Raw genomic sequence first — 239,259 nt, forward strand, 5'->3', positions numbered from 1 at the left:
TTTTGTGCCATGCTTTGATGCCAAGTGGCATTCTCAGTATTGATGTTTACAAAATCAAAATATTGATCAACTTTGAAAAATAGAGAAGATGCTCTATGTCCTGCAGTGTCAACTATTCCACCAAGATTTAATTCTTTATGTAAAAATAAGCAAGCACATCTATCTCATTAATATGCAAATTTGCTTTCGTTGATAAATTGTAAAATTATACATATGCCAAAGAATTGTTTTAAATTAAATTTCTTTATGACTTTTTTTATCATTGTTTGATTTGCATATCTATTTTATATGTCCATATATGTCCTGGGTTTGTGTAAAAATTTCTCGGGTGAAAAGGGTCTTGTGAGTGGAAAAAGTGTAAGAAGCCTTGATGTAATGTAGAAGCACTAGGCTTAGAGTCAAAAAGATTTATTTTCCTTCATTCAGATCCAGTCTCACATATTTATTCTCTGTATGACTCCGGGTAAGTTATTTAGCCCCATTACCTCAGTTTCCTTATCTGTAAAATGAACTGGAGAAACAACAAACCACTTCAAAATTTTGTGAAGAAAACCCTAATTGGAGTCACAAAGACTTAGACATGCCTGAAAAAGTGACTGAACGGTTACAACAAAATACTATAGCAATCAAATTATCAAAGGACTACCTCATAGAACTTGATAAAATGATGATAAAATTAATTTGGAAAAATAAAAAGATCTGTAATAACAAGGGAAGTATTTAAGTTAGAGAATAAGAACAGCATTTTCAAATTTTGAATGATATGAAAAACCAGCAGTTATTAAATCATCAACTATTAGTTTAAAAATAGAAAGATTAATGCAAAATACTAAACAAGGAAAAATCAGGAAAAAATAGAATTAAATACCCTGTTTGACAAACTGGAAAACAAACAGTTTAGGAAGAGCTCCCTTTTTGATAAGAATCTAAGAAAACTGGAAAACATTTTGGCAGAAATTCGATGTAGACCAGCACCTCATACCACACTCCACAATAGATTCTAAACTTGTGAATTTCATGTTAAAGATCAGGCTATATGAAAATGACAGGGAGATTTTGTCCTTCTGAGATGTGGATGTTCACTCCCTTTGCTCCAGAGGATTTTCTACAGATTCTCTGTACCAGGCCCTAGAAACTTCTTCCCCTCAAAGCCCACTCTAGTCCTCACCCTTTTGTCCATCCTTCCAGCCTCTGTCCATCCACCTCTCCCTCTGCAGTTTTATTTTATGAGTTGTCTTCTCTTATTACCATGGAAGTAATATGAAGGAAAGGACTGATTGGTTTTTATTTTATTTTGTGGTCTCCCCCAGCCCATGTGATTAAGTAATATAATGGATAGAGGATAAAGCTCTTGTCTTTATGAGTTCAAATCTGCTCTCCAACACCTACTAGCTGTGTGACCTTGGACAAGTCAATGTATCTTATTTGCCTCAGTTTTCTCATCAGTAAAATGGAGGAGGAAATGGCCAACCTCTCCAGTATCTCTGCCAAGAAAACCCCAAAGAGTCAGACACAAAGGAAATGCCTGAATAACAACAAATTATTCCCAGCTCTTAGCACAGTGCCTGGCACAGGATAAACATATAATAAATGTTTTGTGACTGACTAGTACTACAGGTAGAAGACATATTTTATTTTTGTTTTAAATTTGTTTACTTGTTTTAAGATTCTTTTTTTTTAAATTGAGTTCTGAATTCTCTCTCCTTCCCAAACCCCCCCCCCCAATTCGGAAATATATTATCAATTTCACACGTGAAATCATGGAAAACATATCCATGTTAGCTATGTGGGAAAAAAGGGGGAAACTTCCATTCCACGGAGGACCGTATTCTTAACCAAACAAGGGCCAGAGGCCATTACAAAAGGCAGAAGGAAACTCGGATTGCACAGAACAGAAGTGCTTCTACAGGAACCAACCTGCTCCACTCCCAGACTGAATATGCCCAGAGCTGGTCTCCAGGGACTGCGCTGATCCCCTCGTTCCCAGCCCGCTAAGAAGGATCTTCCCCTGCGGACTCCCTGTGAATCAGCCCTCTGCCTTTCCCTGGGCTCCTCTTGTGGGGACATCCGGGTTTCTGCTCTATTAGGACTTGACTAACCATTCCGGGTACAGAGGCTACAACAAAATGCGCACTGAGAGAAGGCCCCTGTGGACCCAGGTGAGCACATGATCTTACAAATGAAGTGCCAGGTAATGGGGAAGAGAGCATGGCTGAGCTAGGGGAGGTGGGCAGCCCAGAGCTGCAGCACAGCATGACCTGGGTTGTCGGGTGGGGGTTTTTCCTGGGTGCATGTTGGCCACTTGGGTCTCAGCTGAGAGAACTCTGTGGGATCAGGAACAGGGTGCTGGATGTGGGGGGGGCGGTATGTGAGCCCTTCCCTCACCCATAATCCTTCCCTCTATCCCTGCAGAATCGCCCAGCTCTGTATCTTAGAGTGGACCACCAAGGGGCCCACCACACTCTGGTTCTGACCATCCCCTTGTTCCGGGCCATTCCCAGCCCCTACCCAAGAGATTTTTCCCAGGGGAGTCCTTGCCTTCATTCCCCGGGAAGTTCAGGGTTCCAGCTCCCGTGCCGCCCTCTCACCCCAGAACCTCCTATCCCGGACAAAGTGAGGGGAGTGGAGGAGGAGAGGTCCTTTGGGGGGGGTGGCAGGCCGACAATTCCGCTCTGCTGTGCTCCTGACTGGGCTCTCGGACCCGCTGGCACTGCTCCCCGCACCTGTCTCTCGGCAGCTCCGTTCCATTTCGTCCCTCCCACCCCCCGGGGGTTATTCTGAAGATAGAGAGTCTGGTCTCGGTGTCTCCAGGGCTCGGCCCAGCGCGCTGGGTGACCGTCTCACCAGGCGACAGGAGCAGCGGGAAGGGGCCGGGGCTCTGCCTCCAGCCCAGGGCCCGGAGCGGTCTGGGGAGAAGGCCTTGCTCGGAGGCTGCTCCCCTCTGTCCAGCGCTGAGGGCCCGGGTCTGGCGTGAAGGCGCACGGGACGGCCAGCTCACCCCAACCGCATGAAAGTCTCAGGCCCCTACTGGCTCAGGGGCTCGGACGGCAGGGGCGCTGCTTCGGGGCTTCTGCCCGCCCCAGATGAGAGGGAGGCTCTGCCCCCCACGCCGGACGGCGGTAGCTCCTAAACTGGCCGTCAGCCTCCCGGCTGGCCCGCGGTCCGGCCCCGCCACTCTCCCTTGGGCCTCGGCTCCAGGGCCCAGCCTCGAGAGGCTGGCCCGCCCCGTCCCGCCTCTGCCCCGCCCCCGGGCCGCCCCCGCCCCGCCCCCTCCCCCGACTGGGGCCGCCCCGGGAGTCTGGAGGCGGGGGAGGCGGAGGGAAGAGGAGGAGCCCCGAGGCCGCCAGCTGGAGAGGAGCGGGCCGGAGCTGAAGGGCTGCCAGCCGGACGGCGCGGGCCATGAGGCGGCCCCGGGCGCCGGCAGCCCCAGTCTGCAGCCGCCCCGAGCCCCATGGCCCCCGCGGCCGCCCTGGCCCTGCACTTGGCCTCGGTCCTCAGCCTGTCGGGGCTCGGGGCCGCCAGCCGCCACTGCCCGGAGCTGCCCCTGGACGGCTGCGTGTGCACTGCCGAGCGTGCCCAGGGCCCCGGGCGGCCCGAGCTGCGCGTCCGAGTGGCCTGTGCCGGAGGGGACCTGGTGGCCACGCCACAGCCCGAGCTGCTTCCCCGCCGGACCGTCAGCCTGTAAGTACGCCCCGCTGGAAAGGGAGTAGCGGGAAAACAGAGACCAAAGGGGGGAAACTGAGGCAGGCACGCGGCGCCCCTGCCGAGGGCCGAAGCGGGATTCACGTCCTGCGCCGCGGCTCCCGCCTCGCTCGGTCGCCTGCCTCATCCGCGTGTGCCCGAGACACCAGGAGGGCCCCCTGTCCCGGGACCTGGGGCTCTGGCAGCGAGCCAGTCGTCCGCCCCCCTCGCCCGGGGCCGACTGGGAGCTGGGTCCCGCGCGTGGGCTCGCCGAGCTTTCCCTACCGCTCCCTGATGTTTCCTCCTTGAGACCGCGGCCCAGACTCCTGTCGCCCGATGGGGGCCGAGCCGCGGGGGCCCGGACCGGGACTCCGCCACCCCAGGCAGCGCCCGGGAGCTCCGGCTTTCCCAGGGCCCTTTGGCCCATCTGGGCTGTGCTCCCTCCCTCCCTGCGGGAGCTCGGGGACCGGTGGCTGCAGCCAGCCCCGAGGAGGAGCGAGCCGGGAACATCGTGACCCAGCTAACGTCTGGGGAACTTTTCTGGGGCCGTAAAAGTTTCAGGAAAGTTGGCCACCAGAGGAACAGGTCCTTGGCTGAACTCGGAGGAATGGATTTAGCATTTAGTGCCTTGTCAGAAGTGGAGAACCGATCCTCCTCCAGCTCGCCGTCCCCAGCCCCCCGCGGCTGCCCCCCCACCGCAGCCCCGAGACCCTCCCAGCTCCCTAGGATGCTCCAGCCCCCTGCCCCACTAACCCTCTGCCCCCAGCTCCCTAGGCATCCCGCCAGCCCTCTGCCCTACTGGCCCACCCCCCCCCCCCAACCCCCCGCTCCCAGGCGTCCCCAGCCCTCCCCCGGCCCCTTGCCCTACTAACCCCGCTGCCCCAGCTCCCAGCTCCCCAGGGGGCCCCTCCCAGCTCTGCTCTACTAGCTCCCCCTGCCCCCGCTCCCCAGCCTTCTAACTTACTGGCCGGCCCTACCCGCAGCTCCCCTGGGTGCCTCCAGCCCTCCCCAGCCTCTGCCCTACTAACCCTCTGCCCCCAGTTCCCAGCTGCCCAGGCCTTCCCTCCCCCTCCCCCCTTCTAACCCTTCTACCCGCAGCTCCCAGCCCCCCCCCCAGCGCCGCATCCCAAGCTAGCCTGATCTCAACTCCCCTAGGTCCCCCCCTCCCGCCTCCTCCCTGGGCCCCCTCCCTCTGCTCGGGAAGGCTGTCCGGAAACTGGCCACTTCTCTCCCCCCCCCCCCCCCCGGGGTCAGGGTTTGCTCTGGAAAGGTTCATAGTGGTTTTCTTTTCGGAAGGAGCAGGATTCACCCTGATCAGTCTATCTCGGGGCCCTTCTCTTCCCAAAGCGCTCGTTGACTAAGGTGGCCACGTTCGGGGGGGGGGGGGGAGGCAAGGTCCCGCCCAAGCCGACGCCCCCAGCCCCCCACCCGCCCCCCTCCCCGCCTCCCTGCGGGCCGCGCTCACCCGGAGGCTGAAAACAACCGGAAAGGAGAATTTGTTTAAACCGGACTGGAGCGGGGATGGGGGGAGAGGCAGGGGCGGGGTAGGGGGAGGCAGGGGCGGGGAGGGGAAGGATGCCGCTACCTGGCAGGCACGCCCAGGGGAGCTCGCCCCGTGGCCGCGGGACCTTTTGTCCTGAAGCCACTTGGGCCCGGGGCGCGCTTTAAGTGGACAGAGGCCCGAGCCTCGAAGCGGGGCAATGAAGGCCGCCTCGAGGGCCCGCAGATCCCTTCCGGAGGGACCGGGGGGAGGTCAGGGTCACGGTCACGTCCTGGAAGCGGAGCCCTTGCTCTGTCCCGCCTCGGCCCGGCCGGGCCTGCTCAGCGTCTCTCTGTTGACAGTTCATGCTGTGAACATCTTCACCGCTCGCTGCGCTTTTCCTCAAGTCATCACTTTCTGGAGGACGCCGGGGAGAGCGCGCGTAATTAAGCACATCTGGAGAGCGTCAGCCTGTCACTGTACAGATGTGGCGTGTACGCTGCAGCCTCGGCTCCGAGCTGTTGGCGCTAATGGTGGGCTAATTATCCTGGGGGAGACTGCCCGGAGCGGGAGGCTGCCTCCGGGCTGTGCGCGGGTGCTTGGGATGTGTGTGTGTGTGTGTGTGTGTGTGTGTGTGTACGTGTGTGTGCACGCGCGTGTCCGGATCTCATTCTCCTGTTTTCCCTAAGTTTGGAGCCAGGTCTGGATTCCTCGGGACGCCGGCCTGCCGGTCTTCCCTCCCCCTTCTCTTACCCCTCCCCAAAGAAATGACCTTAGTTTTTGCCCGGGCTGAGAAGTTGCTTGTTTTTCTTGTTTCTTGTCAGTACATAAAACAGGAGGAGCGTGTAGTGGGCACTTTAAAAAACGCTTGGGGACAGCACATAGTAGGCACTTTAAAGTCACTTGCAGATTCCTTTGTTGGAGATCTCCAAACTTTCTGAGTTTCCTCAAAGAGCAAAAAAGGGACTGAATCACAAGCTACTTTGTCCCCCTTAATCCCGCCTCAGTAGACCCCCTTCCCCTCCCCATCTTGACCTGAAATGTCTCTGTTTTTCCTGGACTTCTCTTACACTGGGAACTGTTTAAGCAGCAATTGTGATTGGAGAAGTCCACAGCTGGGGGATTCGGCATAATCTGAGGGGCTGAGCAGGGAGTGGGAGCCCCCGAGCTGGGGGGCAGGAACCTCAGAGCTGGGGGCTGGCCGGCTCCGAGGCAGTGATCTGTCATGGCCCCACATTCCCAATTGGGGAGCAAACACAGGAAAGCGGGGCGCCATCTGACGCCAGGTGGCTGGAGCGCCAGCTCTGAGCCGGCCACTTCTGGCTTTCCAATCCGCGGCGGGCCCGCTGGCCAAACAAGAGCCAGTCCCTAAGCTGGAGGTTTTATCATTTGTGAGGAAACGGTGCAGGGGACAAACAGCCAGCACTGCTGAAGTACCTACTGTGTGCTGGGCACTGAAAACATCCTGGGAATACAGAGACCAGTAAAAACTTTGGTCTCATTCTGGAGCGGGTGGCAGAAAAAACTGGGGGAAAACTCAGTGCCAGCAAGATTCCTCCCGAGCGGTCAGACAATCAGGGAAGGGAAGGGGAGCTTTCAGGGGACGGGAAAGGCTTCCTGTAGAAAGTGAGATTCTAGCCCAGCTTTAAGTGAGAGGAAGAAATATATTTATCCAAGGGAAGACACATCCCAGCAGAAAAGTGCTGGGAGCTATTTGCTCCCAAGGAAAGTCTGGGCAAGGCAGCCTGCCCTGAGCCAAGGGTGAAAACCCAGCTGGAGTGCTGAGACTGAGGTTTTCCGGGGGTCCTAGAAACCCCCAGGCTCAGCTCCTTTGGGGTTCCTATCTAAACACAGAGAGAAGTGCTGCAAACACAGGGGTATCCCCGAGGTGATGGGGGCCTGGCCCGGGAGGCCCAGTGGGGGTGGGTGAGGGCAGCGCTCTCCATATAAAGGGCTGGAGGCTCTGGATCTGGACGTCCCAGGCTCCATGGCCTTCTGTGACACATGAGTGGAGTCCGAACCAGTCACTGGCTGACGAGACCGTTGTCCCCCATGCTCTGAGGTCCTCCAGGCTAGCTTGTCTCCCAGGATCCATCCGTGGGGGACCCTTCTGTGGGTGCCCTGTTGGAAAAGGGAAATGGGAGGAGACAGTGACCCCGTGACACACCACTGCTTCCTTTCTGGGCAGGGCTCTGTCACCGGGTGCCCCCACAGACCCTCAGCTCACAGCGGGCAGGCTCTCCGGCCAATGGAACAGAGAGGGAGGGCGACGGGAACTGGACTTGCCTGCGGTCAGCTGACCAGTAGGAAATGTCGCCAAAGTCTGTGTAGGAAGTGACCCCCTCAGACACTGAAGGAGGTTCCCTCTTGGTGTGGTTTGTGATCCCCAGCCCAGGGTTCCTTCTCCCATCTCCTTGGGCCGGAATGCTGTGACCAAATCACTCAGGAAACAGGCCGAGGTGAGCCTGGGGGTGAGCCTGGAGGTGAGGGGGGCAGCAGCTGCCCCCCCCAGAGCAGGGCCGCAGGCAGTGGAGCAGGCCGTCTGAAGAGGGCCCGGCCAGAGCGTGCCGAGGGGAGGGGGCCCCAGGGGGACCCGATCGGCAGGTGGGGGCTGCCGGCCAGGCAGCTGCACAGTCTGGAGGCTGGGCCAGGAGGAATGAGGGGGTGAGGCTGAGGTCAGTTGGAGGCCAGAGCCTCGGCTGGGATGGTTTCCAGGAGGCCAAACTGTCTGACCAAGGCTGGGGCTACAGCTGCAAGTCCCCCCCCAGGACCCTCCCTGCCCCTTCCCTCAGGCCAGGGTCATTCTGGGTTAAAGGGGTCAGCTGTACTAGGGCTAGAGCTTAGGAGGCCCTGAGGGGTCAGACATGGGATCACAGGAGGCCCCGGGGGTCAGACATGGGAGCACGGGAGGCCCCGGGGGTCAGACATGGGATCACAGGCAGGTCCTATAGATGGGCGCCAGAACAGTGATACTTTTGGGGTAACTAAGAGCTGAACCTAATTGTGGTTCGGCTACATCCGATGGAGCATGAGAGTGTAGGGGAACGTTGCTGTGCTGAAAGGATGAGAAGCGTGATGAACGGATGGAGCATTTCTGGGGTGTCCCTGGGAGCCACACCCAGAGAAGACCAACCCAGAGGCAGGGCTCCCATTCCAAAGGGGGCGACAGCCCGCAGGGAGGGTCTCGGCTGGGAGTCCGCCGGGGGTCCTTCCGGGGCGGCCACAAGGGCGAGCGATGGCCAGGCCTTTTCTGTCTTTGTATTTCCTTGATAAAATGGCGTCAGCGTCCGATGACGGGGCCACGGATTCCTGGTGCCAGAACGTTCTTTCCAGGGTCTTCAGGGTTGCAGGCCTAGGTCCAGGCTTCCTGTTTTCAGGGGCGGCTTGGGGCCTGGCTCTTGGGTCCTAAGGGGACATGGTGGTCGAGGAAGTCTGACCCCCCAGCACTTGCTGCCTCCCTTTGTTCCCCTGCTCTCCAGCGCCTGCCCCGGGGGTGGCTGCCCCATCTCCACAGCTTATGGTGGCTGTGGGAGCCAGGCTGGGAGCAGGATGGGGGTTCAGGGCTCGGGGTTCCGTCCTTGTCGGCTTGCTGAGCCGGGAGAACAACCCGTCCTTCCTTCTTTGCAGAACGAGGGGATGGAAGATGTGGAATCCTGCATGTGATGCCGGATTTGGGGCTGCGTCCTTACTTTGCCAAACTTTCCTTCCTCTTTTAAACAAGACGCTTTGGCATGAGGTGCGATCAGGAGAGGGGGTGAGTGGGATATTTTGGAAACTGTAGGTGGTGCAGAGAGAGAGAGATCAATAACAATTTTAAAAGAAAAGATCCAGTTTTATCTTCTCCACCCCCAGAAATCAAAGGTACTGGCTTATGGTTTATGGATCGGTCTCTTCTCTTCCTGAAAAAGGGAGACAAGTGGAGGATGAGACAATATGGAGCCGAAGAAGCTCCTCGAGTGGGGGGTGACATGATCGGACCGAGAGGATGAGGGATGGGCCTGGGGAGAGTCCTGAGGCAGACTGGGAGCAGCCAGTCCCGGGTGAGGCGGCGAGGGCCCTGGCCAGGGGGGCAGGGCCAGAGGACAGAAGGAGCCCTCTTGGAGGGAGGCTCCGGGTATGGGGCACGCATGGGCGATGGTCCAGCAGAGGAGGATGAGTGGCCAGAGAGCTTGGAGGGGAATCAGCGGGCGCCAGTCGGCCAGAATCCAGAAGCTACAGAGAGATCAGCAAGAACAAAAGCGTGTTGGACCGGGCAGCTAAAGGCCCGAGATGACTTTGGGGGGGGTGAGGTAATTGGGGTGAAGTGACTTGCCCGGGATCACACAGCCAGGAAGGGTTAAGGACCCGAGCTCCTGTCCAGGGCCAGTGCTCTGTCCGCTGCAGCATCTAGCTGCCCCTGCCTGGCGGCCTTGGAGGGGAGAGGCCGGAAATGGGACTGCAGAAGGTCTGGAGGGAGAGGGGAGAGAGAGGCTGGGACGGCCTCTCTCAGCAAGTTCAGCTGAGAAGGAAAAAGAGAGAGAGGACAGTCGCAATTGGGGAGAGAATAGGGCGCGAATGAGCCATTTGGGAGCTTTTATTTTGGGGATGGGCATGTTTACAGGCAGCTGGGAAGGAGGTGATGCTGGGGAGACACTGGTAGGAAGCTCCAGAAAGGGGGACCCTAAGGGCGGGATCAGAGGGGAGCGTAGAAGGTGGTTGGAGAAGTCCCCTCTGCCTCAAACACTGCAGCCGAGAGGGGCGACGCGAGAACGCCAGGCCCTCGTGGAGAAGGGGAAGGGGGAGGGACCCTGGCCGGAAATGGCCTCTATTGTCCCAGGCCATGTCCTCCATCTGGGGCTGGGAGGAGAGAAGGTTCGATGCTAGACTCCTGGGGAATATGGTAAGCACACAGGGAACAAATGTTGTATTAGCAACCACCAGCATTTAGGGTCTGAAATAGGATGAAGCTCCAAGAGGTAAAATCTAAAGAGGAATAAAATACCATATCTATCCTCAGAGGGAAAAAGAGAAAAAGAAAGAAAAAAGAGAAAGAAAGAGAGAAAGAGAAAGAAAGAAAAAAAGAAAGAGAAAGAGAAAAAAGAGAGAGAGAAAAGAGGGAGAAAGAGAAAGAAAAAAGAAAAAGAAAGAAAAAAGAAGGAAACAAGGAAAGAAAGAGAAAGAAAGGAAGGAAGGAAGAAAGGAAGGAAGGAAGGAAGGAAGGAAGGAAGGAAGAAGAAAGAAGAAAGAAAGAAAGAAAGAAAGAAAGAAAGAAAGAAAGAAAAAAGAAAGAAAGAAAGAAAGAAAGAGAGAGAGAGAGGAAGGAAGGAAGAAGGAAGGAAGGAAGGAAGGAAGGAAGGAAGGAAGGAAGGAAGGAAGGAAGGAAGGAAGAAAGAAAGAAAGAAAGAAAGAAAGAAAGAAAGAAAGAAAGAAAGAAAGAAAGAAAGAAAGAAAGAAAGAAAGAAAGAAAGAAAGAGAATAAGAATAATTCAGACCTTTTCCTGATTCCCTGATTCCCTTTAAGAGGATTGTCTTTTTTTTTTCTGGGATTATCTTGAAAGGATCCCGCTTGTATCTCAGTATATACTAGAGCCATTTTCGTGCTGTCTCCCTCATTACCTTCTGAGCTCCCTGAGGGCAGGGACTATCCTTGCCCATCTTTGTATCCCTAGCCCCTGGCACACAGTAGGTGCTTGATAAATGCTTGTTGAGTCATCGACTATAAATGAGCTGACTTTTGTTCTTAGTGGAGGAAAAAGATTGTTTTTGCAATAATGATGATAAAAAAGGAGAACTCAAGGGCAGGTTGGGAGCAGGGAGAGGGGAAGGCTCAGTGGAGCCTAGGGTATGACATCTAGCCACAGAAGGAGGGGGGAGTGTGTGCAAGAAGGGGCAGCCCCCGCGAGGATGGCACACAGGCCTGGAGAGCCAGGGGCTGGCCAGTCTCCCCATCTGTTGAGCTCAGTCCGGAGCACTGTCAGTGTCTTCAGCGTGGGAACGGTTGCCGCCAGCCTTGCACTGGTCCCCTCTCCCCTCCCCTGTGCCCCCTGCCCTGCTCGGGCCCTCCGCTGTCAGCTCTCCTGCCCACCCAGGAAGGGAGGGACGCCCGCTCCCCATCTGGGCACCTCCTGCCTTCTCAGTCTCCTTTCTCCTGCGCCCTGCTGGACCCTGGGGCTTCAGCCCCACACGCCCCTCCCTCCCGGCTCTTCCCATGTTTCCCACTTCTTTCCCGACAGGCTCTTGCAACAACAAGGCCCCTCAGGACTGCCAGGGTCGACCCCATTTGGCAGATGAGGACACTGAGGCACAGACAAGCTAGGGGTCACTCAAGTCCTCCGATCCCAAGTCCCAGGGCTTGCCCATTGGCCCACACTCCTCTTTGGGCTGTTCTCCCCTGAGGGAGCTCCCAGCACCCGGCACGGAACTGGTCTAGGTGCTATTGCTTGTTCTTGCATCTGGATTTCTGTTCTGTGGGGGTCCAGGAGAGTTGGTGGCTGGGCTTGGGGAGAACCCCAGGAGCCCCCGAAGGCTCCAAGTTCAAGTTCAGAGTGATAGTGTAGGGAGGGAGTGTCTGGGGAAGGGGAGAGAGCAGGGGAGACCCTGGGGGAAGGAGGGGGCTTCCCCAAAGCTCCAGGACAGACGGGGCTGCCTCCCTGCTGACTTCTGGTAGTTCCAGGCTGTGGTCAGGGCGGCAAGCAGGGGAAGGACCTGCTTTGTTTCCTGAGGAGCTCGTCACCCCCAACAGGGACAATGGGTGTAGCGTTCTCTTCTCTAACGTAGAATGTTCTCTAGGAGCAGGTTTCCTGGGGGGCTCCTGGAGGCAGCCTTTGCTTCCGTTCTGTATAATAATCCCCCCAAACGCAGCCAGGTCCTTTACTGTCTCTTCCAAAATGTCCCGGGCGGCTTTCTCAGAGGCCTTGGTTCCTGCCAGTCCTTTGCCTCTGCCAGCTTCAGCCTCCAGCTCTCTGAATCTCCAGGAGCGCGAAGGGGGAAGGTGAATGACTCTGTCTCCGCCTCTGGGACTGGGGGCTTCTGACTGTGAATCCCCGAAGTCTCTCGTGGGCCCATCCTTTCCTGGGCTCCTCCTTACACGTGCTCGCTTAAAGGTGGGGACTCTAGTAGGTACTAAGTGCATCAGCATCGTCTCTCTTCCAGTGACTTGGCACCTTGTTTCAAGTTCTGGCCCGTAACAGATGAGGACCAAGCGCTCGGCACCGGGGCCCCGGCCCCGCCGGTCCGGAGCTGGCGAGGGCAGGGAGAGACCCAGAGGCCCCCGGAGACATCCCTGAGCATCAGCCAGTGCTAGGTCTGCGGCTGCAGCAGGATTTTCTGGGCTTCTGCTCCAGGCTGGAACCGTCCCCCTGCCCCGGCCCCAGCCAAGCTTTCCGGCAGCTTTTGCCCCTCGCTGGGGCTGTCCGGCCCTCGGGGCCTAGCTGGCTGACCACACTCCTTCCTGCTCGGAGGCAGAGGGCGGATGAAAGTGGCCCAGTTAGGGTTCGAGCAGGAGTGGGGGAGGGAAGACTCCAGCGCTTTCCCCGCTATAAAAAGCCGAGCAGTTTATTTTAAAACAGCCTTCCAGGTGCCCGGCCCGTGCCCCAGAAACGTCAAGAAGGGTTTGCGTTCTGCCGGAGCTGAGGCTCGCCCAGGCCAACCCCTGGGCTCCCTCCGCCATCCCCACCTGAGCCCCGCCGAGCATCCTGGGGGCCAGAGAGCCCTTCTCGGCAGCCTCTGGAGTCAGTGTGAGTGTGTGAGTGAGTGTGTAAATGTGTGTGTGTCTGTGTGTGAGTGTGAGTGTATGAAGGGGGCCCCAGGAGCCAGCCCTTCTTGCTCGGAGCCCCCTGGAGCCCAGCAGCCCGTGGCCGGGGCAGTGATTGAGCACCTTCTGAGTGGGGAGGACGGGCTGTGGAGAGGATTGCTGGGAAGGAGGCGGGTCCGGGCCCTGTTTCTTGGCCCCTTGGCCCGCTGGGTCTTGCCGGCACTCTCCCAGTCAGCCTCCACCTCTGCCACGGGCCAGCCGAGGGGCAGTGAGCCGGCGTGGTGGACAGAGCATCAGTTCTGGAGAACCCGAGATCTCCGGCCTTGGACACTTAACATTCACTGGCTGTGTGACCCTACACAAGTCACCCCCTGCCCCCAGCCCCAAATCATGGGCTGCCCTTCCAGAGCCATTGGGGGAAGGGCTTTAAGAGCGCCCCCTCTGCCTCTACTCAGGGCCCCTTTGCTCCCGATGACCAGATGTGCTCCTTGGGAACACTGTCAAGTTGTCCGGTATTGGGGCAAGCCCTCTGCCACCTCCCCTGGAGCCCGGGCAAGGGCAAAGGAATCCTCGGAAGCTCCAGCTAGGCCAGCTCTATGCCAGGAGGAAACCCGAGCTGATGGGGGGCACTTGGTGACCACAGGTGGGCCAGAGAGCCGGACCCCACGCATCGGTTTTCTCCAATCCTGTTTAGTTTGGTTTGGGACCAAGATGAATCTTCTAAAACCTTCAGGGATAAAAGAGCTGAGCCAAGCCTCGACTCAGGAGGAAGATGGAGGGGAGGAGCCAGAGAAGCAGCAGCATCCCTCCCTTTCTCCCCACCCATCGCAGGGTGTCACACTCTAAAATTCTAGGTCCTTTTTCTCCAAGTTCTGGAACCCCAGGTTCCGGCTCCCAGCTAACCCTTCTCTTTGCCTTATTTGAGCTGATCTAATAGTCTGTCTCATCAGATTAGCCCCTCTGACTCCTAATTCTCTCATCCGGACCATCGGTCGCCTCTCCCAGCCTCGGGTGCCCTGTGGCTGGACAAGTGGGCCAAGCAGACCTTCTTTCATGTCATTGATAGATTCAAACGGCACAGTCCGGACCCTGTCCCAGTGGCTCCGAAGGAGATGGGATTTCTCCTGACTCTTCAGGTCCACTCACAGCTTCTAAGCCAAATCCCCCCGACAGCCTCATTGAGGAGCCTGGAGGCTCGTTCCAGGCTCCGCATCCTGCTCTCGTCATCTTTTTTATTCATGGTAGAAATATATGTTAAATCCAATGTATGCACACATATTTATACAATTATCGTGCTGCACAAGAGAAAAAGAGAAGCAAAATAAAATGCAAGAAGCAACAACAAAGAGAGAGAAAATGCTCTATTGTGAACCACACTTAGTTCCCACGGTTCTCTCTCTGGGTGTAGATGGCTTCCTTCATCACTAAACAATGGAAACTTTTAATTAAATGCTGGAACATTAAATCATCTCGTTGTTGAAGAGAACCTCGTCCATCAGAACTGATCGTTGTACAGTCTTGTTTTGCTTGTACAATGATCTCCTGGTCCTGCTCATTTCACTCAGCATCAGTTCCTATAAGTCTCTCCAGGCCTCTCTGAAATCTTTCTTATGGATTGTTTCTTATAGAACAATAATATTCAATACCATTCATATACCCTAGCTTATTCAGCCATTCTCCAACTGATGGGCATCTCTTCAGTTTCCAGTTTCTGGCCACTACAAAAAGGGCCGCCACAAATTTTTGCACATGTGGGTCCCTTTCCCTCCTTTAAGATCTCTGGGATATAAGCCCAGCAGTAACACTGATGGATCAAAGGGGATGCACAGTTTGATATCCCTTTGGACATAGTTCTAAATTGTTCTCCAGAATGGTTAGAACCATTTACAACTCCACCAACAATGTATCAGTGTCTCAGTCTTCCCACATTCCCTTCCACATTTAGCATTATGTTTCCTGTCATCTTAGCCAATCTGACAGTAGTGGTATCTCAAAGTTGTTTTAATGTGCATTTCTCTGATCAATAGTGATTTGGAGCACCTTTTCATATGACTAGAAATGGTTTCAATTTCTTCATCTGAAAATTGTCTTTTTATATATTTTGACCATTTACCAATTGGAGAATGGCTTGATTTCTTATAAATTTGAGTCAATTCTCTATATATTTTAGAAATGAGGCCTTTATCAGATCCTTTGGCTGTAAATATGTTTTCCCAGTTTATTGCTTTCCTTCTAATCTTGGCTGCATTGATTTTGTTTATACAAAAACTTTTTAACTTAATATAATCAAAATTGTCCATTTTATGATCAATAATAATTCTTCTTTGGTCACAAATTCCTTCCTCCTCCACAGGTCTGAGAGGTAAACAATCCTATGTTCTTCTAATGTATTTATAATCTCATTCTTTATTTCTAGATCATGAGCCTATTTTGACCTTATCTTGGCATACAATGTTAGCTGTGGATCAGTGCCTACTTTCTGCCATACTTTCTGCCATACTAATTTCCAATTTTCCCAGCAGTTTTTGTCAAATACTGAGTTCTTATCCCAAAAGCTGGGGTCTTTGGCTTTGTCAAACACTAGATTATTAAAGTTATTGACTATTTTGTCCTGTGAACCTCACCTATTCCACTGATTGACTGGTCTATTTCTTACTCAAATGGTTTTGGTGACCGCTGCTTTATAATATAGAGGGGGTGTGCAAAGAACGAGGAAAGCCGATGGAAAGCTCTCCCCCACGGTGGGGTCCTTCCGATGGGGAGACCAGGCAGGATCTGCACAGAGCACGTGACGGAGTAGTAGTAATGAGCAGCGGGGGATGGCGGGCTTCCAGGCTGGTGGAGGGCTTCCCAGTGACCGTGGGAGGGAGCTACTATTTTACCGAGGAGGACATGGAGGGTCACCCAGCTAGGAAGTGTCTGGGGCTGGATTTGAACTCGCCTTCCTGACCACAGTGTGCATGGGGGATGGGGGAAGGACTGGGAGGTGGAGGGCATATGACTGACAGGCTCAGAGGGGAGCTGGTAGGAGGCTGGGGGGAAGACAGGGCTTGGACTCTAGGAGTGAGCCTGGAGGTGATGGGGGAGGGGAGGACTCCGGACATCATTTTGGCTGCTGCTTAGAGGACAGATGGAGGTGGGCACAAAGTCCCCAGGGGTGGATTTCAGGGGAGAGACCTAAGGAAAGGTGAGGAGAGTGGGAGCCGAGCTTTGGAGAAAGCGGTGGATGGCTGGATGTAGTGGAGAAGGAAGTGAGGGGGTTGGGCAGCTGCCTGGACGGAGAAGGGGTGGGGAGCAGGGGCGGCAAAGATGGGTGGTACTCTTGGTAGGAAGAAAGGAGGGTTGGGGGAAGTTTGGGGGACACAGACCAGACTGCTGTTTTAGGTGTCCCAGGGGCAGCTGGATTACCTGAATAGGTCTGGGCTGGGGAAAGTGCCTCTGAATGCCGCCCCACCAGGTTTCACTGGGACTGGCTCCCCATGGATTTGCTGGGTCTTGGAGGGGACATCAGGTGGGGGTGGGGCGGGGGGAGCCCTTGGAGCCCAGACTTCCCGTTCTGGGATCTTCTGAGGACAATCCTGGACTTGGCACAAGAGCCGGAGGTGGAGGCACCCCGAGGCTCCCTGTGGGAAGATGGACTGGATAGGGGTGAGCCGCCTGCCAAAGTCCCCCCTCGTGTTTAGTTTCTCAGTGATGAGCCATTCCCAAAGCACGTCCCCCTCTCCAGGATGTTGCCAAGAACTTCTGGGGAGCCCGTGTCTCCTTGGAGAAGCGATCCCGCCGAGGAAGAACGGGCCTGGGGCTCGGCTTTCCTCTCGCTTGTTTTTCTTAGATTTTCCCAAAGCAATCATTCCTCCTTGGCGCTGACACGCTAGTCGCGACCACAAGATGAGCCTGGGAGAAGAGCGGGGTCAGGAGAATGTGGTCAGTGCCGGCTGGAGCCGAGGGCCCCCCGGGAGCCAGAGCCTGGTTTTGGATCCAAAGGAGCTGGAGACGCTTTCCCACAAACTGGGGATTCTGGGCTGAGGAGGGAGGAGCGCCGGGGGAACCCATTCCTGTAAGTGTGTCCGGCCGGAGCCTTCGAACCCCTGAGATCTGCACAAACTGAATGCTTACTGAATGTGGAGGAGGGGCCTGGCCAGGCCAGGACTCCAGAACCTGCCTTTTGGCGCCAAAAGCTGTGTGTCCCAGGATCCGGGGCAAAGTGCTTGAGCCTGGCCAAGGATAAAGTCATCGGCCGCTTCCCCGGTAGCTGCCTCGTGCACGGCATGGCGGAGCGGACGCGTTGCAAGCTTCTGAAGTCCTGCAACAGAACGGAGCCATCTCCTTGATGGGGACCCTGCCCCCCCTGTGCTCCCCCACAGCAGACCCTTGACTGCCACGTTTGGCAGGTCACGTTCTCCAGCCCATGGATAACTTCTGTCTGATTGTTTACCAGCTCAGGGAGGGAAGAGGGCGGGAATTTGGAACTGGGAACGTTAAATAAAAATATTTAAAAATCGAAAAAACAAGGGTGAGTGTGCCCAGAATAGGAAGACAAATGAGCCGAGTTCATCCCCGGCGCCAGGCTGGACGTCCTCACCAATAGATGCTTGAGCCCTTTCAGAGGGAGGACTGAGCTCCCCCACTTCTCGGGGTGACTCAGGTCTGACCTCTGAGGTTTTCCCCAATAAATCTGAGCTTCCTTCTGACAGAAAGGGTCACTGGGAGTCTTCTTCGGACCCCAAACATCTGCAGTTCCTTCAGCCCTTCCTCATAAAATGGTTTGGAGGAGCATAGAATCTGAGTAGATGGGACTTTAGTGAATTGACATCCAAAATGGCGGCACCCATCTCCAGAGCTCTCCAGGGGAGGCAGGATGAGCAACCCCAGCTCTCTCTGAGCCCCAGTTCTGCATGAGCCCTGAATGCTGGAGCTCCCAAAGGGAGGACTTCATCTTTTTCCTCCAAGCCTTCCTCGTGGGACCCACTCTCGTCTCTAGGTTAGATAGCGAGCCAAGGAAGACACTCGTAGTCTATTTCTCTAGCCTGTGGAAGCTTAGTTCAAGAAAGGCCCCCAGCGTCTGCCAGGTGAGCTCAAAATCTTCCTAAGACAATTCAAACGTAAGTGATCGTTTCCTGGCTTGGTACGGTCCAGGTTCCCCGGCGTACAGGAGGGAGGTCGGCACAAGGGCTTTGTACACCTTCGGTCTGATAGTTAGTCTACAACCTCCCCTCTCCCCCGCTTTCCTTTGGAGCCTCCAGAGCTAGCTTTGGCAAAGCCTGGGCCAACCTGTGGACACTGTATGCTGCCCAGTGAGCAAACTCATCCACAGCATTCAGGCTTCTCCACTTGTTGCAACCAGTGGCTTCACCTGTGGGTGATGGAGCCCTAGGTTTTCTTGGTGTCAATCGTCGGACCAAACTGAGTGCCAGCGGCAGAGAACGGAGCCTGCTTTGTGGCATCCCAGCTCCAGGAGCTGCACCGAGTACCCAGTCCTCTGCAGCTTGTACATTTTAAAAAATATTTTGAGTACCGGGTGGGATACCCGCCTCCTGCAGCAATCAGGTCTGAGAGGGTGAGCAGAAAACTTTTAGGGCTCCTTTTCTGGCCCCTTTCTCACACCCAGAGGTATGCAGGGTGATTTTTAAGGGCTGCTCCGACACCTGGGGGGCTGCCAAACCTCACAGCTGTTTTCAGAGAGAAGAAAAGGCCATGGTCCAGGCCACCTGTGTTCAGGGTGACGGCTACTGTTGCCCATGTCTCTGTGCCTGCTGCTTTGTCACTTGCTCATCACTACAGGACTGAGAGGTAGCAACAGTAACATGGCCTGGATGCTGTCTTGTGATCCGTGAGCCAATCGGACTGAAGGGAGGCAGAGTTGCACAAAGTCACCAGCCACTCTCCCAGAATCATCGCTGTCCAGTAGCAGGACAGAGTCAGGAGGACCGTGATGGGTCAGGGTGCGGTACCTGATTTCGGTGTCTCTGATACCCACCCGAGCTCTCATTGCATCCAGCACCTCTCCACTCATCTGGTCTATATCTGGCCACCCAGAGAGCTCCAGAGGGGAAGGTGAGGCTGGTGACTTTGCCCAGCCCACCCTCACTCAAATCTGATTCACTTGCATGTCGTTGCCTCACCTCCCTGAGGTCATGGTCCTACGAGAATGAAGAATGCCACCACTCTCATATGGTGTGCACTCCGGTGTAGACAGCTGTGATTGTTTATCCTGGAGAAGAGATGTTTGGGAACAGGCAGGACTGTGGTCTGCTGGTGGGCGACTCTGGAGGAAGGTCTAGGTCCCTTCTGCTTTGCCTGGAGGCAGAACCAGGTGCCATGGCAAAGCTGCAGCCAGGCAAGTTTCAGTTCCACTGAATGAAAGTTTCCTCTCAGAGTATCCCCGAAGTGGAGTGGGTTGCTCTAAGACATCAGGGGTTCTCTTGGGAAGTTTTTTTCATTTATTAATTTATTGTTTTGTTCTTACATCACCTACAACCTCCTGTGGATCTTTCCCTACCTTCTCTCTGACAAAGAGCCATCTCTTACAATGAAAAATGTTTTTTTTAAAAGAGGGCAGCGTCAGTTCAGGAAGACTAGCAAACACACTAAGACAGTTGCTTGGTGCCTTTGGGTTCCCTGCCTTCCTAGTTCTGCAAATTTCCCTTTGCATCAATCCTGGCAAGTCTCCTTTCTTCTCTCCACTCATCCTCAATTTCTTCTGCCTCGGGGGCTTGTGGGCCAAGTCACCTCGTCCCCACCTCTGGCCAAGCCCCAGGCGATAGGCACCTGTTAAATTTCTTTTCTTAGCCAGCACACAAAGCTATCTGTGAGGGGATCTCAATGATGATGAAATTTTCCATCACTGACTAAGCAAGGCATTTCTTTAGCAATCTTGGGCACATTTTCAAGGGGATTCTGGTCCAGAGAGGCCCATCTGAAATCCCTCTCAGACCTGTGATCTGTAACTTTGTGAACTGGATCCAACTCAAGGAAGCTGGAGGCTGAAGCCTATTTGAGCTGGAAGAAGAAAAGACAGCCAAGATGTGCTAACTGGCTGTGGAAACTTTCAGGCTCCTTGTCCTGGGAGGGCTGAGTGGTGGAAGGGTTGCTAAGGCCCAGCTGATCTTGGACTGGCTGCTTCTTCCTCTCCATTCCCTCACCTATTGCCTGTGGCTTTTGCTCTCGCCACCCCCTGTCTTTCTCTCTCCACCCTAGATCCCCAGCCCTACTCTCCCACCTGCCCTCCTCACCCACCCACTCCCTCCATCCCCCTTGTCTGAGAATCTTCGATCCGAAGCCACAAATGGGATATTTCCAGGAATGTTTTCCCATATGTTTTCATTTACAAAATACAGGCTCATCTCCAGAGTGGCTAAATCTGGAGGTCAAAGTGCCTGGAGCCTCAGAGAGGCCGTTGCCGACTCAGGGCCAGTCCTGGTTCCAAGAACCTCAATGAGCTCCCACTGAAAAAGCCCTGTTTGGTCTCTGGGCTCGTGGGGGCTGTACTTTCCCTGCCCATCGATCACAGCCAAACCTTCCTGGGATGAAGGACTCCCTAGTAGCCTGCTGTGGCTGCTGAGGCTGGGCTGAGGGAGGGGAGCTGTAGGTACAGTTACCTGGGCTTGTCCCCTCGATGAGTCACTTCTGCAGCATGTCCTTCATTAAGCATCTCTGGGGCTAACTGGCAAAAGCAGCTCAGCGAGTCTACCTTGGCAGAGAGAGCCTGGGACTGTGGCTGTGGCTTTGCGACACTGACAGACTTGGGATGAGGCCAGGCTCTAAATCACCATTGTGTCCATGAGCTGGTCTCAATCTTGACTTGGGGCAGGGTCCCAGAGCCAGGAATTGTTTGTATTCAGAGACCCCTCTCTCACCCTCAAAGACGAATCTCTGAGTTAGTCCAGGGACTAATCAGCTCAGACACTGATTTGACCTTTTTTTTTAATTAAAGCTTTTTATTTACAAAACATGTCTGGGTCATTTTTCAAAATTTCCCCTTGCAAAGGCTTCTGTTCCAAATTTTCTCCTCCTTCCCCCGACCCCCTTCCCTATATGGCAGGTGGTCCAATACATGTTAAATATGTTAAAATATATGTTAAATCCAATATATGTGTACATATTTATGCAGTTATCTTGCTGCACAAAAAAATTGGATCTAGAAAAAAGAAACCTGAAAAGGAAAACAAAATGCTAGCAAACAACAATAGAAAGAGTGAAAATGCTATGTTGTGATGCACTCTCAGTTCCCACAATTCTGTCTCTGGGTGTAGATGTCTCTCTTCATCACTGAATAACTGGAACTGGTTTGAATCATCTCATTGTTGAAGAGAACCAAGTCCATCAGAATTGATCAATATATAGTCTTCTTGTTGCTGTGTATAATGATCTCCTGGTTCTGCTCTTCACTAAGCATCAGTTCATGTAAGTCTCTCCAGGCCTCTCTGTATTCATCCTGTTGGTCATTTCTTAAAGAACAATAATATTTTGTAGCATTCATATAACCATAACTTATTCAGCCATTCTCCAATGGATGGGCATCCACTCAATTTCCAGTTTCTGGCCACTATAAAGAGGGCTGCCACAAACATATGGGTCCCTTTCATTCCCTTAAGATCTCTTTGGGATATAAGCCCTATTAGTAGAAGCACTGCTGGGTCAAAGAGTATGCACAGTTTGATAATTTTTTGAGCATAATTTTAATTACTCTCCAGAATAGTTGGATCCATTCACAATTTCACCAACAATATATCAGTGTCCCAGTTTTCCCACACCCCCTTCAACATTCATCATCATATTTTCCTGTCATCTTAGCCAGTCTGTGTAGTGTGTAGTGATATCTCAGAATTGTCTTAATTTGCATTTCTCTGATCAATAGTGATTTAGAGCACCTTTTCATGTGACTAGAAATGGTTTCAATTTCTTATCTGAAAATTGTCTGTTCATATCCTGTGACCATTTACCAATTGGAGAATGGCTTGAATTCTTATAAATTTGGGTCAATTCTCTATATATTTTAGAAATGAGGCCTTTATCAAAGAACCTTTGAATGTAAAAATGTTTTCCCAGTTTATTGCTACCCTGCTAATCTTGCCTACATTAGTTTTGTTTGTATAAAAACTTTTTAACTTAATATAATCAACATTTTCTATTTTGTGATCAATAATGATCTCTAGTTCTTCTTTGGTTACAAATTCCTCTTCCTCCACAGGTCTGAGAAGTAAACTATCCTATGTTCTTTTAATTTGTTTATAATATCATTCTTTATATCTAGATCATGAACCCATTTTGACCTTATCTTGGTAATAGGTGTGAATTAATGTCTAGTTTCTGTCACACTTGTTTCCAATTTTCCCAGCAGTTTTTGTCAAATAGTGAATTCTTATCCCAAAATCCGGGGTCTTTGGGTTTGTCAAAGACAAGATTACTGTAGTCTTTGATTATTTTGTCCTGTGAACCTAACCTCTTCCACTCATTAATTAGTCTATTTCTTAGCCAGCACCAAGTGGCTTTGATGACCACTGCTTTATAACATAGGCCATCTTCATTTGCTTTTTTTTCCCATTAATTCTCTTGACATTCTTGACCTTTTGTTCTTCTAGATGATTTTTGTTGTTATTTTTTCTAGGTCAATAAAATAATTTCTTGGGAGTTTGATTGGTATAGCACTAAATAAATAGATTATTTTAGGGAGTGTTGTCATCTTTATTATGTTTGCTTAACCTATCTTTAGAGGGCTGGAACTCTGGAGAGGTATGCTTGAAACAAGGTGTTAATTCAGTGGGATTGATGAGATAATGGTTTTCTAGTTCACATATATACTTAGTACTTAGTATGGTAATGTAATGGTTCTTTAGTTCACACATAATATGCTGTAATGATATAACTACAATAAGGTATATAAGAACTCAGAAGGACTGGAAGATAGACATTCTATCTTTGACCAGCCTCGTGGTGGCTCTCCTGCCTCCTGCACTAAGATCAAGACTGGGTCAGAGAGAAGACTAGACTCTATTCTTGACCATTATTATGGGTATCTATCCTGCTGAAACTAAGGCCTGTCTGAAGGACCTCCAGAAAGCTAGAGAGGCCTATTGAATTGCACTTGATGTTTTTCCAATTGCTTAGATCTGACTTTATTTGTGTGGAAAGTGTTTTGTGATTTTACTCATATTGTTTCTGACTATCCCTTGGCAGATAGAGTCCCAAATATTTTATACTATCAACAGTTATTTTAAATGAAATTTCTCTTTGTATCTCTTGCTGTTGGATTTTTTGCTAGTGATGTATAAAAATGCTGATGATTTTTGTGGATTTATTTTGTATCTTGCAACTTTGCTAAAGCTGTGGATTATTTCTAATAGCTTTTTGGTAGAATCTCTGGGGTTCTCTAAGTATAATACCATATCATCTGCAAAGAGTGATAATTTGGTTTCCTCATGACCTACTCTAATTCCTTTAATCTCTTTTTCTTCTCTTATTGCCAAAGCTAGCGTTTCTAATACAATATTGAATAGTAATGATGATAGTGGGCAACCTTGTTTCACCCCTAATCTTATTGGAAATGTTTCCAGTTTATCACCATTACATATGATGCCTGCTGATGGTTTTAAATAGATGCTACTGAGTATTTTAAGGAAAAGTTCATTTATTTCTATACTCTATAGTGTTTTTTTTTAATAGGAATGGATGTTGGATTTTATCAAATGCTTTTTTTGCATCTTAAGATAATCATATTTTTTGTTAATTTGGTTATTGATATAGTCAGTTATGCTAATAATTTTCCTAATATTGAATCAGCCCTGCATTCCTGATATAAATCCTATTTGGTCGTGGTGTATTATCCTGGGGATGATTTTCTGTAATCTCTTTGCTAATATTTTATTTAAAATTTTTGCATCAATATTCATTAGGGAGATTAGTCTATAATTGTCTTTCTCTGTTTTTATCTGTTTAGGTATCAGTGTCATGTCTGTGTCAAAAGGATTAGGCAGGAGTCCTTCCTACCCTATTTTTTCAAATAGTTTATATAGTATTAGAGTTAATTGTTCTTTAAATGTTTGATAGAATTTACATCAGGTAAATCCATCAAGTCCTGGGGATTTTTTTCTTAGAGAGTTGACCATTTCAATGAGAACATCCTGCTGGATTTATTCCAACTAATGAGAAGTTGGAGGAGAACTGTATTTGAGGGCCTTATCTCTGGTCTAGGCATTAGGCAGGCAATCAGGAACAGTCTCACCATGGGCAAATTCCTTAAGTTCTACAGATCTCAGTCTTCTCATCTATAAAATGGTGGCATTGGGCCAGATGGCCTTCCAGGTCAAGATATGTGAGACTATGGTTGTGGAGGCTTGAAGCTGCTTTCTTTCTACAAATATCTCACATCCATGATCACTCTTGAAGTGAAATAACTATGGAAGATCAACTTTTGTTGTCCATCAAGCAGTGGGCATTTGAGGGAACTTCTCCTGGGCCAGGTCCTAGGAAGAATCCATCTCCAGAGCAGGAAGTCCCTGCCCTCAGGTGGCTTCCATTGTATGGAGGAGCAAGGATGTGGGACAAGGATAGCCCCTAGACTTGGGACCTACCTGAGAGAAGAGACTCCCAATGTGCTCATTAGCCCTTTCCTAATGTGTGGTCTCAGCAAATGACTGAGAGGCCTGAGGTTTAGTAACTGGCCCAAGGTCACACAGCCATGTTTTGTAAGATATGGACTCAAATGTTTTTTAATCACTAAATCACACACACACACACACACACACACACACACACACACACACAAAAGCATGCACAAAATGCATAATTAATGAGATCATCTTTTGGAGAGGGTACCAGCACCTGAAAGGATCTACAATTACTGCACAGAGAAGGTGGCATTAGTGCTAAAGACTATGAGAGATCAAGGAAAGGAGTAAGGACATTCCAGACCTGGGGGACAGCCAGAAAAAAATGCCCAGAGCCAAACAATGGAGCATCTTGTTTGTGGAACAGCCAGGAAGCTGGTGTCACTGGATGGAAGAATATTTAGTGGAGAGATGATGACTGGAAAGACAGTAAGAGGTTGGATTAAAGGGCTTTGAAGGCCAAGCAGAACATTTTGCATTTGTTCTCTGGGACACAGGGAGCCCCTAGAGCTTATTGAGAAGGGGTCAGTTGTTGAGTTCCTGTTCTTCTTTAAAATATAATAATGGTTCTCTCTGGGAGAGAGCAGGTTTCTCTGGGAGGTTTTCTGGAGGCAGCCTTAGTATCAGTTCAGATCAATAATTACCCCAAATGCAGCCAGGTGATAAAAGTTCAGATCTTTTATTGTCTCCAATATAGCCCGGTTAGCTTAGAGGCCTATCTTTCTGCTTGGTTCCAAGAGCTCCCTCAAAATGTCTCCAAATCCAAAGGTTTGTCCTTCAGCCTCCAGCCAGCCAGGTGGAAGTTGTAATGTATCTTTCTTGCCTCTGAGAGAGGGCTTCTGGCTGAACTTACTTGACGCTCCGCTCTCAATCTAATTTCAGCTGAACTCTCTTAACTGGGCCTCTGCTTTCTTCTTATATATCAGAGAGTGGGATTATGGGTTTTCTCCCATGCTCTCTGGACCTGAGATCTTCAAGGGAGGTGTGAATTCGGATATCTCATACTAAACCCTGAAATCTCCCAAACATCTCCAATTGAAATCTCCAATGAGTAAAAAAGGTGTGAACACAAGCATTGTATCAATTAATTCTACTTAGTACCTTGTTTCAGGTTCTGGCCCAAAACATCTCCTTGTAAGATTAGATCAAGGATACTGAACCATGCTAAATTAGATAATTTTTGTCTCTATCAACTCTAATGACTTAACAATTTGTAAAGATTACAGCAGTCAGTGACATAATCAGATCTGTGCTTTAGGAAAATCACTCTGGTGCCTGAAAGGAGGATGGATTGGAAAGGAAGAGACAAGACAGACAGACTCCCACCATCACAACAGGTATGAGGTGATAAGAGTCTGCACTAAGTGGGAATTGTGTCAGAGGAAAGAAGGGGCATGTCTAAGAGATGCAGCAAAGGTGATACTGGCAAGAGATGCTACAAAGGTGAAACAGACAAGAGATGTTACAGAGGTGAAATACACAAGAAATGTTGCAGAGGTGAAATGGACAAGAAATGTTACAGAGGTGAAATACACAAGAGATGTTGCAGGGGTGAAATGGACAAGAAATGTTACAGAAGTGAAATACACAAGAGATGTTGCAGAAGTGACATTGGCAAGAGATGTTGCAGGGGTGAAATGGACAAGAAATGTTACAGAGGTGAAATACACAAGAGATGTTGCAGAAGTGACATTGGCAAGAGATGTTGCAGGGGTGAAATGGACAAGAAATGTTACAGAAGTGAAATATACAAGAGATGTTGCAGAAGTGACATTGGCAAGAGATGTTACAGAGGTGAAATAGATAAGAGATGTTACAGAGGAAAAATTAACAGGCTTTGACACCATATTGGATATTGGGAGTGAGAGATAGCAAGGGACCCAAGAATGATCTGGCTTGGAAGCCTGTGGACCTAGTAAGATAGGGGTGGCCCTCTACAGTAATAGGGAAGTTTGAAAGGTTTGGGGAGAATGAGTTTGATCGCCTCCTGTAGGATATCCACTTTGAGATGGTGATATGAGACCTCTATAAATGTAAACTATCCAGATGGTAAAAATGTGGGCAATGCCAAGATTAAGCCTGTGATTTCCTCGACTCCATAATAACTCAGCGAGCTTCTCCTACTCTGTTGTGGCTAACGATCAGGGTTGTGGGTTACCACAGTCAGGTCATACTTCAACTTACACTTCCAGGGTATCCCAAGTAAACAGATGCACATTCCTACAAGAAAAAATAGCTGGCTGCTTTGAGTATGCTAGAGCAATAATGAAGTCACATGAGTGCTATTTCAAATGTCCTATTTGCATGGTTCGTTAACGATTGTCGAGGAATTTGCCCAAACCTCGTTTACGTGTAGCTCCCAGGGCTCAACCCCAGTTAGAGAAGGGTCAAAATAATGGCATCTGTTCTCCCTTGGAGCCAGTCAGATTTTGCTGTCCAGGAGCCAGTTTTGGTCTCCTCCTTCTCTGGCAGAGCTTGGGTCTGGAAGGCTGTGACTGTGGCAGCCAGGGGATCACTTTCTGGCTGCTGCCTGAGCTTAGCAAGCACAGGCTTTGGGGGAGTTGAGAGTATCCTTCTCTTTTAATAGTTCTTGGCCTTTGGGATGCTTGTCATCATTCCTAGTGGCTTGCTGTGATGGTGGGATGAGCATATCGGCTGAGTGTTTTCTGTCATCTGTGTTGGGGTCAGTGATCTTCAGGAATCTAGTGTGGGGCAACAGTATCTTTGGTTCCTCCCTAATACTGATACCCTCCGTACCACAAATAAGGACCCCCAGACCCCAATTGCAGGAGCAAGTTCTATTCTTTCATTTAAATCAGCAGTTTAGTGTCATTGTATTCTTATTGATGTGGCCCTCCACCCCCTGGAGCAGACTGAAGCTTATCCTTGTTCTTCTGTGTGACTTCTATCATAGCCTTTTCACAGATCCTCCACTGGGCATGTGCCAGCCCATTAGGGACCTCAAGGTCCTTACCAAGTCCCATGATACCAATGTAGCATTAGGGATGATCATCTGGGATCTGTTGGTCTCCCTCCATTTCCATCTCCATTTCCAAACCCACAATTATTTGATGACAGTGTTTATCATACTTCTTTGACACAAGGCTATCTTGGAAATGGCCTGCTTCTTCCCTACTCTCTCAGAGTCTGTAGAGCTCTGTGATGAGGCAGGGGATATATAATGGGAGCAGTTTAGGCTCAGGGTGACCCCTTCCTAGTCTTATCTGTGGTCCTGTCTGTTCTTTCTCTGGTTCTCTGCTGGGCTTTGCTTATCATCACCTGCTGCATCTGGTGCCATTTTGATGAGCTGGCATGGTGTTGCTGCTCACTAAGCCATCTGTTACAGCCTGACCATGGGCATTTTCCATCCATCTGCTTTTTCTTGTGTGGAATCAGCCCAGACTTTAGAGTGACCCTGGATCTCTATATTGTAGGACTCTCATGTGGCCAATTCATTTTCTTCTCCTTAAGGGCCTCTTCACCCCCAGAAATTGTTTCTTGCATTTGTGTGCAAGAGGGACTTATGCCCCCCACTCATGTCTTAGACATTAAAACTCAAGAGAAGTAGACAGAGAGGAGATGGCAGGATGAGGTGAATTTCTGAGTTTATCTTCTCCAAGGGACAAGATTGTGAAAGATCTTGATGACATCCCATGAAGGATCTTTTTCGAAGATCTTTGATGTGGAGCCTGGGAGAAGATTTGGGAGTGGAGATTGGGAGCGCAGTGGATGCCAACTATCTTCTAATATTTGAAATCAGTATTCCTTGGGGAAGAGGGATCTGGCTTTGTGTATTGGTCTTCAAAGGACCAAATTAGTAATAGTTAGTGGGATTTAATACGATTCAATCCCATGCATATTTTTCAAATTCATACTATGTATCAGTCAGTGTAACATGTGCTGAGATTCAAGGACATACCTTGCCTTGAAGGAGATGAGATTCTTCTGAGGGCTACAGCATAGAAGTTAAGACAATGGGTAGACCCAGTAAATTCAAGCTAGGGAAAGTAGCCAGGGATCAGGAAAAGCTTCCTGGAGCTATCAGCTGAAGAGGATGTAGATTCAAGGTATGAGGAACCACTTCTGCCAAGGCAGGAGATGGGATCCTGCATATGAAAGACAGTGAACTGGGCTGGCATGGAAGCATTTGAAATAAGGCTGGCAAGGTGCTTGCAAGTCAGATGGTCAAGGGCTTTAAATGCTACTCTGGACATTTGTGTTTTTTATCCTAAAGGTAATAGGGGCCATTGAGGGTGTATGTACACATTTGTATGTGTGGTTTTGGTTTTTGTATTTTTATGGTTTCATCCATTTTATTTTATGTTTTTTATTATAGTTTTTTATACACAAAACTTGTGCATGGGTAATTTTTCTTTTTTTTTCTTATTTTGTTTATTATAGCTTTTAATTTACAAGTTATATGCTTGGGTAATTTTTCAGCATTGACTGAAATTATTGAAATTGACAGGGTAATTTCAGCCAAACCTTTTGTTCCAATTTTTCCCCTCCTTCCCCCCACCCCCTTCCCCCAGATGGCAGGTAGTCCAATACATGTTAACTATGTTAAAGTATATGTTAAATCCAATATATGTATACCTATTTCTACGGTTATCTTGTTGCACAAGAAAGATCAGATTTAGAAAGAAGGTAAAAATAACTTGGGAAGAAAAAACAAAAATGCAAGTGGACAATAACAGAAAGAGTGGAAATGCCATGTTGTGGGCCACACTCATTTCCCAGTGTTCTTTCTCTGGGTGTAGCTGCTTGTGTGTGTTTTCATATATTAGCTCTATTTTCAGGAAGGTCATTTGGTGTGGGGAGAGACTGGAATTCAGGAAACCAGCAAGTTGCCTTTTTTATAGCCCGGGTATAAGATGGTGGGAAAGTTCACTGGGTTCCAGACAATGTGTAGATAGAGAATGGGATGGACATGAGCAGGGATTGAAGTAGGGGAATGTGTCACATATGACAATGTGAGTGACCAGAAGGATGGTCAACAGAAAAGAGGAAATTGGGGGAAGGCTGAGCTTTGATTGGGGGAGGGGAGGGAAGGAGCATGGGTTCCATAGCTATGGGATGCCCAAGCCGATTCTGTGATCCTCCCTCAACCACCGCCTGAAGGTCCATCGTAGACTTGGGAATTCCAGGACACCCTAGTCCCTCCCAGTCCTGAAGTCACGCAATCCTGGCCCTTTTCAGAGATCATGGACAGCATCTCAACTGCCCTTTCTTTCAAGGCACGATTGCCTGGAGCCTGCAAACGTGGGGCTGCTTTTCTTGCAGTGGAATCACTCCATCCTCGGGCCATACTCACTCTTCTTGGTCTCTTTTTAAGCCAAACCTTCTCCTCCTTGTCTGAGGAAATAGAGGCCAAATAGAGAAGGGCTGTTTCTCCAGAATGGCGTCTGATTTTTGCCCGGTTCATCTCTGCCTTTCCCTCCTCTTCTCCCCTAGAGAACTTATAATCTGCAGTGCTGCTGAAGCTTGGGATTCTTAGCATTGGAGGCCCCGGACCTCCAACCCTGCCCTGCGCCATTGGCTGCTTTCTAGCTGTCTCCCCGTCCCCTGAATTTCTGCATTGATTCCTTAGACCCTCTCTCTTTTCTTGCCTCCTCAGACTCATCCTTTGGAGGGTTCCGTCTTTTCTGGATCGCTAAGTTCTGTCCCCAGAAGCAGCCTTTTTGAAGTCTGCCCTTGCCAAGCCTAGACAGTGGCCCCAGCCAGCCTCTCCCCCAGCCTTCCTCTGCTGCTCCAATGCAGATGATGAGCTACAGCTTCCTCCCTTCTTCCTCCGCGAGGTTGCCGCTATCTCCCCCTCACAACAGTTCTGAGTTGTATTGTTTCCATCGTACAGATGAGTAGAGTGAGGCTCCGAGAGGTCAGCAGGGGCTGAGGCAAGGCCGGCTTCAGTTTCCTGGCTCTGACCCTCCATCTGCTTCTGTCCCATCAGGCCCAGGAGGAAGGAAGCAGGGGGGACCGCTCCTTGTCTGTGGGAAAGAAGTGCAAGGACAGGAAGGCGGGAGGGTGACCTCCGGCTCTGCAGGGAAGGAGGGGGCGGGGCCCGACAGGCACAGAGGCTCTTGGAGCAAGGAGCTGGAGGCTCCGGGCTAATTGCCATGAATATTAATTTCCTACCTAGTCCCGCATTTCCCTCCTAGTGGCCAACAGGGAGGTCAGAGAGTCTGGAAGATAATTGTTTCATCCATGGACACTGCTGCCAGCTGTCTCCCTGGTGTCTGGAAAACCGGGTCTCACTGCCACGAGGCTTCAGGTCCTGGGTTTGGGACTGGCCGTGGGGGAGCTCCTGGGCTCACTGTGGGGAGAAGGGAGAGATGGGCATTTTCTCCCCTCCCGTGTTTGCAGGCTGACAGGGCCCCAGATGCTAAGACAGGACTCTGCTGGTCCTTTCTTACAGAACAATAATATTCTATAATATTCATATCCCATAACTTATTCAACCATTCTCCAATTGATGGGCATCCACTCAGTTCCAGTTTATAGCCACACAAACAGGAGTGCCACAAACATTTTTGCATATGTGGGTCCCATTCCCTCCTTTAGGATCTCTTTGGGATATAAACCCAGTAGAAACACTGCTGGATTAAAGGGTATGCACCATTTAATTGCCCTTTGGGCATAGTTTTAAATTGCTCACCAGAATGATTAAATCCATCCACAATTCCACCAACAATGTATCAGTGTCCCAGTCTTCCCACATCCCCTCCAACATTTGTTATTATCTTTTCCTGCAATCTTAGCCAATCTGAGAGGTGTGCAGTGATAGCTCAGAGTTGTCTTAAATTGCATTTCTCTGATCAGTAATGATTTCGAGCACTTTTTCATACAACTGGAAATGGTTTCAATTTCTTCATCTGAAAATTGTTCATATCCTTTGACCATTTATCAATTGGAGAATAGCTTGTATTCTTATAAATTTGAGCCAATTCTCCACATATTTTAGGAATGAGGCCTTTATCAGAATCCTTGGGTTGGGAAGTCCTAGGGATGATCTGTGGCTCTACTAGAAAAAAATCAATGCACTCACCCTTTCCAAGAAAGGTCTCATGGATCCCCTGACCGGTCCCAGAGTTAGAGAGAGGGAGGAGAAGGTACGTTTAGCCAGAGAATGGCATGCCGGGGAACCAGGGTCAGAACTAGAGGTGGGCAGGGTCTCAGCCATATGGCATGGGGGTGAGGCCAGGATGGAGACTAGAGCAGGTAAATCTGATGGTATGAATGTGGTCAGTGAATAGAGAGCCCAGAAATATGACTGTGGGTAGAAGTTGTGGTTGGGAAAGAAGGGAGAAGGCACACATAGGAGAGATGTTACATAGGTAAAATCACCCGTTCTTAGCAACAGCTTGAATATAGGGCCTGAGATGGGAGGGATCTGTGATGACTCCTAGGTTGGAAGCCCGAAGGACTGGAAGGATCCAGGAGGAGAGAGTGACTAACAGTATCCAAGGCTGCAGAGGGAAAGGACAGGGAAAACGCCATTGGGTTTGGCTACTAAGAGATGACTAGTCACTTTGGACAGGGCACTTTTTGTGGGATGATAAAATTAAGGGCTAGATTGTGAGGGGCTAAGAAGAGAGGGGGAGGAAAGAAGTTTTAAAATAGCCCCTCAGTTAATTTAGCAATACATTTCCTTTGTTTTTGATTTTGCCATCTCTTCTTTGATTTTAAGTATTTCTAATTTGGTGTTGTGTTTGATGTTCATTTTGTGGTTTTTATAGTTTTTGTTTTGTTTTTTGTTTTTGAATTTTATATTCTTTGAATATCAATTTTTTTCATTTGTAAAGTGGGGATAACAATTCATGGAAAACTTATCTTAGAGTTGTTATGAGAAAAGCCCTAAGTGTGTCTACAAATAATCTAATTTCACCAACCTTTATAAAGCATTCCCTTTGTTGGAGGCCCTGCCCAGTGTGGGTTCCCTTGCCCCAGAAATGGCTAGGTTTCCTGAGCTGCTCTGCTTCAGATGGGGGGAGCAGGGAAAGGAAAGCTGGAATCTCCTTATTAGGGCCTGGAGGGGCTGAGATGGAGGCTGGGACCCTCAGTCAGATGACAGAATTAGACCAGTTTACTTCATGGAAGTGAAGATCTCTGGGAAGCTCTTTGCCAACAGTAGCCCAGAAAGATAACTATGAGCAGAAGTTGTTGTTATTATTGTTGGGTGGTGGTGGTGGTGAGAGGGAGCAGCTCAAGTGGTGGGAGTGGCAAGAGACACAATAACATCAGCAACAGCAACAAGAGATACAGTAACAATAGCACTAAGAGCTACAATAACAACAGCAACAGCGAGAGATACAGTAACAATAGCAGCAAGAGATACAATAACAATAGCAACAGCAAGAGATACAGTAGTAATAGTAGCAGCAAGAAATACAGTAACTACAACAAGAGCAAGAGCTACAGCAGCAGCAGCAGCTCCTCTGATCTGAGCATTAAGAGAACCAGAGATTCTGAGCAGGCCAGATGATAGGGGGAGCATTCCAGGCCTGGGAGGCCTGTACAAAGGCACAGACATGGGAGATGCAGGACACAGTATGGGGTAGAGCAAGGAGTGAGATTGGATGGGCTGAGAAAAGCAGAACGGCGAGGAAAGTGGAGCAGGCTGGGCAGGAAGGTTCTGGCCATGGTCTATATTGACATTAGAGGCAATAGAACTAGTCAAGTGAATGGACGCTAGAACCTGGAGTCTGTAAGGCCTGAGTTCAAATCTTGCCTCAGGGACTGTGTGACCCTGGGTATGTCACTTCATTGCTGTCTGCAATATCTATAAAACATCTTTTAAACCTGAAAGGGTTGTGTAAATAGGCCTCTGGATCTACCTTGGGCTGCAGCTCCTCAGCCCACCCTATGCCTTTCCCTCCCCACACTCTCCAACTTCCTTGTACAGCCAAGAGTAACCAGCCCCAGGGCAGCCTTGGGCACCTGGCCCTATCTGCCAACTGTGCTCTGATCATCTAGAGCAGCCTTAGCTGCCCCCTCCTCCATCAAAAGCTGTTCTAAACAAACAGGAGCTAGTGCTTCCCAGGCTCCAGAAGTTGGGTCGCCTTTGGTGATTCTACCTGTGGCAATGGGGTAGGGGAGCTCCCTGCTGGGGGCCTCTGGGTTCCAGGCCCACTCTTGGATTTAGTACCAGATGTGCTGGATGGGACCCAGTGTCCTTGAGTTGGTTGTGAGGGGTGCCTCTGGTCTCCGGTGAGATTTGGGGCATCTCCCTTATACAGAGTTGTAGTTATGGACTCAAAAGCCCTCTGGTTCTCCATTGCTTGTGGACTGATCTGGACTCCAAGGCCTTTCATCCGCATCCCAGCTGACCTTTGCCACCTTTCTCATGCTCATTATGTTTTCCTTGGACACAATTTGTCCTCCGTTCTCAGCTCTCTAAGCTTTGCTTTACTCCTGCCATCTCCCTGACCTGCCCTGGACCTTCTTTCCACCCATCTGGAGGAGCCTCTCTCGTCTTTTAAGGCCTTCCAGAAGGCCTTCCCTTATGTACCTATTTGTCCCTAGCTAGATGTGATATTTTCCTCTGGAAATATATGGTGGCCCTTTGGGCTGATCCTTCCCCCGACTTCACTCTCCTTTGTACCTTCCATCTAGCATCTCAGCCAGAGTTCAGGGCCTGGCGCATAGTAGGTACTTAGTAAATGTTTCCTTTGTCTGAGGCACCACATTCTACGCTCTCATTCTGTTCTCTGTTCTTTTGTTAGATAACAGCCTAATATCTTATTCAAGCTGGGCCCGGGTTATTTTCAGACTCCTCTCGGAACCTTTCTGCCTGCTGTTTTCTCTGGAAGGCTGTCTGCTCTGGTTCTAGGCCTTCCTTCTTGCACATCTGCATACCCCCTTCTTGCTCTGGACTCTCAGCAGAATGCTTCTTTGGCACAAGTGAAAGGCAGCCGTTGGCTCCTGCTGCAGAGAGAAAGGCCTTTCCATGCATGCAGTGGGAGCCAGACCGATGCCAACTCTGCCTTTGGCTCCTTCTGTGCCAGAAACCCCAGCCAGGTGCCTTGGGGATGGGACGCCAAATGCAGTGTGGGGAGGCCCTCAGAAAGCTCCCCATTCACTCCCGGGCATGCACAAGGGTCCCGCTGGGAGGTGTCTCGGACTGAGGCTGGCCGGGCAGCCTTGCTTGGGCGCCCCCTTCTCTGTCGAGCATGGCAGCTTCCTTCTCCGGCTCCATTCTCCCAGGACATGAAATTTGTTGGCTTTTGGGTGCCCGTCGCCCTGGACACAGCTGCCTGCCCTCACGGATGTATGGGAGAAATGCTTCTAGCCGGGGAACACTGCAGCGCGATTGGGAGCAGCCTGCTCTCCCCAGTGATGTGCCTCAAGGGACTCTTGGGAGCAAACAGGCCGCTCTCCGCCCCCCCCATCTCTGCTACTTCCCAAGCTCAGCAGAGGGAGACTTGAGGAAGGTGATGAGCCAAAATGGCCCCTCGTGGCTGGCCCAGAGACTTAGCTCTGTACGCTGTGGGAAAGCAAGCTGTACCCGCTGGCAGTCTGCACCTAGCACCGGGTCCCTGGCTAAGCCCGTCCCTAGCAGGATGCCCTGCCATCAGTCCTGACTTATCTCACGTGAACCACACACGAGCCGGAGCTGGCCCGGTTTGGCCTTCAGGGCCTCTCTGCTTCTCACAGCAGACCTTCCTCGCTGGGGAGAGATTGAGAGAGAATGAGGTGGCTCAGAGATGACCCTCCAGCCTCTGAGCCTGGTCTGATGGGCCATCGGGGACCCCAGGCCACGGCCGTGGGGGTGGCTGTGAGCATGAACGTGGATATCATGTGGGCTTGGGGCAGCTGTGGACCTTGTAAGCCTCAACTGTCCCTTTCAAGTGCAGCCCTGGGCCAGTCCAGGGCCTCTGGGGCTTGTTTTCTCTCATTTAGCTGAATACAAACTGGTTCACTTTTAAGGCAAGACTCTAATTAAAATGAAAAGAGCACATCGGGAAGGCTCCCGTTTAAATATTTAGAGCATGTAATCGCTGACATCGGGCCAGCCCTGGGTCATTCCGGAGAGGAGCTCGGTAATGAGCGGGCTCACTCCTGGGAGCCTCCTCGGGGCCGCCGGGGGCGTCGCAGCCAAACCGGTGCCAGCCCCCGCCCCCATGTGTGAGCAGGACTAAGTGGCACATGACTAGAGAGCCAGCCCCAGCCCATGGCCGCCAGGACTGTCCAGGCAGCGCTCAGAGTTCAGTGTTGCCCACTTTGCTCTTTGGCAGCCGTCTTCCTGCCACAAATCCTCCTGGAGGCTCTGGCCCCTGTGTGAGCCTCCAAGGAAGCACCAGCCAGTGGCACTGCCCTCCCCAGCTCGCTCTCCTCTTTCCCTTTCCTGGGCATGTTCTATCCGCTCTGCTACTTCCCACAGGAGAACAGATGACTCCCCATCATTCCGCCCAGCTTGAGGCAGTTTAGGGCAGACACTCATGGAGTTTCTGCTAGGTCCAGTGGGATGGTCACAGAGGACAGGACCCTGGGCATTTGGGGGTCTTACCCAGCAGGATGGAACGCTAAGATATGGACACAGAGGACAGGATCCTGGGCATTTGGGGGTCTCACCCAGCAGGATCCTGGGCATTTGGGGGTCTTACCCAGTAGGATGGAACGCTAAGATATGGACACAGAGGACAGGACCCTGGGCATTTGGGGGTCTCACCCAGCAGGATGGAACGCTAAGATATGGACACAGAGGACAGGATCCTGGGCATTTGGGGGTCTCACCCAGGAGGATCCTGGGCATTTGGGGGTCTTACCCAGCAGGATGGAACACTAAGATATGGACACAGAGGACAGGACCCTGGGCATTTGGGGCTTAGGTGGAATGGCCTGCGACATGCGGGTAGGGAGACGTTGTGTCTGACGGGACAATGAGAAGGGGTTCTCCAGCACCACCATTGCCATCGCTCCTCCACTCCTATCTCCTGGCAGCTGGATTAGAACTGGCAGGAAAGGGAAATGAGAGAATCGTCAGCCTAGAGATGGTCCTCAGATCCATGGTAGCTAATGAGAGCACCCAGAGAACCCAGGACAGAGCTCCATGGACACCGAGACCTAGAAGAAGTGGTCAGGAGAGGGAACCATCTAAGGAGACAAAGGAGTGATCTGAGAGGAAGAAGAGAGCCAGGAGCAAGAGAGGGTCCCAGAAACTGGAGAAAAGAGAGGATATAGGAGGAGAGAGTGACCAAGTGCAAGGCTGCAGAACGTCCAAGGAGAACAAAGGCTTTTGGATTGGGCGACTAAGAGATGGTTGCAGTTGTGGTGGAACGATGAGATTGGAAGCTGGCTTTAAAGCTTAGGAAGAGAATGAGTGGAATAGAAGTGGAGGAGAGGACAGGGCAGGGCAGGGCAGCACAGGGCAGTAGAGCTGAGATGCAGACACTGATTGTGTCCAAAATAACAGACGCTTTATAAGGATGAAAATTGGTGGCTGAAGGATGGGGCACAGGGCAGTGGGTGGCCCACTTCTGCTCCTGAGGTAATTGTGAATCACAGAGCGCCACGTGCTCCAGACACGAGTGGCGGCCACTGATCAATGTGGAGAGGTGTGTGGTGGGCATCGGTGGGCGAAGGAGATGGGGAGCCTCCACATCCAAAGAGAGTGAGAATCACTGCCCTGGTGCCCACAGAGGGCTGGAAGACCTCCAGCCTTGGGCAGCTGAGTGGGGGGAGTGGCCCCAGGCTTGGTGAGGATCTGCAGGCGGGCCTCGGTGGTGGAGGTCCCTGACTAAAGCTGGCACGTGGGCCCTTTTTGACTCTGTCTGGTGTCTGCCCGTCCCCGTGTCCGTTTGATGATTCTGCACTCTCTGCCTTAGCAGGTCTTCAGTCTAGAGAGCAGGAAGGGGGCGGGGGGCAGCATGTTAAGCACTTGGATCTCCTTTTTCTCAGAAAGATGTCCATGTCACAGGCCGGAGGCTGGTCCCACAACTGTGGATGGCAAGCCTTCTGACCCGTGAGCCCCAGGCAGGGCCTCCATGGGGAAGGAGAGGCAGGCAGGCAGAGAGAGTCCCTCGGGAGGGTCTGAAGGAGAGAATACAAGCCCCAAATAGCCTCTTATCTCCGTAGTCACACTCTCCCCTGAGATTAAGGCAGGAAAGCAGATCCCACATCCAAAGGAAGCGCTGGTTTTCTGTGCAAATAAACGGCTCAGTTTGGCTGGAGGTGGAGAAGACTGCTCTAAACCCCTCACCCGGCCCGGCCTCCAGGAGCTTTTCCTCTCTGTCCTACGTGGTCCAGACTCCTTCCCTGTCCCCAGCTCCACCCCCCAAGAAATTAAGCTCTTCTGAGAGGCTGTCCCCATGGAGGTGGAGGAGGGAGAACTTTTCCCTCCCCAACGCAGCCTGGAAACTGGGGCTGGGTTTGCTGCAGTCGGCTGTGGGGGCTCTTTATGGCACCCCTGGATCTCTGGCAGGGCCAGCGTCTCCCTGCGGGCAGAATCAGGGAGATCCCACTTCATTACCAGGAGTCCCGCATGGGTGGAGGCAGAGGGGGCTTGGCCCTGTCACGGAGGGGCCCCATTGTGTCAGAAAGCCCCTCATCCCACTGCACAGAGGAGCAAAGAACGACGTTACTGAGAGGCTTCAGGAGAGCTGGGCCTGGGGCAGGGTAAGGCTTTCTTGTAAGTCTTCAGGGGGCCTCCTCATCCCTCCAGCCAGAGCCTCTCCTGTGGAGCTGCCACCACTCCGGCGTTTGCTCCACGTTCTGGCCCTTGGCTGTTGCCGTGGTCCATCTCCTGCTCCCGGGCCTGGAATATGCTCCCTCCTGGCCCAGACCCTCAGACTCCATCTTCCTTCAAGGTCTGTCCTAGGGGCCGTCTCTTAGGAGAAGTCTGTCATAATCACCCTTCCCACAACTCGGGGTTAGTGCCCTTCTGTCTTCAAGTGGCTTTGTATTTACTCCTCCCTCAGCAGGTCTTACCACCGCCCCTCCCCCAGAAAGAGCAAGAACCGCCTGGGCAGGGAGGTCCTTGAGGTCAGAAGCTGCTTGTAGTGCTTTGTATGACCCAAAGCCAGCAGGTAGCTAATAAATGTGTGTGGAACCCAATTGTTATGAGATGCTTGAGGCAGGGACTGCCGCCTCATTGGTGGGTCCCCAGGAAAGGGGGTGACTGGGTGATTTCCCAAGTTCTGCCCAGGCCAGGCTGGAGTCAGCATGTGGGGCCACGCTGCTGGGGGGCAGAAGAATGGGCTGCTTGATTTAGGAGGAGGTGAGTTCCCCCCTTGGATGGAGGCTCCTGGAAGGGGAAGCTGAGGTCAGAGACTCATGACAACCTGGCTCTGGTGCTGCCATTTTACAGTGGAGAAAGCCAAAGTCCCAGCTGGTTTGGAACCCCTCCCCCAAGACAGAGTACCAGCAGGGTCACTTGTCCCCCCTAAAGCCCCTGGGGAGAATGATTTCCCCTCCCGATGCCCCCTCTGGATGAGCCCCCAAATTCAGCTTTTCAGCCCATTGGGAGGCAGCTGTTTGGGTGATCCGGGTGAGATGTGATGTGGACCCAAATGAGAGCCTCTCCTTGATGGTGGAAAACAGGGGCTGGCTGTGAGGAGCACGAGCTCAGCCCCTTGGAGAGAGCAGCAGGGGTGAGAGGAGAGAACCGGCTCGGCTCTGAGGTCATAGCCAGGGACTGGAAGGATAGCGTGTCCTTAGGGGGCTAATGTGCCTTAAAGGGGCAGGGCTTGGAGGACAGCGGCATCTCTGGGCAAGTCCCTCAGCATAAGGATGAGGTTCAGGGAAAGAGAAGACTGTGACGGAGGGAAGAACAAGCTTGTGATGAGTAGTTACTGCTCCTTCCCTTCGGAGAAGGTGATTAGCCTCCAGACAGCTTCCCAGGGGGGTTGGTCAGATCTGCCGACCCCTCCAACAGTGTAGCCCGACTCTCGAATGATGAACTCTCAGCAAGGGAGGCAGGGACGTCCCTAGAGGGGAACCCATTGGAGAGAGGGAGGGACATAATCTAGAGGGGATCTTCTGGGCCAAAGATGGAAAAACAAGTCTGAATGCAAATTAAGACAATTCTGAGATACGGCTACAAACCTCTCAGAAGGGCTAAGATGACAGGAAAAGATAATGCGGAATGTTGGAGGAGAGGCAGGAAAACAGGGACCACTGATACATTGTTGGTGGAATTGTGAATGAATCCAACCATTCTGGAGAGCAATCTGGAATTGTGCCCAAAAAGTTATCAAACTGTGCCTACCCTTTGATCCAGCAGTGTTTCTATTGGGCTTATGTCCCAAAGAGATCTCAAAGGAGGGAAAGGGACCTGTAGGTGCCAAAATGTTTGTGGCAGCCCTGTTCGTAGTGGCTAGAAACTGGAAAATGAATGGATGCCCATCCGTTGGAGAATGGCTGGGTAAATTGTGGTATATGAACGTTATGGAATATTATTGTTCTGTAAGAAATGAACAGCAGGAGGATTTCAGGGAGGCCTGGAGAGACTTAAGGAACTGATGCTGAGGGAAGGGAGCAGAACTGGGAGATCACTGTAAACAGCAACAACAAGAGTATATGATGATCAATTCTGATGGTCGTGGCTCTCATCGACAATGAGATGCTCCAGACCAGTTGTTGGAGAGTCATCTATACCAGAGAGAGAATTGTGGGAACTGAGGGTGGATCACAACATGGTATTTTCACTTTTTTGTTATTTGCTTCCTTTTTTCTTTCTCCTTTTTTCCTTTTTGATCTAGCTTTTCTTGGGCACCACGATGATTGTGGAAATACATATAGAAGAATTGCACATGTTTAACATACATTGGATTATTTGCCATCTGGGGAAAAGTGAGGGAAAACATTTTGGAATACAATGTTTTGCGAAAGAATGTTGAAAATTATCTATGTATGTGTTTTGAAAATAAAAAGCTTTAATAAAAACTAAAAATTAAAAAAAGCAAAATAAATCTGGGATGAAGAAGCCAGTTAATAATTAACAACTAGCATTTGTGGGGCTAAGCCATTTGCATGTGTTAACTATTAACAACTGAATGAGAGTGCCAGAGGGCACAGTGGGAGAGGTTGGCAGAGGGGTTAGGACTGTGAAGTGAGGGTGCACAGTGAGGAAGAGGACCAGTCTTCGGACTGGGGTCTGGCCCTTGCTTAGGCAGCCATAGCAGCTGTCAGCAGGATCAGGAGAGGGTGAGATGGACCTCCCATACTCCCATACTCAAGACCCCTGGATTAGGGAAGGGGAGGGGGGGCACTTCTCTTGACTCTGGGATCCTCAGAAGGGCCAGTGTGGATCTGGAAGTGTCAGAGCCTCAGTCTTGAGACTGGTTCCAATGCAGTAGTGGAAGCTTCAATCAGTCCACGTGGTGCTGCCATCTTTGTTGTTCTTCAAACAAAACACTCTTTCTCTTGGCTCTGGAGACTTTCGCTGGCCACCCCACACATGGACTTCTCTGTTTGCTCATCTCTGCCTCTCAGCTTCCCTGTCTTCCTTCAAATCCCAGCTAAAACCCCCTTCTGTGGAACGCCTTTCTAATCTCTCTTCATTCTAATGTCTTTCCTCTGTTTAATATTTTCTATCTATCCTGTACATAGATTAATTATGGGCATTTGTTTACACACTGTTTCTCCCATTAGACTTTGAGCTCCTGTAGTGCAGGGACTGGTTTTTGCTCTTCTTTATATACCCCAGCCTTTAGAACCATGTCTGGCACATAGTAGGTACTTAATAAGTACTTAATGACTGACTTCCGTGACAGAATCAGCTGAATGGTCCATGAAGAACAATGGTAGGGTTGCAATGAGCAGGGCAGAGTAGTGACAGGTGCAGGTCAGCCCATTGTAGTTTGGGGGTGACACTGCTGGGGGTGACACTGCTGGGGGTGCCCAGGAGGAGCGCTCTTCTATTGGAAGGTACCAGTTAACTGTGATCCTGACACTGGCCAGATTGTGCCCAGCCTGGACTAAAGTCTTTCATAGAAGGGACTGCCAGTTGAAGACATAAAGAGATGGATGGATAGAAAAACAATGGATGGACGGATAGATAAAGCAGGTGGATGGATGGATGGATGGATGGATAGATGGACGGACGGATGGATAGATGGATCACCCCACCTGCTTATATGGATCACCCCACCTGCTTATCTATCTGTCTACCATCTGTCTATCTATCCATCTGCCCACCTATCCCTGCATCCATCCAACCACCCACCTGCTTATTGATCTGTCATCCATTATCTGGCTTTATCCATTTCTAACTCGGTACATAGGGACACACGCTGCTGGCTCCATGGTCTCACCTTGCAGCAGCCGTGGCCAGTGGGTGGTCATTCTCACTTCACATACAAGGACAGGAAGTGGGTCATGTCGTCCAGGTGCCTGTCCCGGAGAGTTCTGGCCCAGAGCTGCTGCAGGACTCCCTCCTGGGGTGGGAAGGAAGCCGCCCGTGACCCTCTATGTGCTGAATAAGAGCGATATTGTGAGAGTGAAGGCCAGCCCGTGCTCAGAAGTGACCACTTATGTTTTGCCGCCCAGGATCTGGCTAAATGGGGCACGAGATACAGTGATTAGAGCTTTGGGGCCTTCATCAACTGTCGTTCTTTTGTTGTTGTTGAGTGCAGGATGCTCCCATCCTCTTAACCCTGCTCTTTTCTGGCTTCTTCCAGGATCCTGACCAACAACAAGATCTTGGGAGTGAAGAGTGGGGCCTTCTTGGGTCTGCCATCGCTGGAGAGACTGTGAGTACCAGAGCAGCCCCTTTGCGCCTCTTCATCCGGCATCCCCAGGGCAGAGACATAGACAACCAGGAGCAGGGGTAGAAATCGGGCCCCTGGGTGGGAAGGGCCGAGGGGCTCCCTGGCTTCCAGGCCCCTTGGGCTTTGGACCCAGCAGGGGATGAGGAGGCAGAGTGAGAAGCTGGGAAGCATCCAGAAGAGCTTAGCAGCTTGTAGGACAGAAAGAAGAATGAGTGCAGGACAGGAATGGGCCAAGCCCCTCACTAAGGGAGAAGGTCACGGGCCTGGACAAATGAAGGGACTTCCTGAACAGCGCACGTGTGGGCAGGGCACGGGAGGCAGAATTTGAACCTGCATTCTCAGATCGGAGTGCAGGTCCTTTCATGTCTCCCACACTGCTCTGGGGCAGCTGAAGAAACATCATGGAGAAGGAGAGACTGGGAGGAGGAGGAGGAGGAGGAGGAGGATCCGAAGGCTTCTATGACCCACCCCTTAATGAAAAGCCCCTTTACCACTTCCCCAAGGTGGCTCTCCGGTCTGCTTGCAGACAGCCACTGATGAGAAACTCCCTGCTTGCGGCCCCATGGGCTTTTTCTGCCTCTCTTTGCCTGTGTTAATCAAACCCTGCGCCAGAATTGAAGACTGTGTTTAGGAGCAAATGATGGCTCTTGTGCTGTAGGAAAACGTGAACTCCAAGTTAGCTTCCTGGAGCAGTTGGACCGGCAGGCGCCAGCCATTCAAGGCCCTTGAGAGCGCGCTGTGGTCTCGGCAGCTTCCGGGGAGTCTCACAGGCTTCTCCAGCCCAGTCTTTACTCTGAATTTTGGAGAGTTCATTTCATGACCTGTGGGGCTTGGGGTCATTGGGTGGACCAGAGTGCGGTTTGGTGCAGGGGGTGGGGAAAGAGGAGAGGGGATGGGGGAGGGTTCCCTGTCAGGCGTTTGGACCATAGGCACCTACTCTCCTTCTGGTGAACCTTGGACTGAGAACAGGCCATACTGATGAGAACCAAGGCAAAGGGGAGCCTGGGGGGGGCATTTCTTCCTTCTGGGAGCCTCCAGGGGATTTCAATGGTGTGAAGCGTCCCCATCTAACAGGACGCTTTTATATGGCAGGGAGCGATGGAAGCCGGGTCATTTCCATCTCATTGAACTCTGAAGCTGAAGTCTGTAATGGAAACAATATAATGTTTGAGGAAAATGGAAACCAGAAGCTTCACAGGCAGCGGGTGGTGTGGGCAGGAGGTGACTGAAAGGAAGGAGAAACCCATCCCGGACTGGCACCTTTCTTCTTGAAATACCCTTGACATAAATTTCTGGAGTGAAGGGAACACTCGTAAATTCGGCATTTCTAAGGAGGCTGGTTATGGAGTGAATGCATAGGCATCTCCATCTCCTCCTCCTCCTCCTCCTCCTCCTCCTGCTCCTCCTCTCCTCCTCCTCCTCTCCTCCTCCTCCTCTCCTCCTCCTCCTCCTTCCACAGCAGCACCCATGGCATAGCAGCTCACAGCCTTGCAAAATACTGGCTTCTCAAAGGCAGCCTGGCCAAAACTGAACCCATTCCCCACTGGTAACTAGGGGTGCCAAGGTACCCAGAGCAAGAACTAAGTGTGTATCCAGCCTCAGACCCAGATGGGTGATGTTGGTTGAGTCACTTAACTACTGTCTGCCTCAGTTTCCTCATCTGTAAAATGAGTCATAGTGGTTCTTATCCCATAGGATTGTTATGAGGGTTAAATACGATAATATTCATAAAGCTCTTAGCACAGTCTGCTACATGATAAGCGCTTAATAAATGTTTATTTCCTTTCTTTGTTCCAATGGGAAGGGAATAAACATTTAGATAGCAATGCTATGTAATGCAGATGCTGAAACATGGGGGAAAATCCACCCTTATCCTATGTAAGAAAACCCCAGTCCGAGGGCTTAGGCTTCTGATGGGAGCATTCTGAGCTTAATCTATTCCTCCTTGAGGGAAGATGTCCTGGGTGAGTGAGGACACAACAGAGGATGTCACCAGGTGTTTGCTAATCAGAAGCACCCAAAGGAAGCCGTGATTCATTTCAGATATGCCTTTGTTTTGAGTATTCCCTAATACTCCCTTCACTGCTATCTACCAGGCACTGGACTAAGTGCTTTGCAATTAGTATCTCATTTGATTTTCACAATGATCCTGGGAAGGAAGGACCATTATCAGGATCATGATAATTCTGACTCTAACCTATTTTATAACTAAGGGCACTGAGGCAAACCAGGTTAAGTGGCTTGCCCACAGTCACTAAATGTGTGAGGTAAGATTTACATTGGGGTCTTCCCGATTCCAGGCCTGGGTTGTATCCAACACCATTCAGAAATGAGACAGGCCTGCTCTCGTCCACATAAAATAAGCACACAGTAATTTGGGGAGGGCACTGACTGATCCCACGGAATTAGAGAAACCTTCTTGAAGGAGATCTCTCTCGAGTTGAAACTTAGAGAGAGCCAGGGATTGTCAGAGGTGGACTCTGGGAAAGGTCGCTTTCCAGGCTTGGGAATCAGCTGGTCTGATGGACAAGCATGGAAAGACAAACAGACCAAAACCACAAAGATAAAATAGGTCCAGAGGTGAGAGGACTTTAAATGGGAAACAAGGAAGTTGTATCTGATTCTAGAGCCAACAGGGGACTGATACTTCATATCTATAATTTAGGAATATCAGAGTGTCATCTGTGGGGGGTCAGGGATTCCAGTGAGGAAGGTCCCAGGCGAGGTGATGAGGTACTAAGTGAGCATTGTCCTGAGCGGTGGAAAGGAGAAGACAATCAGAGAGAGGCAGAGACAAAGGCAGATTTGAGGATGGAGGCAAGAATCCAGCAGTTAGGGATGGATGCAAGGAAGAAGAATCAGCGAGATGGCAACTAGTAACATGTAAGATGGGTGAGGATGAAAACTGAAGAGAACTCCAAGGTTGCAAACCTGGGGGAAATTCCGAGATCAAAAAGCATGCTGGATCTGAAGTGGAAAGAAGCCCTAGTTTCATATTTCCTGGAACATGAATCTCCTTTCAAACCTGTCTGAGAAGGACCCATCTGGATTTTGCATATAATGAGAAAACATTCACCATCTCCAGAAGGAGACCGTGCTGTCCTATGAGTAGTTTCAATCATTAGGAAAATTTTCCTAAGATCAATCCTAGATTTGCCTTATTGTAACTTCTACCCCTTACTCCTAGTTCTCTTCTCTGTGGCTAAGCACAACAGGGAGAAGCTTTCTGAAGCATGTAGCCCTTAGAATATTTGGTGATGTGCTGAACCAAGTCTCCATTATCTAAAAGAGCAAGAAAAGCAACAGCAATATGGAATAAAGGAACAGCAATGGAGAATAAGAAAGAACTCATCACAAGAATTACAAAGTTGCATAGACACTGGTGATTTTCACATGTCAAGGAAATCTGTTTCCTATTCCACAAGATTATTCCTTATTCCTTATTATGATAGGGCAGAATCAAAAACGATGGCAATCAGTTTATTCCCCAAATAACACAGCCTGCAAACAAAGTCATCTTCCAGAAAAGAGGCATTTTCAGCCCTTTGGAAGAGATTCTATCATTGTTTTTTGAAGAAGTTAGAAGAGATCAAGATATTTGACATGCTGACTCATCAAATGACAAATATAAGAAAAGTCAGTAAGTTCACATTTGGAGAAAAAATCGGTATCTTAATCACATTTGACATGCTTCTTACAATAGATAATTCGTTTCTGCCTTTTGTTTTGGAACTCTCACTTCTTTGTGGGTCATTGGGAGAATGAAAAAGCATTTCTGGACCAACATTTAAGAGGAGATCAAAGCAAAGATGTTGCGGGAAGGTTTGAAAGAGGGTTTCTTGGAGGGATCTCACAGATAAAGGAATCTCCCTCCTCCTCGGGCAAGCAAATAGAGTTAGTTTCAGCCACACCCAAAGGCAACGGGAGGCATTTGGTCAGCCCCAGAGACCACCACAAAAACCGAATCAAATGACCTCACTGCCGAGGAATGAGTGAAGAACTCGCCTTTCCCATGAAGCCACTGTAAGTGCGTATGTGGGGGGAGGTGAGGACGACAGCAGAGCACCCCCTGATTCATGGGGCATGGAGAACATCTGGGAAGAGGCTGCCAAGTCAGGTAGCGGGCTTGGGTCTCTTGGGCTGAGGAGGAAGATGGAGTCTCCGCTGGCTGGGTGCGAGCCCCAGCTAAGGCTGCCTGGAGGAGCGGGCTCAGTTTGTCGGGAGTCTGGCGAAGGAACGAAGACAGACGTTTGATTATTTAAAGGAGAATCTGATGAGAGAGAAGGGGACACCCAAGATCTAAGGATACAAAAAGAGGAGGAAGAAAGGGCGGAAGAGAGAGATCCAGGGGAGGGGCATCCTCCACTTTCCTGTCGGGACAGGCCTGGATCAAATATGTGCAAAAGACGAGAGCTGGGAGGAGCTAATCAAGCCCCTCCCCCAGAGGCAGAGTGGGGAGGGACAGCCAAGGGGCTGGGTCAGACTAAAATCGGGGGTCTCTGACCCCGAAGCCCACTCCCCCCACGGCGTCACATGCTCTCACTGACCAGTACCTGGGCAGCCTCTTCCCTCCCCCTTCCCATCCCCTCCCCTGCCACCGCCACCGCCTGCTGGGAGGGAATCAGCGGTGTCCCCTGGCCCCTCAGAGGCAGAACGGGGTCTCTGACTCCGGCTTCTGGCCCAAAGTGCCTGCGCCTCTAACTAAGGGCACCGAGTTACCTGGGGGACATCCCCTGCTGAGGCTGGGAAGAGTAACAGGAGAAGAGGGAGACACAGGCTCTGTTCAGGTGCCCCTCTCCCCCTCTGCTCAGCAGCGCACGTGCCCATGCCCAGGTGCCCCTTCCCCCCAGCAGCGTACCTGCCTGTGTCCAGATGTGCCCCCCACCCCCGCAGCACACCTGCCTGTGCCCAGGTGCCCCTTTCCCCCCAGCAGCACACCTGCCTGTGCCCAGGTGCCCCTTCCCCCCCAGCAGCGCACCTGCCTATGTCCAGATGCGCCCCCCACCCCCGCAGCACACCTGCCCGTGCCCAGGTGCCCCTTCCCCCCCAGCAGCACACCTGCCCGTGCCCGGGTGCCCCTTCTCCCCCAGCAGCGCACCAGCCTGTGCCCAGATGTGCCCCCCACCCCCGCAGCACACCTGCCCGTGTCCAAATTACCCGGATCAGTCTCTCCTCTCTTCTGCCATGTTCCTCCTGTGCTTGCTGCCTCCATTCTGCCCCGGGAGCCTAGAACCTTCTTGAGGGCAAGGATGGCCTGGCCTTGGCATCCACAGTCCCCACTCAGTGTCTGGGCTCCAAGAAGGGAATCCGCGTGTGGACTCTGGGGTGTCTCCGGCTAATGCTGCCCCCGCTGGGCTCCAGTGACTGCCCCCAACCCGGAATTAGAGGCGCTAGCTGAGAAAAGACTGGTGTGGCTGATGCCCTGGACTGACCCCGGGCAGGGGTGCTGACCCTCGGCGGAGCTGCTGACCCTCGGGCGGAGCTCAGGGTGCTTCTGTGATATGGGGGTGTCTCCTGTGACACTAGCCCAGTGTGCAGTTGGGGGGGCAGATGGAGGAGAGACGAGAGAGCGGCAGAGTGCCAGGGAACGGGCGGAGGCCAGAGCCAGAGAGCACCTGGGGACAAATGAGGAGAAAGAAGCTTGGAAAGGTGGGATGGGAGGGTTTGAACGCCAAAGGGACATTCTGTATATTTGATCCTGGAAGCACTGGGGAAACCTTCGAGTTTATTGAGTAGAAGGTGACGTGGTCAGATTTACTCCCATTAAAAAAATCAATTTTGTGGCTAAATCAAGGATAGCCTGGAGAGGGGAGAGACCAGAAGCAGGCTGACCCCCCCCTCCCCTCCCCCAGTTTCAGCAGCTGAGAATTATCAGCTTAGTTAAGGAATTAAGGCAGTCAGGTCCATGGGAACGGATAAGATCACTGGGTGAAGTTGTTCAGAGGGAGAGAGGAGGGCACAGAGTCCTGAGACACCCAGGTGAGAAGGCATGGAGGGGGAGACAGAGAAGGAGTGCTCAGTGGGGGAGGAGCGGGAAGAGGAGGCTGTGGGGGGAGAGAGACAGACACAAAGAAAGAGAGCCGCGTTCCAGAGACCTGGAGAGAAGAGCATCCAGGAGGAGAAAACGAGCAGCCGCATCCAAGGCTCTGGGAGGCCAGGAGGAGGAGGACCGGGAAATGGCCAGCGGCTTTGGTGGCTAAGATGTCTTGAGAGAGAGAGAGCAGGTCCGAGGCCGAATTGTAAGGGATTGGGGGGGAGTGGAGGTCTTCTCAAAGGGCAGAAGCGACACCCGTGATATTTAGCAGGGAAGGATGGTCAAGAGAGGGGTCTTGTGGGAGGAAGGGGAGGAGCCAGTGGAGAGGAGAGGATTAAGATAAGTGCAAGAGAGGGTGACCAGAGGCAGCCACCTGTTGGAGGAGGTGGATGGGATGGGGTCACCTGAGCAGGCCTCGGAAAGGCCATCGCGTCATACGGAGAGAGGCAAAAGCCTTTGTGATAGGACAGGAGGAAGAGGAGGGAAGGGGACGCTCACCAAGTATCTCTCACCTTTTTGAGAACCAATTCAGCCTCAGTGAAAGTGTTTGGGGGCGGAGGAGCCAGGGAGGTTTCAGGAAGGATGAGAAGGCCGGGAGCGTCTGTGGAGGAGGGCGTGAGCTCCAAGGGGGGCAGAGGAGGATTGCCGGGCAGCGCTGAGAGCCCAGGATAGCATCGGTGGCAGAGGAGCAGCCGTCTGCATTCAGCAGCACGTGTGAGGGTGATGCCCGTTCTCTCCTGGCTCAAGTTAAGCTCTGTTCCAGGTACCAAGTTCCGAATTCTGTAGATTAAGACCCGGGCCCCCCCCAACCCCCCCAGCAGCTGAGAGCGAGCCTCTACTGACTTACGTGCGGTGGCGACAGCCCTGCGTTCATAGAGTAAAACCTGCTTGGAATGAAAATGTCCAAAGAGATTTAAGCATAATTTGGGTTTTAAGCCAAAAGTCCTTGGGGCAATCAAGGCTTTCTGAGCTTGGGTCCCAGAGGCCCTCGCTGTGCGGGATAAGCCGAGGGGACCCAGGCAGCTCCCGGGGACAGAATTTCTGCCTCCTCCAAGCTCTTTATCTTATTTGTTCGCTGCCCCACTTTTTATTTTGCTTGAAAAATCCCCTTCCCCTTCCATGCTTTATGTGCGTTTTATGGCTCCTTCCCTTGCCTGGGTCTCCTTCAGTTCACTTTCCCTTAAAAGCTTTGTTTATGTGCCAATAAATCGGTCCCATTTATCTCTGGTCTCTTTCGGCCTGCTCTCCGAGCAGGGCTCCCGTCACCTTCCCATTCTGGGCTGGGAGCGAGCCGCCGTTTGCCAGGATTCTCCTGTCGGCGCCGGGGGCTCCAGGCGTGTCTCCAGGATGCCAGCGGGGAGACGGGTCCTGTCCCCTGGACGGTGGCAGCCGCGGCACTCCGCATGCAGCCAGAAGCAGAGGAAGCAGATACTGTGCCCCCCGTGTCCTGAGGGGGGCGGGGAGCATGGAGGAGGCCCCTCCCTGGGGCTCCTGTCTCCCCCAGGAAGGACCCTCCTTCCACCCCGGCCCTACGTGTGCTCCCACCAGTTAGGGGGTGAGCACACACACTTGGGGGAGGTGCCCCAGGCCTGGCTTGGGCCTCGTCTCTCAGAGGGAAGGGATGGAGAATCTGGCTGTCAGGGGGAATCGCCATGAGTTTGGGCCCACCCGGAGCCACAGCTCGGGCCCAAGGTGGGAGCCATCCAGCTCACTCAGGCTTTGTGGGACACCGAGCCCCAGGAATGATTCAGGCCCCCCTCCCCCACCCCTGGGGCGGCCCGTGTTTGAGGAGACGCCGTCTACACGGGCTCTCCTGTAGTGGGGCCCTGCTAAAAGCTGAGGGGGATTTCTGGGAGCCGGGGGCCGAGCCGGGGAGCTGTCTGAGCTCTCAGAGGTGACCGGCCCTTCCGTCCCCTCCTGCAGCCAAAATCTCCAATGGCAGCGCCAGCTTAAAGGAAGCGGCTTTGGGGAAAGGCCGACGACCAGAAGGGGCAGCAGGGGAGGGGGAGGGGGTCCCTGCTGGGGACACAGATCAGGGGGCTGCAGGGAGAGCCCCATGACCCCATAGCATTGGAGGGAACAATGGGGCCAGAGCAATGGGCAGAGGCAGGGCTGGGAGGGGCCCTCTGGGAAAGGGCTGAGGACCAGCCTGGGAGCCCCCCGTGGGCAGGCGGGCCCTTTGGCCAGGTTCCGTTCACTGAGCCTGGAAAAGCCAGTGGGAGGACACACGAGGCGCTTTGTAAACCCCAGAGCTATTGGAGACGGAGAGATACTGTTATTATTAGGCCAGATGCTGAGAAATGTTGTCATGGCAACGAGGGAGCATCGAGACCCTGACAGGGAAGGGAGAAGGGCGGCCGTTGAGGGGGAGAGTTGGGAAAGAGTTTGTCCCCTTTGAAGAAATTTCAGTCCGACTCTGCAGGTCTAGCAGTGGGGGCTTCTTTGGGTCCTGTCCCAAGACCTCAGAGACCAGTGAGTTCAGAGAGGGGGAAACTGAGGCACGGCACGGGACTTGTGTCTACAAGCATTGATTTAGCTCTGACTGTTTGCCGGTTCTGTGTCAGAAGTGGGGTGCAGACCCTGTCCCCGGGCTCACACATCCCCTGGGGGACTTTGGGGACTCCTTTTTTTATATTATTCTGACCTCGCGCCCCTCATCCCGAAGGACAGACTGTCTTGGAGGCGGCTCTGCCTCCGGGTCAGGCTTCGGGGGGGCAGCGACCCCTGGCCCCGCTTGTCCCTGCTGCCTCCGTGCTCCACCGGCTGCTCCCCGCCCCCCATTTTCCCTGTTCTCGGGCTCACCGGGGAGGACGCCCTGATCCCCCATAACTTCCTCGCTGCACTCCCCCTCAGAAAAAAGCTCTCCCATGCCCGCCCACGGGGCCAAGCAGACCCCAAATCCTGACCTCCCCCGGGAGGGGGCAGGAGGCACCGGACCTGAGTTCAAATCCTACCCCGATGCCTTTAGCTGTGTGGCCTGCGCAAGTCACATCGCCCTGTTTACCTCAGTTTCCTCATCCACAATAGGGGGATATTCATAGGATTTTTGTGAGGATAAAATGAGATAATATTGTCAAGTTCTTCACAAATGTGAAAGCATTCTCAGCGTGGAAATCGTTGTCATCATACCTCGGGCTGCAGGACTCTCAGCTCAGTGACGGGGGCTCAGTTTTCAAGGGGGCTGCCCTTCACATTGAGGAGGCGGGGCGGGGCGGGGCTTCTCCTGGCTCCACCCCCACGTCAGCTCGTATTCCACTCTCCTCTAAGTGTCTTAAAACTAGTCCTTTGGGCCATTTCTTCCGCAGGCTCGCGCCCCCACCATTCAGTGGGAAGGGCAGCGAGCGTTAAGGGGGTGCTTTCAGGGTGGCAAAGCCCTTCACAAAAGCTCAGAGAACTGAGGCAAACAGGGCCAGGTTCAGCCATCCCACACTTCACGGCAGCCCCTCTTATTCTCCTTTCTTTGCCCCCACGAAAAGAGCGGCTGCCCATTTTTTGTGAGGCTTGGGAGGCGACCACGCGGTCAGTACATGTCAAGCGCCAGATCTGCGGGCGGTCCCCTGAGTCCTGATGCTCTGTCCAGTGCACCAACAGTTTGCCCCTAAGTACTTTTGTGGGTCCTTCTCTTCTTCCTTTGCTTTCCTGGGGGCCCAGTGGGGGATGCTCTGTCCACGGCACCAACAGTTTGCCCCTAAGTACTTTTGTGCGTCCTTCTCTTCTTCCTTTGCTTTCCTGGGGGCCCCCGTGGGGGCAGACACAGGCGAGCCCTTGTGGAGATCCAGGGGCATTTTGCAGCCTCCCTAGCGGCGCCTTCGGGTGCCAGCTTCCCAGCACGCCCCCCCTGCTTTGTTCCTCAGCTTTGTTAATTCAGTGGGTGAGGCGCGACCTCTGACCCCAGGCTCTGTCACCCGGAGCCCTCTTTCTCAGGGCTCTGGGCCATTTCTTCCCAGGCTGTCGGCCCTTTTGCCTCTGACTGGCCCTGAGGTGTCTCTCCCTGCCAGCCCCTCCAGCTAACTGGGTGGGAGCCTCTGGGTTCCCCTCGTTCCTGGGCTCCAGCCCCATCTTCAGAGCCCTCGTCGGGCGCTTTCTGCCCACCTCTCGGGAAGCTCTGCCTTATTCTGGGGGGCCCCTTTTCTCTGCGCCCTGAAGGGCCGCACCGGATTGCTCTGTGCCCCTGCTCATGTAATTCGGGGCCGGGAAGAGCCGGGTCCCACCAGGGTCTTGCATCTGTTTCCGCCCAGTCCCCAGCATTTGGCCGTAAAGCCCAGTTGGGTCGGTGGCCGTAGTGCCGTTAAAAGGCCTCCTCTGCAGCTGGGAGAGCGGCAGCTCTCAGGCCGGCTCACTCTCACCTCCCCCTCGGAGTGGGGAAGAAGCCCGCCAGCTGGGAGACGAAAGGAAAACAAGCCTGGGGTTTCTTTCCTTCCCCCTCCATGGAGTTTTCCCAAGAAGGTGGGGGAGGCGCCACAGAGCTCGAGATGCCCATGTCGGGAGGCTGGGTAATGAGGCCGGGAGGGGGAGGGGAGGAGGGGCAGGCTGCGTTCTCTAAGGGTCTTGGCTTGGTTCTGAAAATACCTTTTAAAGGAAAGTTTCAGAACTTGAGGGAGAAGAAATGTTGATGTTCCCTGAATGCTCGGCGCGTGCACCTGACCTTCTGTTCTCTAATTAGCCCGGCCCCTCATGGAGGGGCTAGAATGGGCGGGGACCCCGCAGGGCTCCCCAGAAGGGCTCGGCCTCCCCAGGGTCCTCCGTAGGACCAGGGACCTGCAGAGCTTCCTCCTCTCCCGAAGGGGGCTGCTCGGCCACAAAAGCCCTTCCGCTCTGTGCAGAAACATCTGTAAAGGGCTCGGCACAGGGCCTGGCACACAGTGGGTCCTTTACAAACGCTCCCTTGCTTCCCTAGTCTGCCCTTGGATGGCTCTGCCAGTCATAGAATGAGCTGTCAATCGCCCAGTATTTATAAAGGGCTGCTAGGAGCTGGGCTGGAAGTGGGGACCGAGAGATGGAAGGGGAATAAGAGCTCCCTTTATAAAAATATAATATAAACATGTTGGAACAAAGTAACTACGGATCGGGACGAAAATGGCTGGAAAATGGCCCCCCCAGAGGGCTCCAGGCGTGGGGGACGGGCAGCACAAAGGTGCGGCGAGCAGAGATGACAGGTCCTGTCTGAAAGGCCAGAATGGGGGGCCTGGGACGGGGAATGGGCTGTGATAACTCTGGAAAGGTCCCCCGGCCGTGGGGAGAAGGCTTTCAATTCAAAGGGAACGGGTCTATTTTTGGTCCTGGGGACTAGAGGGGGACGCTGGCTTTTGGTGACCAGAGAGGGGTTTGGACCCGACCTTGTGGCAGAGCCCAGGGGAGGAGGGGGCCTGTTCCTGGGGACGCTGGGTGCGGCGATGGCGGCGGGGCCAAAGGCTCGTTCTGACTCAGTTAAGCTAGTCGCGAGTCTGCAGACGCCCGGTTCTCTGGCCCCAAAAGGGACTAGGACCTGATGGATAAACGGAACCCCTTCTCCTTTTACTCCCAGCGAGTCTCTGAGGTGAAACCGTGTCTCAGTGACCCCACTCTAAAGCAAGCACATGGCAGGCCCTGAACCCCGAGGCTGTCCCAAGGGCAGCTGACGGGGGCTCTTGCTGGAGCTGGGCGGGCAGTGGTTGCTCCAAAACCGGCAGCACAATGTCCCGGAGCCGTTCGGCCGGCTTTGGCCCAGATCTGGGACAGCACATCTCCACATGGAGTGAGAACACGAGGCGAGACCGGTTATAAAGTGCCCGAATCCTCGCCACGTCCCTCCATCCTCCCCTCTCTCCCCCTCACACGGAGCCAGTGCTCCCGCCTGGCTGTCTGACGGGTCGGGATGGAGTCTGCATAGAATATTGATGGTTTCAGCCGAGCCCGGAGGCAGCCGACTTGGGAGACGAGCTCCGAGAACCGAGGGTTCGGGAGTCAGGGAAGACACAGAGAGCGGCCTGCAGATGGACGGGGAGCTGGGTCGGGGCCTGAGACGGGGCAGGCTCTGCAGGCTCGCTTTGTTGTCCAGCCCTGTTCCCAGGATCCCACTGGCTTCCACCCCAAGGCTGTCAGAGAGAACCTGGAGGCAGATTAACCTCGGCCCCGAGCCTGTCCTCCTCCTCCTCCACATGGGAGCCCATGAGAACAAGCTCCAGCTGCCTTCCTGTGTCCTTGAGGGGCTCGCCCCCCCCTTCCCCTTGCCCCTGCCTCGCGTGAGCTCCTACTCTCCTGGAGAATCACATCTGTACCTTTGACCGAGAAGCCGGGCTTGTTGTCACTTCTGAAACGGAGCCTGGGGAGTTCCACCTGAGAGCGGGGGAGACCTGCGAGCCTTGGAGAGAGCCCGGCCAGCGGGAAGGAGGGAGGGAGCCGACGACGTGGCACGGGGAGGGCGGGAAAGCACCCTGGCCAGCTCCCGAAAGGGCAGACTGAAAGGGCTGAGAGCCGGAGGGACGCTGGGGGAGGCCGAGCATTTTAAGGGGAGAAAAGAGTTAGCAGATAAAAAAAAAATGAGCGCTTGCCCTTAGAGACGGCGCCGTCCCTCGGAGAGAATGCTGGGCCTGGGAGCAGACACCATCCTGCTGGGAAAGTCGCTTCTCTCTCTGTGCCTTTTCCTCCCCCGTATGGGCACAATGACCCCGGTCCCTCCCAGCCCTCACCCCTGCCCATGCAGACCGTCCCAGGCACATGGGCCTTCTCTAGGAAGCCGGGGAAAGCCGTCCCCGGTTCCAGTGAGTGTGGCTGCATCCATTCCCCAAGGGGAGGCCAGATCAGTCCCTCTGAGGCTGTGGGATCAAGGGATGACTCCTCACTGTCCTTCACCTCCCCAGCCAAGATCTTGCTGAGCCCATTCCCTTCCATTCTGCCAGCCCTCCTCTTCTCCCATTGCCCCTTCCTGGGACTGAGAGGAGAACTTGGGGTTTGTTCCTCTTCCCCAAGGCTCTCCCCGGGGCTCCTCACAGCTGCCAGAGAGGTTGTGCTGAGGGGAAAGTCTGCTCCCCTACTCAGCGCGGGCTTTCTGTTGCCTCTGGAGTCAAATAGAGAATCCTCCGCTTTAGAAGCCCCCAAACCTGGCCAGCCTTGCTTCCCCAGCTTACTGCACGTTATTCTCTCACAATTCCACCCGTTAGGTGTGTCCTCTTGTCCTCGCTGTCCCTTCCACATGGCCATGGTCAGCCCCACACCTGGGTGCTTTGTGACCCCGGCTCTTGCTCTGGGAACCTCCGGCTCCCGCCAGGTCCCACGGCCGAGGACACCCAGAGGCGACCTCCCCTGCCCCCCACGTCAGGGCGTCTTTGGTGAATCCCCTGAGGGGCCCTATTGGATGGAAGCCCTTGAGCTCAGCCTGTCCCACTCACAGCACCTGACACAGCGCAGACTCTTCCTAAAGTCTTAGACGGTCTCAAGAAACCCCGACAATGACTGAGCCACAAGCCCCCGGGGCCAGACAGCTCTCCTGTGGACAGAATGCCAGGAAAGGGGGTAAATCCAAGTAAAAACAGCCCCCACCGTCAGAGGCTGCTCTGTCCTGGGCCGGGGGCCGGGCACAGCCAGTGATCCCTGAGGATCACCCCCAACGCTTCCCTGTGGGATTCCTGCTGCTCCACAGCACCCCAGATGCCTGACTCCTGAGAACAGCCTCCCCTCCATTTCTCCTCCATCCCAGCCTTTACTTCCCTCTTTATTTCCACCTGGTTTTGCTTTCAGGAACAGAGACCCCTGCCCACTCCGGCTCAGATGCTGGACAGCTGGTCTCCGGGCAGGCTCCGGCCTCTCCGGGGCAGACTCGCAGGCCCTGTCGGGCTTGTTCTATTCCTTTAAGTGAATGGGTAACTGCCTAACTAATGGAGCTTTCAGAACCGTTCTAATTGTTGGGGGAAGCGCCGCTAAGTGGCCAACGCGGACTCGCACCTGGGGAGTCTTTGTAGCTCGGGATTTATGGCATTTTCATCACCAAATGGACCCCAATCTCTCCACTAAAAGGGCCGGCTCAGCCCTGGCCGCAGCCATTTAGTAACACTCCTCCCCACAGGCTGGACGAAGGCCAGAGGAAAGTTCCCCATGATTTCCATCCTTTCCGGAGGTTTGTGGGACTGGGGAAGCATCGAGGCTCCCTGGCCACGAACCACGGGGTGAACAGAGGCCGGCGGGCGTTTCCGGCAGCCCTCCCTGCCCTCCGGCCGCTGCTCCCAGGCCTTCACCGGAGTCTCCTGGGAGACGGGAGTCAAGCTGAGGCAGGTGGGTGAGCCCTGAGGAAGGAGCACGGGCCTGAGCTGGAGCGGACAGGGTCGGAGAAGCAGCCCGAGGCAGGCGGGGGTTTTCTCCTGGGCAGAAATCGTGCCCACAGTGAATGCAGAGCCCGCTCCACTTCCAGCACCGTCTGTGTCGGAGTGATGGGGGCCCCGTCGCTGGTCCTGGGGGAGCGGGTGAGGGGGGCTGGAGACGGCCTCGTGAATGGCCAGGTGATGGGGACCTGGCGTGAGGAGGAGTCACGGGGAGCTCAGCGGGGGAAGGGTTTCCAGGGTCACAGTGGAGCAGGACCCAAAACTAACAGCTGGGAGGCTCCGGAGACGCTCGCCCAGAGCCGGGCCTGGGTCTCCGGATAATACCTGGCAGCTGCAGGAGAGGAGATGGGAAGGAGAGAAGGAGGGAAAGTGAAGAATGGTCTCTGGCCCTGAGGAGAAGGTCTAGAATTGTCCTTGGTTAGTGCTCTTCTGTCCCGACACTGCCGTGGTCCCTTCCTGTCCCTCCCCTCCCTCCCCCCCAGAGCCGCCCTTCCTCCCTCCCTGAGCAGCAAGGCAAGCTTGGTGAGTGTCCGGATCAGGGAGGAGAAAAGGGGCAGGGGGATGGGCGCAGGCTTCAGACCTGGGGAGTGGTTCCCATGAAAAAAGGCTCCAGGTGGTCCTCCATCCCTAGGTGGAAGCCCTGGTCCCTCGTGGGCTCAGAAGACTCCTCTGGGCAAGGTGCCAGGTCTCCTTCATCCTCCCATCCACTGGGGGCCTTCCCCTGCCATAGCTGTATGCCAGTGATGACCCAAGTCCTGGCATCTGTGATCTGCTCTGGGAAGGCCACCCTGGAATGGAGAAACGGGAGCCCCTCGCCCCTCGCCCCTCGCCCCTCACCCCTCACCCCTCGCCCCTTTTGTTGGTTTCAGTGGCTACTCTGAATCAAATGTATTTCCTTTCCATTACGGGGAGTCCACTGACCCCCAAAGCCTCTTGTTTCGGATGTGCTGGGCAGAGCTGCCAGGATTTGGGGCTTGAAGTGGCCACCCCCACACCAGATGCTATCCAAGGGGGGCAGCCAGGGGATAGGGGAAGAAGCCTGGGCTTAGGGGCGGAAGGTTCCGTTTGAGGTCCTGGGGCCACCATTTGCTGCTGGGCGAACCCCTCTAGCCTCTGAGTCTCCAGGAGCCTCGGGCGACTCCCCATAGGTCTGATCCAGCTCAGCCCCTGGGGAGCCTCCAGACAGGAGAAGTCCCTCTCCGAGGGCGTCCAGTTTGTGTCTAAGCTTCGTCTCATATTCAGACATAATGGGGAATAGGGTGGGACCGGCCACCGGCACTGCCCCAGGTAACCAGTGTGGCGGTTAGTGAGGGGCAGGAGACAGAGTGGACAGAAGTACTCAGGCCCTGACCTGGGCGCCCCCCTGACCTGGGCACTCCCCCCCACCTGGGCGCCCCCCTGACCTGGGCACTGCCCCCACCTGGGCACTCCCCCCCATCTGGGTACCCCCCACCTGGGTGCCCTCCCACCTGGGCTCCCCGCCTTGGGCCGGAGATGGCCCGAGAATGGCTGTTGGTCCCTCCTTCCTGCCCAGCCATGGCTGGCCTCCCTCCTGTGCCCCCCGGAGGGGGCTGCTGTTCTAAGAGCTGTGGAGAGTTCGGTGCCTTTGTGCCCTGCGGAAGCCCCGGCCGGCCCAGCTCCCACGTGACTCCCCCCCCCCCCCCAATGAGCATCCCCACCCTGGCGTATTTTTCCAGACTTCCCAGCTCGGAGCCCTGAGAAGTAACCAGAGCCGGGCCGGAGGGGATGGGCGGCTTCTCGGCCCTCATTATGTTAGGACCCGAGCCAAGCGGGGGCGCCAACATCAACACGGGAGGCGGCCAGGCCCGTTCCTGTTTGGGCTCCGGTGGCCACGTGACGGGCTGAGGGCTCGGCTTTGGCTCTGCTGGGGGGGGGGGAGGAGTTGGGGAGGGGGGGACGGGCCTCGCAGCCCCGGCAGTATCACTAGCACGTGGCCTCTCACTCCTATGGGCTCTGGGGGCGGCCCCGCCCCAGGTGAACCTTCCAGAGAAGGGTGAGAGCTGAGGGGAGCTGGGAGCGGCTCCTCAGAGCGCAGCCCGGGGGAAGGAAGCCCAGATCCCAGCCAAAGCCCTGCTCAGACCGAGACCAGCCACGGGACGATTTCCTCTCTCCGTTTCTGCATCTGTAAAATGGGTTGCTGATATCTGCCTCCCCCACTGCCACAGGGCTGTGACACAGACAATTCTTTCTTTCGATTTTTTAAATGTTACTTTATTTCCCCGAATACCCGCGGAGACAGATCTCAACATCCACCTCTGCAAAATCGTGCGTTCCGGACTTTTCTCCCCGCGTCCCTCCCCTCCCGCCTCCCCAGGACAGCGAGCAATCCCTAGGGGTTAAACAGGTGCGGCTCTTCCGCGCACGGTTCCACATTCGTGGCGTTGCACAAGAAAAATCAGATCCAAAGGGGAAAATGAGGAACAAAAACCCACAACCAGAAAACCACAAATAAATGAAAACACCAAGTCCTCACGGACAGTCTCCATCGTTCCCCCGCCGGGCGCCGGTGGCTCTCTCCCTCCCGGAATCGCGTTGTTGAAAAGAGCCCCGTCCTTCACAGCCGAGCCTCCCACAGTCTTGTTGCCGTGAACAGGGAGCCCCTGGCTCTGCTCAGTCTCCCTTTGTGCGGGTCTCCCTTTGTGCGGTCTCCCTTTGTGCGGGTCTCCCTTTGTGCGGGTCTCCCTTTGTGCCGTCTCCCTTTGTGCGGTCTCCCTTTGTGCGGGTCTCCCTTTGTGCGGTCTCCCTTTGTGCGGGTCTCCCTTTGTGCCGTCTCCCTTTGTGCGGGTCTCCCTTTGTGCGGGTCTCCCTTTGTGCGGGTCTCCCTTTGTGCAGTCTCCCTTTGTGCGGGTCTCCCTTTGTGCGGGTCTCCCTTTGTGCGGGTCTCCCTTTGTGCCGTCTCCCTTTGTGCCGTCTCCCTTTGTGCCGTCTCCCTTTGTGCGGTCTCCCTTTGTGCCGTCTCCCTTTGTGCGGTCTCCCTTTGTGCGGTCTCCCTTTGTACCGTCTCCCTTTGTGCGGGTCTCCCTTTGTGCCGTCTCCCTTTGTGCCGTCTCCCTTTGTGCGGTCTCCCTTTGTGCCGTCTCCCTTTGTGCGGTCTCCCTTTGTGCGGGTCTCCCTTTGTGCGGGTCTCCCTTTGTGCGGGTCTCCCTTTGTGCGGTCTCCTTTTGTGCGGGTCTCCCTTTGTGCCGTCTCCCTTTGTGCCGTCTCCCTTTGTGCGGTCTCCCTTTGTGCGGGTCTCCCTTTGTGCGGTCTCCCTTTGTGCGGGTCTCCCTTTGTGCGGGTCTCCCTTTGTGCGGGTCTCCCTTTGTGCGGTCTCCTTTTGTGCGGGTCTCCCTTTGTGCCGTCTCCCTTTGTGCCGTCTCCCTTTGTGCCGTCTCCTTTTGTGCGGGTCTCCCTTTGTGCGGTCTCCCTTTGTGCGGGTCTCCCTTTGTGCGGGTCTCCTTTTGTGCGGGTCTCCCTTTGTGCGGTCTCCTTTTGTGCGGGTCTCCCTTTGTGCCGTCTCCCTTTGTGCCGTCTCCCTTTGTGCCGTCTCCCTTTGTGCGGGTCTCCCTTTGTGCCGTCTCCCTTTGTGTGGGTCTCCCTTTGTGCGGTCTCCCTTTGTGCGGTCTCCCTTTGTGCGGGTCTCCCTTTGTGCGGGTCTCCCTTTGTGCCGTCTCCCTTTGTGCCGTCTCCCTTTGTGCCGTCTCCCTTTGTGCGGTCTCCCTTTGTGCCGTCTCCCTTTGTGCGGTCTCCCTTTGTGCGGTCTCCCTTTGTACCGTCTCCCTTTGTGCGGTCTCTCCAGGCCTCTCTGGAACTGTTCTGGTTTCCTATAGAAGAATACCGTTCCCTCACGTCCCAGCACTCATTCAGCCGCCCCCACCGAGGAGCAGTTATGGCCCAGCGGCTCCTCACCTCCAGAAGGGGCTGCGAGCCCCTCCTGTCCCTCCTGTGTGAGGATTAGGGCCCTTGATGGAGGCCGGGGCACGAGGAAGTGCAGGAAAGTTCCTTAGGGAGGGAGAGCCCCGCCTCCAGGAGGATCCGGGCCGTCCTCCCGCCTTTCCCCCACCCAGAGTCCCATTTGTCACACGTACAGAATCCCATCCCAGGACTGAGGCTCCCCCTCCCCCTTACAACCCCTGGCCCGGGGTTCAGCTCAGACCCGGCTCTTGCTCCCCCTTGCTAAGAGAGACTTCCCGACACCAGGGGGCGCGCTTCCTCTTCTGCCACCTGCGCCTCGCAGGTTGAGAGTTACTTTTGTGCTACAAAGTATCCATTCCCACAAACTCACTTCCCTTGGGCCGTTGCCAAGGAGACGCCGGGGGCGGTGCTCCCTATCTCCCCCACACTTCCTCTGACTTTGGAAGTGACCAAGGTCACCCTGGTCTGGGAAGGAAAAAGGTCCAACAGGCCCAGGAGCATCCTCCTCCTCTCTGTCTCAGTGCTCCTCTCTTCTCTCTCTCTGTCCCTCCATTCTCTGTCTCTGTGTCTCTCTCTGTCTGTCTCTGTCTCTGTCTCTCTCTGTCTCTGTCTCTTTCTCTCTCTGTCTCTCTCTCTCTCCTTCTCTCTCTGTCTGTCTCTCTGTCTCTCTCTCTCTCTCTGTCTCTTTCTCTCTCTCTCTGTCTCTGTCTCTTTCTCTCTCTCTCTGTCTCTGTCTCTGTCTCTCTGTCTCTCTCACTCTGTCCCTCCATTCTCTGTCTCTGTCTCTCTCTCTGTCTCTGTGTCTCTCTGTCTCTCTGTCTCTCTCATTCTGTCCCTCCATTCTCTGTCTCTGTCTCTCTCTCTCTCCTTCTCTCTCTCCTTCTCTCTCTGTCTGTCTGTCTCTCTGTCTCTCACTCTGTCTCTTTCTCTCTGTCTCTGTCTCTCACTCTGTCTCTTTCTCTCTGTCTCTGTCTCTCACTCTGTCTCTTTCTCTCTCTCTCTGTCTCTGTCTCTCTGTCTCTCTCACCCTGTCCCTCCATTCTCTGTCTCTGTCTCTCTCTCTCTCTGTCTCTCTGTCTCAGTGCTCCTCTCTTCTCTCTCTCTGTCCCTCTATTTTCTGTCTCTGTCTCTCTCTCTGTCTCTGTGTCTCTCTGTCTCTCTGTCTCTCTCATTCTGTCCCTCCATTCTCTGTCTCTGTCTCTCTCTCTGTCTCTGTCTCTCTCTGTCTCTGTCTCTGTCTCTCTGTCTCATTGCTCCTCTCTTCTCTCTCTCTGTCCCTCCATTCTCTGTCTCTGTCTCTCTCTCTGTCTCTGTGTCTCTCTGTCTCTCTGTCTCTCTCATTCTGTCCCTCCATTCTCTGTCTCTGTCTCTCTCTCTCTCCTTCTCTCTCTGTCTGTCTGTCTCTCTGTCTCTCACTCTGTCTCTTTCTCTCTCTCTCTGTCTCTTTCTCTCTCTCTCTGTCTCTGTCTCTGTCTCTCTGTCTCTCTCACTCTGTCCCTCCATTCTCTGTCTCTGTCTCTCTCTATCTCTCTCCTTTCTCTCTGAGCACCCCTGGGAAGGGAAGCCAGGGGGAGGCTCCCAGAGGCCATGTTCGTGGGCTGTGATTGCATACCCACTTCCAGGCACCAGAATTGAAAGCCTGGTCCCTTACCAAGTGTGGAAGATGTGGGGCCATCACAGAGAAGGGCAGGGTCTCCTCTCCACCCCAGCAGAGCAGACTCAGTAAAGGCCCTCACGCCCACGGCTGCGTCTCCTGGCTCCCACTACCCCCCCATGGGAAAGCCCACCTCCCTTGGCCAGCTGGCAGGGCTTGTTTAGAGCTCCCCGTCCGCGTCCTCCCCCGGAGCAATCTGCAGAGGCTTGAGCTTTGTCCCGGGCCTTGTTCCTTCTTGGGGCCCCCCAAGAAAGCGGCTCAGAATGGGGCGGGACGTCCTGCAGTCCTGCCCACCCGGGCAGCAGTCACTGCTGCCCAGATCCTGGGTTCTGTCGGCTTTGTTGGTCCCAAGAGTCTCTGCCCTCTCTAGGTCTTGTTCACTTGGGCATCAGTCTAGAACCCATGACACCTGTCCCAGCCAGACTAGTCTCCGGATCAGGACGAATGAAGCCCCTGCCTTTTTTGTAGCTTTTATAAGGGTGGGGGGTCCTTCCACCCCCACACGCTGCCATGAATCCGGCCCAGGCCCAGAGGGCTCCGGGAAGCCAGTCCACGCTTTCCTTTGTTAGAGCAGGCAAGGCCCCTGCAGGCCCACGGGCCGGCAGTCCCTGAAGTTCTGCAGGTTCCCGGATCCACTGAGTGAGCGACGAGGGCTGCCCCCCTACCGGTGGGCAGGAAGGTACTGAGAAGTGCCTTCAATGGTGGTGAGAGTATGAGAAATGGGCACGATTCACCTTCTTTCTCCTAAGCGTCTAGAATACTTGAACTAGCAGCGTTGATCTCTTAAAGCAGCCCCCAGGCCCCTTTCTCTGCTTGGGCTTTCTGGTGCCGGGAACTCCACGAGGATTTGGATCTCGGGGTGTCCTCGCGACACCATACCCGGGGCCTTCGGAATCCTCCGGAAAGATCAAAGTGAACGCAGCGGAGAGAGTGGGAGGTGGGGCCTTCACATCTATCGCCTTCTTGCATTTGGCCCCCCATGGTGTCCTTGCGGAGCAGGGGTGAGCACGCCCGGGCTTCGCAAGCACATGGCTCTGAAAGTAGAGACAGAGGGAGGGGGGAGGGGGCCAGAGCCCCTTAGCCGGGGCTTTCTGGAGATCGCCCATTCAGATTGCCCGGGAAAGCCAGAAGCCGAGAGAGCTGCTGATGAAATGCTGCCCTTGTGACAAGGTCCCGGTCCTGATTCTGGCAGGGCTGGGGCGGGGCAGCATTCTCCCAGGCCGTCCACCGAGACCCAAAACTCACGCCCCGTTTAGCCTGAGTCCCGGGATGCCTCGTAGAGGGCCGGCGGTCCCAGGCGGCCGAGGGGTGGGCTCGGCCGGGCCAGGTTGTTTTAATTGCTCAGACCCACTGGGGGAGGCAACTTGTCTAGGGCTTGCAATGACTGAGAGCTGGTCAGCTTCTGGCTAGTCTGTGGTCACCAGGGTGCTTGGGCAGAGGCAGGTGGCCCAGTGCCCCTGGGATCTGCTCCATGGGCCTTGGGGCTCCCACTTGGTCGTCGGGGCTCCCACTTGGGCCTCAGGGCTCCCACTTGGTCCTCGGGGCTCCCACTTGGGCCTCAGGGCTCCCACTTGGTCCTCGGGGCTCCCACTTGGGCCTCGGGGCTCCCACTTGGTCCTCGGGGCTCCCACTTGGTCCTCGGGGCTCCCACTTGGTCCTCGGGGCTCCCACTTGGGCCTCGGGTCCCCATCTCGAAGGTGCTACTCTTCCTGGCCTCTGCCTTGTTCTGCCTCCTGGCCAGGCTCCTTGCCACAGCCGCCCTCTCAGTGCTGAGTCCCAGGGCCAAAGGTGGGCGTTCTGGGGGAATGCCCATTCACTTTTTGGGGTTCACCATTGCCGGCTCGTCAGGGCCCACACGGGCTCTTCTCCCCCTGGAAATCAAATCCATCTGCTGATGGACGAGCGTGAGTCCGTGGGAAGGGGCCCGGGGCCCTCCTCACACTGGGCCGTTTGTCTGCGAGCTGCCTGACCTTCAGATGGTGAGAGGGGCGTCTCTGGCCGGTCCTTCGTGGCGGGCCCCGTTCAGACAAGGTCTGGAAGCCCCCTCCTCCCCCCCCCCGGAGCATGAATGGGAACCTTGTTGAGCTGCCCCCAAGAAGACTTCCTTCCGCCTCGCAGGGCGGGGGGAACAAGCAGATGCCCAGTGCTCGGCCTGGCAGCCGTCGGCACGCAGCCCCCGGTTCGGTTTTCATCCCTCAGCTGGACTTAATGAGGCTCGTCCCCAGCTCGGGCGAGAGAATGGCCCCAGTGTCCGGGGAGGCCGGTCGGCTCTGGGGCCCATTGTTCCCCACGCGCCCTTTCCCATCGTTCTCCGGCCAGCGGAGTCAGGCAGAGGCCGGAATGTGGGCCCGGGAAGGAGCCAGACCAGGCCCTGACCCCGGAGACAGGCAGCCCTTTCTCAAGTAGCATCTGGGAAAAGCAGCGAGGGGTGACCCCGGGCTGCCCCAGGAGTAGAGCCAGCCTCGAGAGAGCAGGAGGGGCTGCCGCCCCCAGGCCCAGCCTGCCCTCAAGGGGGTCTTGAATCGGGTCCCTTGCTCCCACAAGGCCTGGGTGCTCCCTGCACTAGCTCCTGCCGGCAAAAACCTTTCCTTGGCAATATTAGGGCTCCGGCTCGCCCGAGCCCCCCTCGTGTGTCTGGAGGTTGTCTGCCCCCAGAGGCTCAGGGCACCCAACTGTGGGAAGGAAAGAACCCTCTGAAAAGGGAGAAGGGAGCCCCCTCCCACAGCCTCGGGTCCCCCCCAGTGCCACCTGTCCGTCAGTGGGCCCGCGTCCATGCAGCTGTCCGGCCCCAGGGGCTCCTGGGAGCCGGGGCACTTGTTCCTGGAGGTCCTCCTTCCAGGGGGCCAGGGATGGGGAGAACTTTCCATTCCTAGGATGGGGGGGCTGTTGTGCACGGGCACGGGTGTGCTTCTGTGTGCGTGGGCGCCTCTCTCTGCGTCAGGGCGGGACGGGCTCCCGGACCGCTGCCCAGGTCTTCCTTCAGCCTCTGCGCCCGCGGGGACAGCGCTGCCGCACTGACGCTTTCCGCTCCGCCCCTCGCCCTGGGCCCGGTGCCTCTCTGGGTCCCCGGGCCCGGCTTCCGCTCTCGGCTGGGAGTTCCCGGGAGGCCGGAGCTAGGGTGGGGTGGGGCTGGAGGGGTTATGGAACAGAGGGGAGAAGGGGGCAGGGAGGGAGGGAGTCCCTTTGCAGCAGCGCCATCCTGAGCCCCCCACAGGCAGTGATGCCCCCGGGCCTCCCCCTTGTGCACCTGGAGGTCCCAGAGCAGATGGTGCCATTGCACCCCCCCCAGCTGGGGTTCTCCGGAGCCCAAGCTCAGCCTCCCCAGGGGGCGGGGCGTGGGGGGCGTGGCCGGACCCTGTGGCCCCTCAGCAGCAGCCGCCAGTCACCGGCCCCCCCAAGCTGAGCTGGTGCTGCCCGGCCCCTCCTGGGCGGGGGAAGGAGCCTGGGGCGGCCGCTCGGGGCTCACACATCCCGGCCAGACCCGCTCCCTGGCCCCTGGTCCTCAGGCCGGGACTGACCACAGCCTCTCTCCTCTCCAGGGACCTGAGGAACAACCTGATCAGCGTGGTGGAGCCCAGGGCCTTCCTCGGCCTGCCGCAGCTCAAGCGTCTGTGAGTATCCGCCCGGCCCGTGCGGGGGAGGGCCCAGACCCGGGTCATCTGTCTGTGCCGTCCCCACCTGCAGAAAGGGCGGCCCGTGGGTGGGATGCTGGGTCTCAAGTCAGGAAGGCCTGAGTTCAAGTCCAGCCTCAAACACTGACTAGCTGAGTCACCCTGGGCAAGGCACTTCACCCCATCTACCTCAGTTTCTTGTCTGTGAAATGGGGACACATTGGAGAAGGACGTGGCAAACCTCTCCAGTGCCCTGTCGGTGGGTCCCAGAGTCCCCGGCCTCTGCCTTGGGGGGCTTGCCTCAGACTCTCCCCTCCCCCATCTCACAGGGCTCGGCCTGACTGGAGTCGGGTGTGAGCCAGCAGGACTCCTGCGCGCCGGGAACTCTGGGGGTGGGGAGTCCCCAGACCTTCCAGCTGCCGTTTCTGTGCCTTCAGCTCTAGGCATCTCCTGGGGTCACAGAGGTTAAGGGACCCTGGCAGACCTGGCTTACGGAAGCAAAGGGTGGTCCCCACCCCCTTCCCAAGGCCCCCGGACCTGGGGCTGCCACGAGGCTCTTTGGCCCCTGAAGGAGGAAAGCGGGTGCCCAAGGTCACGGCGACCCAGGCTGTGGTGCCAGATGCCCAGAGCGCCACGGGAACGGCGCGAGAGCCACGAGCCATCTCCGGGGGGAGCATCATGTGCCAAGAGGGAAGCTTGTCGAGTGTTGGATCAAACGCCCCGGCACGGTCGCCGCTCACTGGGGAGCGGCTGCAGACAGTGGAGAGCCTGGGAGAGGCGGCAGCAAGTGCTGGGGGGAGAGCGTGCCCGCTGGAGGGGAGGGCGATCCCTGCTCCTTGTCACGGGCAGACCCGTGTGTGCCCGCGGAGCGTGAGGTCCCGGCCACAGGCCTGCTTTGTTCGGGGCCTCAGACCCCCGGCCCCAGCTGTGGCTCAGACCCCCGGCCTCTGCCTCTGTCTGTCCCCTGGGGCAGGTGATACTCGGCGGCTTCCCGAAGGGGGCTCATGGCAGGGCCGCCCAGGCCCGGGGGAGGCGGCGGGGCCGCCCAGGCACAAGCGAGGCCGCGGGGACGCCCAGGCCCAGGGGAGGCTGTGGGGATGCCTCTAAAAGTAGGCTAGGGGAATGCTAACTGAATAACGCGATACTAGTAACTGCTGGCACATGTAGCTTGCTATGAAGCTTGCAAAGTGCTATACAAATGTTACTTTCTCTTCGCCACAACCCTTGGGGGGAGGTGACATTGTTACCCCCACCTCAGAAATGAGGAGACTGGGGAGACGCCGGAAGGGGGTGTGTCCACCGCGGGTGAGCCTCTGAGGCTGACTTCGAGTCCAGGTCTCCCCGAGTCCGGGTCCTGAACTGGAGAAGGAAGGGAATGGGGGAAGGGTGACGGATGGTGGGGGCCCGGACAGGGGAGAATCACGAGAGCGGAGAGAAGGGATGGATGTTAGATGTGATAGAGGAGAGCCAGGCTTCCTCTGGGCTGGGAACCAGGGTCGGTCACTTGTTGTCCATTCTCTGAGGGCCAACACGGCCTCCCCAGCTAGAGTCGAGTCGCGGTGTCCGCCTGCGGCTGGCAGACCAGCATGAGCTCGGAGCTGCCACAGGCCCCGCGGCCACTTCGGGGGCTTCTCTAACTGCGCCTCATGTTCCTCCCGAGCTGCTTCACGCCTGCTTTGCTCCTAGAGCACAGCCCCTTCTCTGGGCGGGGGGGGGGGGGCACGCCGGGCTGGGCGGTCCCAGGCCAGGGTCTCCCCCGTCACACAATGGGTTCTAAGGGAGACCTCGACATCGTCCTTGCGTCACGGTCTCTGACCCCCGGTGAGCGCTCGCCTGCGTGAGTTCTCCGTGGCTTTCTGGCAGGCGGGCGTGTGCCGGGCTCTCTGCAGTGTCAATACTTGGCGGCCGAGGAAGGACCCCAGTGATGGGCTCGGGGGTGAACGTGACCAAAGTATGGGACTGGATCTGGGGGAGAAGATGGCGGATCTGTTTAGGACATATTAGTTTGGGACAGCCTGGGGCCAGCCCCACAACCGGGGAGTTGTCTCCCGGGTGAAGGATGAGGTCCTGGAGCTTCGGAGAGATCCTGGGACAGTTCTTTGAAACCGAATGATGTAGACCCTAAACACTAAAGAAATGAAATCAACTTTTTCCTGCCTGAGAAAATCCTCGATGAAACACCCAACGTGTCCTGGACCTTTGCTGAAAGAGAGGAGCTTCCTCTGGCAAAATACCCAGTTCAGCACCGGACAGTTCCCATGGCAAAAAGCTTGTTCTTGGATGGAAAGAACTCCATTCCCTGGGCTCGCGCCCTCCGGCTCCCACGGGTCCTCCTGCCCCTGCGCTGAGCTCAGCATCACCGAGGCTCTCAGCTCAGCTGGTCCTTTTCAGTGTTCCCGACTCTTCGTGGCTTCCGTTGAGATTTTCTGGGCGGAGATACCGGGGATTTGCCGTTTCCTTCTCCAGCTCATTTTACAAATGGGAAAACTGAGGCAAATAGGGATAAGTGACTTGCCCAAAGTCACACAGCTGTAAGTGCCTGAAGCTACATTTGAATTCAAGTCTTCCTGGCTTCAGGCCGTCACACACAGTTTCAGGTAGCTGGGGGAGGAGGGGAGAGGGAGGGTCTCAGTGGGGACGGCAGAATGACAGAGACCTTTGTCAGCCCACCAAGGGCTCCGCGTGGACTCGCAGGTGTCTTCCTCCCTCATGGGCTTTTGGATCGGCAGTTATGGGGCACGTGCTGCCCGAGAGAGCAGTGTGGAGAGAAAGGCACAGTTCTTGCAGCTGCATCTCACTCTGTGTCTCCATGATGTGGTCACTTCCTCCAGTGGGCGCCAGTGAGCTGGCTCCTGCTTTTCTACTCGCGACTTTCACACCCATTCCCTGGAAAATTTCCTGATTATCAGTTCAAGGGTGGTCTCAGGCACCAACCAGTCTGAGAGGGGACCGGCCCTTTGGGTCCTCAGGTGGCCAGGGTGTCCCATCCTTCCCAAACAGACATAAATCGCCACCGGAAGGATGGCAGCCCGGGGAGAGCTGGCACAGGGTGTCCCATCCTTCCCAGATATAAATCGCCACCAGAAGGATGGCAGCCCGGGGAGAGCTGGCCCTTTGCTTTGGAGAGGAGCATGAGGGCACTCGAAGCCCCTGGTGGTGCTGGACATGCCACCTGAGGACAGGGGTTTGCTAAATGTTTGGCTTCCACTGATTTCAGAACAATCTCCCTTTTTTTCTTTTTTTTTTCTGAAAACCATTCTTTATTACAAGGGATGGTTCTTTGGGTTGGGACAGATGGGAGGAAAGATCTGATAGAGGGGAAAGTCTAGGCAACCAAAACAACCCATCAATAAAAACCGATTTTACAAGCCCAAGTGCTAGTATAATATTTTCAAGGCAGTTCATTCCATTCTGGAGCCCGTTCCAGATCCATTGGTGGGTGGCCCAAGGTATGGAGAAGGGAGGTCCCAGTCAAAGGGCAGTCCTTCCAACTGCATATTGATCTGTACCATTTCTTCATCCAACTGGATTTTTCCTGCATGGAGCAAACATCTTTCAGGCTTCATGGATCTGTACAGAGGCTTTACAAGGTTACAGGCTTGATGAAGGTCATCTTCAGACCTGAGCACCTGGAGGCAGTCCTCCGCAGAACCCGGGACCCTCCCCCATAGTGCTCTAGGCCAATCACCTTCCTGCCTGCTGATTTTGGTCTGGCCTGCCCCCCACCCCGAACGTCTCCTGTTTCTGACAGATGACCCCGGCCTTTGGGCCGTCCCCTGTCTCTGCCAGCAGCCCTCTCTGCCAGCCACTCACCAGCTCTGGATATCATCTCTTCTGTCCTCTCCTCTGAGAACTCCTTGAGGGCAGGGACTGCCTGGGATTTGGGTATAGTCCTTCGTCCATCTCTGGAACCCTTCCTCAAAGCTGGCCCTGGCCAGTCCGCTGCCTCTCATCCGGGACCCTGCTCCCCATTGCCTTTTACCCATTTCGTCCCCTGGCCATGTGACCTCCCTGGTCTTGGTATCCCCCCACCCCCATCCAGCTCCATGCAGGTGCTTGGTGCTTCGATCAGCGACCCTGCCTGCTGTTTGCTGCCTTCTCACTCCTTATCCTAATCAGGGATCGTGGCTGTGGAGCACCTTGCAATGGTTCCCGTGGGACTCCAGCAGGGGCTCTGGGGAGACCTTCTGAGGCGTCCTTTTCTTTGACAGCATTCTGGGCCTTTTTTCCATCCCACAGACCCTCAGCACAGCGGGACACGGCGTTCGTTACCAGCTAATTGTGCGACCGCCAGGGTGGGCTGTTGTTTCTGCACGTCTGTCTGTTCCGCTCTCACAGCTGGAGCAGAGATGACCTTGATGGGAAGACAACACATTCCCGTAAAGATTTTGTAGAGATTAGGAAGCAGACACCGGGCAGGTTGTCAATGGAGCCCTCCCAATGGCCTTTTTTCCCCTAAGAGGAATAATGTCTATAATTTCCCTGGTTACTTGGTGTTCTCTCCTCCTCCAGAGATCTTTAGAATCAATTCCTTGGAGCCCTTTCAATCGTTGCCTCCAAACAATATAAAAAACAAGGAGACGAGTATTTAAAAAGCAAGGAAAGGAGAGCTAAGAAGAGGAATGGTTCGATTGCTGGCATCTCGGGTACTGAGTAAACAGGAAGGGGGGAGGAGCAGAGGAAGTGGGAGAGCTGACAGAATGATGTGTCTTCCTACAAAAGGGAAGCAGGGACACTGACAGACCACGAGGGTCATTCAGCAGTGTTGGGTCATTCTGTGGGTGCCCATGAGTCAGAATGTTCTTGTTTATAAAATCCAGGATTGGAGTTGGGTCTAAGACTGTGTGTGCTTGGGAAAGGACCGCTGTCGACAAAGGTCTGGCAGTGAAAGTTTGTGCTTGTGGCTGATAGTTCAGGTGCATTGTCTGCATGGGCAAGGCTGATGTTATACTCTAGAAAAGTAAGTCAGATCATACCTTTGACTGGCAATTCAAATCACATAACTGAGGGGGTTAAAAAAAAGCAAAGCATTTTATAATTATAACTGCCAATTTTAATGACATTCCTCGTAAAAAGAAAATTAATCTCTGGCTGATTGATGAAATTACGCCAATTGGAAACATTCTTTGATTTATTAAAAAAAATTCAAATTTTAAAAGAGCTCGGAAACTCATAGAAGATAGGTGGCATTTAGAATTAGGGTTGAGCGTGGGTGTGGTGTAAACCTTGGAATCAAGAAGACTTGAGTTCCAAGCCTGTCTCAGATCCTCACTAGTTATAGAAGTCTGCGCAAGTCATTTCACCTCTCTCAGCCTCAGCTTCCTTACCTGTAAAATGGGAAAATACTAGAACCTACTTTACCTGGTCAGTGTAAAGATTAAATGAGATAACAAATCTAAAATTCTTAGCAAATGTTAAATAAAGCATTTTTCTTTCTCTGAGTGACTGAATCTGTCTGTCTCTTTCTCCCTTTCTCTCCATAAAAGATCAACTGATTCTTGGAAATCAGAATTTGCCATTATGACTTGAGCCAAACACAAATTTAATTCAGAAATCAGTACAAATCACAGACAACTCTGTAATGGAAGGAAACACGACAAGAATTGAATTTTGGATTTTGACTCAAGAAACCTGGTGTTAAAATTCTATTTTAGATATTTTTCTAGAGTCACTTTTTAGCATTCCTGACTATCCAGATATTCCTTTTCTCCAACTATCATCCAGCTCCTGGAACTAGAGAAAGCTCATCCCCCAAATAGTAGTCGAGGTTATTGATACAAAATAATTAAAGCAAATAAGGGCAAACAGAACACCATTTTAGAATAAAAATATGATCATCAAATTAGATTTTTGTAAGTCACTCAAGGATAGTTCAGTATTAGCCCCCCAAAAAATTATTAGATTTCTGTCAGTCACTCAAAGATAGTTCAATATTAGCCAAAAATATCATATTATATTTCATATTAACAATAAAATAACTTGTTTTAATAAATGCACAAATGCCTCTGATAAAGAAAACATGCATATATATTAGAAATACTATAAAATATAGGAATTGAACAACACAACAGAAATCTTTTATTTAATAATAACAACAGCAATAAACATTTGTTAAGTACTTGCTATGTGCCAGGGAGGTAGGCAGAGGTGGCTCAGTAGATAGAACACAAGCTCTGGAACCAGGGTGACCTAAGCTCACTTACTAGCTGTGTAATTTTGGGCAAATCATTTTATCTGTCTTTCCCTTTATCTTCTAGAGAAGGACATGGCAATCCATTTGATATTTTTATTAAGAAAACTCCATGGACAGTATTGGTACGATAGGATCCAAGAGTTGGACCCAATCGAATGATTCAACGACAACATGTGCCAGACCGTGCTAAGTGTTAGGAATATAAATATTAGCAAAAGGAAAAACAGGAATAAAATTAGAACTGTTAATGAAAAAGTTGAAAAAAAGAACAAAATAGAAGCTCAAAAATATTAGTTAAGCAATTGGCAATCTTAAAAATAAATGGAAGAGGTAGAACTAAGCAATTCAATTGATACAATGATGATACCAAAAAACGATGGGGGAGAAACCGAAAGATAAAAAAAGAACATAAATGAGCTACATTTTAAAAATGGACTCGAAGAAGAACTTTTAGAGAGATAATTTAAGAATCACACTCCCAGGTGAAAAACAAAACAAAACAACATGATGAAATAACTACAAAATCTTAATATCTATTTTAGGAAACCATAAGACAAGATTTCCTGGATATAGCAAAGCCACAGGACAAAACAAAATCCATAGAATTACATAAGGAAGGAACTCTGGGTTTAATTCTCTGAGGAATGTGATTATTAAGTTCTGAAGCCTATAAATCACAGAGAAAATGTTTCAGGCAATCATAAAGAGAAAGGAAGTTGAATCAGAATTATGTAATATCCTCAATGAGAGAGAAAAGCAAAAATTGGAAAGTGCTTTCAAAAGAAAATGCCTTGCACTCAGTAATGCCTTTTCATATAAAATTGGGCATCATCTTTTAGGAGGAAAAGAGTTTTTCATAGAATTTTCGTAGGAGAAACATTTCTCAGACAAGAGAAAATCAGAGTTGCATGGGGTCTTTGAAATGCAAATGCTGGGCCTCCAGAGAGAAGGAACTTCCTTTCCGGCACCCAGAGACAGAGATGGGGTCACTGAGTGGACGCTTCACGAACCTGGGCTTTTGCAAGTTGATCTCCATGGATCAGCCATCGATATATTTGTTTCCAGATGGGCTTTGTTTGACGTGACAATAATGTTGCCTGTCCCACTTCCCTCCTCAGCTTGTGGCCAGTGGGCCCTGCTCAGCCAGGCCCCGGGATCGGGGGCCAGTCCCTCTCCTTTTCCGGATTTTGGTCTTATCCTGGGCTTGTTGCTCTGAGCTTGCTGGCCTCTTATGCCCCAAGGGGAAGGGGGTCAAAGCCCGTAGGGGGGAGGGTAGCACTAGGGGATGCTGGGAAGGTCATTCTCACACGGACTCTGGGGTAGAGGCTGCTTTAGGTCCTGGTACCTGAGAGAGCCAAGTCCCTGTGACTGCCAAGCAGCAGACCCAGAGCTGCCCCATAGGCCTCCCCTCAGCCGGGCAGGCAGGTCTGGGGCCGGCCCTTGCTTGGTCAGCCCCACACTGGCAGAGCCCAGAGCTCTGCCCTGGCTCCTGGTGCGGCCCTGGGGAGGCCGAGCCCCCCTGGTGACATTTCCTGGGCAGCCCTTTCCCACTCCATCTTCCCCTCGCCTTCCTTTCCGCCTTCCTGTGGTATCCTGGGGAAATGGCATACAAGGGAAACGCCCGGCGCTTCCTCGGCCACCTTGTCCTCCCCTTGGCTGGGTTTCTGCAGAGGTAGAAGCAGGGGGCTTGGGAATGGGCTTGGGACCCTCAGCAGGGCCACAACCTGGAGGAGGGCCTGGCTGGGCCTTGCCCCGCCCCCCCACAGCAGGGGCGCTGCTTCCCCCAGGGCCATATGCCCCCCGCGTTGTGGTCGGTCTGTTTGTGACGCAGCGGTCGGGGAGACCTGACATCGAGGCTCAGGAAAGAGAAACCTCTGCCCTCCTGCTCCTCCTGAGCGTGACCACTGGCCCTCAAGAGACTTCTGCTTGGGATGGGAGCACTCGGGATGGTGGGAGCACTCAGGGGATGGTGGGAGGGGCAGGCTTCCTCCTCAGCCCAAACCAAATGGACAGGTCAGCGTCGTGTCTCCCCACAGGGATCTCTCGAATAACAGGATCGGCTGCTTGACTCCTCCGGTGTTCGCGGGACTCAGTGGTCTTCACAAGCTGTGAGTACCCGCGGGGACCTGGGCAGTGCTCCATGATGGCCGGGAGCCATGGAGCCCAGCAGAGCGGGAGGAAGAGGGGTCTCGGGGGCACCGGGAAGCAAAGAGCAGCCAGAAGCTCCCAGGGGCACCTCCTGCTCCCTCAATCCTGGGGAGTCTGGCTGTGTGGGCCACCCACCCTGAGCTCGAAGGCGGTTTGGGGCAGCAGCCGAGATGCTCCCCCCTCCCAGATTAAAACATGATTTTTTTTCCTGGATATCTTCTGTTATATGGGGCTGGCAGGGTGCTCCTCCCCTTGGTGCTCCTCCCCTTGGCCCTCCCCAGCTGCCCGGTCCTTATAACAAAGTGAAAAGGTCAAAAACCCGGGAAATCGCTCAAAAATCCAAGGGGTCAAAGCTCTGGGAGGGGAGGGAGGTAGGTCTCACCCTGGCCTTCAAAAGAGAGAGGGTGGAGGGGAGAGCCCTCCCCCTCAGAGAGAAGGCAGGGGAGGGGGGAGAGTCCTCCCACTCACAGAGCAGGGAGGAAGAGGTGGAGCTGGCTCCCATCCCTCCAGTTCTGGTCCAGTTCTTTCAGTGTCACTGCCTCCTTCTGGGGGCCGTTTTCTAGGTTCTGCTCACCTGGGCTCAGTTCACTGCAGTCTCGTCTGGCTTCCCTCCATTTGTCCTTAGAGCGCAGTAGCATCTCACGACCTTGTCGGTGCCATCGGCCGCTCCCCGGCACCTGCTTTCTTTTTGGTTCTTTTTCTCCTACGAAGAACTGTTTCCAGGATTCTCTTGGGCTGTATGAAACTCAGCAATGGGGGGGGGGGCTTTTGGCCAAAGAGCGGGGACTATTTTATTCACCTTCCACATAATTCTGTTCTTGATCCTCGGCTCCACCAACAATGCATTAGTGCGGCCATCTTTTTACTGCTCTAGGTGTAGAGTAGGAGCTTCATGAATACTTACCGACTAAAGGGGCTGGTTTAAGGATCTCCAAGGAGAAGGTGGCTACCTGGGCGCTACGATGGATGAGCACTGAGCCTGGAGCCATTAAGACCCGAGTTCAAATCTGGCCTTGGACACTTGACAGGGCTCCCTCAGTTTGCCTCAGTTTCCTCAGCTGTGACTGGACAGCTCAGGTCTCAGTTTGCCAAGGGACAGGCGCGTGTCCTGGGAGCTTCGTGCTCGAGGTCAGCCACGTGTCTCCCTCCGGACAGGCGGGGAGACTGGCCGACCACAGCCCCTCATCAGTGCCGCAGCCTTAGGGTTTGGGGACCTTCGCTAGGAGGACCTTCGTGACAGGCCAGAGGCTGCACTGATCCCCCGAGGACCCACCGACGTCCCTGTGACTGTTCAGCCAATGGGCTCCAAGGCTCATCCAAGCTGTTATTCCCTACGGCCAACGTGGGGCGGGGGCTCCCTGGGCGGGGCCGGTCACCAGAGAGCAGATGGGGCCCAGTCCCCGGCCCGTCCTCAGACCCGCCTTAGCTGGCCATGCCCTGACACAGCTTTCCAGCCGGGCCTAGCGATGGCCCGAGTGATGCTTCAAGGAGGGAGACGTGACAAAGGATATGAACAGACAATTCTCAGATGAAGAAATTGAAGCTATTTTTAGCCATATGAAAATATGCTCCAAGTCATTATTAATCAGAGAAATGCAAATTAAGACAACTCTGAGATACCCCCACACACCTGTCGGATTGGCTAGAATGTCAGGGAAAGATAATGGGGAATGTGGGAGGGGATGTGGGAAAACAGGGACACTGATGCATTGTTGGTGGAATTGTGAACACATCCAGCCATTCTGGAGAGCAATCTGGAATTATGCCCAAAAAGTTATCAAACTGTGCATACCCTTTGATCCAGCAGTGTTTCTACTGGGCTTATACCCCAAAGAGATACTAAAGAAGGGAAAGGGACCTGTATGTGCCAAAATGTTTGTGGCAGCCCTGTTTGTAGTGGCTAGAAACTGGAAATTGAATGGATGCCCATCAATTGGAGAATGGCTGGGTAAATTGTGGTATATGAGTGTTGTGGAATATTATTGTTCTGTAAGGATGGATACAGAGAGCACTGGCGAGACTGACAGGAACTGGTGCTGAGGGAAGGGAGCAGGCCCAGGAGGGCATCGTCCACGGCAACAGCAAGACTGTGTGACGGACCCTCCCCCCCAGTGAGATGACTGAGGCCGGCTGCACGTGCTCCGTGAGGGAGAGAGCCGGGGGCACCCAGGGAGAGACTGTGGGGGCCGAGCGCGGCCCCGCCCGGATCCCGCCTCCTGCCGTCGCTCGCCTGTAGTTGGTTTTCCTCCTCATTCCCTTCCTTTTTCACCTGCTTTCTCTTGTGCGGCAGCGTGGTCTGTAACTATGTTCCTACGTGTTGGATCTAACATGTGACACCCACTGGGCTGCTCGCTTTCTGGGGAGGAAGAAAAAGTCTGAAGCCCGAGGCCGGGCAGGGCCGGGGTTAAACCAGCCGTGGGCGCGTTTTGAGAACACAAAGCTCTGTAGCAGAGGAGGGGGACACGAGCCCAGAACCGGGGGGCGCCTGGATCTCTGGGAACGGCTGCTCCCCCGGGGTCCCATGGCCCATCCCCAGCCCCCGCCAGGGAGTCGGACCCCGTCACTCAGGTTCTCTGCACAGCTGCCCCCGATGCCCTGGCAGGCGTTCTGGGAGACGCCCCGGGGATGAACACGCACCGACTGCCGAGTCTGGCCTGGGCCCGGCCGAGCTGGGGGCCACTGGGACCGGAGCCTCCCCGGCCTTCGCCCCCTCGGGGCCGTGGGACTGGGGGCTGAGCTGGGACCAGGCCCGAAGCCTGAGCTGCACGAGGCCGCCTCCCGCCTCTGGCCCTCCCAGGAGTTCGCCTTCAGCCCGGAAGCCGCGGCCTCGTGCAGGAAAAGCCCGTCTCAGCCGCTTCCTGATGTCGGTTCCACAGGCTCTTCTTCAGGAGGGATGTTTTGTTTCTCCAAAGCAACCGAGCCATGTGGCCCCTCCCCGGGCTGCTCTGGGGGTCCCTCCTCTGCCCCCCATTCTCTTCTCCTGGATCCCGGGTCCCCGGGGAGCTGCTCCCTTCTCCCAGGCCGGTCCCACCACCCGGGGGAGAGCAGTCTGGGAGGACGGCCATTCCTCCTCAGCCTCCCCTCCTCCCCAGGAGCACTGCTCATGTAGGAAAGGAGCTGGCAGTGCCCACTGTTCCCAGCAGCCTGCGAGAGGTTGGGCTGGCCAGAGGGGCAGGAGGGCGGGGGCCGCGGCCCCCCACCCAGACACCCTTCAGCTTGGGCCTTTGGGGGCGGCCGAGCCCCCTCCTCTTCCCCTCCCAGCCAGGCCCGGCCCACTCACCACCTGCTCCCCGGGATTCTCCACCCGCCGCTTCCCGTGCCCGCGCCTGTGCCTCCTTCCCCGGCTTTGCTTTATCTCGGGTCTCTTTTCCCCTAGGAATCTATCGGGGAATATCTTCTCCGGGCTGATGTACGGACTCTTTTCTGAGCTCTCGGCCCTGAAAGTTGTGTAAGTATGGCTTTCGTCCCCACCCCCAGCTTCCTCTCGGGGTGCCCCGGCCTCGGCTCCGTCTCCTCCGCCTGATGGGGGAAGGGGGTCCTGCCCCCCCCGTCCCCTCACCCCTCCATTCTCTAACCCAGAGGGCGCCCGTGATCCTCCCGCCTGCCCATGGACAATCAGGGCCCCCCATCCCTCCCAGTGCCCCCCCTGCCCTCCCACCCCCACTGTTCTCGCTCTCCTCTGACCCCTCCCAGCCCCCTGCCTGTTCGCCCACTGTCCGGGCGGCTGCCCCTGGGGGGAGGGGAGGGCCGCCCGGGTTCGTCTGGCTCTCGGGCCAAGGACATTTGTGACCCGGCCTTCGCCTGGCGCAGTCTGTCCTCGGGCTGTGGTTCGCCCAGCCCGGCTCCGAGGTCCCACCCAGCCTCCCCGCCTCCGGCCTGCCCTTCCCTCCCAGGCTGGCCCCGCAGACCCTGTGCAGTCTGACCGGCCCTTTCTAGCTGCCAGCCTTGCTCCCCTCGCCCCGCGCACAAACCAGGGCCATCGCCCGCTCTGCCCCCATCTCTGGGCCTGTGCTGCCCACTGGGCATCTCCACCTCGGTGCCTCGCGGCCCCTTCGAGGGCCCCAGGGAGGGAGGCAGCGGAAGCTCCGGTGGTCTCTCTCTCGCCCACCACAGAGGAGGAGACTGAGGGTCAAGGTCACACAGGCTGTGAACAGCAGAGAAGCCCGACCCAGGGCAGGGTTCCCCCCAAGCGCCTCCTCCTCCTTCCCGCTCTCCTTCCTTCGGTTCAGGGTGTGCTTAGTACTTAGCGGGTGCGAGGTCCCGGCAGGGCTTTGTGCTTGTCTCAGGGGGAGGCGGGCTTGGGGCGCCCGACTTCCTCATCCGGGGGGCTTAGAACCTGAGCTATCGGCCGAGTGGGGCCTGGGGGAGGGGGAAGGGCTGGGGGCCGCCGAGTGGGGCCCAGGCTGGGGGGGGGGGAAGGGCTGGGGGCCGCTGAGTGGGGCCCAGGCTGGGGGGGGGGGGGAAGGGCTGGGGGCCGCTGAGTGGGGCCCAGGGGAGGGGGAAGGGCTGGGGGCTGCTGAGTGGGGCCCAGGCTGGGGGGGGGGGAAGGGCTGGGGGCTGCTGAGTGGGGCCCGGGGGAGGGGGAAGGGCTTGGGGCCGCTGAGTGGGGCCCAGGCTGGGGGGGGGGGAAGGGCTGGGGGCCGCTGAGTGGGACCCGGGGGGGGGACAGGCTGGGGGCCGCTGAGTGGGGCCGGGGGGGGGACAGGCTGGGGGCCGCCGAGTGGGGCCCGGGGGAGGGAGAAGGGCTTGGGGCACCCAACTTCCTCATCCAGGGGGCTTAGAACCTGAGCTATCGGCCGAGTGGGGCCCGGGCTGGGGGGGGGGACAGGCTGGGGGCTGCCGAGTGAGGCCTGGGGGAGGGGGAAGGGCTGGGGGCCGCTGAGTGGGGCCCAGGCTGGGGGGGGAAGGGCTGGGGGCCGCTGAGGGAGGGGGAGGGAGGGGCAGCTCTTCCCCCACACACTCAGGGAGCCCCAGGCTCAGACCCTTCATGGCCAGTGGCCTGTGGCAGGTCCCGGCTCGGGGGTCAAAAGCAGCTGCTCAGAAGAGGGTGGGAGGGGCTGTGGGGAGGGGACCGAAGGAAGTCGAGCAGCCTCTGTGGGAGCCCCAGGACTGGGCCAAGAGCTAAGGCAGGATCGTGGCAAGGGCAGCGGCACAGAGACACAGGAAGCCCCCAGCCCGTCCGCAGGGGGAGGTCCGGGGCCGGACCCCAGCATCTCCCCGGAGACCCCCAGCAGGGTCTAGAAACTGGGTACCCAGTGAGTGAGAGGCAGTGGGACAGAAGGCGCGGGGCAGCTGGCGGCTGTCGTCCAGCCTGTGACAAAGGATGAGACATGTCCTGGGAGCTGAGGGGAGCTCGCTGCGGATGGACGGACAGATGGGTGGATGGACGGATGGAAGGGTGGATGGACAGGTGGAAGGATGGATAAATAAATAATGGACAAGTGGATGGATAGACATATGGCTGGACAGATGGCTGGATGTGTGGATGGATGGATGGACAGGTGGATGGACAGGCAGACATAGGGATGGATGGACGGACAGGTGCACGCAGAGACAGACATAGGGATGGATGGACGGACAGGTGTGTGCAGAGACAGACATATGATTGGGTGGGTGGGTGGCCGGTTGTTTTCCCGGCTGACAGCTGCCCCGCACACAAGCGCTCTTCTCCAGATTTCAGCACTCCCCAAGACCCCCTGACCGTTTCCCGTGTCTCTCTTTGGCTGCCTCAGGCACTTTGGCACCGACTCCCTCATCTGTGACTGTCACCTGCGGTGGGTCTCAGAGTGGGCCAGAAACGCGTCGGTGCGGCTGGCGGAGGAGACCACGTGCGCCTTCCCTGCGGCGCTGAGCGGCCGGCCTCTGCGCGGCCTCCGAGAGGACCAGCTGACCTGCGGTGAGTCGGCCGCCGAACTCAGCAAAGAAAAGCCCGCGGTGGGTCGGGGGGGCTCCCTGGGCCGTCTCCAGAGCCCGGACAAGCTCCACGGGGCAGATTTCCACAAACCACTTTGCTGGACGTCAGTCCCCTTTTACAAATGGACATTCACTGAGGAGACAGAGCCAGCAAAGACGTCCCCCCAAAAAAACACCTGGATCTCCTCCCCTTGCAGACATAGTTTCTGAAAAGAATGCGCTCCAGCTTAAAGCACAGAGGGCTCAGGGGTAGGGAACTGCGGCCTCTCATGGCCGGGGCCCTCACCCCCTTCCCGGGGTCCCCGAGACTCTCCCTGGGCATTGGGTGCAGCAAAGGCTGTTCCCTCGCTCAGGAGTCGGGCTCCTTTAGGGCTGCGGCCGCCCACAGTCAGAGCTGGGCCGGCTTCTCCAAGGGCTCCATGGATTCTGCTCCTTTTTATTTTTTAACTAGTAAGAATGGATTTTCTCTTCTTCCCTCGCCCTGCAATGGCACAAAGAGAAAGCAGCCACAGAGTGTCGGGGCAGAGAACAGCCTTTCGGGGATCGCGGGTCCGGGGCATTGTGGGTCATCCTGTCTCTGGCCGGAGGCCGCGGGGCCCCGCTGCTCCCACTCGCTCTTGAGTCCTCCAGTGGCGCCTTGTTGTGCTCCGGGCACCCCGGGCCATCCAGTTCCCCGAACCCCCCCAAGGGTCTCGTTATATCCCCCTGCCCCTTGCCCGCCCGCTGTGCCCAGTCTGGGCAGGGGAGGCCGCCAGGGTCCTCCTGCTGAGCCCTTCAGGAGGCTGACAGGCAGGAGCCCACAGCGGGCAGGCTGGCCAGGGGGCCCGGAGCCACGGGGGCCCGGCTAGCCTCGGGCCTGCCGCCCAAAGCGGCACTGGCCAATACCCGCAAAGGCAGAGAAAGCTGAGCCGGCCCCCGGCCCGAAGCGCCCACTTTGCCAGGAGTGAGGGGCCCGAGGGGCCCGGGGCCTTCTCCCTGCCCTGGACGAGCTCTCGGCTGGCCCCCTCCTCCTGGAGGCTTGTCCGGCACAAGTGTCTCTGGTAATTATTTAATCAGTGGAGAAGTTAGAGAAGTGCCGGAGATAATTGTTTGCAATCAAGCCCCGGCACTGAGAGAACGGGGACGAGCTGAAAATAGCAACATCGACAGCCCCAAGGGCCCCAGAGCCCCTTCCTGCCCCGCTTCTGCGGGGGGAGCTTCGTGGCAGGGCCCCAGCCGCGGCTGCGGGGTCCGGCCCAGGGCCCAGTCAGAGGAGGGCCGGGCTCCCGGCCTGCCTTCTCCTCCCCGGGCCGGAGGGGCGTCCAGAGCAGCTGACGCCAGGAGCTCCCACGTCCTCCCTGTGCGGAGCAGACGTTTCTGCCTGTGACGTCTCTTGGGGTGGCGGGGGGGGGGGGAGCTGCCTCTGCACCCCCCCCCCCGAGCTCCACCTGGCCCTGCCTTCCCTGAGCTCCAGCCTGGCTCTGCCCGCCCCAAGCTTGGGCCTAGCTTTGCCTGCTCGAGCTCCCACCTGGTTCTGTCCAGCCCGGCTCCAGCCTGTCTTGAGCCCACCCTGGGCTCTGGCCTGACCCTATCTGGCCCCGGCCCCAGCCCCAGCCCGGCCCCAGCCCGGCCCCAGCCCGGCCTCAGCCCACCCCGGCCCTGCCTGTCCTGAGCCTGGGCCTGGCTCTGCCCGCCCTGGGCATCGAGAAGCCGGGTTCCCCGCACTGGCAGCACTAGAATTAGCAGCCATCTGGCAGCGCCGCCTGGACTCTGAAGCAGATGGGCGCGGCACTTTGGGCCGAGCTCCCTGGGTCCGACATCTCTAAGACCGGGCAGAAGTGGGGGTGGGGCCTGGGGGTGGAGGCAGCCCCCGAGGCTGGCCGGGCTTTTCTGGGACCGTCCTGCTGGCCTTTCTTACAGCACAGGCAGAGCCCCCCCCATCCAGCCATTGCCCCCCAGAGGAGATCGGGCCTTTTAAAGCCCTGGCAGGGGCCGGGGGGCCCTCCGCTGCCAGGAGCCCCTCCCTTCCCCAGGCCCCCCGTTACACCTTGTAAAGGCCGGTGGCTGTGCAGACCTTCTAGCCGGCCTTGGGCTTGGAGGACCTTATCGGGTGTCCACCTGGGGGCTCCGCCCCACTTCTGCCCCCCGCCCTGCCTCCCCAGCCCTCACAGTCCAGGGATCTCCCTCCCATAGCCGACCGCGTACCCGTCTCTCCGCAGCGGGGCCTCTGGAACTGCCGCTCTTCCAGCTGATTCCGTCCCAGAGCCAGGTGGTCTTCCACGGGGACCGCCTGCCCTTCCAGTGCACGGCCACCCTGGTGGGCAACTCGACGCAGGCCCACTGGTACCACAACGGGAGACTGGCCGAGACCGACGAAGCCCGGGGCGTGTTTGTGAAGGAGAGCGTCGTCCACGACTGCAGCCTGGTCACCCGGTGAGTCCGGGGCCCCTCGGGGCTCTCTTCTGGGGCGGGGAATGGGAATGGGGCGTCCGAGGAGCGGGAAGTCTCCGATTCTTGCATCTAGTGACAAAAGGCTCCCAATGGATCGGGGCCCGGGCCCGCCTCAGGCCAGGTTCTGGGACCTTCTAATGCTTGTTAGCACATGTCTGGGGTCCTCCCCAGGGGGCCCCACTCCCCCACCGTGGGTGCTCCCGTACCTTGCCACCGACACGACTGTAGCTGTTCCCTTAGGGGCTGCAGCACCATGAAGCGCCCTGGGCTCCACAAGCCCGGCTCCGCCCGTGTTTTTGATGGAAGGAGACGTTTGCAAACTGGGCAAAGGGAGAGCAATGAGGGCCCCCGTTTTGTCCTGGTGGGGCCCATCTGGAGGGCAGGGAAGCTCCGGGGGCTCCAGGCTCCTCTCACGTGGTTTATGCTCCTTGTCGTTTTTAACAAATGAGCATTTCTTGGTTGGGGCAGTCGCCCCTTTTCTCGGCCTCTGGGGCCTCCTTGCCAGCAGCCCCAATAATTCACGGACAAAAAACCTAAAGATTATTTTCTGGCTTCCCGGCTCCTGAGAGAAGGTGACGCCTTCGATTCCAATTTATTTAATTTTCTAAATTATATCTTTAGTCAAGCAGTTAATGAGCTTAAAAGTTCTTGCTTTTTGTGCAAGAAGAAATTTGTAGCTACACAACCGAGAATGTCCCGAGATTGTTCTGTTCCCAGAGTCCTTTTAGGTGAGGTGCCCCACGGGCCATTCATTTCCATCAGCGGGAATGCCCAGGGGTGACGGATGCTTGGACCTGGCCATTTACCTGCCCCAATCAGAGCCCGGCCACGGATGGCTGCTGGCCAAGAGGCTCCTCGCCATTAGTCTGGCAGTGCCCCTGGCACCGGTGCCAAGGTACTGACTTAGGGCTTTCTGGTTCCAGGATGAGAAAAACCCACACAGAAATCTGCTGTTCCTGCTGAGCTCCCTTCCCAACACATTAAAATTCAGAGGCTGCAGAATTAATGTTACATGAGCAGGTTTTTATCACATTAAACAACATTATATTGTGATTGTAAAATCAAACTTGTGTGTGTGTGTAAGAGAGTGAGCGTGTGTGAGTGAGTGTGTGTGTGTGTGTGAATGTGTGAGAGTGTGTGTGTCATGTGTGTGAGAGAGTGTGAGTGTGAGTGTGTGTGAGTGTGAATATGTGTGTGTGAGTGTGTGTGTGTGTGTGTGTGTGAGATGGTGTGTGTGTGTGAATATGTGTGTGAGAATATGTGTGTGAGTGTGTGTGAGAATATGTTTGTGAGTGTGAATATGTGTGTGAATGTGAGAGAGTGTGTGTGTGAATATGTGTGTGAGTGTGTGTGAGAATATGTGTGTGAGCATGTGTGAGTGTGAATATGTGTGTGTGAGTGTGTGAATGTGTGAGTGTGTGTGAGAGAGTGTGAGTGTATGTGAGTGTGTGTGAGTGTGAATATGTGTGTGAGTGTGTGTGAGTGTGAATATGTGTGTGAGTGTGTGTGTGAGAATATGTGTGTGAGCATGTGTGAATGTGAATATGTGTGTGTGAGTTGTGAATGTGTGAGTGTGTGTGTGAATGTGTGTATATGTGAGTGTGTGTGTGAATATGTGTGTGTGTGAATGTGAGAGTGAGCGTGTGTGAGTGTGAATGTGTGTGTGTGAGCATGTGTGAGCATGTGTGAGAGTGTGTGTATGAGTGTGTGTGTGAATGTGTGTGTCAGGGGGAGGAGCCATGTTACATACAGTTTATCAAACTGGCTAAAGCTTCCTTTGGACAATGGAAAATCGAATCTGTCCCTTTAGTTCCCCTCCTCGAGGCTGGTGAACAAAGGAAGACCTCCTCCTTAGCGTCCTGAGCACAAGGCTGGCTGTTTGTGCCGGCCATCGGTTCTGTCCAAAGGCCCCGCTGTGACGATACTGTCCGGGAAGCCCGGCCCGGGAGGTCAGTGATAGCCGAGGCCGCTCACACTTCAGACTGTGGGGAGGGGCCGTGAGCCCCTTCCTCATGAAGGGTGCCCAGCTCAGGGCTCGTGTGGACCAGTCTCAGTCCTAAGGGAGCCTGACTCTTAAAAAGGTCAAGCCTTTTCAGCACCCCCCCCCCAGGGAAAAGCCTTTCAGTCTGAAGTTTGACCCACGGCGAGCACCTTCTCCCAGAGTTCTGGGTTAGTGGTCACTAGCAGGTGCCTGAGTGAGGCAATTCTGCTCTGAAGGCCTTGGAGTCGTCATGGGTGGCCTCTGGGCTCCCTCTGTCCCAAATAGATGACCCCGTGCTGTCCATCTGGGGTTTTCTCAGCGAAGATCCTAGCGTGTCTGCCATTTCTTTCTGCCGCTCATTCTACGGATGAGGAAACTGAGGCTAAGAGGGTGAAGTGACTGCCCAGCTAGTGAATTTTCAAAGCCAGGTTTGAATTCGGGAAGAGGAGTCTTTGTCCTTTTCTTTTGTTTGCATTTTTACTTAAAGGCTTTGGAGCTCCAAATTCTATCCCTTTCTCCCCTTCCCACTCCCCAAGATGGGAAACGATCGGATATAGGTTGTACGTAGGCATTCGTGTAGAACATTTCCATATTAGTCATTTTGTACAAGACTCTCTCCCAAAAAGACTGAAAGGAAGAAAGTGAGAACTAGCACGTTTCAGTCCGCGTTCTTTCTCTGGAGGCGGAGAGCTTGCTGCGGGGTCCTTTGGGATCGCCTGGGATCACCGTGTTGCTGAGAAGGGCCGAGGCTTTCGTGGTTCTTCACTGTGTACGACATCTCCCGGTTCACTTCCCTCTGCATCCGTTCATCCGAGTCTTTCTGAAATCCTCCTGCTCGTCATTTCTTACAGCACAGTATGTTCCCTCCCAATCCCGTGCCCCGGCTCGCTCAGCCCGGCTGACGGCATTTCTCTCATCTCCAAGTCTTACCCTCTACACAAAGAGCTGCTGAGACTATTTTTGTACAGATAGATCCTCTTCCCATCTGGGGATCTCTCTGGGATACGGACCTAGGAACGGCGCTGCTGGATCGAAGGGTGGGCCCAGTTTCAGCCCCTTGGGCACAGTTCCAGATTGCTCCCCAGAATGGTTGGGTCAGCTCACAACTCCCCGACAATGCATCGATGTCCCACTTTTCCCTTCCAGCCTCCAACATTTTCCCTTTTTTGTCATGTTAACCACCCTGACGGGTGTGAGGTCAGAGCCGTTTTAAGGAGTATTTCTCTGATCGATAGTGATTCGAGTGTTTTTTCCATATGACAATAGCTTTGATTTCTTCACCTGAAAACCATCTGTTCGTACCCTGTAGAGGCTGAAACTCTTGAGTCGTTGCACTGAGGTCGGTTCGAGCACTGAGGCTAATTACAGATTGGACAATACTCTATGGGCATGTGCCTGGGGAATGGTCCTTCCCCCATCCTCTGCTGGCTCAGTGACTGGTGCAGACAGAGGATTGTGGGGGGACGAGGGGGTGAGTAAGGCTGGCCAGGGTCACTCTTGGCGGTAGACGAGGGAGAAGGCGGTCGCGGAGACTCTGCTTCCATCCGTTCAATCCTGCGTCTAAGACCAAGAATAAAGCCTGAGGACTTTTGCTTCTCCGGACTCCGGCTGATTCTGGGGTGTCCTGGGTGCTGGTGCGGTCGTCACAATGTCCTTTGACTTTTGTCCATTGGGAAATGACCTGTACTTTTACAAAGTAGACTCTCTATGTGTTTGAGAAGATAAGCTTTAACTCTAGGCCCGGCGTTCTGTCTGCTGAGCGTCCGCCCGCCCGCCAGCTACAGGGCGGCTATTTATTCTCTCCCCACAAAAGGAATTCTGAAAACCAAAAGACTCATAAACACGCACTGCAACGACTTAAAATAGGCAAGAGGAGCTGCTCACTCCCGCTCTCTTCTCCCAGAGGCTTCAAACCCCAAAGTAGGAAGCGGGGTTTTCAGGACTGCTTGGAAGTCCCCTTCTTCACCCCAGTTCTGCGCTCTCTGAATAAGTCCTTCAGGCCTTCTGGCCCCCTGGGGCACAATTTGGGGTCATTCTCCCATTGTCGGCCCATTTCCAAGAAGAGGCCGCTGGAGAAAGCTTTGCCTGCCGAGCCCCCTTTGGTTGGAGGCTCCAGAGGCCTGTGTCTCACTGATAACTCGCTTTCTTGGACACGGAGCCGGGGAGAAGAGCAGACCCGGCCGCCCCCTCCCCAACCCCATCGCCCCGGCCCGTGTGGGTTTCGAGGGCTTCATCTCCGGTCACCCCGGGGGGAGCCGAGGAGCTGACGGCGACTTCCCATCGCGGCCTTTGGCCGGGGACAAGGCTCGGACCGCCGGGACCCTCCCAAACGGACCAGGCCTGCGCGGCACCCGGCCGACCATTTGTCATACGCATCAGCGGCGCTCTGGCAAAGACGGGGCCTCTCGGCTTCCTGTAGGTACAGAGCCGGCTCTGCCGCCCAAAGAACCCAGTCTGCTAAGAGTCCGATGGGTTCGGAAAGTTCTTCTGCCACTACGAAGGAGCGTTTGGAGGAGAATCTCAACGGGGCTTTTGATGCAAAGGAATGGTGCAGTCTGGGAGCCTCGCGAGTCCTGCTCCGGGGGCAGGGATTGGGGGCTTCTTTCGCCTAATGTCTAGCCCGGCCACTGACGGCTAGTCTGGCCGGAGCAGGAGCAGGGCCCCTCAGGCAGGAGGGGAGGCAGCCACGGCCCTGGCTGTAAGTGAGTGCTCTGCCATCCTGGGGCTCATGGGCTATGCCGGGCACAGCGGGCAGGGCCAGTCCACTGAAGATTAGGCTTATGGAGGATCCGCGTCCTGATGGCCGCCCCTGAGACTGAAGAGGAGTCAGCTCCGGGCAGATCCTTGGGATCTCTGGGGACCCCGGCCCCCCTGCCGGCACTTGGTACAAGCTTGTGTGTTGGGCGCAGATGGTCACAAATAGCCACAAAGCTCATCCTGCCAATCATGGCCACCCTTGAAGAATGGCCCAGGAAGAACCTGGGGCTGAGGCTCCTCGGCACAAGCCGGGAAGGGCCAGCTCTCCAGCATTTAATTAAGGAATGATCCCTGTCCTGGGCACTGGCCCAACGTGTCATCACACATCGCCATCATGGAGCCTCTGGACATGGCAGGGCCTGGGGAGCTGAGCTTGGGGGAAGAGGAGAAACAGAGAGAGAGGAACGAGAGAGGGAGGAAGGCTGAAAGAGGGACGGAGAGCGGAGAGTGGGGGAGACGGAGGTAGAGAAAGAGAGCGCCTCTGTTGGGCTCCGTGTGGAAATCGTGCTACTCTGAGACCGTCGGTCAATAAATCGAAGGCTCTGGGGACACAGCTGGTCCTTTTCTTATTGCCATCCACCCAAGGCCACGGCTTTGGAAGGGAAACAATGGCGTGGGAGGGGAACAGCTGTCTTAGAGGATGCTCAATTAAGGCAGGAATTAGCTGTCTGGAAATACCAAAAGGGCAGGCTTCCGGCCGGAACCAATGTACCTTGCGAAGGTTATCCTGCCCTCCAGAGCTTAGCAAATGTAATTAGGATTTAGGTTCCCCAAAGGTAAATGTGAAAGAGAAAACTGCCAGCCAGGTCCAAGGGCCAGTATTTACAATGCAGGAAGAAGAAGAGAACGTGTCAAGATGCTCTGATATTTCCAGGCGAAAATCCGAGAAAAGAGTCGCCCAGCAACTGTCCACGATCATTGTGGACTCATGGGAGTAGATGACACAACAGGTGAAACGGCCGCCCTCGGGGGAGGGGGCCAGCCTCCCTTGGAGTCGCCACCTGGAGTGCCCAGAGGAGTCTGGGAAAGCACTGCCGGGTTCCACAGGGGTGAGGGGCCAGAGGCAACCAGCACTCATTTTTATAGGAAGAAGAGGCAAGCTACAAATTGGGACCAGACTTGTTTCTTTGATGGTTTACTCTAGACTTAAGAAGTCATGGGGAAATGTCAATAATGCAAGTTAAACTTAAAGCTCTACTGTGTACGTGGGTTCCTTGCAGGAGCCTATTGTTAAACACTTAAAGGTCTCCAGTCATGGAGGTGGGAAATGGAGGAGGAACAGCCCACCCTGGAGCGCCCAAAGCTCTGACTCCTCCAGCAGAGTGAAGACTCTTTACTGAAGGGCTGCTCTTGGGGCCCAGCTTGAGGGTTTGACCTCAGGGGATGTGTCCAGGACCCCCCTAGACATGAAAGCCATTTCTTCTCCATCCCATGTGTGCCCAAGATTATAAAAGAGTAAAAATGTGTTCAAAGAACACAGCCCCGGACTAGGATTTTCCAGGGTAGCCCGCCCGGACGAGCTGGGAAGTGTCCAGGAAGGAAATTCTGAAGTCCTAACGAAAGGCAGCCCTAACCCCGAGAAACCTGCGGTGGACGGATGAAGACCGAACGCAGGAGTCGGCTGCCGGACCTCGGCAGCTCTCGGCTGAGGGAGGGGCCAGGCCCCGGCTCCTGCGTTCGGTCTTCATCCGTCCACCGCAGGTTTCTCGGGGTCTCACCTCCTCTCAGCACCCGGCTGCCTCACATCCTCTCAGCAATAAAGTGCGCCAGAAAGAAGCAGAAGAGGAGGGAAAAGGAGGAAATGCAGGATCTTTAAAGGAAAAGAACTCGATTACAAAGAGAATTGAGAGAACAGTTGCTTCCCCAGGGAAGAGGAACACTGGACTCCAAAGAAAGGCGAAGGCCTATCTCTATTCGTCCCAGTGCCCAGAGGTGAGACTGGGGTCCCAGCAGCTGCCCTAGAACGTCAGGGAAGCTCCAGGAAAGAAACGGGGCGGCCTCGGCAATAGAATGAGGGCCCTTAAGGACCATTGCAAAGAGAAGCAATGGGATAGTTTGAAAAACAGGAACAGCAAACCCTCCGAAATGGCATTTTCTGCTGCGAGCCCAGTCTCTGAACCACTGGGAGGACGAGGAAGCTCATCTGTGTGGGAGTGCTCAGCAGAGCTGCCAGACTCCACCTCTCTGTGCCTGCTCTACCTGGCGACTGCAGAAAGTTCTCTCCCATGGTCTCCTTCAAAGAGAGATGAGTTTAATCAACAAAGAGGCGGCTTTCCAGCAGGAGGCATAAAAGCAGAGGGCCTTGGGGACCCAAGGATGGGGAGATTTATCAGGCAACATAAACTTTAAGAACACTAAGTCGGTCCTAATAGCTCCGATCAAACAACAAGGATTTATTTGGAGGTTTTTTATTCTGAGCTTAAATATCCAAAGAACAGGTTCACATACAGGACAGAAAACAAAGGGAGGTTGCTTATGAAACCATGAATCTCATAGTGTTAGTGCTGCTTTTCCTACAAAAGACATAATAATTTTGCCACGTTACCGACAAATTTGCCGTTTAGGCTTGCCATTCCCCTCTCCTTCTTATCCCCCCTCTCCCCAATTTATAGAAAGGTACCAAAAAAAACTTGTAACGAGCATAGACAAGGAATCAACAGGTCCAATGTCCAACAATGTCCAAAAACATGTGTCTCCATCACTTCTCTCTCAGCTTGTGGATAACCTGCTGTATTCTAAGGTCTTTGGAGACATGGTTGGTCATTGCATCGATCAGAGCCCTTAAGTCATTCAGAATTATTTGTCTTTAAAATATTGTCCTTGATTGTCCTCCTGGTTCTGCTGTTTTCAATCTGCATCAGATCATACTGCCTAGTATCATCTGAAATCATCTCTGTAGTCATTTCTTATATCACAGTAATATTCCATTAAATTCATGGGCTATATATTAGCTTGGCCATCCCCCAATTGCCTAAGAGGTGATCTAAGACATACCCTTATAATTCTCTCTCCCATCCCGTTTTATCCTGCCCTCAGAAACAAAAGTATATTTTAATCTTGACTATTTTCTCTCCGGTATAATATTCTCTCTCTACCATTAACCTCATCCCTCCTAGTTTCCCTATTGAGTTTGACATTCATCGATGAAAAAATTGTGTTGTTCAACACTCATTTGCACATTTCAAATGTTCTCACTTTCTCCTTTCCTCTGCTTATAATCTCTTCTCAGCACCCCATTTGTGAGAAATAGCAAGTTCCATCCTTTCTATCTCCTTTCCAACACTTTCATCCCTTTACCTTCTCCCTTCCACTTTAAATCCTCAGAATAGAATCAACCCAACAAGGACCTCTGGTTTTCTTGTTTAACTTTCTCAATATCCTTTGAAGCCATTTCAGGCTCTGAAGGAAAACGGGGATATTCTCCCCTTATTAAAGCGCCATCCTACAGGTCTTTGCAACGGATCAAATAAATGTACTTTTCTGGGTTTCTCTGGACTCTTGTGTTTATATTTCAAAGTTGCTATTTGTCTCTGATCTTTTCATCAGAAATGCTTTTCTGTTCTATTAAAGGTCCATACTCCTCTGTGTGATTATATTCACTTTTTTTTAGAGCAAGTGATTCTTGGTGGTACCTTTGTATCTTTTGCCTTTTGGAATGCTGTATTTCAATATATCTCATTTTTAGTAGAACTTGCTAGGTCTTGACTGTGGTTCCTCGGTGGCTGATTGCTTTCTTTCCGATGCTTGATGAATTGGGAGCTCTGGATTTGGGCTCCAACATTCCTGGGGCTCTGCCTCTAGGGGCTCTCTTTGGGAAGGGATTGGTATATTCTTTTTTCCCACTTTGTCTTCTGGTTCTGATAGATCTGGGCACTTTTCATTTCTTATTTCTTGCAATATCTATTTTTCATTCCTTTTTTGTTTAGTTTCCAACATCTATTCTTGCAAGATTTTGTGTCCCAAATTTTTGTTCCTCCTTCCCCTACTTCCCCCTCTCCAAGATAGCAAGCAATCTGATTTAGGCTAAACATGTACAATTCTAAACACATTTCCATATTTGTCATGTTGTACAAGAAAAATCAGACCAAAAGAAAAAAAAACATGAGAAACAAACAAACGAAGATGAAAATACTATATTTTCATCTGTATTCATTCATCATAGTTCTCTCTCTGGATATAGACGACATTTTCCAGCCAAAGTCTATAGTAATTGCCTTGAATCGTTGCATTGCTGAGAAGAGCCAAGTCCATCACAATTGATTATCACACAATCTTGTTGATATTATGTCCAGTATTCTTTTGGTTCTGCTCCCTTCACAACATCAGTTTCTATAAGTCTTTCCAGGCTTTTCTGAAATCAGCCTGCTCAGCATTTCTTATAGAATAATGATATTCCATTGCCTTCATATACCCTAAGTTATTCAGCCATTCCCCAAGCGATGGGCATCCACTCAATCTCCAGTTTCTTGCAACCACAAAAAGAGCTGCTACAAACATTTTTTGCACGTGTGGGTCTTTTTCCCTCTTTTATGGTCTCACTGGGATACAGACCCAGGAGTGAGACTACTGGATTAAAACAGATGCAGTTTTATAGCCTTTTGGGCATAGTTCCAAATTGTTCTCCAGAATGTTTGGATCATTTTACAACTTCAAAAATGCACTAGGGTCCTAGTTGTCCCACACCCCTTCCAACATTTATCATTATCTTTTCCTGTCATCTTAGCCAATCTGAGAAGTGTGAAGTGGTACCTCAGTGGTCTTAATTTACATTTCTCTAATCAATGATGATTCAGAGCACTTCCTCATATGAATATGAACATAATTAATTTCTTCAACTGAAACTTGATTGTTAATATCCTTTGACCATTTATCAATTGGGAAATGGAAATGTCTATTTTTTAATCATGGTTTTTAGAGAATTCAGTGATTCTTAAAGCTGCTCTCCTTGACTTGTTTTCTAGGTCAGTGATTTTTGAGTTAAGATTTCTTATAGTTTCCCTCACTTTTCCATTTTTTAATTTTGTCCTAATATTTCTTGTTGTTTTATAGAGTCATTCAGTTTTATTTGTTCTATTCTAATTTTTAAGGGGTCCATTTCTTGGGACAGTTTTTCTTTTAAATTATTGGTTTTCCTTCCAAGTCTTTCCTGCTTCATTCCTTCTAGGCATTCGTGTAGTCTTGCGGAAAACAAGATTCCCACTGGAATCTCTGCTTTGTTATCTGCGGGGAGGGAGGGAATGGAAGTTCATATAATAATTTTATATTGGCAAGCGTATTCTGTGATCATCTTTCCAGCTTAGTTTCTGAACTGGGTCTTGTGACAAGGCCGGACTTCACTGCCTACTCTGCTTTTCAGTAAGGTGATAGCACCTCTTGGCCTTGATCTGTCCAGGAAGTTCTCTGCCATCCCAATAGCTCTGGAGGGGCTATCAACTAGAATAATGCATATCCACTACCTTAAATATTATGAGTCTAAGGGATGTACTTTTTAGGTTCAAGCTAACCTCCTGGTTGCTGTTTCTTAAGAGGGAAAAGAGTCTCTAAGCTCTATAGCCGTAACTTGATTTCCTTCCCACTAAATACCAGTTTCACAATGAACACATATAGCAAATAGCAAATAAACATAATAATCCAGAGAGAAATCAGAGGAAGTATACATATATACTTGAAAATACAGATTGAAGTGGATTCTCCCAGTGAGGATAGGGTAACTCAACTCCACTAAGCAGGAGATCTCACCCACAGGGAAATTCCCAGAAGACTTTAGTGTACCCAGCATGGGGCAGAGGGGTACAATGGAGACTTCCAACTCTCTCATGTCAGCTTCTTCCCAGAGTTTTTCTCTCCATTCAGCAGTGATCTAAAATGGCATTTTCTTTTTCCTCTCTCGAAGATGGAAGCCAGGAAAACAAGGTGGGACCCAAGAGAACAAGGAGGGGAAGAGATCAGCTCTCTCTTCTCTCCAGCTTGCAACCACTCCACCCTGCCCTTCGTTCCCCATCAGTGAGGACAGAGGCACTAATGGGCTTTGGGGCTCCAGTGGTTAGCTTTCAGTTTTTGGAATCACATTCCGTGTTGACCCACTTTATCTGAGCCCGTATTTGCCTTGCTGGGCTTGACTTTTGCTGGATCCTTTTCAGCCTCAGGACTTTTAGGTGCATTCTGCCATAGAAGAAGTTACTATTGTCTTTCACTGGTTTTCTTGATCCTTGTTTGGTCTGGTTTAAAGTTCAGGGTTTTACTGGGGAAGGTGGATGCAGGCTACCTGAGCAAGAGGAAAACACCTTGGCTAGAAGTTCCAACCAGTAAGCAGTTATTAAGTGTTAAATATGTGCTATTTCTGCTGACAAGGAGCCTAGGTTTTATTAGAGAATATAATATGTACATATAAAATACATAAACAAAGCTATATACTTGCAAGGTCATTTAGAAAGGGAGACGCAATTAGCAGGTGTGGGAAGATTGGAAAGATCAATCATTCAGTCAGTCATTAAGAGCTTATTAAGTGCCAAGTACTGTGCTACGTGCTGGAGACATAAAGAAAAGTCCAAAGTTGTTCCAAAAGCGTACAGTCTGTTCTGCTCTGTTGCTGGTTTTTGGTTCCCAAATGATTGATTTATTTGGAATAATTTGAGTACGGGGTCAATGTTGTATTAGCTCATGCATGGGAGGAGCAGCTAGGCTGTGAGCCAAACCTTACCTGCTGTTCTTCACATGTTTCTCTCCATCTCCCATCCAGTGGAGACGTGATCTGTCTCCCACATTTGGCATCTGCTCCCTCCTCAGTCCCACCCCTTGTTTCCTTCAAAACTCAGCTCCAGCGCCATGCTGTACTTCAAGCCTCTCCTAATTCTCCATTAGGATGAAGTCAGTCACTTCTGCTCTAAATCGACATTCTAAAAAGCACCACAATAAATAAAACCCCCAAGCCTGGTGGGGAAAACAGGGCTGGGGACATTAAAAAAGCCAGGAATCTCATGACAAGGGCAGCACAGTTTTATGCAAGTTAAATGACTGAGCAACAGCAGTACTACAATAAATACAGGCAGTCTCTATGACCTGGCTAATGGTAGGGGAGGGTGGGCTCTGCATCAGAAGTTATACAATAAATAGGGCATTTTTCTTTGACAAAAACCTGCTGCTTGCTTGTGAAAGTGGGTGACGGTTACAGCTTTTGACTGATTGTGAAGGAGAGAAAGGAGGGATTTCTGAAATGGGAAAGAAAGTTATAACAGCTCGGATGGATTGTTCCTGCATGAGTTTCTAGGAATTGTTTTCATTGTGTCCAAGTCGTCATGACCCCATTGGGAGTTTTCTTGGCAAAAGTCCCGGAGGGGCTTGCCATTTTCTTCTTCAGATCATTTTACAGATGAGGAAGCTGAGGCAAAGAGGATGAAGCGGCTTGCCCGGGGTTACACAGCTAACAAGAGGCCAGATTTGAGCCAGATTTGAATCTGAGTCTTCCTTACGCCAGATCTGATGCTCTATAAACTACGGTGCTACCAGCTTACCTAGGCCATGGAATACAGGAAGGTCACTTACGTAGAATTTGGCCAGAAAGTCAGCAGGAGTCAGGTGTGAAAGAATTTTAAATGGCAACAGGGATGTTTATGTGGTCCTAGAAGCCACAGGAAGTCGTGTGAATTTATTGAGTAGTAAACCAACCCATAAAGGGTGGGGGGGAGGTCCCCTCGCAGCCTCCAGGAGACAAGAGGACAGGTACAAGAAGAAAGAGCCCCGGGGCTAGGCTTCCTCCTGCAGGAAATAAAAGCGACTTGACATGTCCAGAAGAGGTCAAAGGCTTCACAAGTGGAGGTTGTTCACCCCAGAAGATGGTGCTCTGGAGGAAGAGCAGGAACAACCTTCCACAGACTCAGAGCCTGATTCCTCTAGAAGGCTCCCCTTGGGAGTCTGAGGAAAAAGAGGAGTGGAGTGTCCTCCCCCAGAAGGAGGGACCAGCAGTGTCAGGAGAGTGAGACCCCAAAGACGAGGGCTCGCAGTTTCTCTCCGGCATCCCGAGCACCCAGCACGGAGGCAACTAGTCACTGTCTGTCAGCTGACCGACAGGGCCCGGCCGGACCCTCATCGCTGCCCCTGACCCCCTGCATGTCCTCAGCGTCTCCTTTGACCTTTCTGAGCCCCCTGTCTCACACCCGTGCAATGCTGCCCAGCTGCCCAATCGGATGTTCCACTGGTTCCAAATTCACCTATCTGTGGCGTCTCTCCATCTCTTCCACGGAAAACCGTGGCAAAGACTTGGCCGGCGCTTTGCTAAAGCTGGCTGAATGTGATCTACTGAGTCTCCAAAAATGGAAATAAGCAGAAGCTGGTATGGCGGCCGGGCCGGGAAGCTGGGCCAAGTCTTTCTGCTGAGCCGTCCCACAGACTAGAGCCGTTTTGCTAGGAATTAGGAACGAGTTCATTGGCCTGTAGTTTATAGACTGTCCGGCTACAGAGGCTGGGGAGTTTCCAGTTGGAACACTGCTGGGGAAGGAGCCTCTTATTTTCCAACTTTGCCCCCAGGGAATGGGCCTGTGACATTAAGGAACTGTGTAGGGCAAGGCTGAAAGGACTGGTCTGGGAAGCCTTTTGGGTTCAGTTGTGAATGCTCCCACAGCCACAAAAGCACCCATGGTTGAACAAAGGAAATAATGTTTGCCACACACTCAGTAAGGGCCTGGCACACAGTAGGTGCTTAATAATTGCTTAATCCCTCATTTTCCCCCAAAGGTCAGCGCCCTTCGCAGGAACAGGGCATTATAGGTGCGGTCTCCATTAACTTTTCTTTAATGGGAGATTCTGTCGCGATCCCGTCACATGAGCCTCAGTGAGTTCTGTCCTGAGCTGAGAGGGGAAGGCGGGGCTGGTTCTCTCTCCCCCCAACCTCCCTTACCCCCCCCCCCAAGCTGCCAGCTCGGCTCCCCCTCACCCAAGAGGGGAGAGAAACCGGATGGCCGTTCCCGCTGACGGGTTTTACACGCCCACTCTCCTGGCTAAGTCCGGCAGCGGGCTGCGCATCGTACTCTGACCCTGCCCGAGGGGGCGGCGTGGGGGGTCCCCAGAGGGGGCGGAGAAGGGGCATCGGAACGCCTTCAGGTGAAGTGGGAGGAGACTCTGGGCTGGCGCCTGAAACACAGCCCTGGAGGCCCATCCCCCTCCCTCGGTCTGCCCCGCCCCACGGCTCCATGGGCGGTCCACCTCCTCCACCTGCGCCCTGGGCTCCAGGACCGAGGACAGCTCTGCGCTTGGAGCGCTGTGGCCCGCGTGCGGACCAAGGAGCCTCGTGGCTCCTCCTCCCCTCTCCGGGAGGCCCCACCTCGGCCACTGCAGGAGAGAGAATTCACCTTGTCCCGGCTCTCACAAATAGGATAGAGGCTGTGTCCCTGTGGCCGTGTGTCCCTGGGCAAGGCCTTTTACCCCCCTTTACCTCAGTTTCCTCATCTGTAAAATGAGCGGCAGAAGGCTAGATTCTGGAGTCTGGATGACCTTGGGCCCCCCACATCCCGCCGGCGGCTCCCCTACAAGAAGGGAGAGTCTAAGGCCTGCCCACTGGCTCCGGCCGGGTGTTTTCCTGAGTCGGGTGGCCCCTGCAGGTTAGTTTGGAAACTGGGGGTTTGCCCCTTTTTGGTCTCTGTGAGAAGAGGAGGGGGAAAGATGCCCCATGTGAAAAACCACAGATAGCAATGAAATGGTTTTCTTAAAACAAACAAGCCAAGCCTTTGTTTCCAGGGAAATAGGTCACCAATCTTCAGGTGTTTTAGCCTCCTGGGATTGCCGCCTAGAGCCCCCTCTATTACCCTCCCCAACCTGCCCCTCTCTCAGTAATGGGAACGCCCCAAGAGCCAATCTGTGGCTCATGGGGGGCGGGGTCAGAAAGTCAGAGGTGGAGAACTGCTCCGGAGCCTAAGGGATGGATTCCAATAAGGAAGCAGGCTGGTCCCAAACAGACTGAACAGGCAGCGGGCCGTGATTCCCTGGGGCTTCTCGGACCAGCCGGAGGATCTCAGCCCCAGGTAAACCAGGTCTCCTTTTTTTTTTTGCTTCCCCTCCTTCATCTTCACGTGCTCAGCCCGAGAGCCTGGGAGCCCCGGAAATCTCCTGGCTAACCAATCTGAGGGCGTTTCACCTGTGGCTTGCGTGACCTTCTGCTTCTAGTGGCTTAAAACATCTGAACTCTAAATCTGACAAATGATTTCAGCTGAAAATTAATTAGCATGGTGAATGAACTCTGAGCATGGTGTTTTTTCCTCCTCAGTCTGGTCCCAGGGGCATGTAATCAAATGATGAAGAATCATCATAAGGAGATTAAGCCTTCTCTTGAATCAGCGGGGAGATTCTGTGTTGGAAACTCCTTTATTACGGTTCTCAGCCCGGCCCCTGCACTCCACCAGGGCGGTTTTCTTTGGGAGAGGGAGGCCTGCTTCCAGAAACCAAACTCATAGGTCTCCAAAATCGCTTTTTTGGCAAATGCGCCGTCTACACCGAACCAATCAAATTTCGAAAGCCTTGTTGCTGAATAAACTCCATTAATAGCTGACATTTATGGGGCTTTAAAATTCACAGGCACTTTACATACATTATCTCATTTGATAATGCATTAATAATGAATATGCTATTTCCTGAATTGGGAAGTGATGGGATGAATTGTGATAAGAGCTTCAGGTCCCCCAAAGTAAAAATGACTCCAGGTTCAGGCACTGTCCACACCCTGTCTTCCTGGTCCCTGGACCCTCCATCTTCAGTGACCTTCATCATGTCCCCAGTCTTGCCTGTTGCCCCCTGGGAGCGCCTGCTCTGATGTAGATCTGCCGAGGGACAGGAAGCAGAGAGGGGAATGAGCTGGAGGTGGGGGACAGAAAAACCTAATGCGTTCCAGGGGGCCACCAAGTTTGCCCCTTAGATCAGGCACTCCAGGACCCCTTGCATGTTAAGGACCAAGCCTAAGTATGAGGGGACAAGTCCATTCTTCAAAAGCCCCCGGAGCTGGGAATCATAACAACCCTGAAGGAATTGCAAGCCAGCCTTTACTGACACAGATGTTGCTTGTGGATGGGGAATGAAATAAATGGAGGCAAGAGGGAAGAGAGAGGTCAGAGAATGCAACTGCCTCAGTTTCCTTGTATCATCCTTTCACATGAAGAGATCCATTCTACAGGTCTCAGTTAGATCCCCAGCAGCCATGGGCGGGGGGCTTCCATAACTTACAATCCCAAGAAGACTGAGTGTCTAATGAAGGGGAACACTGTGAACGAGCCTGGTCTCCTACCAGCAGAACCTTCACTCGCGTGTCCCCATTTCCCTGGGTTCTCCCCTGAGCAGCTTAATCACGGAGCAAGGCAGCTGAGGGGGTGATAAAGGCAGACGACAAGGAGCCTCATGCCCCCCGAAAGGGGCCCCGTGCTATGGGGACAAGGGGGGGGGGGCTTTGGCCAGGATGGCGAGGATGGTCCTCGGCTGCGGACGGAGGCAGTAACATTAAGGTACAAGGGGTCTTGGCCTGGAAGCTGAGGTGGAGAAGGAGAAAGTGGGCCAAAGGGCGCGGTTGTTTCCGGGTGAGGAACCAGAGCAGCACCGAGCCAGTGGGATGTGGGCCGAGTCCCTCAGAACCTGGACCAGCTGATGTCTCCCTGCGAGGGTCAGGCTCACTCCCAGAGAGCCGGGACCACCCCTCCCCCAGCACCCAGCACTGGAACAGCAGGCTCCAGGGAGCAGCCGTGGTGGGGAAGATGAGGAGGGGGCTGGCCTTGGGGCAGGGGGCACCCGACTGCCCAGATGCAGCTCCTCCAGACAGACTGTCAGCCTCCCCTTTCATCGGGGCCACTGGAGGCTCCCAAGTCCCTGTTGATGCCTCGGAATTACCCAGCAGGGAGAGGGCTGACTTTGGGAGTTGGGCAGGGAGGGGTGTGAGCCCCTCACCTGGGCTCCAGGTCCTTGGGATGATCGTGCAGGAGGGGTTGGGGATCGGCCAGATGGCGGCGTGTGCCTGGGAGGCTCCAGACTGCCCTGCTCCAGCCCAGTGTTCGCAGTCCTCCGGTCCCTTTGCTCCTAAGTTCCTGTACCCACTTCTGCTGTCCCTGTCAGCAAGCTCTGGCTTTGACTCCCTCTCTTCGCCCCTGCTGCATGGAAGAGCTGATTGGCAAAGGAGAAATGAGGTTATCAGCAGGGCAGCTGCAGCATCTTCCAAGGGGCCTGGGCAGTGATGCCCGCTGGGATCCAGCTCCATGCTTATCCTGGGAAGGGAGGGAGGGGAGGCCCAGAAGTGTCTCCTGAGGGACAAGGAGCCCCCTCCCCTCTCTGGGATGGGGAGGCTTCCCTGGCTCAGCCTGAAGGAGGGCGTTGGTTGTTTTCCCCCGTTGGGCTCGTTATCCCCGCGACTATCTGGAGAACAGCTTGGGGGCCCAACCCCACCTTTAGGCTGCAGGGTGAGGCCATGAGCTGGGCCCTGCCAAGGACCCCGGATCAGGGAGCCAGGAAAATGGGCCTCAGAGGGCCAGGAGTGAATTTCTACACTGGCAACGAGACGTGTGAAAGTGTGTACTTGCAATAACAAAATGCCCTTTACAATTTGGAAAAGGAAATCACTGTCTGCCGTCTTGTCTTGCCTCACACGCAGAAAAAAATGGCGAGAGCCTCACAGTTGTGAATTTGTTAAAGTCCCAGGAATAAAAGAAATGTGAAAAGCAAGATGCCGGGCGGGCCTTGGGCAGTGTGGTCAGCCACCCCCTTCTGCACTCCCTGCCCAGGGTCCTTCGGGACTGAGCCAGCCTTGGCCGGAGGGAAGGAGCTGGAGGAGGGGCGGTCAGTGTGGATGGCAGAGCCCAACAGCCCGACTCTCCCAGGGCCCCCACCCTGCCGGTCACTTTGGAATCTCAGAGCTGCAAGGCCATGGAAGGTCTCTGTCCCCCAGGATTTCCCTTCTGGACTTCGAGATCGTTCTTCTACCGTTGTCTCATCCTGGAGGTTTCCTCAGCCCCGGGGCCACCCGGAGCATCCTGCAGAGCCTGGGGAGGGAGCTGCTCTCCCTCTGCCGGCTATCCTTGCACAAGATCCGCCCCTTCTGCCTTTGGGGAGGTCCTTCAGGAGCCGCCATTTTGCCACAGGGCCTCCCTCCGACTTTGGAAAACTTCTGCCTCTCTCTCTCCTGCTTCCCTCCTTTTCTCTGGGTCTTCTCTCCTTGGAACACAAGCTCCTTGAGTCTGGGGCTGTGCAGGGCCTGAGTGCTCCATGGAAGCTTGTTTCCTTCTCTCCACAACCCCCCTGACAAGATATTCGGCTTCTGGGGGAAGACTTCCAAAGACAGGTGGGCCAGGGAGAGGGAGGGGCCCTCGGCGGCCCATGGGCCCAGGTCAGACCCAGCACTGGCCTGTCCTTTCTCCTCCCTCCATGTCCGAGCACAGAACTGTCCAAGTGCTCTTCCCTGTCTCAGGAGGGAGGGGCAGTCAGGGCCAAAGTGAGGAGCCCGCTCATCTCCATCTTCTGCAAAGCTCCGGTCTTGATTCTGTCCCTCCTTCCTCTTAAGCTCTAGTGGGATCATAGCCTTGGCCTTATAGAACTTACCTTTTCATCTGAGAATCATTCATTCATTAATCATTATCCCTGAGCCTCCAGCCCACTTTATTAGATACAAATTATGGGATAAACTGGAGAAATCCCTTTTCCCATAAATAATTGTTCATCTTTCTAGATATCCAGATCCTTAATGTCCTCTCCTTAAATTTGACATCCAAGTTACCGGTTGTACAATTTACTTACAATCGAGCAAACGCTAAAAAAAGACATATTGGTGAGAAAGCCGACCGCCCGAGACTCCCTAGCCTTCCCTTCCCTTGCTGACTTCTTCATTCTTTTCTCAGCCCCATCACTGGTTTCACTCCGGATACCGATTAATGTCACTTTTCAAGAATCTTTCTCTTATTTATTCTCAGTAGAAAGGTCAGACTCAGTCCTCTTAGAAGGAAAAAAAAGAGAAGCTCTTTCTCTCTTCCAATTCCTCTCCAGATATGACAGGTAATTCTCCAGAACAATAATTAAACTCCTAGTCTCTCCATACATTACAATTAAAATTACACTTTTCCTGGAGATTGCTCATATGCCAGTTAAACTATAAATTCACGGTTTTATGGCCTCTTCAAGATTCAGCCACATTATCCAATGGGATCTGTGGGAGCAGCCGCTCCTCAGGTGTGAAATCCCGGGGACTCCTTTTGCATAAGGCTCGGAGCAAATGACTAATGTGTTGATTCTGTAACATTTGTCCTCGTGTCTAAAATGTTTTCAGCTGCTAAAATAATCATTTTGGGGCAAGTACCTTAAATCTTCATTAACGTTCGCTGTAACGCATATGTCACAATTAAAACCACTATCAGACAGGCCGTTTTCTGTGAGAATAAACCACAAATGACATTGGCAACAGTAACAATAGTAGCTGCACATAATAAATGTGCGACGCTGCACGTACTATGTTCTATAACTGTGTTTGAGATGGCCGGAGAAGGGGAACGCTGATGACTTTGGAGGGATAGCTATCACCGGCCGCCACAGAACCGATCGGACGCTCTCCATGTTCTGGAAAGTGTCGCCATCTTCTCCAGAAAGGGTAATTTAGCAACGGAAGAGTTAGACCCAGAGAACAGCCTCTGGCCCTCCCTGGAGGATTTATGGGAATAGGGAGGCATTGAGATCTGCACTGGGAAGGGTCCCTTTTGAGATTTTCAAAGATACCGAGTCGTCTTGCTAAAGGCAATGATGGCGCTGTCGAAAATAGTCACTGGCACTGGGGGGGACCTATTTTTTCCTAGAAGATGCTGCTTCCTAACTACCTTATCTGGGACTGGTTGTTCTTTCTCTCAGACAAATCCCCCCCCCCAAAAAAAAAAAACAAAGCTAACAAGGAGGAGGAAAGAGTCTTCTTGTTCCTCTCTCCTTCCAGACCACCCTTTGTGCCATCACTCGTCGGCCCCTCTTCTTCTGATGCTCACTATCCTCTCTATCCCTCAGTTCAAATCCTTCCTGCCCCTTCCACCAATCCCCCTTGCTTTCCCCCCTTGTTCAGTAGCTGCCCCCACCTCCAATTCTGCGCTTGTTCTTGGAGCCCTCCATGGCTGTGGCAGCCCCTGGAGTCCCTTGACTTGCCAGTTCATCAACCTTCAAATCCCCACGACCTCTATCCTCACTGTGACCACAGTCATAGAAAGGGGAGGGGCATCTTCAGAGAGGTGCAGAGCCCAAGCTTGAGTCACGGTCTCCCCCAGGGTGAGATTGGGCAGCTCCAAAGTTCCTCCCAACTTCCTCCCAGATGGAGGCTCTAGGGATATTAAGGTCCTGACTTTGGGGTTTCCCTCACCACCCCCTTCTACACTTGAATGTATTCTACCCCATGCAACCCGTCTACTCTTCTCCCCTTCAGTGCCCCCTCCCTTCCCCCCCCAATACGTCACTCCTCATCCGCCTTCGTGTCCTTCACTGGGAGGTCCAACAATCGAACTGTGCGCTATCGGGGACTCTTGAACCTCTCACCCCCAGCCACCTTTGGTACCCCTTGCCGAACCCCAAGCCTGCGTTACCTCACGCTCCCCCTCCCATCCACACCCCCCATATAAAGCTGTTTGTGTCTGGAAAGGCAGGGCATCGCATCTCTGTTACCCGCCGTCAGCTGGGCCCTCGCCACCGCAGGTAATCGTTCCATCCTCCCCGACTGATGTTCTAGGCCGCCCTGAACCAGCTCCCCCAGTCCCTCCTTCCTCATCCCCGCCACCCTCAGGGACAAGGCTGCTGCTGTTTCTGCCCCCATGGAACACCCCCCCATGATATTCCCCGGTTCCTGGAGGTCTTCACACCCACACTCTCCTAACTTACAGTGCTACTTGGAGGCCCACTTCTGTGCCTGTGGGGTCTCTATTTCCCAATTAAGTCATGATCCCACCACGCGGGGCTCTGCCCCTGAATCTGGATAGCTTTCCTTGTGTTGGGGTCTCTGGTAAGAAGCTTTAACAATAGCAAAGAGCTGTGTTCACACACACACACACACTCACACACACACTTACACACACACACTCACACACACACTCACACACACACACTCACACACACATACACACTCACACACACTCACACACATTCACACACACTCACACACATACACACTCTCACACACACTCACACACATACACACTCTCACACACACACTTACACACACATTCATACACATACACACACTCACACACATACACACTCTCACACACACTCACACACACACACACACACTCACACACACACACACACATACACTCACACACTTGCACACACACTCACACACACACTTACACACATACACACACACACACACATACACTCACACACACACTTGCACACACACACTCACACACACACACACACACATATAAACACACAAAATCTCTCATTCTTTGCCTCACCTTTGTTCAGACAAACGGGGGTGTGTCTGCTCCTGGAATCGGTGATGGCCTCGGCTGACATTTCTGTGATGATTCTGCTCTTCTCTTCCGCCATTGGGTCCTGAGGGTAACAGATGTTCTGGCCCCGTTGAGCAGACACAGAAACGGTGGCTTCCGAGGGTGTGCCGGCTCGCCTGTAGCCAGAGGGCCGGAGGGAGGCTTGGGGTCTCGCTCTCTCCGGACTGCTAAAGCCCAGCCTTTCCACCGGAGCCGCTGAATTTTGTAAAGTTCCGCGCAACTAGAACAAAGCCTCCAAAATGAAACGGGACGTTGGCAGCCGGACCGTGCATCTCGCCAGATTCTCCGGGCATTCGCGGCCAGGATTTTCCCCAAGTTGGTTTGGCGAGAGCACAGGCAGAGCAGGGCCTGGAGGTGACACGGGCCTGGCACACGGCACTACATTCACTGGCTTTATAACCTAAATCCTATTATCTGGAAAATTTCAAGAAACTGTCTGTCGCAGCCTGGGGGTTTTGTGCAGTCACACACACACACACACACACACACACACACACACACACACACTTAAAGGTCATGCTCTTGGTGCCCCCTTCTCAGAGTCATCACTTATGCCCTGTTCCTGGCACCGGACTCTGGCCATCCCTTCTGAGGCATTTGTGATCATCGCCGGGCTGAGCTCACCACAACCCTGGGAGCCTTAATAGGGCGCCTCTGACTGGCCCATTTCAGGCACAGCTGCCAGAGGGAGGAGCCTGAGTGCCCGGGAGGAGGCCTGAGTGCCCGGGAGGAGCTTGAGTGCCCGGGAGGAGCCTGAGCCCTCCTGGCTGAGGGACTCGCTGCCTGGGACCAGGATCCTCGCCGCCACTCTGCAGCCTGGGCAGCCTGGGAGATGGTCAAAGCCGTGTCCTGTCCGTCCTGTTCAGACAAGTTGGCCAGTTGGTCAGTGAGCATTTACGGTGTGCCAGGCCCCGTGCTGGGCCCGGAGAGACAAAGAAAGAAGCTCTGACGGCAGAGACGAGAAGCCCCCTTCATGTCCTCGTTTTCCTTGTCTTTGAAATAATGAAGGCTGTCGGAGAAGCTAAGTGTAAGTGGCTGCATCTTGAGGCATTCTGGGCCCACTCCCCAGAGAAGGCCGCCCATCTCCTGGCCAGGAAGCATCCCCCGGTCCTAAAGGAGCCCAAACTTCTGAGCTGGTTCTCCCCGTTTTCTGTTGGGTTTGAGCCATCCATTTGCTCTGCATGCTGAGGATGTGCGGGGGGTTCTTGGCCATCTCGGGTCTTCACGGTCTGAAGACTATGGGAGGCTCTCCTGGTTCCGGCCCAGCTTTAAGAGGCTGTGAGTTTCCTGAGGCGGACGCCATTACTTCATTTGTGAAATGTTCTCGCCTTGAAGCGCGCTGCCTGGCCCCGAGAGGTGCTTGGGCCAAAACGAGTGTCTTAACCGGTGCTGGGGCTGGTGGGAACCGGCCTTAACCGGCTGCTGGGGCTGGTGGGAACCCGCCTTAACCGGCTGCTGGGGCTGGTGGGAACCGGCCTTAACCGGCTGCTGGGGCTGGTGGGAACCCGCCTTAACTGGCACTTGGGCTGTTGGGAACCGGCCTTGACCGGCTGCTGGGGCTGGTGGGAACCGGCCTTAACCGGCTGCTGGGGCTGGTGGGAACGGGCCTTAACTGGCGCTTGGGCTGTTGGGAACCGGCCTTAACCGGCTGCTGGGGCTGGTGGGAACCAGCCTTAACCGGCTGCTGGGGCTGGTGGGAACCTCTTGCCAGGTGGGGAATAAGGAGGTCGCCCTGCACCCCACAGTGAGAGTGCACCTAGGTCCCCAGCAGCGATGACGGGCACAGGGATCATGGCCGCCCCTCCCCAGGGTACCCACGGCCTGTGCTTTGGAAGTGCCATCCTGGGCATGATGAGCATGTGGCCAAGGTCACTGGTCCCGGGCCGGCCCCCAGGCTCCTGGGGATGTCGTACAGGCTACGCGGGGCCGTCCCCCAGGCTACCGGCTCATCCGGGCGAGGGGCTCGGCCTCCTTCCCACGGAAGACGCCCCGTGTCCCCGGGGCCTGACCCTGCCACCAGGCCCTGGCCGCCCCCTGGTGTGGGCTTGGCCCCGGGTCTCACTGACGTCCTGGTCATTTATTCCTTTCAGGGAACTCACCCTGACCAGCATCGGTGCGGACGCGGCGGGATCCTGGGAGTGCCGGGTCAGCAACGCCTACGGCAGCCGAACCAAAGGGGTTGAGATCACGGTGTTGGAGACCGCGGCGCCCTCCTGCCCCCCGGAGAGGCTCTGGACAAGGAAGGGCGACTTCAGGTGGGCCGGGCTCCTAAACCGTGGGGCTGGTGCTGCTGGTTGTGGGGGGGACGCCGGGCGGGGGCGGTGACCGATGCCCGCCAGGAGCGGGGGGCGAGCTGTGGTGCCCGCCAGGAGCGGGGGCGGGGCAGGGGGCGCGCCGCAGCTGCTGAGCAAGCGCTGACTGGCTGACGGCGCCGCCCTCTGGAAGCACTTTTTAGTGCACAAAAGACCTTCGGAGTGTCCCTGAGGGGGATGGGCAGCACAGGACTTGGCCATGGTCACGGAACTCTTCCCTCCCCAATTCTTTTCTTTTCAAGTTTTGATTCCAAATTCTATAATCCTTCCTCGGTCCCCAAGATGGCGCTTCCTCATGGAGCATCCCTGAGAAAGCCAGAGAGCCCTCCCCCCTCCCCACGTGCCCGGCGCTCCCCCCACGTGCCCCTCCCCCCCACGTGTCCCCCCCCCCGCCACGTGCCCGGCGCTCCCCCCACGTGTCCCTCCCCCCACGTGTCCCTCCCCCCACGTGCCCGGCGCTCCCCCCACGTGTCCCTCCCCCCCACGTGCCCCTCCCCCCCACGTGCCCGGCGCTCCCCCCACGTGTCCCTCCCCCCACGTGTCCCTCCCCCCCACGTGCCCCTCCCCCCACGTGCCCGGCGCTCCCCCCACGTGCCCGGCGCTCCCCCCACGTGTCCCTCCCCCCACGTGTCCCTCCCCCCCATGTGTCCCTCCCCCCCACGTGCCCACGCTCCCCCCACGTGTCCCTCCCCCCCACGTGCCCGGCGCTCCCCCCACGTGTCCCTCCCCCCCCACGTGCCCGGCGCTCCCCCCACGTGTCCCTCCCCCCCCACGTGCCCGCGCTCCCCCCACGCCACAGACGCCGCGCTCGCGGTTTGAAGAGGAGGATGCAAGGAAGCGACCTCCCGCCCCAGAGCTTGGCTTATTCTCTGTGTGGAGCCTGCGGCCTAGAGCCCGCTCCCCGCCCCCAGGGGTCCTGCTGCAGGCGGACTCCCGAGGGGACCTCCCCCCAACTCGCATCTGTAATAAAGCTTCGGTGGGATTCACGACCAGGCCCCCCCAGATGTAGCTGGGAACGGTCCCCACCCCCGCGCCCACCGAGCCAGGGACGGTCATGAGCCCGCCGGCCTTCCCTCCACTGTCTCAGAAAATGTCCCGCGGCCTTGTCCCGGTTCCAGTCCCGGCCTGGGCGATCTGCTTCTCCCACAGGCTTTTGAGGGTGCGGAGCCAGCTCCTGCTCTGGGGCTCTCCCTCTTGGGTCGGCCATAAGGCCCCCCCACGGCTGGCGATGACTCCTCTGCCGGGAAAGGCCCCGTGCAGGCAAAGAAGTCCCAATTCCTCCTTAAAAACACGTTTAGAAAGGGAAAAAAAGAGAAAAGGAACCCCTCCTTGACAGAGGAATTTGGGGTTCATGACCCATGTCCCTGAATCCCCCCTGAGAATGTCGGGGCCACCGGCCTGTGCTTCTTCTCTGGGACCGTCCTTCAAGGAGAGGGGGCCCCATCGCCTCCCACTCCCACCTGCCTCTGTCTCTTTTTTACCTTCTAATACACACTCATACACAGAGACACTCACCCACTCACCCTCACTCATACTCCCCCGCACAAACCCCGCCCCAGATAAAACCCCCTCAGGGCTGATGCTGGGGGGGGGGGGCAGCCCCTTCTTTACCACCGAGTCAGTAAGACACAAGTGGGTATTTGGGGGCCTTGGACTAGTGACCAGCAGATGCTGGTGGTCCTCAGATACGTGTGACCCGGACCAGGGGACTGGACCCGCGGTTTCCCAGGCCCCTCCCTGCTCTTAATGGAGGGGCCCCTGAGTCTGTGAAGCAGCCCTAAGCTCCTCCTGAGCCGGGCTACATTTCCTAGTGGGGCTGGGGCCGGGGCCTGGAAGGGCCACCTGCAGTGTCTCCGGGCCATGGCTCTCAGGCTCCCCAGAGGCCCCGAGTGTCTCCCCCAGGAACCCCGAGTGTCTCCCCCCAGAGGCCCCGAGTGTCTCCCCCAGAGGCCCCGAGTGTCTCCCCCAGAGGCCCCGAGTGTCCCCCCCCAGAGGCCCCCAATGTCTCCCCCAGAGGCCCCGAGTGTCCCCCCCCAGAGGCCCCAGTGTCTCCCCCCAGAGGCCCCCAATGTCTCTCCCAGAGGCCCCGAGTGTCCCCCCCCAGAGGCCCCAGTGTCTCCCCCCAGAGGCCCCAGTGTCTCCCCCAGGAGCCCCGAGTGTCTCCCCCCAGAGCCCCGAGTGTCTCCCCCAGGAGCCCCGAGTGTCTCCCCCCAGAGGCCCCCAATGTCTCCCCCAGAGGCCCCGAGTGTCTCCCCCAGAGGCCCCGAGTGTCTCCCCCAGAGGCCCCGAGTGTCTCCCCCCAGAGGCCCCGAGTGTCCCCCCCCAGAGGCCCCGAGTGTCTCCCCCAGAGGCCCCGAGGGTCTCCCCCAGGCCCCGCAGAGAAGACTGAAGTCTCCGTGTTCCTGCTGTTTCCAGGTGGCCCAGAACCTTGGCGGGGGTGACAGCCTCCCACCTGTGCCTCCCCTTCCCCCTGAGCGTGGTGTCCCTTCGCAGCAGTCCCGGGGAGCCCAGGGCTCGGCGCAGGTGCGGCCTGACCGGCCGCTGGGACGAGGCCGACCTGTCCGAGTGCCCTTCTTCCCAAGAGGTCATCCAGGTGCTCTCGGCCTTTGCTGCGGTAGGTGAGCGGCCCCCGTCCCGGGGTGGGGGCCCCCGCAGGACCGGAGTTTCTGACCCGGGGGAGGCCGGTCTTGTCCCAGGAGCCCGAGGCTTTGGCGGCCCCGGCTGCGGGGGGAGGACGACCCTTGAGCCCCTTGCCCCCCATACGCGGTCCGGCCCCCAGCGAACGCTGCGTGGCGGGTGACATCGGTCTGTGTCCTTTCAGATGCACGTCAACGTCACCAATGCGGGCGAGTTCTCGGGGCGGCTGGCGCTCTACACGAGGGGCGCGTCTCCCTTCGCCGGGAAGACGGAGGTCGTCCGCCTGGCCCAGATGATGGAGAAGCTGCTGGCCTTCGTGGAAGAGAGCCGGGAAGTGAGTGCGGCGTTTGTGCGGCAAAGCGTCCTGGGGCGGAGGGGGCGGGGCTGTCCATGTGTCTATGGCCGGTCCCTCTGTCTGTACAGGGGAGGGCAAACCTCGCCCCCGCTGCCTCCCAGAGCACCAGCGCCGGGCCCGCCCCCTCACCCGGGGGAGTGTGGGATGCCTGGGCCCTCCCCCAGACATTCCCCAGGTGCTTATTCAGGACTCAGCCGGGTCTGCAGGGGAGTCAGATTGGTTCTGGGAATTCTGGGCCAACCCACGGTGCCTCCAGAGGGGTCTCGGAGGGGGGCAGCCCCCGCGGCGCTGCTGATAGAGGGGAGCACCCCCCCTCCCGAGGCTTCCAAGCCCAGACTCTCACCCCGGCAGAGCTTGCAGGACATGGTCCTCTGCGGGAGCCCCTTCTGGGACAGGGAGCCCCCCGGCTCTGGGACAGCTCCCAGCGTGGGGCATCCTCCCTGTGAAGGTCCTGCTTCACCCCCCATGCTCCAGACTCTGCCCCAGTGAGCCCACCGGAACTCACTCCTCCCCCACCGAGGCTCACTCCTCCCCCACCGGGGCTCACTCCTCCCCCACCGGGGCTTACTCCTCCCCCACCGGGGCTCACTCCTCCCCCACCGAGGCTCACTCCTCCCCCACCGGGGCTCACTCCTCCCCCACCGGAACTCACTCCTCCCCCACCGGGGCTCACTCCTCCCCCACCGGGGCTCACTCCTCCCCCACCGGGGCTCACTCCTCCCCCACCGGGGCGCACTCCTCCCCCACCGGGGCTCACTCCTCCCCCACCGGGGCTCACTCCTCCCCCACCGAGGCTCAATCCTCCCCCACGGGGCTCACTCCTCCCCCACCGGGGCGCACTCCTCCCCCACCGGGGCTCACTCCTCCCCGACCCGGACGGTCCTTTGCGTAGTGAGAACGCCCCCTGCCTCTAACCCGCTTCTCTCAGTGTTGCAGTGAGGACCCGTGGGATGAGAGCCGTAAACTCCTCAGCGCCGCACCTGTCACACGGCAGGCGCATAATAAGTGTGTGCCCCCCAGACCTTCTCTTTCCTGGGTCGGGGGGGTCCATTCCCTTCCAGTCGCGGCCGTGACTTGGAATCCTGGCCCTGGCCGCCTCCCTTTGTCTCAGTTGGTCCCCAAAGCCCGGGGTCTCCCCAGACCAGCCTCGCCCCCCCCCCCAGCTGGGAGGCCGGTCCTCGGCATTTCTTCCCATTGCGCCCGTGCTCCGTCAGTGTCTGTGTGAGTCCCGGAGTCCCCGGCCTTGCCACCTGCTGGCGGGCGCTCCGACCCAGAGGAAATCGTCTTTGCCCGGGCTCGGTGCGGCCCGGCACTGGCTCAGTTTGTTCCTTTCTTCCTGTGACTTTGCCAACTCATTGATAAAAGCGTTCCCCAGCCCGGAGCCCGGCGTGGGAGCCCAGTGTGGGAGCCTGGTACGGAGCCCGGCATGGAGCCCAGAGTGAGAGCCCAGCATGGAACCCAGTGTGGACCCTGGCATGGGAGCCTGGTACGGAGCCCGGCATGGAGCCCGGCATGGAGCCCAGCATGGGAACCCAGAGTGAGAGCACAGCATGGAACCCAGCGCGGACCCTGGCATGGGAGCCTGGTACAGAGTCTGGCATGGAGCCCAGCATGGGAACCCAGAGTGAGAGCACAGCATGGAACCCAGCGCGGACCCTGGCATGGGAGCCTGGTACAGAGTCTGGCACGGAGCCCAGCATGGAACCCAACATGGGAGCCCGGCACAGCCTGGGGGGCCCTGTCCCTGCCAGGGTCCTTGGGGCCTGAGGATTCTGGGCCCCAAGGTTTTGGAGAGACCCCAGCAGTGTCTGCCCCACTCCCAGCCAGGCAGCCAACCCTCCCGGGTGAGACCGATAGCAACATAAAACCAGGATCAGAAGCGATCCCTGCCCATCGGATGCCATCGGATGCCATCAGACGCCATTGGACATGGGCGCCCCTAGGACAAGGCCCCCCCAAATAGCCTCTTTGTTAGAGACACACTGCCCGTAGTGGGCACTTTGTGCCCCCTCACAGGGATCTCCATCGGGGACGAGAAGAAAACGCCCCTGAGAAGCCCCTCAGCCCCTCGATGCGGAGATGAGCAGCTGGGCCAGGGGCTGGGGCCGTCCCATCCCAAGCGGGCCCCCTGCGCCCAGGGCGAAGCCCTCAGAGTCTCCCGGACTTCTGTCTGGACTCGAGGACCCACAGGGTCACAAGCCAGCGGCTCTCCCGGTCCGCGGGTGGGGGGCACGCCTCGGGTACGGGAAACCTCCGACAACGGGCCCTGGCACCCGGAAGCTTCAGTGAGCGTCCGTTCCCCACTCCGTGTGAGCGGGCTGCGGCGGGGCAGGAGACGGAGCTTGTGACAGGCCCGGATGCTGGAATCCAGCACGAGGGGGAGAGTGGGGCGGGGGGGCGCTTAGAAAGGGGCCACGGGGATGGAACAGGGGCACGGAGGCGGCCCGGGCACACGGGGTTTGGGAGGGAAGATTGGTGACGGGAGGAGGCAAATGGGAGCCCTGGAGGCTGGCCCGGGGAGCCCTCCTGTGTTAGACTGGCCCCGGGAGCCCCTCCACTCCTGGGCCAGTTCTCTTCCTCGGAGGTGCTGAGTGGGGGTGGGGTGGGGTGGCAGCCACGGGCTCCACGTGGGCACTAACACGCCCTCGGCTACTTCTTTCCCATAGCTCGGAGACGCCCTGGTCCAGATCGCGAGCAACCTGATGCTGGTGGGCGACCACGCGCTGTGGGCAGCGCAGAGAGAAGACGGAGCCTGCACGAGAGCCCTCCGCTGCCTTGAGCGCGTGGCCGAGCGGGCGCCCAGCACCAGCGTGCCCACCGTGTCCAAGGTACCTCCTGCGGGCTGCCATGGCGGGAAGGGGACAGCCGTGGTGAAGGGCACCGCCCGCCCCAGTGCCAGGCAGCCCAGCTCCGGCGGGGTCCTGGGCACTCCCCTGGGGGCGGCGAGGGCTCCCCATGAAGCCCCAGGTGTCTCTGAAGTGCATGTGCTGGGAGAGAACGGGCCTGAGAGTGTCATACGTGTGTGCCCGTGTGTGTGCCCGTGTGTGCCCATGTGTTGTGGGCACCCGCGCCCAGCTGCGTCTGTCCAGGATGGCCTGGAACCCCTGGATCTGGGGCTGGCCCGGTCAGGGCCCTGCTTGTCCCCGGACTGACTCCCCTGGACACCAGGTCCCATTTCTTTGTCAGATGCTCCAGAGACAACCGTCCTCCCTCTTCACCTCATCCCTTGGCAACCCCAGGGGAAAACGTCTGTGTTGGGGACTGGGAGGACCATGAGCCGGAGGCTGACTCCAGGCTGGAAGGGAGGACGCCTGTGTGGGGGGTTTGCCCAGGGAAGCGGCCAGCCTGGGTTTGGGCTCCTTCCTCCTGCCCAGGCTCTAACACCGGGGCTCCCCTGCCACAGAGAGGGGAGTGAGGGGGTCCTTGCCAAGGGGAGCGAGGGGGGCCTTGCCACGGGGAGGGGAGCGAGGGGGTCCTTGCCAAGGGGAGCGAGGGGGGCCTTGCCACGGGGAGGGGAGCGAGGGGGGGCCTTGCCACGGAAGGCGAGGGTGGCCATGGCACCAGAGCCAGCAGGACCGGGGGTGGGGCGGCGCACTCCACTTAACAGCCCGAGATGTCGGAGCTTCCCGGGAGTCATTTCAGTCTGGCAGGGAAGCCGAAAGCGGCTTTCAAGGGAGAGCGTGGGAGGGTAATTGGGAGCAGCTGCTAGACAGCGTCTCGGGGAGCCTGGTGTGCAGGGGAGGGAGGCCGGGGCTGAGAGGGGCTTTCAGAGGGATCTTGGGGGCTCGCTCGCCCAGCGCCGGGCAGGAAGGGTCCAGAGAGGGAGGGAGGGAGGGAGCCGGCCTCCGGGAGGCCGGGAAGGAGGGCGAGAAAATCCAGAGGTAAAAGCCAGTCACTCGCTAAGGAGGCAGCGGGAGCTCTCCGGGGACTTGGCTGCAACGGGAAGGGGGCGCTTCCTTCCCAGAGGGGGGAGACCTGGCGCTCCCAAGGGCACAGGGTTTCCCAGGCCACCCCCAGGGACTCAGGGACTCGCAGCCATCTCCGTCAGTGATGTTCTCTGCCTGCATTGGGAAGCGCGCCTTCCTCTGGGCGTCCGGCCCTGGAGCCGCAGAGGGTCTCGGCCACGCCAGGAGGGCCTGGTGTCCGCCCTGTGAGCGGGGAAGGGCGGCCGGACCGTGAGGCCGGGGCTCACACCAGAGCAGTGGGTGCTGGGGGAGGGGCGGGCAGCGCCGGAAGCCTGGGGGGGGGGGAGCGGGGAGAGCAGGTCCCAGGCACTCGAGGCCCTGCCGGGGGCTCTGCCTTCCAGCAGGGGGCGCTGGTCCCAGGGAGGGCCGGACCGTGAATCACCGCCCTTAGGTTTGCCTCAGTTTCCTCAGTGCTGAAATGGGTTTATGAGCATCTCCCACGTCAGGTTGAGGATCCGCTGGGATGTTAGCACCAAGCCTGGCCCGGAGTCCTGCTCCGACGGTGCCAGGGGCGGCCACCCAGACCTGCAACAGCCCTACTGTGGGCCAAGCGTATGAAGCACCTACTGTGTGCCCGAGGGCTGAAAGTCTGACCTTGCGCTCGAGGAGCCCCTCAGGGCCGGCGACAAGCAAAGCAACTGAAGAGATTTATCAGGCTAAACATGGCCAGCTCCGGGGCCGAAGGGGCCAGCACGAGGAGCCTGAGAGAGGGAGCAGGAGGTGCAGAGGAGGGAGCTGACAAGGGGACAGCCGGGAGGGCCCCCAAGTAAGGGAACGGGGGAGCCAGGAGCCCCCGGCACCAGCCTCCGAGTACGGGCAGAAGCCTGGGGGGGGGGGGGAGTCCGCCGTGGCTTTACCCGCCAAGCAGAGACCTCCGAGTGACAGGGGGGCGCCGTCAGCCCCACACCTTGGGGAGATGCATTAGACAGTGTGGGGGGGTATTACCCGGGGAGTTTGGAAGCAGGCACCTGGAGGGCTTGTGGGTGCCCAGGGGCCAGTGAAGCAGACGGAGTCGGGGCCATGGAGCCTGAGGAGAGACGGGCATATTAGGAGTCCCCGGCCTTTCTGAAGGGGGGGCCGCGCTGTGGGGGTCGTGCTTGCTGTGGGGGCCGTGCCGTGGGGGTCGCGCCGTGGGGGCCGTGCTTGCTGTGGGGGCCGTGCTGTGGGGGCCACGCCGTGGGGGTCGCGCCGTGGGGGCCGCGCCGTGGGGGCCGTGCTTGCTGTGGGGGCCGTGCTTGCTGTGGGGGCCGCGCCGTGGGGGCCGCGCCATGGGGGCCGTGCTGTGGGGGCCGTGCTTGCTGTGGGGGCCGCGCCGTGGGGGCCGCGCCATGGGGGCCGTGCTGTGGGGGCCGCGCCGTGGGGGCCGTGCTGTGGGGGCCGTGCTTGCTGTGGGGACCGCGCCGTGGGGGCCGCGCCATGGGGGCCGTGCTGTGGGGGCCGTGCTTGCTGTGGGGGCCGCGCCGTGGGGGCCGCGCCATGGGGGCCGTGCTGTGGGGGCCGTGCTTGCTGTGGGGGCCGTGCTTGCCGTGGGGGCCGCGCTGTGGGGGCCGCGCCGTGTGGGCCGTGCTTGCTGTGGGGGCCGGCCGCGCGCCGTGGGGGCTATGGTGCTGCGGGGGGTCCCCCAGGGCTCACCGCAGGGGAAGCGGGGACCCGGCCATGTCTGGCTGGTGAGTACCCCGAGCTGGGGCCCGCCTCCCAGTCCCTCCCAGGACCGCAGCCTCATCTGCTCCCTCTGGATGGGAGCCAGACGGTAATTAGCAGCAGTAAATTGGCTCGTTGGAAACATGATTTCCTTTAAAGTCGGGGAGGGAGGAGACACGCCCCGAACCAGCGCAGCTTTCCAGGAGGCTGGCGACCGAGAGGCTCTATGGGGAGGGAGGAGGGGGGACCGGGCACATATTTCTGGACCCGCACCTGCCGCAGCCCCGAAGGGCCACTGGTGGGGGACAGAGGCAGGGCCGGGGGGCTGGCAGCCAGCACAGGGGCCCCAAACAAGAGGCAGCTCAAGAGGGACCAGAGGCCACCGAAGGCCTGGGGGTGGGACCCGGTGCTGTGGTCTCCCCAGGGGCCGGGGGCTGCAGCCTTCCATGGCACGGGAAGAGTCTCTGGGCCCGCAGACTGGCTCCCCCCAGCCCCGGCTTTTAGCGCTGAGCAGTGGCAGTGGCGCTCCTTGTCCCACAGACCCACTCTGCTGCTAACTGCATTTCCTGGAGCCGTGCACCGTGTATGGGGAGACTCAGGCCCCCTTCTCCCTCCCTTTTTGCAGGTCTCTCCTAACATAGCCCTCGAGGCCTGGGTCCTCCAGCCCTCAAGCTTCAGAGGGATGAGCTGTGTGGTCCTCCAGAAGGCGCCCGGGGAGGGGGACCCCCACCCCGAAGAGGCCCTGAGCCTTAAGTGCGACGGTTCCGGAGCAGCGTGGGACCGAGGGCCGGAGTGGCCTGCCCAGGTAGGTGGGGCCAAAATGCTCACCCCGGGCCCGGCGTTTCCCACCAAACATCAGAAATTCTGCAAGTCGAGGCGACGAGGAGCGTGGCCGGTGTCCAGGGGAGCCCGGGGAGGGGACATGCTGGGGCGTCCATGACTGCACTGTGGGGGACGTGTCATGGGCGGGGCCTTCGTCTGGCTCGGAGCTCCAGGTGTTCTGAGACCTGGGAGGTTCTAGAGAGACCCAGGCAAGGAGGCCGATCGGAAGGGCTTGGGCCTGCGTCTCTCCCTCTCAAGCGCTGTAGTGTTCTCGTCTCTAAAGTAGAATGTTCTCTGGGAGCAGGTTTCCTGGGGGGCTCCTGGAGGCAGCCTTTGCTTCCGTTCTGTATAATAATCCCCCCAAACGCAGCCAGGTCCTTTACGGTCTCTTCCAAAGTAGCCCAGGCAGCTTTCTCAGAGGCCACCTTGGTTCCTGCCAGTCCTTTGCCTCTGCCAGCTTCAGCCTCCAGCTCTCTCTGAATCTCCAGGCAGCGCGAAGGGGGAAGGTGAATGACTCTGACTCCCAGAGAGTGGGCTTGTGGGAGCGCCTCCTTATGCATCCTCTCTCCCAAAGGTGTGAACCAAGCATTGTCTCTATCAATTCCAGTGACTTATCACCTTGTTTCAAGTTCTGGCCTGAAAATAAGTGGGGAAGCTCATTTTGCCTTTTGTGGAGCTCGTTGCAAAGAGAAACTCAGTGAGGCTTGAAGATGTTCCTGTCGGGAGAGCGGCTTTGGCCCTCACGCTGCCTGGCTCCCCTCCAAGGGCTGGGGGCCGGATCAGGGAGCGCCGGGGCATTTGGGCTCCTGCTCTCCTGGTTCAGGGTGTGGGGGCAGCGCCTTTAAGGGACGCTCTCTGATTGGCTCGTAGATATCCAGGAAAAGGGAAGTGCCGAGGCAGGATGGCTGGGAATGCCCAGTCAGGCAGATGCTGGGGGCTTCAAGGGAGTCCGGGAAGGTCTCGGCTCCTCTGGCAGCCGGTGCCCGGCACAGCGAGTGTCACTAAATGAGTTGGGAGCCTAACCGAAAGGGACCATGCTGGGGGAGGAAAGCGTCAGGCACTCTGCCAGAATTTACATAATGGTATGCCCTGGGGTGGGAGAAGTTAAGGGGCAGCTGAAGGAGATGACCCGAGGGCTCTGCTGGGTCTGGGGCCTTTGAGATCTGGACCACGTCCCCATATTGTGCTTCGGGATCCCGGTGGTCTCGAGGATCCCACTGGTGGCTCCATCATCCCTGATCTGAGCCCCTTGGATCTGTGGGTTCCAACAGCTTCATTAACTGAAGCCCCTGAGGCTTAGCTAGGCGCCCGCCATTCCTCTGCAGACACGGTTTAACGGTCCTGCTGGTGCTGGCTGCCCCGGAGCTTGTTAGCTTCGGATGGCCTCATTTAAATGAGATCCCAGGGAGGTCGGTTCTTGGCATGGGCCCCTGCCTACGGGGCATCCACTTGGCAGCTGAGTAAGTGCCGGCTGCCTGAGCGGGTTCCATCTGAGGCCTCTTCTCACGAGTCCAACTGTTACAGTGAGAACCAGAGGTTGCCCTCTCTAGCCTTCCCTTCTCCCTTCGGTGGCTGCTGGAAGCTCGTTCCAAGTGGGCGAGTGGAAGGTGTCGGAGCCATCCAAGTGCAAGGTCTTGGAGCTGTACACGTGTAAGGTGTCAGAACTGTACAAGTGCGAGGTCTTGGAGTCATACAAGTGTGAGGTGTCGGAGCCGTACAAGTGCAAGGTATTAGAGTCATACTAGTACAAGGTATTAGAGCCAATCAAGTGCAAGGTCTTGGAGCCATCCAAGTGCAAGGTATTGGAATGGTACAAGTGCAAGGTGTCAGAGCCATACAAGAGCAAGGTCTTGGAGCTATACAAGTACAAGGTAATAGAGCCGATCAAGTGCAAGGTCTTGGAGCCATACAAGTGCAAGGTCTTGGAGCCATCCAAGTGCAAGGTCTTGAAGTACCTTTAAGCAAGGTACAAGTTCCTTTCTTTTCTTCTAATGTGATGTTAATTTTTCCCTCGGCTCCAATTAGTTGCCAGTCTGCCGGCACATAGCCACAAATCGGCCCCTTCCCACAGCGGCAGTCCGCCAGTTTGCTCCTTCCCAGCGTGCCTGGGTGGGCAGAGGGCAGCCGGGCAGCTGGAGGCCCAGGCTGAGTTCCATCTCTCCCCTGACCCGGATGATCTGCGTCACCTTTGTGTGTCCGGGGAACATTTGAAGACTGTACGTTACGGACATTTTTCACGTTACAGGTTCCCGTCACAAGGCCAGACCAAAAAACATTTGAAATTGTTGTGCTGTCGTTCAGGGCTCACTGTGTCTAGAGACCTTTGACTTTCTCCATCAATAATGAAGATCTCAGGAAGACCTAGTCCAAATCTTGCCTCATTCTCTTAGTAGCTGAGTGAGCTGAGGCACTAGTGCCTTAGTTTCTTCATCTGTAAAATGGAAACAAGAATAGCACCAGTTTCCCAGGGTTATTGTGGGGACCGCGTGAGACAATTTCATGTAGAGTCTGTGTAAAGCATATAGTAGGTGCTGCATAAATGCAAGTTGTTGTTATAATTACCATTAATGGTGTGGATGCTTTGGCCTCCATCATTTCCTAAACCAGCCTCTCAGACTCCTGCCCATCCTCCACTGGGCTCACCGGCATCAGACCCCCGTCTCAGTGCACGTGGCGTCGGTGGCCGGACCCTTCCTGGAGTGACAGGTACTGGAGCCATCCTGCCCCTGTCACCATGGACCTGACAAGCTGAGGTGACTGAGGGGTCAGGTCCCCGCTCCAAGTAACTGGAGCAAGGCTCTCCCCTCTCAACTTCCTTGTCTGCAAAATGGAGATCCTAAGACCCCAGCACCACCACCCCCATGGTGTAGCGCACGTGGAGCCCTGGCTGCTCTTTCTCTCATTCGGTTTCCGCACCCAGGTCTGGATCTGGTCTTGGCTTGGGAGCCCTCAGTTTCCCCGGGGGGTCCCCACGGAGGAGCAGGGCAGCAGGGGCTCAGGACACAGCTCCTCGATCCATGGCTGGGCCACGCTTCCACTAGCAGGAGCCTCTCCACCCAGGACCTGGCTCTTGTAACAGTTCACCTGAAAATGAGGCCCTGAGGGGGAGGGGCTGGTCTCCATCCTGGCACTTTGACGCAGACCTGGGACGATCTCAGAACTAACAGGACTCCCTGATTCGGCCAGCTGCATTAAGTCTCAGTCCCGTGGAGACAAAAGTTCTCCCTGCTGCTCAGACTGAGCCAGAGTCCATTAGCCCCAGAAGGAGGCCCTGAAGGCCAGTCCTGGGAAGTATCCCTTGCCCCTCTTGGTAGCAGAGGTTGATTTTTCCGCAAGCCTCCCTGGACTTGCCCATCCACCGCAATGTGTCCGAGGAGCGGTGTCCCCAGCTCTCCCCATTCCTGTGGCCTGGGTGGGCAGCTTTTCACTCCTCCTGAGCCTCTTAGAAGCTGGTTTTGTCAAGGGAGGGAGCTGCCCTAATTGGCTAGTTGGGGTCAGGGAGAGGGAGGAGCCCGGGGCAGCACACCGCCCACCTGGGGCTTGGCAGAGAGCGGGGTAGTCGCTCCAGGCTTGGTTTCCTCTCAGCTGAATAGACTCTGTCAGCTTTGGTGCCCTGAGAACTTGCTCAGGGTTGCTGCCGGCCACTAAGGGTTTTGAGGATTGTGCGAGGTCATTGGGTCAGCTGCCTGGGGGAAGATGGGACTGGGGACAAGTTATAAGGAGACAGAATAATGAGAAGATCTCTCTTGTTTTTGGCCCCACCTGTCTGGAAATCTGGCCTAGCCTCAGGTTCTTCTGACCACCTGGTCTTGATCCGGGCGCTGTCCATGGTCCTTGGGGAGCTATCCATGATCCTTTGGGGCATTGTCCATGATCCTTGGTCCTTGGGACACGGTATTTGGAGCGCTGTCCATGGTCCTTGGGGCGCTGTCCATAGTGCTTGGGGCACTGTACTTGGAGCACTGTCCATGATCCTTGGGGCACAGTACTTGGGGGCGCTGTCCATGGTCCTTGGGACATGGCATTTGGAGCGCTGTCCATAGTGCTTGGGGCACAGTACGGCACTGTCCATGGTCCCTGGACTGGATGACTTTTCTTCCTTTTCTGATTGCCGAGGAATGCTCTCTGTGGTTTTGTCTTTTGGTGTGTATGTGCAAACAGACCTGCCCTCTGTGCCTCCACAGATAAGATTGACTGGGTCCCTCTGAGGGTCCAAAAAGAGCAGAAATTGAGGGTGGCCAGACCTGTGACAGCTGGTGACTGGGCACCTGGGCCAAATACTGCTCATCTGTGAATTCAGGGACCTGGGAAATGATTCAAGTGAAATGTCTTCAATGTTCTCCTGCCCTTTGCGCAGACCAGATGCTGGAAAACCACCAGAGCTTGTTGTGGGATGGACTTATGCCTCTGGAGCCAGGGATGCCAGGCACTCCCTCTCGGGCAGTGCTCTGTTTAATAACAGCATATATGCTTAATCAATCAGATGATAAAAAGCTCTTGGCACAGTAATGAGCATAACCCTGATGCAAGTGCTTACTAATAGAATTTCACAGCATCCATTCTCAGAGGGTGCCCAGGGAGTGGGAACGCAACCCTAGGTCTGGCGGAGATAACGCTCCAAAGTGCGTTGCTCAGAAAGGAGGTACCCCTCCTCAAGCCCACTAAGTGTCCTGGTCAGGACCTGCCCATAAAGGGCCTCAGGATGAAGAAATCAATGGGATAAAGACACTGGGAAAGAGACAAACAAGAGCTTTAATTATTGTAAGGGCCTGAGAGATTTGTCAAATTCAAAGTGGATTTAACAAAGGGATCCAGTGTGCCTTAGTCAAAAACAGGAAAACTGGCATTGGAGACTCCCCTTGGATGTCAGCAGTCTGGGCAGAACCAGAGGACGAAGCCCATGTGATCTGTATGTCATTTATCAAAAAAAGACAGTTTCTCACCTGTCCAATAGACTTGGGGAAACACTAGCAGGAAGCAGAAGCACTGTCTTCTAGCTCTATTACTACTGGCAGGTCATATGACTTATCTGAGCATCCATTTTCTCATCTGTGAGCCGAGAGGGGGACTAGAAAAGGGGAGAAAGGGAGAGGGAAGGAGGCAGAAGGCGGGAGGGAAGGAGAGAGAGGGAGGGAAATAGACAAAGAGACACAGACATGGACAGACAGACACAGAGAGACAGAGAAACAGACACAGACAGAGAGACAGAGACAGAGAAAGAGAGAGAGACAGAAATAGAGACACTAGGAAGGTGATAGTGGCATCCATCACAGAGAGAGGGTGACAGGTTTGAAAAAAGCTCAAAGAATAGACTCAACAAAACTTGGTAACTTCTTAGATATGAGAGTTGAGGGAGTAACTGGGGAAGGAGGTGAATCAAAGATACTCCAAGATTTTAAACCTAGGATATATAAACAATGGTGCTATCTGAAGGGACAGCTTCAATTGAGCGCCCCAAGGTTCCAACTTCTACCCTAAGGGAAATCCCATTTCAATCAATGACATGCATAAAAAACAAGATGATAAAAGTCACAGGTTTCTCAGTGTTGGAATGAATAATTAATGAAATCAAAGCCAGAGTGAAGTTTCCAGCATTTGGGAAACAAGAGACTGAAACCAACAAAACAGGGCTCATTGAAAGTCAGGGTGGAACTTTACATGAGCATTCAGAAAGAAAACACTAGGATTACCAACAATTGATGGGAAAATGATCTAAGGAGGAAGGAGCTAGGGTGGCTGCAAGTACTTAGCGCAGTGTCTGGCACAGAGTGGGTAGTTAATAAATGACTGTGACTGACTGGCTGACTGACATGCCGCATGGCTCCTAAGCTGGTCCAATATCTACATACACAAAGAGGCAGAGGGGTTCTAGTGAAGGACACGTGTGTTCTGCCCTCAGCAGACCATATAATAGGACAGGAAAAGTACATTTGAGAATCATTAACTTAGAGATGGTCATTAAATTCAGGGATGCTGATGAGAGTACCAAGGGAAGTGTATAGAGGGGGAAGAAGAGAGGATCCAGGACAGAGTCTGAGAAATGACTTCTGGAGGTAGAGCCAAGATGGCAGAATAAAGTCAGGAAGCTGCTCGAGCTCTCCTAGTTTCCCTCAAAAACCACATGAAACCAAGCCTCTGAACAGAGTATGATGGAATGAAACCGCTCTCCAGCTCAAGATATATTGGAAAATTTTCAAGAAAAGTCAGTGTCAACCCAGCTCAGACAGACTGAAAGCTGGTGAGAGGGTGTTAATCACAGCAAATAAGCAACTAAGATTCTCAGAACTGATGCAGAAGAGGAGCAGATCAGTGGGGCAGCCTCTAATCCCAGCTCAGAAGGCAAATTCTGGGAAACCAAGCTGTCTACTGAAAAGAGCAGGAAAAGCTACTCCCTGCAAACACGAGGGGCCCCTGTGCTCAAAGCTGAGGCTCAGAGGTGCACAGGAAGCTTGGGACAGCATCCCCTTTACCCCAAAAGCAGAGCCCAACCATAAAAGTAAAAAAAAAAGAGAGAAAATCCCAAAAGAAAAGGAAAGAAAATGAGCAAGAAACAGAAAAGAACCTTGATCATAGAAAGCTGCTACAGTGACGGGGCAGACCAAAACACAAACTCACACAAGGACAAAATGTCCACAGAGGAAATCTCAACGAGAAATCTGAATTGGTCTCAAAGTCCAAAGAGGCTTCTTGGAAGTGCTCATAAAAGACTTTAAAAAGCAAATAATATTGAGAGGTGAAAAATGCATAAAAAATTCAACAGCTTGGAAAAAAGAAGGGGAAAAATGACTGAAGAAAATAACAGTTGTCCAAATGTAAAAAAGTCCACTAAAGAAAATAACACCTCCAGAAGTAAAATTAACCAAATAGAAAAAGAGATACAAAAGCTAACTGAAGAAAATCACACATTAGAACAGGGCAAATGGAAGCTAATGACTTTGTGAGACAGCAAAAATCAGTCAAACAAACTAAAAAGAATGAGGAAATTTTCCAATACCTCATTGGAAAAAATGGCCGACCTGGAAAATAGATCCAGAAGAGACAATTTAAAGGTTATTGGCTTACCATGACCAAAAAAAGGATCCTGGATAGCATTCTTCAAGAGATCATTAAGGAAAACTACCCCAATATTCTAGAAACAGAAGGGGAAATACTCATTAAAAGAATCCATCGATCACTTTTGGAAAGAGATCCCACAAGGAAAACCCGAAGGAACATGGTTGCAAAACTCCAAAACTAAATCTCAAGAAAAAAATTCGCAAGCTTCCAGTTAAAAACAATTCAAATATCAAAGAGCAACAATAGGGATTACCCAGGACCTGGCAGTTTCTACAATAAAGGATTGAATGGCTTGGGAGTCCATATTCCAGAAGGCAAAGGACCTAGGGTTACAACCCACAATTAACTACCCAGCAGGATGGAGCATCATCTTTCAGGGGATATGATGGAGCTACAAAGAAGTCATGGACTTTCAATCATTTCTATTGGAAAAAAACCCAGAACTAAACAGAAAATTTAATCTACAAACACAGGATTTGAGAGAAGTATAGAAAGGTAAACAGGAGGAAATATGTATTATTTAAAGGCCAAACTGTTTACATCCCTAGATAGGAAAATGATATCTGTAACTCTTGAGAACGGTCTCTGTCACTGGGCAGATACATGAACTGAGGGTATGGTTGTGAATAGATTCTGATGTGATGATGTCAAAGAAAAAATATTAAGGGTAGAAAAAAGTCTGTTCTGGAAAAAGAATGGGGAAATGTAATGGGGCAATTAGGTCACATGAAGAGGCACAAAAGACGTTACAATCAAGGGAAAGGAGGGAGGGGGATGAGCATTGTCTAAAGCTTGTTCTCAATTTTGGCTCAAAGAGAGAATAACTTAATCGTTCAGTTGGGTATAGAAATTTATCTAACTCTATAAAGAAGTACGAGGAGAAAGAGGAGGGAAAAGGGAAGGGCAGGAGAGAAGGAGAAGGAAAGAGAAGGAGAAGGAGGTGCTAGGAGATAAAATAGTGGGGGGGGTAAAAAAAAACTCTACAAAGAGAACAAACATACCTATGGGGAGAAAATAGGATGCAGGGAAATACAGAGCTGGTCATAATAACTGTGGGTGTGACTGGGAAGCAAACAGCAGAGTGGATTAAAAAGAAACCGAGTGTGAGGGACTCCATGATCAGAGAGTCTGGGCCGGAGGATGCTCCAGCCAGAGAGACAGAGAAGTGGTTAGAGAGGGAGGGGGAAAACCTAGGGAGAGGAGCCTCTGAGGGGTTCTCCCAGGAAGTCAGAGTTATAACTGGCTGGCAGCAGCCAGCCCCGCCCCCACGCTGACCCGCTGACTCAGCAGAGATCAGTAGTGAGTTACAGCTCCATTGCAATGCAGACTCTGGCCGGAAACCAAGTCTCCCCTCCAGAAAATGCCCCCGGCAGCTGAAAGGAGATAGAGACACAGAGACAGAGGGAGACAGTCACACAGAGGCATGGAGACAGAGAGAGACAGAGACACAGAGATGGAGACAGAGACAGAACAGAGGGAGAGAGAGACAGAGACAGAAGGACATCCAGAGAAAGAGAGCAAGGGAAGCAGAGAGGTGGAGATGGAGATGAAGAAAGACAAAGGAGGACAGGAGGAGGAGGAAAGGGGGGGGGATGGAGGAGACAAGGAGTGCTCCAAAGAGTGGAGGAGGTGAAGAGAGGGAAGGAGAATGGAGGAGAGTGCCGAAGGATCATAAAGGGCTCAAAAAGGCAGGCTGAAGATGTTGGATCTTACCCTCGAGGCAATGGGGAGCCACTGATGTTTCCTGCACCACAGCTGGGTCTGTACTAGGGCTCTGGCAGCTGTTTACAGGATACTTTGCCAGGAGCTGGGAGGCAGGGGGAGAGAGAGAGAGGCTGAGAGGAGGCCACTGGAATGGAAAGGAGGGTTCCTGTGATCCAAGAGAGGGAAGAAAGCGGACCCCTGCCCTGGGCCCCTCCCTCTGGTTGCAGAGAACTCCTCCTGAGTGCTCCCTTTAAGAAGGGCTCAGCCGCCTCATCTTTTCCCATTCAGGGAACAGGACTTGGTCGTGGCCTTTAGCCGAGAGCCCTCCCTTTCCAACTTCCTTTCGGGTGCTCTGTTCCCCCAGCACATTGCAAGGGTTTTGAGGGCAGCGACCTTTTCTGGGCTGAGTCCCTGGGGCTCAGCACAGTGCCTTGTACACAGCAGGCTCTTAATAAGTGCTTATTGACCGCCAAGATGGAAGTGATGTCCTGGAAGGAGAAGTGACCAGGTCTGGCTCCTTATACCTCGGGTGAATAGGTTTGAAAGGAGGAATCAGGTGAGGCTGGGGCGGAGGCTGGGGTGGAGGCTGGAGCCTCCCCTGACCGGAAGGATGATGGTGCCGTCTGCTGGAAGGGGGCAGGGGAAAGGAGGGCTGGGCTTTAGGAGGGGCTGGGCTGGACTGAGGGGCAGCGGTGACCCTGGGGAAAGAGACTGTCCAGAGAAGAGGAGTCGCCTCAGGACAGACGTTGGGGCACTCAGACAGCTGGAAGTTATGGGGGGCAGGGATCAGGCCACAGAAAGCGGGACCAGACAGGAAGGGGGGGCCTGTGTGACTCGGCTCCCAGCAGGGGAATGAAGGGGCAGCAGCCCCGGGGCCTCCATGGGGGACATCGAGGTCAGTGAGTCCTGGGGGTGGGGCCATCTGCTGGGCTTTCAAGGAAGGGAATCCAGACCCAGCCTTTGGCTCCATGAACCCCTTGGGGGCAGGGGAGAACCACCCTGGGGCGGGGGGACCCTTGTCTGGCTAAGGTGGAGTCCTCAGCTCTGAGGCTTCTCTCAACTGAGATCCCAGGACCTTACCGTGGGGGACCTTGGGGGCCCTTCTTTGCTTAGGGAGCCTGCTCCAACTCCCCCAGCTCGTCGCCAGGGCCACGCCCAGCTCCCTTTCCTTGCCCAGAACAGCTCCAGGACTCCAAGCCATCCCCTTCCTGTGCTTAAGGGGTCTTTCCCCCAGGGTCTTCCCTTAGAGAACTGGACCCTGTGAGGCCGGGGAGCTGTACCCGGTCCAGATCCCGAGAGGCGGGGGGGCTACACACAGTCCGGACCCTGTGAGGCCAGGGGCTTCACCTGGTCTGGACCCCGAGAGGCGGGGGGGCTGCACCCAGTCTGGACCCCGAGAGGCGGGGGGGCTGCACCCGATCCAGATCCCGAGAGGCAGGGGAGCTGTACCCGGTCCGGACCCTGTGAGGCCGGGGGCTGCACCTGGTCTGGACCCCGAGAGGCGGGGGGGCTGTACCCCGTCCGGACCCTGTGAGGCTAGGGGCCGGCACCCTGGTCCTCCCAAGGCAGGCTGAGGTCTGAGGCAGCTTTCACTTTTTCCCTTCAAGCTTTCAGCGTGAGAAAGTTGTGTTCTTTCCTTCCTATAATTATAGCGTTCCTTGACTAGGGAAGGTGTCAGCGCGCCAGAATCCTATTATTACGGCTGGCAGTAATTAATAAAGTGGCCTGTGTGACTCTTCTTGTCATTGTCACTCTGAAAATGCAGGAGAAAAGGGACTGGGGCGGGCACTCGCCTTCCTCGGGACAGTGGATTTCCGGGGGATTCCTGGGCAGGACCAGGAGAGCAGTTAGGAAGGTATAGAAGAAAATGGCCTGTGGGCACCATGGGGCCTAAGCCCCGGGCTGAGCCGCTGCTTCCCCTCCCTAGCAGGTCCCCTGGCGGGGGGCAGTGGGGGCTCTGGGACCCCTGGGCCAGCTGCGTGCAGCCTGCCAAGATGCCACCCCCCTCCCTAGCAGGTCCCCTCACAGAGGGCAGCGTGGGCTCCAGGACCCCGGCCCAGCTGCTCTCAGAGGCTGCTCCTGCACGGTCCCCGAGCTTGGCCGGGCCGGCTGTGATGGGGAGAGTAGCTGCAGAGCCTCTGGGCACGGGCCAGGCAGCTCTTCTCAGGAATAATGTCGAGAAGAGACATGGGATGGGGCAGCCGGACTCCAACCAGGCCGGGACCTGGGGGGGAATCCAGCAGCGAGCCAGAAAAACAGGGAAGGAAGAACTCCTGGGGATGAACGCGGGCAAGGAAACCGCTGAAGGTGCAGAGGAGGCCGTCTCCCCAGGGCCTGGACCAGGAGAGGCCTTCAGAGATGAGCTGGAGAAGACTCCGGGGGAGGGGCGTGAGCCCCCACAGCAGGAGAACTTTCAGGACCAGCAGCTGTGACCCTGGGATTGTCTTCTGGGTGTAACTCGCCCATCAGCCTCTGAGACAAGGCCCCTCCTCCCACAGGTGCCCGGTGGACGAGTCCCTCAGAACTGGGGAGACTTTTGTACCTCTGCCCTGAGCATCTCTACAAAGTGCCTTGGGCGGTGTTAATGGAAGCGCTCCAGCCGGGGCTGGTGACCGACAGTGCAAGGGACTTCAGGGACAGTTCCAGGACCCCAAGGGCATCATGGGACCCGAGACCAGGAGTGTGAGAACAGGAGGAGCCTGGGAGGGCAGACGGCACAAATAGGCCAGAGCCCTCCTTCATAAAGCCGAGCAATCAAGTCTAACAGCCCCAGGAGAAAGGCCGCTAGTGGGCAGGAATGGGAAACAGAAGGAGAGGGAAGCAGGAGGGGTGGGAAGCAGGAGGTGTGGGAAGCAGGAGAAGGAAGCAGGAGGGGTGGGAAGCAGGAGAGGGAAGTAGGAGGGGTGGGAAGCAGGAGAGGGAAGCAGGAGGGGTGGGAAGCAGGAGAGGGAAGCAGGAGGGGTGGGAAGTAGGAAGTGTGGGAAGCAGGAGTGGGAAGCAGGAAAAGGGAGCCCGCCTTTCCTGCCCAACCTGAGGTCAGAGACCCAGCCTCGTCTTTATGAGGGACAAAAGCCTGGGTGAGAACGGCCTCTCCATCCCTCAGGTTCCTCCCAGATTTCCATCAGTGATTCCTTTCAGGGGAGAGGGCGCTGAGCTTATCTTCCAAACAAGGGCCAGAGCCTGAAGAGACGGATTGGTTTAACTTGGATGAGCCTGTGTGAGAATCCCTGCTCTCTGAGGAGGATGGGGTGACTCTGAAGGCATTTAGGGCGCTCAGGGGCTCAGCTCGGCTTTTAAAATTGAGTGGGGCTGAATATTCATGACCGGAGGGAGCAGAGCTGCTCTCACCTCCCGGGATGCTCTGAGCCTTTGGGGCCCTCCCCCTCTCGGAAGGCAGCTTGGGGGCAGGAGATGGGCAGCTCCGGGGGGGAGGAGTCAGGGCTAGCCTGCACCCCAAGCACTAAGCTGCGGCCTCGCAGTGTTCCTTTAGATGCTTTAACACTCAGTCACAGGCGGGAAGGAGCCTTCCCAGGCCTGCTGTGAACATGAAACAGAACCCGCTTTAGCTGCTGCTCTTGGGTCTCTGGGGACGCCCAAGCACAGGCTTCCCAGGAGGCATCCCGGGTTCTCCTCCTAGCAATGAGTTCGTAATACATGCAGGCGTCTGGCGCATCTGGGGATGAAGGCGCGTTCTGGCTTCTCTTGTTCTCTGGGTACCCAGGGACCCTAGGGGGCCTTACTCCTGCTGGGGGAGTCCGACCCATTAATCAACATTTATTAAGTGCCTTCTGTGATCCAAGCACCGTGCTCAGGGAGCCAAAATAAACAGACTGCGCCTGCCCCCCAAGGACTTACAGTCTAACGGAGAAGACAGCAGGCAAGCAGAGACAAAGCTCGATCCATACAGGACAAACAGGAGCAGAGGGGCCGGAGGCTTCCTGGAGGAGGTGAAATTTCATCCAGGGAGCTCGGTAGTCAGCCCGGGCATGGGAAAGGGGCAGCCAGAGAGAAAGCCAAAGCCCAGGGAAGGCGGGTTTTGTTTGAGGAGAAGCCGTGAGTCCGGAACCATTGGACCAAACGGTGCATGTTGGGGCATGAGGTGTGAGAAGACTGGAAAGGGAGGAGGGGTGAGAGAAAGCAATGAAGGGCTGTGTAGAGGGCCGAACTTTACTTGAAGCAAGGATACTTGCAACAAGGTGTTAACTCAGTGGAAAGGATGAGATCATGGCTCTCCACTTCCATATATACTCAGTGCTTAGCACGGTGATGTCGTGGTTCTCCGGTTCCCATATATACTCAGTGCTTAGCACGGTGATGTCGTGGTTCTCTGGTGATGTCGTGGTTCTCCAGTTCCATATATACTCAGTGCTTAGCATGGTGATGTCATGGTTCTCCAGTTCCCATATATACTCAGTGCTTAGCACGGTGATGTCGTGGTTCTCCAGTTCCATATATACTCAGTGCTCAGCACGGTGATGTCATGGTTCTCTGGTGATGTCATGGTTCTCCACTTCCATATATACTCAGTGCTCAGCACGGTGATGTCATAGTTCTCTGGTGATGTCATGGCTCTCCAGTTCCATACATACTTAGTTGTCAGCATGGTGATGTCATGGTTCTCTGGTGATGTCGTGGTTCTCCACTTCCATATATACTCAGTGCTTAGCACGGTGATGTCATAGTTCTCTGGTGATGTACATGGCTCTCTAGTTCACCCATAATCAGTATGCTGTTAGTTCTCAGCATGGTGATGTCATGGTTCTTGGTGATGTCATGGTTCTCTGGTGATGTCATGGCTCTCCAGTTCCATACATACTTAATTCTCAGCATGGTGATGTCATGGTTCTTGGTGATGTCATGGCTCTCCAGTTCCATATATACTCAGTGCTTAGCACGGTGATGTCATAGTTCTCTGGTGATGTACATGGCTCTCTAGTTCACCCATAATCAGTATGCTGTTAGTTCTCAGCATGGTGATGTCATGGTTCTTGGTGATGTCATGGTTCTTGGTGATGTCATGGCTCTCCAGTTCCATACATACTTAGTTCTCAGCATGGTGATGTCATGGTTCTTGGTGATGTCATGGCTCTCCAGTTCCATATATACTCAGTGCTTAGCACGGTGATGTCATAGTTCTCTGGTGATGTACATGGCTCTCCAGTTCACCCATAATCAGTATGCTGTAATGATGTAATCATACCAAGGTATTTAAGGGCTAAGCAGGCCTTCGGAAGGGAGACCAGCCCCCCTGGTGGCTCTCCTGCCTGCCGCACTAAGATCCAGGCTGGTCCTGAGGTGCTCGGAGAACTAGCCCAAACATTATAGGGCTTTGAATGCCAAGCACAGTATTTTGTATTTGATCCTAAATCATGGGGAGACAAAGGGGTTTATCTAACAGAGAGTGACGTAGTTAATTCTGTGCTTTAGGAAAATCGCTGGACATTGAATACAGCCGGAGTGGGGAGAGACTGCGACAATTAGACTCCATCTCTGGCTATTGCAGTGACCCAGACATGAGATGGCCAGAGCCAGCCTGAGGGTGGGGGCAGGGTCAGCAGGAGAAGGGTCACTCAAGGCCAGAAGTCTCGGCTGCCCTTGAGGAGTCTGGGAAGAGCCACATGCCAGGGCATAGAAGAACATTAGGAGGGGACCTGGCCCCAAAGGCAAGTGGCTGCGGGGGCCAATCAGGGCACAGGGGCTCAGAGGGGATGAACAGGGGAGAAGCAGCTACCTGGGCTGAGCAGGACCCCTCTTCCAGTCACAGTCACCCTCTCACTGACCCAGTCCTAGGCCGGGCTAGCCCCTGAGCAGAGCCACCTTCTCAGAGAGCCGGAAGTCTGAGCTCCTCACTGCTGGGGGAGCACATCACACAGAGCCCACAGTAATGCATTTGTTAAGCTGGACACAGGCTGGTCAGGATCCTGACAGTGGGAGGGCTGCAGCTGAGAGTTGCGGGGGCAGTGCTAGGGAAGGTCAGCAATGGTCCATCCCTCAGGGCTCACTTCCGGTCCACCCCACCCCCGCCTCCAGAGCCTGTGTGGTGGGAGAGCAGGCTGGGCACTTGGTCAATGTTCTGTGACAACCTGTGCTGGGGCTGCTGGTGTTCAGGACCCCCTCCCCACGGGGGGCAGGTCGTGAAGTTGCTCCCATCCCTGCAGGTCCTCCTGCACAAATTTAGGATTAGATTAGGATTAATCTTGAGATGATGATGATGATGATGATACAGCCTGATCTCTCTCTTCCTTCTGGCCTTAGTTTCCTCATCTGTAAAGGGAAGGGTTAAGACCAGATGGCTTCTGGGGTCCCTTCTAGCTCTAGGACTTGGGATCAAAGTGAAAATTTCAATTAACATTTGAAGGAAGCAGAGGCACAGGGAGACATGACTTGTCCAAAGTCACCAGCCAAGATTCGAGCCCAAGCCACGTGTTTCCAAACCTGGCGATAAGTGCTCCCACTATTGCTTCCCTTCTTCCTGTGGGAGCAGCTGGAGACTGATTCTAACTCAGAGGTGAATTGACTGCGGGTCTCCTCCCTCCCCCCGGGGAGGGGGCTTCCATCCTCCTGCAGAGACTAGATGAGGGCAGGCAAGTCCCAGGTATCTCTCTGCTGGGCCGCCCCGAGTAAATGAACCCCTAGTAAAACCCTATTTGCCCATAATGTCATTTTAACCGAATTGCTGGGTTTATGAAATTAAAGTGACTGGAAAAAGGAGTCTGGCTGAAGTTTATGAGCCTTTTATGTCATCTTATTGAGTTTTTATGAACGCTAATTCATTACAGAAAGGCAGGGAGGCTGCTCAGAGCTTTCACCTCCCACCAGGACACTAACAGAACCCAGGGGTGTGTTCTCCCAAAGTTTTAGAATAATCTGCAGTCCTCCTCCCGTCCACCCTGCCCCCTGACCTCTCCCCAGGGGAAGCTGCATGGAGGAGGACCCGGGGGGGTGGGGTGGCGGGGGCAGGACAGTGGCAGGATGGATCCCTGCCCAGTAGGTGAAGGGGAGGGTAGAGCCGGGGGGAGAAGGAAGGACCAGCTCAGTCCCAGCTGTCTATCCCACGAGCATCACGAGTCTGTAAGGGGAGGGGAGTATGATGGTTGTGAGGAAGCTGAAGCCCAAGGGGATGGGTAAGGAAGGGCTGCCTGACAGGAGCCCAGAAAGAACCCAGAGCAACATCCCAGGGCACAGGGACATTGAGAGGGGCAATACCCCGAAAGGATTGGGGGGTGGGGAGTTGGAACAGCCAATTTCCAGATGGCCTCGTGGGTCCAGAACCCCATCAGGGATGGCCCAGAGGAGGGTGGGGGCTTCCCATCAGGGAGGAGATGAACGGTGCTGGGAGTCGTGGGGGCATTAGGGGTGAGCGGGCTTGGGGGAAGGAGAGCTGGATCTGAGCTGACCTTTGGTGCTAACTTTGGCGCCCCAAACGGGGCTCCCCTTGCCCGCTCACGGGCTGGCCAAGAAAGGGCTTCCTCTGTGAGCCGAGCTTTGGGACCCCCAAAGGCCTCTGGCTGCAGCTGTCCCGTGCTGTAACCCACACCAGCACTGAAGGGGGTTAGGGCTTCGGGTGGAGACGCCCCTCACCCCAGCCCTTCCCTAGCTCCTCTGCTGGCCACAGCCTCCCATTGTGCCCCCAGCCCACCCGGACAAGAGCCCCGCACTCAGGTCAGGACATGGTCTCTTAGAAAGACCAGTTTGCCAAGAGAGAGCCACAGATCGAGGCCCCTGGGAGCCGTTCCCTGAGCCTGCCAGGGCCCACCCTGCCAAGCAACAGAGTCATTATGGTTGTTATTCATTAACAGACATCCCAAAAACCACTCCCTGCCTTGCATCTCTCCCTCCCCCCTGAGGGGGCCCCCAAACACGGCAGGCCGTCCCGATCCCAGCCCCTGGGACCCTTCATCTCTCATCTCTTCCTTAAGCCAGTCAGCAAGCATTGATCAGGCACCTGCTGGGTGCCCCAGGCTGGGAGCTGAACATACAAATGCAAAGAAAGAAGGGGCCGGCCCGCCCTGATGTTTCCTGCCGGATGCCCATGGCCAGTAGCTTCCCTTGGGTCATTTCCTCCTCCTCGTCCCTGTGGCCCGGGCCGGGGAAAGGACCGGGATCCCTGTTCCTCTGACTCTGGGGAAGAGGGGAGACTTCCTGGGGGTCACACTCTCCCTGCTGTGCCCCCAGAGCCTAGATCCCATCCTGGAGGCTGTGGTCCGAGGCTGCCAGTTCCCGGGAGCCCCACTCCACAGTGGAGGCTGCAATGAGGAGGGGGTGGCAGAGAAGCCCTGGGAGCCAGTGCTCTCCTCAGAGATGCCCCCAGGAGCCTCCGCCTCTGGCTCAGTCCTTCCCTCTGCCCTAGCCATCTCTCCCTCCCAGTATGGAGCGGCACCCAACAGATCTCCAGGAAAGGCTCCTCTCTATGGAAGCTGCCGCCCGGTTCTGAAAGTCTGGGACCAGTTCTGAGAGGCTGGGACCAGTTCTGAGAGTCTGGAGCCTGGTTCTGAAAGTCTGGGACCCGATTCTGAGAGTCTGGGACCAGTTCTGAGAGTCTGGAGCCCGGTTCTGAGAGGCTGGGGACCAGTTCTGAGAGTCTGGAGCCCAGTTCTGAAAGTCTGGGACCCGATTCTGAGAGTCTGGGACCAGTTCTGAGAGTCTAGAGCCCGGTTCTGAAAGTCTGGGACCAGTTCTGAGAGTCTGGGACTGATTCTGAGAGTCTGGAGCCTGGTTCTGAGAGTCTAGAGCCCGGTTCTGAGAGTCTGGGACCAGTTCTGAGGCTGGGGATTGGTTCTGAGGGTCCAGGGCCCAGTTCTGAGGCTGAAGCCCGGTTCTGAGGCTGGGGACCGGTGGCTGGGGAGCACCCCTCCCCAGTGGCTGACTCGGGCCCTCAGACACTCTCTGGCTGCTTCTTCCTCCACCTGAGCCAGAGCTCATTATTTCTGCCCCCGTTAATGCCCCTTTTTTAAAAGCTGGCAGGGGGGGAGCCTTGAAAACCAAGCGCCTCTTTCCTGCTGTAGGCACTGAGGGGAGGGGGAGGGGAGCCCCCAATTCTGGGGAAAGATCCCCGGCCCCGAGGGTGGGACCAGCAAGGCCGGAGTCAGGCTTCCCTCGGCTCAGTTCCTGGCGCGGCATCGGGCGGCTCCTCCCGGGGCAGAGCCCACAGGACGTGGGTACAGCCAAAGTCAAGGCCGCTGGAGCCTCCGTCTCTCCACAGGGAGGTTGGAAGAGAACCAAAGCCCCCCCGGGGGAGGGAGGGGGGCGGGAGCCCGAGGTGTCTGTGCTCCCTCCCAGCTCCGACCCTGCCGCACCCGAGGAGAGACAGCGCAAACCCTCCCCTTCTCCAGGCTCCCAAGAGGTCCCCGGGAGGGGAGCCTCGGTGAAGTCCCAGGGCTCTGGGGGCTGCCCAAGCTTCCCCAGTGAGGGAGGCGGGGTCTCCCTCCCCCTCCCCCCTTTTCCCGCCCCATCTTCCCCAAGCCGTCCCAGAGTCGGGAGCTGCGGGTTCCGGGGGTTACGACCCTGTGTGAGCCAGCCCAGAGCCCGGCAGCAAGGACCAGGCTCAGCGCCCCCTTCTCCCCGGGGGCTTCTTCCTCACCAACTGCCCGAGGGGCCGCGGTTCTCCCCCAGGACTCCTGGCCCAGTGTCTGTTCTGGGGGGCGCCCGTCCTCAGCCCCCGGGGGGTGGGGGGGAGTGCATCCAGCCCCTGTTACTGATGAAGTTGCCGATGCAGACCCCAGGGCAGCCCATATGGGGAAGCAGCTGTTGCAGACACAAGTTGTCTTTATTTACTGGGATGCGCCGTAGCAACAACAGCCGGGAGGGGGCTTTCCTGGCCCGGGGCGGGTGGGGACGGGCCCTCGGGACGTGGAGGCTTCTCCCTCCTCTTCTGCGCTCACCCTCCCTTGGGGGGACCCCCAGCTCGGGGTTTCACGACTAAAAATGCGCAGAGGGACCCCTTGGCGGCCCCGACGTCCGGCCCTCCTCGGCTCCCTGGTTTCCGTGCCCCGGGGCCAGCCCCAGCCTTGCTGCCCGTCTCCCCCAGGTTCCCCCAAAGCTCGCCCCGGTTTGTCGCCGCCGCGCGGGAGACCTCCGTCTTGTTGGACACTGAGTCCCTCTGGCGCAGCCCGTCTCCCACCAAGCGTCTGGTGTCCGGCCGTGGGCCAGGGCAGCCCGGAGAACGCTTTCTGTCACTTTCCACTGAAGCTGGCGGTCAGACTCTGCGGCCCCTCCCGGCCCGGGGCGTCCCCCCACGCTGTGGGCCGGGGGAAGTGGTGACTCAGAGCGTCCCTGGGAGGTCGCGGCTGCCGCGTGCTGTGCAGTGAGCTGCTAGGGACTGCTGGGAGCACGGTGAGCTGCCCGGCCGGGGTCCACTCTGACCTCCTCCTCCAGGTCTGCGTCCAGCCCCGCCGGCCCTTTAGAAGTGGGAAACGCTGACGAGCCCCCAGCGGAAGCCATTCCCGGGAAGTGGGCCCTGTCTGTCCGTGGGCTGTCAGTGAGGATGCTCCCCAGGGCTCGGGACAGGTGGGGCGGAGCCTTCTGCGCCCGGCGGCCCCCCTGGCTCCCCCGGCCCCCCTGGCCCCCCGGCCCCCCTGGCCCCCCGGCCCCCCTGGCTCCCCTGGCCCCCCTGGCTCCCCCACCCCCCCTGGCTCCCCCGGCCCCCCTGGCTCCCCTGGCTCCCCCGGCCCCCCTGGCCCCCCAGCCCCCTTGGCCCCCCAGCCCCCCTGGCCCCCCGGCTCCCCCGGCTCCCCCAGCTCCCCCAGCTCCCACACCGTCCACTTGGGAGTCCAGAGCCGCCGTGTCCTCTTCTCCTTGGCTGTCCTCCACAGCAGGATACGCCCCCCTCCACCTCCCGGCCTCCCTGGGGTCCTTCAAGTCCCAGACCCAATGCAGAGCTCTCTGGGAAGCCTTTTCTTACCCCCCCCATACACCTTATTCCCATAGAGCTGTTTGTCTCCCCGCTAGAGCCCCCCAAGAGGAAGGACTCTGCTTTTGCCTCTCTCTGCATCGGCCTCACACAGTGCCCGGTGCCCGGGGAGCTTCCTAAATGCTCGTTAACGCCATCTGTCGGCAGCCACGGCCAAAGCTGGCACTGTCGGCTCAGCCCTCGAGGTCGGGGTCACCTGCCCGTTCTGATGGGTTTTAGAGGAGAAATGGGCCGTTCTTTCCTTTCTCCCTAAGGAAGCTCCAGCCGGGAGGGTTTCGCCCACGGTCCCGGGCTCGGCTCTTGGGGCAATGAAACGGACTTCCCCACGTACTAAGCTCGGGGGGCACAAACGGGGCAGGCTTTGAGAGGAGGAGGTGGCAGACCCCGCGTCTGGCCGCCAGCTGCCATGCTTGGGCGGGGGCGACAGCCTGGACCCCGGCGGCGTTCCTTCTTGGCCCGGTTCCATCCCTCCCACTTTCTGCTCAGTTGCCGTCAGGACCATCTCCTTGCCCGGAACTTCCTCGTCAGCCCTGGCTTGTGAACTGGGAAAGATCTTTTGTCTGCACGCCCTGTCCCTGCAAAGGGAGGTCTGGGGGGCCAGAAAAGCCCGGGCTTCCCCGGCTCGTGGCTTCTGGCCCCACTTGGCGAATCCCAGAACTACGCCGGCATTTAAGTCAAAGCGGCTTCTTTAAAGTAAGAACTCGTCAAACATGTGGAGCTTATAAAGTGTGTTTTAAAATTAATGGGGATGCAGCTTCCTGGCCTTGGAACATAAACCCCAGAAATGGCTGAGCTGGAGGGACCGGGAAGCAATGAGTCCTGCCCCAACTGCTACAAATAGAGAGAAGGAGGAAGGAAGGAAGGAAGGAAGGAAGGAAGGAAGGAAGGAAGGAAGGAAGGAAGGAAGGAAGGAAGGAAGGAAGGAAGGAAGGGAGGGAGGGAGGGAGGGAGGGAGGGAGGGAAGAAAGAAGAGAGGGAGAAAGGAAGGAAGGGAGGGAAGGAGGGAGGGAGGAAGGAAGGAAGGAAGGAAGGAAGGAAGGAAGGAAGGAAGGAAGGAAGGAAGGTAGGAAGGAAGGAAGGAAGGGAGGGAGGGAGGGAGGGAGGAAGGAAGGAAGGAAGGAAGGAAGGAAGGAAGGAGGGAGGGAGAGAGGAAGGAAGGGAGGGAGGGAGGAAGAAGGAAGGAAGGAAGGGAGGGAGGGAGGAAGGAAGGAAGGAAGAGAGGAAGGGAGGGAGGGAGGGAGGGAGGGAGGAAGGAAGGAAGAAGGAAGGAAGGAAGGAAGGAAGGAAGGAAGGAAGGAAGGAAGGAAGAAGGAAGGAAGGGAGGAGGGAGGGAGGGAGGAAGGAAGAGAGGGGGGAAGGAAAAGGAAGGAAGGAAGGAAGGAAGGAAGGAAGGAAGGAAGGAAGGAAGGAAGGAAGGAAGGAAGGAAGGAAGGAAGGAAGGAAGGAAGGAAGGAAGGAAGAGAGGAAGGAAGGAAAGCAGGAAGGAAGGAAGTCTGGCACTTCTAGGGGAGGGAGAGTCGGCCTTTGTCTCCCACATGGTGTGTGGTACACTGAGGTTGTTCCCTAGAGTCTGAGGAAGGTCCAGCGGGCTTGCTCTGGCTTTTGTCTCTTTGAAAAAGGCAACTTTTAAACTAGGTGTTATTATTAATGATGACAAGAGTAATCATCACTGGGGTCTAAACACTTGACATGCACGTTTTCATTCAACCCAAAATTGCCGTGTAGGAGCTGGATTGTGGCCCCATTTTACAGAAGATACTGCAAGAGAGTGTGACCTGCCAACGTCATACGGCTCTGAAGGGAGGGGGACGGAGTCCACAGTAAGGATCATTTCCGTCTGTCTCTTCTCCCAGAAAGCCCACAGTTGCTGGGCTCCCCCCGCACAGATAACATCCTCCCAGCCAAGCAATCAGACTGTGGATTGGCCCTCTTTGGCCCACGAATGCGCAGAACCCCGGGACCTGAGAGACCCAGTGCTCTGAGGGAGAGATGGGGGGTTTTCTGAGGAAATCAGGAACATGATCCGGGGGGTCGGAGTTGAGTTTTTACAGACCCTGAAGGCTCCCAATTTTACAAATATTGTGTTTTCACAATTATAAATGGAGAGTGAAATATATACTTATCCGATAGACAGTAATGAGACTGGAGCTGTCTGTTTCCCTGTGCATGATGGGTAATTACAATCCCGAGCTGCGGTGAAAGAGCACAGATTACAGACATTGTTCCTACAAGGACCACTAATGACTGTTTACCTTGGAAACCACCGGCAGCTCCCACACTCCCCAGATAAGAGCCGCCTCCGTCCCGTCGGCAGCCTCCCTTTGTCACGGGGGCGGGGGCGGGGGGCAGTCACTGCCCCCCCCCCCGGGCCGAAGGAAAGCATTCAGCTCCACCTGGGCTCCGGGGCTCTCAGAGGCAGGTTGGGAGAGGGGCAGAGGGAGGAAGAGAGAGGAGAAGAGAAAAAGGAAGAGGGAGTGGATGGACAGAGGCAGACAGCAGGGAGAAGGTGATCCCAACTTTGCCATCTGACAGGATTTTGTCCATTTAACACGGCGCCGAGAAGGGACCCACACACTGAGGCTAATAAGCGGCAGGGTCGCTTCCAGCCCCGACGTTCAGGGTCCCCACATGAATGAAGTCTCCGAAGGGCCCCGAGTGGTTTCGGACGCCGGGCTCAGGCTGCCCGTGGCCGTGCCGGCCGAGCCCAGTCTCCGGGTCCGTGATGCAGACAAGCCGGGTCTGAGAGCCCAAACACCAGCCTAGCACGGCCGGGAGCAGGGAGCCCCGGGGCCGAGTCCCGGCCACACCAACCCACAAGCCCTAGAAAACCGTGGGATCCCGATGGGTGCCCTCGGGCCCCACAGGGGCCGCCTCCCAGCGTGAACGTTGGCCCTGAGAGGGGAGCTCCTCGTCCCACCGGGGGGGGCTGCCGGGGCCCCTTCTCAGGAGCCTGAGTTCCCTACGAGTGAGACAGACTCCTGGCCAGGCCTCTCTGCCCATGCAGCTCAGTCCCGGTGCCTGACACACAGTAGGTGTGAAAACAATTTGCTGACTGACTATGCGAGCCTGCTGCTAGCAGGGCCCAGGCTGGGTCACAGGGCTCCGGCCGTGGCTGCGTCTCTCGGCCCAGAACAGCCCCTGCTTCCGTCCCGGCTGCCACACTTCTGGGGCCACGTGTGGCCCGGCATCGGGGGGGATTCAGCCCTTGGAAAGTTGTCTGGGCTCGGGGGAAGCAGCAGAGACCCCCCCCCCCCGCTCCTCCTCTGCTAACTCTACTGCCCGCTTCTCGTCAGGCTTCGCCTTGCGGTGAGAATGGCTGTGATGGAGTCGCCGCAGACATGTTTGCACCGGCTTGGAGGATGCTGGGGGCAGGCAACTGGTTGTCATGGCAACCCCAGCCAGTTTCCCTTCCCCTCGGTGACTAATGCTGGCTCTCCACATGATGTCAAGGGGTCGTGGCCAAGAGCACCGAGGGTCTTCCCGAACCCGTCCCTTCAGATGCCCCAGCTTCACGCTGACCCTGAAGGCTTTCCACTTTAAATTCCCAAAGCCCCCCCAAGTGCCTGGAAAGGGACCCTCAGCATCCTCAGGCCCTGGAGGCCCAGCTGCTGCCTTCTCATGGCCAGGGGGGGTCTTCTCATGACCGGGGGCCGGTCCCCACTTGTAGGGGCTGCAGAGAGCCCCGGAGGGAGCCTGCTCAGCAAGGCAGGGAGACACTGGGGGCCGCAGAGGACCTGGGGAGCCCATCAGCGCCGAGTGGGTCTGAGTCCATAACGTATCCGCTGTACACGCTCATGCAAGCAGGAGGAGGATGGCCTCTCCTTCCCCCAACCCGGGACGGCCAGAACATCGGCCGCCTCAGCGGGCATCCCGCGGCCCTTCCCCGCCCCCCGTGGACGTCCCGGGAAGTGTGCGCTGCCAGGCTCGCCCGGCGCCCGCCCCGAGCTGCCTCCTCGTGTGCTTCCCCAAACCTGCACCCAGAGCTGGCTCCCTCCCTCGGGGGCAGGGAGGGGCTCGGGGCCCATCGCCCAGGGGGATGGGAGCTGTGATCGGGAGCCCCCTTAGCCTCGGCGTCCCAGCCTGGGGCCCTCTCCTTTCCCCGTTCCCAAGGGCTCTCGGCCGGAGCTGGCCCTGCTGCTGCTGCTCTCCATCTCCAGGCCCGTCCCCCTGCACCCCCCCGCCCCCTCGCTTGTGGTCACCCTGGGCAGATTTGCGGCCAGACCCCGAGGCCAGAGTCTCTGCGGTCCCTGCTCAGTGGCCCGGGGACCTCCCCGTGTCTCTGCCGCTTCCTGCACCCCGAGGGGCCGCGGTGGGAGACTAACCACGAGCCTCCCTTTCCCTTTTCTGTTTAAAACCCTTTGCTTAAGACTTGCAAGACTCCAGAAAAACAAACTGATTTGCCAGCCAGAGAGGAGACGTAAAGTCCCTGCGGAGGCTCCTGGGGGGTGCACATGCCCGGGGGCGCTTGGCCAGGCTGGTGCAGACCCCCGAGCTGGGCCTCCTCAGGTGGGAGGGTCTACAACAGGGTCAGGAACAGGCAGTGGGCCTGGCGAGCAAAGGGGCAGACTCCGGCCAGGGAGGAAGCTACAGCGGGTGAGACTGGCGAGGGCAGCGGCAACTGCCCCATGGCATCCCAGATGGAAGGACCGAGGGGCCCCCATGGCATCCCAGGCGGAAGGACCGAGGGGCCCAGTGGCATCCCAGGCGGAAGGACCGAGGGCCCCCGTGGCATCCCAGGCGGAAGGACCGAGGGCCCCCGTGGCATCCCAGGCGGAAGGACCGAGGGCCCCCGTGGCATCCCAGGCGGAAGGACCGAGGGCCCCCGTGGCATCCCAGGCGGAAGGACCGAGGGCCCCCGTGGCATCCCAGGCGGAAGGACCGAGGGGCCCCCGTGGCATCCCAGGCGGAAGGACCGAGGGACCCCGTGACATCCCAGGCGGAAGGACCGAGGGGCCCCGTGGCATCCCAGGCGGAAGGACCGAGGGACCCCGTGACATCCCAGGCGGAAGGACCGAGGGGCCCCCGTGGCATCCCAGGCGGAAGGACTGAGGGACCCCGTGACATCCCAGGCGGAAGGACTGAAGGGACCACGTTTGCAAATCAAAGAGGCTGATCCGGAGCTGGCGAAGGACAGAGTGAAGGGAGAGAGGGAGGAATCAGTGAGACGTGAATCATCCTCCTTGGGAAGTGGCTGTGACAGCACAGGGGAGCGGAAGAAGGGGGGAGAGGGGGAGCAGGCAAGAGGAGGAGCAGCCCCGTGAGGATGTGCTCTTCCTTCCTCGTGGCTTCCTAAGCTACAGGACATCCCGAGCCCGGTTCAGACGCACAGTTTGGGCTTTTCTATGACAGGAAGCAGGAGAAACACCGACGAAGCACCTACTATGTGCTGGGCGCCCCACTAAGCGACAGAGGCCGCGATGGAGACATTCATTAGGAATATTGCAGCGGTTTCTCCGGCTCTGTTTGTACTCTCCTTTCCCTCTCGTGTAGCGCTCGGTATCCCTTAGGAGTGGCCTTTCACTTCATTATTAAATAAGCACAGTTTCTTCCGCAGAGGCTTATATGTTCCGTTCCCAGAGTCCTGTAGGGCAAAGCTATCACTTAATACATTGTGGTAATTTAGCCCACTCTCACAGCACTTTCGTAGTCCATTAAACCAAATCTTTCTCTAATTCTCTTGGGTTTTTACTCACGAGACGGTTGATGCTTTTGCGAATGACAAGCCTTCGAGGACATTCGCTGGCCCATCGGACCCTAAGTTATGGGAGATGCGGGAGCATTGCGGGTCCCGTCGTTGCACACATTTGGCTGATACAAAGCTCTGTTTAAGTGAGAGTGGCCAGCGTCACACCCCCCCACTACCCACCGCTATTATCACGTCATCATTTTCGAGCAGCAGCAAAGTGACCTGGGAAAGGAGAACTGGACTTGGACAGGAAAGCCCCGGGTTCAAATCCAGCCTCAGACTCCCACAGCTGTGTAATCCTGGCCGGGTCACTTACTCTCCATCTGCCTCGATTTCCTCATGCTGTCGTAAGGAGGAGACGAAGTAGTATCTGGTAACGTGCTGCGCGCGTGGGCTCTCTCCTGGGGCTCCTCGGTGACTCTCCATCTTCTCCATAGCCTCCACTGTCGTCATTGTCCCCCTTATCAACAGCAGCTGCCTTTTGTCACTGTGGCCTTCATCGTCGGTCTCTCTTCTCCTTGCTCTTCACGTGGCGTCCCCGCATTCTCCTCGTCACAGACTCACCGCATCCCTTCTTCCCCTCTTGTCAGAAGCATCATCATCATCTCCACTGTTCCCGCTGTGAAAAGAAAATCGCCATCGTCGTGGTCCTCCTTGTCCTTACCCGCGTCAGGTCCTCCTGATCCTCCCCCACCCCCCTCTTACTCACTACCCCCCACACCGTGGCTCACAGCACCATCATCACCGCCATCATGGTCACTGCCCATGGGATCCCATCACTCACCATTGGCACTGACGACCCTAGGCTCTCTGGGCTTGGCAAAATGACCGCACAGTCTGACACTCGGACTCGCCTCCCGCCCTTCCCACCCTCGCCTCCCTTGTCCCCTCCCTGCCCTCCCCGCCCTCGCCTCCTGTCCTCGCCTCCTATCCTCGCCTCCCTCACCTCCCTGCCCTCACCTCCCTCACCTCCCATCCTCGCCTCCCCATCCTCCTCCTGAGCAAACGGACTTCTCTGTTCCAGCCAGACGTGAGGCAGGTTTCCGGCTTCATTTTGGCTGAGCTGGCAGTGGGGGTCCCCGGGAGCCCCTTCACCCACCGTGGGCACATGGGGTCTCCCTCGGGTTCAGGGGCAGAGTGTTTCTGCTCCCGGCCGGGGGGCCGTGGCAGCTTCAGCATCTGGAGCACAACAGCGTCCATTATCACCACGAGTCACTCTGAATAATATTTTTTGTCCTCACGAGGAGCAAACCCTTATCTGGTTTTCACAGCGACTGGAGAGGTCTGTATTTCACAGCTGTGAAATAACAAAAATTAGCATGTAGATTGCTTCATAATAGGTGATTAATCCCAACAACATCCCTGGGAGCCAGACAGCCATTAGCATCTCTATTTTACAGATGAGGAAACAGAGATAAGAGGTGCTGGTCCACTTCCGGGCCACCGTGGGCTTGGACGGCAAAGCTGAGACCCAGACCGGGCTCCGAACCAGCCCCTGCAGCCCTTTGCCAGCTTGGCCACGAAATGTGCTTTTGAGAATGTGCCGATGGCACCGTGGGGGAGGAGAAAGCCCGAGGGGGTTTAGACCATATGTTTGTCTTCGGTAAATAAGACTTAACCCAGATGTGGTCCAAGGGGCTCCTGAATGTGGGCGGGAAACTTCCGGCCGGACTGTGAGACTGAAAGGAGCTCCCTTCAGGGACACGAGGAACGTTTCTCCCACCGTGCTGGGACATAGAGGGGGCCGAGAGGGGGCCGCCCTCTTGTATGGAAGGAGCCCCCCCAGCTCCTCAGGGGCAGGGACTCCGAGGCCATTCCCTGTCGTGGGGCTCATGCTAATGCCGCAGGAGCAATGGGAGGGAAGAGAGAAGGCGGGGAGGTGGTCCCTGGGAGGCCTGCGGGAGCCTGGAGAAGGCCGTGCCAGAGCCAGGCTCTCTGCTCCAGGTTGGGGCTGAGGCTGCCTCGGGCTGTGCTGGCCCCGTCCCTGGCGTGACGCTCCCCATGATGCCCGCAGGTAAGGCTGGGTCCCCTGGGCCCGTGCCGCCCGGTCACCCTGGGACTCATCTTTGCCCCGGGAGAGTAAAGGAAACATGCAGAGAACCGAGGCTCCCACAGGAGGGCTTCCATTCAGCCCCCGAAGGACTTTTGTCCTTTTGCAGATACCATCACTCTGCCCTCCCCCTCCCCACGGGGAGCCAAGGGACTGGGAGAGGAGGAGCACCCTGTGGCTGGAGACCCGTCGCCCGGCCGAGGGATGGTGCAGCTCCTGGGCAGGAGAGGAGCTGGAGGGAGGAGGGGCTCAGGGCCAACAATGAGCCAAGGGGCCAGGCCGGGCCAGGGCTGAGGAGCCCAGGGCCAGACCTCTTCTCCTGAGGTGGGAGCCGGAAAGGAGCCAGCCCTGCAGGGAGCCTCTGAGTCTGGAGACTCCGGCAGTCTAGATCTCTGCGAGGAGTCCTGTGGCAGCCGAGGCTTACCAGGGAACAGAGGATGACTTTCTCCAGGATTGTGTCTGCCAGGTCCAGGTGCTCACAGATGCTTGTTGACCGCCGACCTTTTAGCCTTCCCAAGGGTAGTAAACCTCGAGGGCTGGGGCAGAGCGCCAGAGGGCGAGGGTGTTCCTGACCGTGGGGCTGGGGCCCTTTGCCTTTCCTGTCAGATGAGATAATACCCGGGTTACATCCGTCCCGTGCCACTGGCCAGCATTCTCGCCTCCGAGCTGAGAGCCCTCTCTCCACGGCCTAGGCGCCCACTGAGTTCTGACGCTCCAAGGGGAGACACCCATCGGCAGCCGAAGAAGCCATTTCTGGTTGTCCTACTGAATGCTGGGGCGGGGTTGCAGGGGAAGGGAGAAAGAAGTGAGCATGGCAAGGCCCGGAGCTGGAGTCGTGGCAGGAGACACCGCATGCAAGCCTAGATTCTCCAGTCACATTGCGGGCCAGTCAGTCCTTGGTTCCGTGATGTCAGTGCCACCAGCAATCCTGGGTGAGACCCCCTTAGGGGAGGTGAGAAGCCCTGGGGAGGTCGGCTCTGCTAAGGGGAAAGAACAGGCCCAAAGGCGAGCCAGAGGCCCTTCAGATGCCCGAGACCGGACAGAGCAGTGCTGGATCCCTTCTCTGCTTCTGTCCCATTGGAAGGACCCTGCCCAGCCTTCCAGACCTGACCTTCCCAGCTCGGTACCAGAAGATCCGCTACTCTCATCTAAAAGCAGGTCTTCACCATCCCGAACAGTGCCTGCCCAGCCTCCAGCAACCCGGGCCGCTCGGGGCCAACTCCTGGCGGTGGCTGAAGTCTCGGCAGCCGGGGCCGGCTCCTTACGAACTCCGGCGAACGGGGGGAGGATGAATCGTGGAGGAGAAGGATGTGAGTCAGAGGGACCAGTTAGGAGGCAACTGCAGCGAGACCTGATGGAGCCTTGAGTTGAGGAGTGCCTGGGAGAGATGTGAAGAGAAGGTTCCAAGAAATGTTGGGGAGCCAGAAATAAAAGGTTTGGCACGGTAGTGAGTGTGGGTGGCGAGGAAAGAGTGAGGAGACTTGAACCTGGGTGCCCTCACAGAGAGAAAGAAGTTTGCATCGGGGGCGGGTGGAACGCAGCGCACAGAGCTCTGGTCTGTACGCGGCGGGTTTGGGATGCCAGCGGATCATCCTGCGTCGTGCTTCTCCAAATGCCCAAAGACCAGCGGGTTCTGCCAGACTCGAGTTCCAGAGAGAGACTAAGTTGGAACACAGACTGAGGAATTATTGGGCTAGAGTGGATTATTGGGTCCCTGGAAGCTGATAGGATTGTCCAGAGAACATTTCAGAAGAAAAAGGAAAAGGTCCAAGACAAAGCTCTGGGCAACACTGGCAATTAGCAGGCAAGGTACGGACGGTGATCCTGAAAGGGAGCTGCAGAAACAAGAGAAAGCAGGTTCATGAAATACTGGAGAGAAGGGACCCCTGCGTGCAGGACACTGTGATGGCTGAGAAAGGGCCCTTTGACTTAGTGACAAGAGCTTCCCATTAACTCTGCAAAGAAAAAGATCGGTTTAGTGAGGAGATGGGAGGCCAGGCTGCAGAGAAGTGAGGGTGAGTGAGAAGGGACAAGGAGCCTAGAGGGATTTTTGCTGGACTTTGGCTGAGAGGGAGATAATGATGGGATAGAGGATCTAGTGAGGGCTTTTTTAAGGATAGGAAGATAAGGATATTTTGTAAGCAACAAGGAAGACATCAGGGAGAGAATGAAAACTAGAAAATGAAGATGATAAGGCAAACTGATGGAAGAGATCAGAGGCGAAGTGAAAAGGGGCAGGGATTAGCCTTGGCAAAAGAAAGGACCACTCTTCATAAGATTCTAGGGTAAAGAAGGATGGAGTGGGAATTAGGGAGGGAGAAGGGAGGATGTATGATTGAGGGGCCATAGAAGGAAAAGTTTCCTCACAATGGTCTTGTCCCTCACTCTCAGCTCAGTAGACTTCCTGCTCTTAGGCTTTAGGTTTTTTTTTTAATTTTCAGTTCCAGATTCTCTCCTGTTTCCCTCACCTACTGAAAAGGGAAAAAAAAGATGCCCATGAGGTCAGACACAACATTTCCACATTAGCAGAGGAAAAAGCAAGAAAAATCAAGTGAAAAAAATCTATTTCCATCTGTACTCAGAGTTCACCTTGGAGAATATTTTTCACCCATGGAAATGTCATAGAGCACTGTATTGATCAGGTACTAAGTCTTTTTCAGGTGATTATCGTCACAGCACTGCAGTGACTATATACAATGATCTGGTTTTGATCACTTATTATTTATTCTTAGAAGTCTTCCTAAATTTTTCTGAAATTTCCCCTTTCATCCTCTCTTACCCTACAATAATGTCCCATCACAATCGTATATGCTACAACTTGTTCAGACACTCCTTAACTTATGGGCATCCCCCCAGTTTCCAATTCTTTATACACATGGGCCCTTTTCCTTTTGTTTGATCTCTAATGTATAGACCTAGTGAGCCTTTCTTTCAAGATTCAGAGAACTGCTATTTTATCCAGAAACTTTCTTGATTTGACCAGATTGGACATGATTCCTCTCTGCCTCGACATCACAGATCTCAGAGCAGCTCTCTTGTGCACAGAAAAGCTCAAGTTTCTGTTTCGTACTTCAGCCCCATGTGTTCACATTTTCATGGAATCCTCCTTCTGTCAATTGTTAGTTACTTTAAAGGATGCCCATATCTTTTCAATGGCTCCCTAAATGCTCACCTCACCCAGGGCCCTAAAGCTCTAAAGGAAATAAAGTTTGCTTCTGACCTGGAGAAATCCTTACCTATGGATGGGCAGCTGGAACATACTCTAAGGGGGTGAGAACTAAGGAATCATGTCAAATTCCTACGTCCCCCAACCTACATTGTATATCTTGGATTACCTATGATACCGTATCTTTATTTTTTTTTCCTTGTTTATTTTTTTATTTATTTTTTTAATTTAAATTTTATTTTATTTAATAATAACTTTGTATTGACAGAATCCATGCCAGGGTAATTTTTTTTACAACATTATCCCTTGCACTCGCTTATGTTTTGATTTTTTCCCCTCCCTCCCTCCACCCCCCCCAAGATGGCAAGCAGTCCTATAAATGTTAAATATGTTGCACTATATCCTAGATACAATACGTATTTGCAGAACCAAATAGTTCTCCTGTTGCACAGGGAGAATTGGATTCAGAAGATACCGTATCTTTAAAAGGATTTAATTTCACTGGTGAGCTGATTTCAAAAAATTCTGGAAAGACTTACATGAACTGATGCTGAGTGAAATGAGAAGAACCAAGAGAACACTGTACACAGTAACAGCAAACATTATATGATGATCAATTGTTATGGGCCTGGCTCTTTTCAACAATGGGGTGATTCAAGGCAAGTTCAAGAGGCTTGGGATGGAAAGTGCCATCCTCATCCAGAGAGAGAACTATAAAGATTGAATGTGGATCAGAGGATAGTATTTTCACCTTTTGTGGTTATTGTGGTTTGCTTATGTTTTTTCTTCCTTTCTCATGTTTTCCCCTTTTGATCTGATTTTTCTTACACAGCACAATTATGGAAATATGCTTAGAAGAACTGCGTGTTTAACCCTTATCAGATTGCTTGGTATCTTGAGGAGTGGGGAGGAGAGGGAGAAAAAATTTGGAACACAAGGTTTTGTAAGATGAACGTTGAAAACTGTCTTTGCATGTATTGGGGGAAATAGAATATTATTTAAATTTTAATAAGGATTTAATTTCACAAAAGTAGATAAAAGAAGGAAAGAAGGGAAGGGGTAAGAGGGAGAAAAGAAGGAAGGAAGAAGGAAGGAAGCAAGGAAAAAAGGAAGGAAGGAAGGAAAAGTAGAATATTATTTAAATTTAATTTCACAAAAGTAGATAAACTAAGGAAAGAAAGGAAGGGGTGGGGGGAGAGAGGAAGGAAGGAAAGAAGGGAGGAAGCAAGGAAAAAAGGAAGGAAGGCAGGCAGGAAGGAAGGAACAGACGAAGGGAGGAAGCCTAGGCATTCAGATTGACCTGGCAGGACTATAATGGGCTTTTGCCACCCCACCCCATGATCCCTGCTGGCAGGGACACCAGAACAAACAGTAGACTGCCTAGCCCAGGGACTCCATGAATTTTTACTTGTGAATCCCACTCCCAGGCCCCCCTTTCCCCTTCCCCGGTAATTAAGTTTGGCATTTTCCCATTGATCTGTGGTTATTGACCAGTGCAGTGAAGGTGTCGGATGGCGCAGGTGGCTTAGGAGGCGCTTTCCAAGAAGGCTGCACCCCGTCCATCTCTTTGGGTGCATCCTTGTTTGCATGTATGTGGGGGGCTCCTCCTTGCACCAACTCCTTTTCAGAGCGGCCGTGTCTCTGTGTGAAGTCCCAGGGTGCTCATGCTAGCTTCTCTGACTGACAGGAAGCAGATGGGTTTCCAGCAGAAAATTCCCCAGTGAAACTTAAGCAGCAGCAGGCGCTTTGGGAGGCTCCTTTGGGAGACCGCCCGCCCAAAACCAGAGAGTCTTCCCCAGCTGGCCCTGGCTCCCAGCTCTTACAGGTCCTGCCTGTCCCAACACCCCACACCGTCTGTGGTGACACTTTTAGGCCCTGTCAGTTGGCTGGGCAGAGCTGGACCGCCAGACGGGAGCTGTGCGAGGAGCTGTCCAAGGTGACCATTACGTAGGCCTCCGAGTCTACATCTGGAAGTCAGGCTTGGTTGCTCGGCCGGTTTTGAGTTTTGTTTGCTTGGATGGGGGAGGGGGGATGAGAAAGGGTCGCAGACGGAGGGAGGGAGGCTGCCATGGAGGGAGGCCACAAAGCCCCGGTTTCCCCTCCTTTTTGGCGCTTCTGAGACCTCCCTCTGCCAGGCTCCCCTTTCCCTTTCCTCTGATGTGGCCCCTGGCTGGGGGGCTGCACAAGCAGCTGGACAAAGTGAGCACATCAGAGGCGGAGCTGCGCTTTGGGCCTTGAGGTCTTGGATGAGCTGGGGGGGGGGGCTGCTTCTGGCGGTCCGATGCTGCGGGCCCCTCTCCTGCACGGGCCCAGGGATGGCCTCTGAGGCGGCTTCCCGGGCTGCAGAGCGGGTACAGAGGCTGTTTACTGCTAGGACCGTGGTTGGGCTGAAACTGCGCGTCCTCTAGTCTGGGGAAGGAGGCAGCCCGAGCAGCCGCTGCCTTCAGTGCGTCCCTGTGGCAAAGAAGCGGAGGCTTTCTCTTCCCTTCCCATCTTGCAATAAGCCTCTGGAGGGGGTGGACGAGACGTTCCAAGGGGAATCTCGGGGTCCCTGTCGGTCTCCATCTCCCTCCGGCCTCGGGGCGTCTCCGCGCCGGCTGAGTCGGGAGGATGCAGGCGGGCGCAGGAACCGGGGCTAGCCAGGCCGCCTGCGAGGGTCCTTTAAATGGGAGTCCGAGCCGGAGCCGGAGCTGAGGAAGCCGCAGAGCTCCATCGGGCCTGGGCTGCAGCTGCCCCTTCCTCCGCCGCCTCGGCGCTCCCCAGGTCTGCAGCAGGAGCAGCGGCGGCGGGAAGAGAGAGAGGGAGGGAGGGAAATGGGAGAGAGAGGGAGGGAGGGAGGCGGCCCCGCGGGCGCCCACCCCCACCCCCGCCCGCCCGGGAGCCCGCCCATCCCCATGGCGACCGCCCAGGCTGGCCGGGCTCCTGCTTCTCGTCCCCAGGAAAGGAGACGAGGCGGAGAGGAGACAGCAGCGGCCGCCGCAGCATCTCCAGCATCCTCAGCATTCCCAGCCCCTCGACTGCCTTCCTGGCTGCCTGATGCAGGACTCTGAAAGAGCCTGGGAAAGACTGGCTGCTAATTCTCCGTTCTCCTTTTTGTATCTCTCCGTTTCCCCCTCCCCTCCCCCCACCCCCATCGCAATTCCTCCCTCTTGACTGCCTCGGTTTCTTTCCTCGGGCTCTGCTTCTCTGCCTCTGTCTCCGTGCTCTCTCTCCTTCTCCCTCTTTCCCTTTTCTCTGCCCTTCTCTCCTTCCCTTTTCTCACTCCTTTCCCTTCCCCTCTCTTTCTCTATTCGCCTTCTCTCTCTCTCTCTCTCTCTCTCTCTCTCTCTTCTCTCTCTCTCTCTCTCTCTCTCTCTCTCTCTCTCTCTCTCTCTCTCTCTCTCTCTCCCCCTTTTGCTGTCCCTCTCTTCCTCCCTCCTTCTCCTTGTCCCTCTCGCTCTTCTCTCTCTGCCTCTCGCTCTCCTCCTCGGTCTCCCTCTTCCTGTCCCTCTCCTTCTCTCCCTCCCTTTTTTCTCCCCTCCCCTCTCCCTGACTGTACAGAACGACGCCTCGGCCGACGGCGTCACTGTGGTCGCCTCGGTCCATCTGCCCCGGCCAGCCCCCTCAGCCGGAGCCCCCGCCCGACAATCTGTTGATAACTCCACCTGCAAGCTGAAATTGATCGTCTTTCGCAATGGGAAACTCTTCCCCGGCGGCAGCTCGGCCAACTGGTCCAGCCCTGGGGCTGCCGGGAGGCGGAGGTCGGTGGCCACTCCGGCTCTCTTTGCGCAAATAGGTAAGAACTTGGGGGCAGCCTTCTTGCCCCGGCCCCTGGGAGAGGCGGCAGGGAGCTGCAAGACACTGGCGGAGCGGGCGGGAGGACGGGAGCGGGGCGGGAGGACGGGAGCGGGGCGGGAGGGGAGCTCGCGAGAGCCGAGGCTCTCCGGCCGTGGCGGAGGCAGCCTCTGCTCCCGGCTTGCATGCGTGCACAAGTCCCCGCGTACATGTGTGTGCGCGGCCATGCAGCCCCACGTACATACGTGGCCGAGTCCTGTCATCGGCAATCCGGGCAGCCCGACGGGGGAGGGGGGGCAGCGCTGCTGCTGGGGAGGAGCCAGCCTCTGGCCAACTTTGTGCGAGGGAGCAGCGGGGGGAGTCGGGACCGAAGCCGAGTTGCCCCGGGCGCCGGGGCTGGGTCTGCCGGCCACCGGGCTGAGCCTAGGCGGCCCGCGCCCAGAGAGGGACCCGGAGCCCGGGACCTCCCGCCCGGCCCCTCGGGATCCGGGAGCGAGGCCTCGAACGCCCCGCTCCAAACTTGTTGCTGCTTGTGAGGAGGCAGCCGCCGCTCTGGCCCGCGAGCCTCTCCCCGGAAGTTCCGGGGTGCCTTGCATTAGCTGTGCCTCGGGCTTCGGAACCCGGCCAGAATGCCAGGGGCTGGCACTAGGGGCCCATTTCCCCGCCCAGCCGCCAGTGACCCCTCTGAGAGGCAGGGAGCGCTTTGCTTTGGTATCCGGAGCAAAGCTGAGGGAGGTGGGAGGGGAGCCTCCCCCCCCCCCACGGGCCGAAGATGAGGCGCCCTACCTGGCACTGGGTCACGGGGGGCCGGCTTCCTGGGACACGGGGGGGGGACCTCTCCCTGGGTCACTGGGGGACCGGCTCCCTGCCCCCAGCAGGCCTCTGGGCAGCAAAAGCCAGCAAAAACATCCAGCTTCCCAGTGGGGGGCTGCCCCGAACTGGCGGGGGGAGGGGGCCGGGGCAGGCGGGCCGGGTCGGGACCCCTGTGGCTCGGCGGTCTCTGATCCCACCCCGCCTGCCTGCCTTGCAGATGGGTGCAGCCTCAGCAACCTGAGCGCTCCAGTCATCGTCGGTCTGAGGCCCTGGGCGCCGGGGCTGGCCCCCGTGGCAGCCGCTTGGGATTTTGACCTTCTCTCCGGACATGGAGGCTGGCGGGGAGACAGGTGCGACCTAGTGGGCTCGGCGGGAGACCTCCTCACCCTCCAGTGCCCGCACTGGGGCCACTTCGCAGTGCTCATGGTGAGTGTCTGTCTATGACTTGGCAGAAATGCCCGCGCTGCCCTCGGGCGGTCGGGGAGGGGGCTGAGCCGCCCCTGGGCTGGGGCCCCCGCCAGGGGAGGCTGCGGCGGGGCCGAGGCCCGGGCCCAGCTGGCAGGGCGGCCCGGCGGCTCCCCCAGGGGTCTCCGGCAGCTGTCTGCAATTTGTGCCGGAAGGCTAACGCCTCGCGCTCCTCCCCGCCCCTTTCCCCTCTCCCCCCACCCCGCCCCCCGGGCCGGCTCCCAGAGGCGGCGGCGGCCCGCCCGGACCCGCTTTGTGGCCCGCGTCCTTTCCAGCGCCGGCCACTCGGTGCCCGGCTCCCGCTCTGTGAGGATCATACTAATTAGTCTCGGGCGTGCTGCAATGGTGAATCATTTGCCCGCCGAGCGGGAGAGGAGCAGCCCGTGGGCTCGGACTAGCCTGCCTGGCCTGCGGCGAGCTGCCTCCGGCCTCCTCCGCGCCCTCCCTCCCCGGCTTCCTGGCCCGGGGTTCACTCGAGGTCTAGCACCAAGGCCAAGGGCCCTGCCCCGAGAGCCTCCTCGGGCAGAGGTTTCCTGGGAGGTGGGGGAGGGGAGCCGGGCTTGCCGGCACACCCACGTCGGGCTGCGGCCCGGCTCCATCCCGGAGACGCCCCTCCCCGCTTTCCCGACCCCCTCCCCCTCCAGTCTCAGCCTCACCTCCGCAAGTGACCCCTTTGCAGGCTTCCTCGGAGTTCCCAGAATTCAGCAAGAAGGCTTGAGAAAGCGGAGGGGGGAGGAGGCTGCTGTCCCGGCCTCCTCTGCCAGTCTCAGAACCCAGAGGACAGCTGGGGACTTGGGGGTGCAGAGCTGGGCCCCCCAGCAGTCCTGCAGGCTCACTCCCAGGGTGGGGGGAGGGGAGGCAGCCCTTTGCCTTGCAGAGCCGGGCAGACCCCAGGAAGGCCTCGTACTGGTGGGTGTTGGGGTACAACCAGGAGCTGGGGGGTCCCCACGTGCTAGAGGAGTGTGGGGCTGGGTGTGCTCGGAATGCCGTCGGGCTCTAGGGGGGTATGGGCCCCATGGCCTCCCTGATGGGGGCAGGGCTCCCCTGGCTCCCTCAGAGCTTCCTTCTGTCCAGAAAGGGAGCCCCTTGGCTCCAGGGCCCAGAGGAAGGGCAGCCCCCTGCCTGGGCTTCTCCTCCCCCCGGGGCTGACCTTCCTGCTCCCCTTTCCCTTTCCCCTGGGGGGGTGCACCTCCAGTTCTATAAACCAAGCCCTGGTTGCCCTGGCCCATACCCAACAGGCCTGGCTTGGACTGGTTCCGGCCTTAGGGCAGAACTTGACTATTTCTTTGAAAATGAGAGTTCTGGTCCTTCGAGGGTTCGCTCCTTGAACCTACAGTTGAGAGGCCCCCTCTGCCTTTGGAGGTGGAGCACACGTGAATGCTGGGGCTTCGGGCTCCCTTGGCAGGAGACGGGATGCTGGAAGGCCCGGGGGCGAGGGAGTGCATTCCAGGCACAGAGAGCAGAGTGGGCAAAGGCATGGAGGTGGGAGACAAGGATTGTGGGAGAACTGGAGCTACAGGAGGAGGCTGATGCTACCGTGATGATCGTAGCCGACTTTGCTATGACCGTGCGGGCCAGGCAACGGGCTAAGGGCTTGCATTTGACCCTCGCAGACCTGGGTGCGCTTGCTCCCTCCACCTTACAGAGGAGGAAACGGAGGTAGAAGCAAAGGGGTCGGTATCTGGGGCCAGATGAGCCCTCCCCCTACCCACTGCCCTGCCCGGCCGTAGTGTGTCTCACACTGAGACAAGAGGGAGCCGCCGTCACTTACCAATGGGGCATGACGGGCTCACATCTGCACTGTGGCAGAATCCCGTGTCAGCTTCCCGGAGAACCCTAAGGGGCTGCAGGCAGGGGCATGGATGGGGGTGACACGGGGGGAGGGGGCAGACCCGGGAAGTGCCGTGCAGACGGAGGGACGGTGGGCAGACAGCCTGGGCCATGTGCTGGCTCAATGGGCCGCGAGGAAGGAAGGCAGAATTGGGAACTCTGGTGATGGGAAGGACTGGTGCCCTTGACTAGAATCGGAAATGCTGAGAATTATGGGTAAACTGGGCCGGGGGTATCATGAAGGAGGGGTTCGGATCGGGATACGCTGGGTTTCAGGCCCTTGTGGGGCACCCAGCTGGAAGTGTCTCCCAGGGAGCTGGAGAGTGTGAAGGCAGTAAGAGACCGAGGATGGAGACGGGGTTAGGGGCCAGCCATGGAGAGGAGTCCGTGGTTTAGCTGCGAGAATGGACCCCCAAACCTGAAAGCGTTTTCAAAAGAAATGGGTTTGCTTATTAATTTAAGGAGAGAGCTGGAAGAAAGCGTGGCTCCTTTCGGAGTCTGTGCCTTCACTATGAGCATAAGGACATTTGCCTGATTGACCTCCCGTAGGCAGAAGGTCACTTGGAGCTGGACACAAAGCGAGCCCCGAGCAGACCCCAAGAAGTGCCGGGTGGGATCCAAGCTTCCCCATGGCCATCTAAACTTCCACGAGGGTCTTCGAGGTCAGTCTCTACAGGAGGCTATAGTTAGCCTTTGAGTCTAGCCCCAGAAAATTAGGTTCAAATGATATTAGTAAATAAAGATTGCCTGGAAACTAATGAGATCACAGAGAGTATTCCTGGGACTACTGTGGTGTTTGGTTTTGACTTGGTGCAGTCATCATTAAAAGAATAATTCTGGAATGAAGTCAATTTGATAGCTCAGGCTGAGGTGCGTGTCATGGTGCTAGTCTGGCTGCTGTCCCAGGCAGCGCTTCCCAAGCCCATCCGTGACACGGATCAGATCAGCCCATGCCCCCTGCCCTCTCCAGAAGGAGGCAAACGTTCGCCAGGAGCTTACTGTGTAACAGGCCCCAGTAGAGATAGATTCAAATACTTTTGGCCATTTCTGACTCTTTGTGGCTCCATTTGGAGTTTTCTTGGCAGAGATACCGGTGGTTTACGATTTCCTTCTCCAGAACCTGAGGCAGACAGTGACATGTCCAGGGTCATACAGCCAGTAAGTGTCGGGCTGGATTTGAGCTCAGTTTGAGTCTAGTACTCTCTCCACCGCACCACCCAGCTCCCTAAATTAAATGAAAATATTAGCAAGAAGAAAGAGGTGAGGATTGGGAATAAGGTCCCAGTACCGGGCATGGTTTTGAAACCTGGGAAGTCAGGCGAGGGGATGAAGACGGACTAATGGGGGGTTCCTCCCCAGAAGGAGCTCTCCAAGGGGAGAAAGGGGGCAGCGTTAGGGGCAGGATAGCAAGGCCACACTGGTGGTCAGATGTTCCAGATGCTGGAGGGAATGGCTGCAATAATGGTTTTGACATCGGGGAAGTCAGGAGCAGAGAAGAAGGGAAGCACTTGGGCCTTCAGCAGCTATCAGCGAGACTTGTTGCCCTACACAAATGCTGTTGGTCATTGGAGGCTCCAGAGGGAGCATCTGTGGGCTCCATCTGTCAGTCATCAGAGTGACTGTGGTTGGCTGCACCCCCCTCCCGTTTCTTAGTGTTTTATTGGCCACGGGCCTTCCCACTTGTGGAAGAGTGATTCAGGGAAGAGTTTCCAGCGTCCATGGGGCCAGCCTTGCCAGTATTCCCCTGAGTCAAGAGGAGCTAGGTTCAAAGTGTCTTTCCTAGAAGCCTGGCTGGCCCTTTCCCCACTTTTCTGCCTCCCTCACCTTCCTCCTCTTCAAGTTTTTGCTAGATGATACAGCCACAAAAGTGTATGGCTGCTGCCGATCCAGCCCACTTGCTCAATGCCCCTTCTGTCAGGAAACCTCAGAGGAGCAGCCAGGCTGTTTTGGCCCTTGGTTGTTAAGAAACAAAGGCAGAGAAGGTCTGGCTTGGCAAAGGTAGTCTTGGTATCAATCGAGAACTGAAATGCTCGTTACCACAAACAATAGAGTTTCCATCGTTCTTTATACCTAGGACAAAATGGCAGACTTGGGATCCTGAGTGGAACTTGGGATGGGTCTTTTCATCTTTGAATATGTTAGGAAAAAATCTGTCATTGTCACACGCCACCCACCCCCCCTTCTTTCCTGGAAGCTGCTTTTTCTTTTTCTGCCTTCTCTCAGGAAATAAAGTTGGCTTTTCCCAAACGTTGCCTGTAATGAAGTTAATTGTATCTTTGGAAAAGGAGCTAATTCCTGCGGCTCAGAGGCCTCTCCTTTTCTGTCACTGATTCTGGAGACCAGAACAATAGACTAAGATCACAGCCGATTCAGCTCTTAGCCACTGATCTATTGAGCAATTCCTTTCTCGGGCAAAACTTGATCTTGATCATAGGCATTTTGACTGTTACAAAAAATAGCTGGTAGGATGCTTGATTTAGTTCTATCTTTGTTACACTCATCCCTGTAATCTTGAGCAAGTCCTCTCTAGGTCTCAGTTTCTTCATCTCCACAATGGAGGGATGGGTTCTAGTGATCTAGATCTAGATCATACAGGTCTATGATCCTTTCCAATCCGAATGTGTCTCTGGAGCCTGAGCAGGTGAGGATGGAGGAATATAGAAGGGTTGTCTTGGAATCTACTTCAAACTGGTTATTCAACACGACATTTGAGTTCTATCACATTCTAGACTTTACGTCCATTTTAAAAGCTTGCGGGGCCACGATCACATTGACTGAGGAAGCATTTTGTCAATGTTATTTGAATTGGCTGGGATGGAAACGAGCTGGGGGGTGGGGTCTGTGTTTCACTTCAGAGAGGTGATGGCAGCATGACCAGGAGTTTCTAAAATAGATTTCTTCTCTCCATATTTCTGGATAATCGAAAGGGTTGATTATCCATGAAGTCCTCCAGAGAGTGTCCACTGTCTGGTCTGGGCTTCTCTGGTCAATGATTGGTTATCCTCTGCATCTGTGTGGCTTGGCAGTCTTCCTAAAACCCAGCCAGACGATTCTCCAAGTATTAGAACTGGAAAGAGCCCCAACAGCCCTACACCAAAGCAATGTCCCAAGATCTGCCGGGAAACCTCCAAGGAAGCTGCCTCCTGGAGCAGCACCGTCCACTCTGGGGCAGCTCCGTTGGGAAACTTGGGTCATCTTGCCTCAATCAGCCTCTCGGCAGTTTCTCTCCTCCCCCAATTCTCCTGATTCTTTCCTCAGAGCTACGCAGAAATATCTGAACCCTTCCTCCACAAGGCAGCCTTTAAATATTTAGTGACAGCCTTACATTCTCCACTCTCACCCCCCGAGTCTTCTCTTCTATGGATTAGCTGTTCCTAGTCACTTCAGTAAATCTTCCACGACATGGCTTCCTCCACTCCGTCTTCTAAACCTCATCCAGCTCATTAATGTCCTTCATCCAGTGCTGCACCCAGAGCCGGACCCGGTTCTCTAAAGGGGTATCCAGGACAGAGGACGGAGGGGTCATTGCCTCCGTAGTCTAAGCAAAAGCTCTCCCTGTGTCTCTAAATGCCAGGCACAGTGCAAAGATTTGGGAGTCTGAGAAGGAATAATGCCTCTCTTTCTTTCTTCTTGTCCCCAGGGAATACTTCCAGGAGAGGTTGACAGATCAATAAGAATTAATTATCATTAAAAAAGCAGAGAGGGGAAATTTATCACAGATCTCTAATGAAATCAGCAGAACTGTAAAATGGATGTTTGACTGTGCCAGTAACATCCCTGCAGTCTCATCTTAGGGCACAAAGAGGGGAGGGGAGCATCCTGCCTCTTCTTTGCCAACTTGTCCTCAAGCACCTTGAGGGGCTCTGGTTCCCTGTCCCCCCTCCCTCCCACCCCCTCCAGTCTGTTCCCATTAGGCCAATGAGACAGCTCTTGCACAGACGTTGCCCGATGTGGATTTGCACCCCAGTGCCTGGTCCCAAAGACTGTTGGGCTCCTCGGCCCTGGACGGCCTGTTGGCTCGGGCACCTTCCTCGAATCTGCCCGGGGCCTACTCGGCAGCGGCCTTAGAGCCCCCAGAGCAGCAGCTTTTTCACCAGGTCCTGAGCAGCCCTTTCCAAAGCCTTTGGCCCAGAGTTGGGCCTTCATGTCATGGCTGATTAAAATGCATCTGTGAGCAAATGCGAGTTAGTGCGCTGCCTTCCTGGAGTTTCAGCTGGGGGGAGGGGGAGCTGTCCAAGGTGCTCTACTTCTTGGCTTTAACCTTTCTTGTTGGATTTGAAATCTATCTAGTGGAAAACACATTGAAGAGATTTTCTGCAAACAGCCTCTGCAGAAGGGGCAGCCCGTGGTGGGAGGCCAGGCTGAGCTCCTGGCAATCTACTGGTCTTCCCTCTGGTATTTAGTCCCCAAATCAGTTTCTTTTCACAGCACCAAGAAACTGTGTGTGTGAGAGAGAAAAAGAGACAGAAGCAGAGACAGAGAGACAGAGAGAGAGACAGGAAGGAAAGACGGAGAGGAAGGAGAGAGAGAGAAAAACAGAGGCACATAGAGACAGAGAGACAGACAGAGAGGAAGGAGAGAGAGAAAAACAGAGACATACACATAGAGACAGAGAAAGAGACAGACAGAGAGACAGACAGGAAGGAAGGAAAGACAGACAGAGAGGAAGGAGAGAGAGAGAAAAACAGAGACACATAGAGACAGAGAGACAGAGAGGAAGGAGAGAGAGAAAAACAGAGACAGATACACATAGAGACAGAGAAAGAGACAGACAGAGAGACAGACAGGAAGGAAGGAAAGACAGACAGAGAGGAAGGAGAGAGAGAGAAAAACAGAGACACAGAGAGACAGAGAGGAAGGAGAGAGAGAAAAACAGAGACAGATACACATAGAGACAGAGAAAGAGACAGACAGACAGACAGGAAGGAAAGACAGACAGAGAGGAAGGAGAAAGAGAGAAAAACAGAGACAGAGACACATAGAGACAGAGAGAGACAGACAGACAGACAGGAAGGAGAGACAGATAGGCAGGAAGACAGAGAGGAAGGAGAGAGAGAAAAACAGGGACAGAGACACACAGAGACAGAGAGAAACAGAGAGATTGAGAGAGCAGAGACAGAGACACAGAGAGAGAGAGAAGAGAAGAGAAGAGAAGAGAAGAGAAGAGAAGAGAAGAGAAGAGAAGAGAGAGACAGAGACAAGAGAGAAAGAGACAGAGAGAGAGGGAGACAAGAGAGACAGCCACAGAGACAGAGAGAGAAAGTACCTCCATGGAGGCAGAGGGCCATGATGGTGCTTAAAGTCTATTAGTCACCGTCCCCAACCTCCTCCTGGAAATGTCATTTTTCAGTCAAGTGGAGAATTCAGAGCGAGCTCATCTCCAGAGCAGAGCCAAGTTGTGTCATGTGCAAATAGTTATAAATGGGTTAATTAACACGCCCCGAGCAGCCGTGTTTCCCGCTGTCCGTACGTCTGTGCGCACACGCTCGATGCTGCCCGAGTTCGGCCCGGCCCCAGCGTTCATGGGGGAGACGGGGAGGGGGCCTGGGGCCGGCGCCCCGTCTGTTTTGTGAGGAGAAGATGAGGCCACCTGCATCCTCGGGTCTCCCTGACAGGGCCGGCCTCCATGTTGGCTCCTCCTCATTAATGTCCATAGCCCTGGCCTGCTCCCGGGGACGAAGCGAGAGGCCCCGAGCGCCCGTCAGTCGCCCTTCCTGGGTGGAAAGCCCGGGCCATTCCCCACCCTCTGAAAGCCGGGCAGGCCCTTCCAGCGGCCATCTGAGCTCACAATTCCATGTGACCTCGAGCCAGTCTTTGTAACAGGAAGAGAGACTTGGCAGAGCGGCCCCGGCCTCCAATTCCCCAAACTACTGCGTCCTTCCCAGCAAAGGCCCCGTCACCCCACAAGAGCTCCCCCCCCCATTCCAACTGACTACTTTCTGAGTCTCCACAGGGTCACGTAGACTGGGGGAGGGGAGGCAGAGGGCACTGAGCGGGATCCTGGCTCGCCCCCACCCTGGCCAGGAGAAAATGGCCCAGCAGCCATTTTCCCTAAATGGCTTTTCCCTAAAACTTGGGACATGAGTATTTCTGTCCCATCCACAGGGCTGTCCTGCAGCCGCTCCCAGGGGCCCCCAGATCAGCTGGCAGGCTCTCAGGGCGAGCATTACGCTGGGAAGTTAACAGCCACTGGGAACGGGGTGGAATCCAATGTTTGATAAAGTGGTGGAGAAAATGTTAATCACACAAATTGAGCTTAAAAGGGTGTGACCATCTTTTCCTGGAGAGCTGGTTGTTAAATGTTACCACCATGCCCCTGCTGCTCTGCCTCTGCCCGGCTCCTGGAGAAAAGCACCATGTGAGCCCAACAGGGCCTGTCCAGCACCCCCAGAGGTGCCGACCGGGCTGCGGCGGCTGCTTCCCCCAGCTCTCAGGGCACCGGGGCGACCGCTTCTGCCTGGTTTCTGAGGGTGGGCACGGGGAGGATGAGAATGAAAACCTTTCCCTCCCTGCGTCCCTTCCCGTCCCCTCCCGTCCCCTCCCCACGTCCCCTCCCATTCTCTCTGTTATTCAGACACCGCTGGGCCCCGGGCCCCGCCTCCGCTCTCCCCAGGAGCTTGTGGAGGTCTCAGAGTATCTCTAAGGCATCACTAGCGGGTCCGAAGGGCCCAGGCCAGCTGGAGGCTCCGGCCCCGAGGCTCGGGCTAATTTTGGACTTTCAGCCCGTGCCCACCGAGAGCCTCCTAGGAGGCTCTGCCACAGCCGAGGGAGTCACGGGCCTAGAAGAATCATTGCTGCGCCCGGCCCTGTGCTCGCCCTCCAGGTCCAGTGCTGCCCTTGGCTTTACAGTCTACAGGGGACGATCCTAAAACCCCTCCAGAACCTTTTGTACTCCCAACCCTGTGGAACTGGCTGCGTCTTCCTGGGGTCGCGGGCTTCACGGGATCATGGCTGTCTGTGGTGCTCACGGCTCCTCCTTGTCCCGCCATGGCGGGGGCCATGGTGCCGAGAGAACGAACCCTGGGGGCGTCTCCCACCTCGGAACACTCCCTTTCAGCAGCCATCCTAGTTCACAGTTCCATGGAAAAACCAGGAGGGCGGGAATCGGGAATTCGTTTGCCCAGCCAGCGTCCTTTCCCTGTCCAAAGCACAGCCAGCTCTCGGGCGGCCCCTCAGACGTCCTGGGCCCGGGACAGCTGTCAGCCTGAGCATCGCCCAGGGGTCTGACGAAGCCCGGCGGGGGACATCCCCGAGCCTCCTCCCTGGGGACCGACCCATGGGGCGGGAGGCTGCCCTCTGCCGGGCCAGGCTCCGGGACTTTGGGCCGCTTGGGCCCTGCTGCCGGAGCTCAGTCCTCTCGGGCTGTTCCCCCGGCGCCCCCTCGGCTTGCGGGCAGGAATGGCGCCCGTGACCGCGGCAGAGACGGCGGCCCTGGCCCGGGCCCTTACAGCAAAGTCAGGGAGGAAGGAGCCGAGGCCGAGGGACTAATTCTCGCTGGTGTCTCTGGGGGCCGGTTCTAGTGAGTGACAGGTCAGAGGCCGCGGTAAGAAGTGAGAGCAGAAGAAACGGGCAACAAGGACAGTTTTTCTTCTGGGAGTTTGCCCGCAAGGGCGGAGGAAGGGAGGACAGTGAGCGGTGGGGCGGGCGGGAAAGGCTGTAAGGAGGGGGCGGCTCGGGCCTGGGCCAGGCAGGAGGGAAGGGCCCAGGAAAGAAAAGGAGCGTGGCCCAGGAGGGACCAGAGGCCCACGGTGGAGGGGGGGGGGGGGGCTTCTACAAGGGGAAAAGCTCCCCCTGGAGGAGAGGAGGCCACGAGTGAGGACGGGGAAGAAATGGGGGTTCCGCCCAAAGCTTCGGTTTTCTCAGCAAAGTGGGAGTCCAGGACCTTGGCCTAAAGGGGAGAGGGCGGGGCTGGGGGGGACTCGGGCAGAGAAGGAAAGCTCCGGGAGAGCTGGGAAATGGACAGGGAGAAGGCGGCAGGGGCTCCAGCTCTGTCCCCACAGGCCCGAGGGCAGTTCTGGAGCCCGGGGAGGACCGGCGGCTGCCCGGGATGGCGGCCCCACCTAGAGGTGGCCGGGCAGTGCAGGGGGCACAGCACTGAGCCTGGAGTCGGGAAGTCCCGGGTTCAAATCCAGCCGCGGGCTCTGGGTAAATCCCAGAGCCTCCCTCCCCTCATCTCCCTCACCTGTGAAACGGAGGCGGTAACTAACAGGCCGCACCTGGCGCCTCAGGCTGCTGGGGGATCAAGAGCAGCCTCAGAGCCATATAAGTGCTAGCGGGGATGATCCTACGGCCTAGAAATCCGGGGGTTGAGGAGCTCCCCCCCACCCTCACTTCCCCCCCCCCCCTCACACCCCCTCCCCCCCCCCCCAGGCCGGAGCCCTGCAGCCTCCTCCGCGCGGCCGCTTCTCCCGGGGCTGCCCCTCGGGCCTCGCTGGCCGCTGCTCCCCTCCCCCTCCACCGCTGTCTGACTCCGGCCTGCGTGGGCAGGGCTTGAGGAGGGGGGATGGGGAGGGGAGAGGCGAGGGGGAGGGGCAGCCCCGCCCGCGCGCGCCCTCAGGCGGCCTCTCTTCGCCCCAGGATTTGAAGACGGTCCTTTCCCTGCCCGAGGCCCCAGGGGAGTTCCTGCACCCCGTGGTGTACGCCTGCACCGCCGTCATGCTCCTGTGCCTCTTCGCCTCCATCCTCACCTACATCGTGCACCACAGGTAAGATGGCACCCGGCGCAGTGGTCCCGGTCCGGCCTCTGGGCTCGCGGGGCGCAGCTGTTGGCGTTGTGCGCTTGCGGAAGCGCCCCTCCTTTCCATGTGTGGAGGGGGAGAGGGAGGGAGGGGGCTGCCAGGCTGGGGGAGGGGCTGGCAGGGAGGGAGGGGGCTGCCAGGCTGGGGGAGGGGCTGGCAGGGAGGGAGAGAGGGAGGGGGCTGCCAGGCTGGGGGAGGGGGGTTGCCAGGCTGGGGTAGTCATTCTGAGTCTGGCAGCGTGACCCCTTTCTCTTGGCTGTCTCAGTTTCTCTACCTGCAAAGTGAAGAGTCCCATACCTGATATTTTCCCCTTTTGACCACGCTCTTGGATGACCCCCTCTCACCCCCGGCCTGGTTGATATCAGTACCCGAGAGAGGGAAGGAAGGCTCCGTTGCTGGAGTTCCGGTTCTGTGCCGGACCCAGTGGGGGGAGCGCCCATTTCTCCGGTACCCACCGTGTGCCCACCTAAGGACCGGTGGCGGAGACGTTAGATACTCACCTGTCTGACCCTCCCCACACTGGGAGGTGGGAGTGCCGTTTTTACAACTGAGGAAACTGAGGCGGGGGTCCTTGGGGGGTCCTGACCACTCGTCCTCTCGCCCCCACAGCACCATCCGCATCAGTCGCAAGGGCTGGCACATGCTCCTCAACTTCTCCTTCCACACGGCCCTCACCTTTGCGGTCTTCGCGGGGGGCATCAATCGCACCCAGTACCCGATCGTCTGCCAGGCCGTAAGTACCTGCGTCCTCTCCGCTTTCCCTGGGACGGGGGCGGGGCTGTGTCCGTGTCCCCCCCTTCCCCGCGTCTCCAGGGCTCTGCAGGGAGCTCTGCTCTGGCCCCCGGGTGAGGCTCCGGACCGACCCCTCCCCCAGCAGCCACTGCGGGGGAGAGGGTCTGCCCTGGGGGAGGGGCAGAGAGAACAGGGCGGTTCCAGAGGCTGCAGAGGAGAAGCCGGCCCGGCACCGTGGGGGGAGGGGGGGTAGGGACAGCAGAGCCAGAACGATGGGGACGGGGCGGGAAGCCGGAAGGGGGGAGGGGGTAGAAGGAGCTCAGGGTATGGGGGTGGGGGGTCTGCGGGCATTAACCATCCTTGCCCTGGGCCAGCCCACATCCCGGCCCCTCCTCGGGGCTGCAGGGCCACTCTCGGGGTGGAGGCTGGCTCGGAGCTGGCGAGAGGCCCCGGCCTAGGGCTCTGCCCGGTGCTTTTTAGTCATGGAGGCGGCTGTGTGGTGCAGTGGCTGGAGCACCAGACCTAGAGGCAGGAGGTCCTGAGTTCAAATCTCACCCCCCCACACACACATGTTTCCCAGCTGGATTAGCCACTTTGCTGGTTGCCTCGGTTTCCTCATCTATAAAATGGGGATTCGAGGAGCCCCAGCACACTGGGTCTGTAAATGGGCCGGGTTGTCCGTTAAGGACCTCGTCATGTCTAAAACAGAAACACGGGGATTCCCCGGGAAGGAGGCGGCCGCCTGGGCCCCAGGAAGCAGTAAAATGGGCCGTTGGCTTTTTATCTGCCATGCCAGGAAACTGCCAGCTTGGCAGCTCATGGAGCCCCGGGGAGACGGAGCTCTGCCCATGACGCTAGGTTGGGGGGCTGGAGGAGGGCCGGGGTGGGGGGGAGCTGGACCCCGGCCCACCCTGGGAGAACTCTGCCTGGGGAGGGAGGGGGGGCTGGACTCCGGCCCCCTTGGGAGAACTCTGGGGGGGGGCTGGACTCCGGCACCCCTGGGAGAGCTCCGCGGGCTCCCTGAGACTGACAGAAAGGGGAAGGGTCTTGGGCAGTGGAAAATGAGCTGCACCCTTTGGGGATGCAGAGGGCAGAGGTCAAAGAAGCTCTAGTAGGAAGTGCTTTCTGGGGGGTCTCTGGGCTCCCCTGGCTCTTCCCGGCCTCAGGACTGCTGGGGGGGGGGGCACAAGTCCCCTTGGCCCCTCCCGTGGGCCTCCCCACCTTGGCTCTCCGGCCGAGCACTCACCCCTGCCCTTCCTTGGAGGGCTGCCCTTCCCACCCCATCAACCTCTCGCTGATCTCCAGCTCCCAGGAAGCTGACACAGATGACGGAAGGGGCCAGACAGTTGTTATGGCAACAGAGGGCTAATTACAACTATTAGGGGACACAATAAACATCACCAGATGGTCATCATCAGCACTCTCTGGGGGGAGCCTTGGTTTGCCTTCTGCCCAGAGCCCCCCAAAGCTAGCCCGCGGGGGCCCAAGCTCTGAGCCAGCCCCAGCCATGCTCTGCCTGGGCCTCCGTGCTGCCCAGAGACATGAGGGGCCACTGCCCCCCAGAAGGACCCCACAGCGTGTCCTCCCCCGCCTCCCCACTGGCTTGTGGACATCCCCTCCTAGGTCAGCTTGGACCGCCCTCCCTCCTGCAGCCTCAGAGACTAAGCCCCAGGAGCACCACCCACCAGTGCAGGCGCCCAGGTCAGAGGACCCGAGTTCAGATCCCCCCTCCCAGGCTGACCGCCCAAGGATGTCGGTGCCTAGACTCCCTCCCTGATGTCAGGCTCTGAGGAGGAAGGGCCGACAACAGCCTCTGGGGTGGGAGCTGCAGCCGAGCTTCCCACCTCCCTTCCCCCTCTTTCTTTCTTGGCCACTTTCTCTCTCTTTTTCCTCCCCTTCATCTCTTGTATTTTCCTTCCGTCCTCCCTTCCTGCCTTGCTACCTTGGGGTTTGCCCGCTAGATTTCTTTCTTTTTCCTCACTCAAAAGTATTTTGTTTTTCATGTAAAGAGTTTTCAGCCCTGACTTCGTAAGAGTCTGAGGTCCAGTTTTTCCCTCCCGGTCCCCAAGACAACAAGCAAACTGATGGAGGTTATCTGTGGACTTCCATGTTAGTGATGTGGGAGAGAGAAACCAAAGCAAAAAACCGGGAGAAAGGAAATAGCAAAAGGCGAAAATAGCCTAAGTCAGAGTGCGGGTGTCTCCGCGACTCCTTCTGTGCTGCATACGGCCTTTTCCAGTCCCCGTCTGCTGGGACTGGCCTGAGAAGAGCTGAATCTGTCCTGGTGGGTCATCCCATAGTCCTGTTGCTGTATACAGTGATCTCCCGGTTCTGCTCCCTTCCCTCAGCATCAGCTCGTGTAAGTCTCTCCAGCTTTTCTGAAATCCTCCTGCTGGTCGTTTCTTACAGAACAATAATATTCTGTAACATTCCTGTACCATAACTTATTCAACCAGTCCCCACTGATGGGCATCCACTCAGTTTCCATTTCTAGCCACTACAAACAGGGCGGCCACAAGCGTTCGTGCACATACAGGTCCCTTTCCCTTCTTTAAAATCTCTTTGGGAGATGAGCCCAGAAGTGACACTGTTGGGCAAAGGGGATGCTGTTTGATGGCCCTGTAAGCAAAGTTCCAAATTTCCTTCAGAACACCTGGATCATTTCCACCGACAATGTGTCAGTGTCCCGGTTTTCCCACATCTCCAACATTAGTCATTATCTTCTGTCATTTCAGCCAGTCTGAGAGGTGTGACGTGGTATTTCTGAGTTGTTTTAATTTGCATTTCTTTAATAGTGATTTTCAGCATTTTTAATATGACTATAAACAGCCTTAATTTCGCCATCTGAAAATTGTCGGGTCATATCCTTTGACCATGTATCACTTGGGGAATGACTTGTATTCTTATAAATTTGAGTCAGTTCTCTTTATATAAATGAGACCTTTATCAGAAACCCCGACTATAAAAATGGTTTCCCGGCTTTCTGTTTTCCTTCTAAACTTGACTGCAGGTTTTGTTTGTGGAAATTTTTTTTAATTGAATGTAATCAAAATCATCCATCTCTGTTTCTTGTTTAGTCATAAATTCCTCCTGTCTCCAAAGATCTGACAGGTAAACTATTCCTCGATCTCCTAATTTTCTTATAGTATCACCCTTTCTGTCTAAATCATGAATCCATTTCGATCTTATGTTGGTATAGAGTGTGGGTGTTGGTCTAGGCCCAGTTTCTGTCATAATATTTTCCAGTTGTCAATAGTGAGTTCTCATCTCAAATGCAGGAGTCTCGGGGTTTATCGAACAGTAGATTACTATAACCATTAATTACTGTGACTTGTGTACCAAACCTATTCCACTGATCCTCCACTCTGGATCTGGTACTACTAGGGCACCTTCTTTTGAATTTTCCCCCATTAATTCCATTGATATTCTGTACCTTTTCTGCTTTTCAGATGAATTTTGTAATCATTTTTTCTAGCTCTATAAAATAATTTTGCCAGTTTGATTGGTATTGTACTGAATAAGAAAATTAAGTAGAATTGTCATTATCATTATACTAATTCAGCCTGCCCATGAGCAACTGATATTTTTACAGTTGTTTAGATCTAACTTTATTTGTGTGAAAAGTGTTTTGTAATTGTTTTCATATAGTTTCTGGGTTTGTCTTGGCGGATAGACTCCCAATTATTTCATACTGTCTACAGTTATTTTAAATGGGATTTCTCTTTCTATCTCTTGGGAGCTGGGCTTCATTAGTAACATGGAAATGCTGATGATTTGTGTGGGTTTATTTTATATTTTGCAATTTTGCTAAAATTAATTGTTTTAAGTAGTTTTTTTAGTCTATTCTGTAGGGTTCTCTAAATATGCCATCATATCATCTACAAAAAGGAATAGGTTGGTTTTCCTCATTACGTACTCTAATTCCTTCAATTTCCATTTCTTCTCTTATTGCCAAAACTAACATTTCTAGTGCAATATCGAATAATAGTGGTGACAATGGGTATTCTTGTTTCACTTCTGATCTTATTGGGAATGTGTCTAACTTCTCCCCATTACAAGTGATGCTTGCTGATATTTTTAGATAGATGCTGCTTGTCATTTTAAGGCAAATTCCATTTATTCCTATGTTTTTAGTGTTTTTAATAGGAACATGTAGAATGCTTTGGGGGCATCTATTGAGATAATATGGTTTCTGTCAGTTGTCTTATTGATATGGTCAATTATGCTGATAATTTTCCTGATATTGAACCAGCCCTGCATTCCTGGTATAAATCCCCCTTGATCATAGTGTATTATCCTGGTAACAAATTGCTGGAACCACTTTGCTAATTTCTTTAGAATTTTTGCATCAATATTTATTGGGGAAATTGGTTTATAATTTTCTTTGTTTTGGATCTTCCTGATTTAATTATCAGCACCATATTTGCATCATGAAAGAAATTTGGTAGGATTCCTTCTTCTTCTATTTTTCTGAATATTGGAATTAATTGTTCTTTAAATATTTGGTAGAATTCACTTGTAAATCTATCTAGCCCTTGGAATTTTTTTCTTAGGAAGTTCATTTATAGCTTGTTCAATTTCTTTTTCTACAATCAAGTTATTTATGTATTTTTTCTCTTCTCAATCTGGGAAATTTATATTTTTGCAAATACTAATCCATTTCAATTAGATTGTCTGATTTATTGGCATATAGTTGGGGATGATAGCTCCTAATTATTGCCTTAATTTAATTATTGTTATTCTCTTGGTTGAAATTCTTGATTGGTTCTATGATTTGTTGTTTGATCCACTCATTCTTTAGGATTATATTATTTAGTTTACAATTAATTTGTGGCCCATTTTTCTATAGCCCTTTATTACATGTAATTTTTATTGTATCATGATCTAAAAGCATGCATTTAATATTTCCGCCTTTCTGCATTTGATTGTGAAGGTTTTCATCCCACTATATAATTAATTTTTATGCAGATGCCATGTACCATTGAGAAAAAGGTATATTTCCAACTATTCCTATTTTATATTTTCCAGAGATATATCATATCTAACTTAGCTAAAATTTTATTTACTTCCTTAATGCCTTGTTTATTTTGTGGTTAGATTTCTCTAGTTTGGAGCAGTGGAGGTTAAGATCCCCCATTAGTTTAGTCTTGCTGTCTTTTTCTTCAAGTTACTTAACTTCTTCTCTAAGAATTTGGATGCTATACCACTTGGTGCAAATGTGTTTGGTACTGATTTTACTTTGTTGTCTATGGTAACTTTTAGTAAAATGTAATTTCCTTTTATCTCTTTTAGTTAGATTTATTTTTGCTTTTGCTTTGTCTGAGGTCAAGATTGCAAAACCTGCTTTTTTTTTTTTCACTTCAGCTTAAGCATAATAGATTCTGCTCCAGCCTTTTACCTTTACTCTGTGTGTATCTCTCTGCTTCAGATGTATTTCTTGTAAACAACATATTGTAGGATTCTGACTTCCAATTAACTCTGCCATCCACTTCTGTTTTATGTGAGAGTTTATCCCATTGACACAGTTATAATTACTAACTGTGTTTACTTTCATCCTGTTTTCTCCTATTTATACTGTTCTTTCTACTTTCACCCTTTCCCTCTTTTAAGTGTTTTGCTTCTGACCCCCACATCCCTCAGTCTGCTCTTCCTTCTACTAGCTCCTCCTTTTCTTTTCCTTTTCTCCTCCTACTTCCCTAAAGGGTAAGATAAATTTCTATAATGAATTAAATGTGTATATTATTCTCTGTTTGAGCCAAATCTGATGAGATTAAGGTTCAAATAATGCTCATCCCTTTCCCTTCTTTCCTTTTATTGTAATATGTCTTTTGTGCTTCTTCATGCAATGTAATTCATACCATTTTACCTCCCCTTTCCTCTTCTTCCAGTACAATCCTTTTTTTCACCCCTAATTTCTCTTTTAAACCATCACATCAAAATCAACTTATACTCACACTCTTTGACTATCCATATCCCCTCCAATTACCTCAATAAAGATACAATTCTTAAGAGTTACAAGTATCATCTTCATATCAGAGAAGTAAACAGTTTAACTCTGAAATAACATTTTTTCTTTCCTGTTTGTTTTTTATGCTTCTCTTGAATCTTTTATTTAAAGATCATATTTTCTGTTCAGTTCTGGTTTTTTCATCAAAAATATTGAAAACCCTCTATTTCATTGATGTTCATCTTTTCAGCTTAAAGATTATGCTCAGTTTTGCTAGGTAGTTGATTCTTGTAAATCAAGGTATTAAAAAAAAAAAAAAAAACCTCCTTTGCCTTCCAGAATATTATATGTGGAAACTGCCAAGTCCTAGGTAATCCTCACTGTTGTTCCTTGATATTTGAATTGTTTCTTTCTGGCTGCTTGCAGCATCATAGTATTTTCTCCTTGACCTGATAATTCTGGAATTTAGCAACAACATTCCTTGGGATTGTCATTTTGGAATCTCTTTCAGGATGTGATCAATAGATTCAATGATCATTTGACCCTCTGGTTCGGCTTTCAGTAGTCCAATAATTCTTAAATTATCTCTCTTGGACATGTTTTCTACGTTGGTTGTTTTTCCAATGAAGTATTGTATACTTTCTCCTAATTTTGTTTTTGTTTTTGTTTGATTCTTTAACTTTTTAAACTCCTTTTCTCTTTGGCCAATTCTCCTTTTAAGGGAGTTGATTTTTTTCAATGAAACTTTTTCCCCATTTGGCCAAATCTACTTGTAAGGCATTGTTTTCATCAATGTATATTTTCCCATTTTGCCAAACCTATATTTTAAGGAGTTGGTTTCTTCGGTCAGTTTTTGTGCTTCCTTTTCTAAACTGTTGACTTTCTTTTCATAATTCTCCTGCATAACTCTCATTTCTTTCCCAATTTGTCTTCAACCTCTTTTATTTTAACACATGACAATATAATTATTAATTGTATATAAAAAATAACAATATATTAAAATCTGTTTTTGAGTTCTTCCAAGAGAACCTTTTGAGCTTGAGAACAATATGTAGGCGTTTTGCCTTTGCTGTCCCATTCTCTGTTTGTGTTCTTCCCTGTCAATGTAGTAGCTCTCTATGGTCAGGGCACTTGTTGCTTTTTGGCTCATTTGTAAGGTTGAGCTCCACTCCTAGGACATAGGGGGCTCCCAAGAACGCTTCTTTTGCAGGTGGGCAGGGGCATCTCACTGACATCTGTACCAGGTCCAGATCTGGATTTCCCATCGCTGGGTTGGCCCGGCCCAGTCAGGGCACACGGTTTGCCATCTGCCCTGGTGCTGGGAACTTCACCGCAGGCCTGCAAAGCCAGGATGGCCAGGCTTCTGCTGTGACCCAGAGCTGGCTCAGCACTGGCTCTTTTTGCCTAAATGAGACAGGCCTCTGCGCCAGACTGTCTACATCACCTTGACTTGGGGGAGTGTTTCCCCCCAGTTTTTAAGGGTTCTGTCCCTCTGGAATCCATTTAACATTACTTACGAAGGAAGCTGGGGCACGTCCTGGCTTCTCTTTGCCATCTTGACTCTGCCCCCGAGGTTTCTTTCTTAAGGACCAAACCTTAAACCCGTGCCCCTCTGGGTCCACTAACTGACCAACAAATGATCCCGGCTGAGCCCCTGGTCACTGGCTCAGAGTGACTAGAGATGGCGCTAGTTCCTGCTATGGTCAGAAAGCCGGGGGACCTTCTCCTCCTCCATTCATGTCTTGACTAGGTAAGGGGGGCCGCTCATTTCTTACCTCACCTTTCTCAGGGGTCAGACTGAGCTCTGAGAGGGAGGTTGGGGTACAAGCCAAGGCTTTGGGGCCCTCTGCAGTCAGGCTGGTCTGTTTCCAGCCACTGGGCCCAGAGGGAGAGCGGGCGGGGAGCTGGCGCAGCCCCCCATCCCCCAAGCCAGCTCTCTGCACGCCCTGGCGTCACCTCCCTGCTGTCACAGGGAGAAGGAAGGACACACATGAGCCCTTTTGTCTGCTGTGAGATGGGAGGGTTTCTGAGTCCCACCATGTTCTGTGTCCTGTCCTTGGAGCTATCTTATCATGGAGAGGCTGGCCCGTGAGCAGGAGCTGCCCTTCCCCGGAGCTCTTCAGTAACTTCTGCTATTGTAGGCGGGCACCCAGTGGAGTGGGTGACGCTCGAGTCTGTCCCATCTCTAAGCCCAGGACTCACTGACCTCAGCTAAAACACCCTCCAAACTTCTGTCCATCACCTTGAGGGAAGAGAAGAAAGCCCTGAGTGAGCATTCAGACTCCTGAAGGGGGGAATTTGGGGGAACCTCACCCCGACCACAAGAAAGGCAGCACCAGGAGCCACCCTCCCTGGGCACACACAGCACCCACACAGTGCCCACATACCCACAGTGCCCTCAGACATCTGCACATGGCATCTGTATGGTGCCCACGGGACCCACCTGGCACCCACTGTGTGGGTGCATCCACATAGAACCCACATGACATGCACATAGAGCACACAGTGCCCACACGACACCCACAGGGCTCACATGGTGCCCACACAGGGCCCATACAATGCCCGTCTGTGACCATACGTTTAGGGCAGAGAACATGCAGCTGTCCGTGGTCCTGAGGTGCTCCTGGTGCTCTCCACGCACATGATATCCTCCACAAGTGCTCCCTTGGAGGGCGGACCAGTGGTTTACACACCCTCATCTTCCCAGGCATGAGGCTTCTGCACCTCCCCTCCTTGTCCTGGGCTTTTCTTCCAATACATTTCAGCATTTTCCCCTTCAAAGGTCCAAAGGGCCGGGCTAGGCCAGTACTGAGCCAGCCCGAAGCCTTGCTATCCCCTTCCCTAAAGGTCCCAGATGTTCTCTGGGATCCAGGGCTGCGGGAGAAAGGAAGGTCCCATGAGGAGCAGGATCCAGGTGGGGGGACCCTGTGTCCCTCCTTGGTGGGAGGTGGGCACCAGTGCCCTGGTGAGGAGAGGGGGTCCCCTTGGAGACGGCGTCCTCGGGGTGGGCTCTGGCTCCCTTATTCAGCAGAGCGGCCCTGGGAAGGCGGCCGGCGCTGACCTTGACCCTCTTCCCCCAGGTCGGCATCACGCTCCATTACTCTACCCTGTCCACGATGCTCTGGATCGGCGTCACGGCCAGAAACATCTACAAGCAGGTGACGAAGAAGGCGCCCCAGGGACCGGGGGGCGAGCAGCCTCCATACCCCAAGCAGCCGCTGCTCAGGTAGGGACCGTCTGCGTCTTCTTGTGGGGTGTAGGGCCCCCGGGCAGAGGCTCAGGGCCTTTGGGGGCCTCATCAGAGCAGCTCTGGGGCCGGGCCAGAAGGCTTCTGTTCCACCCAGGGTTTGGTCTCCCCAAGGGCTCCCAGGGTCAGCTCACAGAGGACCAGGACACCCAGTGGTCAGGGGGACGTCCCTTCCCTGGGAGCTCTGGCCTCCTCTCCGGCCTCGTCTCCAGCCGGGCTGGTTGTGTCTCCTAAAGGTTTTGCCCGGGACGGGGCAGACGGGTGGCAGCGGGAAGGAGCGCAGCTCGCCTTTGTAGCCTCCCATCCTCTGCCTGAATCTGTCCCTCCCAAGAAAAGTAGGGTTTGGCCCTTGAGGCCGGGAGAGTTCTCCGAGATGCGCGTGGTCGCCCCCTCACCTGGGTGCACACGTCACTGGAGGCTGGGGTCGAGGCTGCGTCCTCTGTTGGCCCAGCCCCCCTGAGTTTGGCTGGACCGGCCTCTAGCAGCAGACACAGTGCCCCAGAAGCCCCGGCTCAGTGTGACTGACACAGCCCGGCCGTGGGTGGGCCGGGCCCCAGGAGAGGGGTTGTTTGCTTAACAAACAAACAAACAAGCAAACAGCTTAATTTAAACTCAAATTACTCTTTTTATACTTTCCCTCCACTGCTCTTAGGGCCGCCCTTCAGGGCTACACAAAAGCACCTAGAGAGCAACCCTCTGCTACCCTGCCGCCTCCTCTCTCCCGGGATCCTTCCTCTCTCCCAGGGTCCTTCCTCTCTCCCGAGATCCTTCCTCTCTCCCCAGGTCCTTTCTTTCTCCCAGATCCTTCCTCTCTCCTGGGATCCTTCCTCTCTCCTGGGATCCTTCCTCTCTCCCAGGGTCCTTCCTCTCTCCCCGGGTCCTTCCTCTCTCCCCGGGTCCTTCCTCTCTCCCAGGGTCCTTCCTCTCTCCCGGGATCCTTCCTCTCTCCCCTCATTCTGTACGATGCAGGTGACTGGTTGCTCTCCATGGTCCTTCTGTGCCAGACATCCTCATTCTAATGCGGGACAATTGGCTCTGCCTAACAGCCTCGGGTACGGGAGAAACCCAAGGAGCAGCTCCCTGGCCAACAAACTGCTGGAGCCTCAGGCAGCCAGAGCTCAGAGCACCCCCTCCCTACCTTTCTTTTTTTCTCTGTGAATCACTCAGAAAGCCCCAGGTGGTAAATAAGTCCCCTTCCCAAAGCTGACTGTGAAACCAGATGTCACTACCCCCTGGGAACAAAGTGGTGGAGCTCCTGGACTGGCCCATGATCCCACAAGGGACAAAGCCATCACCTTTCTGCGGGGCTCCTGCTCCCTCCCTCTCCTCCATAACTATCCTGCTGACAAGAGCCTCCTACACCCAGGATTCTTGCAGCATGGCCAGCAGGGAGAGACTTCCTCACAGGCGGGGGCTCCCTAGCCAGGAGCTCCTGTTGGTCTGGAGATTTGGGGAGGGAGAAAGGAGCAGTGCAAGAACAGCCATACCCCAACAAATGGACTCCGTTGCGGGAAGCAAACATGAGGCTCTACATGGGAATTTTCTGGAGCAGAGCCAAGTGGGACAGAAATCAAAGAATGACAGCATGGCCCTTTGGGGTCAGTTTCAGGGGTCAGACATGGTTCATGTAAGCCGGATATAGAGGCAGGGGAAGGGGGCAGGTGACTCTAGACCATGGGTTACCCATCCCCTGTACCCCCAGTCTGAATCACCTCGGATCCTGACTCCTTTTTGTGAGCCAGGCTCCATCTTCTGCAGACCTGGTTGGGACTCTGGGATCGGACGAGCCCTCATGCGGTTTAGTTTGTCCCGTACTGAGACAGTTCTCTCTGGCAAACCAGTATCTGTCATTCTGTCAGGAGCCCCTTCATGTACCCCATCCCTCCCTGCTTGTTCAGGATGACAGGGACAGCCCCATGGCGGCCGCTCAATTTCAAAGTCCCCTCATCCGACCCCTTGGTTTGGCGGGACTCAGTAAAACAGCTGAGAGTTTCCTTCCTTCTCCTTACTCTCCCAGGCCTTTCACATCTTGCGCTGTATATGGGGACCCTGTATTAGCCCTTCTCATATCTCTGTAATACAGGGTCTGACATTCAGAAGGCAGTTAATAAATGCTTGTTACATGACTGGGTTAGAAGCCACAGCCTCATTAGCACACAAGGTCATTTTAACTGAAGGAGAGAGTATTTTCTTAGGGAGGCACCCAGTGCAGAGGGACTTCTTGCAGTCTAGCCGGCGTCCATATTGAGCTGCCCTTAGGCTCAGGGCCACCTGTGTGTCCAGCCATCCAGGGTCATCATCATTCCCAACTGACACCTGCTGAGCTTGGCCCAAACCAGACCAATCATCAATGGTGGGATTTACATATACCCGGGCCATCCCTCCCATGAGCCCTCTCTTGTCTGCCTCCTTCTCTTGCTGATTATCTCACGGCCTTGTGCAGTCTCTGAGAGAATAATAGGGACGCACACTTCCAAATGGCTAGCTTTGTCTTGGGATGATTTTAAGTGGATTTGTTAGTAATTGTAATACCCAATTCTCCCTTCTCTGGTTCTGCCATGATCAGAGCACCCTGGTATCGGTTTGATTTTAAGTGAATTTGTTAGTAATTGTAATACCCAGTTCTCCCTTCTCTGGTTCTGCTAGGATCAGAGCACCCTGGTATCAGTTTGATTTTAAGTGAATTTGTTAGTCATTGTAATACCCAGTTCTCCCTTCTCTGGTTCTGCTAGGATCAGAACACCCTGGTATGGGTTTGATTTTAAGTGGATTTGTTAGTAATTGTGATACCCAGTTCTACCTTCTCTGGTTCCGCCATGATCAGAGCACCCTGGTATCAGTTTGATTTTAAGTGAATTTGTTAGTCATTTTAATACCCAGTTCTCCCTTCTCTGGTTCTGCTAGGATCAGAACACCCTGGTATGGGTTTGATTTTAAGTGGATTTGTTAGTAATTGTGATACCCAGTTCTCCCTTCTCTGGTTCTGCTATGATCAGAACACCCTGGTATGGGTTTGATTTTAATTGGATTTTATTAGTAATTGTAATACCCAGTTCTCCCTTCTCTGGTTCTGCTAGGATCAGAACACCCTGGTATGGGTTTGATTTTAATTGGATTTGATTAGTAATTGTAATACCCAGTTCTCCCTTCTCTGGTTCTGCTAGGATCAGAACACCCTGGTATGGGTTTGATTTTAAGTGGATTTGTTAGTAATTGTGATACCCAGTTCTCCCTTCTCTGATTCTGCTATGATCAGAACACCCTGGTATGGGTTTGATTTTAAGTGGATTTGTTAGTAATTGTGATACCCAGTTCTCCCTTCTCTGGTTCTGCTATGATCAGAACACCCTGGTATGGGTTTGATTTTAATTGGATTTGATTAGTAATTATAATACCCAGTTCTCCCTTCTCTGGTTCCAATATGATCAAAGCTCCCTGGTCCATACCCTGAGCTCCTTTCAGCCAGAATCCTAGAAAATTTCCATAGCAGCTATTTTCAGACTCTCCCTTCTCCCATCTATCCTCACAAGCTGCCAGGCATCTTCTTCCATCACAGACTGACTGTGGCCCTCTCCTCCCTTTAGGGGCTCCCTCTGGTCTCCAGATTCTGCCCTTCATACCGTCCACATTAAGCTGGCACTTTGTCTTCCTTTATATTGATGCCTCTGTTTGTATGTTGTAGCCCCCAGGAGAATGTAAGCTACTTGAAGGCAGAGGACTAAATGTTCATTGAACTGAGTTACAGCATTCCAATGGGACTTTTCCCATTTCTGCCTTATGACGTTTGCTTGTTTTCCTTTGCAGGTGGGGTCTTAGCAAGCAGCCCCCTCACTCTGTTCCATGCTGACCCCCCTGCTGGAAGTCTCCTTAGGTCACCACCTTAACCTCAAATCACTCAGACTCTCACTGACTGACCAATTTAGTCATTGTTTGGGTCCTGATTGGCTCAGAGTGACTGTAAATAGCAGTTTCTGTTGTGGTCAGAAACCCTGACAGTCTTCCCTTCCCAGATTGATTTTTTTCACTTTAGTTAAAAGAACCACATTCTACCTCATTTCTTATCTAGTCTTAATGGGCATGGACTCAATCAAACTGAGACCTGTTGAAGACCTCAGCTTACAAAGTCCCAGGCCTCCCACTGCATTCAGGCTCTCTCCAGTCGTCCTGATCTCTCTCTGGCCACTGGACCCAGATGGCTCTGGAGGGGAAAGTGAGGCTGGTGACCTTGCCCATCGCTCCCTCGCTCCAATACAATTCACGCGCATCACCTCCCTGATGTCAGGTTCCTCTTTGAGCACGAAGGATGAGCAACAATAGGTCAATGAGTTTCTTTAGAATTAGAGGAACAAGGGCCTGGTGAGGGGCAGTGAGAAGCCATTGCATGTGTTCTCCATCTACCTGCTGTCCTGAGTCCCTCAGAAAGCTGAGGAGAATGGAGGATGTTTCCTAATGGGTCATCAGGAATAGCTGAATCTGGTTCTTCCTTTTTCTGGAAATTACTGCTCTTCTGAACACCCTCTTGAATCTATGTGCCACATCCCTGACCTGACCTTCTCAGCCACACATTTTTAGAGCCAAGGGCAGTGCCCACAGAGAAGGCATGGGGCCTATTTGCATGTTTGCTTTATCCTGACCTACAGATTTCCATAGCATCATCAAGGGTGTCATTCTGGCATGGTTTGAGCCTAGCTCTTGAGACAGAGATTTCTCTGAGTTCTTTATGGTCTCCTCTAACTCCTGGTACTACCAGTTCTGGTGCTTTGTGGGAGTTTGTCCCTGCCTGGTTTTGTGACTTTTTTCTGTGTTGTACTATTCAGCCACGTCTTTTAGTACTTTCTCATTTTTAAGATAGTTCTCTGAATGTAACTTGACTTTCTGACTGAAAACAAATCATTTTTCTATCCCTTTAAATCGGTCCTGAACACATTATGCAATATTTCTTGGATTTTTTTTAAAACTTCGTCCTTCTTTTCATACAAGCATGAAGGCCATCCAGATATATTTATGTTCCTTATTGCAACAATGGGATTTCCTTTCTCCTCATTAAAAGGACATCTGTCAGAAGTGTTCTGTAGAAGCATCCATTGCTACTGTTGGCCTGGAATTTCCCTGTTCTTGGCAAAGGTTTTAGAGAATTGTGGGACTGTTTCTGTTTTCTGTTGGGTCTCAGCTGCAATTGTCTTTTCTGTCACCAGAAAGATTTTTCAGGACTGTTTGTCTATGATATTACAGCCAGCTTGAGAATCTATTTGAGGCCAGATTGTGCCAGAACTGACTGGAAATTTTCCCACTTCATAGAAAGAGAATAAAAATGGCATCCAGATTGTTATTCCATACACATCTTCTTGGGGAAAGGTGACCAGAACCATAGCAGAACCTGCACCTTCATCCTTGCCAAATCTCTCTAGCAAAGCTCACTTCCCATGCATGATCCATGACCAAGAGGATCTTGATAAGCTAATGTTAAGGGCAGCTTGCCTAAATACGAGGCCTTTGGCTAGAGATAATGCTACTGATTCCATATTGGTCAGTGGAAAGCGGAGCACAGAACTGGCCTGGATTGTGGTCTCCACTGTCACCCATCGCATCACCTTCTTGTCCATTCATGTCATCTTGTTTTCTTGTCCACAAGACTGGGAATAGCAACAGTTGACACCTTTCTCTAAAGCAGGAGAAAACCCTCTGTCCCCTCCTCACCCACATGTCAGAGGATTGTCTTCACTGATCACCTATTGGCTACTGTCCAGTTTCCCTGACTTCTTGAGGCCAGATTATGATGGAGGTAGCTCTCTGGCTCACCCAAAGGCCCTAAGTGTACTGTGTGGGGCCCCAGTGCTCAGGGCACATCTGAGAGAAGCAGGACAGTTGGGCTGGCAGACAGGAGGCCTGTCTCTGCTCCTCTATGGCTGGGACGACTCAATTTGCTTTGCTTCAGAATGAGACGGTGGCCCAAGTACCTTCTGGGGTCCCTTCTGATGTTAAATGCTATGTCTGGTGTATGGAGGATTCAGTGGCTCCAAAGTGGTACAGACAGGCCATGGGCATCTGGGACCACGTGCCCCCAAATCTTTCAGAAATGCTGCTTCTGTCTTAACAGCCAAAAATACCCACTCCTGGGTGTTCAAATGGACTCAGGATGGTTCCTGAGGACTTGTAGAGCGTTGAGCAAAGGCAGCCTAAAAGAGTTTTAGCCTAGGGGGAGGAGGAGGTTGCTGCGGAATCGAGAAGTCACCTGGGAGGGCTCCAAAGACAGCAGCACCTGTCCATTCAGCACCCACAAGATGAAGGGAGAGAATTAGTCAGTGCTGGAGAAGACCTCAGGAAAATCCTTTCCATAACACAGCCAGCGTTCGCTGCAGAGAGCCTTCCGAGGTGTTTGTAAGTCAGCCAGTCTTTTAAAATGAGTTTCTAGTTTGGCAAACCAGAACTGATGGGAATTAAAAGACATTTCCAACTTTAAGTCCAGTAGATGCTGAAACAGAGATAATGTTCCTGATGAGAAAGAAGGATTAATAGTTCAAAGGCTGAAAAAATAGCTCCGCTGCTACTTAGCTGCCTGGCTAGTCTGCGTCCCAAAAAATTCTCGTCCCCTGAAAGGAAAGACCCCTCTTCTGGAGAGGAGAGTCACCCACAGACTCTGGAATGAACAAATTCTTCTTCTGATGGAGAGAGAAAAAGGAGCCGAGGGTCTTCTCGCAGTCTGATGTGATGTTTAACGAAGGCGAGTGAGACATGGTTTCTGGGGACTTTAATCATTTTATTAATAAGTCCAGCAAGTTGTTAATAAAAGGATGATCATTTGGCCTCTCTCGTAGACCATGACCCCTAATGCCAGTGGGGTCACAGGTTATATACTCTGGAAGAGAAGGTGTTCCTGAAGGACGCCTAATCACTGATTGGTTAATCAGATGGGAGGCAGGCTCCCTTGGGGGTTGGAACTTAAGTCACTCAAATGTTAGTTAAAAAGACATCTTTTTTGCAGAGGCAATTGGGGTTAAGTGACTTGCCCAGGCTCATACAGATAGGAAGTGTCTGAGGCCAGATTTGAACTCAGATCCTCCTGACCTCAGGGCCAGTGCTCTATCCACTGTGCCACCCAGCTGCCCCTCACCCTTTTTAACAACAGAGAGAATCAACATTTTTCCAGGGTCTGTCTGAGCAAACACAATGAGCAGGAACACACCCATTACCCCAAACTTCCAACGACTTTTGGTGTCTGATTAGTTCTTGGCCCGGGGACGTCTCTAAGAGATGTTTCTCACACTAGTTGGTTTCTGGATAAAAAAGTAGAAAAGGGGGAAAACCTTTGTCCTAATACAGTAATTAGTTATTAAATATAAAAGAGAAATATTTCTTTCTCACATTTGTGACTAGTCTGTAATCTCTGAAAGAGACGAGTGGGATACTTTAAACCCGGGATACCTGGTCAGGTCAGAAGGAAGGGGGTGGAGGGGCTGCCAAATTCTCCATCAGGCCACCTCTGGCCAGGGAAGAGATGTCCCGGAGGATAAAGCTGGGATCGCACCGAGCACAGAGGGCTCGTGAAGTCGGCTGGCTGATTTCTTTCCTTCTTTCCTCGACCTAAAAAAAGTCCAGGCTAGAAAACCCAGAAACCTCCCGCCTTCTGGTCCCCTTAGTCAGCCAAAGGCGTTCCACTACCGAGGCAAACGGGCCTTCTTGGTGGTGTTTTATGGGTGCTTAGGGGCTAATTCCCAATTTAGCTACATGTAATTAAGTCCTCACTCGGCGATCTGTTCTGCCCTTTCCAATAAAGTGTGCCCAAGTCGTTCCCGAGGATCGGGAAGTCCCCGGGGGTTCGCTGGCTTGTTGGCTTGGGCTGCTTGAGGTTTGTTCGGTTTGGTTTTCACTTGGGCTGGAGTAGAAGGGGGAGGGGGGCCGCAGCTGAGCCGGGTGAGAACTCTGGCCAAGCAAAGTCGCCTCCATCTGCACGCGCTGAGGAAGGGGCGTCCTGGGGTCCCCCAGCTGAGCACCGGAACCTGGGGCCATTCCGCGAGGGAGGGGGAGAGCCGGGTATTTCTAGGATCTCATTTTCACGCCTGTGGAAACTGAAGTTCAGAGATGAAGGGTCTTGCCCACAGACCCACAGGGGGCCAGGGTCAGGACCGGGGCTGCTTCTGGCTCCAGTCCAGAGCCTCCCAGAGCCTTCTACCTAGAGCAGTCTTCACGGGACCCCATTGGCAGCAAAGCACCCCGGCTCCAAGTACGGCGCTCCCTGCAGAAGGCTGGCCAGGAGCCGGAGTCAGAAGGGAGCCAGGAGAAGAGGTGGGCAAGGAGAGCCCCCAGGGACGTGACACCCGGGAAAGTGGGGCTCCCTCGCTCTCCACCTGCTGAGGAAGGAAGCTCTCATAACGGCAAATCAGGAAACTGAGGCTGCTCCGCTGTATTCTGGATGTACTGCTGACGGTGCGCTTGGGGAAATGTGCGGGCTGGAGACGGACCCTCCCCTGTGTCTGTGCGGGGGCTCCACGGAACCCGGAGATGTCCCCCCCACCTATGTCTGTGCGAGGGCTCCATGGAGCCCAGAGACATCCCCCCCACCTGTGTCTGTGCAGGGGGCTCTTCTCCCCTGCAGGGAAGCTCCCTCCAGGCCTTCCCCTTGTCCCTTCTTCTCCCTTTGACCTGCCAGATCCCTGGGCTTATTCCTTACAGAACACATGGCTGCTTCTCTTAGGGGTAGAACTCTGTGTCTCTCTCTCTCTGTGTCTTTCTGTCTCTCTCTCTCTCTCTGTCTGTCTGTCTGTCTCTCTCTCTGTGTCTTTCTCTCCCTCTCTCTGTCTCTCTCTCTCTCTCTCTTTGTCTCTCTCTCTCTCTCTCTCCCTCTGTCTCTCTCTGTCTCTCTCTGTCTCTGTCTCTCTGTCTCTCTCTGTCTCTGTCTCTCCCCTCTCCCCTCCATTGCCTTCTGGCAGCCACCATGCTCAATAAGTCGACTGTGCCTCTTGCCTGAGCCACAGCAAAAGCTTCTTCCTTGGACCTCTGGCTTCGGGCTTCCCATTCATAACTGTGTCCCACCCTGGTCCCGGCAGTGGGGGCTCCCTATGCCTTTGGAATGAAAAAAGCCTCACCTCGGCATTTGGAGCCCCTTACAACCCACCGGCTTCTCACCCATTCCTCCCCTTAACGCGCTGGACGTTCCAGCCGAGTTCTTTGGGCAGCAGACGGGCCTGGGGGCTGGGGCAGATGGGAAATCCGTGTCTATCCTTTTGGGTTCCCTGCCTCAGCAGAGGAGAGCCCCCACTGCCGGGACCGGGTGGCCAGGGTCAGGAGGATTAGGCCGGAGGCCCCGGATTCAGAGGACACAGCAGCATCCAAGGGAGTTGTTCTCTTCCCTCAGACTAAAGTGTGAGTAGGAAGCGGCCCCCCCTTTTTCCTCGAGAGGGACATAGTCTGTAGATCGCCTCCGGACCCTCCTCGGCCCCCACGCCTTGGCTGGGGGGCCCGAAGCTCCCCAACGGGCCAGGATCCGGGCCTTCCGTTCCTCTGCCCACGCCCGGCCCCGGCCACCTGAGCCAGGTTCCCTAAACGGGCCCAGCGCCTTGGCCAGGGCACATGCCCACTGCCGCCCCTTCCAGGGGAGCTCCGGGCCCGTGTCCGGCTGCTCTGGGGCCCCGTTCCTCCTCAGGCTCGCTCTCTTCTTCACAACTGACTGCAGGTCACTTTATGATGTCACTGACTCACCAGCCCGTCACCGTGCGAAGTAATTTATGCCGTGACCACCCGATCTGTGTAATATCTGCCCTCCCTGCTCACTCACACCCGCCCCCCCAGCTCTGCTCCCAGCCTCGGAAGGCCGGCCCCCCTTGGGAATTGCTGCCGGGAAGCCCCCGCCTGTGTGACCCAGACCTAGCCCAGAACCATCCGAGCGGCACCTCTGCCCGGGGAGAATCTGCAGCAGGGGGTGGCAGGGCTGGGACTGAGCATGGGCTCCCTCCAGGCCCGGCTGGGAGGGCCCAGAGCAGAGTCCGGATGGCTCCCGAGCCGGCTTCTGCTTCTTGCTTGGCTATTTCCCCGGGGCTATTCTTGGTGCCCCTCCCCTCCCGAGCCAGCCCGGGTCGGTTCTAGGACCGAAGGGGCTTCTGCCAAAGTATGGGGTTTCAGCCAAGGCTGGGCTGGGCCCCGGGCTCTTCCTGGTCTCCAAGCCAAAGAGCGTCCCGGGGAAAGCGCCTCAGCACCGAGGGACCGCTCCGGGAAAGAGCATCGGCCGTTCCACGAGCCGCCCCAGACACCAGAGGAACTTGTTTTTAAAGCATTTTCCTGGTGATACGTGTACATTTAGTTTTAGACACATTTATTTATGAACTGTGTTGGGAGAGAAAAATCAGAAGAAACCAGAGGAAAAAGAAATAAATAGAAGAAAAAGGGAAAAGCCCTTCAGAGCCGACCATTGCACCATCCTCTGCTGCTGCGTGCAGCGACCTGGCTCCGCTCGTTTCCCTCAGCATCGGTTCCTGTCAGTCTCTCCGGCCTCTCTGAAATCCTCCTGCCGGTCATTTCTTGCAGGACAGTGATGTTCCCGCACCCCAAGCGGCCCGGCCGTTCCCCCGCTGCGGGCGCCCCCCGGGGGCCAGTTTCTCGCCGCCACAAACATCGGTGGGCTCTTTCCCCTCCCCGGTGATCTCCCAGTGATGGCCCGCTGGGTCAGGGCACCCGGTGTGACAGCCGCACCCCAGGGCCTTTCGCTGCCCACGGCTCATGGCACCGGCGGGACAGGGCATCGTCCCTTCCAGCCCCCTCTCTGCAGGCAGATGCCCCGGGCTTCTCAGCCTCCCACCTCAGACTCCCTGCCGCTCCCTACCTGTCTGATACAGGCAAGTGCCGTGCTGCCGGCCTCGGCTTCCTCCGAACCTCCCCCACCGCCTCTCCCCAGTTCCACCTCTCGCTCCCATTCTCTTTGAGAAGTCGCCCCCAGTCTCTGACAATGAGGCGGTCAGCCCCCCGGCAGGCGCCTCCGCTCGCCACCCCCACTTCTCCCAAGAGATTTCATCCTGGACGTGCCCCTCCTCTGGGATCTTCAGCCTCTCCTTATCTCCTGACCGCAGCCATGTCCGGGTCTCCTCCGCGCTGGCCGTGGCCCAGCAGCCTCTGGACCTCTCGGCGGCCTCACCCCCGTTTCTTAGCCAGGAAAGAGCTTTTTCCAGTGGCCTGCACTCATCGCCTCCCTCTCACTCCCCAGCCCTTTGCCATCGGACTTTCTCTCGGGAGTTCCATCCGAAGTTCCCAGTCTCTTCACTAAATAATAGCTCAGCTCTCTTCATTAGGCAGGCCGATGGCTGGTGGGCAGCTCCCTGAAGTTGTCGGGAAGACCGGGGTTCAAATTTAATCTCAGACACTTCCTGACTGATCCTGGACAAGTCATAGAATCCTCCTCGCTTCAGTTCCCTTCCCCACGAGAGGGGGATATAACAGCATTTACTCCCAGGGTTGTTGTGAGCATAAAAAAAGTGTTCGTAAAGTGCTTTTCAAACCTTAAAGTGCTACAAGGCAGAGTGTCAGTTGCCAGATCAGATGCTCTTTTCTCTGCCCTCATCCCCTCGATGTCCCCGGGGCATTTGACCCTGTTCCTCCCTGGGTATCCTCAGCCACACCCTCCTGGTTCATCTCCCCCTGCCCCTTCTCAGTCTCCACATCTCGCCCCTCCCCGGGCAGCCCCAGCTCTGTCCTTTCCTCTTCTCTATTCCTCCTGTTTCTCCGTGGGATTTGGGATTACCCTCCCCGCCGCAGACACCTCCCAGATCTTTGTTTGCAGCTCCAGACCCTCCCCTCCATTTTGTTCCTGCAGCACCAGTGTCCAGCTGGACGGTTCGGAGCCGATGCCCAGAAGCAGCCTGGAAACTTCACACATCCAGAAGGAAACATTTGCCTTTCCCCAAAGCTTTACCTCTTCCAGCCTTCTCTATGTCTGCCCCAAACACCCCTGCCAACATCCACATTACCCCAGATGCCTCCCCCTCTCCTTCTCTCCCCCCTCACCCCCCTACCAATCAGCTGCAAAATTTTGTCATTCTTACCCAGATGTGTCCCTGCCCTCCAGTCCCCCCTCTTTACTCACTCCCCCAGATTATTCCAGTGTCCTCCCAGTGACAGGTCTCACTGTGTCTTTGTACGGGCTGTCCCCCCTGCCCTCCCTCCTGAGCTATCTTGGGACTTTTAGCTCCTCGGGTGTGTTTTTAGTATTTAGCCTCGCTGTCCATATTTGTATTCATGATCTTTCCATTTTTACGTGGCTGGCCTGTCTCCCACCTCGGAATGTCAGCTCCCAGAAAGTCAGGATTGCTTCCTTCTTTGCACCGTGTCCACAGTCCCTAGCAGAGCACCCGCTACATAAGAGCCTTAGATATACTTGCCCATCAGTTAATCTATAAAGAAAGAAGGGGTTGGACTATCTGGCTTCTGGGGTAACTGTCAGCTGCGGCTCTGTGACTATGCATTTATGTCTCCTCCGAGTCTCAGTTTCCTTATCTGGAAAAAGGAGATGGACTAAATGACCTCAAGTCCAAGAGGAGGAAGACTGGCGTCCGGACAGGGCTGGACAGAAATCACCCAAATGAAGCTCCAGAGCCTGGCGCATCCTGGGCTCCGCCGGCGCCCGAATTTCACGATCTAGAAAGCAGAAATAATGATTCCTCTGGAGCCGGCTTCATAGGTGGCCGTGAGGATCATGTGTGAGGCAGCTTTTCTCCTCGTTCTCATCTCGTTCTGTTCAGCCCTTTCAAGGATGCTCGGATAAAATTGGTCTTGGGACAAATCCCTACCCTGTTATTCCTTTATAGCTGTGTCCCCTGGATCTTGTGTGGGCACATTCAGGAATGGCTTTGTGGGGCTGAACAAAGGCGCTACAGCGGGGTACAAATTAACTGGGACAGTCACCTCACTAAATTTACTGCCTTACGCAACAACTAGAAAACTTTTCACATCTTTTTAAAAAACTTTTAATGGATGATTTTTTCCTCCCTTTGCAATGATCATTTTGAAGATGTGACTCGCCACTGACTTGGCCAGGTTTGGGCGCATTTCTTTAACTCATTAAGAAAGCACTTTTAGCATCTTAGATAAAATAAGTCCATTTTTCTACATCTAGCCTTAAGTTTAGCCCGTAGGTATGCAGTGGGGCGTAAATCTGACAAGTTTCCAGGACACTGAGACAAATTTGTCTCCATCCCTTACATAATTTTTAACTGAGGTAAGGTCATGTGACAATGTTCCATCCCTTTTGGGAGCTTCTATAATTATGGAACCACCCTATATTTTTGTAAATCGGTATTTATATCTATGCATAGGGCCAGTAGAGTGATGCACTCAGTAGAATGCTGGTCCTGGAGTCAGAAATCTTCCCAAATTCAATCCAACCTCAGACACTTACTAGCTGTGGGACCCTGACTGAATCACTTCACCCCTGTTTGCCTCAGTTTCTTTATCTGTAAGACAGGCTGGAGAGGAAATAGCAAAGCACCTCTGTATCTTTGCCCAAGAAATCCCAATTGGGATGATGAAGAGTAAGACCTGACTGAAGAACAAAGGGATCCATGTGTACCCAGCACTCTTTGATGAGAAGGACAAGACTTTGGAAGTCATTGTATGTAACAAACCACCCTCTGAGCATTATCAGGTGTGATGAGGATGCCTAGGTCTCGGGGCTCCCTGGACTTCTGACAAGGGTTTGATTTAAACAGGAATGAAAACATCAAGTTCATCGATAAAAACAATTTTCCTCATCTTAGGTGCCCTGGCTTTTGTCTGCTCTTTCCCGCCAGACGTAGTGGGTGAGGATGGGTTCCTCACACCATTGGCTAATGGCTACTTTTTTTTTACAAAGTCTTGTTACTGTTCCTCCAGCTGCCTCCCCAGCCAGGTCCCTCTGCAGGTCTTTGCTTTCTTTCTGGGGATTCTTTTGGCTGTTTGGTGGCAAGAGTTCAATAGCTCCTCCAAAAATACTTGAACTGTTTTATTTCCCCATTCCAGTAGTGACTATAGTGTCTTTGTCAATGAAATCAAATTGTAGATTTTTCCCTGGAGTCTTAACCATTCTTTAAGACCCACGGGATTAAAATCTCAACGAAATACGGAGTGAATAAATGTGGGCTCTAAAAACCAGAACACAATAAGAACTTTCTATATTGGGAAAACCAGCTCAGTCTAGTTTCATCTGGTCAAGGCCAGACATTCTGAATCAGTTTAGTTTTAGTCAAAGTATCTCCACCTGACCATTGCTGTTCCCAAATGAAATCATAATCATTATCTGTATCCAGTCATTCATACAGCCCTGGAGTAAACTGGAAGCCATTGCTGACAGGCTGGAGGAGCTCCCAGAGGCTGGAGTCTCTCTTGGGTAGCAGGACAGTGAGGATGGTAGATGTCCCTTCTTGTCCCCGAGTGATCTGGTTTCCTCTGCCGGGGCTCCAAAGTAGGAAGAGTCTCCCTCCCACCCAACTTTGCAGTGACGAGTGTTTGGTGGGGCAGCATCCATTAGAAACATCGTTCTAAAGGTTTTGTGGATCTAAGTTACATTCAAGGGATTATGGGCAATAGTTTTGACTGTGGCCATGCCCTGCCTCCACTCTAGCTGATTAGTTAAATTCTCAAGGAAATTTTGAAGTCTGTCCTTGTAAAATGGGGATTTCTCCGCTGTCAGTCTACGAGGGATAGGGGTGAGATGCTATCTGTTAGGTCACGTCTTGCTGGGTATTCTCACACCCTGCAATGCTATGTTGCTTCGTTTCTGCCATTTTCCTACATTGCCTGCACTGATAAATCAGTCCGGGCTCCTTAAGTCTGACCCTTCTGCACTTTCTGGTGGGGAAGAATTAGTCCTGATCACCCCCCTGAATGTCCCTTCGCGGTAAAGCATCCACGTGGTTCGGTCATGTGTTCGAAGTTCCTTCGCCAGTCTAGAATGTTGGTTGGTTGAGTCCTTGCAGATGTCGCCCATGGCGGGCCTTTTGATTCTGTTCCCGGACCTTGGCCATTTCAGGGGCTCCACGCAAAGGTGAGCCATCCTGGGCTGCGTTTGATAAACCCGGCCGTGTGGGCTTCTTCTCGGCTTGATCGGATGGTTCCAAAAGCACGTCTGCGGGTTGGGACCCAAGGAGGTCCTTTGGACAAGGAAATGTTCGTCTTTCAGCCGCTTGAATGTGAGGGCTACTGTGTCTGGTGGATGCTGTGCTAGGCCTGGCTGGGATTGAGCTTGTTCTTGTTGTTAATGCAGATGTCGCTTCTCTAGCCAAACTTGGCTCCTCTCGTTCAGTCCCAGATTTACCCTGAGACTCTGCCGGAGACAGTCCCCGAGTCCTCTTGGGTCTGGAGATTCGGGTCATTCTTTGGACAAGGTAGCTTCCCCCTCTCCCCCCAGAATCTAAGAATTTATCCCCGAGCTGTTCTCAGGCCCCCAGGAGACCACGTGGTGTTTTCCTTCGAATCAGGGACATCTGGCCAGGGAGGAAGTGTCCTGATCCAGGGCAGAGGAGCCTCGTTCCCTCGCCCCTTAGTACGTCCCTCCCTGGACCTGTGGCCCCTCACCCTGAGGCAGGCAGGCCCACGGGCTCCTGGGGGTCTTTGGAGGTGATGCAGTCACGTAGAAGCGCTAATGTACCACCTCCCGGCACGGGGGCTGCCCACGACTCGTGTCCTGCTCCGCCAGCGCCCGCCTGGCTGTGGGCCTGCTGCTGGGGGGTTTCTGTGGTTCGGGTCCCTGCCCGCAGCAGAGCCGTGTCCCTCTGGGTGTGGGCTCCTGGACGCCGTGGCTTAAAGCGTGGCTCACGCCGAGGCTCTGGGCAGTCACGTGTGCAAGCACACATACATGTGTGCGCTTCTGGGCACGTGTGGGTGTTTGAAGGTCAGAGGTGGCAGAGGGGAGGGGCGCAAGCGCCCACTAAGGATGGACGTGGTCAGCGATCCCATTGTTGGAACAGGAGATCTTTTCTCCCAATAGTGACAGCCTGACCAGCCGGTTAGAACAAGGATCCCCAGCCCTCTTTGCCAGTGAGGAAACCAGAGCTGAAGGACCAGAAGCCCCTGACCTTATGCTCTGCAGCAGAGCTTGGGTGCGAGTCTGGGTGTTTTGACCTTGTCAGGACTGTGGGGGCCACAATTCTGGATGGGAGTGGGAAGTCTGGGGCTTCCTGAAACACATCCCTCCCCACTCTGAGCCTGCCTGTCTTTTGGGAAAGGAAGGGGTGGGAGCAGATCAAAGGCTTCCCAGGCCTCTTTGCTGCTCTCCCGGTCGCCTCTCGAAAGCCCCGAGCGCACCCTCCAGTGGGCAAGAGGTAGATGGACAATCAGGCTCGGCCAGCAACGTTAGTGGCCACTTTGGGCCCTGCTGTGCCCAGCGTCGGTCCAGACAAGGTCAATGGCCCACCTGCGAGGGGCTCACCTGCTCTAGCCGCAGGTTGGCAGCTCCCAGAGACCTCCCTCCTCCCTCCTTCCTCCGGCGGCTTCTTTCCCCACCTGCTGGAAGACAAGGAGAACTGGTTGCCTAGGAAACGTACATCCCCTCGGCACGGCCGGCTGGCTGCAGCTTCCTTCACCTTCCTTTACCCTCAACCTTTCCTTGTGATGTCCAAGGCGTGTTACCGCAGGAAAAGCCGCTTGGCTAAAAAGCCAAACTGAAAAGGCCCAGAGGCAGAGAGACAAACAAGGTGGGGAGGGAGGGAGAGACAGACAGACAGACAGACAGACAGAGAGACAGAGAGACAGAGAGACAGACAGAGACAGAGGGAGAGAGAGAAACAGAGAGAGACAGACAGACAGAGACAGAGACAGAGGGGGAGAGAGAGAGAGAAACAGAGACAGACAGAGACAGAGGGAGAGAGAGAAACAGGGGGGGAGAGAGAAACAGAGAGAGACAGAGACAGAGGGAGAGAGAGAAACAGAGACAGACAGAGACAGGGAGAGAGAGAAACAGAGAGAGACAGACAGACAGAGACAAAGGGAGAGAGAGAAAGAGAGAGGGGGAGGAGAGAGAGAAACAGAGACAGAGGGAGAGAGAGACAGACAGAGACAGAGGGAGAGAGAGAAACAGAGAGAGGGGGGAGAGAGAGAGAGAAACAAAGACAGAGACAGAGGGAGAGAGAGACAGAGACAGAGGAGAGAGAGAAACAGAGAGAGACAGACAGACAGAGACAGAGGGAGAGAGAGAGAAACAGAGACAGACAGACAGAGACAGAGGGAGAGAGAGAAACAGAGACAGACAGAGACAGGGAGAGAGAGAAACAGAGAGAGACAGACAAAGACAGAGACAAAGGGAGAGAGAGAGAGAAAGAGGGGGAGGAGAGAGAGAAACAGAGACAGAGGGAGAGAGAGACAGACAGAGACAGAGGGAGAGAGAGACAGAGAGAGAGGGGGGAGAGAGAGAGAAACAGCCAGACAGATAGAGACAGAGGGAGAGAGAGAAACAGAGAGAGGGGGGAGAGAGAGAAACAGAGCCAGACAGACAGAGACAGAGGGAGAGAGAGAAACAGAGAGAGACAGAAACAGAGGGAGAGAGAGAAATAGAGAGAGACAGAGACAGAGAGAGAGACAGAGACAGAGACAGACAGACAGAAACAGAGACAGAGGGAGAGAGAGAGAGAGAGAGAGACAGAGAAAAAGAGACAGAGACAGAGAGAGAAGAAAGAGACAGAGGCAGGGACACAAAGATCCAGACAGCTGGGGGAGGGGGAGGACAGAAAAACACAGGGGCCACAAAAGAGAGAAATTAAGGGACAGAGACAGACTAAGGGAGAGATAGTGAGGGAGAAAGAGTTGAAGACGGGCAGAGAATTCACAGAGGTCGACAGGCAGAAAGATACACAACCAGACAGATGCAGAGACAGGGAGAAAGAGACAGAGACTGACAGAGGAAGAGGAAGGGAGAAAAAGAGATGGAGACAAGAGCAGAGAGGTGACACAGGCAAAAAGATAGACAGATTTAGAGAGAGACAGAGGAAAGGAGGGAGGGAGGGAGCATGCACGCCAGAAAGGGACGGCTTTCTGGTCATTAAAAACCTTGACCCACAGAAATGAGTCTCCTTCCTCATGTTTCCCTGGTGATGTGGTGCTCACCTGGAAGGGCGCCGATGGACAGGCCGCCACAGGTGCAGATAGAGCTTCTTCTGACCTGCTTTGGGTCTCCCTCCACCCCCAGCTGGGTGTCCGACCATCCCAGAGGCAACAGGGCAGTGTGGGGGCCGCCCCCCTTCGCGGCAGGCCCACCTTCCTTCCAAATGCTCCGAGCGATGTCACCCTCTGTGGGGCACGTTGCCATGGGCACCATGTCGCCATCGAACCACACCCACGATGCGTCCTTTGGCTCCCGTTGCGTTGCCCATGGTCTAGGTTCTTGGGAATGTCGTGACGTTGGGGGTTTGCAGATTGGAGATGGAGAAAACCCCCAGGGAGAATGGCTTAAAGCGCAGACTCTGGGCCCAGCTCACCATCCCATCTGCTGGGTTCCGTCCATGTCCAGCACAGCCTTTCATGTGGGCGGTTGGGCCCGAGGACCTTCCTGAGGAGCCAGCCCCCATTGTCAGAGGTCTGCAGGGGTTTCTGGGAGACCTTGTCCCCCACTGGGGGCCCCCTCACCTGGGAATCCACTCCCCAGAACTGCATGAGCCCCAGGCAGGGGGTGCCCACTGGGGGAAGGTTGGGCAGACCAAGGAGTTCTCCGTGGTGCTGACCTGAGGGCAGGAAATTCCCAGCAGGCAGAGCTCCTCCCCTGGCCTTGTGTCCCTCTGCCTCCGAGTCATCTCCCAAGCCGTGAAGATGAGCTGGGCTGTGCAGGTCGTCCCTGGTAGCTTCCCACTCCCCCCATCAACCTGGGGAGACCCCCAGGCAGCAGAGCATGACCCCCCCATCCAGATAACCAGTCTTGGTCCTGGGAGGAGGAGGCTCTGGGGAGCCAGTGCCCAGAGGGCTGGCTCTGGGTCAGGAAGGCCTGAGTTCAAACCAACCTTCCTGTTCGTCCTTCATTCTTGAAAAGGACCATGACTCTAGGACCTGCAAGTGAGGGAGGGCTGTGCAAAATCGCCAGATCAGAGGCTGGAGGTGCCCTGGAGGCAGTGGGAGGCCTTGGCCTCTTAGGCTAACCTGCTCAGGAAGAAATGAGGCAGAGAACCGTCTCTTACCTAGTTAAAAACAATCAATTTGGGAGGGAGAGATCTCAGGGTTTGGGGCCCAAAAAGCAACAACTGCTATTTACATTCGCTCTGAACCATCAGGGCCAGTTGGACAACTCCTTCCTTCCTCCCTCCCTCCTCCTTTCCTTTATTCCTTCCTCTCTCCCTTCCTTCTTCTCCCTCCCTCCCTTCCTTCCTTCCTTCCTCCCCCTTCCTTCCTTTCTTCCTCCCCCTTCCTTCCTCCCTTCCTTCCTCCCCCTTCCTTCCTTCCTTCCTTCCTCCCGTCTTGTTCCTTGCCTTGCCTTGCGTCTCTTTCCCTTCCCTTTCCTCCTCCTCCTCTTCCCTCTGTCCACATGGAGCACCACCTGTGGGGGCTCTTCCCAAAGGAAAACGAGTTTTGATCACTGAAAGCTCACAGATATCTTGAGGTTTATGGGCTAGGTTTCTTTCGGAAGGACCACGCCTTAAGTCCAGCGTGAGACAGTACTACCTCTGGAACTCTGGGCAAATCACTTCTCTCACGTCTGCCTCAGCTTCCTCATCTGTAAAAGGGGATAACAATGGCACCGGCCTCCCAGGGTTGTTCTGAGGGCCAAACGAGGTCGTGTTTGTAGAGTCCTTGGCACAGTACCCGGCGCATAGTAACAAACGCCCGTGTCCTTCTTCCCTCAGTGGAGCCGCGGGAGTTAGGAACATGCAACGTGTTCTACGCTGTCGGTTTTCCAAAAACGTTTTTCTTTCTCACGTGGTTTTATAGAACACAGACCAAAAAAATCAAATCGAATCAATAAAATGTTCAAATCTAATTACTTTCCTGAGTATCTCACAGGGATATTTATCTAGGCCTCCTGTGGGCGCTGGCAGCTCCTCCGCCTGTCAGGGGACAGCTGGCCGTCTCTCGACGACGACCCCTCAGCACACACTGAGCAGCCAGGTCGCGGCCCCCAGGACAGGGGTCCCGACCCCCTAATTTTCAGAGAGAAGGCGCGGAGCTTCAGGGCTTTCCCATGGTCCCCCAGGCAGGAAGTGGGAGAGTGACATTTGAACCCAGATCCTCTCCCCGTGGGCCCCCCAGTGCCCTTCCTCATGTCTGGTATCACGCTGAGTCTGGGCGGAGGTTCAGCTGCCATCAGAGTCAGCGCACATCATGTGCCAGGCACTGTGGCAACGTCTGCACGGGGGGAGCAGTTCCCCTCCCCCGAGTAACCCCCCCCCGGCTGCTTTGCCGCCCCCTCCCCACGTCACCGCGCGCTCCAGCGGCTCCTGCGCCCGACCCCCGCTTCAGATTCATGTTCTCAAGGTGAAGCAGCCTCTTTATCTCAGAGAACTCTCGGCCCGTTATTCCCGGCTCCGGCCTTAGTCATCCCGGAGCCCGGTGACTCATGACAAAGGGGTGACCGGAAGGAGGATGAGTCACCGGGCCTGATGACGGTGACTGCTCCGAGTCTCAGTCTATGCGGGTGTATAATGGGCACGGGCCCCCGGCAGCTTCCGGAGGCGTTGGGAGCTCTCCAAAGGCGCGAGATCGGATCCTGCTCGGGATCAGGCCCCAGGACCATCCTTGTCCACTCGGGGCTTTCCTGTGGGAAAAGCAGACCCACGAGAAGCGAACACAAATTCAGGTCCCGACTTCAGGGGGCGCTGGAGCATCCTGCCCAGAACAGCCCGGGATGGGCAGAGACGCCCCCCCAACACAGGAAACTTGCCCGTTGTCCCCTCGTTCACCGGGCTTGGCCGGCACTCAAACCCGGGGCTTCTCACTTTTCAGACCCCCCCCCCGGCGAGTAGAGAACTTGCCCCGGGTTCTCCCGCGTGGTTGGAGGCTGTGGGGGCCGACCTCGAAGCTGGGGAGGGAGGGAGGCTGCTGAGAGGATGAGCCCGCATTCACGCTGGGCTTCGAGGTGTGCAGAGACCTCATTCAATCCTCACAACGACTGGGAGGCGGGGGCCACTCATCCCCACTTTTGCAGATGAGGAAACTGAGGCAAACCCAGAATCATGTCTGTGGCTGCATTTGAACTCGGGTCTCCCTGGCTTGGGGTTGGCTTGTCATGAGTAGCGGGCAGGGGGGCCCCGGTGAGTCCCCCCCGAGAGCTCGGGGGCAGCCAGGCCGGCTCCTCACGGACTCGGGCACTAAGCAAGCTCCGGTGCGTCCTCCCTGGTGTCTCCCGCTGCCCCCGAGGGCTGGGACCCTGGAGCGGCCAGAGCCGCGAGGCCCGGCCCTGGGGGCACATCCGAGGGCCAGCTTAGGGACGGGGACACGGGGGCTCGGGGACGTTACCCCCCCCCAGAGTAAGGAGGACAAGGCAGCCCGAGTCTCTGGGACTCGGGTGTGGGGATAAGTGAGAGCAAGGAAGGAGACGAAGGGGCCGTTTTCACTCGTGACTCTCCCGAGTGAGGTCGGTGACTGGCAGGCAGAGCCTCCATCGGGAGACTGAGAGTGCCGGCGGCCGGGCCGGGACTGAGCCAAGGACAGCAGGCGGCCGAGCCCCTGCGGGGGCAGGGACCGACTCTCAGGACCTGCCTTCAGAGGCCGGCTCCGCTCTTTGCAGCCTTGCGACCCTGGGCCTCATTTCCCTCCCTGTAAAATGCAGCGGATGGACCAAATGGTCTCCGAGTCTTCTTCAAGCTGGAGACCGTGATCGGCCGAAGGCCCAAGGTCTCCTTGATCCCAGATACCCGGAGCCCCTCAGCTGGCCGGGAGCCCAGGGGCCTCCCGTCCAAACCTCTGAACCACAGCCTTCCCGCCATCCATCCCACCCTCGGCTTCGGAAGCCCCTTGTGCCGCACCCCTTCCTCCCCCTTCCCTTGGCGCGAGGCGCCCTCCTTGCCTTTGCCCGGGTCCCTCAGGCAGTCTGGTGAGGATGGTGGAGCCCTTCGCAGAAGGGGGGCGAGCCCTGCGGCTGGCTTCCCACTCAGATCCCAGTAACCCCTGGAACCTCCCTGGCTTCCTCGGAATCCCCCCACGGTGTGCCCTGGTAGGACTGAGGCTGCCCTGAGCTCCTAACTGCCCCCGGCCCCTGCCAGCCTCTTCCTGCTGCCACAGGCCGACTCCCCCGTCTCCGGCCCTGCCTCTGTCCCTTATACCAGCATCCCAGTCTCCTTCCTGTGATGCTGTGGAGTATGGGGGGGGAGGAGGGTCTGCTCTCACACCTCCCGGCCACTCCGCAGCCCCCTGAAGTCCGTCTTCCCATGGAGGACATCGAACCGATGCAGAGGAGGGAAGCAGGGGACTGACTGAGTGCTGCATAGTTACAGGCCCAAACCTGGCCCAGAGCATCCCGGCCCCGGAGCACCCTGGTCCCCGAGCGTCCCGGCCCCGGAGCACCCTGGTCCCCGAGCGTCCCGGCCCCAAAATGTCCCGGCCCTGGAGCATCCCAGCCGCGGAGCACCCTGGTCCCCGAGCGTCCCGGCCCCGGAGCACCCTGATCCCCGAGCGTCCCGGCCCCAAAATGTCCCGGCCCTGGAGCATCCCGGGCCTGGAGCATCCCAGCCCTCTGCAGAAGCAGAGGAACCATGCTCCAGGAGGCCAGAGCCGCCATGGTGGCTCAATCCACCTGTGTGTCTCTGTGTCTCTGTGTCTCTCTGACTCTCTCTTTTTTCTCTGCCTCTGTCTCTCTGTCCCTCCCTTTTGCGCACCCTCCTTAGAACCTGCTCTTCCCAATATCAGAAGTGATCTCTCAATTGCTTGGTCCAATTCTCCTCCTCCATCTTGATCCTTGGTTTTCAGAAGCCTTTGACCCGGGCATTCATTACCCCCCCTCCCAGTTTGCTCTTTGAGGACAGATAATTTATTTGTAATCTCTGCCTCTCTGTTGTTTTTCTGTCTTCCTCTATTTGGGGTTTTCTTGGCAAAGATACTAGGGTGGTTCGCCATTTCCTTCTCCAGGTCATTTTACAGATAAGGAAACCGAGGTACACGGGGGGAAGGACTTGCTCAGGGTCACTCAGCTCGTGAGTGTCTGAGGCTAGATTTGAACTCAGGAAGATCAGTCTTTTTATTCTGTCTCGCTTCCCCTTGCCTGCACCCACAGTGCCTCACAGTCAGTAGGTGCTTCGTACACACTTGTGGGACCAAATCCAGTCGAATCCAGCTTTTGATCAAAGGCTTCCCTTGATGGGGAACTTGGTAATTCTAAGAGAGCTTGGAATAGTGACTGGAGGCTAGATATGGACTTGAGGAACTAGATTCAGATCCCGGCATGCTTCCAACAGATCCCGGCACGCTTCCAACAGATCCCAGCACGCTTCCAACAGATCCCGGCATGCTTCCAACAGATCCCGGCGTGCTTCCAACAGATCCCTCTTAAATTGGGGTGGGAGCAGCCCTTCCCTCCCGAGCCCCTGTGCGGGTCCTTCCCAAAGCTGAAGCGCTACATCGCTGTGTCCTTGGGATATCGTTAGCTTGTGCTTGTTGCCCATCCACCATCCCCCCCCCTGCCCCCGTGCCCATGACCCTCAGGTCAGCTCTGTGGGAAAGGATTCCCCTACATGGAGTTTACATCTCCACAAACCAACTCTGGGCTCAAGCAGAACCAGCCTGACCCAGCCTACACAACGGCCTTCCGGGTGTTCCGAAGGCAGCTTTCGCGTCCCTCCCCCCCCCCCCCCCCCCCCCCCCCGAGCTTCTTCCAGTTAAACATTTCATTTCGCCAACTACTCTTCCTGTGCCATGAGTCCTCCTCCCCGGGACACTGGGGGAATCCCTCCTCCCTTATCTGGCCCCCACCAGAGACTTCCTTCCAAGAGAGACCGAATGCTTAATCACCGCCGCACCATTCTTCCTATCACCTGTCCTCCATCTTGTCCACAAGGAGAGTTGAGGAAGTGGCTGTGTGAGCCATCGCAGCAATCCGGGGTCGCTCCCCCAAAGATCCAGGAGAGTCTCCCAGGCCGTGGCTCTCTCCCCACCATCTCCCTTTCCATCTCCCCCCAGTCGGTGTAGGGAGTGCTGCCCAATGCTCAGGTCCCCTGAGGGGTCCCCTCCCCCGCCACGGCCCACCAGGAGGAGAAGAACAGAGCCAGGCTGTACTTCCTGCAGCCGGGAGCCTCGGCCAGGTTTGCGAGGCTTGGCCTTGGACCTCGCTCTAGCCTCCGTCCGAGCGGCGAGGGGTCGGATCGTCTGGCTCCTTGGCGTCCCCAAGCACTGTGGCCAAAGGGCAAAGCCCTGGTCTGGAGATGGGGGGCTTCTAGGAGCAGTGGACACATCCCTTCGTACTGCACGCCTAAACTTTGGCCATTGTCCCACCCAGATGCCCTTGCCCCCTCTGCGCCTATGGCCCCCCACACCCGTGGCCCCCCGTGTCTGTGATCCCCCCGCACCCGTGGTTCCCCATGCCCATGGTCCCCCCTGTGCCTGTGGGCTCCCCCCTGCCCGTGCCCATGACCTCTGTGCCCATGATCCCCCTGCTCCCATGGCCTTCCCTACGCCTGTGGCCCCCCGTGCCCGTGGTCCCCCAGTGCCTGTGGCCCCCCGTGCCCATGGCCCCCTGCGCCCATGGTCCCCCATACCCATGGCCCCCTGCGCCCATAGCCCCTGTGCCAGTGGCCCTCCTGCCCCCGGCTGATCGTGCGGCCCCGGGCTGCATGTCCCCCTGCTCTCCGTTCCCTCCCGTCTCTGCCTCTTGCTGTCCGGTCTCTGGGAGAACCAGCCTCTTGCCCACAGGGTTTCCTGGCATTTTGTGGCTCTCTCAGGCTTGTTTCATGCTCTAATTGGCATCTGCTTTTCTCTGCATATGAAGCTTCCGGGCCGGGGAGTCATATTTGACGGACCGCGGCCCTGCCCCCGCCCAGATGTTGCGCGGAGGCGACGCCATCACACCCGACCCCGGTCAGCACCGACCCCCTGGAGCCGCGGGCACGTGTCGCGTGTGTAATGGGCGCCGCCTCTTGCGCCGGGAGTCGGTGGCTCGGTTCCGGAGCCGGCTCCGCTCTCCCGCACAGAGACGTTAGCCCGGATTCTCGGCACCGGGCGGCTTCCCCACCACCAGCCATGAGGAGGAGGGGGCGGGGAGGGAGGAGAGCCTTAAGCAAATGCCCCCGGCGGCCGGGGTGGGGGAGGGCGGCACACCTGAGCCCCGGGCCGCTGGGGAAAACGAGGCGGGCTGAAGCTGCCGATCGCCTTAGATGAATGCCGAGTCGGGGCGGCCGCTGGCTGGCACAGGACAGTCTGCCGGGGGGAGGAGCGGGGGGGGGGGGAAGGGAGGAGGGGGAGAAGCAAAGACCTGGAGATTCAGCCACGCGCAGCAGCCCTCCCCCCTCGGATTCAGCCCACGCGCAGCAGCCCCCCCCACCTCGGATTCAGCCCACGCGCAGCAGCCCCCCCCACCTCGGATTCAGCCCACGCGCAGCAGCCCCCCCCCCTCGGATTCAGCCCATGCGCAGCAGCCCCTCCGCCTCCACCTGGTCCGAGGGGGACGCCCGGCCCCCAAAACAGAAATCACGCAGAGGATAATAGTGAAACCCGCTGTCATAACTGGCACGGCTGCAGCGGGGGAGCCCCACGCCCATCCTCCCCCATTCGTCAGCGCAGAGCCCGAGCGGACTTGGCCGGACAGCACAGAGCCCGGGCTGCTGGGCTTGAGCCTAGTGCCCGTGGGGAAGGCGACTTCGAGATGGTTGGAGCCCGACGCGCCCCGCCGTGAGAGCAGCCGTCTGCGTCTGGGCGCCCCAGCGCCGGCTCTGGCCCTTCCTGCCACGGACACGAGTGGTGAGGAGTGAATCGGAGGGTAACGTGGAAGCCCCCGACAATGGGGAGTCTCTGTGACTTCTGCCAACGAGGCTGGAGGAGACGGGAGCCATGGGGGCTTCTGGGACTCTCTGAAAGACTCTTTTGGCCCGACTGTGCCCCAGGGATGGGCACCCACCAGGACCTGAGAGGGAGCACAGGACAAACACCTGGGGCTGTCAGGGCCCGTGGAGATCCTGCCAGTCTGAGGAAGAGACCGGGCTGCCACCGCATCACACACGACAGAAAGGGAGGGCCACGATGGGCACAAGAACGCAGGGAGGGAGTGGGGAGCGGCTCCAGAAGCAAAGCTCAGGTTCCCAGCCTGGTCTCTGTGTGCGATGCCCCCTCCTCGGGCACGGGGCATGCTCTGGGCACAGGCGCCACGCAGAGATGTGGGGAGGCTTCCCAGAGCCTGGTCAGAGAGCTATGAAGAAGGAGCCTTGGATGAATCTCAAACCCAGGCCATTTCTGTGGGGTTTGGTCGTCACTGAGGGAGAACCCAGCGTTTCTTCTCTGAAAGCAAGAACCTTCCCCTGCTGTCTGTGACCCCCCATCGCACGCACATGGGGAGCACTCCCTAGATGTTGAGTTGGCAGTGCCCCACGCCCTCACCCCAAACCCCCTCCCCTCTGGCCAGCCTGGTGAGGAGTCACCCCGCTCACCGTGGCTCCATTCGGGCTGGAGAGCGCTCCCGCCAGGAAAATCAGTGCCTCCAGAGCACAGTCTCCCCCCAGCAGCTCTGGCCCCACCCCGATGGCTGACTCCAACCTGTCCGAACCCGTCTCCCCAAGGCTCGATGCTTCCAGGGCCAGGATGTGTCGTGCGCTTACCCCCCCCAAAGGCTCACACACCTGCCTTAGTGAGTGAGTGTGGACAGTGAACTTTCTCCCCCCGGAGAGTCCGAAGGAACGATCACTGATCCTCGGGAGCCAGAAGGAGACGGCCGGCCGCGCTTCTTTGGGCTTCGCTGGCTGGCCAGTCGGAGAGGGGACCGATTACTGATGAACCCGGCGTCGGGGGGAGGCAGGAGCCCCAGGGGTTAGGGGTGATTATGGGCCCCTCTGTGCTGGCAGGAACAGGGCTCCCTGGGGGGGCTCTCCCAAGCTCGTGGGGAAAGACCCTGAGGCAGGATCTTTGGGCGCCCAGCTGCCTTCAGGCACCATTTTCTTCAGGTCGTCCCTTAGGACTCCTTCCAACGGGGGTCAGTCCCCACTTTGCTTCTGTTGGCTGCCAGGCGGTCTCTTCTCCCACCAAGAGCCGAGGGATTATGGTCTGTGCTCTCTGCCACTCTGCCTCTGACGTAACATGGAGCCTGTGGGTGTTCATGCAGGATACTCCTAGGATTCCTCAGGCATCCTTGTCCCTGGCCTGGCCTTGTTTCAGAATGGTCGGACCTCACTGTTTCTTGTCTATTTTCAGGAATGGTCACGACTTTCATTTCTATCAGGAATCAAAAGATGGAGTTAGGATTAACTCATGGAGCTGGGGGGAGGGGTGGAGAATGAAAGGAAGGTAGGAAGGAAAGAGAGAAAGAAAGAAAAAAGAAAGGAAGGAAGGGACGAAAGAAGGAAGAAAGGAAGGAAGGAGGGAGGGAGAGAGGGAGGGAGGAAAGAAGGAACTAAATTGAATAAAAGGTCCTTTTGCTAGATCCATGAAGCTTCCATGGTGTAATAACCATCTCATCCTGATCAAATGAGATATTTGTAAAGCATTTAGCCCAATGCCTGGCATAGCGTTAAGTGCTTAATCAGTGTTTGTTCCTTTCCCTTCTCCTCCCTCCCCAAATAGCCACCACTCTACTTCAGCCCTTCATCTCTCCCGCAGGAGCTTCCACATTCCCCACTTCCATTATTCTCACTCTAATCCATCACCCCCACAGCTACCAGAATAATTTTCCCAAAGCTGATCAGTCATTTATTTGTTCAAGAACCTTCCATGGCTCCCTAACGATTCAATGGTAAAGTCCAGACTCTTCAGCTTAGCTTTTAAAGCCCTTCCTGGTTTGGCCTTTCCGGACTTCATATTCCTTTGCGCCCCCTTTGTTCTGACTCCCTCCGCCCTTGAGCAGTCTGAGCTTTCACCGTGGCTCGGGTGCTCCCCGGGAGAGTCCCCGGGTTCCACCTTCGTCGCTCAGACCAGCTGGCTCTCTAATCGCCAGGTTGCCGAAGGTCTCTCCGTAATCAGCGGCTTCTTCCCGGTGCTCTCTCCTCTCTGCATCCTGCTGACGCCTCAGCTTCCCTCCTGGGTTTCTTCCTCTCTTCTCTCTCCCTGGGATGGCTCGTCATCAGGGCCGTTCTGTGCCATCTCTGTCCTGGCTCCTTTTCTCCTCCCTCACGGCCGTATCTTTGTTAGATGTGTCATTGTCTCTGCTTCCGTTTCCTTCTCCGAAAAACAGAGCAGCTCGCTCACAGATTGTCATGAAAATGAAATGAGATAATGTGATGGAGAGCTCCTCTCCAGCCTTCAGGTACTGATACTCGGTTACTGTTGTGTAACCTCCCTCAGACGCCTCCGAGGGCCACAGAGCCAGCTCTAACTCACTCCTGGGCGTCAGTGCTAAAACGGCAGCTGCCTCTTGCACATTTAGTCTGGCCGACCTGCAGGAGTCTCTGAACCAACACACGTGCTCTGCCCCGGGACCCTCCCTTCCCTTCCCATCCCCACCAAGGGCACGTGCATGCTCCGGGTCAGGAGGCTCCTTCTTGAGCCCCTCACTCACACCTCTCCCAGAGTCAGTCGTGTGCTGAATCTTGTTGCGTCCTCCACGCTCTCTCCCTCTCTCTTTTCCCAAATTACCTCATGTTCCCAGCGTGGCATTCTGGGAAAGGGCAGCCTCCTGGAGGGCAGAACTGGTTTGGGGCTGGCTTTGGTGCCCCTGGTGCCTCGAACAGTAGGGATTATGCATGTCTCCTGAATGAATGATTGTTAGACTGAATGAATGATTGTTGGGCTGAATAAATTATTGCTGGAATATCTAAATGAATGAGTAATTGTCTGAATGGGTGAAGGCATTTTTTGCTGCTCACTCCATCCTCTGAGTCTTTGGACAATCGTGATCTGGCCAGCTCTAGACCCTCTGGGACTTAGGCCCAAATGGGGGGAGGAGGAAGTTTCCAAGAATTCACTTGCCTGGTTGGCTCACCCTGGTTCTGCACTGCTTCTCAAGCCCCAGACCAGGAACAGAAAAAGGCAGGGACAGAGTGTGGCTTAATGGGCATAAGGGACTCCCAGATGAGGAAAGTTCCTTTCCCAAAGTCAGCTAATCAACCAATAAACATTTATTAAGTGCCCACTGTGTACCAGGCACTCAGAAGCTGCCAAGGGCCTCTCTCAATAGATGTCAGGGCCAGCATCTGGGCTGGGTTCTTCCCGGTTCTGAGACAAGCTCTCTGGACTACAGACCCGAATAAATGAGTGAGTGACTAAGCGAATGGGAAAGCAACACCTCAGCCTCAGTCCTGCACAAATGCTAGATTAGTCTCCTTTCCCAATCAGAATGGCTGAGCCATTTCTCTCTGCAGCCAGAATGTCTTCCTGGAAGATCTGGGGGCCAAACCTGCAGGGAAAGCCCAAGTCTTCCTGACCATCACACTCTCCAGAGCCTCCCCTTCTGCTCCCCGGAGGATGACAGAATGTCGGGGGGGAAGTCAGGGCAGTCTTGAGAAGGGCACGGTCTTTACTGCAGATCTGCAGTGCGGGGGATCCGCCACTTCCTGAGCCAGTCCATTCCCCTGGAGCTCTTGGGACCCTCCAGTTGTTGGGCCCTCCACTTGTCTCAAACCTAAATTCATTTCTTGCTCCTATTTCTATCCCGAAAAGAATCCTCGGGAGGTCATTGACTTAAGGCCACCACGAGTGCTATGGCGGAAGGCGGTTTCCTGGCAAACCAACAAGCCTGAAACTCACAGGATCTTTTCCACAGGCCTGGAGTATGGATGTCCCCATCTCTACAGCCCTCAGGAGTCCCTGCCAGGGGCTTGGGAGTCTCCGCTGTGTGCCCCCAGTCTGGATCTGGTGCCTCAAGCTCACTAAAAGATCTCAAATTCCCCTTCACCGCTGGTCTCTCACCTCTTGGCAGAGGGAAAGGGAGGGAAGGGAGCCATCTGGGATGGCGCTGCCCCCCACCCCGGGGCCCAGCCAGGGCTTCCCAGGCTCTCCCTTCACCCTGGCATCGGTTCTCTGTCCGGGGAGCCCTGGCTGAGGCTGACTGAGGTCCGGCTAGAGTCAGTCTTTTCCAGATCCTGTTGGTCGCTTTGGGAGTTTTCTACAACTACTGGTAGGGACCAGTTTCTGCGGCGTTTTTCTGGGGGATCACAGTCCATTCACTCACAGATTTACACACGTGTGAGCAAACTCCCTGGTCAGGTACTCCTGCCTTGGGACCCTCCCCACACCCCTCTTGGGGCCATTTCCCGAGGTTCTCTACGAGTCCCTGAGGAAAACGCTACACTCCCGGGAAAGGCCTTCCCTGCCTGCCTCGCTCCCCTGCCGCCTGGCGGGGGTCACCCTCCTGAGGACGTCATTCATGCGCCCCGGTGGGAGCCCCTAGGAAGAGCCTACTGGCAAACCTCTCCGTCCGTGCTCAGCACAGGCCACGTACTCCCCCTGCCCGGAGTAAATGTGGCCCTTTCTCTCTCGCAGATTTTACCTGATTAGCGGCGGCGTCCCCTTGATCATCTGCGGAATTACGGCCGCGACCAACATCAAAAATTACGGGCCGGACAGCGACGGCGCCCCCTAGTAAGTATGGAGTCTGTCGCCGGGCTTCCAAGCCCGGGCTTCGAGCTTGTCCCATAGAAAAAGGCGGCTCCGGGACCAACCCGGGCCGGAGGCGGGGAAACGGGATGGGAAGTGCGCTCAGATCCTCCCAGGGCTGAGATCCCGCCCCGTGCCCTGGGGCTTGGAGGAGATGGGGGGAGGGGTGTCTGCGTGGGTGTGCTGTCTGTGGTGCCTCCATGCGCCACTGACGCTGTCCGTGGTGCTGCTGTCCATGGTGCGCTGTCCGCGCTGTCCGTGGTGCTGCTGTCCATGGCGCGCTGTCCATGGTGCGCTGTCCATGGTGTGCTCCCTGCACTGCTGACGCTGTCCGTGGTGCTGCTGTCCATGGTGCGCTGTCCGCGCTGTCCGTGGTGCTGCTGTCCGTGGTGCTGCTGTCTGTGGTGCTGCTGTCCATGGCGCTCTGTCAATGGTGCGCTGTCCATGGTGTGCTCCCTGAACTGCTGACGCTGTCCGTGGTGCGCTGTCCACGCTGTCCATGGTGCTGCTGTCTATGGTGCGCTGTCCATGGTGCGCTCCATGCGTCGCTGGCGCTGTCCGTGGTGCTGCTGAGTCAGATGCTCCAAAGGGACTCCTCTGGAAACATGGCCTCCCACCAGAGCCCAGGAGGAGAGGGGCTGCCTCCAGCTCACCGCGGGCCTGGCTCCTTCCTGGCTCCAGGGAACCTCGGGTGTGCTCCAGGAGCCCTACCAAGGCTCGGCTTCAGGGGTGCCTGGGGGCGCACACACGGGCTCACACGAACACATATGTGCTCAGACACACATGCTCACATACATGCACAGTGCTCCCACAATACACACGCCACGCAGTCATGCATATGACGCTCACGTATAGAACACATGCACACAACATACGATGTGTGTGCCTGTCTGCAACACACATGCACATGAATACACATGTGCTCAGTCACATAGCACACTATGCACATGGATACATGTTTACACCCGTGCACACATAATGCACATATACACACCACATACACAACACTCATGCACACAACATGCAAATGCACTCACACATATACATGCATGCAGTTCATTTACAGCACACTCACGAATAGCACACATGCGCGCGCATGATTGAACATGCGGTACACTACTGTGCATGCAACATACACATGTGCACACAATCTTTTGTAAACCTGCAACACAGGCACACTCACACTCGTACTCACCATGTGCATGGATGCACACAACACAACATATGGATACACACAACACATGTGCACACTCACACAAATATATGTACAACATTCATATACAACACAATATATACACGATGCACACATATACACAACAAACCTACATGCATGCACAATATACTTTTGCACACACACACATGAGCCTCTTTGGTGCATCGCTGGGAAAAGTCACTGATTCTGAGCTGTTTCTAGCCTCAAAGGGGGGTTTGAGGGCTAACCGTGGTCTTTAGACAGGCTGAAAGAGAAATGACTAAAGACGGCAGCCTGTCCCCAGACTCAGTGTCCTGCCTCCGATCTCCTAGGGACCCACTCCATCATGCAGACACTGGCACACTTTCCAGGCTTCTCTGGGGAGATCCCCCAAGGGCAGGCTCATGGAGCTGTCAAACCTGTCCCCTCCCCAACAAAACCACGAAGTGGTCTCCAGATGACTTCAGATAACCAAGTCACCAACCATTTATCAGGAGCTTCCCACATGCAAGGCACCAGCTCGCCCCTGAGCCTCAGAGAGCCCTGAGTGACCAAACAGCCCCTGGGAGACGTCTAAGAGCAGTGAGGCAAAGAAGCCCCTCTTCCCAGAGCAGTCGGGGACACCCTGTGAGAGTGGGCACACGGGCAGATTCTGCCAAGGCAGGGACTGCAGACGGTTCTTGGAAGAAGGGAGTACTTGAACAAACAGAGAACCCGAGGAACATCCCTTCCAAGAATGAGCTACCACTTGAGCGAAGATATGGCTATGGGCGCAGACATGGTGATGGGTGCAGATGGGATGAGAACAGGACATTTAACTGGGCATGGGCTCTGTGGGGGGCAGCCAGATGAGATCCGCAGTTAGGCCCAAAGTTCATTCTCTGTTTACAAGTCCTCGGGGGTCCTGGCAGTTAGTTTTCAAAGAAGAATTGAACCTCAGGGGCCATCCTAAGCAGTCCGTTCTCTTCTTAGGCAGTTTTAGAGACTGGGGTGCATTGGGACATTCATGAAGAAGAGAAAAAAGACAGAAAACATGCAAAAAACCAGAGGCCAGAAGCCAACAAGTAGAAGACCTGAACCCAGGAGAGCTAGGTCCTGCAAGGGAGGGGGATTGAGACAAGTTCTGCAAAGGGCAACTGCACAGGGGATCCTCAAGGAGCCTTGGAGATGCTCATCAGAAGGGAAGATCTGCATGAAATGAATGTCAGTAAGAAGGGAAGAGGACAGAGGGGCAGATCATTAGCTTGGAAAGAATTTAACGATGATCTTTTGGGCATCGTGAATCACGTCCAATTAAGCAGACAACAAGAACTGGGTGCGGAGGGATGTGCCGGAGGCCTCCCGGCCCATCTGTGCACAGGCAGAAATGCGGATTGGCCGAGGGATGCTGCAGCCGCTGACGCTTCTGTAGCTAATGGCCCATGTGTCCGTTCGTCACGTGTTTGGCAAGACCCTGCCCTGGGCCCAGCATTACGGACAAGCCAAAGAAGAGCCAGAGACGGGGCTTATCTCCTTCCATGTCACATCCATCCTCACAACTGTCTCAGATCAATACCGAGGAAATCGGCATCCTGTCAGTGTCTCATACACAAGAGCAAGCTTCCGGTGCGGGCTGCCAAAAAGGAAGGACGAGGAAGGAAAATTAGGGGATCCTCATGGGGACAGTCAAACGTGACTGAGTGTGATTTAAGGAGATTGCCAGCTATATAAAAAACACCAACGAGTGGCCTCCTGTGCCCAGCATGTTCTAGGGAACACTAGGAAGTCAGGGGAAAACTTTGTGGCCTCCATTTGGGGACAAAGTGCTTCTCCTGGGACATAGACCTTCCCGCCTGTGCTCGTCCCTCCCTTCTTAGCAGATGTGGCTCCCAGCACTGGACCCAAATTGAGCTCTGGGTGGGTACTGGCTCATCCTGCTCTAGTCCTCTCAGTAAGCCCAGGATGGGCCCCTGCTGGGCCCAACAGTGTGCAGTCACCAAAAAGATCCAGGTCATCAGGCCAGCTGCTTTCTAGCCCCATCCCATCTCTGCCTTGTGCTGCTGATGCTGACCCATTGCATCTAGGTTGTAGAACCTCACATCTCTCCCTACAGAACCCAAAGTCCTTTGGGTCCATTTTCCAGGCAGCCCCAAACTAGAAAGAGTCCCTAACATAGCAGGCTCAGGGTTCACAACAAGATGAAGCATGACAAAAACAAAGGCGAAAACGTGGCTGTGCTCAAAAAATGAATCGGCCAAGAAGTTCAGTGTGAATTGTATAAAAACCGAAAGAAGCCAGAGCAAGAGGAATTAATTCTTCCAGGCCCCTGGGAGACCTGATGGCAAATACAGCATCACATTCTGAGCTGGAAGGCACCAATCCCAGTGCAGAGCCGAATAAAACAGCCCTGTCTACACCCCCCTAAGAAGGTCACAGCCTCTGCTCTAAGGAAGGGGAGCCCTTCCCCTCCCCAAGCAATCTGTCTCATCACAGGGAAGCCTTTCCTGACACTGACCCTGAAAGAAGGACAATGCCCCTTCTCACCCCAAAATGGCCCATGAATACAGCTGCCCTGAGCCCCCAATCTTCTCCTCTAAAAGCTAAAGCTGCTCACTCCTTCCCTCCACCTCACATGGCATGGGCTAGCAGCCCTTCCTTCTGCTGACATCTGCCTGTTTGCTTCCCAACTCATCAATGACCTGAGGAAGAGAGCCTAAGTGGCTCCTAGGGTCAGGCTGGATTTGAACTGCTGTCACTAAGTGATTGGAGGACCCCTGATAGAGGAAGCAGGGAGCTTCTTCCTACCCTTGTCTACTGGGCCTGGGTCTTGGCTTTGAGCATGGGCTGAATCCGAGCAGGCTCCCAGCAGACCCTGGGATGGCACGAAATGTGGGTCCAGCAGCTGGCTCCGGGAGGCACCGGGGCTACGGCAGATTCTTGGAGGACTTGGCTGGCTTTGCCAGTTCTCCGGATGGTTCCCACTGAGTCAGCCTGGAGCAGGGTCAGACTACACTGCTCGGGTCCCAGACCGCCGCCGGCTCGGACGCAGAATTCTCCAGCGGGAGGGACATTGGCACAAGCTCCGACCACGGGCCACAAGCCAAGGCCCACACCCTACACAATGAGAATGCCTTACGTCCTCCCAAGGCACCTTTGGATCTCAAAGACATCCCATTGCAGGCTTCCAGCGTGGGACCTTGACAGAGTGTGGGGCAGCAAAGGGCAGCTGAGAAGCCAGAGGTCCCCCTTGCCTTCTCTGCTGTCCTCTCTCTGCATTCCCCTCACACTTATGTGCTGAAACTGGCCTGGGAACCTTCTAAGCTTGTAGTCAGGAAGACGTTTCCCCTTCTCATCCCTTTGTTCTCCCCTCCTTTCTCTCTCTGTCTCTTCTCCTCTTCTTCCTACTCCTCCCCTTCTCCCTTCCTCTCTTCATTCTTCCTTTCCCCCCTCTCTACTTTCTCTCCTTGCATCCCCTTCCCTTTCTTCCCCTTCCCCTTCTCCTTCATCTCCTCCTCTTCGTTCTCCTTCCTTTTCCTTCCCCTCTTTTTCCCTCTTTCTTTTTCCTCTTCCCTTCCCTTTCCTGTTCTCTTCCCCCCTCCTTTCCCCTCTTCTCCCCTCTCCATCTTCTCTTTCCTCCTCCTCCTCTTCTTTTCCTCCTCCTCCTCCTCCTCCTCCTCCTCCTCTTCTTCCATCTCCTCTCTTTCCTTCTCCAGAGTTGTCTCAGTGCAGAATAGCCAGGAGTTCTTGGGGCTCCCCACGCCCTTGATGGTCTCCCTCAAAGGCAGACGATGACCTGGGGAAGCTGCACAGAGCTGTTCTTCAGAGGCAACAGCCACAAACTGCGAAAAGCAGTCTGAAAGGAAGCCGACCAGGGGGTGGGAGTGGGGAGGCGGGGGGGGGGGGGGGTTCCTTCCCGGGCCATCTGAGCCACCCTTGCCCAGGTCCGGGCTGACAGCCCCTGGGGAGGGGGGAGGGAGAGGGGGAGCGGGGCTGCTTTGAATCACTTCTGGCCGACACTCACCCACAGGTCAGTTATTTCAGTCAGAGCAAAACCGGGGCTTCGGGTCCATGAGCGTGGGCCGAGGACGGGGGCCGAGGAGTCTCAGGGCGGAGCCTGCTTTCCCCCTCCCGCCCAGCTCGCACCGCAGCCGGGTGCAGAACCCTAACCCAGCGGCCCTGTGGCTGAGCCCGGTCCCCAGAGGGCGGTTCCTCCCGCACTCGGAGGGAGGGGAGGCCGGGGGCGAGGGGCGGGGCTTGTCGAGGTCTCCCTGACGCCCCCCACTTCTCTCCCCGCAGCTGCTGGATGGCGTGGGAGCCCAGTCTGGGGGCCTTTTACGGGCCCGTGGCCTTCATCGTGCTGGTGACGTGCATCTACTTCCTGTGCACCTACGTGCAGCTGAGGCGCCACCCGGAGCGCAAGTACGAGCTCAAGGAGCGGCGGGAGGAGCCGCCGAGGCTGGCGGTCCCGGAGGCGGGCCCGGGCCACGCGGGGGAGCCCGGGGCCGGCCCCGCCCCGGCCTGCTCCCTGCTGTCGGCCTCGCTCCTGGAGAACGAGCACTCGTTCAAGGCCCAGCTGCGGGCGGCCGCCTTCACCCTCTTCCTCTTCCTGGCCACCTGGACCTTCGGGGCCCTGGCCGTGTCCCAGGGCCCCTTCTTGGACATGATCTTCAGCTGCCTGTACGGAGCCTTCTGCGTCACGCTGGGGCTCTTCATCCTGATCCACCACTGCGCCAAGCGAGAGGACGTCTGGCACTGCTGGTGGGCCTGCTGCCCGGCGCGCGGGGACGCCTACTCCGCGCAGGCGGGCGCCCGGGCCCAGCTCGACGCCAACGGCGACGCCCAGATGCGCGCCCCCTGCCTGCAGGACTCCCCGTGCCTCGGCCCGGCCGGGGGCTTCGGCCACGCCCCGGGCGGCCACTGCAAGCTGACCAACCTGCACGCGGCCCAGAACCACGTCAACTGCCTGTCCCCGGTCACGCCGTGCTGCGCCAAGATGCACTGCGAGCAGCTGCTGGAGGACGAGGCCCACGTGCACGTGCACAGGCCGGGCGCGCACCTGCACCGCTGTCTGAAGGGCCGGGCCAAGCCCCGCTACTTCAGCCGGCACCGGGCGGCCGCCGCGGCCGACAGGGAGTACGCCTACCACATCCCGGCCAGCCTGGACGGCGGCAGCCTCCCCAGCTCGCACACGGACAGTCCCCGCAGCGCCCACGAGGGCCCGGCCGGCCTCCACCGGGCCTGCTGCGGCCAGGGCGACCCCTTCCCCACCGTCAGCCAGCCCGAGAGCAGCGACGCCAGCACGGTCATCTGCAGCTGCGCCCACCTGGCCGAGGGCGAGCCCGGGCCCCTCGCGGCCCACTTCGAAATGCACCCCCGGACGCAGGTGCTGCCGTGTAACGCAGCCGGCCACAACGGGCTGCCCGGGGGGAACCTGGACGAGGCCATCGTGTACGGCTCCGACGGCACGGGGAATATCAAAACGGGCCCGTGGAGGAACGAAACGACTGTGTGACGCGTGGGGCAGGCGGGGCTGGGGGGGGGGCTGCTCCCCGCAGGCCCGCGGCACCTTCTCTCGCCTCCTCCGGGCACCCTCCTTCTGCCCGCCCTATTCTGGAGGAAAAGAGTGCGAAGCGGGCGGCTGCGAAGACACTCGGGAGCGGGCGGAGGCCTCTGGGGACTCTGGGACTCGGCACCCTCCCGGGAGAAGGCGGGGCGTCTCCATCATCCCCAAGCTAAATGCAGCCCATCTCCGCAGAGACTCAACCCGAGCCCCTTCCAAAGGGGCGAAGGTCCAGGCTTTTCCAAACAGCGGAACAGAAGGTCTGGAGGAGCGAAGCTGCCTCTAGAACCCGGGTTGGAGGACACGATCCTCCCGGCCCCTCCCTGCCACTTCCTTCCTGCCCCCTCCCCCAGAAGGGGATGAGGGAGCTCCGGTCTGTCTGTCCCCAGGGGCTGTGTTGGTCCCTGCATGACATCTCTCCGATGACTCCATTCCCAGTTTTCCTCCTTCCACATGTCTCAGCAAACTCCCGGGACAGCCACAGATCTCGCAGCGGGGAAAGCCCGTGGGTGTCCGTCCATTGCGCCTTGTGCTCCGTCCAGTCTCATTGTCCCAGGGACTCTCTTCCCCTCTCGTTGTTCCAGGGGCTCCGGCTCTGCCTGAGGTCTCAGAACGGCTTGGCTAAGGACCCGCTTTAATGAGCACCCAACTGTCCGTGATCCTGTGCTGTGTCTACACCAGCTTCGTGTTCCGTCCAGTGGATACTTCTGAGCCGCTCAGGGGCTACGGGGCGGTCCCTGCCCGGGGCTGGCAGCACTTTGTTGTCACTCCTTCCTTAAGGACCACAGTCATCCCCCGCCACCTGAGAAGAGGTGGAGGCTGATCCCATGCCCAGCGTAGACCCAATCGGCTCCATTTCACCCTTCAAAGAACTGGGCTGGATTTCAGTGCGGACTGAGGGCTCTTTGTAACATGGAACCGCCCTTCTGCAGAATTCCCAGACTTCTCACAGACTCTGCCCCAGCCCTCACTTTGTTGCAGCTGGAGATCCCGTTCCCACAGGCGCATCCGGGGACATTGAGGCAGGGCGGGGCTATTAGGGCCCCCACAGTCCCCTGAACATCCGGGCAGAGTGCTGACTTCTCAGAACAAAGGCTGGCATCCTTGCTAATCAGCCTTCCAGAAGAGGGTCCCGGGACTCTGCTTGCATCAGAGGGGAGGAGCTGTCCATCCATAAGCTGTCCATCCTGAGGCCATAGCAACGAGGAAAGGGTTAGGGCCCTCACCTGCCCCCTCCAGAACCCATCAGCAGTAATAGGGAGAGCAGAGACAGACAGAGAGAGAAAGAGAGAGACAGAGAGAGAGACAGAGATAGGACAGAGAGACAGAGAGACAGTTATGCTGTTGTTCTGAGACTTTCCCAAAGCCGCCTCCTCTCCCAGGTGTGCCCTGACAGACAGCTTGTGTCTGGTCTCTTGCCTCTCCCTCCTCGAGCTTGCCAGCAGGTTCCCATGAGGTCCGGGGCATAGCTGCCCCCAGCATGTCAGTGAGCGAAACGTCCCTGCCAAAGTGGGCTTCTGGCCTCCGTGCCGAGAGTGAGAAGCAGAGCCTCCGGAGGGACTCCCGGGCCGGGCCCGGTTGTTGGGCGCGACCCTCCGGGAAGCCCGACGCCCACTTGGGAGAAGGTCCTCCGCGTTAGGGCCCCCACTCCTACCTCCTGTGTCGAGGCCGAAGGAACAGGAAGCTTTATCCCGCGAGAATTAGCCACCAGCTGTGTCAGTGTCTGTGTCGTTTGCCTGTCACAATGCTTCGTGTAGTCCTTCCTCTCATGAGTGTTCCTCCCGCCCCCCAGACAGTGACAGATCCTGGAAGGGACATGGGACAGGAAGGGCTCCGTCCCCTTTGGACCTGTCACCCACCGCAGGGAGCAACCCATCCCTTCTATGCAAAGTGACAGCCCCACCCACATCCCTGCCCCCATGGCCACGGGGGGCTTTGGGGGCTTCCGGCCAGGGTGTGACTGCAGAGGGAGAGCGTGGCCAGGATCTAGTGACCCATTTCCCCAGAAAAAGAAGCAGGTGCTACTTTCCCCAGGTGACTGAACCCTGCACATGAGAGTGAACATTCAATAGCAAATTGTATCGTATTTAAATATGGATTTAGCCTAGAGGAGTCCTTGCCGCAAAGATGTCATGAAATATTCTGTTTGCATATTCTATTTTCAGAAAATAAAGGTCTACAATGTAACTACGCAGAGCTGGGTGTCTTGATGTGGAATGCCTTATGGGGGAATCTGGGGGGGCCCTTTGGGGAGGAGGGCTTGCGGGGCTCCTCACCTCACCCTTGGCCAGGCTCCCGCCATGTAGGACCAGAAGCGGAGGGTCACTCGGCCTCTCCGAGAAGGTTCAGCTTTTCAGCAATGTCACAGATGACATGGTAAAGTGAACTCCCACACCAGGAGGTTCTCAAATTAAGTCACAGACTTGAGGGCCCTTCTTTTATTTCTTTTATTTATTTTGCTGAGGCAATTGGGGTTGAGTGACTTGCCCAGGGTCACACAGCTAGGAAGTATTAAGTGTCTGAGAAGAGATTTGAACTCAGGTCCTCCTGACTTCAGGGCTGGTGCTCTATCCACTGTACCACCTAGCTGCCCAGGCCTTTCTTTTAAAAAAAAAATATTTTGTTTTCCCCTAATTACATGAAAAACCAATTTTTTTAATATTTGGGTTTTTTTAAAGCTTTGAGTCCCAAAGTATATCCCTCCCTCCGTGAGATAGTAATCTGATATAAATTATATGTTACATACAATCATCTAAAACATTTCCATATTAGTCATTTTGTGGAAGGAAACTCAGGAAAGGAAGGAAGGGAGAGAGGGAGAAAAGAGGGAAGGGAGGAAGGGAAGGAAGGGAGGGAGAGAGAAAGGAAGGAGGGAATAAAGAAAGGAAGGATGCTTTAATCTGCCTTCAGACTTCAGACTTCAGACTTCATCAATTCTTTCTCTAGAGATACATGAGAGCATGAGTCCTTCAAGACTGGGATGGTGTTGCTGAGAAGAGCTAAGTCCTTCATAGTTCTCCATCATATTGTTATGACTTTGTACGATGTTCTACTGGTTCTTTCCCCTTCACTTTGCATCAGTTCATACAAGTCTTTCTGGGGTTTTCTGAGAGCACCCTGTTTAGGATTTCTTATCGCAGAATCCTATAGCACACCTTGCTTAGCCATTCCCCAATTGATGGGCAACCCCTCGCTTTGCAATTCTTAGCTACTACACAAAGAACGCATGCAGGACATTATTGCAAATATAAATCATGAGGATCCTCCAAGATCAGAGATCACTCATTCAATGAGCATTGATGAAGAACTTAGTAGGTGTTAGGCACCAAGTGCTAAAAATAATCAGGGTTCCTGCTCTTAAGGAGCCACAGTCAAATGAATGGGGAGAAGATAATGTGCAAACAACTATTTTTAGAGACAAGCGCTAGATAAAGCAGAAATGGCAATAATCTCAGAGAAGTCACTGGGAGTTTGGGGGGTGCAACCGATCACCCTCGTTGTTTGACCAAATCCCCCAAAAGGAAATTCAATCTTATTCTTGGAGGAATCGGGGAGACAAGGCAGAGATGAGGAACAGAATCCCAGACACGAGCAGATTCAGGAGTGTCTTGTGAAAGAAATGGACTGGAATTGAAAAGAACAGCAACAAAGCCCCTGATGGCTCTTAGACAACATGGAAAGGAGTAAATTGTAAGAGTGCAAAGAGCCTTGAATGCCAAATAAAAGCTATTTTATGTGTGATCTTGGAGGTGATGAGGAACCACTGGAGTTGAGTGATTAAAGTTTGGGGTTACATGGTGAGCCCTGGGCTTCAGAAAAATCTTTTTAACAAATTTAATGGATGGTCAAGAGTGGGGAGAGCTCAGTAAACTGTTTCGGTCACGGCAGGGTCAGAGCTGTGTTATAAAGGTTAAACTGACAGGACTTGGCAACAGAGGGGAGGTGGGAGTTGACCTAAGAGAGAGTGAGCAGCCAGGGATGATCCTAGGTTGTAAGTCTGAGTGATTAGGGCAGTAGTGTTAAGGGACAGGTCAATTCCCCGAGAGCCTCCACAGCTGTGGAGCATCTGGAGGAGCTGTGGGACAGCCTTTGCCGACACAGGTGTTGCAGCTTGGGAATGAGATAAATTGGAGGCAGAGGGGAGAGGAGGAAGGTCGGCAATGCAACGGCCTCTCAGTCAGAGAGGTCAGAGAACAGCAGCTGCCTCCCAGTCTCCTTGTAGCATCCTCTCACACGAGGAGATCCATTGTGCATTGGATCCCACTGTCAGGGGGCTCCCGTGTATTCCAGCAGCCCTCCGGTGTGTGGGCAGTAGTGCCCTCCTCTGTTAGGAGAGTTGGAAGGAGGCTTTGTTAAGCAGGGAAACGGCCTGCTGGAACTGGAGAGAGTGGGGGTGTTGGCGGAGAGAATCGGCTGAAGGAGATGATTTGGGGTGGGGTCACTGGGACACGAGGGGGCTTTTCCTTGGCAAGGAAGAGAACTAGGTTTTTTATGAGAAGTCTGGAGGATGGCATAGATGAATAAGACATCTTGGGGAGGTGAGATGAGGAAGAGAAGGTGGGAGTGAGCTACTGGCAAATGACCTCATTTTGGAGAGGAAAATGTGATACAAGATTTGGGACTGAAAAGAAGAGGAAAAGAGGAGCCATGAGGGACTGTACAGGATTTCACTGAATCCCATCTTCCAACCTTATAAAGGAGAAAAGTGACTTTTCCAGGGACACAGGCAATAATTAGCAAAACTGGGATTCGAACTCGTCCTGTGATTTCAGACAATGTATTCAGCTACCCATTCTAACCCAGACCTGGGTAGGAATCCCTGCACCTACAATATCCCGCCAAAGGGTCAGGCTTCCTCGCCCTGAGGACATTCCAAGTCCATTATTCCATTTTGGAATTGCTGTGTTAGGAAATGCGTCTGGCTGGAGGCTTCCATCATTGATTTCTCCAGGCTAATACCAAGCCTAGCCAGACACTCTGCGCTCTGAGAAGTTCCCGTCTGGCAGAAGAGAGAAGCCACGGAGTCTGATAACTCAGGGGAAGGGAGCCAGCGGCCGAAGCTCTGCCGCTCTACGCTCATCCTGGGGCCAAATTTAGGTAGGAAATGCCCGCTTTTATTAATCCTCAACCTGCCTCTTTCCAACATCTCCCCATTACCCTCTGGTTCTGCTCTCTATTGCCAGGCAGGACAAGGCTAATGCCCCTTCCAGTGACAGTTCTTCAAACAGTTAGTTAGTCTTCATATCCCTCCACAAACCTTGTCTTCTTTCCCTTGCTCTCCTCCCCTTCCTTCCCCTCATTTCTTCTCTCCCTTCCATTCCCCTGCATTCCTCTCTCCCTCTTCCCTCTTTTCTGCTCCTCTCCTCCCCTTTCCTTCCTGCCTGTCTTCTTCTCCCCTCTCCACCTTTCTTCTTCTCCTCTCTTCTTTCATCTCCTCTTCTCCTCTTTTCTCCCCTCTCCCCTCCTCTCCTTTTCCCTCCCCTTCTTTCTTCTTCTCTCCTTTCTTCTCTTTTCTCCCTTCCTCTTCTCTTATCCCCTTCCCTCTCCTCTTTCCTCCTCGAGCACAATAATAACGATCTTAAGAATAGTGCCTAGTGCACCCCAAACATCGTGACCAGAATGGCGTGGTGCCCTCCAGACCAGAGAAGCGGGCAGCAATGTCTGTTCGATCCGCGGGCACTGGCGGGCTCACTGTCTGGGTGTCCATCCAAATGCATGTCTTCATCTGACCTACACGCTTCCTTTATCTACTGAGTTTTTCTTTTGTGGACGATCAGTCAAATCCAGGATAGTGGTTCTGGATCTCAGCGGGGAGTTCTGCAGCGTCTCAAGGACGGATGCAGTTCCAACAGTGTCATCCCCAATCTGCTCCATCTGGACCATTTCCATATTCATTTGAAGTCTGTGATGGACAACCTCCATGAGAGTAGAAAAACCTTTAATAAGCATATGTCTCTCTGTTTGACATTAAGCACAAGGTAATTGAACAGTTTGTATTTTTGTTGTCACATCTTCATGAAATCTCGGATGATTTCCTGCAGAGCTTATGGGAGAAGAACCCTGAAGATGGTCTTTGTCTCTCCCAAATTAAGCGTTTTTAATATCTCCCCAGTAAAGGCATGGAGAATACTTTGTCCTCCATCTTTGTTACTTTATTGGGAGACTACTGTCAACATGTGATCTACTGCAGAACAGCAACAATTCTTATGTCCACATCCCTAATTCCTAGTTCAGTGATGGGAATTTTGCAGCTATTTAATAAACGCTTGTTGGTTTGTCAAACACCCCCCATACACACACTCCTCTCTCACTCTTTCATCAATGGCATTTCCATATCCTCATGCAATGTCCTGGATGTTAAATTTTAAATGTGGTGATCCCGCTACCTCTAATGCTGAAAATATCATTTTTTTTAAATGTGCAGCTCTTTTCGATTTTTCATCCATTTGTTTTCCTCCTTCCAGTTGTTCCTTTGTTCAGTTTTACTCCTAAGATTTCTTTGAGTTCCTTTTCCCGCCATTACTTTGGACGTGATAAGAGGACAGGATGTGACTGGAACATCAGCTCCTCATCAAATCCTGCCCCTTCCACTTCTACCTTATGATCTTGGAGCAGTAACAATCTCTGGGTTGCTTAATTTTCTCATCAGCAAAATGAAAAGATAGGATTAGATGGATACTGAAGTCCTCCATCTCTCCAGAATGCCATTTTCTGTAAATGTCTGCCTCCTTGTAATCTCCTGTCCAACCTCTCCCATAGACTTTTACGATGGAGCTGATCTTTTACGTCACCATTGCCCTTGATGGCCACATCTAGGCAGCTTCTAGGCTCTTTGGTTTATTAAATATGGCCATTGGGTTTACTAAATGTGGTCATTGATTTACCTTGGCTAAACTATCTTAAGAAATGGGAAGATTTTGTAACATGTCTTTCCCACCATCTGTTTCCGATTTTTTTGGCATTTGCGGCACGTTTAATAAATTAGATTTGGGTTGATTTAATTAAATGCTTTGTTTTTCTCATTTTAATCTTTTCTTCTGTGTTTGTTGTTGGGGTTTTTTCCCCTAGTCTTTGCTCTAATGAGTTAGTGATCTGATGGTCCACAGAAAGTCAATTCATGACTTATTTCTGTGTCAGTAATGAGTCATTTCCTTTCTTTTTAAAGAAAATCAATGCTTCTCTGTGTCTATGTTTTGGGTCCTTTGCTCAGAGAAAGCGTTCATGCTTTGTCGTTAGAGAGCTCTCCTCGAGTCGTCCAGCCTTGGGTCTCTCTCATTTCACACCCCTCTACCATATTTTCCACCACACACCCCTACTCCCACTGAATAGAAAAGTAATTGTTGATTTACTTTAGAAGGTTTTTTCCTTCTTCTTTGTAGAATTTCTCTCCCCTCCTCCTCCTCTATAACAAATGTTGGCAAACAGGTGAAAATCCCTGTTATGGTGATGTTCTGCGCACACATAGGAGCACCAAAAGATCAAATGGTCAATGTTCCCTCAGTGAGGGTCCTCCTTTGCTTTGGACCCCTCAGCTGGGCCAGACCCATCTCTAACAGCTGGAGCCAAGCGGAGCAGGCTGGCGCCAAGTGAGTCAGGAACCAAGCAAATGTTTCGTTGCAAAGAGAGGAAAAGGGCTTGCAAACCAAATCCTCCTTCCTAAGAAGGGGCATCCCCTCAGTTATGGCATGAGTAAGGTTTTTGAGCATGAGAACCACAAACAGAGGGACCACAACACAGTCATTCTGGTCTCCGAGCTGTCAGGGTCCTTGAGCCTTGTGCTTGTTCAGCAGGTGTAGTGCAAGGGTTAGAACAGTAGGAGAAGTAGAGGGGCACCTGGTTCACTTGGGGGCTACAAGACAGTTACGGGCACAGGGGGGTTGTTGTTATACCAAACTCGGGGCTTCCTTGGCTCTGGAAACGGGATGGCTCCTCCAGTATCTTGATAGCATCAAACCAACCTGGGCCACTCCTTTCTGGGCTTTCCAGGGAGATCTGCGAGCCAGCCGGTCTTGTGAATGTAATTTCCTTTTGTCTGCTAATGTCCAGGGATCTTTCATGATGAATCCCAAAGAAGCTTCCCACGTGCAGAATGTCAGCAATGGTCTTGCTATTGAGAAACACTCTCAAAGCCTTCCGCCCCCCCCACTTTTTCCTCTCCTCCCCAAGGCAGAGGGCCACTTATCCTTTTTTGGCTTCTTGGGTTGCCATGGCTAAAGAATTCACCTCATCAATCAATCAACAGGCATTTAAGTGCCTACTGTGTGCCAGACACTCTACGGTTCACAGATTTCCTTTTTTGTATGGGGGGGGGGGCAGAGTCTCCTACTGCAGCCGGGTCCATCTCCAGCCATCTCGATCTGGCTGCTGGACAGTGAGGCTGGCGACTTTGCACAGCCCTCTCTTACTCAAATCCAGTTCCCTTGCCAAGTCATGGTGTCGCCTCCATGATGTCATGGTCCCTTGGAGAATGAGGGACGCATACCTGTAACAGCCCCAGGAAGCCACCTCGTGGCCAGATCTTTAGCCCACTGCCCGACGAAGTCTCACGCTGCACCACCCAATGCCGGGGAGACGAGGGCGACAAATAACAACGGACCTACAGGTGCCCCCAAACCCATGTTCACATAAAATAACAACCTAGAAAACATGCCCTTATGCATTAAGCCATTTATGGCGATTCATTAAGGAATCACCATAAATCGGCTCATTCAAAGTGATGAATAATGAGAATGCCCTCGCTGGGGCTTGCCTGGGCTGGAGGGGCCGGAGTTCCCGAAGGAAATCGGCAGGAAGGAGGGCGAGGGCAGAAGAGCAGGTGAAGGAAAAGCCAGCAGAACCAGCCAGATGTGGAGAGTCTGCTTGCCCTGCTTACTCCCCACCACCTCCCAGCCCGAGACCCCCATCTCCTGAGCCCCCCAAGCCTCCGGGCTGGGAGTGAGGGCAGGGGGCGCAGAGCAGGCTCACAGGCTTTCCTAAGGGTCTTGCTACTTCCCAGGACTCACAGCATATTCCGGGCTGAGGGCTCGGGGATGGGGCAGAGGAAGGAGGGGAACTGGACAGGGGAGGAGCTGCGGGGCCCCAGCCCTCAGAAGGTCACAGGGGAGGGGTCAGACTTCGGGTGAAGCCCTCCCATCCTCACTGTCCCCCAACCACCCCCTAGAAACAATTCTGCTTCAGTCTCTTCAGTCTCGTGCTTCAGCCAAGCAAACTATCCGGGCCATTCCTATCCTGCCATGCGTGCAGACACACACACGCACACACACACACACACACAGACACACAGACACACAGACACACATTCTTTGTCTCTGTCTCTGTCTGCTCTCTCTCTCTCTCTCTCTCACACACACACACACACACACACACTCACACACACTCACACTCACCCTCATACCCACTCACTCACTCCATCCTGAGCCTTCTCCAGCTCCATTTTCCCAGTCCCTTTCCAATTCTCACATGACTCAGACACGAGGTCCTCCCCATTTTTGCTGTGCTCTCCCACTCTCCCCCATCCCTGATCACAGTCCAAGCACAAGAGAGCAAGGGGAAGGTGGGCTGTGGAGCTTAGAGCAAGCTCATTTCCATACTTTTTGAGTTCTGAGCACCAATGATGGGTGTAATTACCAAAAAAAATCATGTAAAAATGATGGAAACCCCCAGAGAACCAGGAGGTGGTGCTGAATGGCTCAGAGGAATGATTTCAAAATAGAAGCATGATGAATACTGTGTCTACAGCCCAGCTGCTGTGAGCAGGAGAGGTTACAGAAATCCATTTGCAAATAAAGAGCAGCCCATCCATCTTATCAGGAGCCCGGTCTGAGAGCGGCCCTGTACTGGGCAGGCTTGTAAGGTGAGGACAGCTGGAGGAACAACTGGGAGCCGAAGAGCACTCTGGGTGGATCCGGGACAGCCACACTGTCCATCACCCACCCCTCTGGGCTTGGTCACTTCTGGGAAGGAAAGACAAGCTTTTTACCTTGTTTCCTTCTTCCTCCCTCCTTCCCTTTCTGCGCATCTCCCTTCTTCCCTTGTTTTTTTTTTTTTCTTTTCCTTTCCTTCTTCCTTTCTTTGAAGTAATGACTGTGAACATTATATGCCCCTTTTATTCCTCAGATCCTCATGAGAATTTTGTAAGCCCAGCCTCGGTTTCTTCACCAATAAAATGAGAGAATTGGACTAAATCATTTGTTCTAACATTCGATGACCTCCAAATGCTGTGGACAATCAAAGATTGATCACCTCGATGAAGTCAGTCCTTGTCGCAACTGATTCCTCAGAGCCCCAGAGGCTCCCCTCGTCCTCACTGACTAACTCTCCTCTCTCACCAAATCCTTGGACACTGGTGAATTAAATTGGATCTGCAGTCAGACCCTGAGCAAAACAGCTCTCTACGCCTTAGAGAAATCCTGGGAAGCAATGGCAAGATGACCTAGTCCGCCACTCCATTATAAGTCTCAGGGGACTGGAGATTTCACGGAAGGGACAGACTGTCCAGTCATGCTCAAACAATAGACTTTTTGTAATCCTTCTTATCACAAATAAAAGATGACAAGAAGTCTAACTTGAGGCCCCAAGAGAGACCAATGAGGCAGATGGGAAGGAGGGAAAAAAAGGAAAGACAAGGCTACGGGCATGTCCCATTGAGTGGAATGGCCTGAGGGTTCCAGGGGCCACCCAGAGAGACTCAAGGATCTCACCCTCTGGATTGGATGATGGCCTACCCCAGGCTCTCCCTCAGACGACCCAACCCCACCACCACCACCATACCCAGAGCATTGGGGGAGGGTTGGAGGTGGGTCTCACCTACTTGTATGAGACTGATTTCCCCTCTTTGAAGTTCCCTTCAGGAGGTCCTGGAGATGTTGTCCCTTACTCCTCCCTTCCCCAATAAGCAAGGAACAGCACTTTTAGGAAACAGCACTTTTAGGGAACTCCAGCACTGAGAGTTTCAAGGGGACCTCTGAGGTATCAGATCACTCCCTTGAAGCTAACCCGGTATTCTTGGAAATAGTTTAAATTGCCAATCAGGCTAACCATGATCTCTCGGGTTCTTGATGCATCCCTGGGTTCTGACTCAGTTCTTGGTCCCATCAGAGGGACCAAGCTCCATTGGACTCTTCTTCAGAATTCTGGGTATTAACTTTGGGTCTTTATCTGAAACAGAGAGAGCCTTCCGGGTAGAAACCATAGCCCTTTGACATCAGGGGTGTTAGATCCCTCTCCAGACTGATAAAACCACTTGTGTCCTTGCCTGATACACTGAGCCAGGAGGTTGCTGAGTCGATTAATAGACAGGACCAAGCCAAGCCACTGCGTCAAGACAGTCAGTGTCCATTTGTGGAGTCAGCTCAAACAATATAGATTTTGATGGCCATGGTCTAGATCATGAAATCAGAGGAGGAACACAAGGTTTTCCTGGGATCTTAGATATGGTTTTGCCTCTTCTCTTTCCATTCATATCATGAATTTGTAGGAGGTGAAAAGAACAAGGAAACTGAAATGTCCGAGGCTGCTGTAAGACTATCGGAAAGCTACGTGATACTGTGATCATCTAAGCAACTTCTCCCCGAGGCTGAGTGGGTTTCTGAGAGACAGTCCCATGACTCTCTATGATATCTATGTGGCAAGGGATAGAACTTCTGATGGACTGAGAGACTCAAGTCCATGACACTATCTGCCCTCAAAGAGGCAGACCTTGCAGGGAAGGAACAGGAGACTCAGGTGAGAGACTGGGGTACAAACTTTGAATGAAAGATAGGGAATTTCTCTTGACCCATAGACATGTGAGGAAGCCAACGGCACTCCCACCATGTTTCACTCCCAGGTGAAGAGCTCATCAGCTCTTTTAAAAAATACTTCATTTTCCCAATTACATGGAAAAACAATTTTTAACACTTGTTGGGTTTTTCTTAAGTTTTGAGTTCCAAATCCTATCCCTCCCCTTTTCTCCTCCCTGAGATGGTAAGTAATTTGATAGAGGTTATACACACACAATATGTAAAATATATTTCTTTATTAGTCATTCGGTGGAAGAAAATTAGAATCAAAAAGAAAGGAAAGAAGGAAGGAAGGAAGGAAGGAAGGAAGGAAGGAAGGAAGGAAGGAAGGAAGGAAGGAAGGAAGGAAGGAAGGAAGGAAGGAAGGACGGACCATTGGCTCAGAGCTCTGCCTCAGTCTCTTATTGTAGGTGGAATAATTTTAATCCCTATCCCAGGCATCCAGGACAACACACACACACACACACACACACACACACACACACACACACACACACACACACACACACAGAGTGTTCCAGACAAGCTGGCCTTTTTTATTTATACAAAATATTCCATCTCTTACCTCTATGTTTTTTGCATGGGAAGTGCCAGGACATTTCTCCATCTTCATCTCTGCTTCATGGAGTCCCTTCCCCTATTTCAAGGCTCAACTCAAGTGATTTCTCCTCCAGAAAGGCTTTTCTCACACCCCTCCTCTCTCTGGTTGATAGCATTCTCCCTTGCCCCAAGGGAAATTATGTTAGATCCACTTTTGTGTGTTTTGTGTTTGCTTTTCTGGGAGTATGTTGTTTCCCCCAGTGGAAGAAGGTTCCTAGAAGACAGGAGTTGTGTTTGAAATGGTCTTTACAGCCCAACACCTGAAACCGTGGCTGGCCCACTGTAGGTCCTGAATAAATGCTTGTCAAATTGTTAGATTGAAGACATGACCTTCAACAGAGGAAGACGAATTAGGGAATTGAATGCAGCTGATTGAAAAGGAGGTCTGTGTTTCTTGGACCTTTACTCAAAACACAGGAATTGCAGGCTCTTGCCAAAGCTGGCCGGATCCATCTTAACCTATACGTGGCAGATCCGTTGAAAAGGAAATCAAATAGAAAAGGCCAGAAGATGGAGAAAAACACGTACAGAGAGCCCCCTGTTCCAGCCTGCCACAGAAAAGGGCTGTCATGGAGGGAGATGAAAAAGGAGGGAGAAACTCAGAAATTCCCAGGGGACCAAATTGAAGAAAAGATCTAACAGTAAAACTGCTGCCTCAGGAGGTGACACATAAATAAATTCATAAAGTATGGGTAACAGCAAGAACTCCAACAATTTGAAATTATATCCAAAGAGCGAAAAATAACTGTGTAGATCCTTTGAGCTGAGTCTATACTCCCAAGAGATGGAAGAAAAAAACTATTTGCACAAAAATATTTACGGCCATTCTTTTGGTGATAGCAAAGAACTGGAAATTGAGGGAAACCCATAAATTGAGGAATGACTGACCAGGTTGTGGTATATGGTCATGAGGCAATACTACTGGGCGACAAGAAATGACAGAAAATCCTGAAAAGACTTGCACCAACTGATGCAAAGTGAAGTGAACAAAACAGGACATCACCGTGCACAAGGACAATCGCATTGCAACAGTGATCAACTGGGAACGGTGACAATTTTGATAAGAACAGTTCCCAGAACTAATGATGAAAATGCTCTCAGGCCATCTCCAGAGAGAACTGACAGAGTCCCAAGGCCGCTGGGTGCAGATTGAGGTATGATTTTTTTTTCAGTTTATTTTTCTTGTCATTTTTTGCAATATGGCTAAAATGGAAATAAGTTTTAAATGATTTCAGATGTAGAATTGATACCATATCACTCACCTTCTTAAGGAGAGGAGAATATCTAGGGGGAGGGAGAGAATTCGGAATTTTTTTAATGACTGTTACATAATAAATTGTACAAAAACTAAAATCTTACCCTCTTAAAAAAAAAAAAGCAGGGACTGGGAGAGATGATTATAAATAACCAATGATTTGGGGAAATGTAGAACTCCATCTTTTTTCCCACAGTCCTCACTTCAAAGTTACTGATCATGATCCCTTTCAAATCTGCTCAAAGCAAGGTTTCCTGACGTGCATTAGGAGGCTTCCTTCATCAGGAAGCCTTTAGCCCCCTCACGCCTGCTGCTGGATGTTTCCCAACAGTTTTCCGGCTCCTGTGCCCCCTTTGCATTAGCGGGGTGAGGGTCTCATCGGCTCTTCTTGGATTTCTCTGCTTCCTCCTCCACCTTCTCTGCTCAGATGGGCTGATGGATTAGCTGCCTCTGCTGCTGTGCTCTCTTCCCCTTCCTGCAGGTGTCTGGGCTGGGGGCCGCATGGCCAGGTCCTGGCCCACCCGCAGATTCATTTCTCCTTACTTTTGCTCTCTATTTAAATGTCCCTTCCTTCGTGGCCCCCCAAGGAGAGCTTGGGGGCCTCCTTCCACCTTTCCGCACTTGCTTAGGTCGCCTGGTCTTGAGGTCAAGGACAGCCAGAATGGCTTCCACTTGTCCTCCCGAGGCTTTGCTCAGTCGTGGGTGACGTGGAACACAGGACACTCCGTCCTGCCCTGAGAGCTGCTGACAAAGGTGAAGGGTGCGAGGAGGCCCCTGGATCAGCCCCAAATGCCCCGCAGACAGCAGAGAAGGAGAGGAGGAAGCCAGGGAGGTGATGGCGGGACCCAGCCACCGCCTTCGAGCAAGGAGGCCCTGCCTCTGGTGGGAGCCAGAGGGAGGCCGGAGAGGCTAGAAATGTGGCCGGAGGCAGTCCCGGCACTGGGGAGAAGCCCCGCGGGCCAGTGACCAGAAAGCAAAGCCGCCTGCTGGCGGCCAGGAGAAAACCAAAGTCTCTGGAGAATATGTGCGGCTTCCAGGAGGGACCCACGACTGTGGGGTCTGGGAACAAGCCGCCTCCTGGGAGGCTCGGAAGGGTGAGCTCCGGGATGGGGCAGCCTGGGGTCTGCGCTTGCTGGGAGGGACCCGCGGCTGTGGGGTCTGGGAACAAGCGGCCTCCTGGGAGGCTCGAAAGGGTGAGCTCCGGGATCGGGGCGGCCTGGGGTCTGCGCTTGCTGGGAGGGACCCGCGGCTGTGGGGTCTGGGAACAAGCGGCCTCCTGGGAGGCTCGGAAGGGTGAGCTCTGGGCTCCGAGGCAGCCAAAGCACCCACCGGGGCTCTGCGCTTGCAGGGAGGGACCCGCGGCTGTGGGGTCTGGGAACAAGCGGCCTCCTGGGAGGCTCGGAAGGGTGAGCTCCGGGATCGGGGCGGCCTGGGGTCTGCACTTGCTGGGAGGGACCACCACGCTTGGGCCGTGGGCTCGGAGGCACCCGAGAGTGCGATCCCCTGAAATAAACATAGCAGGGAAATTGTCGTTTAATTTTAAAAATCTGCTGCGCCGACTCCACCTTCCGAGACCCACCAGGGCCCAAGGACCCCCCCCCCTCTAGGGGCGGAGGGACAAGGGCCTGGACAAGGAGAAAATCGCCCGCGCCTGGGGGCTCAGGCCTGAGCCGGGCCAGGAACTGGGCGACACTGCCCTCTGCCGGCGCCATCAAAAAGAGCTCCCCTTACTCCCAGGTCGTCACTAAGCGCGTTTTCATCCCCTCCCCAAAACCGCGCAGCTCTTTGGAGTTCGGGGCGCCTCTGTCTGCCCGCGGCCGCGCACAAGCGGAGGATCTCCGGCTCCCGCGCCTCAGGGAAGCCGCTTCCCCAGCGGGGCGTGGAGAAGCCGGGGGAAGCGCGGCGGGGGCGCGGCGGGCACGGGGGACAGATGGGGAGCCTGCCCGCTGGGGGAGAGCCTGGACCCTGCTGTCGAAGCCTCCGAGGGCCCGGGAGGCCCCCCCCGCTCCCCCCAGACATAGGAGGTGCTTCCGGCTCTTCCCCGACCTCGTAATCACACACAGCAGGTTCTATACCATCCTCTTACTTTAAGATCATTTTTTAGCAGATTGCTGGTAATCATTTGCTCGGTGACAGGCTGCAAACTGGGCACCTCGGCCTGCTGCCTCCTCTGGTGCCAACTAATGCCCATCCCAGCGGGCTTACCCCGACACAGAGCCAGGCTTTGGGGGCAGCTCCAGACTGAGGCTCCCATGCCAGCCCACAAGGCCAAAGGATCTCGGGAAAAACCCGCGGCCATTCCGGCCCCCGGGAACATGGCGACAGAGCCTCAGGGGCGCGATGCTGACCGGGCGGCCTTGGCCAGGGGAGTTTCTCCAAAGGAGCCCCGGAGCTCGCCTGCACACAACAAGGAGCACTCGGCTTCTCCATGAAGCCGGGGCTCCTTTGGCTCCGGAGCGTCTCCTTGAATCCAGGGCCCGCGAGGGTGGACCCGGGTCAGGAGATCTCAGGAGCTGCCGGCCGCTGCAGACTTCCCAGCGAGTCCCCTTGGGAGATTCCCGTCGGAGGAAAGTAAAGGGGATCCCCAGGATGACGTGAGCACCCTCCACCGCCTCACACAGCTCCGCCCCGCCACTCTCACGGCTGCTGTTCAGCTTTCTGCTAGGAAAAGACTGGGGAGTTCCTGGAACCGTCACTGCCAGAAGAGGAAAGAAAACACAAAGTCGGGGCCCATGATCATTACTCAACCCCCCTCCCCCCCCAAGGGGGCCAAGAGGACGCAGAGACGCAGAAATGGCGGGGAAGGGCCCACAAGGCGGCAGCTGGACAGCAGCGCCTGATTGTGCGGCCTGGCAAGGCCTTCAGCCTCAGTTTCCTCAACTGTACAATGGCGTGGTGTAGCCCCGCCTCCCAGGATGGGTGTGAGGAGCGGGTGAGACGCTGCCGGGGCCTGGCACGGGGTGGGCGCTTGAGAAGTGCTTCCCCCCAGGCAGCGCAAACTTGTGTGAAATGGCGCGTGGGGTTAAGGCAGGAGTGTGTGAGCAAGGGCACGCTGCCTCGGGAGGCAGAAATGGTGGCAGAGGCAGGAGAAGCAGTCGGCAGGAGGCTCGCCTCGGGGCTCAGCCACTGCGCCTGTGGTAGATGCGGAGCCAGGAAAAGTGGTCTCGCTTGAGAGGGCGGTGCCATTTCTGCCATCCTGGCACGGGAGGAGCGGGCTGGTCTGGACTGGTAGCCAGGAAGACCCGGCCTTGCATCTGCCTATGAGAATTGTGGGAAATGAGTGGACCATGCCGACTCCGCCTTGTGTCTCCGTTCTGGAGCCAGCCCAGCTCCCTTTCTATACAATTATGATCCAGTCCATTGGAAGAACTTCATTCACTTCTTGGGACTAAGAGGAAACCCTATTGAATTGTTTGACCCTCACCATGCGAGGCTGGGAAGCCGAAGCACCTCTTCCTGCTCCCAGAAACTGAACCGAGGACGGAGCTCAAGCTGAGCCGAGTCCCGTCAGACCGGAGATCTGGCAGCAGCTTCCTCATATTCGTCCATCCGTCTTATCGGAAAACCGCCCCGATCTGGTCCCTGCGCTCCGCAGCTGCGGCAAGCGTGTCACCGGGGCCACAACCCTGAGCGGCTGCGGGAAGCAAGACCCCGGCTCACCCCGCTTCCCAGCAGTGAGTGCTGCTGCCACCTCCTGGCCGAGGGATGGCTCTCAAAGCCACAGCTGGCTGCCGGCACGGACCGGGCGAGCGGTTCTTTTGTCCGACCAAACTGCGAGTTGGTTTCATCTGGTTTTGCTTTGTCCGTTGGGCAGGTTGAGCGGGGACTGAGGGGAAACAAGGGAGGGAAAGAAGGCAGATCTGTATTTGAAACAAAAATCAAAGTAAATAAATTTTGTAAAAAGCCTGGGAGCTCCTCCAGGGAAAGGTTGGTTTTTTGCCCCGTTTAATTTAGTTACTTTTGGGGGCATCCCCCGCACTTAACCCAGTTCCTGACACAAGGGAAGCACCTAAAATAGGCTTCTCCCATGAGCTTCTCTGGATTCCAGCATCTATGACTGACTCATCTAAAACTTGAGTCCACACGCAGATCTTTTCCAGATAAGTTGCTGTTGAATTATATATTCCCCACCTCATACTGATAAAGTTGATTGTTATACCTGAGTGTAAGACTTGACATTAGTTCCTAAAGGCAGTGAGAAGGCACCACAATGTGCACCGTATAGGAGCCGGAGTCAGGAAATTCTGAATTCAAATCCCGCCTCAGACACGTAACCATCTGGACGATCCTAGGCAAGCCATTTCACCTCTGTCTACCTCAGTTTCCTAAACTACGAAATGGGGATAATGAGATCATAATATCTCCCGGGAGAATTGTGAAGATCAAAAAGAGATAATATTTAGACAATAATTAGTAAAGTGCCTGGGACACAGTAGTCACTTAATAAATGCTTATTTCCTTGTTTCATTCATTTGTACCTTAATCTGTGTCATTGCTAAAAAATGTTAAGCAGCACAGAGCCAAGCACAGGTCTTCACTTGGGACCTCCTGCTACACTGATATGGAAATATTAGCAACTCCTCTTTGAGTCCAGTTGTCCAAACAGTTCTGAATTCACTTGATCCCACCACTGTCTAGCATAATTTTCTCCTTCTTTTCCGAAGAAGAGCCCGAGATAGTTTGTCAAGTGTTTTGTTAAAATCTAAGTAAACTAGAGAGTTTCCTTGATCTACTCTTTATCTAACCCTGAAAAAAAAACAAAAATGCCATTAGTTTTGGCTGACCTGCGCTTGCTGTCGCCTGGAGGGTTCCTTGTGGTCACTGCTTCCTTGTCTGGATGTCTGCTAACCATCTCTTAAATAAGACATTCTAAAACAGCTCCGGTAATCAAACTCTTGCTCCCTGACTAACAGTTGGCAAACTACTTTTTACTTCCCTCCTTGGAAATTGGTGACCATATTACTGATGTCCAGTTTTGTGGCCCCTTTCCTATTCTTCAAGATTTTTCAAATACCACTGACAATGGCTCAGTAATCCCATCTACCCGTTGCTTGAGAACCATCATCCAACTGAGCCAGAGGACTCATAATTCCCCTGGGCAGCTAAGTATTCTCTCATTGTTTCCTTCCTTGACTTGGACATCAAACATCCTCCTCCCTCTTGTTCTTATTTCGTCCTTCCCCATCCAGAGGAGCTCCATCTTCTCTGAGTCATCAGTTATCATCATTGATGACATCCACCACTGTTGGGAGCCCTGCTTTTTTTTTGTACCTTCTCATTCTTCTCTAACTAGTTTATATTATAATGTTTAAAAACCAGCTCATGTATCCTTAGCTTACCCAAACAGTCTCATCTTCTGCTGGCCTTTTTCCTGCCTTAAATTATTCTTAAATCATCATGCCATGTTCATGTCTTCATTTGCTGTTACCTGCCTCACTTCCATTTCCTTTAAAGACTCCTTAAAGATCTCTGTTGGGCTAGAAACAAAGTTGTTGTGCATTGATTGGGAAAACACAAATAATGGAGCCCATCGATTGGGAAAATGCAAACAAATGGGGGATGCAAGTAGAGAGGAATCCTTGAGAAGACTGTGTACACTGGGTGCCTCCGTTTTGTCTCCCCTTACTCTCTTCTTGAGCCATTACAATCCTGCTTCTGATTTTATCACTCCACCAAAACTGCTTACTCCAAAACAGCCAATGATCTTTTAGTAGCCAAATCCGATGGCCCTTTCCCACTCTCACTTCTGAAACTCTTAGTCACTTTCTCTTCCTGGATATGCTCTTCTCTCCAGGTCTTTGGGACTCCCTTCTCTTCTGTTTCTTCTCCTGCCTGCACTCTTTCTCAATCTTGTTTGGGAAATACTCTTGCAGTTCACATCCGTTACCCCTGAACATCCCTCAGGACTCTATCTTGGACCCTCTTTTCTTCTCCCTTTATATTATTTCACTTGGTGATTTTGCCAACTCCAGTGACTTTAATTATCACCTTTGCACTAATGATTCCCAGATTTACTCATTTAGCCCTAACCCTTTTGCTGATCTACACTACTACATCTCCAACTGCCTTTCTGCCATCTCAAACTGGATATCCAATGGACATACTCTATAATCAGGGATCCCCAAACTATGGCCCATGGGCCAGATGCGGCAGCTGAGGACGTTTATCCCCTTCACCCAGGGCTATGAAGTTTTTTTTTTATTTAAAGGCCCACAAAACAACCTTTTTGTTTTTACTATAGTCTGGCCCTCCAACAGTCTGAGGGACAGTGAACTGGCCCCCGATTTTAAAAGTTTGAGGACCCCTGCTCTATATGTTTAAAATAGAGTTCATCATCTTTTTTCCCAAGCCCTATTCTGCTTCTAAACTTCTTTGTTGCTGTTAAAGGCACCATTCTCATCCTAGTCTCTCAGACTGACAACTTAAAAGTCTTCTGGGACTTCTCACTGTCTCTCGCCACCCTTCATATCCAATATCTTGTCAAGGCTTGTCTATTTGACCTTTGATCCCTTGAATGTGCCCCCAGCTCCTGTAACCTGCCCCATCTTGATAAAGACCCTCATTAGCTTACACCTCATGATTGTAATGGTCTCTGGCTGGGTCTGCCTGCTTTCAGGACCTCCCCACTACAGGGTGCAGCTCTGACTAATTCATTGTTGGTGGAATTGATTCAACCACTTTAGAGAACAATCTGGAATGATGTCCAAAGGATGTTCACCAACCATCGCTTTGATCATCTATTCCAAAGTGTTACTGGGAATCAAAGTCATTTGCCTTTGCATTTTGCAAAAATGTATTTGCACTTATTCAAAATTTTTGTACCAATGTTGGTGGAGTAATAAACTGGTCCAGCCACTCTACTCTGTAGAGCAATTCAGAACTATCGTAGGCCCCCAAGCTACAAAACTATAGTCAATCAATAAACATTTGCTCAACACCTAAATTCATGCAGAGACCAGCCCCCTTGGCAGAGAAAATAAAAACAATATCAAGATGGAGCAGGATGCCGTGGAAAGCCCCTCAGGGCCTTAACTCAGTGAAATTGGAAGAGCTGAGTATAATCTATGACTTATTCCACAATTCTATCCCAAATGTTTGCCTCGATTTGCCTCAATAATAGTTTCATCCATCAAAAACTAGAGAAACTTATCTGAATTTCTGCAATCTTTCACATGACATCATTCATCACTCTATTATCCACAGTCTTGAAAATGGTGCTTGGGTCCATGTATGACTGTCCCATCCCCAAGATTCATTCCAATTTAAACAACCCTTATAAAGCATCTGCTGGAGGAGAAATAACAAAAAGGATCCGGATCTTTTCCCACCGATGAGGAACTTCCCTCCAAGGAGCTGGAATAGAAATGATCAGACCTTTGAGGGAAGGGACCACACGGCTCCATGTTAGCATGTGTGATAAAGGAGGGCAAATTTCAAATTGGACTCAGAGAAAGAAAATTTCTGAGGGCTTAGAGGAAACCCAGGCAGATCCTATGACTAAAGTTCTATAGGGGAAATCAGTCGAGGAGGGATGGGACAAAATCACGGGTGAAATTCAGAGACCCCAAAGGGAGAGCATTCCAGGGAGGTCAGGGATTGGGAAGTGTCTGGAGAAAAGGATGGGGCTCGGGAGAGAACTCACTAAGCAACAGAAGTGGGAAGAATAGCTTGGTACTTTTCCATTGCCCATGTTTCTCTTCTTGCACGGGGTTACCCCGAGAGGCAGGCAGATAGTAACGCACTGTCTGGGCAGGCATTGCCATGTAAGTGAGTGGGAGAGATGGCAGGAAGCTCCCACTCTGGTAGGAGATCATAATAAAGTGTCTCGAGCTTCTCAAGGGTGAAGTTGTGAATGAGGAAATCGAACCAAGCTTTTGGGATAGAAATGGGGAGCAAAGTCATGGGCTCCCAGCTCAGGTCAAGGTGCTGAGGGGCTCCCCAGAGCACCTGCTCGCTCTGATACTGTTTGTCTTCTCTGACAAGGAGGGAGCAAGCAGAAAGGGCAAGCAGGGAGTGGATGCCCCAGAGAAATGGGAGGCGAGTGGAGCAGGAGTTCCCACCTCTGGGGCAGAATTCAAGGCCCGTGGCCCAGATACACGGCATCCTTGGGTCCAGAAAGAACAGTACTGACCTCGGCCAATAAAAGGCGAAGCTCAGAGAAAGCAGGAGCCGGCCTCCCAGGTGAGAGGAGGAAAGACCTTCGCTGGCTCTCAAAGGAAAGAGAAGCGTTTGCCAACCAGAGGCCCGAGACCTCGTCCTTGATTCCTGGCTGCACTCAGAATAGAGCATCAAAGCGATGGTTGGTGGGCGCCCAAAAAAGGAAGCAGCCCGGCTTCCTCGGAACGGTCCTGTCAGGCTGACCTCCTTTCCCATTCTGGCAGAATTATGAAACAAGCCCCGGGGGAGGCTGTGGGCAGCTTCCTGAGATGCTGGGGAACTTGGGCCAAAGTTTCTCACACTGGTCTGGGGGAAGCTGGAGATGAGAGGTTAGAGGGAGATGAGCCCTGGCTTACTGTCCATGGTTCGATGAGCACGAGACCTCTGGGCAGTGGAGGGCTCCGGAGCTTGCACTTGGCCCACCTTTCTGTGACTTGGACAAAGGCAGGGGTCAGATTTGCAGATCTCCTGCTGAGGGAGTGAAATAGCCCAGGCAATAAAATTCAAGACGGCCATAGTGATTCATAATTTAGAGATAAAATTATTTCTGACCGGCCTAATCTAGATGGTCTACCTGGCCGGGACGGACCTCCAGTAGCATTCTGGCAGGGTTCTGTGCCCAACTGAAGCAGCCTTATAAGCATTCTTGCTCACCCTTGCTGCACATTTTGACAATAAACAGTGACTCGACTTTACGGGTAACATAGTTTATAGGTCAGGGTTAACGAACAGATCCCCCCCCCCTCATTGTTGAGCAGGCACTTTGAAGTCAAAACACCTCCTTTAATCTCGCTGAGCAGACCTTTCTCTGCGAGCCCCAGGCCCTTTAACTTAAGACTGAGTGGAGGGAAGGGGAGGCCAGTCCTTTGTCCATTTCAAGAGAACTCGCCGAGGGCTAATGATGATCTCGACCTGTCCTGAGAGCCCTGAATTGTCTGATTATCGTTGTTGTTCATCCTTCATTTCAGAGAGGGCCAATGGCGTCATTTGGGAGCGTCCTGACTCTTGCGTGAATTGGATTTCGGGAGGCGTGTTTAGTCCTGAGCTCCCTCTCTCTTCCTGAGTCTTCGAAGTCCAGGGGCAGGACCAAAGCCAGGATGACCTGCGATGGCCCCGGAGGCTGTGGAAGCTCTCTCCTGTCTGACCAAGCTCCCCGGAGCCTCCACGGCTGCTGGAACAATCTGCCCATTCTAGGGGCGGGGGTCTCCCCATCCCAGACAGCCCCTAAGCTCCCTGCTGGGTTTGAGGCGTGACCCCCCCACGCCCAGTTTAGCCCATCTGTTTGGCTGTGGGGCAGCTGCTGGGTGTGCTACGGCTTCTTAGAGCCGTACACTAGACACCCCAGGGGGAGAAGCAGCCCTTCCACCAGAGGGGCTCCTCTCAGTGTACAGCCCCCTGTAGCAGGATGGCTCAGTGGCTAGAGCCAGGGGCCTGAGGTTAGGAAAACCTGACTTCAAATCCGGCCTCCAACAATCCCTAAGTATGGGAGCCTGGGCACCTCATTTATTCTTCATTTGCCTAATTCACTGGAGAATGAAATGGCCCACCACCTCATGGGGTCACAGAGAGTCAGACCCCACTAATGAGGAGGTCCTGAATGAAGTTTGGACCAAGAGAAACCAGAGATTGATCCCCGAGCAGGCAGGAAAGAGGCTCTGAAGGAAGATCAGTTGTTCTGTGGTCTTACCCCCTGGGGGCAATCCAGGCAGAAATCCAAGTGATGTCACATCCCTGAGGCTATAAAACCACTTATGGCCCAGGGCTTTGCTGCCACCCTCCTTTGGGTCAGTCTGCCGGGGCACTCTGCCTCGGGGTGTCTTTCCCTTTTCCCTAGCCTGGGGGGGTGGGAGGTGGGGGCGTTCCTTTTCTACCAGGTAATTGTGAGTTCCGAAGGAACTGGTCTTCCAGATGCTCTCCCACTCTATTTCCTGTTTACCCCTCCCAGTATCTATTGTTTCCCTTTATTTTGTCTGTAACCTCTCCCCTAAATAAACCTGCCTTTTGCAAAGGGAATGGCCATTGTGAATTCTTTCTATGACCAACTTTTGCGTGCACTTGGGGGCCAAACCCCACACCGTACTTCCCTTCACTAATAGCTACAACTTACCTCGTGCAGGACCTGGTTTGTGGATTTGAGTCTGAAAAGGTGAAGTTGGGGACAGATGAATGTAAAGTCTTCTACTCGGATATTATGGGAGATAGTGAGTATTGGGCACAAAAAAACTGGGGTTTCAGGACTCTCCCCATACAGCCCCCAAGTGTTGGGGAACAGGAGTTGAACCCGAACTTATTTGGGGCCAGTCATGAATTGTCTCCAAAGAATTTGTAGGCTTAGGCCATCTCTAAATCAGGAGGCAAAGATTTATTATTGCATCATTGGCCAGCCCCGGAAAAGGGGAGTTTTAGCCATTAGCAAGGGAAAAGACAATTGACGGGGGAAAGACACCATCCATTGAGGAAGATGCCATTAAGGGGGAAGGCTGCCATAAAGGCAGGCTAAATTCCTGATGGAGGAGCCATTGGGAAGTTGGGGTGCTTGGTGGACTCACCCCAAAAAGTTAGCAAGGAAGTGGGGTACAGATAGGTTCTCTTATAGGAGAAAAATAACCTGTGGGATCGATTGCCATCGTTACTTGGCCTTCGGACTGATTCCCTAAGTGCGGGGTCATGATCACACTGGACACTGCCAGGGCTCCTCCCTTCAGTTCGGTGGGACCCAGGAAGCCCCTTAAGCGCCACCGAAATTCCACAGAAGCGATCTCGGTGAGCGCCCCTCCCCACGGACCACGAGGCGCTGGCCTTTTGCTAGGGTCTCACTGGCCCCACCTGTGGGATGTGAAAGCCAGCCGCTAGCGCCCCGAGGGCTGCACTGAGACCCGCGGAGCTTCTCGCCCAGGGTCACACAGCTGGGGCGCGTTAAGGGTCTGAGGCCGGATTTGAGCTCAGCTCCTCCTGACTTCAGGGCCGGTGCCCGCTCCACTGCCCCCCCAGCTGCCCCTCGCTAGCTCCAGAACAGCCCCCGTGCCCGCAGGGACAGCTGAGGCGGACGCGAGCCTCGGCCAGATTTGAATTTGTATTTCTTGGCTAAGAAGCCCGGTGAGACGAGGAACTAAACGGCCAAATAATCCTCCCCCTCCCCGGGGAAAGGCTGCCCAGGAGCGGCTGCGATTCGGCGGGTGGCCAGCAGGTGGCAGTGTCTCCGAGCACACCGACCTCGAGGCTTTTTCCTGGCGGCCAAATCCCGGACTTTGTTGTTTGTCCGCAGAAGGTCGGGACAGGCGGCCCGGGCCAGTCCGGGCCCCGGTTATTCGCGGCGGACGCTGCTCGGAAACGCCGAGCTCTGCCCCGCCCAGACTGAGTTTTTGGACAAGGTAAGAGGCCATTCTCTGCCTCGGCTTACCCGGCTCAATCACTGACTGGCCTAAAAGCCGGCGGTCTCCCCCTGCCTCGGGGCCGCCTCCGGGCGTCCTGCTCTGTCTCTGGCCTCTGGCCCCGCGGCTCCGGAGGGGAAGGGGAGGCCGGGGGCCTGGCGCAGCCTCCCGGCCCCACAAGCCCCCCCAGACCCTCCCCCGGGCTGGGCTCTCCAGGGTCTGCCCCCTGTCCGAGCCCAGCGCCTCAGGGCCCCCTGCCACGCGGCCCCGAGTGACGCCTGTCGCGGGGCCACCTCTGGGTGGGGAACGGGAGCAAGCATTTGCGGGCGGATACGAACCGGGCCTTGCAAAGCACTTTATGGCATTTGATCCATACCTGGGAGGTAGGTGACGTTAGAATCACCATTTTACAGTTAAGGAAACTGAGGCAGAGAGTGGCTAAAAATAACGTGTTCGGGGTCTCAATGCTAGGAATGTCCGAAGCTGGATTCGAACTCAGGTTCTCTTGGCTCCTGGCCCAGCGGTCCTTCTCCCCAGTGGCTTGCCAGCCTTCTGTGATTGTGTGGGGAGGGGGAGGGGCTAAGCAATGCTCCGTGCCATGTGTTTGGATGTGCCCATCTAACCAAGTCAGCTGTTAGCCCTCGGGGGCTCGTTCAGTAAACCTCTGGGGAGGAACCCTGAAAAATAGGGTTTTTCCGAGAGCCGCGATGAAGGGCAGCCCAGCACTGAAGGGGCATCTGGGCCCCACCTTCGTGACCTTCATGGGGTCTGTTTTTTAAAGGCTCTCTGAGGTTAATGGCTGTGGTCAATTGATGATTATTTATCCGGACCCTACTATGCGCCAGGCCTGTGCTATGGGCAAAACCCTGTCCCTATTGTCAAGGAACACACAGTCTAACAGGGGAGAAAGTGTGTGGAGAACTAGTCTAAATAAACCCGAGGAAGGCTCTAGAATCACAGGGGCAGGAAGGACAGCCTGTCAAACACAGGACTTTAGCTGGGACTTGAAGGAAGCCGAGGCTGTCAATAGGCAGAAATGGGGAGGGGGCGGATTCCAGGCATGGGTGGCAGGCGGAGAGAATGCCCACAGTCTGACGTGAGCAGCAATATGGCAGATTAGGTATTTCTCCAATTCCTTCTCAAACCCTTCCAAAAACAGAAATTGCACGCCAAAATTAAAGCAATTTCAGTTGTTTCCATGATCGACTACATCCGGAATCCAAAAGAAGGTTAAAAAAAAGTAAACTGAGGAACTGATGCTCATTGACCCTGAGCTCACTCAGCATCCCTCTCTCACCTCCATGCCGTCACCACCAGCACACACCAGCAGCCCCATGACACATTACAGCAAACCCTCCCCCCGTTCTCCTTCCGGTGCCTCGGATCCCCGGCTCCAGGCCGTGGCAGTGTTCCTGGGTCCTGACAGCCAGCTTGGCTACGGCCCGTTAGGAGCAAAACCTGCTGGGGCTGGTGACCTGAATTACCAATGCGTCTAAAAGCGGGGTCTGAGTCTGGTGTCAAGTCGGAGTGCTAAGAAACAAAGGGACGATTCCCCAGGACGGGGCACCGAGCACCGGACACCACACTTAAAGGAAAGAGCACAGGCTCCACTGGGATGAGTTCTGACTACCCAGAGTGCCTTGGGGCAGAGGCCTAAGCTGATGAACCATGAACTGCCCAGTAGAGGAGAAGGCTGAGATATCTGAGGTCCAACCACTATGGGGGGGAGTCAGAAGTTAGCAATAAAGAAAATAAGGGGGAACAAAAGACTGGAAGTATCCAAGAGTGCAGGAAGAAGAGTCAGAGACCTTGAACATCAAGAGATGAGTCAATAGGAAAAACAGTAACAATGGAAGGAAGATGGCCTCCAGATTTAGTAAATTAGTTCATTTATGAATAAATACTGCAAAATGAAAAACTTAGTGATCCAGAGGCCCCTGTGGGATTTGGGGACAACATGGAATCACAACACTGGGTGGTTCAAAAGAAAAATGAAAACTATGAGAGCAGAATTTATGGTCTGCACAGCAAAAATAGTAGTAATAATGATAGAATAAAAACACTATAATCTGCCCTAGCAAGTCTCACCAAAGAAAGAAAAGAGAGGAATAGATTAAGGATGCAAATAACAAATAGGTGAACAAGAAAATATGCAACAAAGGAAAAAATCTCCAAGACAAGATGTGTAGAGAGAACCTATGGATTGCAGGGCTCCTAGAAGAACATGACAGGACCAAAAAACCTTCACATTACAATGAAAAAATAAAAGAATAGTCCAGAACTTCTAACACAAAAAATGAAATTCCAATGAAAAGACTTCATAAATTGCCTCCAGAAAACTAATTCCAAAACATACAATGCTTTATTTTAATTATTTGATTAAGAAGCCGCAAGTTCTCCAAGCTTTCAGGAGAAAGACCTTCAAATACAAAGGAAAGGACATTTGAATAATGCAAGACTACTCCACAATCACTAAAAAAAAGGAGGAAGGAATGGAATAATGTGGTGCAAAAAGCAATGGATCTCAAGATGCAGCCGAGAGTGACCTGTCTTGCAAACCTGAGCTTGACCATATGGGATAAATGGATATTCAATAATATTTTTAATACCTTGAAACATTTTTATAAAGAAAACCAGAACTGGTGAGATTATTTGCCTCTACAACACTCCAAACGGCAGAAATCCGGGAGGAATGAAAAAATGCACCAAGCAAAGACTGCAACAATAAACAGAGTAGCACCAGACAGACTAGTAATAGACTTCTTTAAATGTACCCAAGGATATAGGTTGAGGTAGGAGTGAAGGTGAAAATGTGGGAGAGGTATCAGAGAAGTGGATGGGGCAGTATGGGTGGATCCTGGTGATACACTGACCAGAGATGAATGTTTCTTTTGTGAGACTTACATTATAACAGGAGAGGACATAAAAGGTAAAGGAGCAGGGCGGGATAGAGAGGAATGAAGGGAAGGTGACCTTTATAGTTTCAGAAAAAGCAGACCCAGCAGGAGTAGGTCAGGAGGTGGAGTAAGACAGAAAGTAGGAGGAAGAGAGAGAAAATTTACTTGGGGGTGGGGGAGAGAAGGGGATCCACTGATGAATGTTCCTAAGAGTAAAGAGATATGGGAGGTGGTGCTTTAAAAATCTACCTGGGATAACTGGAGAATTGAGAGATGATGTACATAAGGAAGAAATTTCTGGGCAAAGAGATTTAGGGGTGAAGGGAGAGAGATCAAGAAGAAAGGAGCTGGCAGAGATTCCAAACATGGTAGCCATATGAGGACCCTCTGTCCACTGGACCCTTTGTCCAGTGCCCTCCTTATCTCTATCTTCACCTAATAATAAACCTTTTTTATCAATCTAAAAAAAAAGAAGAAGAAAGGAGCTACACTATCGGGGACCTGGTTGAAGAGGGCCCTTCCAAGAGACAGTGTCTTCTCTGATACCTGCAATAATTGACATATTGTTCTGAAAAAGGTGCAATGGAAAAAGGAGACTCCACGAGGCAAGCCTTACAAGACAATGGTAGAGAGGACCTACAAGAAAGAGCCTAGAATGGACACTTTGGAAGTTTTGAATGAAGAATCTAGAGGAGAGATCAGAAAAATATTGGCGTCCTGAATCAGAGAATGAAGGTCTAGACTAAACAGAAAGAAAATGTGGATAATGAAGAGAAATCCTTTTAGGTAAGGGGGGTAAAAATGAAATTTTAAGACTACTAAACAGAGTTGGCTGAAGGAGAAGTGAGAAAGGAAGATTCTACGTGACTAAAGAAGAGGACAAGAAGAAGAAATATAAAGCCAGATCAAAGCAGGAAAGAGGAACTAATAAACTAAACCCTAAATGGTGAAAAGGTAACAAGAAGAGAGGAGAGCGAAGGTAAATAGAGTCAGTGGGAACAGGGCTATCTTAAAATCAATAATAAAGTAACTGAAGGAACATAATACTGTTTACAGCAGGAGAGGAACTGAAACTGAAAAGCTTCTATAAAAACACTATTAATGCATTGGGAATATAAAGGAAGTACACAACTGTATCCAGTTTCCCTAACAAGGGTTTGGTATTTGAGATACATCAACAACTAATAAATGCGTATAAGACTAATATCCATTCCCCAATAAATCCATGGTCAAAGCTTATGTACAAATGGTTCTCAGAAGAACTACCCGGCATTCACAACCACAGGGAAGAATTTCCAAATCCCTAATAATATGAGAAATGCTCATAAAAAACCCTCAGGTTTTACCTCACACTCTGCAAATCAACAAAAATGAGAAAAAATGAAATATCACTGGGCTGCGCGATGTGATGGGTGACTCCAGAGAAGCCTGGAAAGACCTGTCTAGACTAATGCAGTAGGTGAAGCAGAGAATAACAATGTAAATAAGAATGATGGCGCACCCAAAACGTGAAGTTACAAGCTGACTGAGATCCAGCAGGATTCAGTGGGGAGAGATGATTAGATCCTCCAGGTCTTTGTGGGAGTGAGAGGGGCAGGTCTCATATACATGACTCATCTCAGCTGTTCCCCAGGTATTCCCATGTATTCCAGGTTATGCTGACTTGTTTCTTCTCATAAACATACTATTTGTCATATGGACTGGTTCTTTGGGAAGGGGAGGAAGAGGGATGCAGGGAATACTATGGTGATGTAATAAGCAAAATAGCTATAAAAATTTATTTTTTTTCAAAAGTCTGCTTATTTAGAAGGGGAAAAAAGACAATGTCTAGCACCTAGTGTCTGCTTCTGGAAACAATGAAGCCCATCTCACCGGGTGGAAGATCATGTGCTGGGGAAGAAAGTGTAAGTAAGAAAATAAGATCCACCAGAAAGGTAAGAGTGGGTTAGGCCATAACTGGTGGTGAATACCCGGTGGAGCATTTTGGATTTGAGCCACTGGCATTTATTGGTTAGAGGTGCCCTGACCCTGTATTTTAGGGAGACCTCGCTGACAACGTCTCTGAAGAACTAAAGATGTGGTTCTTGTAAAAACCGTGCAGTCAGCGTGTAGACGATTGGCCAAGTGTGAATCATCTAAAAATGTGAGAGCCTCTTGGGAAGGGAGGGTTAAGCTAAAGGAACAGAGGGAGGACTGAGCCCAGTGCTGTCCTCTGGCCCGGGAAATGTGAAACAACGAAGTCTTCACCCTCACCCTCACCCTCACCTTCACCTTCACAACCCACTATATGTTCTGGGGCCTGTGGACTCTCTGGGAAGCTGATGGAGCCCTTCTAAGAATCAGGCTTTTTAAATGCACAAAATAAAACACGTTCAATTATAAAGAAAACAAATTCTATTGA

The 239,259-nt window shown here is 54.5% G+C and overlaps 2 protein-coding genes and 1 long non-coding RNA gene across 3 annotated transcripts; 1 reads left to right on the forward strand and 2 right to left on the reverse strand.

Annotated features, from left to right (window-relative positions):
- Nucleotides 1–3,374: 3,374 nt before the first annotated feature.
- On the forward strand, nucleotides 3,375–210,994 carry ADGRA1 (adhesion G protein-coupled receptor A1). Its single transcript, XM_051982798.1, has 19 exons — nucleotides 3,375–3,681; nucleotides 42,118–42,189; nucleotides 65,644–65,715; nucleotides 73,945–74,016; nucleotides 77,433–77,504; nucleotides 79,789–79,952; nucleotides 82,168–82,381; nucleotides 105,718–105,882; nucleotides 108,355–108,553; nucleotides 108,761–108,910; nucleotides 111,598–111,759; nucleotides 115,163–115,342; nucleotides 149,471–149,705; nucleotides 150,735–150,943; nucleotides 161,390–161,517; nucleotides 162,160–162,283; nucleotides 171,310–171,455; nucleotides 201,954–202,052; nucleotides 207,535–210,994. The coding sequence occupies exons 1-19, from the start codon at nucleotides 3,452–3,454 to the stop codon at nucleotides 208,748–208,750; spliced, it is 3,909 nt and encodes a 1,302-aa protein (XP_051838758.1). The 5' UTR covers nucleotides 3,375–3,451; the 3' UTR covers nucleotides 208,751–210,994.
- On the reverse strand, nucleotides 56,169–57,314 carry LOC127552235 (uncharacterized). The gene is made up of 2 exons (XR_007951308.1): nucleotides 57,116–57,314; nucleotides 56,169–56,866 (listed from the first exon to the last, which is right to left on the reverse strand). It is a non-coding gene; the product is annotated as an uncharacterized LOC127552235 (long non-coding RNA).
- On the reverse strand, nucleotides 139,259–141,606 carry LOC127552232 (collagen alpha-1(VIII) chain-like). The gene is made up of 2 exons (XM_051982797.1): nucleotides 141,031–141,606; nucleotides 139,259–140,609 (listed from the first exon to the last, which is right to left on the reverse strand). The coding sequence occupies exon 2, from the start codon at nucleotides 140,331–140,333 to the stop codon at nucleotides 139,545–139,547; it is 789 nt and encodes a 262-aa protein (XP_051838757.1). The 5' UTR covers nucleotides 140,334–140,609; nucleotides 141,031–141,606; the 3' UTR covers nucleotides 139,259–139,544.
- Nucleotides 210,995–239,259: the final 28,265 nt, after the last annotated feature.

Source organism: Antechinus flavipes, chromosome 2, assembly GCF_016432865.1.
Source record: "Antechinus flavipes isolate AdamAnt ecotype Samford, QLD, Australia chromosome 2, AdamAnt_v2, whole genome shotgun sequence".
NCBI classification, from domain to species: Eukaryota; Metazoa; Chordata; class Mammalia; order Dasyuromorphia; family Dasyuridae; genus Antechinus; species Antechinus flavipes.

Excerpts from the sequence above, each read along its gene's own strand:
- ADGRA1 (XM_051982798.1), top strand. The coding sequence starts at position 3,452 with ATGGCCCCCGCGGCCGCCCTGGCCCTGCACTTGGCCTCGGTCCTCAGC. Across the intron at positions 150,944-161,389 it reads GCCACTTCGCAGTGCTCATG|GATTTGAAGACGGTCCTTTC; the intron begins GTGAGTGTCTGT and ends TCTTCGCCCCAG. Across the intron at positions 171,456-201,953 it reads CCCAAGCAGCCGCTGCTCAG|ATTTTACCTGATTAGCGGCG; the intron begins GTAGGGACCGTC and ends TCTCTCTCGCAG.
- LOC127552232 (XM_051982797.1), bottom strand. The coding sequence starts at position 140,333 with ATGTCCTGTAGCTTAGGAAGCCACGAGGAAGGAAGAGCACATCCTCAC.